The sequence below is a fragment of the Delphinus delphis genome, chromosome 11 (genome assembly GCF_949987515.2).
Source record: "Delphinus delphis chromosome 11, mDelDel1.2, whole genome shotgun sequence".
Taxonomy (NCBI): Eukaryota; Metazoa; Chordata; class Mammalia; order Artiodactyla; family Delphinidae; genus Delphinus; species Delphinus delphis.
This window is the reverse complement of record NC_082693.1, coordinates 71,721,334-71,994,611: the sequence shown is the minus strand read 5'-3', so window position 1 is coordinate 71,994,611 and position 273,278 is coordinate 71,721,334. Positions and strand designations below refer to the sequence as shown.

General features: G+C 40.7%; 3 protein-coding genes and 1 non-coding gene across 6 annotated transcripts; all 4 read left to right on the top strand.

The window, feature by feature from the left end:
* The first annotated feature begins 52,646 nt into the window (after nt 1-52,646).
* On the top strand, nt 52,647-160,066 carry POC1B (POC1 centriolar protein B). Of its 2 annotated transcripts, XM_060025341.1 has the most exons (12): nt 52,647-52,734; nt 53,410-53,494; nt 73,769-73,940; nt 78,177-78,356; nt 100,859-100,966; nt 101,097-101,212; nt 102,752-102,885; nt 104,975-105,043; nt 105,782-105,934; nt 120,410-120,490; nt 155,005-155,223; nt 158,564-160,066. In XM_060025341.1, the coding sequence occupies exons 1-12, from the start codon at nt 52,720-52,722 to the stop codon at nt 158,666-158,668; spliced, it is 1,437 nt and encodes a 478-aa protein (XP_059881324.1). In that variant the 5' UTR covers nt 52,647-52,719; the 3' UTR covers nt 158,669-160,066. The 2 variants fall into 2 exon arrangements, with proteins under 2 accessions (XP_059881324.1, XP_059881323.1); XM_060025340.1 differs by lacking the exon at nt 52,647-52,734 and having other exon boundaries at nt 52,754-53,494.
* Nucleotides 53,842-58,877, top strand: GALNT4 (polypeptide N-acetylgalactosaminyltransferase 4). The gene has a single exon (XM_060025339.1). It carries the CDS (start codon nt 54,063-54,065, stop codon nt 55,809-55,811), a length of 1,749 nt encoding a protein of 582 aa, XP_059881322.1. The 5' UTR covers nt 53,842-54,062; the 3' UTR covers nt 55,812-58,877.
* Nucleotides 135,230-135,331, top strand: LOC132434617 (U6 spliceosomal RNA). Its single transcript, XR_009521340.1, has one exon. It is a non-coding gene; the product is annotated as a U6 spliceosomal RNA (small nuclear RNA).
* A 104,166-nt stretch (nt 160,067-264,232) lies between the features above and the next one.
* DUSP6 (dual specificity phosphatase 6) lies at nt 264,233-268,687 on the top strand. Of its 2 annotated transcripts, XM_060025337.1 has the most exons (3): nt 264,233-265,090; nt 265,707-266,144; nt 267,187-268,687. In XM_060025337.1, exons 1-3 carry the CDS (start codon nt 264,691-264,693, stop codon nt 267,492-267,494), a joined length of 1,146 nt encoding a protein of 381 aa, XP_059881320.1. In that variant the 5' UTR covers nt 264,233-264,690; the 3' UTR covers nt 267,495-268,687. The 2 variants fall into 2 exon arrangements, with proteins under 2 accessions (XP_059881320.1, XP_059881321.1); XM_060025338.1 differs by lacking the exon at nt 265,707-266,144.
* Nucleotides 268,688-273,278: the final 4,591 nt, after the last annotated feature.

Sequence of the window (273,278 nt, the reverse complement as noted above, 5' to 3'; positions counted from 1 at the left end):
TCTCTGCCCTTCCTGGACTTGGTTGACTGTTTCCTTTCCCACATTAGGGAAGTTTTCAACTGTAATCTCTCCAAGTATTTTCTCATTCCCTTTCTTTTTCTCTTCTTCTTCTGGTACCCCTATAATTTGAATGTTGGTGCGTTTAATGCTGTCCCAGAGGTCTGAGACTGTCCTCAATTCTTTTCATTCTTTTTTCTTTATTCTACTCTGCGGTAGTTATTTCCACTATTTTACCTTCCAGATCACTTATCTGTTCTTCTGCCTCAGTTATTCTGGTATTGATTTCTTCTAGAGAATTTTTAATTTCATTTATTGTGTTATTCATCATTGTTTGTTTGCTCTTCAGTTCTTCTAGGTACTTGTTAAACGTTTCTTGTATATTCTGTATTTATTTCCAAGATTTTGGGTCGTCTTTACTGTCATTATTCTGAATTCTTTTTGAGGTAGACTGCCTATTTCCTCTTAATTTTTTTGGTCTGGTGGGTTTTTACCTTGCTCCTTCATCTGCTGCATATTTCTGTGTCTTCTCATTTTGCTTAACTTACTGTGTATGGGGTCTCATTTTTGCAGGCTGCAGGTACGTAGTTCCTGTTGTTTTTGGTGACTGCCCCCAGTAGGTGAGGTTGGTTCACTGGCTTGTGCAGGCTTCCTGGTGGAGGCTATTGGTGCCTGTGTTCTGATGGGTGCGACTGGATCTTGTCTTTCTGGTGGGCAGGGCCGCATCCAGTGGTGTGTTTTGGGGTGTCTGTGAACTTATTATGGTTTTAGGCATCCTCTCTGCTAATGGGTGAGGTTGTGTTCCTGTCTTATAATTTTTTTTATCATGGGGCATCCAGCACTGGAGCTTACTGGCCATTTGGTGGACCTGGGTCTTAGTGTTGAGAAGGAGATCTCTGGGAGAGCTCTTGCCGATTGATATTACGTGGGGTTGGGAGGTTTCTGGTGGTTCAACATCCTGGACTTGGCTCTCCCGTCTCAGTGGCCCAGGCCTGACACCTCACCAGAGCACCACGACCCTGTCAGCCACATGGTGCAGAAGAAAAGGGAGAAGAAAAAGGAAGAAAAAATAAAATAAAATGATAATAATTAAATTAAATTTTTAAAAAAAGGAAGAGAGCAACCAAACCAATAAACAAATCCACCAGTGGTAACAAGCACTGAAAACTAAACTAAGATAAACATAAAATCAGAAACAAATCAGTCACAGACACCAAACCCCAAGTCTACAGTTGCTCCCAAAATCCACTACCTCAATTTTGGGAACATTTGTTGTCTATTCAGGTATTCCACAGATGCAGAGTTCATCAAGTTGACTGCAGGGATTTAATCCCCTGCTCCTGAGGCTACACGCAGAAATTTCCCTTTCTCTTCTTTGTTTGCACAGCTCCTGGGGTTCAGCTTTGGTTTTGGCCCGACCTCTGCATGTAGTTTGCCCTCAGGTGTCTGTTCCCCACCCAGACAGGTTAAAGCAGCAGCTGATTCAGGCTCTCTTGCTCTCTCAGGCTGGGGAGAGGGAGGGTAATGTAGTCATAATTGGAATGCAGGGTGAGCCTGTGGTGGCAGAGGCCGGAACAGCCTGAAGCACGCCATGCGTTCTCCCAGGGAAGTCGTCCCTGGATCACGGGACCCTGGCAGTGGCGGGCTGCACAGGGTCCCGGGAGGGGAGGTGTGGATAGTGACCTGTGCTCGCACACAGGATTCTTGGTGGCAGTGGCAGCAGCCTTAGTGTTTCATGCTCGTCTCTGGGGTCCAAGCTGTTAGCCACAGCTCGCGCCCATCTCTGGAGCTCGCTTAGGCAGTGCTCTGCCTTCTGTGGGCACACTGGGAAGGAATCCTCTCTCCTCGTGCACCCAGAAACAAAGGTCTCTTGCCTCTTAGGCAGGTCCAGACTTTTTCCCGGACTCCCTCCCGGCTAGCCGTGGTGCACTAGACCCTTAAGGCTGTGTTCACGCAGCCAACCCCAGTCCTCTCCCTGGGATCTGACCTCTGAAGAAGCTGGAGCCTCAGCTCCCAGCCCCGACCTGGCGGGTGAGCAGACAAGCCTCTTGGGCTGGTGAGTGCTGGTCGGCACCGATCCTCTGTGCAGGTATCTCTCCGCTTTGCCCTCTGCACCCCTGTTGCTGTGGTCTCCACCATGGCTCCGAAGCTTCCCCACCACCCATGCCCTGTTTCTGCCCTTGAAGGGGCTTCCTAGTGTGTGGAAACTTTTCCTCCTTCCCAGCTCCCTCCCAGACGTGCAGGTCCCATCTCTATTCTTTTGTCTCTGTTTTTTCTTTTTTCTTTTGCCCTACCCAGGTACGTGGGGAGTTTCTTGCCTTTTAGGAAGTCTGAGGTCTTCTGCAAGCGCTCAGTAGGTGTTCTGTAGGAGTTGTTCCACGTGTAGATGCATTTTTGACGTATTTGTGTGGATGAAGGTGATCTGCACATCTTACTCCTCTGCCGTCTTGAAGCCCCCCTCCCCCACCCTCCCTGGAGTCTTAGTACCAAGAATTGTTCTGTGTTTCAGAGCAACAGATCTTTTGCTTTTGCCTTTTGGTCACTGAAACCACATAGAGTGATCTTTCGTTGGCTGGTAGAAATTTCCAAGCTGAGTTAGCAGGCCACTGCTGGCAGGTAGACTAGGACTAGTACACAATATATACCCCTGGCTTCGTCTTCATTTCCTATTGTATAGTGTTCCACTCATCCTATGTGTTGTCTTACATGCAGCTTTATTTTCCTTCTGGAAAGAGGGTATAAATAAAATAAATATACAGATACTTAATAATGTTAAGTGCCTCTTACAGAATGAATGCCCAGTAGATGAGTTTCCTTGGTCTTTGCCTATAGTCCTGAGCTTTATTGAGACTATTAGATGTCTACAGCCCTGTCTGTGCTTTCTACTGATGGGGTCCAATAAATGGACCTGTGAGCAGAACCTCTGTTGAGTCCCCTTTTTCCCTTTGCTGTCCATTTTAAATAAGAATTGGGCTCCAGCAGTTTCAAGGAGGCCTGACCCACTTTGACCTGGGCTACAAGTTTGGGTACACTACTACAGTAAAGACAAAGTACTAGTATCTTTTGGAATGTAACTGGGCAAGGAGCGTGAGTAGACCCATTTCAGATCATAGCACTAGTCACTTTGAGGCCTCAAAGAGGAATTTTTGTTCACTGAATTGCTAGAGTGAGATCTGTAAACTTCTGTAACTCTGAGTCTTTGGTCTCTCCTAAAACCAATATATCATCAGCTTTAACAATCCCATAAGGTAAAAAATCTCCATAGTGGAAGATTCTTGTAATTGTGTCAAGTTTCTTTATGAGAAAAAGAAGAAACCTTGCGGGGGCTGTCAGAATAATATAAGACAGCTTGTGGTTTTTTGCCTTGAGTTTGCGTGGGCAGGAAATTTATTCTTTGCTTTGTACATCTTTGAGCTGCACACAGCTGTGTGAGATCTCAGCTCTTTACAAATTGCTAATAAAGAAGATAATGCCAACATTTGCACTCTGCTCAGAAGTCAACTGCTGAAGATTTAAATCTAGATTTCTGGAGAGAAAATCCTAATCTTTTGAGCCATGTCAGTATGTTTTTAAATTCATTTCTTAACACTGAAGTGAACTAAAATTAGAATTTGGAATAAGCTAGGAGCAATGAAACAATTTTCTCATCCATCTAACATGTACTTACTGAACATCTAATCTACGTAAATGCATTTAGCAATTTTTAGAAAGTGACAACATGGGTCTGATCTCCAAGTACAAGGATTCTATTAAGTTTTGGCCAAAGAGGAAGAAGGTAATTAATGTTCGTTGAGTCCTTACTATGTGTCAGGGACTTGGCTTGGGTTTATATAACTGTTATGACATAAATATTATGGATCCCATTTTACATATGATGATACTGAAGCTACATAACCAGTAAGTCACAAAGTGGGATTTAACCTCAGAGTAATTGATTCCAAAGCCTGCTGTATCACACTGCCTCCTATAATATAAATTTTCATCTTGATTAGAAAATTTTATTTTATTTTACTTTTTAAATGTTCTTATAAATATATTAATTCATTTAAAGTAGATTTAGATACATTGAAAGCACAAAGAAGATAAATATATATATATATATTTCTCTGACATAACCATTTATTTTTAAGTTAATGTGGTATTGGATATGAATGTGGGAAGTAAAGTGAAATGAAGCTGTCCCAAGGTGGTGTCTGGTCACCTTGAGTTCATCGCTGCTACCATCCTCTGATCCTTCCTTCGTTCCATCCATCTCATTAACTGATCTCCTACCATATTCTATCCTGGAGTAAGCATTGGAATGAGGAGATAAAAAGAAATGGACTTCACTCCCAAAGCATTTTCAGGTGAGTGAGTGAAAAGGATACATAAAGTAAGCAACTTAAATATAATGTATTTCATGAAAAGAAGTACTAGGGACAATGGGATCTTGGAAGAAGGTGTGCACTTGGAGGAGTAAGAAAGTGATGTTTGAGGGCTTCCCTGGTGGTGCAGTGGTTAAGAATCCACCTGCCAATGCAGGGGGACACAGGGTCAAGCCCTGGTCTGAGAAGATCCCACATGCTGCGGAGCAGCTAAGCCCATGCACCACAACTACTGAACCCATGTGCCACAACTGCTGAAGCCCACGCACCTAGAGCCTGTGTTCTGCAACAAGAGAAGCCACCACAATGAGAAGCCCACTCACCACACCAAAGAGTAGCCCCTGCTCGCAGCAACTAGAGAAAGCTAGCGCGCAGTAACGAAGACCCAATGCAGCCAAAAATAAATAAAACATTAAAAAAAAAAAAGAAAGTGATGTTTGAGATTCACCTTGAAGGAGGGATAAGAGATGAACCGAAAACATTCTGCTTGGATAACAAAGGGAGAGGGTTAGATTAAACTGAACTACTATATCCATAATGACTCACATACCACTGATCCACACTGAAAGATGAGGCTAACTGCTTCCCTTTCATAATCCTAGTCTGGGTCCAGATGTCAGCTGGGAATACCACCAACTTGTCTCTTCCAGGTTCAAGGAAATCTTTACACTCTACCCTTGGAGGCTTATTCATTTCTAAATGCAGACTGGAACATATACAGGAGTTAGAAAATCCTCATCCTAGAATATGCCAAGATTCTCCCAAATTCACCACTAAATGTGGTTATGATGGGTTAAGAAAAAAACTTTGGAGCTGTGTGGTCATTCTCAAAATTCATGCTTCTCAAGTATGGTCTAAGGCTCTGGCTCAGAATCCATTTGGAGATACTCACTGAAAATGGGGTGTCCTAGCCCTACCCTATGGCTCTGAGTCAGAATCTTTGATCATGAGACCCAGGAATCCTCATATAAACAAAGTCTGTGGTTGAATCTGATGCTCCAAAGCCATCCTTGGGAATTACCTGGCAGTCCAGTGGTTAGGACTCAGTGCTTTCACTGCCGGGAGCCTGGGTTTGATCCCTGGTCAGGGAACTAAGATCCCATAAGCCATGCAGCACGGCCAAAAAAAAAAAAAAAAAAAAAAGCCATCTTTGACCTGTACAATCTTGGGTCCAGAGCTTTCCCAGAACTGGTATAAGAAGACTTTGAAACTGCTCATTACCATCATGTAAAACTGCTTGTTAATCCAAAAAAAAAAAAAAAAAAGAAGCAAGAAACTCATTATGTGCAAAGTATTGTACTAAGTGCTGGTGGAGGATAAACAGAATTATGTGGGAGGGCCCGTCTCTCCAGGAGCTTGTGTCAAGGAGCAAACACCAAGACAGAGTTAGGAGGGCAGGAGATCTACTAGGGGTAATGCCTATGAGAAGTAAAGGGATGAGGGAGCAGGACACAACAAGGTGAATCTTTAGACCATGATGCATCTCTAAGACCATCCTGGACAGCCCAACGGAGAGCTCCAGCTCATCGACTTCCTGTAGAGGAGTCCCAAGTTAAGCAGAGGTGGCCAGGCCCTAGTACCCCTGCCACATTTAGTCACTGGCTACAGCTACCCCGAGAGAGTGTGTCCTTGCCTCAGACATTGCGCCAAACCCCAAAGTTGTTGCAGCTAGAAGCTGTCGCCTGACTCTGCTCCTTATGAAGTTCCCTCTTGAAGAGAGTTCTGAGAGGTGTGCCTCCATGGCTGCCCCCAAGCTTGGGCTCTAAATGGCGATTTAAAGGTCTCATCCTTATCAGTGGAACATCAGGAAGAAGGGGTGTGGCACTCGTGAGGAATCAGACACACGTCCCTGGAGCCAGACAGACCTGGATTAGAATCTCAGCTGTCACTTAGTGTGTGACCTCAGGTAGGTGGCCTGACTCTCCAAGACTCTCCTCAGTGGTCAGAGTGGGTTGGTTATAAAAGGACATTGGGGCTGGCTAATGAGAGCTCACACGGTCCCCGACTGATCACGGTTTGACTCATGATTTTTCAACTTTTATGATGGTATGCAAGCGATACACATCCAGTAGAAACTGTACTTCAAATTTTGAATTTTGATCTTTCCCCGGGCTGTCCATATGTGGTACGATACAGTCTCATGATGCTGGGCAGAGTCTGTGAGCTCAGCACCCAGTCAGCCCCGAGATCACAAGCGGAAGTGATCAATACACTCGCAACCATTCTTTTCCTTCCAGTACAGTATTCAATAAATTACATGAGATATGCAACACTTTATTATAAATTAGGCTTTGTGTTAGATGATTTTGCCCAACTGTAGTCTGATGTAAGTGCACTGAGAACTTTTAAGGTAGGTTAGGCTAAGCTCTGATGTTTGGTATGTTAGGTGTATTATAAACACGTTTTTGCTTACGGTATTTTGAACTTGCGATGGGTTTATTGGGATATAACCCCAACGTTAAGTCGAGAAAGATCTGTATAGACAATATTATATCTAATAATACGTGCATACACACACCCACACACTCATACATACACCACAATCTGCCTCTTCCTTTGCATGCAAGTTTTGTTTCCTGATAAAGAAGAGAAACTAGAAAACAGGAAAGGCAAGCAGGCTAGCAATGGCACAGTGTCTGTTGTTGAGCTAGTCCAGACTGGATTCGTACCCCTTTTGTGGTTGGCACAGGTTTGTGTGGTCGGGTTTATGTGGGTGGCTAGATTCGTGTCATAGTATTAATATTTACAGAAATGATAGTATGTGTAGGCCACACTGGGGTTGATGAGAAAGACTGCTCAAGGTTAGATGACTGTGTTAGGGCTCTGCTCACTCAGTACCCACCAGGCTGCCCCAGGGGCCAAGGGGACCAGTATCCCCTGTAACCTCTGCGGTTAACTGCTGCACCAGTGTACTGTTGGGAAGCTCTGCCATTAGCTCATAGATCTCATCAGGAGATTTGACGAGCTTCTGGCCACATGAAAAACTGCTAAACTCATGAGGTGACACAGAGGGAGATGAGACATTCTCCCTATCTCTTCATTCAACTCAGAGATGTTTGAGCACCGCAAGTACCAGAACATTCGGTAGCATCTGCAGCTGAGATCTTGGATGTAGATACTGTCATTTCACAGTGACATCTGTGCGTGAAGAAAAAGAACAGAACAGACTGTGTGGTGACTTGAGGCTGACAGGCTGGTTTATAAGAAACCATGAGGGAGATATTGTGATTTATAAGAAATACATATTTGGTCATTCAGATGACTAAAATATATTTTTCATATATGCTTGGTATTTGTCCCAGGTTCCTGGCTCACAGCTTTCAAAACCCTTGGGATGGGCTTCCCTGGTGGTGCAGTGGTTGAGAGTCCGCCTGCCAATGCAGGGGACACGGGTTCGTGCCCCGGTCCGGGAAGATCCCACATGCCGCGGAGCTGCTGGGCCCGTGAGCCATGGCCGCTGAGCCTGCGTGTCCGGAGCCTGTGCTCCGCAACGGGAGAGGCCACAGCAGTGAGAGGCCCGCATACAGCAAAACCCTTGGGACTTCCTGGGCAATAAGCAATGGGAGCATCTCTTGTCATAATATCTGATCTTCGTCTTCAGTTCCTGAAATCACTTCAGAATCGTAAAGGTGAAACGGATGCCTTTTTATTCATAACAAGGCCCTTTCCACTACAGCTGAGTTTATGTTAATGTGTGACTTTGGTAAGCAACAAGCATGGAGGCTGGCTGCCAAGGGAACCGAGCATGATTAGGGCATTGGAACTTTTAATTCTACCCTCCAGCCTCCAGGGGGCGCGGGGGCTGCTGATTGCATTCAATTACCAACAGCTAATGATGTAGTCAATCATGCCTATGTAACGAAGCCTCCATAACACCCAAAATGATGGGGTTCAGAGAGCGCCTCAGTGGGTGAACACGTGCAGATGTGGGCAGAGCGGTGCCCTCGCAGGGGGCACGGAAGCTTGGTGCACTTTTCTCGTGCCTTGCCCTTAGGCATCTCTTCCATCTGGCTGCTCCTGAGTCGTATCCTTTGTAATAAATTGGTTGTCTGGTGAGTAAATGGGTTTTCTGAGTTCTGTGAGCCACTCTACCAAATTAATCAAACTGAGGGAGGGGGTCCTGGGAACCTCTGATTTATACCCAGTCAGTCAGAAGTACAGGTAACAGGTAACCTGGGTTTGAGATTGACATCTGAAGTGGAGGGTGGTCTTGTGGGACTGAGCACTTTACCTGTGGAATCTGATGCCGTCTCAGGGTGGATAGTGTCCAAATTGAGCTGAATGGCAGGACTTCCAGCGGCTGTTCAAGAGCTGCTTGTTGGGGCTTCCCTGTTGGCACAGTGGTTGGGAGTCCGCCTGCTGATGCAGGGGACGCGGGTTCGTGCCCCGGTCTGGGAGGATCCCGCATGCCGCGGAGCGGCTGGGCCCGTGAGCCATGGCCGCTGGGCCTGCGCGTCCAGAGCCTGTGCTCCGCAACGGGAGAGGCCCCAGCAGTGAGAGGCCCGCGTACCGCAAAAAAAAAAAAAAAAAAAACTAAAAAAAAAAACCTAAAAAAAAAAAAAAGAACTGCTTGTTGGTGGTATGAGGAAGCCCCTGGTGACCAGAGCCCCTTTAATGAGGCGTCCCTTGAGGGACACCCAGAAAAAAATTGTGGGATATTGGAGGAAACTATTAACCCAAGAAAGAGCTGAGTCACAAGAAAACTACTTCTCAGGGAGTTGAGAGGATTAAACAAGCTAAGTCCTGTGAAGTCTGGCACACACTAAACGCTAATTGGTAAATGGGTTGCATGTATTGGGTCTTCTATTAAGTCTCTGTCTGCAGGTAACAGAAAGTAACTCCAATATACTTAAACTGACAAAGAACTGTGTGCTTGTGTCTGTGTGTGTGTGTGTCTGTGTGTGTGTGGAAGGTAGGATGTGGTGAGTGTGATGTTTATTATAATAGAGTTATCTCATGGGACCTGAAGACTGGAACCTACCTGATCCTCAGGAGGGACTGGAACCTAGAACCGCAAAACCAGTCAGAACTCGGGCAACTTCAATGAGTGAGTTTCTCTACAGACCAACTTCCTTTACTTGCCAGTCCACTCGGTGGGTGAAAATGTAACAGCACAACCCCTGAGTTCTCCTCCTCTTCAGCCCATATGGAGAATTCCTTAATGCAGACTCCCCGGAAGGATATCTGATTGGCCTAATTTGGGTGATGTGTCCAAACATTCTTCGAATAAACTTTGGCCTGGAGTGGGGGACCCCGTAGAGGGAACACAGCCCCTTGGTGGTCCTCCTGGGATCAGGGTGAGCAGATGCTCTGTGCCTCTCTATCTCAGGTCTGATGGAGGTCTCAGTGGGGAAAAGAGAGTATACTCATCTTAGGATAACTTGAGGAAATTGTAAGAAAAGGACTGCTTACAAAGGTGAGCAGGATGTAGGGAACAGGAAGAAGGTGCTACTGAAGCCAGGCTGTTCCCACCCCTGGACCCACCCAGAGAAGGATAAAGAGTGGTTATCAGAACCCAAAGACCCAGAAGAACTGTGCAATTCCTCTGTGGGCTGCAGCAGCCCAAGGTGACCCTGAAAGGAGGGAGCCTGGAAAACAGATTCCCTCGCATCACTTCCTTCCTTCCCTTGGATCACTTGCAGGTCACTCCGTGGCTGAACCAGGACGTGAGGGAGACCCTTGTGCTATAGCCTCTATAGGCCTGCCTGCCGGGGAAGAGAATGGAAGGAGAAAGGTAGAGGGTGTGTCTCGGGGGCAGAGGGATACATCTGGCACTGATACTTTTCACACTACTTAAGAAAATCACTCTTCTACCTAGTATTTAATAGCTCTCTTTAAAAACAAACCAGCAAGTTTATAGCGTCAGACCTATCATCCGGACCCTAATTTCCATAATTCCCACTTCAATCAAAATAGGCTATTAACCATTCTACTTACTCCAAACTCCCATTCCTTGCCACCCCACCTCACCCCACTTACCCACCCAAGAAAAAATTCAAACCCCACCTGCTTCCTAAGGTCTTCCATTGAACAATCTCCCCAGTCCCCGATTTCTTTAAACTCTGGGAGACTTGGTGCTGTCCCATTTCCTCCTCTGTGCTGTAACTTTTGTCCAGCTTCATGCTCACTCATCTCTGCATCCCTATAGAAACGTGCACAGACCATCGCCCACAGGAGATGCTCAGGAATGTTCGCTAAGTTGTTATCGAAGGAGGTTTGAAGAGTTTGGCAAATCTCATTTTTTCTGGGATGGCATTTCTTCTTTTAAGGTTGCTTAATGGATTCTTTAAGCTTGAAATTTGGAAATACACAGTTCAACAAGGTAGAACATTTGCGAAAGGACTTATGTCTACCTCACAGCACTGGCACGGCTCCATGGCCCTTGGGTTACTTTTTTTTTTTTTTTTTTTTTTGCAGTACATGGGCCTCTCACTGTTGTGGCCTCTCCCGTTGCAGAGCACAGGCTCCGGACGCGCAGGCTCAGCAGCCATGGCTCACGGGCCCAGCTGCTCCGCGGCACCTGAGATCTTCCCGGACTGGGGCATGAACCCGTGTCCCCTGCATCGGCAGGTGGACTCTCAACCACTGCGCCACCAGGCAAGCCCCCTTGGGTTACTTTTGAAGAACCTTGATTTGTTTTGACTCTTTCTGAGAAAAGGTTGGTATTAACTAACACAGGAGTGAATCACTCTCCTATCTCTTATAAAGCAATAAGAGATGTAGTTAAAATTATTAAAACCCATGTGGACTATATCTTGACATGGTATTAACTTAACATCAATTCATACAGGATAAAATTGAAGGTGAGTCCAAAAATTACATACAATATTCTGTTTCATGCCTTTTAACCTTATTCCAAGAATTCGTTTGGCATCTGGAATGCCACCCAGTTTTCCAAGTGGGACATTAGAATCAGAAAGTAGTTCACCCTTTCCAGTCTGATAATCTCAAGATCACCCTCAATACTTCTGTCTTTATATTTAGAGACACTTCCCAGCATGTATAGTCGCTATTCAAGGCCATGCTGTTAAAATAGGGGTCATCAGCCTATCTTCTTTTTCAACCTGCCATCTTTCCATCCTGTTACTTCTACTTTGAACTCGTTATTGTTGATCCTCTAGGCTCTTTTCTGTTCCCGCATTCAGTGGAACACCACACCACATCTCTCCTGTCTGCTTACAGACCATTGAATTTTCCTGACCCCAGGGGCTCTTTCACAAAGCCATGAGTACTGAATAAGAAAACACAAGTAAATCAAGTAGGAGTTCGTTGATGCCAGTGATAATACCTAGAAAGTTTTGTGAGAAAGATTAAATAAGGTAAGGCATGCAAAACAGCAGCCCCTAGAGGCTCATGATAAATACAAAATAAACATTGGCTCTACAGTTCTCCAAATAATGAGAAAATGGCTTCCCTTTCCAAGATTATTCATCTCTGGAGGCCAGACAAAAAGCTGGTGTGGCTGCAATAAGCACTGGGGCCACCCAACACCTCCTATCTGTACTTCTGGGCAAGACTTGCTTGGTTGGTAAATAAGCAAGTTTGGAAAAGAACAAGTTTGGGCTCAGTGGGCTCCTGTTCCTTTGCATTAGCGGTGGTAACATCTAGAAAACAACGGTGCTCACCTCCTGCATAGCCCCACAAAAGTGCTTAGGTATTTCTCTTTGACAGATTTCATCACTCTCTCAGGGTTCTAAATTCTTAAACTTTTTAGATCAAGCTTCTGCTACAGTCCTAAACTTTGCCTTTTGGGAGGTAAACAGTGCTTTCATATCAAATGGAGAGAAAGTTTAGCTGGGGAACTACCCCTCTGGCTTTGGTAACCAGTCTTCCTGGAAAAACACAAGACTACTACAGAAAAATCCAATCCTGAGTTCCCAAACTTGTAAGACAGTTTGTTTGTTTCTTCTCTTTGAATCCTCCAGTTTCTTTCAAGTATACCACTGATTTTATCTTTCCTCTTCCCAAGCCCTAAAATCCTGCAGTGAATTGTAATAATAACAATAAATACCACCAATTACACCGTGGCCAACTCTTGGCATACACTGTCCATTCAGTTCTCATATTAACTCTATGATGTAGGTACGAACATTATGTCTAATTTACAGGTGAGCTACTGAGGTTTCAGGGAAGTTAATTGCCCAAAGTCAAATTGCTGATAAATGGTGAAGCCAGAACTTAAACTCATTTCCGAATCCAAAGCTGGTGCTTTTAATCTCTGTGCCTGACTGTACCTGGGACCTTCCCCACTCTAACAGTCCTTCTCTGGTTTTGATGATGTTTTCGGCTATATTCATTTAAGTATCTTGCTTCTGTCTGTTAGTCTATGATTATATTTAATTCCGTTTAAAGCTATGCTGAGCTCTGTAACAGATACAAAGAATTTTGCCCTTAATTTTCTCAAAACTTAACTTTCTTTACCCAAGTGAGGTGAACATCCATTTGGATAATAAATTCTGGCCTTACTTCCTTCTCCACACAAAATTAGTGAACACATTAGCAAAGCACTGGGCACAAGGCATTAATCTTGCGGTTCTATTCACTGCTGACTTCCTGAAAAGGCCACCAAATTAACCTGTTGGTGAAGCAAAGCCACGTTTATAGCTTACTGCAGTGAAGGAGAGCCCTGTCTTGACGTCGTCTTAGTGTGTCTCAGAGGGAGACAGCAAGGATGGGTATTTATTAGGTTTAGGTGAGATTTTCAGCGTGGGGACATGCTTGTGGCTAGGCCAAGTGTGTGACACAATGGTTTAAGATCAGTGAACTCAGCAAGGTGTAGGTTTTGAAGTGACTCCTGATGAGTAAGTAACCCTTTGATAAGCAATCTGGTTTTCCCAGGTGAGCTGTCTAGTCTTCAGATAAATGAATTTTCAGGATGTCCTTGAGACACGTATTTTGCAAGCTTTATCTTCTTGGGCACGAATGTCCCAGAATAGAAAGTTGTGTTCGTGTAGCCAGTCCTATTTCATACAGTTGCACAGCAGTTTTTCTCAGTTCTTTATGTCTCTTATCTGTAAATGGAGATGATTCTAGCACTTACCTCATAGAGTTATTATGAGGTTTAATGAGTTAATGGAGGTTAAGCACTTAGAAAAGGCACACAGAAGGTGCTATGTATGTATTTATTATCATCTTTACAAGCTAGTACATTTTAATTAATCTTGCCCTTGCCAGACGGAGGAGAACTTTCAATCTAAATGGACTTTTAAGGAGGGGTTTTTCTGATAAAGTGGGATTAATAGCAATGATAGTCATCTGACAGCTTCACATTACTTTGTTTTTCAGCCATTCTGAATAAATAAAATTTGCATATATTGTCCTGGCTTTGATCCTTCCTGAATTCGAGATGTGTATTTCCTGTCAGAAATGAAACTCAGTTTCCCAAAGTGGACCTCTCATCTTTCCCTTCTAACGTGTTCTCCCAGCACCCATCTTGGCGCTACTAGAACCACTCAAACCCAGGACTGAAGACAAAGTGAGCTCTGATTTCTTACCCCATCCTCCCATGCAGGCTCTTGTCAAAGGTCTCAGTCATTCAGCAAATATTAGGTGAACACCTTTTATGTTCCAGGTACTATTATGACCAGTACGGGGAATAAAATCGTGAGCAAAACAGATATGGAACCTCCCCTCACCGAGCATACAGTCTGTGGTAGAGATGGATGTTAGATGTAAAGTTACAATTGCCACAAGTGCTGTTGGGAAGGGGTGACATAAACACAGGCATGTCATGATAACTGAGACGGCTTGCCTCCATATACTGTAACTGGGGCCTCAGAACCAAGGTCACCTACACCAACATGACTGCTCGATTTGTTCCAGTAATTCTTGCCCAGGGAGCTGAGGCTATATCCCAGTAAATATCTTTATCGTTTGCTTTAAGGACTTTCTAAAAATCAATTTATCTGAACTTTAGCTGCTCAAACAGTCAGTTTCTCAGGATAACAGAACACTTAACTGGCAAACTCCTTGCTCATCAAACAACTGTTTACTTATCAAGATTTGCTGCAAGACCCCCAGCTCACTCTAAATTCACCAATCTGAAATGATTCAGTAAAGAACTTTGCCTGATCTCAGTCAGATCCCCTTAAAACCACTTGAGTCTAGACCTCAAAAACCTATAAATGTCAGCTCCTGACTTCCCCCTCTGAGACATTTCTAAGTTTTAGTTGATTGACAGGTTATACCGTTGGTCTTTTGGAGAGTCTATACTCAATAATCATTAAACTGATAGGTGCTATGAAATCAAAACCCAGGAACAAGAATGGATAGCAGAAGACGCGATCTGGAATGAGAGTGGAGAAAGAGAGCTCAGAAGGCTCCGGAGGAAATGATGTTAGAACAGAAACCTTAACGTCGAGGAGGAATTAACTAGATAAAGAGTGAAGGAGAGAGAGTGTTCCGGGCAAAGGCCTTGAGTTGGGAGAGAACTGTATTTTTCTAGAATGGAAAGAAGGCTGTTGTGTTTGGAGCAGCAAGAATACAGAGAAAGATAGGAGGAAATGAAGCTAAGGGATGGGCAGGGCCAGCAAGGTCCTAAGAACCTAAGGTCCTGTAGAACTCCAGAAAAAAAGACTAAGATTGACCTGTCACCTGTATTGTAATCCAACTCCGTCCTACACTGCCCACTCCCAGTTTGGGTTTTCACCATAGCCTCCTACCTTAGTCTAACTAAGACCATTCTAAGCTAACTCTAGGACCTAACTAACTCTCTGATCTCAGTACCCCGTTTTATAAATGGGGTAATAACACATGTACTTCTCACTTAATTCAGCAAATACTCTGGAGCACCTGTTATATGCCCGGCATGTGCTGAGTCCCAGAAATTTACTCATGAGCAGGACAAACATATCCTGCCCCCCAAAAACCATAGGGTCAAGTAAAACAAAGTATGTCAAAGCTCTTTTAAAACTATAACTTTAGGTATTGTATATATTTTTATTTTCTCTCTATTTGATGTTTTGACACCATTTTAAAAAAAGCCTTTCTGGCTGGAGAGAGAGAGTTCCTGAGACTAGCAAACTTAAGAGATAGCCAAGGACTCATCTGGGAGCATGCCTTTGATATGCAGACTAACAAATCCAAAGCTATACCTCCTCTATCAGGCCCTACACCCCAGCAGACAATATCCCTCTGCCTTAATCATCCTAGGCCAGGTGTCAGGTGACTAGAGACACCCTTATAGTTTAGAGCCCACGGAAATTATTCAAACCAGCCAATCCTAGACTGTTTACCCTGATCTGCCTTGTCTTTCCCACAGAAACTGCAAAATGGTTCTAGCTTCAGCTTTCCCCTTTTTCTTGTCTTCTGCTTGAAGATAAAACCCAAATTCCGGTGCTTTCCCTGTAACCCTGTATGGCAAGCCGTCACTCCCCTCTCTAGACCTGTGACTACAATAAAATTTGTTTTCTTGTACCTCTCCTGAATCTCTTCTTGTGGCTGCACTTGACTGACCATCACATAAAAGAACACAGAAGAACACTTTTGATTGTAAGTAACAAAAACACAAATCACACATCATGAACAAAAAGGAAATTTATTAACTCATGTACCTGAAAAGTCTAGGAGTATCCTGGTGTTAGACATCTTTGTATCTATGAAATCAAGGAATGACATAAGGGATCCATATCTTTCTGCACCTCTTAGGCTATTTCCACATCATGGACCAAATGGCCACTAGCAGCGTAAGAACAATCTTGACAGAAAGAGTACATCTTTCAGGAGTGCTCCAAGAGAAAAATTCAGTGCAGAATTCTGATTGGCCTGGCTTAGATGATTGTACCCATCCTTGTTTCAACCTAAGGCCGGTGCCAACCTGGATGTAGTATTCTGTCTGGGCCTAGATCATGTGAGCATTCCTGGAGGAAGGAACTGGGGGAGTCAGTTCTCCTGAACAATGTTTCTAAGGGTCGGTGTGAGGGAAGATTGGTTCCCCAATGGAAGGTTTTCTGGGGAAAAAACAACCGCAATAACATGCCCAAAATGAAGATGTTGCAAACAAATATTATGCTTTATAATTGGGACCCAAATGTCTGATGCCTCTGAGATAGTCTTTGTGAGTCTCAACATAAATAGAAGAGGGGAAGGAAGAAGAAATAAGAAGGAAAAGAGAAATATGGAATAATAATAGCTAGAGGATGTCACTGTGTGTATCAAGCTGATGACTTTCAGCATGAGAGAAACCTGAAGATGTTTTTAGTCTGAGGAAGGTGAAGTTGAAAACACTGGAGAGAAAGGAAAAAAAAAAATCAATGGAAAAAGGTCAAGGAGGATAAAGAGTAAAGAACATAGGAAGAGGGTTTTAATTTTGAGGAGGGATATCTCATCTTTCAACACAGGAAAGAAAGAGGTTCTGATGGGTGTGGATGTACCATACTTAAAAATCATCCATTTTTTAAAGACAAATATTTTTTCTTAAAACATCGCTTGTATAGGAATTGTCTTAACATTGTTTCATAATTTACTGCAGCATTATTTAGTGTTATATGACATAATGGTGCTTCTTATAATCAATAGTCTCTTAGATTTGACGAAATTTGGCAGGTAATTAATTGTATCAGTAATTGTTTGACCACCTCCATGCTCTTAGTTTTCTGAGCAGGTGAAGTAAGAGATGAGGTGAGGTCATTTGCCAATAGGGATGGGGTTGGAATTTGGATGAGGTCAGTCCAGCCCCGGCTCTGAATTTACTCTTAGCTCCACCAGTTACTAGTGAAGTCCTTGGTCAAGTTTAACATCCCTAAGCTTCAGTTTTCTCATCTATAAAATAACAGTACCTAACCTATATGTTTGAAGACTAAATAAGATAAATTTATGAGAAAAGAAACCTAGCATGTTGCCTGAGCCACAGAAACTGTGAGTAAAGGTTAGTTGCTGTTGTTCTTAACTTTATTTTTGGTTCAGAGAAGTGTGCATGTTTGGAAGAGCTGCCATGGTGAGCGGGCATGAAACCACACTTCTCAGACGGGACTCGATTCCACAATCTTACAGCTGAAACCAAACAACTCGTCTCGGACTTAGTGAAGCTCAGGTTCTTTATGTCTCGGCCCAGAAGGAATTCAGCAAGAGGCAAAGTGATAGGTAAGAGGTAGATTTATTTATATCCTTTGTAAAGAGGTTGCAGGAAAATGGGGCTCAAGAAGATGGTCATGTCCCAGGTCTTGGGGGAGTTCCTGGGACAGGCCGCCAAGTGAGGGTCCTTGGCTTCTCACAGGAAAGAATTCAAGAGTCAGCCAAAGTAAAGGGAAAGCAGAGATACACATTCCATAGGCAGAAGGCAGGTCAATCTCAAAAGGCTCTGAGAGCAGCCCTCATGTGTGGGGATGGTTAGTTTTTCAGGTCTGGGTAATTTCATAGGCTAATGAGTGGGAGGAGTATTCCAACTATTTTGGGGAAGGGGCGGGGACTTCCAAGAATTGGGCCACCACCCACTTTTTGGCCTTTTATGGTCAGCCTTGGAACTGCCATGGCGCCTGTGGGTGTGTCGTTTAGCGTATGCTAATATATTACAATGAGCATATAATGAGGCTCAAGGTCCACTGGAAGTCGAATCTTCCGCCATCTTGGATCTAGTGGGTTCTAACCGGTTTATGTCGTATCCTCAACGGCTATGTCATTCTTTTAATGGTTGTCCCCTGTCCACTTCCCTGTCTCAGGAGAGAGAACTAAGAACAAGAGGAGCAGTGCTGAGAACCCATCTGAGAGTTGAAGAAATAAATCTACAGCGCCACTGTCTGCTCAGTGCCGTGAGTACGTCCAACCGATCACGTATAGGGTGGCGATGGCTGGGGGAGGGCATCAGCATGCCAACCTGTAGCCACTGCTGCTGGGCCTTTGCCTTTACCGTTCTCTTGCCGGCTACACCTTTTGCCCGTGGCCACGTGGCTCCTGCCCTCACTTCACTCCGACTTTTCCTCCAGTGTCGCTTCTACTGGGGTGCCTCCCTGGCCACCCTCCCGATAGTAACACTCTACCTCGCCCTGCTTGATATCTTCATTAGCACGCAGCGGCACTGTAGGGGAGAAAAAATCCTACTTCTACCCTTCAAGGTTCTCAGCTGGGGCCCCTGTAGCAAAAGTCAGATTAAAAAGAGAAAGGCAAACGGAAGTTTTTAAACATGTATATCTCATATACATGGGATAAACTCAGGGAACAGTAACTCAGAGGTGCCTTAGAATTTGGGCTTAAACACCATCTTCAGCTACAACAAAAGAAGAAAGGTGTGGGGAGGCAACTTCTGGGAAAGTGACCAGGAAAAGTATAATAAGCAAGAGTAAGTTTTGTTATGCAGAGTTAGGTCTGTGCTTTCTCTATGGCTAAGAGGTTTCTGTGCTTTAGAGTTGTCTTCCCCCCGGTGCAGAGTGGGAGACATCCTTACAAATGGAGATTTCTTTTATAAATGCAAATTTTCCTTACAGAAGAGTAACTTCCACTCTGGTTTCAGAGCTTCACCTGTGTCTGCTATTTTTCAAAATAATCAGCTTAAAATAATCCTTATGCAAAAGAGGCATATTTGGGGGTGACATATTAGGTATCCTACAGCACTTAACATTACAGTACATTTTAATTTGTTTATGTATTTTTTGCCTGTCTTTCTGGCGAGTAAGGAGGCAGTGACTTGGTTTTGTTCACTGCTCTATCTCCAATGTCTGGTACAGAACAGACACATAAATAATTGTTGAGCAAACAAATGAATAAATGAATGAATGGAGGGTGAGGGGGTGACTCAGGTAATCATCAGAAGCTGAGGTTGCAATGGAAGGAAATGAAGCTAGAAGGCAACTGATACCCACTTGCTCATTCACTCAAAACTGTTTCTTGTGCCTGTTCTGTGCCTACTCTGTTCTTGGTGCTGAAGACCAATTAGTGAGGAAGCCAGACAAAATTCTCGTTCTCTGGGGTTTATGTTCTACTGCGGGAGAGTCAAAATAAGCATGATCAATAATTAATTATGTACTGTGTTAGAAAGGGATCTGTACTATGCAAAAGTAGAGCAGGACAAGGGGAATGTAGAATACAGGCCAGAGGGTGGGACAGACTGGAAGTTGATCACAGAGACTCTTGAAGCCGCCTGGGTGAAGGCAGAAGGTACAGCTAGTGCAAGGGGCCTAAGGTAGGAATAGGTCTGGAGTGTACAAGGAATAGCCAGGAGGCTGGTGTGCCTGCAGCCGAGTAAGACAGGGGAGAAGGCCTGGGAATGAGGAGGGTACAGATGTTCTGGGCATCGTCAGCCATTGTAAGGATTTGGGATGTGATGCTGAGCAAGGGGGAGCCATGTAGGATATTAGGTAGTAGAATAACATGATCTGGATTTTGTTTTAAACAATTTAAGGGAGAATTAGCCCCACTTTGTAACTAAGAAAACTGAAGTTCAGAGGGCAAGGTTATTTATTCAAAATCACAAAGCAAGTGACCGTGCTGGGATTGGAACCCAAGACACTCTACACTCATGTTCTTAGGCAACACACACACAGTCTCCCCAAAAGACACATGCAGCACAGGGCACCTCCAGGGCCCCGAGAGCAGCGTTCCAGCTGTGTGTGGGACCTGAGAGTGGCCCACCAGCAACAGGAGCTGTGTGCCACAGTCTCTCTTTGTGAGTTTGTCCTTCCAGCCTACAAAGAGCCGCCACCCTCACTCACCCCTCCACCTGTTGTGAGTCAGAAGAGTGTCAGCCAAATGCCATCAACCCCAGCCCCCAACTCCAGAGGAAGCTCTGTCCTTGAATTTCAGCTGCTGTCCTTTCACAACCCTTGTGAAGGGAACTGCCCCAACCCTGACCCCAGCTCTCTGTGGCTTCATTTACATAGGCATTTATGACCCAAGGGCAGCCCATCCATTGGCTAGGCTGTGACATTACTGTGGCCCAGTAAAATTCTGTAACCCATTAGAACTAGAAAATTCTAAGAGGTCTCCCTGTTAGTAGTGGGAACAGGAGTCAATGCATAAACAGAGGACTCAGTAGGTAGAGAGAGGAAAATGGAGCAAATAGCTGAACGTAGCAGATAGGCTGAGACAGCGCTGGTCCAGGCTGATGCTGCCTGAGTTCCTGAGCTGTTTACAGAAGTAATGCATGTGGATTCCTGCAAGTAGCCCTCACTTTTCCTGAGGTAACCTGAAAACTAACCAAGCCAAGTTGAAGCAAGTTCACTCTTTTTTTTCTGGCTGCGTTGGGTCTACATTGCTGTGCGTGGCTTTCTCTAGTTGAGGCGAGCGGAGGCTACTCTTTGTTGCAGTGCACGGGCCTCTCATTGCGGTGGCTTCTCCTGTTGCAGAGCATGGGCTCAAGGTGCACGGGCTTCAGTAGTTGCAGCAAGCAGGCTCAGTAGTTGTGGCACACGGGCTTAGTTGCTCCGCGGCAGGCATGTGGGATCTTCCTGGACCAAGGATCGAACCTGTGTCCCCCGTATTGGCAGGCGGATTCTTAACCACTGCACCACCAGGGAAGTCCAGGTCGCTCTTGATATTTTCAAAAGATACTGCCTTCTGCTCCACATGGCACAGGGAGGTCACCACCTCCCCTGGCTATGCTATCCTTGTGGTTGTCTGCTCTGTGAGTGCCGGAGAGATAGAATCCAGCCTGGAGTCAAGGTCAAATCACCTGACTTCCATCAGTGGGGTTCTAGATGATGCCCCCCTGTTCTGATTGTGTTCAAACCATGAAAAATATTTCACCCTCCTTCCTATCAGGCATTTTCCTCTTATTTTTACTACGAGTGCTAACCTAGTCCAAACTAGAGATCCTAAAATAATCCTAGTAAGTTAAAGCCACTTTCTAATATTCAGCTCAATCCAGTAAACACTAAGTGAATATCTGTTACATGCTGGGTATTGGGAGCAACTGTGCATAAGGCAGGTAAGTTCTCAGGGAGCTTCAGTCCAAAAAAAAGAAAATCAACAAATTTGTAGTCTTATTTTGGGCCTGGTGGCACAGTTCTGTTGTGTATAGAGCTTTGTTTTGAGGATCATAGAAAAGCAATGGTTTTGCCTTCTTGTGAGCTTAAGAACTTGAAGCTGGTCATTTGGTGACCCAGCAAACTCATGGAACATATTGCAGGAAAAGCTGATTAAAGCTAAAGCTTGTCTCCTTGTCTCATGGACTGAATACTTCCATTAAGGTTTGAATGTCCTCCTTGTTCCTTTAAACGTGGCATCAGGCCAAGTCATTAACTTTCTGATAGCCTGTCCTTTCCCCCCAGCTATCTGTTCCAGATCTGCACTCGGTGACTCAAGTTGCGTGGATGCTTTGATGGAAATTGGGAATGAACACACATGTAGAATATTAAATCTTAAAGTACTTTGCCTAAATAGTTTTCTACCCTAGATAAATGGAAAAGGAAAACTGAGAAAAATGACGATTTTCCGCCTGTTTTATATATCTGTGCAATCTTCTGTGTTTTTTTCAGTCTCATTTTTTAAATTAACATACAGTAAAATTGACCTTTTTGTATGTACTGTCCTATAAATTTTAACAAGTATATAAATTCATGTAACCATCACCAGGATCAAGATACAGAACAGTTCTATCCTGCCTGAAATGCCCTCATGTTATCCCTTTGCCATCATACTCTCTCCCCAACCCCTAATCTGTTCTCCATCACTATGACTTTGTCCTTTAGAGACTTTCATATAAATGGAATCATTGAGTAGGTAACCTTCTGAGACTGGTTACTTTCACTCAGCTTAATGCCTTTGAGATTCATCCAAGTTGTAGAATGATTCGAAGTTGGTTCATTATATTGCTGAGTAGTATTCCATTATTCAGATTTACCACTGTTTGTTTATCTGTTCACTAACTGAAGGACACTTGGGTTATTTCCAATTTTTGGTGATTATGACTAGAGCCACTATATAAACAATTATGTACAAAGCTTGTTTGTTTGTTTTTGTAAATGTATTTATTTCTCTATGATAAATACCCAGGAATAGGATTGCTGGATATGGTGACTGTGAATGAAATAAGTCAGACAGAGAAAGACAAATATCATATGATAATCGCTTATATGTGAAATCTAAAAAAATGGTACAAATGAACTTATTTACAAAACAGAAATACAGTCATAGATGTAGAAAACAAATTTATGGCTACCAGGAGGAAAAGGTGAGGGGGATAAATTTGGAGACTGGGATTGACAAGTTCACACTTCTATATATAAAATAGATAACTAATAAGGACCTACTGTATAGCACAGGAAACTCTTCTCTAGACTCTGTAATGACTTATATGGGAAAAGAATCTAAAAAAGAGTGAATATATGTATATGTATATCTGATACACTTTGCTGTACAGCAGAAACTGACACAACATTGTAAATCAGCTATATGCTAATAAAAATTTAAACAAACTTCCAAACTTTTTCCAGAGGGCTTGTACCATTCTATATCCCCACCAACAAAGTATGAGAATTACAGTTGCTCTGCATCCTTGCTACCACTTGGTATGTTGGTAATTTTTATTTTAGCCATGGTAATAGATGTGTCATTGTAGCTATAATTTGTATTTCCTTAACAGCTAATGATATCGAACATCTTTTCATGGGCTTATTTGCCATCTTTACATTCTCCTTGGTAAAGTATCTACTCAGGTCTTTTGTCCATTTTAATATTGGATTGTTTTCTTTTTAATTTTTTTTAATTGAAGTATAGTTGATTTACAACATTGTGTTAGTTTCTGGTATACAGCAAAGTGATTCAGTTATACACATGTATGTATATTCTTTTTCATATTCTTTTGCATTATGGTTTATTACAGGATATTGAACATAGTTCCCTGTGCTATACAGTAGGACCTTGTTGTTTATCTATTTTATATATAGTAGTTTGTATTTGCTAATCCCAAACTCCTAATTTATCCCTCCCCCACCCCCTTTCCCCTTTGGTAACAATCAGTTTATTTTCTACATCTGTGAGTCTCTTTCTGTTTCATAAATAAGTTCATTTGTGTCATATTTTAGATTTCACATATAGGTGATCTCATATGGTATTTGTCTTTCTCTTTCTGACTTACTTCATTTAGTATGATAATCTCTAGGTCCATCCATGTTGCTGAAAATGGCATTATTTCATTCATTTTTATGGCTGAGTAGTATTCCGTTTTATATGTGTACTACATCTTCTTTATCCATTCATCTGTCAGTGGACATTTAGGTTGCTTCCATGTCTTGACTATTGTAAATAGTGCTGTTTGTATGTTTTGGAAATTAAGCCCTTGTCAGTCACGTTGTTTGCAAATATTTTCTCCTAATACATAGGTTGTCTTTTCATTTCATTTATGGTTTCCTTTGCTGTACAAAAGTTTATAAGTTTGATTAAGACTCATTTGTTTACTTTTGCTTTTCTTTCTATTGCCTTGGGAGACTGACCTAAGTAAACGTTAATATGATTTATGTCAGAGTCGAATTTTTTTCTTATTGTTGATATTTGAGGGTTCTTTATGTATTCCGGATAAAAGTTCTTTTTTAGAAATATTATTTGCAAATATTTTTCTCCCAGTTTGTAGCTTGTCTTTTCATGCTCTTAATATCTTTTGTAGAGCAAAAATTTGATGAAGTCCAATTTATCAATTTCTTCTTTTATGTTTCACGCTTTTGGTGTTTTTTGTTTGTTTGTTTTGTTTGTTTTTGTTTTTTACTCTTTAGACTGCTGATATGGTGAATTGCATTGACTGATATTCAATGCGGAACCAGTCTTGCATTTGTAGGGTAAATTCCACTTGGCATTGTATATTATTGTTTTTACATATTGTTGGACAGACTTGAATTTCAAGAGACACCAGAGGGGAAAAAGTGATTAAATCACCATTTTGGTCATCTTCTCCAATCTGCCTGCTACTACTTACCTTAGGACCCTCAGATGCTCCATGTGTTGTGAGCAGGTTTCACAGCTGCATTCAGTGGGAGGAACAGGGTGGAATGAATGAATGTGCTCACTCTATTGTACCTAGAATCAAATCTCTTCAGTATTTTTAAAAACTCCTTCAAGAGGCAAGAGAATGGTGGACGAAGTTCCCTATTCTAAATTTCCTGCCTAACCAAACATTTAAGCCTATTAATGCTAGGAAGAGGAAAAATGTAAGTGTGAGTGGATGAGGTGGGACTATCATGTAGTCGTGTGAAACATTTGAAAGCCAAAAAAAGAAACGTAAGTCTTTTAAGCTTTACTTTTACAGGCTTATATTTTACCCACCATCTGTGGGAAAGGAAATAAGAAGCGAAAGGCAAAAATTAAAATAAGTTTTGGAATCAGTAAAGGACTAAAGAAAGTTTTGCTGGGCAAGTTAGTATGGATTCAGAAAAGAAGGAAATACACTATACTTACTGAGGATTTTTTGTACCATCTCCAAGCCAGGGCTTGCCAGGAATTTCCCTTTTTCCATTTACCCTGCTTATAAGCCCACCACAAAGAGCAAGGCTTGGGTTTGCCTAAGCCTACGCTTGAGACAGAAATAAAACCCTTCTACCTCCAAATAGAGGACTGAGCTGTGAGACTCTGAAAGCTTTTCTTATTGCTTATCTTCTTTTTTATCTTTCACAGCCTTGTGGATCCATAATATTATTACTTTTTCCCACACAATTAGCTAGTTTTGGCTCTCATGTCCACATAGTCCATGGAGTCAGGTCACTATAAATATCAACCTCTACACAATGCGCCACTGTGTTAGCTGGTTTCAGCCTGAATATATTAATTATGGGGTGTGTGTGTGTGCGCGCGTGCGCGCGCCTGTGTATATACTTTGGGAAATTTTCAAAGTCAGAGTTCAGTCAAGGATATAAGATCCTGAATTGGGGGTCTCCTGACAAGAGAGACACGGGTTTTCTCCAAACCCTTTCCTACAAGTATCTCTATATCGTACTCCCATCCTGTAACTGGTTTGGTCAGAAATGCCATATCCTCTACTCTTCAAGGGCCAAGGTTGAGAAAAGGATTGCTGGGTATGATTTATAAGACAAAAACACATACTATTCATCCCAAATGAGATGCTAAATTTACTTTGAAAACCTGCTCTGTTTGCCCGAGATGACTCTCATGGAAAACACCCTGGAGCCTCTGCTAAAATGAGGGTTGTTATTACCCAAAGCACTGTCCCTCCTCTCTGGAGCCTGGCAGGAACCAGAATTTGGAGTTTGGGGAAGTGAATTGCTATCAGCCTAACAGAGCAACCTAACCCAGAACGACCAGATTTCAGGCTTTTTCGTGGGCCAGGGACCACGTGTTCTTTACTTTTTCTCTTGCTCAGCCAGAACCTTCCACATGGGGGGTCATCCATGAAACTATTTAACTAAGTGACATCTTGACCAGATCTGAGAATTGATTCATTCATCAACATTTAATGAGTAGCTTGCTATGGGTGAAACTTTGTTCTAGTTCCATACACTGGAATAGGAAAAAAAAACCACCAAAATCCTGCTTTAAAGAGACTCTTAGTGGAAGAGGCAGAAAGAAGGTAACCAATGGTCTCAGTCAGCTCGGGCTGCCATAACAAAATACCATAGGTTGGGTGGCTTAAACAACGGAAATGTATTTCTCGTGGTTCTGGAGGCTAGAAGTCCAGGATCACAGAGCTGGCTAATTCTGTTCCTAGTGAGGGCACTTTCTGACGTGCACATGGCCACTTTCTCACTGTGTCCTTACACGGCAGAGAGAGAGCTGAATCTCTGGTGTCCCTTCTTATAAGGACACTAATCCTATTGGATCAGGGCTCCACGCTTAAGACCTCATTTAAACTCAATTACTTCTCAATCTACATTTAGCATGCCGAAGGGAAGGGCTTCAACATACAAATTTTCAGGGGATACAACTCAGACCATATCGCCAATCACCAAACAAATAAATGTAATGGCAGGTAGTAGTGAGTGGTATAAAAAGCAAGTGGAAAAGACTAGCACAGTTTGAGATCAAATGATGCTAATAGGCTTCTCTGAAGAGATGACATTAAGCAGAGGCTTCAGTGAAGAGAGGCAGTAAGCTGTTCAAAGGGGAGATGGGCCAGATTGAGGGACCAACGAGACAGAGGCTCTGGGGCAGAAGAATGCTTGGTTACAGCAGGTAGATATTTCCGGACCAAAAAGAATTGATCAGGGGAAAGAGCAGATTTTTTTTTTTTTTTCTCTGCGGTACGCGGGCCTCTCACTGTTGTGGCCTCTCCCGTTGCGGAGCACAGGCTCCGGACGCGCAGGCTCAGCGGCCATGGCTCACGGGCCCAGCCGCTCCGCGGCATGTGGGATCCTCCCAGACCGGGGCACGAACCCATGTCCCCTGCATCAGCAGGCGGACTCTCAACCACTGTGCCACCAGGGAAGCCCAGAGCAGATGGTTTGAGTGAAGCAGCCTATAGGCTTTCAGCTCAGTCCCAAGTAGGAACCACATTGACCCATCTGGTCCCCGGTGTGCCCAGAGGGTACGAAGGGGAGGGAGTCTAGATGCATTTAGAATACCAGGTCTCTCTAATAACAAGAGCTAAAGCCTCAAGAGATTTTGGCCTGTCTGCAGAGCCTTGAAATAATTCATTCAACAATTTGCAATAATTCAGAAGCTCTTGCTGCTATATGCGAGGTACTGTGTAATTACTCATGATCATGGCTTGGCATAGAAACTGGTAAAATGTCCTTGAACTTCTCTTCCTGGGAGGTAATTATTACAGTGGTAAGTGGTAAGTCAACCAGTCCTGTCACAGGCTTGGAATACCCTAGGACAGAACTGGCTGTTCTTTCTTTATTGCTCGGTGCTTCTCTCGGACTGCTCCAGGGCTTAGTCTTTGGTTCTCTCCTCTATTTTATGTTCTCTTCCTCGTTATCTCATCTAATCTTACAAATATAATCTCTATGCCTATTAACCTGAAATTTACATTCACATTCACACATTTATTTTGGACTCTAAACTCATATATACTTTACTACCTACTTAACTTTTCTGTTAGGGTGTCTGAGAGACATCCCAGACTTACTGTGCCCAACACAGAACTTGTCATGTTCCTCCTCAGTCCCGCTCTACCCACAGTCTTCCTCATCTGAGTTGATGACAACTTCACCTTTGTTCAGTCCTGAAATCTCAAAACCATGCTTGACTCCTCTCTTTTCTCAAATCTCATATCCAATCCTTCAAAAATCCTGTTGGTTCAATCTTCAAAATATATCCAAACGCTGGCAATTATTTACACGTCTGCTGCTACCAGCCTGGTCCAGGTCACCATCCTTTTTCACCTGGATTATTGCAACAGCCTCCTGACTGGTCTCCCCGTTACTAGTCTTTTCTTTTTTGTCAATATTTTAAAATTGAAGTATAGTTGGTTTACAATGTTTCAGGTGTACAGCAAAGTGATTTAGTTATATATAATATATATTTTAAGATATTATACATAAAATCTTTTTCAGATTCTTTTCCATTAGGTTATTAAAAAGATATTGAATATAGTTCCCTGTGCTGTACAGTAGGTCCTTGTTGTTTATCTGTTTTATATTAGTATTGTGTATCTGTTAATCCCAAATTCCTAATTTATCCCCCCACCCTTTTCCTCTTTGGTAGCCATAAGTTTGTTTTCTATGTCTGTGAGTCGATTTCTGTTTTGTAAATGAGGTCATCTGTATCATTTTTTTAAGATTCTACATATAAGTGATATCGTATGTTATTTGTCTTTCTCTATCTGACTTACTCCACTTAGTATGACAATCTCTAGGTCCATTGATGTTGTTGCAAATGGCATTATTTCATTCTTTTTATGGCTGAGTAATATTCCATTGTGTGTGTGTGTGTGTGTGTGTGTGTGTGTGTGTGTGTGTATCTATCACATCTTCTTTATCTGTTTATCTGTTGATGGAAATTTACATTGCTTCCATGTCTTGGCTATTGTAAATAGTGCTGCTGTGAACATTGGGGTGCATGTATCTTTTTGAATTAGAGATTTTGTCTTTTCTGCATATATGCCCATATATGCAGAAATTTCTGGATCATATGGTAGCTCTATTTTTGGCTTTTAAAGGAACCTCCATACTGTTCTCCATAGCGGCTGCACCAATTTACATTCCCACCAACAGTGTAGGAGGTTTCCTCTTTCTACTACTCTTCCTCCTTTGTAGTCTATTCACCAAATACCAACTAGATACTTTAAAAATGTAAGTCAGCTCATGCCACTCCCTTACTCAAGTTCTTGCAATGGTGTCCCATTTCATTGAAAGTAAAAACCAGAATCATACAACAGTTTAAAATTATCTTTCCTCTCATTAATTCCCTGACCTCACATCTACTCCTTTCCCCTTAGCTCATCTTATCCTAATCACACTGGTTTCTTTGGCTTGAAGTCATCAGGTCCTTTTCTGACTCATTGTGTCCTCTGCCTGGATTCTCTTTCTCCAGCTCTACACATGGGTAACATCTTTTTTACATCTTTGCTTAAGTATCACCTCCTTAGTGATGCCCACCTGAACTTCTTATTTAAAATTGCAAGCTTCCCCTACAACACTCCCGATCTCTCTTACCCTGCTCGATTTTCTTGAACATCCCTTATCACCATCTGACAAATCATGCAATTTACTTATGGTTTGGTGTTAATTGGCTGTCTTCTCTCACTAGGCATCAGTTCCACAAGGATGAGAATTCTGCCTGTTTTGCTCACTCATGTAAGCTCAGAGGTCTAGACTAGTGCCCGCTACTTAGCAGGTACTCAATAAATATTTGTCTTGTGATTAATTGTTTTAAATGTAGATATGTTGCCTTCCCCGCAAGTCTATAGACAATATTTAATGCAATGCCTTGCATTCTACACCTTCAATAAATGATTTTGATGGGCTGGTTAGCTGGAAGAATGCACTAATTGTGCAGCATTTTGTGAAATTGTCTAATCTAGTTTCTAGTTCATGAAAACGTTTGCAAGAATGTCATGATTATATAAAACACATTCCATTTCTCCCTTCATATTGAAGTGTAATAGACATATACAATAGAACATCTATCATAAGTGCACTGCTTGTTGTAATTTCACGAAATGAAGTTTCCCATGTAACCAATGCCCCGAGGAGGAAACACAACATTATCAGCCGCTAGATGCCCCCTTGTGCTACCTTTCCTGACTTCTGACATCATAGGTTAGTTTAAGCACATTTATTTTAAAGACTCCATCTTGGGACTCCAACAGTTTCAATAATGCTTGTATAGAACTGATCTTATAGAATTGATCTGATTTTTCCCCTGCTGACAAAGAAAATATAAAAATGAAACTTGTTTTAAAAAGCACAAACATAAGGAATGTATCAGAAGCTCACATTTCAAAATAGACTTTCTGGCAAAAATCAATTAAGCTTAGATGTTGGATGCATCTACTTTTACCTCAGGTGCGTTCAGGATGGACCATGAAATACACTATTTGTCAGAAATATATGTCAAGTGCTAAGTTATTATTCCTTTATTGCCTTCTTGGCTTGAATGTTGATGCTGTTTTGTCTGTAAGAATTTTCTCATATAAAGTAAGAAGTAAGGTTACTGAAGCTCCATTTAAATTTAAGGGTAAAGAACTTGCACATATGTGGGTGAGCTGTTATCCTCTATCCCTTCACATCCCCAATTCTATTCTCAGCCCTTCTCTTCCCTGCAGAACCACACGACTCAGACTTCCTACTGTTTCCTGCCTCTCCCTCAAACCCTACCTCTGGCCCCAGGGAATTCCCTCTGAGCAAACAATCAGAAGACAGGGGGATGCTGGCCTGATTCAAGGAGCTATCTGTCTAGGGTGGCTCTGCAAGTCACAGGGAAATCTCCCAGTGGATAGAACTTTGGGCACTACATCTGGTTGGTCACTTGACATGAAAAAAGAGATAACCTGAGTTTTCCTGAAATACACTGATTCATGGGCAATGGCTAACCAGGTTGGTCAACTTATCAGGGACTTAGCAATTTTTAAACATATTGGAAGATTGGAGCCAAGACCATCTGTAGGGAAATTACGTCATGGATCCCTAAGAATGGCTACAGTGTTCAAAGCCATTTGAGCCACATGTAAATGCCCCCCAGAGGACATCCATTTCATGGAAGGCTAAGTAAGGAGGAGGCCAAGACGACCTATGCCTTGTTTGTCAGCAAGCCCCTTCCCCGGCCATCTCTGAGCTCGCATAAATGGCCCAAGTACCAAGTGGCTGTGGGAAGAAATAGACACGATATATGGGAATGAAGACAGGCACGTCCTCTCACCACAGCCGAGCTGGCCTCTGCCACTGCTGAGTGTCCAACTTTCTAAACCGGAATCTAACACTGAGCCCTTGCTTGGCATCGTTTCCTGGGAGCACCTGCCACTCAGGTCAATTCTTTTGGACCACTCCATTTTGGAAGGGACAGTAATGTGTCTGTATGGAAATAATTGCATATCCTGGAGAGTGACTCCCCTTTCCTACCGGTGATGCTTCGGCCAGCACCACCATATGTGATCGATAGGCTGCCTGTTCACCCCCATGGTATCACACACATCATCGCCTCTGACCGAGGAGCTCATTTACAGTGAAATAACTGTAGTATTGAGAGCTGACATCAAGAAACCCATTGTTCTCACATCACCTAGAAGCACCTGGCTTGATGGAATGATGGAATGTCATATTGAAGGCTCAGGGTTTTTTTCAATTCAGTTTTTATTTTATATTATAGTTGATTTACAATGTTGTGTTAGTTTCAGGTGTACAGTTCAGTTATCCACATACATATATCCATTCATTTTCAGATTCTTTTCCCACATAGGTTATTAAAGAATATTGAGTAGAGTTCCCTGTGCTATACAGTAGGTCCTTGTTGATTATCTATTTTACATATAGTAGTGTGTGTATGTTAATCACAAACTTCTGATTTATCCCTCCCCCTACCTTTCCCTTTTGGTAGCCATAAAGTTTGTTTTCTAAGTCTGTGAGTCTGTTCCTATTTTGTAAATAAGTCCATTTGTATCTTTTTTTAGATTCACTTGTATCATTTTTTTAGATACCCCTTATAAGTGATGTCATATGATATTTGTCTTTGTCTGACTTATTGAAGGCTCAGTTCATGGAGGCGGGGGAGACAACATCTTGTGAGGCTGGGGTGGTGTTTGTCGAGTGGCCAGGTCAGTAGTCAATACCAGGTATTGAGTATATGGCCCTGGGAATCCAGGGGTGGAGGTGGCAGTGGCTTCTCTCAATGTTACCCTTTATAACCCACTTCAAGAAGATTATCTTCCTGTCCCTGAAACATTGTATCTAGTGAGTTTGAGGTCCTTGTGCCGAACAGGGAGGAATATTTCCACTGGACAACACTGAGACTGCCCCCTGGCCATCTCAGGCTGTGCCTGCCACTGCTTAAGGGCAGAGAACTGGGTGCCTGTAATGGGCCAGTGTGACTGATTCTGCTTATCAGGGAGAAGTTGGATTGTTGCTACAAAATGGGGACAACGCTATGTCTGGAGCCCATGGAATTTATTCCACTCCCTGTTCAATAGTCATGGTCAGTGGGAGACCGCAGCAACTCGATAAAGACAGAGCCATTAAGTACCTGGGTCCTGTGAGACTGAAGGTTGGCTCATCCCTTCAGGTAAGAACACCTTCACCCCCAAGGTGCTGTCGAGAGTAAGGGCGTCATGGACTGAACGGTGGAAGAAGGAAGTCAGGATTGTCACATTAGTTCCACTCAGACGCAAGGCTGGAGCCACTACATGCTGTGGTCATTGTTTCTTTGTCTCGCTTTCCTGGTTGCCTTGCACCCTGCTGGCTTTAGTTTCCAGGAAGGAGCAGGACTGAACTCTGTCACCCCTCGGCGACGCGATGTTGAGTGTTCTCGTTGTTGGGGGCCTGAGTTTCTTCAGCGAGGAAAGGACTAGAACGGAAGCTGAGTGACAACAGGATGGCCTGGCCTGGTTATTCTTAGCTCTTTTCTGGCCAGACTCTGGGGCTTGGGAGGCTGACGGCCACCACACCTGCTGCCGCCTGGTGTGCTTCCCTCGCCCTCTGATCGGGAGGCACCGGCAAGAGGCTGGAGGGCAGGCGGGGGGCCAGGTCAGGGGTTCCTCCTCCCGCCTGCCCGCTCCTCCCGGCTGAGGCTCCAGGGCCTCTCTGCACAGCTCAGCTCTCCGCAGGCCAGGAGCAGCACCCCTCTCTGGGGCTGAGGGCTAATCCCTGGGTGTCTCCCCAGATCTTGCTGGTTCCGTGAACCCTGCCCACGCCTCTGTAAATAATCCCTGTGTGAAATGCTTTTCAGTTAAACCCCTTTGAGGGTGCCATCTGTTTCCTGCTAAGACTTCAATGGATAGAGCAGGGGAATAGCTGAGAAATGAGAGAGCTATACCGTTGGCTGTTGGGAGGTGAAGGGAAAGTTAGGGATGTACAGGCCAGCATATTACAGCAGGCCAGAAGACATGCCTTTTCACAGGCTGAAAAAAGAATCCCTACTGGTCAGAGTTTATAGTTGTTGTTTTTTTAAGTGTTGTCAGGTAGAAAAAGCCTGTGACGTTAACTGGGTTGTGTCTAAGGTGGAGGGGCTTCCTCGGATGCAGGATGATTCCTTCAGAGCTAAAACTGGGACAGTCCTAGACAAACTGGGGTGACTGGTTACCTTCATCTGTGACTTTTGTCAGGACCTCTGAGGCCTCCCCAGATCCCTGTGCTGGAGGGACATTCCAGGCAAAGAACTATTCTAGAACCAAGAGCCATCTGCTCTCAGTACTGTCAATGGCAGGAAGCCTTTATGGCTCATGGCATGCTTTCTCATTAACTCTACGTGCAGTCTGAGAATTCCTCTTACTGGTATCAGCTGGTATCAACCAGTATCAACTGGTTGGACTCGGAATGCCAGACAGGAACTTGTCTGCCACCTCGGAACTAGAGCTTTGACCCCAAACCCAACAGCTGAACTGGACCGAGTAGAGCCTCCAGAACCGCTTTTGCCCTTATAACCCCAGGCCTTGCCAAAGCGGCAGACAACACGGCCTTTTGCACCCGGCGCAGAACCTGACCTTGTCTCTCTCTGTGTCTCTCCATCTATTGAAAAAGCTTCAGAGCCTGACAGTATGTCGTAAGGATAGCAGTTCATACCTTTGTAGTATTAACAACATGCCTGGCGTTGTTCTAAGTGTATTTATCTATTATATTTTAGACAGTGAGGAAACAAGAGTGTTAAGTGATTTACGTGACTGACCCTGGTCACATGGGCAGCATGTGGTAGACTCAGGATTCACATCCGTTCATCAGCCTCTGAAATCTCTCAGGTGTTACACTGTGGTGCCTCTCATCTTGTTCACCTGGGTATCCCTGGCACCCGGCCCAAAGCCTGGCACGTAGTCAGTGTTCAATCATTAAATATGTGCTTTAAATTGTTAAATGAAAATAAATCCTAACATAGAAAGTTGCCTCTTTTTTCAAGCCTCCTTTTCACTGGATGCTGCCCTGGTTTTATTAAGCTTCTAAGGAAGGGCAAGCTTTGACCTAGTGGACTAAACCAGCAACCCGGGAGAAAAAAAGAGCAGAATAGTCCAGTGTAATGTGGGTCTAAATCCAGGTGCTCTCAGTCTCCTAATCTGTAAAATGGGATTTTAAATGGTGTTTACCTCGAAGAGTTGTACTAAATGTTGTGCTAAAACTTGGCACACAGTGAAGAATAGTGTTAGCTTTGATTTATTTAATTGGTATTATTACAAATCAATCCAAATGTAGTAAATCTAAGTGCAAAGGGGAAATTTCCATTTCTGGGAACAATCCCTTTCCACTTCTGAGTTCCATCCCCTAGCGAAGGGCTCATTTTGTGGAATCTTTTTTTGTCCTTAGCCTCTATTGACGGTTCTTCTCTGGCGCGATTGAGTGTAAGGAGAGAAATCCTTGAGCGCCCCCTAGAGGCCAGTGGTGCTCCAACTTTGAAATCTTCAGTGATGTCCTGAGACCCACGGGATGCTCTCTGAGATTTTGTTGATTCCTCCAGCTGTTTGTCACTTCTTCTGTGCTGAATGTTTTCTGTTTGTCCCTTTGGGTCTACTCTCCACCACTTTCTGCTCTGCTCTGGGCCCCTGGATGCTGACCTGTAAAGACTGCCTCCATTGCTTCCCTTGCCCACTAACTTCCAGTTTATTTTAACCAATGGAAGTCATGAGCATTGAGGTCTGGGGTATTATTTCCCCTGGCCCCTCCCAGCCAGGTTGCTAAGAGAAGACAGTACCCTTATAGCAAAGCCCACAGCTCCTGTCATGCAGACTCTGAGATATCTGGTCCCTTGGTGTTGGCTCTCCATGTCCCCCTTCAGACCTAGGGATGGAAATGGCTTTGTGCTGTTATTACCCCCATAGCACAGCATATCTCAGTTGTTTCCCCTAATCCTGCCACACCATTGTAAACAGTCCTTTTATTAAGCTCTCCTCAGTTCCCCTATTTGAGAGTGGCATCTGGCTCCTGACAGATTCTACTCATACTATGTCCAATCTCAGGTTGAAACTCTCATCTCTCCCTCACCTCCCTGGTACCCTGCGCTCCAACAAACCAACTACTTACAGTTTCCATACTATAATATGCTGCTTAGCGCTCCAGGATTGTCAGATTATTTCATCCATCTGCAGTGCCCTTACACACTTCACATCCAAACCCTTTACAACCCACTCTCCTCCCTGGCCTTTACCCAATCCCAATCCCCTTTCCTGTTTAGAGGTGATGGCTCAACAGCCATGTCTTCTGTTCAGTCCTTCCTGATCTCCTGCGGTGTACATTTTTTTTTCCCCACCTCACCAGTATCCATGCCATTTCCATCCTACTGGGCATTTTGGTTACCTTTCCTCTAGTGTCTGTGGAAAGCACCACGGAGCTCCGTGATGGTCTAGCTGAATGGAGTTGGGAAAGTCAACGAGCCTTCAGAGATCTCTAGTTTCTCATCTCTAATAGAAAGGAATCGAAAGACTTCCCAGGGCCCCGACCAAAGCTAATGTTTTGCAGCTTTTTGTTGTTCTAAGTATTCATCAGGAAAAGGTTAGCATGTGCAGAGCTTGACAGCAGTATTTGTCAGCAGCAGCAGGAGAAAAGTCAATTAGTGACTATGTATTGGTGATAATAAATCAACTCACATATGAATAGGTTACTTTTTCATGTCTCCAGGCACTATTTCAGGAACTCCTGATCTAACACAGGAAATAGAAACCTAGAAGGGTACACAGTAGACTGCTTTTTTGGAAGTTCAAGAGGTGATTAACTGACATCCACCAAGATTTGATAACAGCTACTTAGGGAGAAAATATATAAATGTTCACATCTCATGCCAAGTCAAAAAACTGAAACTGATTTTTTTTTTAAAGTATGTCTTACAGTGAAGAAGCTGTAGTATATATATGGTGAGTTTAGGTGATTGCCAATTATTTGAAACATTCTGAACACCAGGAGAAGACCAGCCCATAACAATGAATCAACATTTCTTGAGCTTTTAACAAGTGTCAGGCACTGTGCTAAGTGCTTTCATTTAAACCAAGAGTTCTCAACTTTGGCACTATTGGCATTTGGGACTGGAGAGTTATTGCAAGGGGCTGCCCTATGTATTGCAGGATGTTTAGCAACATCCTTGCTGTTTACCCAGCAGATGCCAGTAGCACCCACACCCCCAGTTGTGACAACCATAAATGTCTCTCTCTAGACATTGCCAAATGTCCCCCCAAGGAAGGTGTGTGGTGGGGGGAGATTGTCCCTAGTTATGAACCACTGATTTAGATGATGCAATTGAATTGAATAGTTCACAGAAACGCAGTAGGGTAAGGTCCCTGCAGTCTTCATGGTGCTGAGGCCATGCTGTGGTCCATGCAGACCTGGGAGGGAGCCTTCTCCTCTGGTGCCTCGTTTTCCACTTAGCTTCCGGGGTGCCCAAGAAGTGCAGCCTGTGTTAAGTGTCTCACCAGACTCAACCACAAAGCAGCTTCTCCTGCTTCTCCCTCTGCTCCCTCTCCCCATGAGACTCAGACTGAGTTCCTGGGCCTGGGGAAGCTAAGACACAACAGTGCTGTCCTCTGACCTGCCTCCCATCTCCCTTCTGTGATAAAAGAGTATTTACTCAAAACTTAGGGGGGATCAGAAAACAGAAGGATAAGTCTCCAACTGCTATTAAACACTTACTATCTGCCATGCAGCAGGCGGTAATAATACCCATATTCGCTCTGTGGTGTTAAATTCTAAAATGGATGACTCTCATTTATTTTATGGAGATAAATAGAAATTTCCAGGCTACTCTCTGAGCCTTTTTCCCCCCAGTTACTTACTCATTTGACTGAAAACACACTGCTATTTAACTTTTCACTAGCATAAACATAGTTGACTCCTTTACTAATAAATTTTATCTTGTTTGTAATGTTTTCATTCTGTTCCGTGAGGATGACTGATATAAATTTTACATTCTGGTAAAAGATAAGTGGTTATCCCATACGAGCTAGCTGGGTTAACTGGGTCACTTGCAAGGCAAGCAGCTGAAACCACGGGGACAAAGGCTAGTGCTGAAGCAGAAAGCTGACAGCAGTTCTCAAGACAGGAACAGGAATTGATTTAAGATGTAGGTACTTCGCTCTTGTGTCAACAACCTGGAAAGCCGTGTGGTTGACAGGGTCTTGGTGCTCCAGCCAGGGGTCAGACCTGAGCCTCTGAAATGGGAGAGCTGAGTTCAGGACAATGGACCACCAGAGACATCCTGGCCCCAAGTAATATCAATCAGCGAGGGCTCTCCCAGAGATCTCCATCTCAACGCTAAGACCCAGCCCCACTCAAAGAGCAGCAAGCTCCAGTGCTGGACACCCTATGCCAAACAACTAGCAAGACAGGAGCACAACCACATCCATTAGCAGAGAGGCTGCCTATAATCATAACAAGTTCACAGACACCCCAAAACACACCACCAGACGTGGTCCTGCCCACCAGAAAGACAAGATCCAGCCTCATCCACCAGAACACAGGCACCAGTCCCCTCCACCAGGAAGCCTACACAACCCACTGAACTAACCTTACGCACTGGGGGAAGACACCAAAAACAACGGGAACTACGAGCCTGTGAAAAGGAGACCCTAAACACAGTAACTTAAACAAAATGAGAAGAGAGAAAAATATGCAGCAGATGAAGGAGCAAGGTAAAAACCTGCCAGACCAAACAAATGAAGAGGAAATAGGCAGTCTACCTGAAAAAGAATTCAGAGTAATGATAGTAAAGATGATCCAAAATCTTGGAAATAGAATGGAGAGAATACAAGAAACATTTAATAAGGACCCAGAAGAACTAAAGAGCAAACAAACGATGATGAACAGCACAATAAATGAAATTAAAAATTCTAAAGAAGGAATCAATAGCAGAATAACTGAGGCAGAAGAATGGATAAGTTCTACCTGGAAGATAAAATAGTGGAAATAACTGCTACAGAGCAGAATAAAGAAAAAAGAATGAAAAGAATTGAGGACAGTCTCAGAGACCTCTGGGACAATATTGAACACACCAACATTTGAATAATAGGGGTCCCAGAAGAAGAAGAGAAAAAGAACGGGACTGAGAAAATATTTCAAGAGATTATAGTTGAAAACTTCCCTAATATGGGAAAGGAAATAATCAAGTCCAGGAAATGCACAGAGTCCCATACAGGATAAATCCAAGGAGAAACACGCCAAGACACATATTAATCAAATTATCAAAAATTAAATACAAAGAAAAAATATTAAAAGCAGCAAGGGAAAAACAACAAATAACATGCACAGGAATCACCATAAGGTTAACAGCTAATCTTTCAGCAGAAACTCTGCAAGCCAGAAGGCAGTGGCAAGACATATTTAAAGTAATATAGGGAAAAACCTACAACCAAGATTCCTCTACTCAGCAAGGATCTCATTCAGATTCGACAGAGAAATTAAAACCTTTACAAACAAGCAAAAGCCAGGAGAATTCAGCACCACCGATCCAGCTTTACAACAAATGCTAAAGGAACTTCGCTAGGCAGGAAACACAAGAGAAGGGAAAGACCTACAAAAACAAACACAAAACAATGAAGAAAATGGTTATAGGAACATACATATCGATAATTACCTTAAATGTAAATGGATTCAATGCTCCCATCAAAAGACATAGACAGGCTGAATGGATACAAAAACAAGACCCATATATATGCTGTCTACAAGAGACCCACTTCAGACCTAGGGACACATACAGACTGAAAGTGAGGGGATGGAAAAAGATATTCCATGCAAATGGAAATCAAAAGAAAGCTGGAGTAGCAATTCTCATATCAGACAAAATAGACTTTAAAATAAAGACTATTACAACAGACAAAGAAGGACACTACATAATGATGAAGGGAGCAATCCAAGAAGAAGATAAAAGAATTGTAAATATTCATGCGCTCAACATAGGAGCACCTCAATACATAAGGCAAATGTTAAACAGCCATAAAAGGGGAAATCGACAGTAACACAATCATACTAGGGGACTTTTAACACCCCACTTTCTCCAATGGACAGATCATCCAAAATGAAAATAAAGAAAGAAACACAAGCTTTAAATGATACATTAAACAAGATGGACTTAATTGATATTTATATGACATTCCATCCAAAAACAACAGAATACACTTTCTTCTCAAGTGCTATGGAACATTCTCCAGGATAGATCATATATTGGGTCACAAATCAAGCCTTGGTAAATTTAAGAAAATTGAAACCATATCAAGTATCTTTTCTGACCACAACGCTATGAGACTAGGTATCAATAACAGGAAAAAAAAATCTGTAAAAAATACAAACACAAGGAGACTAACCATTACACTACTTAGTAACCAAGAGATCACTGAAGAAATAAAAGAGGAAATCAAAAAATACCTAGAAACAAATGACAATGAAAACAAGACGACCCAAAACCTATGGGATGCAGCAAGAGCAGTTCTCAGAGGGAACTTTATAGCAATTCAATCCTACCTCAAGAAGCAAGAAACATCTCAAGTAAACAACCTAACCTTATACCTAAAACAATTAGAGAAAGAACAAAAAAACTCCAAAGTTAGCAGAAGGAAAGAACTCATAAAGATCAGATCAGAAATAAATGAAAAAGAAATGAAGGAAACGATAGAAAAGATCAATAAAACTAAAAGTTGGTTCTTTCAGAAGATAAACAAAATTGATAAACCATTAGCCAGGCTCATGAAGGAAAAAAGGGAGAATACTCAATGGAATTAGAAATGAAAAAGGAGAAGTAACAACTGACACTGCAGAAATACAAAGGATCGTGAGAGACTACTACAAGCAACTATATGCGAAAAAAATGGACAACCTGGAAGAAATGGACAAATTCTTAGAAAAGCACAACCTTCTGAGACTGAAACAGGAAGAAATGGAAAATATAAACAGACCAATCACAAGCACTGAAGTTAAGACTGTGATTACAAGTCTTCCAATAAACAAAAGTCCAGGACCAGATGGCTTCACAGGCAAATTCTATCAAACATTTAAAGAAGAGCTAACACCTATCCTTCTCAAACTCTTCCAAAATATAGCAGAGGGAGGAACACTCCCAAACTCATTCAATGAGGCCACCATCACCCTGATACCAAAACCAGACAAAGATGCCACAAAGAAAGAAAACTACAGGCCAATATCACTGATGAACATAGATGCAAAAATCCTCAACAAAATACTAGCAAACAGAATCCAACAAAGGATCATACACCATATCAAGTGGAGTTTATCACAGGAATGCAAGGATTCTTCAATATATGCAAATCAATCAATGTGATAAACCATATTAACAAATTGAAGGAGAAAAAGCATACGATCATCTCAATAGATGCAGAAAAAGCTTTTGACAAAATTCAACACCCATTTATGATAAAAACCCTCCAGAAAGTAGGCATAGAGGGAACTTATCTCAACATAATAAAGGCCATATATGACAAACCCACAGCCAACATTGTTCTCAATGGTGAAAATCTGAAACCATTTCCACTAAGATCAGGAACAAGACAAGGTTGTCCACTCTCACCACTATTTTTCAACATAATTTTGGAAGTTTTAGCCACAGCACTCAGAGAAGAAAAAGAAATAAAAGGAATCCAAATCAGAAAAGTAGTAAAGCTGTCACTGTTTGCAGATGACATGATACTACACATAGAGAATCCTAAAGATGCTACCAGAAAACTACTAGAGCTAATCAATTTGGTAAAGCAGCAGGATACAAAATTAATGCACAGAAATCTCTTGCATTCTTATACATTAATGATAAAAATCTGAAAGAGAAATTAAGGAATACTCCCATTTACCATTGGGACAAAAAGAATAAAATACCTAGGAATAAACCTACCTAAGGAGACAAAAGACCTGTATGCAGAAAACTGTAAGACACTGATGGAAGAAATTAAAGATGATACCAACAGATGGAGTGATATACCATGTTCTTGGATTGGAAGAATCAACATTGTGAAAATGACTCTACTACACAAAGCAATCTACAGATTCAATGCAATCCTTATCAAACTACCACTGGCATTTTTCACAGAACTAGAACAAAAAATTTCACAATTTGTATGGAAACACAAAAGACCCCGAATAGCCACAGCAATCTTGAGAAAAAAAAAACAGAGGTGGAGGAATCAGGCTCCCTGACTTCAGACTATACTACAAAGCTACAGTAATCAAGACAGGATGGTACTGGCACAAAGACAGAAATATAGATCAATGGAACAGGGCAGAAAGCCCATTGATAAACCCACGCACATATGGTCACCTTATCTTTGATAAAGGAGGCAAGAATATACAATGGAGAAAAGGCAGCCTCTTCAATAAGTGGTGCTGGGAAAACTGGACAGCTACCTGTAAAAGAATGAAATTAGAACACTCCCTAACACCATACACAAAGATAAACTCAAAATGGATTAAAGACCTAAACATAAGGCCAGACACTATAAAACTCTTAGAGGAAAATATAGGCAGAACACTCTATGACATAAATCACAGCAAGATCCTTTTTGACCCACCTCCTAGAGAAATGGAAATAAAAACAAAAATAAACGGGACCTAATGAAACTTAAAAGTTCTTGCACAGCAAAGGAAACCATAAACAAGATGAAAAGAGAACCCTCAGTATGGGAGAAAATATTTGCAAATAAAGCAACGACAAAGGATTAATCTCCAAAATTTACAAGCAGCTCATGCAGCTCAATATCAATAAAATAAACAACCCAATCCAAAAATGGGCAGAAGACCTAAATAGACATTTCTCCAAAGAAGATATACAGATCACCAGAAAACACATGGAAGAATGCTCAACATCACTAGTCATTAGAGAAATGCAAATCAAAACTACAATGAGTTATCACCTCACACCAGTCAGAATGGCCATGAACAAGAAATCCTCAAACAATAAATGCTGGAGAGGGTGTGGAGAAAAGGGGACCCTCTTGCACTGTTGGTGGGAATGTAAATTGATACAGCCACTATGGGGAACAGTATGGAGGTTCCTTAAAAAACTAAAAATAGAACTACCATACGACCCAGCAATCCCACTACTGGGCATATACCCTGAGAAAACCATAATTCAAAAAGAGTCATGTACCACAATGTTCATTGCAGCTCTATTTACAATAGCCAGGACATGGAAGCAACTTAAGTGTCCATCAACAGATGAATGGATAATGAAGATGTGGCACATATATACAATGGAATATTCCTGAGCCATAGAAAGAAACAAAATTGAGTTATTTGTAGTGAGGTGGATGGACCTAGAGTCTGTCATACAGAGTGAAGTAAGCCAGAAAGAGAAAAACAAATTCCGTATGCTAACACATATATATGGGAAAAAAAATGGTTCTGATGAACCTAGGTGCAGGACAGGAATAAAGACGCAGATGTAGAGAATGGACTTGAGGACAAGGGGAGGGGGAAGGTGAAGCTGGGACAAAATGAGAGAGTGGCATGGACATATATACACTACCAAATGTATAATAGATAGCTAGTGGGAAGCAACTGCATTGCCCAGGGAGATCAGCTTGGTGCTCTGTGACCACCTAGAGGGGTGGGATAGGGAGGGTGGGAGGGAGACGCAAGAGGGAAGGCATATGGGGATATATGTATACATAGAGCTGATTCACTTTGTTATTCAGCAGCAACTAACACAACAATGTTAAGCAATTTTATTCCAATAAAGATGTTTTTTTTAAAAAAAAGATAAGTGGTTACCTGTGTTTATTCATTTAAAGAAAAATTTTTATTTAATATTTTAAATATAAAAAGCAAGGTTTTTATACTTAAGTTGTGAAACTGTCACCATTATCTAATTCCAGAGTAGTTTCATCTCCCCCAAAAAGGAGCCCCTTTCTCATTAGTAGTCACTCCTCATTCTTTCCTCCCTGCAGTCCCTGGCAACCATGAATCCACTTTCTGTCTCTATGGATTTGTCTGTTCTGAGAATGTTTTGTGAACAGGATCAAATATTGTTTACTGGCTTCTTTCACTTAGCGTAATGTTTTCATGTTTTATCCATGTTGTAGCATAAATCATGCCTTTTTATTGCCAGATAATATTCCATTTTATGGATGTACCACATTTTGTTTGCCCATTAATCAGTTGATGGACATTTAGGTGGTTTCTTCCTTTGGCTATTATGAGTAATAGTGCTATGAACATTTGTGTCCAAGTTTTTGTGTGGATATATATGTTCACTTATCATTGGTACTTACCTAGGAGTGGAATTGGTTGGTAATATGGTAACTCTATGTTTAACTTTTTTGAGGAACAGTTTGGAAATTCTTCACAAAGTTAAACATCAAGTTACCATATCACCCAACAATTCTACTCCTAGGTATAAAGTGGCCAGATCATTTTACATTGCCACCACTCAGGAGTGTTTCAATTTCTCCACATTCTCACCAACACTTGTTATTTTCCATTTTTCTCCCCTGCTTTATTGAGATATAATTGACATATAACTTTGTGTAAGTTTAAGATGTACAGTGTGATGATTTGATAAATAGCTATATTGCAAAATAGCTATATAGCTATAATTATCAAATAATTACCATTTTGTTGTTGTTGTTGTTAGGGTGAGAACATCAAAGCTTTACTCTCATATCAACTTTTAAATTTACAATACAGTGTTGTTAACTATAGTCACCATGCTGTACATTGATCCCCAAAACTTATTCATCTTATAATTGAAAGTTTGTACCCTTTGACCAACATCTCCCTTTTTACCCTACTCCTCAGCCCCGGCAGCCAGCATTCTACTTTATTTCTATGAGTTTGATGTTTTTAGATTCCACATATGAGATCATACAGTATTTGTCTTTGTGTGAATTATTTTATTTAGCATAATGCCCTCAAAGTCCATCCATGCTGTCACAAATGGCAGGATTCCCTTCTGGTTTTTTTTTTTTTGGTTTTTTTTTGTGTGTGTGTGTGTTTTGCAGTATGCGGGCCTCTCCCTGTTGTGGCCTCTCCTGTTGTGGCACAGGCTCTGGACACGCAGGCTCAGCGGCCATGGCTCACAGGCCTAGCCGCTCCGCGGCATGTGAGATCTTCCTGGACCGGGGCACGAACCCGTTCCCCTGCATTGGCAGGCAGACTCTCAACCACTGTGCCACCAGGGAAGCCCCCCCTTCTGTTTTTTAATGGCATATATTTTCCCCCCATTTCTTGGCTATTGTGAATAATGCTGCAATAAATATGAGTGCAAATTTCTCTTTGAGATCCTGTTTTCATTTCCTTTGGATATATACCCAGAAGTGGGATTGCTGGATCAAATGGTAGTTCTATTTTTAATTTTTTGAGGGACTTCCATACTGTTTTCATAGTGGTTGCACCAATTTACATTCCCACCAACAGTGCACAAAGGTTCCCTTTTCTCTATATCCTTAACAACACTTGGTATCTCTCATTCTCTTGATGATAGCCATTCTAACAGGTGATTCTCTCATTATGGTTTTGATTTGCATTTCCCTGATGATTAGTGATTTTGAGCACCTTTTCATGTACCTATTGGCCATTTATATGTCTTTTTTGGAAAAATATATATTAGTTCCTCTATTTTTTATTCAGATTGGTTTTTGCTATTGAGTTGTATGAGTTCTTTATATACTTTGGGTATTAACCCCTTATCAAAGATATGATTTGCAAGTATTTTCTCCCATTCCATAAGTTGCCTTTTTAGTTTGCTGATTGTTTCTTTTGCTGTGCAGAAGCCTTTTAGTTTGATGTAGTCTCAGTTATTAATTTTTGTGTTTATTGCTTGTGCTTTTGATGTCATATCAAAAAATCATTGCTACAACCAGTGTCTAGGAGCTTTCCCCTTATGTTTTCTTCTAGCAGTTGTATGGCTTCAGGTCTTATGTTTAGGTCTTTAATCCATTTCAAGCTAATTTTCGTGAGTGGTGTAAGATAAGGGTCCAGTTTTATCCTTCTGCATGTGGTTATCTAGTTTTCTCAAAACAGTTTATTGAAGGGACTGTCCTTTTCCCATTGAGTATTCTTGGGCTCCCTTGTCAAATATTAGTCGACATATATGTGAGAGTTTTTATGGGCTTTCGATTCTGTTTCATTGGACTTGTGTCTGTTTTTATACCATTACCATACTGTTTTGATTACTATAACTTTATATTATAGTGTGAAACAAAGAATGGTTATGCCTCAAGCTTTGTTCTTCTCAGGATTGCTTTGACTAGTTGAGGTCTTCTGTGGTTCCATGCAAATTTTAGTATTTTTTTTTCAATTTCTGTGAAAAATGCCATTGGAATTTTGATAGGGATTGCATTGAATCTATAAATGGCTTTGGGTAGTATGGACAAATTAATATTAATAATAGTAATTCTTCTGATTAATGAACACAGGACATTTTTCCACTTATTTTTCTTCAATTTCTTTCATCAATGTCTTATAGTGTTTCATGTATAGCTCATCAACTTCCTTGGTGAAATTTATTCCTAAGTATTTTGTTTTCGATGCTAAACAGCATGTTCTCTTTATTTTTCAGATAGTTCATTGTTAGTGTGTAGAAATGCAGCTGATTTTTGTGTGTTGGTTTTGTATCCTGTAACTTTACTGAATTTGTTTATTAGGTGTAACAGTGTTTTTGGTAGAGTCTTTAGGATGTTCTATATACAAGATTATGTCATCATCAAACACACAATTTAACTTCTTCCTTTCCAACTTGGATGCCTTTTGTTTCTTTTTCTTGCCTAACTGCTCTGTCTAGGATTTCCAGTACTATGCTGAATTGGAGTGGTGAGAGTGGGCACCTTTGTCTTGTTCTTGATCTTGGAGGAAAAGCTTTCAACTTTTCACCACTGAGTATGAATACCTGTGAGTTTGTCATATATGGCCTTTATAATGTTGAAATATATTTCTTCTATACTCAATTTATTAAGAGTGTTTATCATAAAAGTATGTAGAATTTTGTCAAGTACTTTTTCTGTATCTATTAAGATGATATGATTTTTGTCTTTCATTCCTTTAATGTAGTGTATTATATTTATTGATTTGCATATGTTGAAACATCCTTGCAACCTAGGATTATTCATCTTTTTGATTATAGCTATCCTAGTGGCTGTGAAGTAGTATCTCATTGTGGTTTTGATTTGCATTTCTCTAATAACTAATGATGTTGGGAATCTTTTAATGTGCTTTCTGGCCATTTATATATCTTCTTTGGTGAAATGTCTTTTCAAATCATTTGCCTATTTTTTAGTTGTGAGGCATACATGTTTGAAGAAAAATAAAAGTTAAATGTGATAAGGAATGAGTGGGGGCATGAATTTTAAAAAAGCTTGTGAGACCTAAGTGAAGTAAAAGAAGGGGGTCATGGAAAGATTTTAGGGAAATAAAGGCAGAGGGATCAGCAAGGGCTATGGAGAAAATAAAACATGGTAATTGGATAGGGAATGACTGGAAAGAGGAGCCACACCAAATAGGGTAGTCTCTGAAGCCTCTTTGAGGGGTGTCGTTTAAGCAAAACCCTGCCAGCCATCTTCAATTCCATCTTCCCCTTCATCCCTCTTACACAGTCACTTGACAAGTCCTAGTGATACTTCACCTCAACTGACCTTCCAATGTATAAGCTTATGATTAGGATGGAGAGGGAAAGGGGGCATGGACTGCCTTTTCTTTCTAATGGGAAAAAGGAGGGGCTTCCCTGGTGGCGCAGTGGTTGAAAGTCCGCCTGCCGATGCAGGGGACACAGGTTCGTTCCCCGGTCCGGGAAGATCCCACATGCCGCGGGGCGGCTGGGCCCGTGAGCCATGGCCGCTGAGCTTGCGCGTCCGGAGCCTGTGCTCCACAACAGGAGAGGCCACAACAGTGAGAGGCCCGAGTACCGCAAAAAAAAAAAAAAAAAAAAAAAAAAAAAGAGAAAATCCTTACAAGTGGTAACCTGATACAACGGTCAAAATACAAAATACAAGGAATAAGCTAGGTAAATTGATAATAATTCGGGATTTTATTTGTTCTGAGACAGTAAAATCTTCGTTCTTTTTTTAAAAAATTAAATATTGCACTGTAAGCCCGAAAAGAGGAGTTACCGGTGCCTCAAAGTAGGTCAGATAACCATTTGCCAACAGGTACTATTGGTTCAGGACCAAGGACAGCATTCACAGTTTTTCTGCCCCCTCCCCTTCATTTTATTTATGTCACACTTGCACACATCCATCAATTTCTTTACATCCCTACTGCCACTACTCCAACAATGCCAGAATTCCCCATTCCTGTAGTGCTCTCCATTCTACTGAAGTTCATCCCATGAAAGAGATGCCTTTATTTATGTACTTTCTTCCCCTTCAATACGTCTCTTACTTTTTTTTCAATTGTGGTAAAATATACACACCATAAATTTACTATTTAGCCATTTGTAAGTATATAGCTCAGTGACATTAAGTACATTCGCATTGTTGTGCAACTCTTACCATCATCCATCTAGAACTTCATTATCTCCTCAAACTGAAACTCTGTACCCATTAAATAGTAACTCCCCATCTCCTCCTCCCCTCCACCCCTAGCAACCACCATTCTACTTCCTGTCTCCTCCCTGCATCCCACCACCACTTTAAAAAAAAATAAATTTATTTATTTATTTATTTTATTTTTGGCTCCGTTGGGGCTTTGTTGCTGCGCATGAGCTTTCTCTAGTTGCAGCAAGCGGAGGCTACTCTGCGTTGCGGTGCGTGGGCTTCTCATTGCGGCGGCTTCTCTTGTTGCAGAGCACGGGCTCTAGGTGCGCGGGCTTCAGCAGTTATGGCACGTGGGCTCAGTAGTTGTGGCTCATGGGCTGTAGAGCACAGGCTCAGTAGTTGTGGTGCATGGGCTTAGCTGCTCTGTGGCATGTGGGATCTTCCTGCACCAGGGATCAAACCCGTGTCCCCTGCATTGGCAGGTGGATTCTTAACCACTGCGCCACCAGGAAAGTCCCCAACACCACTTTTTATTTAGTCTGCTGATTGCCACAGAATGATTCATTGATAGCATAAGCGTCACATCTAGGAAATATAAATGCAAATTCTTGGACCCCTGACCTACTGAACCAGAAACTCTCAAGTGGGACCCAGCTATTTGCATTTTAACAAGTCCTTCAGGTGATCCTAATGCCCATTTCCTGCAGGAGTTTTCTGCAATGGCTTAACTATTGGCCTAGGGAAGCTGGGCTGTTGGATATAAAATAAGAGTTGGTTTGAGGTTCAGACCATGCAATGCACCTCATGCATTGAGGTTCAAAATGCATTTTAAAGAAGTCCCGTGGCATGATTTGCCCCTTGGCTCCCAAATATTGATGTACATTATAATCACCTGGAAAGCTTGTTTAAGAACATATAGATTACTTGCATTCACATCAGCATTTCTAAATCAAAATATCTGGGGTAGGGCCCAAGAATTGGTACTTAAGCTACCCAGGTGATTCTTTTGTGTTTGTTGGCAACATGCAGGATAGACAGACACAGGTAGGTCTTGAAGTCAGAAAGTAATTCAGGGATTATGGAAATACTCTAGAAGGCAGAGGCAGAGGGGCTGGGGCCAAAGAACAGAAGGATAGGAAGATAAAATCTGTTGTGAGGATATAGTGGATAGGATTTGGCAACTTAATGTTGATTGACAAATCACTCAGTCTTTTTTTTTTTTTAAAGGTTAATGCTTTAATGATTCAGAAGGATCTGGTACTTTCCTTTCTATGTATTCTCCTATACTTTGAAGTAACTGTATCCAGAAGAGAGTTACACTGCCAGGCAACAGGCTACAAAATAATTGACCCTTGAACAGTGCTGACCCCCCCAGGGGCAGTTGAAAACCCATGTATAGCTTTTGACTCCTCAAAACATTTTACTAATAGCCTACTGTTGATTGGAAGCCTTATTGATAACATACACAGTTGATGAACACCTATTTTGTATGTTATATGTGTTATATGCTAAATTCTTACAATAGAGTAAACTAGAGAAAAGAAAATGTTATTAAGAAAATAATAAGGGAGAGAAAATACATTTACAGTACTGTACTATATTTATCAATACCATAAGTTTAGGTCGTCTGTTTACAAGATGAATCGTCTGCCTGTATCTACATCAATATTATCTTATATAATACAAACCACTGTATATCTTATACATATTACTAACACTAGACATCAAAAATGAAAAGATAATGTGAAAAGGAAATCCATGTTTATTTTCAGGTATAATGATTCATGCATTGATAATGAAGCAGCAGCAATATCATTGCTTTATCGTGTAGTCTAGTGCAATCAATGCAAATGCTTCATGGTAGCCTAGGCTATACACTAAATGAATGAATCAATATAAAAATTTTATGGCATACAGTCATATTCAGAGTACAGTATTGGAAACATTGTTACATTTAAAGAAACACCTGTGATGATAGGCTGATACGCAGTTTCTCTAATTACAAGAGAGAGGCATACCATATGGTAATGTAATTCTTTGAAAGCAAAGTTATAAAACAGTAAGAAGACTAATACATGATTAATTTAATATTCAATATCACTCACCTTATGCCTATGAAGGATGGACTAATCTACATAGTTTTATGCATTCATGACATACCTAAATTTCTCTTAATGTTTTGAGATTTCTAGGCTACAAAAAAGTAGCCTAGAAAGCTTTTTGCAAATTGTTGCAAATTTCAAAAAAAAATTCCAATATCTTTATTTTAAAAAAATCCACGTATAAGTGGACCTGTGCAGTTCAAACCCATGTTGTTCAAGGGTCAACTATACTTTCAGTCCAAGTGCCACATAGGGAAATGAACAGTAGATGGCACTTTTGTGCTATGCCTGAATTCTCCACTTTGAAGGGAAGTAACCTCGGAATGACTCGTGCTAAAACAGAAACAACGCTTTGTAGTGTTCAAGTGGATAAATTCAATTTCTGATTTGAAGGGGATCTGGAAAAGGAGGGCTAATTAAAGAGTCAGTTTTACCCGACCTTTGTACCTGGCCTCCAATGACACCTTAGATTTTTAAATATTGTGACTCCCATCCAGATTAATAAATTTGCAATTTGAGGTGGTCCCAAATAATTACTGTAAGCAAGTAGAATTACATGAAGTGAAGCAGGCTTAGAGTTAGAAAAAAAATCCTCAACTTGGGCCACATTTCCAAATATCCACCTCTGAGCTTTTGCTGTTTGCAAAGGTTAGGAAGAGCAAAAAGAAATAAAATCAAATATGGAAGAGAATCATGGGAGGGGCATTTGGGAGTAATAAATGAGGACAGTGGAATGGAAATAAAGGTGTTACATTTTTTTCTTTTGTAAATCTTGTAAACTGGTAAAGCATTAGGTAGGATACAGAATTTTACATTTATCATACCCTTGCAAGCACAAAAAAGGCATCACGACTTAGTGATTAAGAGGTGGAGTCTGGAAGTGCCCACTAAAATCTAAAGCTCTGCCACTTCCTTAGCTGCGTACCCTTTTATTTTGTATCTATATGAGATGATGGATGTTCACTAAACCTACTGTGATAATCATTTCATGATGTATGAAAGTCAACTCATTATGTTGTATACCTTAAACTTATACAGTGCTGTAATTCAGTTATATCTCAACAAAACTGGAAGAACATCATCTCAAACAGATACTCCACACCCGTTAAGCAATAACTCTCCATTCTTATCCCCATCCCCTGGTAACCTCCATTCCACTATCTCTCTCTATAAATCCATGTATTTGAGGTACCTCATATAGGTGGAATCATACAATATATGTTCCTCTATGTCTGGCTTATTCACTTAGCTTAACGATTTAAGGTTCACCCATGTTATAACATGTATCAAAATTTCTTCTTATGACTGAATAACAGTCCATTTTATGTAGGTATCACATTTTGTTTATTGATTCACGTGTTGGATACGTGAATTATTTCCACTTATTGGTTATTGTGAGTAATGCTGCTATGAATATTGGTGTACAAGTATCTGTTCCAGTCCCTGTTTTTAATACATTTGGGTATATACCTAGGAGTTAACTTTTTGAGGAACTGCCAAACTGTTTCCACAGTGCTATATCCTTTTACATTCCCACCAGCATCCAGCATTATTTTAAAATATATTGCTCTTTTTTTTAAAAAAAAAAAGTCAAACCTAGACTGGGAATAAGTAGCAAAGCTTAGAGTCCTGCCACAGTTTGCTGATAAGTTGTTGGTATCAACAATCTGGACACATCACCTCCTAAACTAGAGCAATGTTTCCCAATGTACACAGCTGAGACTCCCATGGCAATCACCTAAGGGGCTTATTACATCTATAGGGTCCTCGATCCCACCCCCTATATGCTGATTCAGCATTTTGGGGAATGAGGTCCCCTAAATCAGCTGTCCCCAACTTTTTTGGCACCAGGGACCGGTTTTGTGGAAGACAATTTTTCCACGGGGGGTGAGTGTGTGTATGTGTGGCAGGGGAGGTGAGGGGAAGGTCCAGGCGGTAATGCGAGCGAGGGAGCGATGGGGGGGCGGCAGATGAAACTTTGCTGGCTCGCCCGCCACTCACCTCCTGCTGTATGGCCAGGTTCCTAACAGGCCGCGGACCTGCAGCGGTCCGCGGCCCAGAAGTTGGGGACCCCTGCCCTAAATCATCATTATTCATGTTAAAATATGAAACTCAGAAACCTAGATTGTTGAGTTCTTAAAGGCCGGGAAAATACCTCAGTCACCTTTGTACTCCTCAGAGCCAAATATACAGGAGATATTCAACAAACATATACTTGAACTAATGTTGCAGTCTAAAGCTATTTCCTACTTGCTTGATTGCTATGTATAGTACTCATTAAAACTAAATTCTATCACTAGACAACTAGTTAATCTGTAATTTTGGTGTATAGTTTATCTTTCATTTGCATAGAATGTGTATCTTACCAGCTGTGATCTATTATGCCATCTTATGCTGCCCAGAATCTTCTGTATATAATTTTCAGCTGAGTCCTTTAAGCTTTGAGGCAGGGTAAAAAGGTATGGACTTGGAACTGGAAGAGCTGTGTGTGATCGTTGATAATTAAATTAAAATAAGAATCAAGTTTATAATTTGTAAAGGTTGGTAACATTTTGTAACTCTGTTAACTTCATAGTGTTGCTGAAGCTCAATGATATTCTGTGCAAGAAAGCCTACTGTAGCAAAGGCTTTTGTTACTATATTGCCCAATAATTTAAACAAAACAATATGTTCCTTTCTACGTCTTCCTAAAAAGTTTAAATATGCTGCTGTATCACTTTGCTGCTCTAAAGCATATGCAAATGAGATTGGAATAGAAAACGCACAGCAAGAAAACCATTAAGTGGATTCACAACATTAATTCATTCATCACGTTTATACAGTATATACATTTATAACAAGCCAGGCATTGTGTGAAAACTTGTGATTAAATAAATTCAAGCCTGTCCTCCAGAGGTTTAGTTCCTTTGGGTATATTAATAAATAGCAAGCGGCCCCATTTCGCATCAAACTCTCTTGTGCGTCATAAGCTGTCTGGGACCAGCTTGAAATTCGCGCGGGCTGTCTCTTTAACGTGTAATAGAACTCTGATTGCATCGATCACAGGCTCATTACCCTCTCCCACCCATCGGTCTCTTTTCTATCCCGGTTACTACCCTCCTACTTGTGTCAAGTCGTGGGGAGCGCAGGTGTTAGTAAAAGTTGGCTTTGATGTGTGCCGGCACCTGACCCCGGGGCTTCCCGCTTGCCAGGTGGCGGAGGCCAGGCTCTCTACGGCGCGGGCGGAGCCTCGGGGCTCGGCTGGCCATGCCTGGAGCGCGGGGTTTGAGTGGGCCGTTGTTGTAGTGACCGCGAGGCGCTGCCGCTCCGGGCAGACTGTTCCGGGCGCCGCAAGGTCCCCCTTCGTACCTCGCCCCCTCCCTTCCCCCGATTCCCCACACGGGCAGGGGGCAGGAGCCAGGAGCCAACCGCTCCCCCCATGGCCTCCGCCCCGGTAAGGACGGGCTGGGGTGCGCCACCCCGGAGCCGGTCCCGCCGGCTGGGGAGCCAGGTCGGGGCCGCGCCCGCACCTGGCGGGAGATGGAGGCAGACGTCCTCAGTTGGGTCCCGAGCCGCTAGCTCCTCGCCCCTCGCTCCGGGGCGCCGGTGACTCGTCCTCTGCCACTGGGACACCGGGAGCGCAGAGCCCTGGCCGAGCTCCCGGGCACTCCTCCCCGAGTCCCGGAGCTCCGACAGCCCCGGCAGCCCCATGGACCCCAGAATTCTCTGAGGGTTTCCGTGGAGAGCCTGCGTCAGAATCACCTGGGAAGTTTTTGAAAAGTACCGAAGCCCGGGCCCCGCCTCGCACCTGTGACTGCGTGCCAGCGGGCGGGGTCCCGGAACGTGCATTTAAATGGAGCTGCCCAGGTGGTCCCTTGCGTGCGCTCGGTTCTGGGAAGCGCGAGTGGAGGATTCGGCCGGCTCTACTGGGGAAGTTGGCGCTCGGCGTCCCTCTGTAGCGGTGGCCGCGTGTGCTCGCGCGGGGCGCTCCTGCTCTGCACACCCACCTTCGATGCGGCCGTTCCCGGGCCGGCCTCCGGGGGAGGGGACAGCGTTGATGCCCGACCCCCCCCCCCCCCAAATTCGAGGTCAGCATCTGCTTTCAAAACTTGACAACTTTCCTTCCCAGGAGGACCCCGTTCTGCAGCGTTATTTTAAGGGCCATAAAGCGGCGATCACCTCCGCGGACTTTAGTCCCGACGGCAAACAACTTGGTAAGTTTTCTATTTTTCTTTTTGTAATGAGACGCTCAACCGGTCAGAACCCTTGCCTCCTGTCCACGCCGGGCCCCCGCGAGAACCACTGAGGACGTGTGGGTGGAGGTGGTGTTGAAAGCGGCCGAGATGCATTCGGAGCCAGAGTGGGCCCGAGCTGGGGCCACCTTGGTCATCCCGGCCCACAGCCCGGCCCCGCAGGGTCGCCTGTAGGGCTGGGCCTGGCCGACGACTTTCGCGAACTAACCACCAGGAGGAGTAAGTGGGAAGGGGCGGAGTTTGTCCTCGGCCCCGGGAGGGAGGGGTGTTGGCTGGAGAGTTTGTGAAAAGTTGTGAGACCAGCAGGAGGAAGTGGGGAGAGAGGCCTTGGGGCTGTTCCGGAGGCCGAGCACGGGGTGGTCTTAGGTGACCCCCGGGGAGCCCCCGCGGCTGGAAAGGAGCCGAGCGCCTGCATGAAAGGAGGAACCTGCTGGGAAGTTCGCTTCTACCTGAGCCCGGAATTCCAGCGTCGGGTCCCGCAGCCCTTCCCCTGCGTGGTGGCTCTGGTGGCCGCATCCGCGCCCCAGCAATGAGGATCCGGATGGCCGTGAGGTGGACGTGGGCAGGCAAAAGCTGCCTGCTGCTGGCGCTTTTAACAGTGGCCTATCTCCTGGTGGAACTCTCCGTCTCCACTCTCCATGCCTCCCCAGGAGCCGGCCTTACCAGGGAGCCGGGCCCAAGACAGCTCTCAGACTCCGGGAAGAAAGCAGTGGATTTGTCTCGACCGCTTTATGAGAAGCCCCCTGCAGATTCCCATGCACTTGGGGAGTGGGGGAAGGCCAGCACACTCCAGCTTAAGGAGAGTGAACTGAAGCAGAAAGAAGAACTCATTGAGAGATATGCCATTAATATTTACCTCAGTGACAGGATTTCCCTGCACCGCCACATAGAGGATAAAAGAATGTATGAGTGTAAATCCAAGAAATTTAACTATAGGAGACTTCCCACCACTTCTGTTATCGTTGCTTTCTATAATGAAGCCTGGTCGACTTTGCTCCGCACCATACACAGTGTTTTAGAAACTTCTCCTGCAGTCCTTTTGAAGGAGATCATCTTAGTCGATGACTTGAGCGACAGAGTTTATTTGAAGACACAACTTGAAACTTATATCAGCAATCTCGATAGAGTCCGCTTGATTAGAACAAATAAGCGGGAGGGGCTGGTTAGGGCCCGTCTGATTGGGGCCACTTTTGCCACTGGGGATGTCCTCACTTTCCTGGATTGTCACTGTGAGTGTAATACTGGTTGGCTGGAGCCACTTTTGGAAAGGATTGCTAAAGATGAAACAGCAATTGTTTGTCCTGTTATAGACACCATTGATTGGAATACTTTTGAATTCTACATGCAGACTGGGGAGCCCATGATTGGTGGGTTTGACTGGCGTCTAACGTTCCAGTGGCATTCTGTCCCCAAACATGAAAGGGAGAGGAGGAAATCGAGAATTGACCCAATCAGATCACCCACCATGGCTGGAGGACTGTTTGCTGTCAGCAAAAAATATTTTCAGTACCTTGGAACTTATGACACTGGGATGGAAGTGTGGGGAGGTGAAAATCTGGAGCTGTCTTTTAGGGTGTGGCAGTGTGGAGGTAAACTGGAGATCCACCCCTGTTCTCACGTGGGCCACGTTTTCCCCAAGCGGGCGCCATATGCTCGGCCCAATTTCCTGCAGAATACTGCTCGGGCAGCGGAAGTGTGGATGGACGGGTACAAAGAGCATTTCTACAATCGAAACCCTCCAGCAAGGAAAGAAGCTTATGGCGATATTTCTGAAAGAAAATTACTACGAGAACGGCTGAGGTGCAAGAGCTTTGACTGGTATTTGAAAAATGTGTTTTCTAATTTACATGTTCCAGAGGATAGGCCAGGCTGGCACGGAGCTATTCGCAGTATTGGGATCTCTTCTGAATGTTTAGATTATAATTCTCCTGACAACAACCCCACAGGTGCTAACCTTTCACTGTTTGGATGCCACGGTCAAGGAGGCAATCAATTCTTTGAATATACTTCAAACAAAGAAATAAGGTTTAATTCAGTGACAGAGTTATGTGCAGAGGTTCCTGAGCAAAAAAGTCACGTGGGAATGCAAAATTGTCCCAGAGATGGGTTTCCTGTTCCAGCAAACATTATTTGGTATTTTAAAGAAGATGGAACCATTTTTCATCCCCACTCAGGACTGTGTCTTAGTGCTTACCGGACACCTGAGGGCCGACCTGATGTTCAAATGAGAACTTGTGATGCTTTAGATAAAAATCAAATCTGGAAGTTTGAGAAATAGAAGAGCATAACAGCACTTTCTCGTCCTGAGCTGACGATAGCTTGAGGAAAGTCAAAGAGCCTTCAGAGAGCCTCAGTGAAGATTAAGTTTATCAGCATTCACCCAGTGGTCATCTGCAAGAGCTCTGTAAAAGCTGTGGATCATTTTGGTAAAAACACTGAAACTGGGTACACAGAGAGCTGCTGTTTAATATTTCACAGTGCCTTACTTATGGGTTTTATTTAAGAGCTTTGTCAATATGGTCTCTTCTTAATGAATTTGACTTGAGATACACAAAACATTTAAGTGCCAGACTTAATGTTAAAGAACGTAAAAGTCCATGCAAAACGAGGGATGATTTATTTTGATGGGTAAGTTCACTGCGCATCCCATCAAAAAAAAAAAACAAAAAAAAAAACTCATAAATGTGCAGTTTGAGCTATTGCTATTTTTATTGTACATAGAATTTCAATTTCCTTTAGCCAGCACATTAAATTTTAGGTTTTGTTTATTTTTTTAATTCTAATTTTCCTTTACTCAAATAGAAATCAAGGAAAGTTAATCTTAAGGAGAAAGACCTGGTTTAGACATATGTGTCATTAGATGTGAATTTGAATGTAAGTTTAGAGGTCTTTTTAACATACAGACATCTCAGAAAAATATACCCGTATCTGAATGAAATGAGAGATATTTACATTCCAGACTGCAAACTTGAGCTATTGGACTTAACTGATCTATATTGATACCTCACATCACTCTGATTTTGTAAGCTGTCCTCTCTGTGAACTTGTTTGTGTGTGTAGGGCATTTTCTGATTGCACTTCCTTAAGTTATGAATGTATTGGAGAGGGACTCGTTCAGAATACTGTGCTTCTCTTTGTTAATGCTTAATCACTTAAAGTAAATGCTTAATCACTTAAAATTAACACAATAGAGGACAGCTGCATTTACTGAAATGTGTGAAACTGAAAGTGGGCCCACATCTACAAAAGCTGTGGAACTCTCCTACAGACTTCTTGCTGATTAGGACTTTTAAGGATCAATTTTAAGAAAACAAGGGGAAAAGATAGCCTTGGCAATGGTGGATGCTGCCTTCCAGGTTGTTTTCTGCACCTAACCCTGAGCCTGGTGCTTAGGCAGCTGTCAGTAGTTGTGGGTGAATTGACTGACTGAATGAATGGCTCAGCCGATGATTGTGACTTTGGTCAAGTCATTTGATTGACTTAGTTTGGGCCTCAGTTTCTCATCTGTAAAATGTGGGTGCTGGAGCAGGTCTTGAAGATCTCTCCAGCTCTGAAATGTTATGCTTGTACATTCAGTCACTGTGCAATCTTTACAACACCTTTATTTCCTCCCTGCTAACGTAGGTAATGTTGTTGCGCAACGTTCAGTCCAGTTATGAAGCTGGAAAAAAAGAAATGGTTTTAAAAATTAAGTGAGCTGAGCTCAACTGAAGTGGTTTATTTTGGATTGAATGGAGAGTTGTGGTCAGTGTTTGTATTCATTTTATTTTGACAATTGCTGAACCAATTTTTGTTTTTTATCTTTAATCTTTCCAACTCTAAAAGTTATCTTTTGGGTTAAGGATATGAATATTTTCCAAACTAAATTATGCAAGAAGTAAACATACTTTAAAAAATTATTTTTACTGGTTTTATTCCAATGTTGTATCCAGAATTCAATCACAGGCTGAATTCAGAATTAAATCTTAATTAGTTCATTGTGGTCTAGATTTGTGAAAAATGCATGCTCCATAAAGCATCAGTCCACAGTACTCAGAAGTTGTTTTCGGTGTCTACTTGATGACTTGGAGAGTAGGAACTTTGCAAAATCTAAATTTAAGAAAAGTTTGTAGGATAACCATTTCAAAAAGTAAAATTGCTATGTATTTTGAATATTTTGTTTCTCTTTTGTTTCTTAAAATAAAAATGTGTTAATAACTTTATGTTATGTAGCAAAGAATTGTCCAGATTCCATGTGCAGTGTGCATGGCCCTGGGTACAATTTAGGAGGGTTTGTAATCTGCTCTGATGTGGTTAATTGGCAGCAGATATGCTCCTAAACCCACCCTCACCCCTTGCTCAGTCTGCCTTTTCGTCTTTAAAAATCACCCTTTCTCTTTTTATTTATTTTTGTTGTTCTTCTTAGCCCCCTATCAAATGGGAAACTAAGATTGACATATTCTAAATGTACTTACTGGAATTATTTTTATTCTAGAATCTTGCTGCTCCCATCGAAAAAAAAGGGAGCATTGAAAAGTAAAGCGCTTAATTCTTTATTTACCTTTTGCCTAAATTGCAGGGTGTGACCTGTTAATCTTTTTGGAAGAAATTTTAGGCTAGTGTTTTATTTATATCAGTAATTTGGAATCAGTGGGCTGTTCATTCCTCACAGTAATGTAGGTAACGGAAGAATGAGACCCAATTTTCATATATAGGCATTTCCAATTTAATTCCTAAAATACACTGTAAAACTACAAAGTATATTTTGATTGCCTACTTCTAATTTATTGGTACCAAAGCTCTCTTTTGCAGTAATTAAGAGTTGATCTTTTAATTTATATGCTTAAAAACAGTTTTATAAAAAATTTGGTAGACAAGAAGTTTCAACTTTAAATGGTCACTATGTTATTTAGTGTTCAGTTCTATGAATATGTTGAGTAAATAGTCATTTTTAGCAGCCATTTAAAAAAATGATAATCTGGTCATCTACAGGATCTCTATAACTCAGAATAACTTGTTTGTAAACGAAGATTTGTCTGTGCACCCAGTAGTAGGCTCCTGAGTATTCATTAATTGTTGGCAAATCTCACTTTTCTAGGTTGATGATAGGAGGTTATTTTTCAGTTGTGTAATTTTAGTTGGTTTAGGGTCTCAATTTTAATTAATAAAATACTTAGTTTTGACTTTTTTGTCCTTTTCTATTGATGTTTTAATAATGTTTTAAAATGAGCACAAGGAATGTTGAGGTTCAGATTAATCTCTTTTGAACGATGAATTTTTTTGTGTGTGATGAGCGGTTTCCATCCTTCTTTCCTTTTGTCAATGGTATTTGCAATATTGATTAAGACATATAAAATAAAATGTGTGCCTAATTATTTTTGCAAATGGATTCTGATGATTTTAGTCCCTGGGGTCACTCTTCCTGTGTACACATTTATTGATGGTTATAGAAGTAAGTTAGCTTGTAATTATTTTACTTATTTGACAATGCAGGCAGTAGAATGTTTTAAAAAGTTGAATTTCATGTATTATCTTGCTAAGTGTCATTAACCAGCAAGTATTCTGAAGTGGTGTTAACACTACTCGTGCATTAACTACTCATAAACAAACTGGAAATGATCGGAGATCTCTGGGACAAATTGGGGACACTATAGAAGGAGGCAAGTGGGTACGTGGGCACCTTAGCACAAATTTCAGAACCCTGGGCCGAAAAGAAATGTCTGTCCTGTAAACTGCATAGCTTCCCATTTCCCTCAACCTTCTTTCTGCATCACCCTGTCCCTAAGTGCAATTCCTGTCCACCAGTAGCATCTCTGTCCCTCTTTTAGTGATTCCCTCCAAACACCCTCCACCCCTGCCTCTCCCTGGCCTGAAACACTGCCTGAGCATCACCAGCCCAAGGACTCCGCTTTGTATATCAGATGTCTTATAGCCACGTTTAGGATATGTGTAGTCAAGCTAAACATATTTTCACTGATCTTTTTTTTTATGTACAGTTTAAAACGTTACTATAAATATATGTTATAATCTTCCTAATAATGAGTAATATAATCTTGCTAGTAAGTTTCTAAATGACTGCAACCCTATGCAGATCATTTCATCTCTCTGTGTTTCAGTTTCATGAACATTAGAAAACACTGGAAAATCCGTAGAGACAATATTAGTGGCTTCCAGGGCCTGGGGGAGGCAGGAATAGAGAATGATTGCTAATGAGGATGGGTTTTTTGGAGGGTGTGGTGATGGTGATGGTGATGAGAATGTTCTGGAATTAGTGACGGTGGTTGTACAACTTTGGGCAAAACACTGAATTGTACACTTTAAAAGGGTGAATTTGTGGTATGTGAATTGTATCTCAATTAAAAAAAAAGTTCAGGGGAGAAAAAGAGGCTGGAGAATTTCATGTGTCTCAGAAAAGATTGCTCTTTTCTCTGTCCCTCTGTGCATAGTAGACTTTAAAACAGGCCAGCAGTATTTATTGTTGATACTTGAGTCATGCTGTAATTCAGCAGAATTAAGGAAGTTAGATAAATATGTGAATCTCCGAGCTTCATATGAGGGTGCAGGTGGAAACCAGTTTGTATTGGAGTTTTTTCTTAAGATTTCAAAAAAACCTCAATCCTTTTGAACAGGAGGTAGAGATTATTATAAAAGGTGAAACGAGTTCCCAGAGTATATAATTGTCTGTGGCAGAACTGAAGACTAGAGAACTCCTTCTAACTTGCTAGTTAGTAGTCAGATACTACTTTTCCTTTTGTGCCCAACTTGTTCATTTCCCAGGCTGGCTGGGAAGGGATGTCTGCTGCAGGCCAGCAGTGTCCTCAGCTGTCTGATCATCATTCTAACCCATTTATTTACACTTATCTAATCCTCTTCATAAAAGGAATAGGAGGTACTCTATTTACTTAGTACTCTTTTTTTTTTTCTTTAAAGTTAATTCTGCTATGTGTCAGGTGCTGTCTTATGCTTGGGTGTACATACAGAGATGTACAAAACAGGTGTGCTTCTTATGATGGTATGAAGAATTCACAGTCCAGTGATAGAGACAGATATTAACAAGTAAACATACAAATCATGTGCAGATACAACTTGAAACTGGAAAACAACCAAATGCTGTGAAGAAAAGGAACAGGTTTCTTTGAGGGATGAAAACTGGGGCAAAGTACTTAAGTTTATGGGGTCAAAGAACACTTCTCCGTGGAAGTTAGATTTAGCTCAAGACCTGAAGGAGGAGCTAGCTAGGCAAAGACTAGAGACAATAGAATAAGCAAAAATCAAGGGTGGGAAAGAGCTTGTCCTTGATCAAGGAAATAAAAGAAGGCCAGAATGGGTAGAGCCTGTAAACAAATGAAGAAAGAGAGCTTTGGGAGGTGAAATTGCAGGGGGAGGCCGAGGCAGCTTGAGTTGTCTTTGGAGGCTATAGTGGGTTAAACGGCGACCCCCCAAAAGATATGTCCATGTCCTAATCCCTGGAACTTGTAAATGTGACTTTATTTGAAAGAAAAGGTCTTTGCAGATGTAATCAAGGATCTTGAGCAGGGATCCTCCTGAACTATCTGGGTGGGCCCTAAAATGAGACATACAGAGGAGATAAGAGGAGGAGGCCACGTGAAGTCAGAGATCCGAATGATAGAGCCACTGGCCAAGGAGCTCCTGGAGGCGCCAGAAGCTGGAAAAGGCAAGGAATGAAATCCCTAGAGCCTTTAGAGGGAGTGTGATCCTGCCAACACCTTGATTTTGGACTTCTGGCCTCCAGAACCGTGAGAGAATAAATTTCTGTTGCTTTAAGCCTCCAAGCTTTTGGTAATTTGTTATGGCAGCCACAGGAAACTAAGAGGGCATGTTTTAGGCTTTTGTTCTGAGAGTCATGGAAATTTGTTGAAGGATTTTAAATGAGGGAATGATACAATATGATTTATACCTCAAAAAGATCACTCTGGTTACTACGTGGAGATTGAACCACTGTGAGTAGAGAAATCAGTTAGGAGCTATTATATCAGCAGGAGATGATGGTGGTTCAGACTAGGATGGTGGTCTTCAAACTCGGTGATAGCCTGGGAAAGAGAAATTTGGGAGTTACTAGCATACAAATGGTATTTAAAGTCATGGGAATAGATGAGGTCACCTGGGAAAAACATAGAACAATGAGGGCAAATGGTCCATTTCTGAGTCCTAAGGCTCTCCAACCTTTGGATCAGAAGAGGAAATGAGAAAAGAATCAAAGAAGGAATAGTCGGAAAAATAGGAGGGGAACCCATTATAGTAAGGTATTATGAAAGCCAAGGTGTAGATAGAGTGGAGTAAAAATGTAGAAGAGAGAGAAGAAGATATTAAATAGTCATTAGAAAGAGCGGGGAAGGGAACTATTATAGAATTGAGCACCACTGGGTAGTGTGGAAGATCCGTGTGCAATTAGCGATCATGAATTTATAGTATTTCCAGTCTTCCTGGGAGTGTGTCTAGCAATTCTCACTGGCACAGATACAGTCTCAGAAAAGGCAGAGCGACTGGGATTTTGCCAGAGGAATTTGAAGGAAGGAGGAAAAGTCAAAGGATTGAATATATGTGTAAGAAGGGGTTTATAATTTGGATAAGGAGAGAAGTGAGGATTATAAATCAGATAGTGAAATGAAGATAGTGATAGAGAGCCTCAGTGGAGAACATAGGTCAATGGATTGGAGTTCTGGATGAGTTAGAAGCTCATCCAGAAAAGAAGCTATAAGAAAAGCATGTTGTCAAAGGGTAGTGGGTTTCATTTAGCAATCAGGGAAGTGTTGGTTCTGCTGGCGACAAAATCCAGGGTTTGACCATGGAATGGGCTGCTGAGGAAGCATGGAAGAAAAGGTCTTTGGAGAGGCCTGGTTGTCCCTTTAGTCTGAAATATTCTTCACCACCTCACTCTGGTTGGCTGGCTCCTTCCTGTGCTTCACGCCTCCACTTAAAATGCCACTGATTACTCCATCTGAATAAAGTATTCTATGCCCATGAAAAATTCTCATGTGACATCCTGCTTTATCGTTCATGTCTCTTAGCACAATTTAAAGTGATATGCTTGCCTGCTAATTGACTTGTTTCCCTCTTCTCTGCTTAAATTTAAGCCTATACCAGGGCTCCCTGTTTTACAAATAAAGTAGTTCAGCACAAAGAGGCACATGGACAAGTGCTGGCAAGATAATCATTGGTCTTTGCTTTGGGTGTTATCATGGCTAAAGCAGATTTTGCTGGGAGAACGGTGATAGGTGTACTGTTCACATGGCTTTGGAGAAAGATATTTTCTTCCATTAAGATCCTGTGTCTGAGATGCAGTATAGATTTTAGCACTTGAAAATGCTGCCCGAGTCAAGAGCTCTCCTGCAATTTTCAGATAAGTTTGTGACCTGCCAGCATATTTGATTTTGCATTTATTGAAATGTTCATTAAAACAATGCGTCTACTGAAACCCAAAGAAGTTACTTAAATGAAATAAAGCTTCACACAAACTTAAATTTAAAAAAAAAATTAAGCTCCCTATTCAGAGATTTTTGCCTGTATCGTTACTTAGGACTCTCCCCACCCCGCCCACCATGCCTTACATGTGGTAGGGGTGAGATATCTGTTGAATGAACTAATAATACCAGGAGTTAGAACGGAGAGAAAGACCTGAAGCGTGAAAGAGAAAATGATTGTTGCTTGAAAGGGCTGCAGGGAACTTGATGTCCCCGAGCAGAGTCAAAGTGTAAGTAGGTTAGTAGGAGGAGGGACTTTCAGAGAGGAGGATGTGTATACAAGAGGGATCATGTAGTGGGTGTTTCTCTGGCCTGTGGTAGCTTTGGGGAAGGAGAGCAGGCATGGGTACCAGGGTCAGCTAAGGGGCTATCTGGAGCATTATGGGAGAGAGTGCAGGGTAATTGATGACCAGAGAGGCTGAAGGCTTAAATTCCTGGTCATGACTGGAGGAAACAGCATGAAGCATGGTGGATTTATACTCAGTAGCCTCTTGGAAGGTGGTGAGCTCTTGGGTTTCACAGGATGAGTTGGAAGGTGATCAGAGAGGAGAGGATGGGAAAAAATGACCACCTGTGAAATACCATCCCTCTTTATGCAGACAGAAACTGGAAGTTGAGTAACTTTGCTGAGGCGGTATAGCTAGTAAGCAGCAGAGCTTGGGTGAGCCTGACTTCCAGTCGGCCTCTGGAGCCACACTCTTTTCCATTAGGGCAGTTTCCCAGAGGGGCACACTTAAGTTTATACAAATGTTAGAAGAGTTTAAGAGCATTTTCATGTGACGTGCACAATCTGAGCTGCACTTTAGAAGTTTCCATTTAAAACGATATATTTTAACATTGATGTTGTCACCTTTTCCTCTTTTTGTGTTCAAGGTTACCCTGTCATTGATTCATTCCCTCTTTAATCTGTGGGACGTTTGTAGAGTAAATGACAGTATAGGACAAGTTTATATCTCCTTTTTCTTTCTGAATAGAGGCAGAATGAAATTGTGAATTTTTAAGTTATTTTCCTCACAGTGAAACTATAATTAAAGTTTGCCAGAAATTCTTTTTCTATTCTGGTTCTTGATGGCAACCTGTGTAGCAGATTTACTTAAGTTCCTCCTACTGTTATAGTTTTAAAAATTGCTCCCAAGCGCTAAAGTAAGCTCGGGTACACACTGAGAGGCAGTAGCAGAGTGCAGTATTTCTCAGATGTCCACATATATCAGAATGGACTGAGAAAGTGATCAAAAGTTCAGATTCCTGGGTTTTACTCCAGAGAATGTAACTTACTAGAAATACATGTTTTTCACAAGGTCCCCAAGTAATTCCAATGGGGATAATCAGTAAATCCCCAGAGCTTCTCCAGGCACTGGATTCTTGGTTAAATGCCCCGGCTGTGGAGTCTGATAGACCCAGTTAAACACGGAGCTCTACTCCTTTCAACGTGCGTGACTCTGGGCAAGTTACTTCACCTCACCAAGGCTCATTTCCTCATCTGTAAAAAAGGGATAATAATGGTCACCTACCTCGTTGTGAGGATTATGTAAAAGGATGTTTACCAAGTTCTTAAAAGTACTCGGCCCACAGTGACAACTCGAGAAGGGTTTGTGTTAAGATTGTCACCCCTCATCGAGATACAGAATTTGAATACGTTAAATTTCTCCACATTGTCATTACTAAAGATTATTCTTAAAGCAGTCACAACTCCTTTGAGACTCTGCTTACACCAGCAAGCTAACTACTTAGTGTCAGCTAGCAAGAAAATTATTCCCTCATTCAGACAGGAATTTTAAGTCAGTGCCATCACTTAATTATACTATTACATAGTGCTTGGATTGTACAAACAATTCTGAAAGTATTAGATAGGGTATTAAAGTTTATCTAGTTACGGTTAGAATATTATCTTTTTATTGTGCAACCATCTCCCTTCTGTCTGGGTTTATGGATGTGTATGCCTGGGGATTACATTTTATTTTTCTTTTCTTAAAAATACTTATAGTTGGGCTTCCCTGGTGGCGCAGTGGTTGAGAGTCCACCTGCCGATGCAGGGGACGCAGGTTCGTGCCCCGGTCTGGGAGGATCGCACATGCCGCGGAGCGGCTGGGCCCGTGAGCCATGGCCGCTAAGCCTGCGCGTCCGGAGCCTGTGCTCCGCAACAGGAGAGGCCACAACAGTGAGAGGCCCGCGTACCGCAAAAAAAAAAATACTTACAGTGAACTCCTTCTCTTAGATTTCCTTAGAAGATTTCCTTGTTTATATTTTCCTGAAGAAGGTGGTCCAGTGTTTCTGTTGTGAACCAAAGACCACCATGAACCTGGAAATGCAACAGAAAGTACAAAATCATGGTGCCCTCAAACTAGAGAGCTGAGTTTCATTCTGGTAGTGGGTTTTAAAGCAGAACATAATGAGGGTAGGAAATATATTGAGGGACTTCTGCAATAATTGAAAAATTCAAGAATTTCTATATAGAGGTGATTGAGTTATTAGGACTCTCTTGATTATGGAATGAAAAGGCCTAAGAGGAATATAATCCAAATTTATAAAGTTGTGAAAGATACTATATTATGAACATGGACCTTTTTAGTAAATTCTAAAATATGTACTCTTTGACCCATCAATAATTCATTTGGGCATTTATCACAGTGTTATTTTGCATATGTCAGAAATGACACATGTACATTGCAGCATCATTTGTAAACAACCTAAATAGGGTAGACTGCTTAGATAAATTAAGGTATAGCTACACCATAGAATACTATGCAGCTATTAAAAAGACTAAGGCCAACTTCTGCCTCCAGACACGATAGTAACTGGTAACCAAACTTGCCCTCCAGCTGAAAACAACTGTAAAATGAGACAGAATATATGAGGCAACTGTTTTCGGGCATTGAGCAAACAGGGAATGTAAACCGGTGATCCTTGCAAGAAGGAAACACCTTCTTGCAACGAAGGTGAGCTCCTCCCTACTTGGCTTTCTCCCCGGGGGCACTCTTCCTGCTGCACAGCAGAGGTAGAGCAAAGCAGAGCAGAGGTCTTAGTTCTTCTGCCTGTGTCCGGGCTGAATGCGTGTGGCAGGGTTCCTGAGAAGCTGCTGCTGAGTGGGGTACGTGGCCTCAGATGTCTGTGGGGCCTGCTGCAGTTTTGGCTGAGGTGCAAGTTGAGAGAGTGTGAGGTCTAGCGGAGACCCCTTCCTGCCGGGCTGAAAGAGGAGTGGTGAGCCCAGTGACCATGCCGGGCTAGAGCGCTCCAGCTCTAGCTCAGACAAAGGGGAGATCTTGCCCAGCATCTCAGGCGAGACACCAGGGAGGCCAGGCCTTAGGCATCAGGACCGCATCTGAAATAAAGGGCATGCCCGAAAACTAAATTTAAAACTGAAGTAGATTTGCTCTAATAAAGAATAAAACCAAGGCTGGCAAGATCAAAAGGAGTAAAACTGCACCCTGAACTCTAGTTAGTAGCACCGCTTTTTGCAGGGGTGTGGGTTAGTGATTCTGAAACCGTTTGCGTGCTCTAGACTTGAACAAAAATATATTGAGTGTAACGTGAGCCAGATTTTTTACTGTGGGGGAAGAGAGTTATAAATGTAAGAAGAGGGAGGGCTGGAATGTATTTGGTGCTGTTAGATGGAATTAGAGTTATCAATATGAACTCATGGTTTTTAATATCTTTATCTTCATTTCTACATATTGATAGATACAGCTTTCTATTTATATCTGCTTTCTTAGTTCTGCCTGCTGAGATTTCTATTTATACCTTATTTCTTAGTTCTGTTAGCTGTCACAGCAGTAGCAATGAGCAAACATAGTTTCCAGATCTTGGTTTCTAAATACCACTCTCTATTAAGAGGAATCAGAGCTTCTTGGGGAGAAAAGACCTATTCCAGGGCTGGAGCAGGGAAAGTACATCTTGGAACATCTTGTAATTCTATAAGTAAGGAAGTATTCAAAATGATGGACACATATCAGAAGGACACAGAGGCCAGCTTTAAGGGGCTCTTACTAGCCAAATCTGGAACAATATGAGTCAAAATAAATAATGATAGCTTTGAATTATAACCCACTGAGTAAAATAATCTGAGTTCACACTGATACGAACAAGTATCTGAATAAGTAGATAAGTGGAGAAAAAGAGAAGATTCTTCCTTAAAGTAACAAATTAACAAATTAAACATTAGTTCATTAATTAAACATTAATTAGTAAACCATAGGAAGAATAATGGGTTGGAAAATCATTGAAGGATGCTAAAATTAGTGGGTGATGGACTTCCCTGGTGGCACAGTGGTTGAAAATCCGCCCACCAATGCAGGAGACACGGGTTCAAGCCCTGGTCCGGGAAGATCCCACATGCCGCGGAGCAACTAAGCCTGTGCGCCACAACTGCTGAAGCCCACGTGCCTAGAGCCCATGCTCCGCAACACACAAGAGAAGCCACCGCAATGAGAAGCCCACATACCGCAAAGAAGAGTAGCCCCCGGTCTCCGTGACTAGAGACAGCCCTCTCACAGCAACAAAGACCTTACGCAGCCAAAAATAAATAAATTAATTAATTAAAATTAGTGGGTGACAGTTTATTGAGGAAGAGGATATTTATATAGTTTACAGTATCTCCCGAAAAAATACTAATTAATTACAAAGTGGAAAAATACTAACTTTACAAGGCAAAAACTACCTAAGCCAAGTGATCAAAGTTAATCTCACCAGTACTGGGACAGATACCAAGCGTACCCTGATATGATGCACTGATAAGGGCACAACATAATTTTTGTGGTGTTCTTGTCAAAAGTGTATATCCTGAATCTAATGGCAAGGAAACAACAGGAAAAAAACAAACTCATTAAAAAATATCAGATTTGTGATTACCAGAGGCAGTGGTGGGGGAAGGGGGATTTGGATGGAGGTCGTCAGAAGGTACAAGCCTCCAGATGTCAGGTAAATAAGTACTAGGGGTGTATAACTATAATTGACACTGCTGTACGTTGTATATAAAAGCTGTTAAGAGAGTAAACTCTTAAGAGTTCTCATCATGAGGAAAAATATTTTTTTCCCTATTTCATTACTGGATCTCTATGAGATGGTGGATGTTCACTAAACTTACTGTGGTCATCATTTGATGTGTGTAAGTCAAATCATTATGCTGTACACCGTAAACTTATACAGTGCTGTATGTCAATTATATCTCAATAAAACTGGAAGAAAAAAATCCAGAAAAAAAAGTAATTTGACACACATATTTGCTTAAACACACGGGAGGATACTCAAGGAAATGAGTATCCTCTCTCCTATGTGCTTAAACAAATATGTTAACTATGCCTCTAGGAAGGGAAACCAGGTGGCCAAGGGCTGGAAGGAAATTTGGTAAATACTCTTGTAATACTAGAATTCTGCATCATATACATTTATTACCGTTAGAAAAGATAATTTAACAACAAATGCAATAATTGGGAGGCAGTACCATCTCTTTCCAGAAAAAGGTATTCCTCGCAAAGCAAACCTCCAGTTAACTGTAGTTGATTTTGGTTAAATCAATGAGAGAGCTCGGGTTGAGGAAAGAAAGTTATTGCTACTTAAGGTGACGCAATAACTGTTGGCCTTTTGGACATTATGGAGAGCAAACCATTAGTATGCTCTTTGTTGTCACCTCCAGAGACCTGACACTGGCCTAGGTGACTGTGGACTTCGTTCTTTCTTTTGTCCTAATGAGGATTTCTTGAAACAATAGATTATTGTTATAAAATATAAATACTTTTTTTTTAAATGGGTAGATTTAATGGTTAAATTTTTAACTTCCTCCCTTTGATAGTTTATCTTAAAATAGATGAGTCAGATGACGATTAGGTACAAGCTTTGACATTTTAAATGATGTGGTAATGTTTATAGAGGGTGTGGTTCACTAGAAATGTATGAAAGCAAATTCCAGGTTGACACTGTACAACATTGACACCAATAATCAAACACCTTTTATTATTGTGGTATTAGGGTTTGGTGGCGCAGGGTTAAGGAAGTAAGGAGGGAAATTCAGTGTTGGTTTTCAGAGTTTCCAATAAGAATGCATTCATGGGCTTTTTGTAGATTGTTAGTCTTTTTTTCTGTTTTCTTGAAATTTGGAAGAAAAAGTAGAGTGTACCCTGAGCCACACAGTTGTAATTGGGACATCCCTGCTTCTAGTGTTTCATAATTATTAGGGCTTGGAAATGCCACCTTGCTGTAAGGTTTTGTTGTCCTTTAAACCACGCGTTCATCCTGCCCTCTCATCACTTCTCTTTAGCGGGTCTCAGGCTGATAATAGCCAAGTGTTGCTTTAATGTAGCCATCAACTCTAAATTTATGATTTTTGAGCATCTACTCTGCTTAAGATGTCCTTTTCCTTTTCTGACAAAATATGTAAAGGCTCAAGTCCTGTGGCACCTTCTCAGTTAAGTGTCATGTTCTCATTCCTCTGGCTCTGCCCTCTGCCCCTCCCCCCCACCCAGCCCATGCCACCCCTAATCAATTGTTGCTTCACCATGATCCTATAATAACATTTTTTCTGGTCCTTGTCATATTAAACATTAGTGACCCTGTAAACCTTCAGTGAGTTCATGGATCGATTGTGTATTAACTCCCTCCACTGCCTCCCTCCCATTTTCTCCTCCACCCACACCATTCCAGCTTTGATCCCACCACTTCACTGAAACAAATCTTGTTGCCAAGCCAACGTTTGATCCTCGGGCCTAGGGCTGGCTTCTTGGGCAAATGACCTGTATCGTTGTGTAGGTCTCATACTTGGTTTAATGCTCTGCTATCATGGTCTTGAAATTCTTAATGATTTCCCACAAGGGCCTCCACATTTACACTGGACCCCCCAAATTATGTAGCTGGTCGTGTTCAGGCCTGATCTTAACCAGATCTCTTCAAAGCACTTCACACAGCCCGTCAGCCTCTTGGAACACATCCTGAATTCCTGGACACCAGTCTCCTTGCCCCCTCCCCCTCCATTTATGGCTCCTTCCTGTCTCTCCCTTCTCTCCAGGTTAAGTATCTGCACCCTCTTCTTTATCTAGATTCACTGCCTGAGTGATCCCATCCAGTTTCCAGTCTTTAATGTATTATCTACACTGTTGCTGCTGACAGTAACACAAATTAAAACGACAGTAATAATAGCTACATTTGAGCGTTTTCTATGTGCCACGCATGTCTTCTGAGTATTATTTCACTTAATACTTTAAATGCCTTAATTTCATTAAATCTCTCTAAGATTTACCTGGGTGCGCACGCCAAAAGCTGGGCACCTTTGTTTCTTTTCTTTCTTTCCCCTTCACATCTAATGTGTTTGCAAGCCTTGTGGACTCCCGTCTTTATGATATATCTTGGTTTTGACTGCTTCTACTATTTCCATAGCCTTCAGCCTAGTCCAAACCACCACCTTCTGGCCGGATTATTACAATAGCCTCCTGAGTGATTTCCTTCTTCCTGCTGTGCATACTCCACACAACAGCCAGAGTGAGATTTTTTGTTCGTTTCGTCTAAACATTTTATTAAAGTGTAAGATATGTACCACAATTGGACAGCTTGCAGAATTTCCACAACTGTGACATGCCCATTTTGCCAACATCCAGAGTGAGAAGCCCTCTTGTGCTCCCTTCTAGCCACTGTCCTCCCTTCCTACCACCCACATGATCTCTATGCTGACTTCTAACTCCATAGATTAGTTTTGCTGCTTCTTGAACTTCGTATAAATGAAATTTAATTACACGTTAGGTGCACGGCATGAATATACCACAGCTTTTGTATCTGTTTTACTTTGATGGACAGTTGGGTTTCTAGTTTTGGTCTTCTTTGAATAGTACTTCCACAACATTATTGTACATGTCTTCTGCTAAACATGCATAAGAATTTCTGTAGGTATATACCTAGGCGTCAAATTCTGAGTCAGATGGTAAGTGTACATTCAGCTTCAACAGATTTCAAAACAATTTTCCAAGGGTGCTTAAAACGACCACCATTATTTGAGAGCTCCACTTGTTACACATACTCACCAAGATTTGGTACTATTTATCTCTTTTATTGTAGCCATTCTAATGAGAGTGTAGTGATATCTTATTTTGGTTTTAATTTGCACTTTCCTAGTGACTAATGGATTTGAGCACCTTTTCATATGTTTATCGGCCATTTGCATAGCCTCCTTTATGAAGTGCCTGTTTAAGCCCTTTGCCTATGTATTTGCCTGTCGTATTTTACTGCCTTTCCTTATTGATTTGTAGGATTCTTTATATATTCTTTATTATATGTTGGATAAATGTATTGTAAATATCTTTTTCGTCTCTGTGGCTTGCGTTTTCACTTGCTTGGCGGTATCTTTCAATGAGCAAAATTTCTTAATTTTAGTGTAGTACAAATTATCATTCTTTTCTTTTAGTAATTTTAGTAATTTAGTCATTTTCCGGTATTATCTAAGCAATCGTTGCCTACCCCAATGGCCATGAAGATATTCCCCTAAGTTCTCTCCTAAAAGCTTATTGTTTTACCGATCACATTTAGATCCGCAATCCATGCGGAATTACTTTTGTGTACAGTATAGTGTAGAAGTCAAGGTACATTTTTTTTCCTTGTGAATACCCAGTGGACCCAACGTCATTTTTGCAAAGATCATCCTTTTCTCACTGTCAGAGCGGCAGTTTTCTTAAATCAGATCACAAGGTCCTCCTGCTTATAATCCTTCAGTGGCTGAGAACTAAATACACACCTCTCACCATGGCTCCTTGCTGGCATCAGCTTCTCTCTGGGCTTCCATCCCATGTTCTCTTTTTCTCCCCTCCCCTGTGGACATGCTGGTCTCCTTGCTGTTCCTCAGGTTGACAAGTGCATGGCTGTCTCAGGCCCTCACATGTGGAGCCCTCCTGCCCAGAGTGCTCTTTCTTCACGTCTTAGCCTGGATCACTCCTCGTTTCACTCAAGTCTCTGCTCGCATGTCCCTTCCTTGGAAAGGACCACTAACTACCCCATATAACATTAAGAATATGGTCAAAAGGTTTAAGCTTCCACTTATAAGTACTAGGGATGTAATGTACAACATGATTAATATAATTCACACTGCTGTCTGTTATATGTGAAAGTTAAGAGAGTAAATCCTAAGAGTTCTCATCACAAGGAGAACAAATTTTTTTTTCTTTTTCTTTAATGAGAAATATGAAATGATGAATATTCACTAAACCTATAGTGGTAATCATTTCATGACGTATATCTCAAACCTGGAAGAAAAAAAAATAATATATAAAAGTCCTCTGAACATGTATGATATTATAGTCTAATGAAGCATCTCCTGCTCTGTTGTGATTCCCTGAGGGCGCGAGGTTGTGTCTTACTCCCTTTTGTAGCTCTTGTTTGTAGCATACCTTAGAACTCAGAGTCCCCAATATAATGTACATGATAATTCATTGTTTTCCCTAGTTTGTCCACATTAGCCCCAGATAATTCAAACTCTGATTTATTTAATAATTTGATGAGCTGTAATGGAATGTCAACTTTTTGTACTTTTAAAAAAAGGGGGTAGTATACAGCTTATAAACTCACTTTAACTATTTTACATGGAAACATTGCGTAGGCCAAGTCCAAATGAATTTTATCTATGGCTAAGGAACTTAGAAGGTTTTCAGTGACTTTATATTTCTCTTCTAACAGTAATACTAATTGTATTTCAAGTTTATAAAGTTTTTTTTTTCTAAACATTCTACAGTCTAGACTTAGTGATTCTCATTGACCTGGTTCCTCTCACTGGGGCTATTTTGGGGCTACATGAATATATAAAATTTGGTTTTAGGGCAAGAGTTAGATCTATCTTTCATTTGTTTATTTCTTCATTCCTTGTTTAAGGCATTTATTTCCACTGTTGATTTCATTTGTTTTCCTTTTCTTAAAGCCTTAAGTTAATGTCTGAAACACATGACTCTTTTATTAATTGTAGAATGTCATAACAGAGCAAAAAGTGTGTTTTAAGATTACCTTATCTAGCTATAAAAGACATTACTGGTCAATTAACAAAACTGGAAAGCAGTAGATTAAAGTACTGTCACTGGTAAATTTTCTGAAATTGATTATAGTGCTATTGGTATGTAAAAGAATATCTTTATTCTTAGAAAAATACACTTAAGTATTTAGGAATAAAGGTGCCATGATGATGAATTTACTTACCCCAGAATCGCTTAGGAAGAAAAAATTGTGTGTTTGTATGTGTGCCCACACATACAGTGCTTGTGTACAGAAAAAGAGTGCGCACAGGAGCAAATTATAAACCAAATGGGGCAAAATAGTAACAACAGGTGGATCTGGTAAAGGGTATATTAATGTTCTTTATACTATTTTTATGACTGTTCTATAACTGTGAAGTTATCTCTGCATAAACAGTTTAAAAAAATCATTCTCATCCAGCCCTCTCAGGAAAAGCATTCAGTCCTTGTGAAACAAAGATTAAGTTACTTTCGCAGTCAACCTGAGAGAGACAGAACTGACTCCTACTCCTGTGTCTCTGTTGTATTGTGCTGCCTTCTTCTAGTAAATAGTCATTGAGTTCTAACCAAATACAGGGGCCAATAATCCTGCTCTGTCGCTACATAGGACACAGCCAAGCTTGCATATTAGTGATGTGGCTTTGGGTTTCTTTTACAAATTTTTTGCCATTGCTTGGTCTGTCTCACAACCTCCAGGCCCCTCTGTTACCTGGACGTCTTGTTCTTAGATATGCTGCCATTGTAATGAGACATGCCTACATTTGTGTTTTAACACACAGTGGTTTTGTTCTTCTATTTCTTAATAGCTACCGGTTCTTGGGATACGTTTCTCATGCTGTGGAGTTTGAAGCCGCAAGCTAGAGCTTTCAGATATGTGGGTCACAAGGACATTGTAACCAGCGTGCAGTTTTCTCCACTTGGAAACTTACTGGCATCTGCTTCACGAGACAGGACCGTTAGACTCTGGATTCCTGATAAGTAAGAGAAACGAACACCTGTTATGCTCTGGATTTAGAAATGTGAAAGAATACTGGAGGCGGGCTGTTCCCTGTGTGCTTCTTGGAATGCCCACACCCCTAGTTACCTGCACATCTTTAGTCTGAGTCACAAACAAGGTGTACTGCCCTTGTCGTAAAGTCAGACTATTTCATTACCGTTTTTTCCTCATCTTTAACTCATAATTGTGTCTTCTGTTTGAAAACTATTTCTAACCATGGAAATATGCTTAATATGTCCTAAGGTTTTCTTGGGGCGGGTGGGGCGGTGGTTAGGAAGGGTGATGGTTATCAATCCCTTTATAAATCTGATGTAAGCTTTAGATCGTCCTCCAGAGGGATATACATCAGCCTGTCTAATCAAGACAGTTTATTAACCTACTACCACCCATCGCGGATCCTTGAGGGGACTTTGAATCTCTATTAAAAACCCCGGGGCTAGCTATTCTTTGATGCATATCATTCATTTGGGCTCCAGAATTTTCTTGTTAAAGAGAATTTCTGACAAATGTATAAACCTCATTGCATTTGTGCATAGTCCTATCCTGTCATAGCAAACCTCTCTATAAGAGGTTTTTTAAATCCTAGCTGATAGCCCATCTATTTTAAGCAATTATTGAGCCTTGATTATTTTAAAAGTTCTTAAACTCTTAATTATAAAGAATTTCAAGCATACATGAAAATAGAATGGGTGACGTGACAACTCCCTCCCCACATAACCATCCCCCATATCCAGCAGTTATCAGTGTTCTGTCAGTCTTGTTTCATCTGTTCCCCCGTTGCCACACACCTTTTTTTTTTCTTTTCTGGAATACGTATTATTAGAACAAATCTCACACATCATATCATTTCCTTCATAAATACTTAGGATAATAAGAAACGAGTGTTTTTCTTCACTCTGTTGTGGCAGGATTTGATTTGTGGTACGTGTCTGAAGAGGCTCAGGCACTCGCAAATGAATGAAAGTTCCAGGGGCATTTCCCTGCCAGTGGGCACTTTCTTCCTGCCACTACCCAAAGGATCTCCATACTGAGAAATCTGAACGTTATCCCGAGGTAGCAAACACTACTGAGGAGAAGTGACGTATTATGATACTGCAGATGGCAATGTAGAGGGAACTGTAAGGACAAGAGGCTGATTTGGGGTCCAAAAGTGAAAGCATTTTTTAAAATCCTTCACTTTAGGAATTTAGGACTAGTGGTTTGTTATTCTCAGCACAGCCTGTCTCCCATCGCTAATTCAGGGAAATCTCAGTAAACTGCACGAGGGTAGATGAGGTGAAAGCACACTGAATCATTAACTCGTACTGGCTAATCTAAGTACAACAATTAGGCTTGTGTAGACGCGTCTAGTTCCTCTTCCTAAGTCAGATCACAGTGGTGCCAGGGCAATAGTGGGTCATGGCAAGGAGAAGGAAACTAACCAGTTACCTGTTGCTGCATAACAGTCCTCAAAACTTAGTAGCTTAATACAGTAACTATCATTTCTCACAATTTTCTGGGTTGCCTGAATGACTCCTCTGCCCCATTGATGTTGGCTCTTACTCACGCAGCTTCATTAAGCTGGCAGCTGGGCTGGCAGGTCCAATGCCTCCCTCATACACCTGTGGCCTTAGTGCCGGCTATTGGCTGGGGCACCGTGGTCCTCCAGCACTATAAGGACCTCCTTACAGCGTGGCAGCTGGATTCTAGGATGGTAAAAGCCAGAGCTGCTAGACTTTTTAAAGGCTGGTCCTGAAACTTGCACAGTATGTATCCCTTCTGCCACATTCTGTTGGTCAAAGTAAGTCACAGCGCCAGCCGAGATGCAAAGGGAGGAGAAATCGATGGATTCCACCTCCCATGGGGAGGAGTGGCGTGTGTGCACAGGGATGAGGGGAATTGTGGGCAGCCGGATGAGCAAACACCAGAATTGGTGACGGGAAGGCTAAGAAAGCATAGTAGGAGCAAGTTCGGAGGCAGGTCTGGCCTGGCGTTATCACAGTCGGCAGTCAAGAGAATTTGGGCGGAAAGGGCAGGTGAACGTGTGGGAGGTGGAAAGCCCGTGTGAAGGCAACGTGAGGAGCTAGAAACCAGTTAAGCACCAGCACAACAAACACTAGGCACTCTTATCTCGGTTTCCTAGATGCTTCCTGTTGAGACCGGACCCGGATCTGGCTGTTGGGCCAGCCTGTAGCCGAGAGGAGCGGCTTTTAGAAAGAATGCAAGCAGGAAAGCCTCCTGCAGTATGGAGTGCAGAAGAAAGATCAGGGCAGACTTTGATGATACCAGCTGTCTCTTGGCTTCCTGGCTATAGCAGATGCCAAGTCTTTTCTTTGTTTTCTCTAGGCTTTATGCTTAAAGTCAGGCCATACTGTACTCCTGACTTCTACTCAAAGAACTTTCCCTTGAAACCTCACTGACCTAGTAGTCCCTGAATTCTCCCTCCTATTTTGTTTCTGAATATTGATTTTAATTATTCTTGGTATGTCATATATCAGGTGATGGAGATTTATGGCAAAGTCACCTCTGCCTTCTACAGGCCACTGGAAGGGAAAGCCAGGATGGATCTAAGAACCATTAAGTATTGACTCTTCCCAGCAGAATTCAGCAAAATGTACTGAGTTCTTTTTCCATGCCTGACATTGTGCTAGATGCTGGTCTTTTAGAGATGAATAATCAACTTTCCTGTCCTCAAAAAATTACTGCCTAATAGGAGAGAAACAGGACTATTTTAAAACAAAAATTACTGTATAATGTAATAAGCAAAATAGCTATAATAAAAAGGGAACAATTAAGCCTGTCTGGGTTGGTCAAGGGGGCTTTGCTGGTAGGGGAAAGTAGTCAGGCTAAGAAAGCTGTAAGTACAAAGCCAGAGGTGTGTTTGAAGCAGTGAGACTGTTGTAAGAGTACAAAGGTCAGTGCAGTGGCAGGATGTCTCGCCAGAGAGCTTGGGCGTTGTACTTTTTCTTGGAGAGCAGCCCATGACACGTTTACACTGGGATTTACATGCTTAGAATTATACATTTAGCAAGGCTGTAAGCACAGTATGTAGGTGACTGGAGGGAGATGAAAGATTAGAGCAGGGAGACCAGTTAAGAGGCTTTTGCAGTAATCTAGGTGAAGGATATTGAGGGTATGTATATCTACCTTAATGCAAGCATAGCTGGGATGGAAAGAAGAGGAGGGATTCAAAAGATATTTAGGAGGTGATAGCAGTCTCACTATCACATTAAATAGGTTGCTGACCTGTCGGATGTTGGGGAGGAGCTGAGTGTAACTTCCAGGCTTCTGCACATTCTGCTGCCTGATCTTCTTCAAACACTTGTGGTGATTTTTCCCATAAGGCATCACCTGTATAAATATGACTTTCTGAATGGAAAAATTGCTAAGTCTAAATGTAGTATAAAGTGAAAGTACCTTGGGAACTTGGAAATGCTGACACAAAGTAGCATTTCCCAAATGTCACCATTTAACTCCAGCGCTGTCTACTAGCCTACCCCTAATTATGTCAGCATTTTTCCTGCTGCTTCTCCTTAAATGCCACACATTATTTTCTCCACCTTTTTTTTCCTATTCTCTTTTTCCCACCCTAGCCAAGAAAAAAAAAGTATCTGAAATTTCAAGGTGTTGAGAACTGAAGGATCAATATGTTATTACCATTTATCTTTTGTTTTGCTTATGAATGTAAGATTGGGCTCAGGGCTGAGCAAGGCCTTAGGTATACCTCAGGATCTCAGTTCGCATTGCTGGTGGGTGAAAGCAGGAAAGTCAGATCACCCAGGGACATTCTGCATAGAGGCAAGTGACATAGGGAACATCTCCTCCTTCCCAAGCCAGACTGCCAGTCCACACAATTTCCACGTGAGCCCAGTTTGAAAACGCTACCTTAGCGCTCTTCACTTAATGAATCGTAGGTTTTCTAGCTTGCAGTTCATTTAAACTGTATGTTGCTCTTTCTAGAGGAACAACAGGAACTTGTTCAAAATATTATTCCGTAGCTTCCAATTAAAGCAAAGTCAGCAAATGCATTTCAGGGTGGGGACCACTAGGCTCTCACTTGTTTAGTGTCAGCTGTGACTTTAACAAAACCAGCTTGGAACAGTGTCAGTGAAGAGTACAGTACAACACAGCCTTTTCACACTTCTGTCAGTTTTTACAACAAACTATTTTATATGTTTCAAAGTCTGTATACTGATAATTAAATCAAATGTTATAAATATTAAACTGTTTGTCTCCAGGAGAGGGAAATCCTCTGAATTTAAAGCTCACACAGCTCCAGTTAGAAGTGTGGACTTTTCAGCCGATGGCCAGTTTCTTGCTACAGCTTCTGAAGACAAATCTATCAAAGTATGGAACATGTATCGCCAGCGCTTCTTATATTCTTTGTACCGACACACACACTGGGTTCGCTGTGCCAAGTAAGTGCAAAGTTTCACAGTAAGGTTTCCACATTTTTTTTTCCTGCTATAGTCCATGTTTTACCCCCCCCAACTCCCAGAAAAGGAGATTGAGGGCAAATTCATTCATTCATTTGTTCATTCATTCAGCAAATATGTATTGTGTGCTTGCCATGTGCCAGGAACAATAGTAAACAAAACGGTCAGAAACCGCTGCTCTCATGAAGCTTATATTCTGGGGAGGGGAGACAGACAATAAACAAATGGGAAACTGGATATGGTAGGTCAGATGGTGGTAAGTGCTACGGGGAGAAACAGAGCTAGATGGGAAGGGGGGCTGCCAGTTTAAACAGGGTGTTCAGCGACTGCTCCCAGAGAGGGTGGCCTTTGAGCAGAGGGAGGGCAGGGAGTGAGGGTTGAAGATGTTTGGGAAAGGAAAGTCCGCGTGGAGGAAGCAGGAGTGAAGGCCCTCAGGCGGGAGCTGGGTCGCTGTGTGAGGACAAGAAGACAGGGGCGGCCAAGAGTGCGGGGAAGCCGGGGAACAGCCCTGACGGGCACGCTGAGTAGATGCGCCGTTGGAGCATGTTCATCTCTCTGACTTACAGTTTAACGGTACCCCTCTGACCACTGTGTGGCGGGTAGACTGTCAGAAGTCAGGGCAGAGCCCGGAGGTGCAGGCTGTTGCAGTGGTTCTCATCCCGGTTTGGTCCAGGGTAGTGGCCGTGGAGATTTTGAGAAGCGGTTGGATTTTTAGATAATCTATACAGTTGACCCTTGAACAACACAGGTTTGGGCTGCAGGGGTCCACTCATACGTGCATTTTTTTCAGTAGTGTCGATAAATACTAGTGTACTTCACAAACCGAGGTTGGTTGAATCCACAGATGTGGAAGCGTGAATACGGAGGAACCTTGGATTCCAAGGGCAAACTAAGTCACACACGGATTTTTGACTCTGTGGAGTGTTGGTGCCCCTAACCCCCGTGTTGCTCAAGGGTCAACTGTAGTTTGAAGTTACAACCAAAAGTACTTGCTGTCGTGTTGGATGTGACGAGAAAGAGAGAAACCAAGAATGACTCCATAATCTTTGGCAACAGTCTGTTGGGACAAGTGCTATTGTGTTATTAAGGTCTGCTAATAGCCGCGGAGCCCTCTATTCCTAAGACACAGTGCTATAGTACTTAAAATACATATCTCCTTTCCCCATCGGAACTGGCCAGGGAGGGAAGGGCTGTTGTTCTAAATTCCCCATTTTACAGATGAGGAAACTAAGTTTCAGAGTTAGAGTTAGAGCTCATCTAGCTGAAAGTGACAGAAACCCATTCTTTTTCACTTCTCAAGGTGGTTTTGTTGCCTGTTTGATAACCTTGGAGTTGGAAGGAGAGACCAGAACGAGGGACTCCAATGCTGTTAGCTCTCTCTAGGCCTCTCTGACATGCCAGCTTTACTCTCTGAGAAACCCTAAGCTTTGAGAGGAAACTCTAAGCTTTGAGAGGAAAAGCTTCTCCCAGCTCCAGTTAGAAAAGTACCCAGGGGTGACTCTGGCCCAGCTAGGACCCTGTACCCATCCCTTCACCAGGCAGTGAGACACTGTGATTGTTCAAATTTATCCAGGCAGCCAACTGAGACAAGCTACCCTGGCTGGGGAGGAGGGGTCATACCAACCATGTTTTCTGGTGATGCAGAGAGAGGAGAGTTCTCACAAGAAGGGGGCTGGTACAGAGGTAATCAGTGGGGGAAGCTGTGAACCCTGTGGTCACCTGGATTTGTGCACACCATATGACATAACATGCCAGGTGTCCACAGCTAGGATGTGGTGGAGTGAGCATATGAGCCCAGCTCTCTGTCTTGGCTTACAGTCCAAACTCTTAACCCTTGTTATGCTCTCTGGGGGGCATTATTGCCCAGGAGGTGTTGATTATAATTTATGGTAATGAGTCTAAGCAGACTAAAAAAGGATAGAAGATCATACTTTTAGTCAATAGTTTTTCTTTTTTTTTTTCCTTCTAAAGGGCTTAGCTACTCTTGGCTCTGGCCATCTTAGTGTTATTTTCCATATATGCCATATGTCTGTGTGGTTACAAATATATAGATTCAAATCCCAGCCCCACCACTTACTAGCTATATGACCTTTGGGGAAATTATCTGATTTCTCATGCCTCAGTTTTCTTATCTGTAAAATTAGGATGATAACAGTAACCTGCCACCTAGGTTGTCATGGTATTTAAATGAGTAAATTTAAAAGCCCACATACTAATCAGTAGATAAATCTTAGCCATCATCCCCATCACCATCATTGGACATCTCATGCTTATTTAATTTGTACATGTATTATGTAACTTGAATTGATAATTTTTCCCCACCTAAGGAGATGGCACGATTTGTATTTATTTATGAAATGATGTTGTAAATAAGAGGAGGCAGAGATCTATTATCTAGTGGTTGGGGCCTGGGGAGCAGAGGTATAGGTGGCAGGGCCGGGTACTAGGAAGGGTCATTTAGCTCCCACTATGTACCAACTCTGGATATGTTCAGTAAAGAGACTGATTTCTGTTACTTTCATCAGGGAGCTCAACATAAGCAAAAGCACTGAATATTGATTTAACTAATCAAGACAGAATGTGTCCTCTATATTCTGACTAATAATAAGAGCTGTTATTTATCCACTGTGATCTATGTATCTCTGTTTCCTTTCATAAAGAATTTAAAGTGGTTTATAATAACTGACATACCTATGTATACATCAGTCACTGGAGGGAATGGAGAGACAGTTCTATCTAGAACCACATAACCTGGGTTAGTGCAGTTTTGGCATGAGGTGTAGCCTGAGTTTCCTGCAGCCCAGGTATTAATGGAATGATGGAGGCTGACATATTTCCATTTTCTAATAACAAGAAGGAATCCTATCAAATTGTTCAGATAAGAGAAAATTTTTCCTGGAGTAGATTCTAGGAAATACTTTATTCCTTGCCCTTGTATTGAATTATCTATGTATAATATAAATGTTAAAAAGGAAAAAAGGTAACACTAATGTAAGATAGAACTTATGAAAGGTTGAAAGATCACCAATGTGAAATTTTCGTCATCAAAACATTCCTTTAATAAGCATAGCCCCCGATACGATCCACACATCTGTGCTGGGTGTTAAGTATGGAGAGATGAAAGACACCATCTTAGCCTCAAGGAGCTTTTATAATTCAAGGGAAAAAATATATATATAAATAATTATAAAAGGGTGTGTCCTATGGGAAAATGATATACATGACGAGGGAGTGTGCGAGTGGAGCATTGAACTAGGCTTGTGTGAGGAAAAGTCAAAAGAGACATTGTGAGCCCCTAACTGAGGGGGGCGGGGAGAGGAGAAGAGGAGGGAGTGGCGAATCATCAGACGGGAAGCGGGTGGCAGACCTTCCAGAGGGAATCAGTGGGAGTGAGCACCGTGGCTGAGAGAGTGTGGTGCTCTGTCAACTGTTCAGCTATGGCCATGCTCAGGAAATAAGGTGGGGTGAGGTGTAGGAGGAGATGGGAAGGCTCAGGGTTCAGGGTCCTGGATGATGTGAAAAGACTTTGGACTTCATCCTGCAGGTGATACGGAGGCACCAGAGAGCTTGGAATCTGGAAGAAGCGTGATCTGAGCTCTTCTTTATTAATTGGTCTATTCTACTGGCATGACTTTGCGTTTAGAGGGTTGGCATGAGATAGTCCAAGATTCACGTGCCCACATATAGCACCTTGTTACCCTCGGGCATGTTTCGGTTCACGGCTCTCTGCCTCTGTGGAAAGTGAGGGTGATGAGGCTCCTCAAAGTGGACTGTTGCGAGGGTGAGAAATGTAAGTTTACAGCGTTTGGGACTGAGTGATGCCACAGGACTGCCGTGCCTCCAGCTGAGCACCGTCTGCTAGGGTGAAACTCGGGAAGTGGGGGGAGCCTTTGAAAATGTTGTTTTTCCTTAAATCAAGAGAAGAAAGCCATGGTGGAATTTTGCACTTTGCCTAACATCATTCCCTGTTTTCTGGTGGTAGTGCCCACATTTTCCCTGAGGAACCAGCCCTCCCCGACGGTCCCTCTATGTACTGTGGTGGCCCTGTCTCCAGTCCAGCAGGAGGCTCAGCTCAGGTTTGCCATACGGGACAGAGCCTCCCCCTTCCTACAGGAGTGAGCGAGCCTTGTTAGAACTGTAGTCCTTTGTTGTGGGATTTCTATCTTGAGGCTTATTTAAACCTGAACTGCTGAGGGACACCGTGCACAAAATACTGACCTAAGAATGGTGCTGGTTCTTTCAGAGGAGAGCGGAGCTGTGAGAGGAAGACAGAAATTGTTGTCTGATTACATGGTGTGGTTTCTAGGTACAGCCATGCCTGGAATTATTAGTGGGAGTGGGGAGGAGCCGGAGAGGGAGACAGAGACATGAGCCTTAAAATATTTCTTTTCACTCTGTTTTTAAAAGGCACTTTCCATAGGAAGTGATAGTGAAGCAGAGTTTTGGAAAAGTGAGATTGACCCTTGCATCCAGTCATGTGCACTCGTGATTCCTGTTTTATCTCCATCCCCAACGCGGCCTTAGTTTTCAGCATCATTGTCACTTGTGGAGACTTTTGCAATAAACTCCTAAATGTTTTCCATGACTACAGATTGGCATTTATTCCCTCCTTCCCCTACGGGCTCCAAAGAGACTTTTGTGAAATGCAAATCTGATTGTGCTCTTCCTTAGGTTAAAGCCACTCGGTGACTCCTGTCCAGGCACACTTGTCCTGCCACATCTGCTCTGCCTTCCTGTTACAAGCTCGCCTTTCTTTCCTTTTCACCATTCACCTTATTGCAGCTACACAAGGTTCCCCAAGTGTGCGATGCTCTGTTGTGTTCTGTGCCCCTTCACATGTTGCCTGCCATACCTGGAATGCCCCCAATTCCACCCTCCCTTCACCAGCCTGCTTTGCATCTCTTCCTCTAAGAAGTGTTTCCAACTCTCCCAGGGGGAGCCTCTTATGATTCCTTTATGCCACCACATTACCCTGTTAATGAGGTCTGTTTGCCAGTTTAGGCCTCACTTCCCTATTAGACTTTGAATTACAAGTATTTTATTCATTGTGTATTCTCATGCCAGGGACCATTCTAAATTCTGTAAATACCGCAGAAAGTAAATCAGACAAAATTCCTACTGTCATGGAACTCCTTCTATCAAAAGGAGACAGACAATAACCAAATATACTAGTGATATGTGCTCTGCAGAAAAGTGCTGTAGCGGGTAACAGGACAGAGAGTGACGGGGATGGGAGGTGCTCTTCTACATATGGTGGCCAGGGAAGGCAGCTCTATTAAGGTGATATTGACTGGAGTGGGAGAACTAATAAGGTGTGGGTATCGGGGGAGAGTGTTGAATTTAGAGTCAGATACAGTGTGAGAGACACTGCAGAGTGTTAGTTATAGGGTGAGGAAGGCTCAGAGGAGTTGTGTAAAAATGTGGGTCGAATGAATCCATGAAAGGTTGACCGCTAATGTGCAGGTGGCTTTGGTGGGAGTTTTCATGGGCTTCTTCAGGAAAGAGTCATTTTTGTGGATTTTTTTATACCAAATTCAGGAGTACTATACATGCATGTTATACATGAGGAATATTTAAGTGGCTTCACTACTTTTTCGTTTTGTTTTATTTTTGATCAGATTGATAATTTTTATACTCTGCACACCTGGTCTTAATGGAATGCCTTTATTTTGCTGGTACCTTGTGGATCTGAGGGATTGATTGATGGATTGATTTTTCAATCAGTTGTTCTCTTACTGTTTGGAGTGAGTGATTCCTGTGGAATTCTGCAGAGGCCTCTCTGGAGGAATGTTCTTTGGTAACAAATTTGGCTAAATTTAATGAATAAAGATTTCCTCTTTTGGCCGGCTTTCCATAGATGTGCTCGACAACATGAGTTCTTTCTCACACATTTATTACCATCTTTTTTCTTGACTCCTCTTAATGCAGATGGAGTCCAAGAGAGTTGGGAGGGCCTAACTGACCACTCAGGCCCGGCCTCTCAGTGCTTGTGCAACTTCCTGTGAGAGCTTCGCCTTGATGGGGTCCTTCTAGTCCAGGACTTTCTTCTAAATGTCTGAAGGATCAGAAGTTCTGTTTTGGCCCGAGGTGAGGAGGCTCAGGGGGGAACTAAGTCAGGCTTAATAAACGTAGGAGAGTCTGAAACAGAAGCCAAATTTACAATTTATTGACAGTGACAGCGCTAACCTTCAGAGGGGCTAGGGCATTTGCATGCCTCGGTCAGGGCCTTCTTCCACTCTGTCAACAAAGTCAGAATAAGGGCTCAGTGGGCCCTGGAACTAAGGCAAGAAAGTTTGTTGAAAAAAATCCTGATGGATAGTTTTTTCAGGTTAGGGTAGTAAGATGGGCTTATCTCCTCCACATATACGTACCTGCCGAGGAAACTGCACAGTCAGTTCTGCTGGTCAGGTACTCTCTTCCCTGGGCCAGGCTGGAGACACCCTGATGGATGATTGCTCTTGCTCTTGCCTCGGGTGGTTCCTGGGCACCTCCTCTCTCTTGACGTAGCATCTTTTAGGTGGTGCAGTAGAGCTGATTGGTTTCACTAGCATGTGATCCTGCAAACGTGACATAACTCCTCTGGTCCTTAGTCTGCTCCCTTATAAAATGGATACAAAGGAGTACCTTCCTCAGAGAGTCATCCTGAAAACTGAACAAGTTAATGAATGTAAATAATGTCAGCTATTAACTACCCTCACACTCCAGCCTTTTCTCCTTGCAGTTCTACTGGAGTCACCTTTAGGTTGTGTTCCAAAGTCATTTCACACATTTGCGCATAGTGTTTGGGGTTGCTGCTATGGGTAACTACTATTAACCTTTGAATGCATTTTATGTACTTAACTATAGAGGGTAACTTTATTTTTAACTGCTTGTGTCTGAAAATCTCTGCCTTTTAATTGGAGTGCTTAGTCCACTTAAATTTATGTAACTAGTCCTATGGTTAGATTTATTTTAACACTACCATCTTGCTCTTTGTTTTCTATTTGTCTTATTTGTTTATTTCTTTTTACTCCTTTTCTTTTGGATCAATCAAGTATTTCTTAGTATCCCATTTTATCTCCTCTATTGTCTTTTTATTTATTTATTTAAAATATTTATTTATTTGGCTGCCTGGGGTCTTAGTTGTGGCAGGCAGGCTCCTCAGTTGCGGCTAGTGGGCTCCTTAGTTGTGGCATGCATGTGGGCTCTAGTTCCCTCATCAGGGACTGAACCTGGGCCCCCTGCATTGGGAGCATGGAGTCTTATCCACTGTGCCACCAGGGAAGTCCCTCTGTTGTCTTTTTAGCTTTACTTTTGGTCTTATATTTTTGTTTAGTGGTAACCTTAGCATATCATAGTCTAGAATTAATTTTATGCTGTTCTATATATAACGTTAGAACTTATAAAAGTTCTAATGTTAGAACTTAAAAAAATACATCTCCATTCACCCACCTCTTGACAGTTTTACTTCTACATATCATATATACCCATAATACATTAAGCAACTATTTTCTTCTAAAGAAACAAAACAGGCTTTTATATTTACCTTTTCCTGCACTCTTTTCCTTTGTGTAGATCCAAGTTTCCATCTAATATCATTTCTCTTCACCGTAAAAAACTTCATTTACTGTTTCTTGTATCCCAGGACTCCTGGTGATGAATTCTGTCAGCTTTTTGTTTTTCCTTTTTAAAGGATATTTTTGCTGAGATGTAGAATTTTATTTCGGTGGATAATTTTTCTCTCAGCACTTTAAAGATATCATTCCATTGTCTTCTGGTTTGCATTTTTTTTTAAATGAAAGCAACAGTCATTTTTATCGTTATTCTCCTGTATGTAATGTGTCTTTTTTTTCTCTGCTGCTCTAAGATTTTTTTTTGCTTAATCTTCTGTTTTTAGTGATTTGACCATGATGAACCTGGGTATGGTTTTGTATATTTTTCTTGTGGTTCATTGAACTTCATGGATCTGTGGATTGATCTTTTTTCATCATATTTAGAAAGTTTTTCTCTTTTCTTCATACATTATTTCTCTGCCCTAATTTTTTTCTCATCTTTTTCTGGAACTCCAAATTCACATTTGACCACTTGATATTGTCCCATCATTTATTGAGGCTTTGTTCATTTTCTCAAACTTCTCTTTGTGCTTCAGTTTGCATAGTTTCTATTGGCCTGTTTTCAAGTTCAGTGGTATTTTTTTCCCTGCACTGTCCAATCTATTGTAAGCTTATCCATTTCTCTGATGAGATTTTCCATTTGTTTGCTCATTATGCCCATCTTTTCTTTTAAATCCTTGAACATATTTATAATAACAATTTTAAAGTCCTTGTCTGTTAATTCTAACATTTATGTCATATCTTGATCAAAATTTTTTGCTTCTCTGTATTTTTTAAGTTTTTTGTTGTATGCACAAACATTGCTCAGTGTTTGAGAGTATGAGTTACTCTATCATCTTCTGAAAAGTGTTGAGTTTTGTTTTGGTAAACAATTAACTTTCTGCTGGCCTGGCCAGATGGTGTTGGATTTAGACTTTAGGCTGGATCCAGAGTGGCCTTTACTCTTGGGCTATAGTACTAGTGGACTTTCTAGGGCCTCAGCTGGATGCCTGGAGTGTTCAGCCAAATTGGTTCAGAACTTGAACATCTCTCAGTACTGTGTAACCTCAGGAATCTTGCTTTGGCTCACAGTTTCCATTGTTCTCTGCCAAGCCTTCTTGTCCTGTGCATTATCAGGTTTGTATTTGACCGAAGACTCAGTGAGACTCCTCGGCAGATTTTGGGGGATTTCTGCTCTTCACAGGTCCTCTCACCTACCCTGCCGACAAAATTCCAGCCCTTTAGCAGTACTGAATTCTAATTGCTATTTCCTCTGCTCAGTGAGACTGCAGCTGTTTCCTTGGACTCTGCGTCCTTATGCCATGCCTGAAAATGCTCCTGGGTAGAAATCTGGGATGGATTTTGTGTTTATCTCATTTGTTTTCTGTCTGTCAAGTTTCATAGCCCTGTGCTGTCTCTTGTCCAGTGCCTAAAAACAATTGCTTCATGTATTTTGCTGAGTTGTATGATTGTTTATGGTAGGGAAGTAAGTCTGATCATCATTACTGCTCCTATCCGGAACGTGAAGTTTTGCCGAAGGAATTTAGTGGAAACTGCCAAGCCAGTTTCAGAGTTTGTACAGATGAGTTAAATGTGTGAAAATAGCCAAGAAAAAAATGACCAGAAAAAATTGGAAGAAATTTGTTTAACCAGCTCTCAGAACACAGTATAAAGCTATAGAAATTAAAGTGTGGTGATCATGGTACCACGTTAGGAAAATAGGTTATAGAAAGCTCAGATGCAGATCCATATATGTTTTCTGATAAAGATGGCATTTCCAATCAGTGGGGAAATGGATGAATAGTTATTTAAAATGTTAAGATAATATTAAAGAGTTACTAAGCTCTATTTACGATAGCCAGGACATGGAAGCAACCTAAGTGTCCATCGACAGATGAATGGATAAAGAAGATGTGACACATATATACAATGGAATATCACTCAGCCATAAAAAGAAACGAAATTGAGTTATTTGTAGTGAGGTGGATGGACCAAGAGTCTGTCATACAGAGTGAAGTAAGTCAGAAAGAGAAAAACAAATACTGTATGCTAACACATATATATGGAATCTAAAGAAAAATGGTTCTCAAGAACCTAGGGGCAGGACAGAAATAAAGATGCAGACGTAGAGAATGGACTTGAGGACACGGGGAGGGGGAAGGGGAAGCTGGGACGAAGTAAGAGAGTGGCATGGACATATGTACACTACCAGATGTAAAACAGGTAGCTAATGGGAAGCAGCCGCATAGCACAGGGAGATCACCTCGGTGCTTTGTGACCACCTAGAGGGGTGGGAGACGGAGGGTGGGAGGGATACGCAAGAGGGAGGGGATATGGGGATATAGGTGTATGTGTAGCTGATTCACTTTGTTATACAGCAGAGACTAACACAACATGTAAAGCAATTATACTTCAATAAAGATGTTAAAAAAGATAATATTAAATAGTTATTTAATATATTAAAATAGTTGTTTTAGATGTAGTTAAGATAATTATTTTTCTATTTGGAAAAATTTAAAGTTGGATCTATATTGCACACCACACATTAACAAAAATTGTAGATAAATTAAACAACTAAACATTAAAAATGGTCTAAGTGATACTGCTTTTCTTTCCAATGCATGGACAGCATATTTAAATGAATGTAGAGGGTCAACAGAGTAATTATTTCTCCCTTAAGTATTTGAATTTTAAATGTGCCATGGACTTGAGTAATTAAAATTCTGTGTCTCTCTCTGGGCCTAGTACTTATTATGAGTTTGTCCCTGGAGTCCAGACCTACTCCATGTGGCACAGAGATGGTGCCCATTGGTGTAAGAAGAGATGAGTAGCTATATTTTCTGGACTAACTATCGTTTATGATCATACATCTTGATTCACAGAAATATTTCTTATTTTTAAGATATATCATCTATTGAGAGATATATTCATGCTTTAAAAATATAAATTACTCTAGTCTTTTTAGAAATCAATCTGCAAAATATATCAGGAGTCTTTGTTGCAGTGAGTCCACAGCTGTAAATCTATCCTAAATAAATACTCTTTTGTATTTAAAGGAAAAGCTTTGTATTTAAAGATACCGCTTTCAGTTTAATTTATAATGATGAGAAACTGGAAATAACCAAGTTTTCCAAATAAAGAAAACTGGTTAAAAAATTTAGATTATTATTTAGCCACTAAAAGGTGAATATATGTAAGTAGTGACATAAAAACATGTTTATGTGTGGGGTAAGAAGGGCAAAATTCAGAACTCATGATTATAATATAAAAGATCTGCACACGAACAAAAGATAAAGTACCTACATACATAAAATATTACATGATTTTGTTCGGGTGCTGCACTGTGGACTTTTTTTACTTACTATATTTCCCAGTTTTTTTAAACAAGCAATTTGTCTTTAACGAGTAATGAAGAAAACATGTATCGTTTGAAATATCTACATATGCGGGTTGAGAAATATTTATTTTTAGTGGCAGGTGAATTTTTCTAAAAGTTCAAATTGTTATAATCCTGTATTTTAAAAAATAATGTGTGTTGTGGTATCACTTATGTTTCTTTAGGTGTCCTCAGGCAAAAAAAAGTAGCGGCTGATGAACGACTTTTCCAACTTTGTCTTTCTAGCATTAATTTTAGGGGGGAAATCTGACCTTACTTTTCAGTGTTTGGTAGTGTTACAAGTGACCTTTGATCATCTGAATTGCAAGGATTTTTCTTTATTGCAGTAAACTATATATAATATGAAATTTACCATTTAACCACTTTCAAGTATACAGTTCAATGGCATTAAGTACATTTATGTTGTGCAAATAATTGCAAAGATTTTAAACATCAGCATTCATTGGCTGATGAAAATCCCCTTGAAAAGTTTTTTAATGCCCTACATATTTACTGAGGACCTACTCAGTACCATATACTGTGCCTGGGGATACAGCAGTGAGTGAATAAGACAGATGTTGTTTCTCTCTTCTTGGAGTTTACATTCTCTTAGGGAAGCAAACAGAATAATTGGTTGTAAGTGTGACTGTGAGCTACTCTAAGATGCATACTGGAGAGCAGACCTACTGCGGGGAGGAGTTCAGGAAAGCTTTTCCTGAGGAAGTGACCCTGAGCAGAGACTTGAAGGATGAGTAAAATCCCCTTAGGTATTTAAAACTAGATAAAGAGGGCTTCCCTGGTGGCGCAGTGGTTAAGAATCTGCCTGCCAATGCAGGGGACACGGGTTCGAGCCCTGGTCCCAGAAGATCCCACATGCCACGGAGCAACTAAGCTCATGTGCCACAACTACTGAGCCTGTGCTCTAGAGTCTGTGAACCACAACTACTGAGCCCACATGCTGCAACTACTGAAGCCCATGCACCCTAGAGCCCGCACTCCTCAACAAGAGAAACCACCACAGTGAGAAGGCCACGCACTGCAACAAAGAGTAGCCCCTGCTCGCCACAACTAGAGAAAGCCCATGCGCAGCAACGAAGACCCAATGCTACCAAAAATAAGTAAATGAAATAAATTAAAAAAAAAAAAAACTAGATAAAGAGTAGGGAGTGGTGTTTGAAGCAAAGGGAACAGCATGTGAGGGAACACCTGAGGCAAGAGAAAGACCCGAGAGAAGAGGGGTGTGGTGCCAAGAAGAGTAAGGTGATGGAGATGAAGAGACAGGAGGGCAGATCCTCGAGGACCCAGGAAGCAGTGGTAAGGGTGTCACTTTTTCCCAAGGGAAATGTGAAACCACCGAAAGGTTTTAATCAGAAAAAATTTATTTAAGATTTAAAGATCACTTTTATTGATTGTGGAGAATGGAATGTCAGCAGGGCCTGTTATGGTTGGAAGAGGAAGGGCCTGATAATGGATTGGAATGTGGCAGCAAGTGGAGGAGAAAGGAATCAAACTTGACTCCTAGGTTTCTGTCTTGAGAAACCATCTACTGAGAAAAGAAACGCTGGAGGAGCAGTTCGGGGAGGAAGATAATGAGTTCAGATTTGGACAAGTTCAGAGTCAGAGGTGCCTGCAGGATATCCAAGAGGAAACGCTTAGTAGGCAGTTGTACTTATGGGTGGAAATCCCGGGAGAGGAGTCTGGGCGTGTAAATGGTAAATGACCCAGCAATAATTAGCATGTTTCATGGCATACTTAAATCTTCTTATGTCTCTTTCATCTGCTTTTTGTCTCTCAGCAGTTATAGGAATGAATCTTGTTACTGCGACCAAAAGACGGTTTCTCCTCTAATGCTGACCAACACTTAAAAAGCATAACCGTTTTGCTTATTGCCTTGAACTCCACCTTCACTATGTAAACCCAAAATCCCATCAAAGCAAACTCTGAGACTGCCAATTTTTTTTTTTTTTTTAATGTCTGTGAAAGTTTTAGGCCTGAATGCAAGCCAGAATTTCTCATTATCCAAATAGAAAATGGTGGCCAGGGTGGTTATGAGTTTCACAAGGTTACATAGCTGGGCAGTTGCAAAATTGGCTTTAGAATTCAGGACTCTTCACTGACTGGGTAGTCTTATTTTCACTGCTTTTTACTGCTTTCCCCTCCTATTGAATAGCTGCTGGCTTCAGAGTACCACTTACTAATGATTTGTTTCTTAAGGGACATGGAACAGTGCCTACTCTGGTCTCAGAGCCCTGAGGGCCAAAAATGTAGGGTTTTGGTTTTGGGTTTTTTTTTGGAGAATATTTTGCTTTCTGTATTTCCTTCATTTTTTCCTTCTCTCCCACTATTCCCTTTCTATCCTCCCTTATTTTTAATTTCTTTTCCTTTTTTTTACCCTGCCCCCCTCCCCCCCAACCAGAGGTGGAGCTGGTGAGTGTGGCTGACATTGGATGCTAAATAGATATCCTTCAGCCCCTGGAGTCCAGGTTGGTCCTCAGGGACGATATCTAGTTCCTAAATGTGGCGTATCTAACTCTCAAATTAGTCTTCTGTGTCCTCCTCCTGTTTGGAGGGCGGACGGTTGAGTCACAAGCTCTCATCTCAGAAGGCTTAGCCCTTCCTCCATGCAGTTGAGTGTCTGGCAGGGATGGGGGCTGTGTGTCCTTGTTCCTCCCCCACCAGCTTTATGAAGATATAATTGACATATAACTGTGTGTAAGCGTAAGGTGTACGATGTGGTGATTTGATACATGCATGTATATTTTGTACTTTTGTAGACTATTTAGTCTAATGATAAGAAATAGCCGAATGAAAATTTTGATTTCTTATGAAAACACTTTAAAACTTCTCAGGGTTCATGGACATGTTTGGCTCGCTAATGAACGAATAACTCAGTGACTGTACTTATGGACATATAATTTTATATATAGTTTCAGGAACTCCATAGATTCAAAGTTAAAGAACTCCTGTTACATAACTTGGGCTACTCTCAAGGACATGTGAACCAGTTTTTCCAGAAGAAAGTTCAAGAATTTCCTCATTTTCTCCAAAGAGTACCAGTACATTTTAAAGGCTTGAATAGGAAGTAGTTAACTTCGCAAATGCCTTACAGACAGTTCACGTCTGCTGATCCATTAGTCACTGTTGACTAATGTGACATCCATCTTCTTGACACACTTGCTGGAAGTTTTAAAAGGTGGTTAGGTGATACTGAATTAGAGTGTTAGAAATTTTTTTTATGTCTTGATAGAAATTTTATATCCTCTTAACGTTCTTCAAATTAATAACCCCATCAGATGTTGTTTGAGCCCTGACAAAAAAAGGACTATCCTTTCCTGATCAAAGTCAGGGCAAAGAGAAGCCTGTTTTATTGGCACGAACCTATTTCTGATGTATCTAATTAAAAATAAAAGGGAGGGGCTTCCCTGGTGGCGCAGTGGTTGAGAGTCCACCTGCCGATGCAGGGGATGTGGGTTCGTGCCCCGGTCCGGGAAGATCCCACATGCCGCGGAGCGGCTGGGCCCGTGAGCCATGGCTGCTGAGCCTGCGTGTCCGGAGCCTGTGCTCCGCAATGGGAGAGGCCACAACAGTGAAAGGCCCGCGTACCGGAGGGAAAAAAAAAAAAGAGAGGAGAAGATACAAACCGCCATCCTCACTTTCAACCCCTCCAAAGGCGAAAAGAGCCAACAGAGAGTTTATGCGGGGATTATACACAGTGTCCAGAGCAAGTGAGAGGACCTAAGCCTGACCCCTGCTTTGGTCGTGCAGAGGGGGGTGGTAGAAACGCCCCCCTCAGCCACCGCCTTCTTTCATCCCAGTCGGCTTCTCCACTCCCCACTTATCTGAGGTTCACATTCCCTTCATTTCTCCAGTGCTGGGGAAATTTCTCCCAGGCTATGGCCCCTCCTGCTTAGGATGAATTTCTGGCTGGTCGAGATACCTTCTTTTCCTTAATTCACAAGTTTCTTTAAAATCCTGTTTCTTCTGGTAACTAATTGGCACCTTTTTGTTACCAACTCTGTTCTTACCATTATCTAAAATTATATTATTTGTGTGCCCTCCCTCCTTCCTAGTATGAAATCCTCATGAGAGTAGGGGTCTTAGCAGGCTCCTTCACTGTGGTATTCCTATTACCTAGGCCAGTGACCAGTGCCTGGTTCTGGCGGGTGCTCAGTAAATATTCGAATGAGCCAGTGAATGACTATCTTCCCCATAAACTCCTCAAGGACACTGATCGGGTATGGCAGCAGACACAGAGATTTTTATTAAGGGATTGCCTAGTGGTTAGCCTGTCAGGCAGAGCCCAGTGATATAGCCTCCTAAGAGCATTGCCAGTGGTTTTTCTCCACTTTAGAACTTTCTGTGGTTACACAAGCCACACAGAACTTCCTGTGCTCTACTTTGGCCGGTAAAAGAAACTTTCCTTTCTGTCAGAGACGTAAACAGAGTGGCTGAGAGATCTGGCTCTGGAGCCAGACTGACTAGTTCACATCTTCCTGGCTGTGTGACTGGCAGTTACTGACCCTTTATGTGCCTTGGTTTATTCATCTGTAAATGGAGGCCGGCAATAGCAATTGTTTTGTAGGGTTATTCTGAGGATTAAATGAGTTGCTACAGGTAAAGTGTTAAGAACCATTCTAGGACACAGATGCTCAGTAAATGTTGACAGGGTAATGATGATGATGGTGGTGGTGGTGGTGGTATTTGGCCAATAATACCATAGAATGAGTATATTTGTACTTTGCTTTTAACCTAATCCTTCCATTCTATTACATTTTTTTAATCATTGCTTTCTTAAAATGTCAGAATCAACTCATCTCCTAGAAATATTCTTATCATTTAGAATGCTCACATTAAATAATTTTTTAGAAGAGAGCTTATTAATAAACACAATTTGATTTCTTATATTAGTTGTTTACAATTACTATGTAAAGTTTATTTTCATGGGGATACTGAATAGATTTTTCTTCCCCAGTGTCTATACAAAATAAGTTACATCTATTTGGAGCATTTCTGTAAAACTGTCTTTCATATTTGAATCTTCCTCACATATTTTCCTAAAGGAAAAGATTAATAAAATATTATGATAAAATCAAGCTGAACTGCCCGGTGTGGAAAATATTTCCTTGCAAGGTTATTTTCTTGAATTTTTAAAAACGATTTCACATAGAACTTAATTATTCATCTATGTTGCTTTTAAAATATGGTGAATTCATAAATTCCAGATTGAAAGCTTCTGTTAGGAAGAATTATTTGTCGGCCAACCTTAAGAATGGGAGGGGCAGGGGAGGGGACAGTGAGAAAACAAAAAGAAAAACCTTCACTTATAACCCACACCCTTAGTTAATCACTTTTATAGTAATCTGGGCAGAGAGGGAAACTACAAATAAAATTGAAACATAATCGGTCTGTGACCTAAATCTTTTTTTGGTTTTTGTTATTGCTAAAATATTAATAGCAAAATTACTGTTCATAGTTTCTTTGTTTTTTTTAATTTTATTTTTTTTTTATACAGCAGGTCCTTATTAGTCATCAGTTTTATACACATCACTGTATACATGTCAATCTCAATCACCCAATTCATCACACCACCACGACCACCCCCCTCGCTGCTTTCCCCCCTTGGTGTTCATACGTTTGTTCTCTACGTCTGTGTCTCAATTTCTGCCCTACAAACCGGTTCATCTGTAGGTTCCACATATATGCATTAATATACGATATTCGTGTTTCTCTTTCTGACTTACTTCACTCTGTATGACAGTCTCTAGATCCATCCACGTCTCAACAAATGACCCAATTTCATTCCTTTTTATGGCTGAGTAATATTCCATTGTATATATGTACCACATCTTCTTTATCCATTCGTCTGTCGATGGGCATTCAGGTTGCTTCCATGTCCTGGCTACTGTAAGTAGTGCTGCAGTGAACATTGGGGTGCGTGTGTCTTTTTGAATGATGGTTTTCTCTGGGTATATGCCCAGTAGTGGGATTGCTGGATCATATGGTAATTCTATGTTCAGTTTTTTAAGGAACCTCCATACTGTTCTCCATAGTGGTTGTATCAACTTACATTCCCACCAACAGTGCAAGAGGGTTCCCTTTTCTCCACACCCTCTCCAGGATTTGCTGATTGTAGATTCTCTCATGATGCCCATTCTAACTGGTGTGAGGTGATACCTCATTGTAGTTTTGATTTGCATTTCTCTAATAATTAGTGATGTTGAGCAGCTTTTCATGTACTTCTTGGCCATCTGTATGTCTTCTTTGGAGAAATGTCTATTTAGGTCTTCTGCCCATTTTTGGATTGGGTTGTTTGTTGTTTTAGTATTGAGCTTCATGAGCTGTTTATATATTTTGGAGATTAATCCTTTGTCCCTTGCTTCGTTTGCAAATATTTTCTCCCATTCTGAGGGTTGTCTTTTTGTCTTGTTTATGGTTTCCTTTGCTGTGCGAAAGCTTTGAAGTTTCATTAGGTCCCATTTGTTTATTTTTGTTTTTATTTCCATTACTCTAGGAGGTGGATCACAAAAGATCTTGCTGTGATTTATGTCAAAGAGTGTTCCTCCTACGTTTTCCTCTAAGAGTTTTATAGTGTCCAGTCTTACATTTAGGTCTCTAATCCATTTTGAGTTTATTTTTGTGTATGGTATTAGGAAGTGTTCTAATTTCATTCTTTCACATGTAGCTGACCAGTTTTCCCAGCACCACTTATTGAAGAGACTGTCTTTTCTCCACTGTATATCCTTGCCTCCTTTGTCATAGATTCGTTGACCATAGGTGCGTGGGTTTATCTCTGGGCTTTCTATCTTGTTCCATTGATCTATGTTCCTGCTTTTGTGCCAGTACCATATTGTCTTGATTACTGTAGCTTTGTAGCATAGTCTGAAGTCAGGGAGTCTGATTCCTCCAGCTCCGTTTTTTTCCCTCAAAACTGCTTTTGCTATTCGGGGTCTTTTGTGTCTCCATACAAATTTTAAGATTTTTTATTCTAGTTCCCTAAAACATGCCATTGGTAATTTGATAGGGATTGCATTGAATCTGTAGATTGCTTTCACAATATTGATTCTTCCAATCCAAGAACGTGGTATATCTCTCCATCTGTTGGTATCATCTTTCATTTCTTTCATCAGTGTCTTATAGATTTCTGCATACAGGTCTTTTGTCTCCCTAGGTAGGTTTATTCCTAGGTATTTTATTCTTTTTGTTGCAGTGGTAAATGGGAGTGTTTCCTTAATTTCTCTTTCAGATTTTTCATCATTAGTGTATAGGAATGCAAGAGATTTCTGTGCATTAATTTTGTATCCTGCAACTTTACCAAAGTCATTGATTAGCTCTAGTAGTTTTCTGGTGGGATCTTTAGGATTCTCTATGTATAATATCATGTCATCTGCAAACAGTGACAGTTTGACTTCTTCTTTTCCAATTTGTATTCCTTTTATTTCTTTTTCTTCTCTGATTGCCGTGGCTAGGACTTCCAAAACTATGTTGAATAATAGTGGTGAGAGCAGACATCCTTGTCACATTCCTCATCTTAGAGGAAAGGCTTGCGGTTTTTCACCATTGAGAATGATGTTTGCTGTGGGTTTGTCATATATGGCCTTTATTATGTTAAGGTAGCTTCTGTCTATGCCCACTTTCTGGAGAGTTTTTATCATAAATGGGTGTTGAATTTTTTCAAAAGCTTTTTCTGCATCTATTGAGATGATCATATGCTTTTTATTCTTCAATTTGTTAATATGGTGTATCACATTGATTGAATTACATGTACTGAAGAATCCTTGCATCCCTGAGATAAGTCCCACTTGATCATGGTGTGTGATCCTTTAAATGTGTTGTTGGATTCTGTTTGCTAGTATTTTGTTGAGGATTTTTGCATCTATATGCATCAATGATATTGGTCTGTAATTTTCTTTTTTTGTAGTATCTTTGTCTGGTTTTGGTATCAGGGTGATGGTGGCCTCATAGAATGAGTTTGGGAGTGTTCCTTCCTCCACAATTTGTTGGAAGAGCTTGGGAAGGATGGGTGTTAGCTCTTCTCTAAATGTTTGACAGAATTCGCCTGTGAAGCCATCTGGTCCTGGACTCTTGTTTGTTGGAAGATTTTTAATCACAGTTTGAATTTCATTACTTGTGATTGTTCTGTTCATATTTTCTATTTCTTCCTGGTTCAGTCTTGGAAAGTTATACCTTTCTAGGAATTTGTCCATTTCTTCCAGGTTGTCCCTTTTATTGGCATAGAGTTGCTTGTAGTAGTCTATTAAGGTGCTTTGTATTTCTGCGGTGTCTGTTGTAGCTTCCTCTTTTTCATTTCTAATATTATTGATGTGAGTCCTCTCCCTCTTTTTCTTGATGAGTCTGGCTAATGGTTTATCAATTTTGTTTATCTTCTCAAAGAACCAGCTTTTAGTTTTATTGATCTTTGCTATTGTTTTGTTTCTATTTCATTTATTTCTGCTCTGATCTTTATGATTTCTTTCCTTCTGCTAACTTTGGGTTTTGTTTGTTCTTTCTCTAGTTCCTTTAGGTGTAACGTTAGATTGTTTATTTGAGATTTTTCTTGTTTCTTGAGGTAGGCTTGTATAGCTATAAACTTCCCTCTTAGACTGCTTTTGCTGCATCCCATAGGTTTTGGGTCATCATGTTTTCATTGTCATTTGTCTCTAGGTATTTTTTGATTTTCTCTTTGATTTCTTTGGTGATCTCTTGGTTTTTTAGTAACGTATTGTTTAACCTCCATGTGTGTGTGTTTTTTACGTTTTTTCCCCTGTAATTGGTTTCTAATCTCATAGCGTTGTTGTCAGAAAAGATGCTTGATATGATTTCAATTTTCTTAAATTTACTGAGGCTTGATTTGTGACCCAAGATGTGTTCTATCCTGGAGAATATTCTGTGCGCACTTGAGAAGAAAGTGTAATCTGCTGTTTTTGGATGGAATGTCCTATAAATATCAATTAAATCTATCTGGTCTATTGTGTCATTTAAAGCTTGTGTTTCCTTATTTATTTTCATTTTGGATGATCTGTCCATTGGTGTAAGTGAGATGTTAAAGTTCCCCACAATTATTGTGTTACTTTCGATTTCCTCTTTTATAGCTGTTAGCAGTTGCCTTATGTATTGAGGTGCTCCTATGTTGAGTGCATATATATTTATAATTATTATATCTTCTTCTTGGATTGATCCCTTGATCATTATGTAGTGTCCTTCCTTGTCTCTTGTAACATTCTTTATTTTAAAGTCTATTTTATCTGATATGAGTATTGCTACTCCAGCTTTCTTTTGATTTCCATTTGCATGGAATATCTTTTTCCATCCCCTCACTTTCAGTCTGTATGTGTCCCTAGGTCTTATGTGGGTCTCTTGTAGACAGCACATAGATGGGTCTTGTGTTTCTATCCATTTAGCAAGCCTGTGTCTTTTGGTTGGAGCATTTAATCCATTCACGTTTAAGGTAATTATCGATATGTATGTTCCTATGACCATTTTCTTAATTGTTTTTGGTTTGCTTTTGTAGGTCATTTTGTTCTCTTGTCTTTCCTACTTAGAAGTTCCTTTAGCATTTGTTGTGGAGCTGGTTTGGTGGTGTTGAATTCTCTTAGCTTTTGCTTGTGTGTAAAGCTTTTGATTTCTCCATTGAATCTGAATGAGATCCTTGCAGGACAGAGTAACTTGGTTGTAGGTTCTTCCCTTTCATCACTTAAAGTATATCATACCACTCCTTTCTGGCTTGTAGAGTTTCTGCTGAGAAATCAGCTGTTAACCTTATGGGAGTTCCCTTCTATGGTATTTGTCATTTTTCCCTTGCTGCTTTCAATCATTTTTCTTTGTCTTTAATTTTTGCCAGTTTGATTACTGTGTGTCTCAATGTGTTTCTCCTTGGGTTTATCCTGTATGGGACTCTCTGTGCTTCCTGGACTTGGGTGGCTATTTCCTTACCCATGTTAAGGAAGTTTTCGGCTGTAATCTCTTCAAATATTTTCTCGGGTCCTTTCTCTCTCTCTTCTCCTTCTGGGACCCCTGTATTGCCAATGTTGTTGAGTTTAATGTTGTCTCAGAGGTCTCTTAGGCTGTCTTCATTTCTTTTCATTCTTTTTTCTTTATTCTGTGTCGCAGCAGTGAATTCCACCATTCTGTCTTCCAGGTCACTCATCTGTTCTTCTGCCTCAGTTATTCTGCTATTGATTCCTTGTAGTTTAGTTTTCATTTCAGTTATTGTATTGTTCGTCTCTGTTTGTTCTTTAATTCTTCTAGGTCTTTGTTAAACATTTCTTGCATCTTCTCGATCTTTGCCTCCATTCTTTTTCCGACGTCCTGGATCATCTTCACTATCATTATTCTGAATTCTTTTTCTGGAAGGTTGCCCTATCTCCGCTTCATTTAGTTGTTTTTCTGGGGTTTTATCTTGTTCCTTCATCTGGTACATAGCCCTGTGCCTTTTATCTTGTCTATCTTTCTGTGAATGTGGTTTTTGTTCCACAGGCTGCACAATTGTAGTTCTTTTTGCTTCTGCTCCATAGTTTCTTAATAGTCTAAAATTTTTCATTTTCTTTTCAGCCTTCTGCTCTTCTATCTCCATTCTAAAAAGGCACTTAAGAGAGAAAAATAACCTTGGAAAGGATTTTAAAGGGAAAGAGTATAAAAGCAGTAGACAAGATGTCTGAGAATTTTCTCATTTGTTTTTTAATGGGGCATGTGGATAATAGGTGTGTCTCTGAAGGAACTTCAGTTTTGTATAAATGAGTTATCCTATTTTCAGTCTGTTGGAGCTCTCTGGCCTCCCCAATCCGGGAAGTTACAGGCTTGAGGAGTTGGTTCTTTTGTTGATGATAGCATTCAATTTTAATTCTCAACACACCAGTTCTTTTCTTACAAAAAGCCTCACTGTAGAGTTGGTAGGATGAGTAATAGATGCTCTCTTGGGTCATATGGATAACACCAGAAAATGACAGTAGAAAGAAATAGAGAATACTTTTAAAAAACAAGGTACTTGGGGCTTCCCTGGTGGCACAGTGGTTGAGAGTCCGCCTGCCGATGCAGGGGACACGGGTTCGTGCCCCGGTCCGGGAGGATCCCATGTGCCACAGAGTGGCTGGGCCCGTGAGCCATGGCTGCTGAGCCTGCGCGTCCGGACCCTGTGCTCCGCAAAGGGAGAGGCCACAACAGTGAGAGGCCCGCGTGCCACAAAAAGAAAAAAAACAAAAAAAAAACCAAAAAACAAGGTACTTGGCTTGGAAGCAGTGCAGACCTCAGACAGAAACTACCTTGAAACTAAATTATTTAAATATAAAAGAATAAAAGGTTAAAATACTCTCAGTTAGTCTGTATAGTATATTTTCATCTTTTTAATGGTCTATCAGTGTCATTCATTGTGCTTATTTTTAGTTGGAAAAGGTGTTGGTAGCAGAATAGGAGTTTGCTGCGTGGTGTGCTAACACTGGCCTAGGGTATTTAATATGTACATGCATGTCATGTGTATGTCATGGTGGGGGTGGGGGTGATTGTCAGGAGCCTTCCAGAACAATTATCTTTCTTATGCTTTCCAGGTTTTCACCTGATGGAAGACTAATTGTATCATGTAGTGAGGATAAAACTATTAAAATCTGGGATACCACAAATAAGCAATGTGTTAATAACTTCTCAGATTTTGTAGGGTAAGTCCATTCTCTTTTTGCATTTATATGGGTTAGTTTGATACGGAGACATTTAATTATTACAATTCAAATAAAGAAATGAGAGTAAAGAGAAATCAAACTATTAGACCATCTTATTCTTTCCTCCTAGGTTTGCAAATTTTGTGGATTTTAACCCTAATGGTACATGCATAGCTTCAGCAGGTTCTGATCATACCGTGAAAATCTGGGATATAAGAGTGAACAAGTTACTCCAGCATTATCAAGGTAACAATTTCCATAACAAAATTCAGTTGTAAAATGGGCTCCTCTAGGAAGTTCTTAACGCTGACAGACTATCCTTCTCAGTGTGGCTTAGCCCTCTTAATGAGAAAGATGGGCTGACTTTGAACTGACTAGAGAAGAGTTAGAGTAGAAGAGCTGGAGTAGAGGCCAGCGTACAGAAGGGGGTGGAGGGACCTTAAAAATGCTGCCAGGGCTGTAAAAAAAATAATAATAATAAAGAAGAAGAAAAAAGGTTACTGTAAGATTTTCAAACTTAATTATCTGCTTTGTATAAGACTCCAGGATACGGCTTCCCTGGTGGCGCAGTGGTTGAGAGTCCGCCTGCCGATGGAGTGGACACGGGTTCGTGCCCCGGTCCTGGAAGATCCCACGTACCGCGGAGCGGCTGGGCCCGTAAGCCATGGCCGCTGAGCCTGCGCGTCCGGAGCCTGTGCTCCATAACGGGAGAGGCCACAACAGTGAGAGGCCCGTGTACCGCAAAAAAAAAAAGAATCCAGGATAGAAATTGACTCAGAAGGAGATACCTGAGCACAGATAGGTGTTATAACTGGTAGAAAACAACATCCTACTGTGCCCATATATTGAAGTTAAAAGAGAAATGAATTGATTTCTTAGTGTATATTAGATTTATATTAAATCCACATTTCCCTTTCTTTTTTTTTTTTTTGGTTTTTGTTTGTTTGTTTTTTGCGGTACGAGGGCCTCTCACTGTTGTGGCCTCTCCCGTTGTGGAGCACAGGCTCCGGACGCGCAGGCTCAGCAGCCATGGCTCACGGGCCGAACCGCTCTGCGGCATGTGGGATCTTCCCGGACCGGGGCATGAACCCGTGTCCCCTGCATTGGCAGGTGGACTCTCAACCACTGCACCACCAGGGAAGCCCCACATTTCCCTTTCTTAATAACTATAATGTAGCAGACACTGTGCTAAATCCTCACAACAGCCCTAAGAGGTATTACTGTTACCTCCACTTTAAAGATAAGGAAACTGAGGCTTAAAGGGGCTAAGTTACTTGCTAAAATATTGATAGAACTGATGTGGGACTTTCTGTTTATAAAGTACATTTTTATAAAATACAGTGATGAACAAACTTTTGATCGCTGTGTTATGCTGCCTCCTATTGGAAGGAGGTTGTCCAGAAATGAATTCTCAAGCTGGCAAGACTGCCCTTCTCCACATATATCTCCATACTCTTCACCCCTTGACCCAAGCAACTAACTGGTAATTAAATTTAGTTTAAGGCTAAGATGTATACCTTATGTGAGCTGGTGGTAATCAATGGTTGCTTATATTGGTAATATATCTGAAGATTTTATAGTTATGTGTTTATTAAGATCATTCTTCCATGACTTACTCTCATTTGTAAAGCTATTCTGTGTCATGAGCTATGTGGAATTTTGGTTGCTGTGGAGACATTGCCCCGAATTGATTCTTTCAGCCTGGTATTGCTAATAGGGTAAAGGGGCATCTCTAGAATTAAGAATTATTCTCTGAACTTTTTGCTTTAATTTTCTACAAATCAGTTCACAGCGGTGGAGTTAATTGTGTGTCATTCCATCCTTCGGGTAACTATCTCATCACTGCTTCTTCAGATGGTATGCTTAAGATTCTGGACCTCTTAGAAGGAAGGCTTATATATACACTTCAAGGACATACGGTATGAACAGTAAGATTTTTACTTCTTAAATAATATATCTTTAAAAGTTTTGATCCATTTTATTATATGGCTTTATTATTTTTCCAAGTGTAGCACACATTGCTGCTACCACAATGTGTTTTGTTTTTTTTTTTGCTTCCAAGGCTGTGTTTTTTATTTTAAAATAAATATTATTTTTTATCTTTAAATAAATATTATTTATTGTAATTCATGTCAAAATCAATGTGTATTTTTCAGTGGACATTAACTTAATCCTTTACTGCTATCTTCCTCAGTATGTAGTATAGGTTTGACTGGTTAAATGGTGATGGATACATGTTTTTCTTACTTCTGATCTTTCCCCTCATGTGGAGGCTGTCCCACTAGCTTTGACCCTCTTAGCCTCCACACCCCCTCACTCTATCCTTTCACTAATCTGATTGGCGAGTTTAGAAGGAGAAATTTGACAAGTCGAGCCCAATGCCTTCTACTCTTGGGAGCCTGTACCTGTCTGTATGGTTTTCCTCTGATATTTCTTGTGGGGAGGCCTGCCCTTGTCCAGCCTTGCCTGTGACTGGGTACTCAAATCTGACTCATTCTGGGATTCAGTTCTAGAAAGCCCAGTTGCCCACAGATAAAGCCACATTTTCTCTTTATAAGCCTTCATCAGTAAGAAAGATAATATTTCTTTTGTCTTATTTTTCAGTTGTTTTAGGAAACCAGTGGGGAAGTGGGGTGCTATCTATTGAGCCTATTCAATCACACACACACACACAAACACACATATACACTAGTATATAATGTACTAAAGAAAAACTTTTTAAGTGTAGAAACTATCTTTCCTTTCTGGGTAAATATTCAAACTTCTCTAAATTTTTTAGAATGCATCCTCTTTTTTTTTTTAATAAGATGTACTAGGTACTTCCTTTTAACCAAGTATAAGTTATTTATATCCAGAAATAGAATGGGTTTTGTGGTCTAAGGGAGAAGTTTTTTTTTCTGCCTTCATGTGTCCTGCCGGACTTCCTGCTTGCTTTATCATTTGTTCTGCAGCTGTGTTAGAGTGAAGCAGAAATAGACACTAACCAGCTCAGATATATGTGTACCCATGGATTTAGGCTGGATGAACAACAAATAAAAGTGGCCAAAGATTAAAATATCCATGGAAGAAGGACAGAGTAATAGAAAAAAGATAAATAAAATAATTTAGGAGAAAAGCACTACACATGAATATGGAATATTTCACAGTCTGGAGGTGAAGGTGTTTATGAGGCTATAATAACCTGAGTCTGTGGGATGGTCTACTTGAAAAATATAAGATGTTTTTCCTTCAAGATTTTCTTGCATAGATTAAGGACATATTAAAAACAAACAGCATACGAATAGTTTTGAAATGAGGAAGATTTACTCTTATCCTGACTGAAAATTGACCTAGAGGTCATGTTGTGACTGTGCGGGGTATAGTCTTGTCCAGCTCCACAGCCATTGCTCCATTTCGTGTTCCTGTTACCTCTCACCTAGATAATTGCAGTAACTTCCTAACTGCCCTGCAACCATTTGTTCTGACTCCAACTCATCATTCTCACAATCGTGATATCAATTTTCATCAATCACAGCTCTTCTATCCATGTCCTGCTCTTAAAACTTTGAGTGGCTCAATATTGCCCACATGAAGGGAGAACTCAGTGAAGCCTGTTGTGGTCAGGAAATAAGCTTTGTTCATGCAGCCTCATTCCCATCACCTACAGAATTATCATTCAGTTTCTGCTAGTGATTTGTTGAATAAAGAATCCAAAGCCAGAAAATCTTAACAGAAATTCTTACTAACTTACCTATGCACAAGCTTTTCTTTAAAGGGGAGAAGAGTGTATTTTCTCATTTTTATTAGCATCTCTTTTTTCACTTAGTATCATTTATAGATGTTTTAATGTAACTGGGTTGATTCTTTGATTCTCTTTGCCTGCATAAGTTACTAACAGCTGGATATGTTCTCAAGACATTGCATAAATAGTCTGCACAAGTTAGGATGAAAAATTAATACTCACGGCCTTCTTGGCCATGAGAACACATTACCAAGTAAGTTTTTCTTTTATCTCCCTTTATTTCTTAGGGGCCTGTCTTCACTGTTACATTTTCAAAAGGTGGAGAGCTGTTTACATCAGGAGGTGCAGATGCACAGGTTTGTAAATCTCTCGGCTCCCTCTTTGATTTGGTTAGGGGCATGGAATCTGAGACCTCAGCTAAGATTTTTACAACCAGCTAGTTTGTATATGTTAAGATGATTATCAATGAGTTTATATTTTAATTTAGTGCCAGGAAGTCTGCTATCTCATAGCTGAAATACTTCCAGTTCTGATAGTTTTTGGAACTCAAATAGCAGTTATTTTCTTTTGCTCATCTTTACACTTAATTATAATACATAAAACTGACACTTACTGAATACCTAATATTGGTGTGGCCCTTTCACTTGAATTATTGCCTAATCTATTGTCTGTATGCCTTGTTTTTCAAATGTTGATTAAGCTCCTTGAGGATGGTAAAATTAAATTGTTTGTATAGCAAATCTGCATTTATTTGAAATGACCAAAAGTCATTCAGAGCCAGATTTATTGAATAAGGTGGACAGTAAAGCCAAAAACATGATTTTGGGCTTTGGGAAAAATAAAAGAGGATTTTAAGATAATAAGTTATTTTCTTAATATGAATTTTAAACTGGACAAAAAGGCAATTTGAAATGCTAAATCTCTCCCTATCACCCTTTAAAAAAAAAAAGTGTTGAGATGTAATGTTGTCAGAATATATATCTAGCCTTCCTGACTATTTTGAGAGACAATTCTATATATTCATTTTTTTAAAAATTTACTTCTACTGCTTGTACATGCAAGTCAATAACTGCCAACCTGATTAATTTGTATAGGTCTTATTGTGGAGGACTAACTTTGATGAACTGAATTGTAAAGACGTTATTAAAAGAAACCTCAAAAGATTACACTTTGATTCACCACCACATCTTCTTGATATCTACCCAAGGACACCACATCCCCGGGAGGGAAAAATTGAAACTATTGAAGTGAGTACTTTGTGCATATTTGCCCTACCATTTGTTAAGTGTACACTTTGGGGCTGTTGGTCAACTAGATGCTTGAAATTATACTTAATTAGATGAAACCTAGTCCTGCTTTAAAACAGCAGCACTTCAAGAAACAATTATTTTCACTAATAAAACTGTAAATAAGGTAGTGTGTAATAGTACTAAAGCCTCTCATATTTGCTTCTTGAAGATTTAGAAATAAAACTTAAAAATTGTGTTAATAATAATGGAAATGAGGAATCAAATCTAAGACCTCTGATGACTGTAAAGTCTGAGCTGGCTTCATATTCTAGGCACGTTTAGGGAGCTCATGTGATGGCTGTCAAGAGAACAGGGCTGAAGGGCAAGAATTTTTAGAGCAGTTATTGAAATAGGTATCTTGAAGCCCTTTTACAATAAAAAATAAAATAAAAGGTCTTATGAACAGTAAAAAGAAGAGACTTAAGCATTAAACCTAATAGTTGAGACCATTTTACTGTTTGCCAACATATATTTTCAAGTATATAATTATCTGTTTAGCTGTAAATTTTTGTTGGCAAGTTCCCTTAGGGCCTATAGATTTAAATGTTCTACTCTCTTCAAAGAAAAAAGTTCTGTCTTTGCTGGGTACTTTGCTGGTATTAGTCTATTTCTTTCCATTTTGCATGATTCTTTTTTTTTTTTTTTTTTTTTGCTGGCTTGTGGGATCTTCGTTCCCCAACCAGGGGTTGAACCCGGGTCCACAGCAGTGAAAGCGCTGAATCCTAACCACTGGACTGCCAGGGAATTCCCATTGCATGATTCTTCTTAAGTTGTTTTTTCTCTCAGAAAGAGCAGATATCAGGAATTACTATTATCTGTTCATCTGAATTTTTTTCCCAATCACTGGCAGAGTCTTTCTTTGCTTTTCAAGTAGATGCTTAAAAATTCTTAAGATATTATTCCTGAGTGGCAGTTCACAGCCACCTCCTGCTTGTTATTCATGCTGTAGTTCCAGACCCCCTTCTGTGGTCTCTGGCTTCCTTACCCCATGTCAGTTCTTTAATTTTGGTTTCCTTGGTCTTAGCCTTTTCTCTTACCTCAGGTATTTCTTTTAGTCTCAGGTTTTGTGTATGGGTGTGTGCATGTGCACGCATGCATAAATTTAAGTTTTTAAAACTTCTAATTCATTTAGACTGTTTTTTAGATTTTGTTTAATCTAGCCACATTTTGGGGATTTCTTTCCTTGTTTTTCAATGGTAGTGTTTATTTTCAGTTCTTTGCTATAATTTTTGTCCTCTCCAACTTCCGACCATCTTTCCAGACCTTCTAACTAAAGTGTTTACCATTGTGCTTTACTACATCTTCATGCCACTTATTGTATTATCATTTCCCCCTCTTTCATTTCTTTGAAAGAAAGAATGTAATGTAATTTGTGGTTCACCACATTTTTGTTTCAGTTTCTGCAATTATGGATGCATTTGTTGATCCCCTGTGATCCCATGCGTTCACATCAAATATATGTGAAATATATTTTAACTTGAGTTTTCTTTTCTTGTTTTACCTAAGCTGGTTTTATTGACTCTTGGTGTTTTTTATTCTAGTATTTCTGTAGCTTAGCTGGGCCTGATCAGCAACATTGCTGCTGCCCTCTCATCCGCTTAGCCACCTACCTTTCCAGTGTGGTAGGTGACAGAGCTGCAGGCTGAGCCCAGGTCTCCTTACTCCTAATTCATTTATACTTCCATGACATCACACTGCCTCAGCACTGAGGATTCAAGCCATTTTCTCTGTGATTTACTCTCAGCCCCAGCTCACTTAAGAGTGCTAGACTTTCTTTTTTTTTTTTTTTTTTTTGCGGTACGTGGGTCTCTCACCGCTGTGGCCTCTCCCGTTGCAGAGCACAGGCTCCGGACGCACAGGCCCAGCGGCCACGGCTCACGGGCCCAGCCGCTCCGCAGCATGTGGGATCCTCCCGGACTGGGGCACGAACCCGTGTCCCCTGCATCGGCAGGCGGACTCTCAACCACTGCGCCACCAGGGAAGCCCTAGACTTCCTTTAAAGTGTCAACAAGTTCTCTAAGTAGCTCTTCTCTGACAGTGGAGCCAGAGAGCAGTAAAACCAGCTGGGTTGCTTTCTATGGCTACGTCAAGATGACCCAGGGCATGCAGAGCCACTCTCAACCCATATTTTTCACATATACCCTTTAAAAATCTATTAAAAACTGGCTTTTCATCTTGGAGTTACACCTCAGTTACAGTATACAGAATCTTGAACACTGTGACTGAATTACGTTTGTTGCCTTAAGAAAGTCAGCCTCTGTGTACAGTTTAAATTATCTGCACACACTCATACATACTCACTGAATGGGGACTGAAATAAACTTATAGTAGCAACTGTAGTAGCTATCATTTATCTACCACAAAAATTTTAGAAAATGGCACTTCTGAGAAAGTGAATGTCAGTTTCTAATCCTAGGGGATCAGAGACCAATTCATAAAGAGTCATTATCCATTTCTTTCCCTTATCTTAGTTACAGAAGATGATTGGGGGAACCAATGCTCTGTCTCCCTAAGCGTAAACAAGTAATCATGATTTACCACTCTAAATATGGTTTGTATACAGGACAGTGATGAGAGAAATATCCCGGGAGAGTATACAGATTGTGCACATAGATATTCTCTACAACTCTACTTACTATTTTTATTTTTCATATTTACCAAAAGGCTTGGTTCTTACTAGATGCCAGTACGTAATAGAGAGTATTGAACGTTTATTAAATATCAGTTACTACCTGGGCACTTTACATTTATTATCTGCTTAAATTAAGTATACAGTATGACTTAATATTTGTCAAAATTCAGATTTTGTGATATGAAATGCCAGAGATTTTATGATACACGATTCTGCATATGAACAACCAACTGTTCATTTTTTTTTTCCCTTAAAATCTCTTATAATAAAGCAAGGGTGTAAAGTTTTCTGGACAGAGAACATCTTTAATATTATGAATAAATAATTATTAAATATCAAATTATTTTTTAAAGTAATGTCTGTGAATCCCTCATAGAGCCAAAAGACTATAAATTTTAAAATATCATTTAGAATAGTATGAATCAGAAGTTGTACTGTGCTCATTTAAGATTAGCAAATTTTACTTTGAAATACTAAATTTGATGGATTAGATTTTTTTTTTCAAAGCTTTAGGCAAGGTCAGCTTACATATGTTACTTTGGAAATATTTGGAAACTAGTAAACCTTTTTTTTTTTTTTCGATACGCCAGCCTCTCACTGTTGTGGCCTCTCCCATTGCGGAGCACAGGCTCCAGACGCGCAGGCTCAGCGGCCACAGCTCACAGGCCCAGCCGCTCCGCGCCATGTGGGATCTTCCCAGACCCGGGCACGAACCTGTGTCCCCTGTGTCGGCAGGCGGACTCCCAACCACTGCGCCACCAGGGAAGCGCTAAACTTTTTTTTTTTTTTTTGAGGTCAGAATTCCTGACTAAAGGAATAAAAATGTATTATTAGAAGATGTGAAATAAATGGCATCTAAATAATCTAATTTCCCCAGCTTTCTCTTTTTACAGTAACCACGAATGCTTCATTTCTGAGTTTGAAGTAACATATCTTTCCTATGATTTGTATTTTATTGTGTTTTCTGTGAGGCTCATTTGAATCGCATATAATCTCAGTCTTCTGGGTGAAATTATTTGGCCTTTTGCAAAAGCCATCCATTTGTCAGCCTTAAAGTCATCACTTGTTTGAAGGTGGGGAATCCTGTGGAGTCTTAGACCTTGGGTACCAGCTGACTACAGATATAAATTACTAATTCCTACACAGATAGAGAGGGTGATAGCCAGATTGCTTTTAGAATAAATGAGAGAAGAAGGCCACATGAAAGAAGGCAGGAAGCATGAAATCCTTTCCCTTGCTGTGTCAGACCCCTCCTCTGTCCTTTCTGCTCATCTAACTGGGGAGCCTTTGTAACGCTCCTGGCCTGGGCACTCTGTCTTAATTAAAACATAAGAACAACTTCTTGCTTTTTTTGGTGGGAAAGAAGCCCACTTTTAAAACAAGGTATCTTAACCCTGCCTGCATTGCTCAATGGCACATCACGAATTTGTGCTGACTTTGTCTTCTTCAGACTGTCACGAGCTGGACTGCCTAGTCCAGCCGCCCAGACAAAACCAAACTTTCCTTCTTGAAGGAGGAACTAACTTAATGTGTGTGCCTGACACTTTTCTCCCAAGCAGTTCCCTACCCTTTTGCATATTTTGATGGGAAGACGTAGAGCCGTTCTAAGGGATGGTGGTAGATCTTGGTGACAGAAAGGCATCAAAATAGCTATTCTAGGAGAGTTGCCGAATATTGTAGGAAGGGATAATGGTTAGTTTGTTAAAAAGAATTTGTTAATAAAATAATTGTTTTGATGGCTTCTAATTTTGTAATGGCCACTTGAGATTACCTTAATCTACACATTGCATAGGAAATTCTGTACGACATTGATCAGGAAGGAAAACTTCCTTTAACTTAACCAAATATTTGTATAATGATATTTTATGGTAGTCTGGCCACGATTCATAGTTCAAAACTACAAGTGATCAATTTTAAGTCTTGGAGTCTGAGATTGGGTTTTATCTCAACCTTCTATTAAGGTTGAAACATTATGATTTATGATTAAAAAGAAGACCACTCCTCTATCAGTTTTGTAATTTAGTTCTAGCTGTGCTATATGTCTACACTGTTTTGGACCTCAAAAACTGTTCTTCAGAGATTACATAATAATAATAGCAGTAATAATACTAATATCTAACACATGCAACATTTTTCTAATAGCCTTACACAAATTGTCATTAAATCTTCCTTAAAACTCTATAAAGCAAGCACCATTTTTATCCCATGAGAAATTGAGGCACATGTGAATTAAATCTTTTTTAAAATTTTTCAATTTTATTTAATTAATTAATTTTTTAATACAGCAGGTTCTTTTTCTTTTTTTTCTTTTTTTTTTTTTTTGCAGTACACGGGCCTCTCACTGTTGCGGCCTCTCCCGTTGTGGAGCACAGGCTCCAGACGCACAGGCTCAGCGGCCATGGCTCACGGGCCCAGCCGCTCCGTGGCATGTGGGATCTTCCCGGACCAGGGCACGAACCCGTGTACCCTGCATCGGCAGGCGGACTCTCAACCACTGCGCCACCAGTGAAGCCCAGCAGGTTCTTATTAGTCATCAGTTTTATACACATCAGTGTATACATGTCAATCCCAATCTCCCAATTCATCACACCACCACCACCACCACCCCATGGCTTTCGCTCCTTGGTTTCCATGTTTGTTCTCTACATCTGTGTCTCAACTTCTGCCCTGAAAACCAGTTCATCTGTACCATTTTTCTAGGTTACACATACATGCGTTAATATACGATATTTGTTTTTCTCTTTCTGACTTACTTCACTCTGTATAACAGTCTCTAGATACATCTATGTCTCAACAAATCACCCAATTTCTTTCCTTTTTATGGCTGAGTAATATTCCATTGTATATATGTGCCACATCTTCTTTATCCATTCGTCTGTCGATGGGCATTTAGGTTGCTTCCATGACCTGGCTACTGTAAATAGTGCTGCAATGAACATTGGGGTGCATGTGTCTTTTTGAATGATGGTTTTCTCTGGGTATATGCCCAGTAGTGGGATTGCTGGATCATATGGTAATTCTATTTTTAGTTTTTTAAGGAACCTCCATACTGTTCTCCATAGTGGCTGTATCAATTTACATTGCCACCAACAGTGCAAGAGGGTTCCATTTTTCTCCACACCCTCTCCAGCATTTGTTGTTTGTAGATTTTCTGATGATGCCCATTCTAACTGGTATGAGGTGATAGATACCTCATTGTAGTTTTGATTTGTATTTCTCTAATAATTAGTGATGTTGAGCAGCTTTTCATGTGTTTCTTGGCCATCTGTATGTCTTTGGAGAAATGACTATTTAGGTCTTCTGCCCATTTTTGGATTGGGTTGTTTGTTGTTTTAATATTGAGCTGCATGAGCTGTTTGTATATTTTGGAGATTAATCCTTTGTCTGTTGCTTCGTTTGCAAATATTTTCTCCCATTCTGAGGGTTGTCTTTTCATTTCATTTATGGTTTCCTTTGCTGTGCAAAAACTTTGAAGTTTCATTAGGTCCCATTTGTTTATTTTTGTTTTTATTTCCATTACTCAAGGAGGTGGATCACAAAAGATCTTGCTGTGATTTATGTTAAAGAGTGTTCTTCCTATATTTTCCTCTAAGAGTTTTATAGTGTCCGGTCTTACATTTAGGTCTCTAATCCATTTTGAGTTTATTTTTGTGTATGGTGTTAGGGAGTGTTCCAATTTCAGTCTTTTACATGTAGCTGTCCAGTTTTCCCAGCACCATTTATTGAAGAGACTGTCTTTTCTCCATTGTATATCCTTGCCTCCTTTGTCGTAGATTCATTGACCATAGGTACGTGGGTTTATCTCTGAGCTTTCTATCTTGTTCCATTGATCTATGTTTCTGTTTTTGTGCCAGTACCATATTGTCTTGATTACTGTAGCTTTGTAGCATAGTCTGAAGTCAGGGAGTCTGATTCCTGCAGCTCCGTTTTTTTTCCCTCAAGACTGCTTTCGCTTTTCAGGGTCTTTTGTGTCTCCATACAAATTTTAAGATTTTTTGTTCTAGTTCCCTAAAACATGCCATTGGTAATTTGATAGGGATTGCATTGAATCTGTAGATTGCTTTGGGTAGTAGAGTGATTTTCACAATATTGATCCTTTCAATCCAAGAACATGGTATATCTCTCCATCTGTTGGTATCATCTTTAATTTCTTTCATCAGTGTCTTATAGTTTTCTGCATACAGGTCTTTTGTCTCCCTAGGTAGGTTCATTCCTAGGTATTTTATTCTTTTTGTTGCAGTGGTAAATGGGAGTGTTTCCTTAATTTCTCTTTCAGATTTGTCATCATTAGTGTATAGGAATGCAAGAGATTTCTGTGCATTAATTTTGTATCCTGCAACTTTACCAAAGTCATTGATTAGCTCTAGTAGTTTTCTGGTGGGATCTTCAGGATTCTCTATGTATAGTATCATGTCATCTGCAAACAGTGACAGTTTGACTTCTTCTTTTCCAATTTGTATTCCTTTTATTTCTTTTTCTCCTCTGATTGCCATGTCTAGAACTTCCAAAACTATGTTGAATAATAGTGGTGAGAGTGGACATCCTTGTCATGTTCCTGATCTTAGAGGAAATGCTTTCAGTTTTTCACCATTGAGAATGATGTTTGCTGTGGGTTTGTCATACATGGCCTTTACTGTTTTGAGGTAGGTTCCCTCTATGCCCACTTTTTGAGGACTTTTTATCATAAATGGGTGTTGAATTTTGTCAAAAGCTTTTTCTGCATCTATTGAAATGATCATATGCTTTTTATTCTTCAATTTGTTAATATGGTGTATCACGTTGATTGATTTGCATATATTGAAGAATCCTTGCATCCCTGGGATAAATCCCACTTGATCGTGGTGTATGATCCTTTTAATGTGTTGTTGGATTCTGTTTGCTAGTATTTTGTTGAGGATTTTTGCATCTATATGCATCAATGATATTGGTCTGTAATTTTCTTTTTTTGTGGTATCTTTGTCTGGTTTTGGTATCAGGGTGATGGTGGCCTCATAGAATGAATTAGGGAATGCTCCTTCCTCTGCAATTTGTTGGAAGAGTTTGAGAAGGATAGGTGTTAGTTCTTCTCTAAATGTTTGATAGAATTCACCTGTGAAGCCATCTGGTCCTGGACTTTTGTTTCTTTGAAGATTTTTAATCACAGTTTGAATTTCATTACTTGTGATTGTTCTGTTCATATTTTCTATTTCTTCCTGGTTCAGTCTTGGAAAGTTATACCTTTCTAGGAATTTGTCCATTTCTTCCAGGTTGTCCCTTTTATTGGCATAGAGTTGCTTGTAGTAGTCTCTTAGTCTCTTAGGATGCTTTGTATTTCTGTGGTGTCTGTTGTAACTTCTTTTTCATTTCTAATTTTATTGATGTGAGTCCTCTCCCTCTTTTTCTTGATGAGTCTGGCTAATGGTTTATCAATTTTGTTTATCTTCTCAAAGAACCAGCTTTTAGTTTTATTGATCTTTGCTATTGTTTTCTTTGTTTCTATTTCATTTATTTCTGCTCTGATCTTTATGATTTCTTTCCTTCTGCTAACTTTGGGTTTTGTTTGTTCTTTCTCTAGTTCCTTTAGGTGTGACATTAGATTGTTTATTTGAGATTATTCTTGTTTCTTGAGGTAGGCTTGTATAGCTATAAAGCTACTTCCCTCTTAGAACTGCTTTGCTGCATCCCATAGGTTTTGGGTCATCATGTTTTCATTGTCATTTGTCTCTAGGTATTTTTTGATTTCCTCTTTGATTTCTTCAGTGATCTCTTGGTTATTTAGTAACGTATTGTTTAGCCTCCGTGTGTGTGTGTTTTACGTTTTTTTCCCTATAATTGATTTCTAATCTCATAGCGTTGTGGTCAGAAAAGATGCTTGATATGATTTCAGTTTTCTTAAATCTACTGAGGCTTGATTTGTGACCCAAGAAGTGATCTATCCTGGAGAATGTTCCGTGTGCACTTGAGAAGAAAGTGTAATCTGCTGTTTTTGGATGGAATGTCCTATAAATATCAATTAAATCTATCTGGTCTATTGTGTCATTTAAAGCTTGTGTTTCCTTATTTATTTTCATTTTGGATGATCTGTCCATTGATGTAAGTGAGGTGTTAAAGTCCCCCACAATTATTGTGTTACTGTTGATTTCCTCTTTTAAGCTGTTAGCAGTTGCCTTATGTATTGAGGTGCTCCTATGTTGAGTGCATATATATTTATAATTGTTATATCTTCTTCTTGGATTGATCCCTTGATCATTATGTAGTGTCCTTCCTTGTCTCTTATAACATTCTTTATTTTAAAGTCTATTTTATCTGATATGAGTATTGCTACTCCAGCTTTCTTTTGACTTCCATTTGCATGGAATATCTTTTTCCATCCCCTCACTTTCAGTCTGTATATGTCCCTAGGTCTTATGTGGGTCTCTTGTAGACAGCACATAGATGGGTCTTGTTTTTCTATCCATTCGGCAAGCCTGTGTCTTTTGGTTGGAGCATTTAATCCATTCACGTTTAAGGTAATTATCGATATGTATGTTCCTATGACCATTTTCTTAATTGTTTTGGGTTTGCTTTTGTAGGTCATTTTGTTCTCTTGTGTTTCCCACTTAGAGAAGTTCCTTTAGCATTTGTTGTGGAGCTGGTTTGGTGGTGATGAATTCTCTTAGCTTTTACTTCTCTGTATAGCTTTTGATTTCTGCATCTAATATGAATGAGGTCCTTGTTGGGTAGAGTAACCTTGGTTGTAGGTTCTTCCCTTTCATCACTTTAAGTATATCATGGCACTCCCCAGTGGCTTGTAGTTTCTGCTGAGAAATCAGCTGTTAACCTTATGGAAGTTCCCTTCTATGGTATTTGTCATTTTTCCCTTGCTGCTTTCAGTCATTTTTCTTTGTCTTTAATTTTTGCCAGTTTGATTACTATGTGTCTCAGCATGTTTCTCCTTGAGTTTATCCTGTATGGGACTCTCTGTGCTTCCTGGACTTGGGTGGCTATTTCCTTACCCATGTTAAGGAAGTTTTTGACTGTAATCTCTTCAAATATTTTTTCGGGTCCTTTCTCTCTCTCTTCTCCTTCTGGGACCCCTATAATGCGAATGTTGTTGAGTTTAATGTTGTCCCAGAGGTCTCTTAGGCTGTCTTCATTTCTTTTCATTCTTTTTTCTTTATTCTGTTCCACATCAGTGAATTCCACCATTCTGTCTTCCAGGTCACTCATCTGTTCTTCTGCCTCAGTTACTCTGCTATTGATTAATTGTAGTGTAATTTTCATTTCAGTTATTGTATGTTCATCTCTGTTTGTTCTTTAATTCTTCTAGGTCTTTGTTAAACATTTCTTGCATCTTCTCGATCTTTGCCTCCATTCTTTTTCCGACGTCCTGGATCATCTTCACTATCATTATTCTGAATTCTTTTTCTGGAAGGTTGCCCTATCTCCGCTTCATTTCGTTGTTTTTCTGGGGGGTTATGTTGTTCCTTCATCTGGTACATAGCCCTCTGCCTTTTCATCTTGTCTGTCTTTCTGTGAATGTGGTTATCGTTCCACAAGCTGTAGGACAGTAGTTCTTCTTGCTTCTGCTGTCTGCCCTCTGGTGGATGAGGCTATCTAAGAGGCTTGTGTAAGTTTCCTGATGGGAGGGAGTGGTGGTGGGTAGAGCTGACTGTTGCTATGGTGGGCAGAGCTCAGTAAAACTTTAATATGCTTGACTGCTGATGGGTGGGGCTGGGTTCCCTCCCTGTTGGTTGTTTGGCCTGAGGCAACACAACACTGGAGCCTACCTGGCCTCTTTGGTGGTGCTAATGACAGATTCTGGGAGGGCTCACGCTAAGCAGTACTTCCCAGAACTTCTGTTGCCAGTGTCCTTGTCCCCATGGTGAGCCACAGCCACCCCCCACCTCTTCAGGAGACCCTCCAACACTAGCAGGTAGGTCTGGTTCAGTCTCCCCTGGGGTCACTGCTCCTTCCCCTGGGTCCTGATGTGCACACTGCTTTGTGTGTGTCCCCCAACAGTGGAATCTCTGTTTCCCGCAGTCCTGTTGAAGTCCTGCAGTCAAATCCCACTAGCCTTCAAAGTCTGATTCTCTAGGAATTCCTCCTCCCGTTGCCGGACCCCCAGGTTGGGAAGCCTGACATGGGGCCCAGAACCTTCACTCCAGCGGGTGGACTTCTGTGGTATAAGTGTTCGCCAGTCTGTGAGTCACCCACCCAGCAGTTATGGGATTTGATGTTACTGTGATTGCGCCCCTCCTACCGTCTCATTGTGGCTTCTCCTTTGTCTTTGGATGTGGGGTATGTTTTTTGGTGAGTTCCAGTGTCTTCCTGTTGATGATTGTCCAGCAGCTAGTTGTGATTCTGGTGTTCTCGCAAGAGGGAGTGAGAGCACGTCCTTCTACTCTGCCATCTTGGTTCCTAGTCTGTGAATTAAATCTTAAAGCTAGTAAGTAACAACATGAGAATTCCAACCCAGTCACTCCGGTTCCATTCTGTACCTTTAACTATTTTGATGCAGTGCTTCAGTAGAATAAAAAGTTAATCTCATCCTGTTAACAGATATTGGACATCGTACTAGCTTTAGAGTGTGCAACAGTGAACAAGATGGGCATATTTCTTGCCCTTCAGAATTTGTCAGAGCAGGGTTTGTGCTCGTGGACTCCTCAGTATGATGGATACACCAGAACCTCAGAGTGGGATGGTATTGGTGAGGTCGTGTATACTAACCCTCCCTCATGCATGAATCCCTTGTTTGGTGATGGAGAACTCAGCCTCTCATAAGGCAGCCAACCCCATTTCAAGGCAACTGTAGTTATTGAAGCGTTCTTTCCTTTAATAAAAATGGAGAGATAGTACTGTTAATATTCATGGAGGTTAGCTTGCAAAGAACTCAACTGTAAGTGTCACTGCCTCAGCATATTTTCTTTGCAGAGAAGACTGTAAACTTTTACTTAGTAAGAATTTCCTGCTCCATTTAACGTATATGGCAGCAACTGTGGTACAATACAGTAAAATATTGTTACATCAAAAGTTTCCCAGCTTGTAGAAGCTCAAGGATTTCTCTATGAGAAATGCTGACCATTTCCATGTGATTTAGTGGTTTTTTGAGCAATTCCAGTTTCAGATGGCAAAACCAGATTGTATTTTTCATTGGTAAACAATTTCATATCTACACTAGGTGGCAGTAGATAAATGAGAATGATGTGTCTGCAAGCACTCTTTCTGGACAGCTCACCCAAGATTAAAAGGAAAGCGAGTCAGCCTCAAGTTTCTTATCTTTGCCTCAACTCTGGATTCTGGAGCTGATAGGAAGAAGTTGTGCGTTCTGCTCTGTGGAATGGCCAGAAAGAAACATAGGTGTTGGTGGGCCAAGCAGATAGTCCTACATGGTTCTAATTCCTTCTTTACTGCAGTGTGGGGATTATTGGGAGTATACACCTCTACTTCTGACACAAGTGGCTGGATAGATGTAAATGCTTATTAATATTTCCAAAACTACAGCTGTACCCATCAAACTTGATAAGTGCTGTTAAAATAATTCCACTCCTCTTACCACAGTCCCTGACTGTTGCAGTGTTGTCCTCACTGTTAACCCCTACTTTATTCTTGATACTCTACATGTTCCTGTCAGATTGATCTTTCTAAAGCACATTTTAGCCTCCAGTTTTTCTGTGCCTTCCCAAATTCCTTCACCCCTCACAATTTGACCCTTGCCACCCTCTCTTGTCGCTGCCCTGTGCAGCAGTATCGTGTCAGCATTCTGCCTCTATGCTCAGGGAGGCTTGTAACCTCATCTCTGTCTCTCTCTTTTTGCTTTTGTTTTATAAACCTTTTCTAAAGGAGCCATCACAAGCTCTGTTTCCTCCACGGGAAGCCTTTCTCACTAAGTGCTCAGTCAAGTTTCTCCTTTGAGGTTCATCAGTATGCTTTTTGCTGTTGGATTTATTTGATACCAAGTTCTGCTATCTCTCTTGCCCTTTGTTTACTTCTTTGTATTCATAATGTTTAGTAAATAAATGGTGATCATGTGGTTTCTTTCCCTTTTTGTTTTTCTGAATTCTGAAATAATCTCCCTCAGAAGTAGTCACCACTCTAATTATTCCCTTGCTTTTCTTTCAAATTTTACTATTTATGATTGAATCAGTAATGAGATTTTTTTTCATTTTGGATAGTTTTAAACTTTATATAAATGGAATCATACTGCATATATTTTACTATAGCCTCCTTTATTTAGCATTAAAATCCTGAGATTCATGTGCATGGATTCTGAATTCATACATTCATATGTTGTTGCACATAGTTGTATTTCATTCATTTTCACAGCTGTATAGGATTTCAGTGAATTTACTACAGTAGTAATTCCCATGATTATACATTTATTCTACTGTTGATAAACAGGTGGGGATTTCTGATTGTGATTTGTTTTTCTAATTAATTTACTGTTTACTGACATATAGTTGATTTACAATGTTGTGTTAGTTTCTGCAAGACTGTGGTTTGTTCCTGTTTTTGCCATTACAGTGTTGCTCTAAACAATGTCACCATCATTGAGCTTTCTAGCTTTTGCAGTCTTGTAGGTGTTAAGCAGTATTTTGCTTTAATCGTCCCTTTTCTAATTACTACTAATGTTTCTGAAAATCTCTTCATATTCTAGATAACTGTTAGGTTTTCTATAATTTTTTCCTTAGGATTGCTCTTCTTTTCACATTGATTTGTAGGTTTTTCTTATATATTTTAGGTATTTGTCCTTTTTCAGTTTCAGATATAATATCTCCTCCTATTCCATTATCTGATTGTTAACTTTGTGGTAACCATTGTTAAACAGAAATCCTTAGTTTTGGGGCAAACAGATGGATCAATTTTTTTTTAATTTACTTAGTTTTTGCCTTATGGTTTTACTTTTGCAGCTTTTAAGATATTCTTCTCTACCCTGGGTCAGAAAGATATTCTTACACATTTACTTCTACTAACTTTGTAGTTTTAACATACCATTTAGGTTTATAATTTATCTGCTGTCCATCTTTGTATGTAGTATTAGGCAGGGATCTATTTAGTGAGCCCGTTTTCTTAGGTACAAGTCATCCTTCCTCTATTGATTTGTGGCACCATTTTTCCTTTGTATTTGTTTTCCATATATACAGGGCTTTGCTTCTGAACTCTTTATCGGATTGCTTCCTATTTTTTAAAGACTTCTTTAATGTCTTTATATGAGGTTTTTTTCTTTAAAGGTCATATGCATTTTTGGGGTTTTTTCCTGATGTATTTAAAAATTTTCTATGGCATTATAAATTATGATTTTTAAAAATTTACATTTTCTGTGTGCTGAAGTACAGACAGGTAATTGACTTTGTATATCAATTTTGGATCTAGTAAACTCTCTTAGTTTTAATGATTCAGCAGTAGATTCTTTTGGGATTTCTTTATAGATAATTATATATGAATGACAATTTTTATTTCTTCTGTTCTAATTCTTACATCATAATGCTTTTATTTCCTTTTCTTGTCTTACTGAACTGGCTAGGATTTTTTTCTGCATCTTTTGAGGTGGGTCATTTCATTTTATTTTTAAAATCCCTTAATAGGTGAATCCCATTGATTTTCTAATGTAAAAGCAACTTTTTATTCCTGGGATAAATTCAACTTGCTCACAATGATCTTTTCTTATATATTGTTAGATTTGATAGGCTAATATTTTATTTAAAATTTTTGTATCCATGCTAATATATGGATATTTTCATTTTAGAATATATTAGGAAATACCCTCTAGATTATTAGAAATGGCATCCACTTTCCTATGGTATAAAAATCTAATATTAGCTTTTTTTAATGTATATATACAGATTAATCCAAAGCTTGATGTAGTCGATTTGCAGACCTCTACTCCACCTGTTGTGGACATCCTTTCTTTTGATTCTACCACAGTAAGTTTTCTTTGGCATTTAAATGGTATTTAATTGTTTGGCACAATCCATTTTCCTTAAAAAGTTTGTGGGAGGGCTTCCCTGGTGGCACAGTGGTTGAGAGTCTGCTTGCCAAGGCAGGGGATACGGGTTCGTGCCCCAGTCCGGGAAGATCCCACATGCCACGGAGCGGCTGGGCCCGTGAGCCATGGCCGCTGAGCCTGTGCGTCCGGAGCCTGTTGCTCCACAATGGGAGAGGCCACAACAGTGAGAGGCCCGTGTACCACAAAAAAAAAAAAAAAAGTGTGTGGGAGAGAACATAAAAAATGGGCTAAATAGCCTAACACCTTAGCATAGAAAAAACCTGGTACAAAAGTCATATTTACAATGTGTCTAAATAACCACAAGGGGGAGCAGTACCAATTTCTAGAAAAGCTTCAATTTGAGGACCTTGAGCTCAGTAGAATCCATACCGTCTCATCTCCCGTTAAGGTGCCACCCATGTGACATTTCACTTGCTGTCACAGAACAGATTTCCTTCTTTGGTAATTGCCTTTCAGAGGTGCTAAACTTACGTCTAGTCTCTTTAGAAGGTGTAAGAAAAGCAATCATTTCCCTTTGTTCGTCTCTCTTGAAGGATAATCCAGAAATTAAGAAGTATTTCTAACACTTGCAATTTTGTTTTTAAAAATTTCATACATATAATTTATTTACTAAGTGTATCCAAAGGCTTCAAAAATTGAGAGTTTTAGCATTTCAATTTGAGTCTGCTTAATCTTTGCAAAGCAGATTATTTCTGCCATCAATTCTGCTAGTCAGGGCAAAACTAGTTATAAGAACGAATGGGAGGACTTCCCTGGTGGTGCAGTGGTTAAGAATTCGCCTGCCAAAGCAAGGGACACGGGTTCGAGCCCTAGTCCGGGAAGATCCCACATGCCGTGGAGCAAGTGGTCCGCAACGGGAGAGGCCACAACAGTGAGAGGCCTCCGTACCGCAAAAAAAAAAAAAAAAAAAAAAAAAAATTAACTAGACATCGAATTCTTGCCACAGTGCTTAGCTTATAGTAGGTGCTCAATACTTATGTTCAATGAATTACTCAAAAGTCTCACTGTTGAAATTTACAAATTCTGGTGAGTTGGGTTTTTGCCTCACTGGTGAGAGGAGCAAAAGGTAGGTGGTTTTTGAGATGTGCTGCCTTCTTGTGAGGTAGTTGGTAGACTAAAATTGGGTGTTTCTGGCCTAGAAGATATCAGAGATCATCAAAAATCTTTGATCAGAGCTTTGAGACTCACTCTCCCTGCCATTACCCTTTGAAATTTGCAAAACCTCATGACCTGAGCAATCCATGTATTCTCAGTAGTGTGCTATGGAGGTGGGCATAAGTGCCACCTAGCAAGCGATAGCAGGGTGTCTGTCCCTGGATGGTAATGCAGAAGTGCCAAAGTCAAGTGTCCATGTTATAGAACCCTAACTCGGGAATACAGGGTACGCGGGATTTCAAAAAGACAATTCTTTTTTTGTTTTTTTAATTGAAGTATAGTTGATTTACAATGTTGTGTTAATGTCTGCTGTACAGCAAAGTAATTCAGTTATACATATATATAATTCTTTTTCATATTCTTTTCCACTATGGTTTATCTCAGGATATTGAATATAGTTCCCTGTGCTATATAGTAGGACCTTGTTGTATATCCATTCTATATGTAATAGTTTGCATCTGCTAACCCCAAACTCTCAGTCCATTCCCCCCGTCCCCCTTGGCAACCACAAGTCTGTTCTCTACAGGGAAGACAATTTTTAATAATAAACACGTGACACTTTTGCAGTTGTGTTACAAAGCAGAATAATAAGACTGAAGAGTACAGTTATTACCCACATAAGGGATACTATTAGGCTGAATTATATGATATTGCCATTTTGTAGGCAAAAACGATCTAATACATATCAGTGATTTCCCATGGTTCAGCCCCACATATAAGCATTAAAAGGAAGACTGCACTGTTACTTTGAGTTGTGTGCTTGATGCTACATAAAAATAAAACAAACAAAACAAAAACTTGTTTGCTATAAGTTGGTTTGGAATTAGGCTAATGATGTCCCCCTTAGATTTTTTTACAATCTGGAAGATAGCTGCTTGCCTCCTGGCAAGACATAAGGACTCCTGATTTTATTTATTTTACTGACACATTTTCTGAAGACAGATATTCATGAAGCATTTAGATTTTTATAAAGAGTATCTTTAAAGAGCTTTCCTTTAAATTTTCAATGTATGTGTCTTTCTTTTAGCTCATTGATAGATAAGTGGTTAGAAAACTAAAGTGCAATCACTGTAATTGTTTGCCTTTCCATTAATCTAGTGGTAATTCTTAATCTGTCATCTCCTCTGTATCGGCTGCTTTTCTTTTGCTTCTGCACAACAAATCAAACATAAATGTAAAGGAGATTTGTTTCTATTCTGGCATGAAGCACTACTGTGGTGTGAACTTTACATGTAATTATAATGAAAAGACACAGAGAAGTATTGGAAGCAAAAAAGAAAAAAAAGCAGTATTTATAGATGGTTTTGGTTTTTGTTATTGTGGTTGCTGTTTATTTTGGGGATTTGTTTGGTTTTTGCAGACTGGAAGAAAGTTTCTTTAGAAATTCATTTTCATCAAGATAAGATGTAAAAAGGTTACTCTTTAAAACTTAGTTTGTGAAATTTCTTAGGATAAAAGCAGGTTTTTTATGGTATAAGAAATAGTTGGCTTCTGTTCCTGTTTTGACTTGATTTAATATTACATTCAGGATGATTTCTAGATCTAAGTGTATTGATATCTATGCTCTGATGCCTTCTTACAACAGAGAAGAAATTATGGCATACAGTGTAACAGTTGGTATCTTTGTGGCTTGCACTTGTGTCTCTAATGCCAGGCAGGAAATTTGATACAATATTTCGGGATCAAAATAAGCTGTTCCCAATCTGCATTTTTAAAGCTTTGTTGTAAAAAAAAAAAAAAAAAAAAAAAGTTTCTGTAAAGGGATATACTGGCTGTCACATAGACATAGTTTAAAAATGTTGATCTCAAATTTCTGAATCTTATTCCAATTATGTTGTCTCTTGCTATTTGCTGATCTTCTAAAGATTATTTAGTTCAAGATTCCCATTGAGTCTTTTAATGTTTTCATTTATTCTATTAGAAATAGACGAAGGTTTTGTCATCAAAATTGTACAAGGCATTTAGCATAGCACATGTGGTGTGACTACATCCTCAGCTCCTCTCTCCCCAAAGGCAAATAAGACAGTAATTTCTCTTCTGTGTCCTTATATAAAGTGGTGTTTTTTTAAATACTAACTAAACAGAGCTTATTTAAAATACTCTAGGATTATTAAAATTGTTATTTTTAGGTAAACTATATTCCTAGGTTTTGATGTATTTTATTACTATTTGTCCAACAAATGAACATAATGAAATTGATGATCTTGCTAGTATTATTCTAATTGACTCAAAGCACTGGACTCAGAGAACTCAGAGTGTCCTTGTCTTTACTCTGGCAACTGTGTAGAGTATGAATGTAGTATTTATGCCTTTCTTTAGAATTAGGGACAGTTTTCAGGTTAAATTAATTATTTACAATAAACTGAGAATCTGAAGTTATATCATAGAAGAAAATCAAGGTCTACAGTCTTTTCTTGCTCCATCAGTCAAATATTTAAAGCCACACTGCATGGAGGTATCATATGATATACTGAAGACAGGATGTCAAGCTGGCCGCCTCACCTCAAGAAACTTACAGCCAAGCCAGAGAGAAATAACAGTGTAAGAAGTAAGTGGCAGTTTCAAGATACTAGATGCTAAGGGTATATGATTGTCAAAGGAAAGGTTGTTAACAGAAGGATTCAGAAAAGGTCATGAATGGGCTAGAGGAAACTAGAAGACTTCTCTAGCAGAAAACATTTGACCAGTTCTTGACCTGACCGAAGATGGGTAGGATTTTGATAGAGACATTCCAGGTGGGGAAAGCAAGGTATAAGTAGATGCCTTAGAAGTAATTGAAAATACAATATGTACCATGGTAATAAAAGTGCAGCCGTCTAATCTGGAGTCTCTGCGTTGCCTAACTCAGTGGATAGCAGATGTGGGAGGATGCTGGGAGCATACCTACTCACACATATTTTTAGCTCTCAATCAGTACTTCTTGAGTAACAAAATATACCTGCCCCAGAGAAGCCTACATTGTATATTCTAGAGGAGGAGACAAGCAATTCACAGATTTAAAAAAAGTAGACCATATAGTATAGTAGACGGAAACAATGCAAAGGTGTAAATAGCACCGAAGTTAGGTAGGAGGAAGGGTGCATTTAGATAGTATGGCCAGGACAAGAGTCATGTGAAAGGTGACATTTGTGGAAGGAACTGAAGGAATGATGTGAACAAGTTAGATGACTATCTGGGAAGGGACTCCAGGCCATGGGAGCAGTGCTGGAAGGCCAGATTGGGAGTGAGGAGCCGCCACTGGAGGGTTTCCTGCAGAGAAAGGGGCATAATCTCATGAGTGTTTTAACAGGGTCACTCTGACTACTGTGTTGAGAATCAGCTGGGGGTGATGGTGGAGGGGAGCAAAGAGACCAGTTCGGAAGCTAATGAAATCATCAGACAGAAGGCAGAAGTGGCTTGATCCAGGGCCGTAACAGAGGAGGTGGTGTTAAGCGATCTGATTCTGGATGTATTTTGAAGGTGGAGCCAATGGACTGGATGTCCGCTGTGGGATTCCCGTCTCTTTTCCCCAGGGATAGTAAAGCGCAGCCCTGAGTAATCTCAGGGTGGCCCAGCTTATCTCCTGGCTCAGCATCATTTGGCCAGAGGGGTTGCTGAGAGAAAAAAAGATTTGTGATTTTCCTATCTTCTTTTCTGGGATTAGGAAGGTGATCAGCTGAATCAAAGCAAGGGAGGCTGTGCTGTTTCTGTGACTTTGAGAACCACAGTGGTAAAACATAGTCCTCCTTCCTAGGTGTCCTTTAGGTTTGCATTTTTCAGCGATGTTTATTGGTTTCCCTTTTGGAAAGGCTGTCGCATCAACCTATTTTTAGGAAGAAAAAAGTTATCCACTTTCATGGAGATTGTCATATGATATATGCTCTCTGAAAAATATTGATATATTGATAAAATAAAAGGACATACAAAGAGTAAACTTACAGCTGCAGAGAGGATATCTCCATGGTTGTTGTGGCAACAGTTCGTCCTGGTTACTAGACAACATTGCGTAACCAGTTCAGAGCTATTCCAGTTCCTAACTGCTTATGTAAGCAAAGATTTGGAAAGACTTACTTGAAAGAACACAGTGTATGAAACCTAAATGTTCAAAACTAAAATTTGTAACTTGAAAGTGTAAAATGGCAATATGTGATGCATCGTCCCCAGATACCTCATTTACCTTTCCAGGAAAATCAATAAAAATCATATTGTGCAAACCTCCTGCTTACACTGCTTTTCTGTATGCTAACATTCCTGCATTTACCTATAAACAGCTTCTAAATTTGGAGGTAGGTGAAATTCTTTTTTAAGTGTTTGAACTTTGCAACAGTTTATAAGGTAGCATTTGATTTGTAAATTCGGGGCATATGATTTCTGAAACTAGATATGTTTGTAACGTTGTTGCTTGCTAAGCTTTAGGAAACAGACGTGTTCATGGTATCTTTAGACATCAGTTCAGTGGCCCTCGGGACTTTTCTCCTGCTCCCACTCGAAGTGTTTGAAAGAAAATGAACACAGGCATTTGTAAAATCCGCCTATGGACTGTACACAGAGGTGCTTTCCACAGTTTATCCTCATTTTATTATCCTCATTTTTTATCCTCATTTTTTTATCCTTATTTAGTCTTAATTTCAAATGATAGTGAATATGTCAAGTGAGATACAGTGATTCTTTTTTTTTTTTTTTTTATCCAGTGTCTCAAAAAGTTAAGATGCTTAGTAGGAGTAAAAGATGAATTCTTATCAGGGCTGAGAAATAATTTTAAAACATTACCCTTTGAATTTGAAAGAGATAAAGCATTTTAAAAATAAGATGTACATGATAAAACTAACAAGTAAATAAGAAGAAATACACTTCCACAAATCTCTCACCCTTTAGAATAGAAAACACATTTATGGTTTTTTCAGATACAAGTTATTTTAAAGATAGAGAAAACATTAGAGAGGAAGAGACGATTTCCAAATTCGTTGCATCCTTGCTTTAGAAGTACATCATGACCTATATGTTATAAGAACTACCAACAGTTGTGAATGTGGTAGCTGACCTTTAAAAAAAAATGTGTTTTGGGGATTATAGGGAAAAAAAAGCAACTAAAACTTTTAGTCTGTTAAAGCAATGTGGCTTTTTTTTTTTAAAGTTGATTTACTAAGATAGTACAATTGTAAAAAGAGAGTAATAGTGTGGGTCAGAGGGTTTATTTTTTCCTCCAAATAAAATATACTTTTTGATAAAAATCATAATAATCATAAGTCCCAAATGTTTGATTTAACTATCCTTAACGACTTAACTAATTTGAGCCTCATTCCCTTTAAGTTTCAAGGTCACCGAGAAAGAAAGCTTACATTAATGAGTGTTTCCTTTTACCAAAAATTTTATACTAAGTAAATTTTTAAGCATAGTCCTAGTTAAAAATTTATGCAGTGAAACTGGTCTTTATAACCTGTTGACAAAAGTGATTTAGGACTTAAACTTTTCTTTATGAAATGTAAAGAGAGAGAGAACTCTACAAAAGAATTTTATAAAACATGCTATTTGGGAGCCCAACAGAGTAAATACGTTTTTTAATTTCCTTTAGAAAATTAGCACATTTCTGGGAACTGGAGGTTTTGATGTTCCAGGTATTATTTCTGCCTTCCAACTTCCTGAGCTACTGTATTTCTAAACTGCTGCAGTCATCTGGACTGTCACAGGCCTGGGAATCTAAGCCACATCCCCAGTTCCCACAGTTGAAACTGAGGCGTGCAGAAAATGCCCGACAGCCTCAGCCCACACACCCAGTAACAACTGGTTCCTTCCTCTTCCTGTGGAAGAGCAACATCCTCCGAGATGAGAAGAAATGCACCCTGAGGAATGCAGGAACAGCAGTGAGCTTTTCACACAGGAAATTACTAGGGGAGCATTCTGCAAAGTGCTTGTCTCCTGGACTGTCAGCCCATAATGAGCTTCCTGCTGACCTGGAGGATGGTTTACTATGGAGCTAAATGCCGTTGGCAGGTCTGTCAGAGTTGCCTGGAAGATAGCGAGCTTCCCTTTCAGCTGTTCTGTACATTACACCCATCTGGTTTTGAGTAATTTGGTGCTGCTTATACAGTGAAGCTAGTTGGCTTTGCTCCTTTACTTAGCCACCTGACAGCTAATTGTTCGGTGGAAGTAGTCAGCAAGTCTGCTGAAATGAATTTTTCAGTCAGTTCTTTGTGCTTTATGAAGTCAGGTTATGTAAACTATATTAGGACTTCAGAGGGATTAAAACCCTCGTAATCTGAGTGAACTGGCTGCTGATGCCCAGTGCTGGTTCTTGCCGAGTTCCATCTATGTCTTTCAGTCTCCTTGCTTTTACTTTCTGAAACAGTCAGGCGTCAGTAGAAGATATACTGTGTGCACAATCATACATCCTTGAGCACACAGAAAACTCTGCTGCTTCAAACCAGCCGATCCACCAACCCCTATAATTTAAACATTGAGACTGACTTGGAATGACTTTTACAACTGAAGAATGTTCTGGTATAATTTTTTTCCCCTAATTCCTACGTATTTTCTTTTTCCTTTACTTGAGATAATGATGGCCACTGTAAAGCCCAGTTTTTATATCATATGTTCTTTTTAAACTGCTTTCCAGATCAGTACAGAATTTTGGTGGGTTTCAGCATTTATGGTGGCAAAATTCCTTTACTTTTCATGTATTTGTTTGGATTATTTTACTGAAGCACATAAGAGTTACATGTTGTTTGTTTTAAGTTGAAGGGGAGATGGAGAAAAGGAATGTCAGGCATTTCCTCTTCCTTTCAGAATGTCTTTTTAATGAACATTCCTCTTCCCTCCTATGAACAAACCATCTCAACTCAGTGAGGGGCCTCTAAGTGTCTAAGTTTCTAACAAACCAACTTCTTTCCTTTGTTCCTTCAGCCCTAGAGTTAGTTGCTTCATGCATTTACTATTTCTTCTCACCTCTGTGATCCCTTTTAGCCTTTGCAGACTTCCAAACCTTTTTAACCAGTTCCCTATATTAAATTCTCTCTGCTAAAATAACTGTTGTGGTTTCTGTTTTCCTGCTGGATCCTGAATGATCATCCTAAAGATCCTAAACCATCCTAGAGAAATAGAAGTACAGAAAAAGACTTGTATCCAAGGATGTTTATTTCAGCATTACTTATAACAACAAATGGACACAAGTCAAATATCCTTTAAGAGAGTATTAGTTAAATAAAACTATAGTACATCAAGTGATGGAATATTATATAGCCATGCCATGTTTAACAACAGCTAAATGCATGTGTATGATTCTGAATTTGATTCTGGGTCAGTAGAAGAATTGCTATAAAGAACATCACTATGCCAGTTGACAAGAATTGAGCATGGGCTTTACCTCCTTGGTAGGGCTTTGTAGTTACTTTTCTTTTACTGCTCTTCCCAGGTCCCCAACCTCACCCAATCAATTATTTTCATTTTTTTGTTTGTTCTTTTTTTTTTTTTTTTTTAAGAAAGAGTATTCTTTGTGGCAAGAATTGTGTGTGCCTAAGTTTTCTTTGGTGGTGTTATTGCTATTCATTCTGGTGTGTGCAGATATTATTTCCTTTGTGGAATAGGTGATAGTCAGTTTCCATCAGATTTGGCTACAGTGTGAATTTTATGAAGTGAATCCTATTTTCCATTGACTTTTATTTTTAAGCAGAGCTATGTTTTCTTGGTAAATATTCTGTTTATTGGGCTGGAAATCTTATGGGCTACGCTTGAAAGCATGCCCAAATCCATAATTACAGTGTTACAGTAATAGTACACCTTGTTCCCATAGCTGAAACTTTAAAAGACATTTTGTAATTCACTCGGAAAGTTCTTCTGTTTGAAGCTACAGGTTCAGTAGAAAGAATCTGTGTCCCATTTTGTCCATTCTCTAAGCTTTATATTGTGTAAACTAAATTCATTTTAAATGACATCTAGCATCAGGCAAAGTACCAGAGTAAATGTTATTCTAAATTCAGAAACAATGCATTTTAGGGATAATAATTAATCATCTAATGAAATTTTAATTATTTGTTGATAAATAATTACTTGTTTTAAACAGAACTGGAAATGCATTATTTTAAGATAAAGTGAAGACAGTTGTGTGCTTTGGAAAATCAGTTGAAATTTTGAAGAATTTGACTAAGAAATGCACTCTCCCAGATTCGTACTTTTAGAAAATTCTGTGTACTTTCTGTAAAATTCAGTACACAGTAAAATTACTGAAAAAAATTCAAGCTGTTAACACTATTTAAAAACTTTGTTCTTTTTCAAGAAATCGTTTATATATGTTCTGTGAATTATAAATGCCATAAAACTATGGCTGTTTTACATTTTGGGCACTAATCTATCAGAGAGTCACACCCTCTTCCTCCCAACTCAGGGAAAACAACCTCTTTCTGATATACAATTAAATGACATGAAAAATTTTAAACAAATAATATGTTTTTTAAAATATCACCATTTTTTAAATTGAGTAAACTGATACGTTTATGACACAGAATTGAGAAAAAATAAATTCTATTTAAAAATAAATTATCTCTTCCCTGAAATGTATTTGAAACTTTCTATTTAGAGAGCAATAGTTTTCCCTAAGGTATTATATGATTAATATTTTAATCAAGCATTAGGATCTTGTTATTTCTGTTACTATGTGCTATGATTATTTTTATGTATTTATTAGTCAAGCGAAATGACATTCCTGGGGTTTATCTCAAATTATGTTTTATTTGTTTATTTTTAGTTTTGCTTTGGCACTTTTTCCAGGCAGTTCTCTTGGCAACAGTGGCATTGCTTCTACTTGTCATGTTTTATGCAATTAAGCTCTTCCAGTATATTCCCCATCACAACTTATTTCATGCAAATGTTCTAGCTGTTGTATCCAGCCATTAACTTATATAATTTTTCCTACAGTATTTTTAGTCAAACTTATTTTCCTAAATATAAAGGAAAAATGAATTTTATGAGAAGCTAAACAATGAAATTTTAATGGAAAAAAATCAGAATGTACTGAAAGTTTTTGTCTTTTCCTCCTGCCTCTACCCTTCCTGGTGCCAGTCCTCACACCAGGGTGGGAGATTTGGATCTGACCACATTAACTAGGATTTGCTTTTTTTCCTCTGCTGCTTATATACCTGGCACAAGAAAATCTGGAGTACTAGTAGACTGTATGTGGAGACTGTGGCCAACCAGCTTGTTAGAGTAGCAAAACGAGTACATATGGAATTAATTACTCTCCTGCCATAGCTCTGCAGACCCCAAATGAGTAAATCTTGGCAGGAATAGAAAATCTTTCAGAGTACTAACCACAGATGAGCTGTATTTCTGCAGGAGCTGAGCTCAGGGCAGTGAACCTTTGGTGTGCAGCATCACGAAGGGAAGTGACTCAGCCTAAGTTAGGGGCTGACTCAATAGACATTGTTCATTCATTTCTCAAAAATGAACATGCCAGGCACTAGATAGGAGTAGGGGGTTGAGAGGGAGGAGGATGAATGTGGGTTATAATGATAAGCAAAAGCTATCATGGAAAGTTACATAGTACAGTGACAGTATGAATTGTGGGCATTTGACTAAGTCAGGAGTATAGGTGAGGCGAAATCAGAGAAAGTTTCCCTGAAAAAGTTGTTTTAAGCTGAGATATAAAACCTTGCTATTCAAAATGTGGTCCATGGTTTGTTTGAGCATCACCTGGGAGCTTCTTAGAAATGCAGAGTCTTGGGTCCCACCCCAGACCTACTGCATCAGACTCTGCATTTTAATAAGATCCCTAGGTGATTTATGTGTTCATTAAAGTTTGAGAAGTGCTGATCTAAAGCTTCAGTAAGAGTGGATGTGAGAAGATTAGGAGTAGTGGAGTGTTCTAGGCAGAGGGAACTGTGTATGCAAAGACTGGCTTGCAGGGACCTTGGTATGCTCTAGTGACTGAGAAGAGGGCTGGAGCCCAGGGATAGGCAGGAGAATGTGGTATCAGGACAGCCAAGAGAGGAGTGTTTAAAGAAGATGGGAGTGTCGACATTGCTGAAAGCCAAGAGAAGGATTTTTATAATAATCAATTTAGCAGAAATTTTTGGTGACCTTTTGGAGAGCTTTTTCAATGGACTAATACAGGTGCGAGCCAGTATGAAGTGAGTTGAACAGTGAGTGGAGGGGGCAGGGTGAGCAAAGAGACAGCTAGAATAGATTATTCTTTCTTTTATTGAATACATTTGCTGTGCATCTATTATATACCAAGGAATGAGAATGCACAGATGAAAGAGTCCAATAATAGTGATAAATGCCTAAGTTGCTATGGGAGTAGTACATCAGTGGAGTGGTTAAATAAGGAGTGTGTATGTGTGTGTGTGTGTGTGTGTACACATGAGCATGTGTGTGAGTGCTAGAAAATTTGGGTGGGGGACAGAAAACTTAATCAGAGATAACTTCCTGGAAATGGTTGAAACTTGAGCTGTTTCTTTAAGAATTTGCCTACCATTATGCAGAACACGGACAGAGTTCAGCATTTGTATAGGTGACAAGGCTTAAGAGGGGATGGTGAATTCAGGGAACCATGACAAGAGCAAATTTGAGTTTTAGGACAGTTACTCTAGAGATGTGATAAAGGAGGGGTTAGAGGGAGGTGAGGCTGGGAGGCATGAAAATTAGGAGGCAAGTGCAGTCATAATCTAGATACGGGGGGGGGGGTGCTTGATCTTGAGCAGTAACATAGGGGGAAATGAAGAAGAGGAGACTGAGCTGTGAGATCTTGAAGAGAAAGAGTTAAGTTCTGTTTACTGATTAGACATAGGAGAGGGAAGACTCTAGAATAGCTCCCAAATTTGAAGCTTCTGAGTAGATAATGGCACTGTTTACCAAGATAGGACAGAGACCGGTCTTGGGTATGGAGCATCCAGGCAGAAGTATAGATCTGGGAATCTTTAATTGATTGATCAAGCCGTGAGGTCCCACAGGGTGATCCCTGAACTGCAGCTTCATACTAAATACGGTAATGATTATGACAAATAGATGATCACCAGTAATCTCATCTCATTCATCAGGAGTGGTCATTAGAAGACTGTTTGCTTGAATAATACTGGTTATTTGGTGAATACTGTGACTGAAATATAAAGCAGATAAAACTGGTTGCATTTAATGGCTGTAAGTAGCAGACGTGCATTAGTGGTGTCACGGCTTCCTTTTTTAAGAACTTCCTGCTTACTCCTCTGGGTGTGTGTTTAGTGTAGATAAATTTTCATGATTCTTAACCACACTTTTAATAAAGTTATAGAATATAGTTCATATTCTCTTTGACTCATGACATCTGTGAAAAATATTTTTGAACTTTATGGTAGCATTTGAACATTAATTCTCCTGGACCATTTTCCCCATGATAATTGGTTTAAAAAAAAAGAAAGGAAAATCTTTCTTTATAAAGACAGTCATTTTAAAATTAATTTTTTAATTGAAGTATAGTTGATTTATAATGTGTTAGTTTCCGTTTTATATATATATATATTTATATATATATATATATATACTTTTTTTCAGATTCTTTTCCCTTACAGGTTATTAAAATAATATTGAGTATAGTTCTCTGTGCTATACAGTAGGTCCTTGTTAGTTATCAGTCATTGTTGTTATCCTTTGGTTTCTGAGTTTCTTCCACCAGCAAAATTAGAAAGGAGCAAAACACCCATACCTTTCTATATACAAAACTGTAGGAAAGAAAAATATAGTATGTCTATCAAACAGTAATATTGTTATCATGGCCTCTTATTTATAATGAAGTATTTGTTACTGATTTTCTACTCATAAGCTCTTTGTCCTGAAGATTTTATGCCATAATTTATCAACTATGTCCAGTTATATAATATTTATCAAGGGGTTAAATATTTCAGATGAGATTCATAGATTTAAATGCTTGATGTTAGATTGGCTTCCTGTATTATTATTAGGAAATCATTTTTCACACATTAAATGATGGGACCAGAATTTTTAAAAAGATGTTGTATCTTTGTTTACTAAGTGTTTTAAAAAAGTATTATGTACATTTCTCAGGCAGCTGCCTGAAAATGGAAACTTTTTTCTTTTTTAACTATATCTGAAAATGTCTTAATATTTTGTTTTGGATTTGCTGAACAGTGATTTTCATTTTAAATGTATATTCAGCATATGCTTATCCATTTACTACTTTATTTAGTATGGCTTGTTCATTTATTTTTTGAACTTCCACCTGCCCTTAAGTAGCCTGTTAACTTATTTGAGAAACCAGACAGAAGAATTTTTTTTTAATTTGAATATAATGGATAGAAAAATATCTTTAATTCAACAAATTTTATTAATTACTTTATGTATGCCTTACACATAGGAGGCACTCACCATATTGTCAGCTATCCGAAAGAAGGTGAGCTATGGCTTCTGCCTTCTAGAAAAGTGCAATTTAGATTTTAGTGGAGTTGGGGGGAGGACACAATTTGATAATATTGATAATGATAGGTAATTGATCACAAACGATAGATTAAACTCTTTACCTGTATTCTCACAGCAACCTTATAATGTAGCCCAGGGTTATTTTCTTCATTTTACAGGTGAGGAAACTAACACTTAGAGAAGCCAAGTAATTTGTCCAAGGTCATACAGTCAGTACACAGAAGAGACAAGATTAAACCCAAGTCCGTGTGACTTGATGCCCCATTAATATAGCGCCGTATTATATGATAGCATGGATAATTATACAGTATCACAAACAGCAGAAATGCAGGGAAAATTGATAATTACCCTTAAGAAACAAAATTGAATTTTTCTAGAGATCTAGAACAGGCAAATTGCATCTATTTGGGGAGGATGAGGAAAGACTTCATTATTTTGCAAATGCAAATTGAAGCAAACTTACATAAAGTGCACTGTGTATACTGCGATCTCATAGAAAGCTTTCACTCTCTGTCTTCTGAATGATATAATGAACAATAAATAGAAGAGTGGTTCTCAATACCCAGCTGTGAATATACATACTGTTATAATCACAGTTTTATCATTAATCGTACTAGAATGTTCACATTATGCTAGATGGTGAATAGAACATAAATAAATATAATATTTGCCCTCTAAAAGATGTTTTCTGGATGTAGCTTTCTTAAATGATTGGATAAATTCCTGCCTTAAAATTGCCTCTTCATAGTATTAAAACACAGTAAAGAAGCTAGTCTTATTGAAGTGAGCAAAGCATGAGTTACTGTGTATGTGCAATTAAAAAAAAAAAATTATCTCATGACTTTTAACACACAGCTCACTTCTCCTGAACTTGGCACTTGAAGAGTTTTGAGGAACAGAAAATAGGCCTGTAAAAAAGGTCAAAGAATGGCATTATTTACCTTAAGAGAGTCAGCAAGCCCAGGAAATAATTTTTCATAAATTTATTCTAAATAATCCTGACTCTGATAATTTTGTGTTTCATAAAAATAATGAGGATAGTTATTTGAGGACAACATTTGGCTTGTTGGTTTGGTCGGCTCTCCATGTACATTATCATGATACTAAAATGGTGGTGGTGTATTTGCTTTTGCAGCACGTATACTAAAATTGAAAAGATACAGAAAATATTAGAGTGGCCTCCACGAGAGGATAAGTTGAAATTTATTAAATGTTCCACGTGTTTTGGAATATTATGTTTGTAGTTAGGGAGGCTCAGTGTCATAAAGACGTTAGTTCTCCCTGAATAAATCTACAAATTCAAGGCAATTCCAATAAACATCCTATTAAGATTTTTCATGAAACCTAAAAAGTTGATTTTATGGCATACATGGAAGAGCAAAGGTCCCAAAATAGGACAATTTTGAAGAAATTTGAAGGTTGGGGACTCTTTAAGCTCTAGGTGTGATATTGTTAGAGAGACAAAGAGTCCACAATGGAGAGCACATAAGCAGACCCACACAAGTGCAGATGGTTGGTCTATGAAAGGCCTGATTTTGTAGACCCATGAAGATGGGTTTGTCACTAAGTCAACTGTTCAATAAATGTTGCTGGGACAGCTAGCTATATGAAAAATAAAAAATTATATTCTTACTTTTAACCACAAATGAAATCAATACCAGATGGGTTAAAGGCTTAAGTGTGAAACCCCATACTTCAGAACTTCTAAAGGAAAATAGAAGAATATATTTATGTATTCTGGGTAGGCAAGGATTGCTTAAGCAAAATATAAAATGTACAAATCATAAAAGAAAAAGTTTAATAAATTTGACTACATTTAAAACAAAAAACTTCTGTAAAAAATCCCATAAAAGTGAACACAATCCACAGAGTAGGGGGTGTGGATATAAACAAAGTATTGGTATCCATAATATATAAGCAACTTTTTAAAATTTTTATTGAAGTATAGTTGAATTACAATGTTGTGTTAATTTCTGCCATATAGCAAAGTGATTCAGTTATACATATATATATATATATATACACACACACACATTCTTTCCATTATGGTTTATCACAGGACATTGAATATAGTTCTCTGTGCTCTACAGTAGGACCTTGTTGCTTATCCATTCTCTATATAACAGTTTGCATCTGCTAATCCCAAGTTCCTACTCCATCCCTCCCCCACCTCCCTCTCCCCTTGGCAACCACCAGTCTATTTTCTATATCCCTGATTCTGTTTCTGTTTCATAGATAGGTTCATTTGTGTCATATTTTAGATTCCACATATATGTGATATCATATGGTATTTCTCTTTCTGACTTACTTTACTTAGTATGATAATCTCTGGTTGTATCCATGTTGCCGCACATGGCATTCTTTTTTATGGATTAGTAGTATTCCACTGTATATATGTACCACATCTTATATATCCATTCATCTGTCGAAGGACATATAGGTTGCTTCCATGTCTTGGCTGTTGTGAGTAGTGCTGTTAAGAACATAGGGATGTATGTGTCTTTTTGAATTATAGTTTTGTCTGGATATATGCCCAGGAGTGGGATTGCTGGATCATATGTAGTTCTATTTTTAGTTTTCTGAGGAACCTTCATACTGTTTTCTACAGTGGTTACACCAACTTACATTCCCAGCAACAGTGTAACAGGGTTTCCTTTTCTCCACATGCTCTCCAGCATTTGTTATTTGTAGACTTTTAAATGATGGCCATTCTAATTGGCGTGAGGTGGTACCTCATTGTTGTTTTGATTTGTATTTCTCTCTATAGAAGGAACTCTTAAATATAAATTAGAAAACAGACCAACTAAAAAGTGGACAGAGGACTTAAATAGGTAATTTGCAGAAGAATGATCAATATACACATAAAATATGCTCAAGTTACCAATAATCAAGGAAACAAACAATGAAATTACAACCATGGGATACCATTTCCTGCCCATAATTTTGTTAAAATTTAAAATGCCTGACAATCAAATATTTTTGACTTTGTAGAAAAAGGGGGATTTTCTTCTGCTCATGGAAGAGTAAGTTGATTCTACCATTTGGGCAAGTATCTGGTAAAACTATAACTGAACTATGACACGTTAGAGGAACTCACCTACCTGTGTACAGGAGACATTTATAAGAATGCTTACTGTGGAATTCAATGCTAGTTAACAGTACAAAGGACACATAAATTGTGGAATACCCAATCAATGGAATACTATTTGGCAGGGAAAATAAGTGAAGTAGACCTACCTGCAACACCATAGACAAATCCAACAATGTTGGTTAACAGAAAATACTAAAGAGATCTAATCCTATTTTATGTGAAGCTCGAATACACACAAAAGCAATACTGCTGTTGAGGGATGTCTACCTATGTGATAAAAGTAAAGGGACATAGATTGGGATGATAGGCACAATATTCAAGATGGTGGTATCCTTTAAGAGGGAAAGGTAGGGAGATAGGTCATAAAAGGGTATACTTTGTTTCTTAAGGTAGGGGAGAGGGTTGCTTTATTATTCTTATATCTCTTCATTGAATTTTTAAAAATTTTTACTTTATTGTAGTTGATTTACAATGTGTTAATTTCTGCCATACAGCAAAGTGATTCAGTTATACATATATATACATTCTTTTTCATGTTCTTTTCCATTATGGTTTATCACAGGGTATTGAATATAGTTGCCTTGCTATACCATAGGACCTTGTGGTTTATCCATTCTACATATAATAGTTTATATCTGCTAATCCCAAATTCCCAATCCATTCCTCCCCCACCCTTTTGGTAACCCAAAGTATGTTCTCTATGTCTGTGAGTCCGTTTCTGTTTCATAGATAGGTTCATTTGTGTCATATTTTAGATTCCACATATAAATGATACCATGTGATATTTTTCTCTTTCTGACTTACTTCACTTAGTAGTTTTATTTTCAACGAATTTTTGAAAGCAAAATTGGAACTTAAAAAATCAGTTATTATGAGATAAAAAGAGGGATTACAGATTCATTCAGAAATGTTAGTGTTGCAGTGAGGTTGCATTGCTTATTCACGCCTGTATTCATTTCACTTGATTGCTGTTCTGCATGCAAAGAAGGGGCAGCTTTCTGAAAGGTGAACAGATGGCTTTTTGGAGACATGATGTGGGTGAAACTAAACCAAATGTGGTTTTCCAAGTCAAACTTCAGTTTTCTCCAAGATGTAATCCTTACTTGAATGTAAAATATCTTTTAAAAAAGTACATCATTGTACAATATAAGTTATTACCTGCCTCAGAATTTAGATTCACACGTGCACACACCTTTTTTGAACACAGTAAGGTATCGCTATAAATAATGGTTGATTTCTGCCCTTGTCATTTCAGCAACTTGCATAAAATATTCTTGTTGATTCTATATGGAAGAGATAATAAGAATGAATCCCTTATTCTGTAGGCCTTTGGGGTATAACAGCAGGATTCACAAAAGATGTAATGACTACTTGTTTTCTCTTTGGAATTTATAGAAAGTTTTATTGGTATTCTACTTGTCTAGAATACTGGGATTAGAATTTTTAGTTTTATATTAACTCAGAAGAGAGAGTACTAATTCTAGTTCACTGACTACCTGCTGTCTCCCTCCACCTCCCCCAGATAATTCTGGTAAGTACTTTATCATTAATTAAAATTTATCTGGTGCAGTGCACAGTTCTAGACTCAGCATAAGGCATTACAAGACAAATATTCCTTTAAGGGATGCATAGTTTGTTTGCCTAATCATGTAAATAGTGAAACATGAAAGGAAATTTTTGTACAGATTTTATTTGTCCTAGCTGTATCCTACCTATTCATGGCTTCAAAATTAATAAGCTTCTCTGGAGATGACAGTAAAGATTAAAGACAAAGATAGATTTATGGCCTCGGCTGTCATTTTCAAGGGCACTGAATTAATCACTCAGATTTCCTAGTTGATAGTTGCATTGGGGCGGGGGGGTTTTTCAAGTCTTCTGACAAACATGAAACGTCCAATTTGGTTTGAAGAAGAAAAATCAAAGCCCTCTCTCTTTGAGAAAAAGATGTATGATTTTTCCCAAGGGATAAACAGAAGGCTTTCTCCGCTCAGCGACTTTAGTCTGGGAGACACAAATTTCACATGACATTCTCTGATTTTATCCTAGAAGTATTTTTAAATCAATGAGACTGGATCAGGTGGGTATGTTCCTACAAGGATATACAATACACTGTGCAGATATAACATAGAAGAGATGTGGTTTTCTTCTTCAGGATTAACAGCCTTTTCTTCTTAAGAGTTTTAGAAATTGGGAACGAATCTTGCCTGTGTTGTGGTCCTGTGACAGCCCCACATGGGTGACTCCATAGCTCTTCATTCTGTTTTTCTGATTAATCCATCCACTTCTTGGTTAACACTGGCTTTTGATCTCAAGGAAAGAACCAAAGACAGAGCAACACTCTGAGTCACTTCTGAAAGACAGCCATCCTCTCTTGGTCAGATGAACTCAGTGACTGTCTAAATCCTTTGTGTTAACGGTAAAGTCAGTGTAAAACCTCCCACGCACTGGCCACCACTTCCTCTAGTCCTTCAGTTTTGATAATTCATCAACCCCAGAAGGACCTCCAGTCCACTGAGCCTCTGCCTTTTCATTGCCCACCTTCTGTGTCTGTGTGTCTTGCCTTTATGGGGTTAGATTCTATAGTCCATCATTGTAGCCATACGCTTGCCCCTTTCTCTCTCCATTGTACTCACCCCAAAAAACTTCAGCCTGGTTAAATCTATTTTTTTCTGCCGACTCTCTACCTACACCCAAGCAACTGAATTCGACTAGACTGCCATGCTGACTGATCTCCCTTTAAATTTATTTATACAAAGCTCCAGGGGCACTCAGTACTGCCTAGCAATCCATTTACCAAGTAGTTATCTCCTCACCATCCTGTGACATCAGTGCTCTCTTTCTGTTCGATCTTTTCCATCAGCCCACGTTTGTAATGTATTTCCCATCTTTAAAAAGGAAAACTTCATTTGACCCTTCATCCATTTCCAAGTCCTGTCTCATTGCTCTGCTCCCCTTTATAGCAAAACTCCTCAAAAGAAAGGCATATATTCAGTCTTCATTTCTTCACTTTCTACTCTTCTGAATCCATTTCAGTTAAGCTTTTGTCCCCACCATTCCACTCATGTCAAGGTCCCAGTATTCATCCGAATTAGCCTTTCTATAGGACTTGATCTTAGTGATCACTCCCTTCCCCTTGAAACTTTTTCCTTACCTACCTTCGGGTCCAGTACCCCTCCTACCTCATGGGTCGTTAGTCACCTTTCCTGCTCCTTCTCTTCCTGCCTTCTAAAGTCTTTGCAGCTGTTCTCTTGTTTGGCTTCTCCCTCTTGTTTGATCATAGAGCCATGGCTGTAAATAGTTATATGCCGAATACCCCAACTCCAAGGGAACAGAAGCTTCCGCAATTGGTACCCTTCCAGAATTGCGGTACCCTTCCAGACCTTGCCTTATGTACCTCTTCACCTGGCTGTTCATTTGTATCCTTTATAAAAACTGGTAAATATATGTATATATATTCCGATAACTCCCAAATTTATATCTTCAGCCCCAACCTCTCCACAGAAATCTAGAATCATACATTTCCAATTGTATTCATGATTCTTCCCCTTGGAGGGCTCATAGGCATCTCAAACTTAACATGCCCCCAATTTAAAAATGCATCATCAGTGGAGCTAAATCATAATGTAACACGTTGCCCAGCTTTATTTTTCTTCATAACCATTGTTACTACCTGACATTACATCACATATCTATATATTTATTCACTGGAATATAACCCCATGTCAACAGGGTCTCTTTTTTTTTTTTTTTTTTTTTTTCTTTTGCGGTACGCGGGCCTCTCACTGTTGTGGCCTCTCCCGTTGTGGAGCACAGGCTCCGGACGCGCAGGCTCAGCGGCCATGGCTCGCTCACGGGCCCAGCCGCTCCGCGGCATGTGGGATCTTCCCGGACCAGGGCACGAACCCGTGTCCCCTGCATCGGCAGGCGGACTCTCAACCACTGTGCCACCAGGGAAGCCCAACAGGGTCTCTTTTGTGTAATCATTTCTTGTGTTAGGCAGAGCAGTGGTCCGTAAAGATGTCCAAGTTCTCATCCCCAGAATCTGTGAATATGTTTCTTTACACAGCAGAGGGGCTTTGCAAATGTGATTAAGTTAAGGATCTTGAGATGGGGAGATTATCCTAGATTATGGTCCAATACAGTCACAATGGTCCTTACAGGGGAAGAGGGAGCCATAGGAATCAGAGGAGTAGAGATTGGAGTGATGCAGCCTAGAGCCATGAATGTAGGCAGCCTCAGGAGCTGGAAGAGGCCAGGACAGATTCTCCCCTAGAGCCTCCAGAAGGAACACAGCTCTGCTGACACCTTGATTTTAGCCCCATAAGATCTATTTGGACCTTCAGAACTTCAAGATAGTAAGTAAATTTTTGTTGGTTTAAGCCACTAAACTTGTGGTAATTTGTTACAGCAGTGGTAGGAAACTAATATACTCCTATATCTCTGGCACCTAGAATTTTCCTGGCACGTAGGTGCTAAGTAAAAACAATTTTGTTTGAATAAATGGTATGTCTTCATTGTTTTATATCCCATATAAAGATTATTGGAGTTTCTAATCCCTATTCTAATTGTTATTGTTGAAGATAAATGACCCATTCTTTCTTTGAAATTGCTGTTATTTTTGTCCAGGCAAAAGGTATTTTTTGTTATCCTAGTCTGTTTCAGGCAGGCATTTTATAAGAGTGTGTGTGTGTGTGTAGTGATTTAAAAAATCTCAGGGGCTTCCCTGGTGGCGCAGTGGTTGAGAGTCCGCCTGCCGATGCAGGGGACGCGGGTTCGTGCCCCGGTCCGGGAAGATCCCACATGCCGCGGAGCGGCTGGGCCCATGAGCCATGGCCGCTGAGCCTGCGCGTCCTGAGCCTATGCTCCGCAGCGGGAGAGGCCACGGCAGGGAGAGGCCCGCGTACCGCAGAAAAAAAAAAAAAAATCTCAGAATGTCAGGAATGGAACAGACTTTTAAAGGGCATTCAGTTTGCATTTCCTGATCCGATGTTTGTATACTTCTCACAATATCCCTGATAAGTGATCATCCCTAGTCTACTCTAGAACCTTCAGTGATGGGAAACTCACTTTAGCTAGAGGGATCAAGACCACTTTGGGATAGACTTTGCTGACTTTGGTCTGTTTTGTTCTCTACTTACAGAATTAAATCAAAACTAGAAATGTTAAGTATAAGCCCAAACTGACTTATTTTAACCCATTTATTAAATATGTATCTGCAGTTCAGGTCACTGCTTATCTGTACACGTGAAGTACCTCCTTTTGCATGTTCACACTTGTCAGAAGATCCTTATGCTATTTCACCAGAAACCATCAAATACACTTCTGGGGGATAAAAATCAAGAAGTGATTTGCAGTTAAGTGATAAATGCTTCCATTGCTCCCTCATTGTGCCTTTGAGGAGGCCTTTAAGATAGTAATTTTTAGTAGAGAATCGTACTGGCTTGACTTTGAGTTTATATCAATAGTTCTCTCCAAATACTGTCAAATTATTAATATTTACATTTTGAGGATGGCTCAGCAGATGCAGGACGGTCAGTTGAATTCAGTTCAACAAATGTTAAGCCCTGTATGTGTCTCATGCACTATGCTAGGCACCTGAGGAAGAAAGATGACCAAGTTATGGCTCCTACCCTCGAGAGTAATCCCCATGACCTGGTAGGGAATATTAGACATGAAAGCACAAATATAATGAGAAGTGATGAATGCTCTACTAATGGCATCAACAAAGACTTATGAGAGTGTATGGTGTTAGAGAATGTTCTAATTTCACTCCTTTACATGTAGCTGTCCAGTTTTCTCAGCACCACTTATTGAAGAGACTGTCTTTTCTTCATTGTATATTCTTGCCTCCTTTGTTGTAGGTTAATTGACCATAAGTACGTGGGTTTATTTCTGGGCTTTCTATCCTGTTCCGTTCATCTATATTTCTGTTTTTGTGCCAGTACCATAGTGTTTTGATGACTGTAGCTTTGTGTATAGACTGACCTCAGGGAGCATTATTCCTCCAGCTCTGTTTTTCTTTCTCAAGATTGTTTTGTCTATTCTGGGTCTTTTGTGTTGCACACAAATTTAAAAATTATTTGTTCTAGTTCTGTGAATAATGCCATTGGTAATTTGATAGGGATTGCACTGACTCTATAGATTACCTTGGGTAGTATAGTCATTTTGACAATATTGATTCTTCCAGTCCAAGAACGTGGTATATCTTTCCATCTGTCTGTGTCATCTTTGATTTCTTTCATCCGCGTCTTGTAGTTTTCAGAGTACAGGTCTTTTGCCTCCTCGAGAGTGAAGTGGTGCCAGTGATTAGTTCTGACTTGCCAGCCCAGACAGTTGAGTGGGTAAGAAGGAAGGGTAGTAGGAGGGGGAGAGAAGAGGCGAGGAAGAAAGAGAATAAATATAATGCATGAACTTCCGTATGTAATTGGGCACCACAGTATCTTGAATGTTTCATTGTTAATGATATAAATAGTAGTAGTTGAAATGTGTAGACCTTGATTACATTGTTGAATGGTTAACTTCCCAATAAAAATTTACTTGCAAATGCCACAATTTTCACTTTCTGTTGATGCATTAAAAGAATTCATTCTCTAATGTGACAAATGAAACTTTATGCATTAAAATTAATCATGGCATTTAAACAACCTGTTAAGAGTCGTTTGTCCCCAGAATGTGACAGGTTTTATATATAGCTCTCAGGACTATCAAAGTAGTTTGCATCAGTCAACTCTGTATTTTTTACTCTATTTTGTATGTTCAGAGGGAAAGTGGAGACTTTTAACCTGTAGAGAGAAGGATTTCTTAGCCACACACATTCATTCTGTGCACTTGGTGAGGCTGTATTTCCCGTCTCTGAGATGGCAACCATGAGTTTATCCAAGGAGAACTTAAGCATGATAACTGCCCTGCCATCCATTTGAAGGAATTGCTTCCCTGGAGAACTGTAAGCTCCTGAAGGAAGGTACCATATCTGATTTGTTCTTTGCTGTAGCTTTAATGCCTAAGTATAGGAGGCCTTCATTTGCTGAATCAATCAATGAATGTTATTGTTACCCTGCTGTACTTCAAGTGTCTGCAAAGAAAGTAAGAGGTAAGGGAACATGCGTGATTTCTTCCTTTTATGGACTTCCAAAGCATTTGTTCTGTTCTTACAGTCATTTGCTTGTGTTTCTTGCTTATTCACTGCCGGTATATGCCAGGCACTGCAGGGGATCCGAGCCTTGCTCTGTCTTAATTCTCTCCCCATAATAGAGACTCCTCCTTGATTGCTGGTATCACATTGTACTCACATTTAACATTGGTAAATGCTTAGTATGATGTCAGTGTTCAGTAAGCATTCACCCAAAAAATGAATATTAGCAACTCTGAAGGAGAGGACCTCAGTGTACTGGGAGCAAGCAGGTACTGCAGCCTCATTTGCTAGACTTTTAATAACCCAGAATCTTAAATATATTTTTTTCCCTTTTCATTTTTTTTAAAATTTTATGAATGAGAGCATTGAAACTTCCCCAAGCTGTGCATCTTGTTCTTTTCCTGTACAAACAGGAAGCAAAGGCAGGCTTGGTCGGTGGGAAAGAATCTGCTCATATCTAGGTCCAAATAGCTTTGAGAGACCAGAGAACAGATCTGTCAGTTGGCTAATGTGGGATGGAGATCTCGTACTTTTTTTGTCTCTCTGCCCATACCCTTTTCCCTTTTCTATTCATTTTTATGTGTCATATGATAGTATATATATATTTTTTTTGGGGGGGGGGTCCCAAACAAGAAAACTATTGTTAAGGTTATTGGGATCTTTTTCTGCCTAGACTGTCTACGGCCTTAAATCTTTCTTTGCCCATCTCCTACTGCCCTTTTTCACTAACCACCCTGACTGGAATCCCCCAGGGTTCGATGACCAATTTGTTAATTAGATTGAGGCTTTTCCCACGAAGGGCCAGAGCTGCTACTATAATTAGTTATATTTGCGACCATGTGTGTACATACTTAGGTATGTTGTGATCCGTGTAAAAAAGACTGTCCTGGTCATAGAGAGTTTGGTTTCCATCTGTGAGAACGGTGATAAACTCTGCATGTGAGTGGTTAACATATTCAAAAATATTTATGTTTCTGCTAAATCCAGGGGGTACAGTGGTCAGAAGAGTAGGCATAGCACAGTCTAGTGAGGGAGACAGACAATAGAGAAGGAAAAGACAACTCTGATCAGTTACGGAAGAATCAGGAGGCCATGGTAGCCAGTAGACAGACCACCTTCATTAGGGTGGTCAGGGACTACTTTTCTGAAGATGTGACAATTAAGCTGAAATTTGGAGATCAAAAAAGATTCAGTCATGCTAGGAGGGCAGAGAAGGCACAGCAGAAGCAGTGTTAAAAAAAAAAAAAAAAAAGTCTGTCTTTTGAGCAGGAATTATTTAAGGTGAGGATGGCTGTGCATGGCCATCCATACAATGTCCCCAGTCAGAGGTGGCTGCCTAGGACCAGGAATGCAGACTGTGATTGTGAGACAGGACTTCTTGGTGAATTCTTCAGATATTCCATACTCACTTTTACACTGCTTTCATTTCATTGTTTGCCACCAGCCAATAGCTGGGGACCCCGGTAGATAAGTGCTGTAGGTTGTTTTCTAAGTTCCCTTAGCTCAGGACATGAATAAGTAGGTCATAGGTGCTTCTGGGCCCAGCTAATGAGTGGCATTAAAAATCCTTTATGTGAACTTGTTCTGTGATCTATGATTGCTAGTTTTGCTTCTGAACATTTCAAGGACAGTTTTAGATTTTCTTCATCACAGAGAGTTAAGTAATTCAGAGCATTAGTAATAGGATTCTTTGGGGGGTGTGGATTTTAATGAGTGCTTTCTGCCCAAAAAAGTCATTTTCATTCAGGTATTTTAGGTTCAGACCCTAATATCGTCAGGTATATCACAAAGGTGGAAAACTGTGGGTACAGAGCATAACTGCTCAGAGACCAGGATGGTTTTGGAGATAAACATAGGCTGGTATGCAACAGAACAAAAGTAGAAAAGATAAGGTACCAAATGACTGAAGGTACCAGAACATAAGCTTTAGGAGAGCAGAGTCTTGGGGCCTGCCACCCACTGCTGGGTTCTCACCATTGAGAACTGCGCCTCACACAGAGCGAGGCTCCAGAAGTATCTGTTAAGTGAACAAACAAAAAGAACCTGAGCAGATACACTCAGCTGGGTAGGAGTAATGAGATGTGTTTTCTGCATATTTTAAAATAAGTTTGAACTGGGGGTGGTAGATTTTGAGTTTGTTTTTATTATTTTCAACAGATGATGAATTAGTAATATTATGACAGAGGGAAATTTGAAAGTTTTCATCTTCCTAAAAATGGTTGGGAAGATCATGGAGAACAGTGGCTTTGATCCCAAGGTTACAATACCCAGAGTGCTTTGGCATCTCTTAGATCTATGATTGGTTATGTTTCATACACCTTTCCTACCTGTGTGAGCTTGGGCGAGTTATTTAGTCTCTCTGTATCTCTGTTTCCTAGTTTGAAAAATGAGAATAATAGTAGAACAGAACATACCTGATCGGGTTATTGTGAAGATTAAACCAGTTAACATGTGTAAAGCGCTTGAAACAATGCAAGTACACAGTAAGCTCTGTACTTGCTGATTGTCACCATCATCATCACCACCACCACCACCATCATCATTAGAAGTACACTTGCCATGTTTGAGGTACCTTCTGTCTGGAACTCTTATATGCCAGTGACAACCAGGAATGAAAAACTGATTAAAATTTAAAAAAATTCTGTGATTTCTGTGATGCATATATTTGGATTCTTTGTTTTTAAAATAGCTTTAATGAGGTAATTCACATACTAGAAAACTTGCCATTTTAAAGAGTACAATTTAATGATTTTTAGAATATTCACAAAGTTGTGCAACCATCAGTGCTAATTTTAGAATATTTAATCACTCCAAAAATAATTTGAGTATTTTCATCACCCACATACCCATTACGGACCTCTCCCCATTCTTTCCTCCTCCCAGCCCCTGGCAACCACTAATCTCAGTCTGTCTTCCTGTATTTGTCTATTCTGACTATTTCATACATATGGAATCACATAATATGTGGCCTTTGTGTATGGCTTCTTTAACTCAGCCTACTGTTTCCAAGGTTCATCGTGTTGTAGGATGTATCAGTACTTCATTCTTTTTTTGTGGGTAACTGATACCCATTGTAAGGATAATACCACATTTTGTTTTTCCATTAATTATCACAACATTCTGATGTATATAGGTTGTTTCCATTTTATTGGCTATTCTAAATAATGCTGCTGTGTATTCATGTACAAGTTTTAGGTGGATATATGTAAAGGATGTCATTTCTCTTGGGCATATACCAAGGAGTGGAATCACTGGGTCATAGTAATTCAATGTTTAATGTTTTGAGGAATTTTTCCAAACTGTTTTCCAAAGTGACTGCATCATTTTACAATCCCACCAGCAATGTATGAGGATTCGAGTTTCTCTACATCTTCAACACTTGTTATATTCTTTCTTTTTTATTTTAGTCATCCTAATGGGTATGAATTGGTATCTCATTGTGGGTTTGATTTGCATTTCCCTGATAACTAATGATACTGAGCGCCTTTTTATGTGCTTATTGGCCATTTGTGTATCATCTTCTTTAGAGAAATGTCTATTCAAATCCTTTGATCATTTTTAATTGGGTTTTTTTGTTTTTGGTTTTTTTTTTGAGGTACACGGGCCTCTCACTGTTGTGGCCTCTCCCGTTGCGGAGCACAGGCTCCGGACGCGCAGGCTCGGCGGCCATGGCTCACGGGCCCAGCCAGTCCGTGGCATGTGGGATCTTCCCGGACCAGGGCACGAACCCGTGTCCCCTGCATCGGCAGGTGGACTCTCAACCACTGCGCCACCAGGGAAGCCCCTGGGTTGTCTTTTTATTGTTGAGTTGTAAGAATCCTTTATATGTTTTCATACAAGTCTCTTATCAAATACATGATTTGCAAATATTTTCCCCAATTCTGCGAGATTTGTTCCCACTTTGTTACCTACTTTAAAAAAATATTTATTTATTTGGCTGCGCCGGGTCTTAGTTGAGACATGCAAGATCTTCTTTGCTGCGTGCAGGGTCTTCATTGTGGCATGCAAACTCTTAGTTACGGCACGTGGTATATAGCCGCCTGACCAGGGATCGAACCCGGGCCCCCTGCATTGGGAGCATGGAGTCTTAGTCACTGGACCACTGGGAAGTCCCTCTTGTTGTCTTTTGAAGCACAAAAGTTTTTATGTTTTGATAAAGTCCAATTTGTTATTTATTTTGTCATTTGTTAGTTTGGTATTGTATCTAAGAAGCTTCAGTCTAAATCCAAGGTGAGGAAAATTTACTCCTATGTTGTCTTCTAAGATTTGTATTGTTTTAGCTCCTGTAGTTAACTTTATGATCCATTTTGAGTTAATTCTGTACATGGTGTGAGGTAGGGGCCCAAATCCATTCTTTTGAATTTAAAAATATAGTTTTTCCAGCACAGTTTCTTGAAAAAGACTATTATTTTCCATTAAATTATCTTGGCAACCTTGTCAAAAATCAATTGACCGTATATGGAAAGGTCTATCTATTCCATTGATCTATATGTCTGTCCTTATACCAGTCCCATGCTGTCTTGATTACTGTAGTTTTGTAGTGAATTTTGAAACTGGGAAATGTGAGTCTTGAACTGTGTCCTTCAATATTCTTTTGGCTATTCTGGGTTCCTTGCATTTCTATATGCCTTTTAAGACCAGCATGTCAATTTCTTTTAAACAGGCAGCTGGGATTTTGATGGGGATTGTATTGAACCTGTATATATCAATTTGGGGAATATTGCCATCTTAACAATATTAAGTCTTACGTTCCATGAACATGGGGTATGGAATGTCTTTTCATTTATTTAGGTCTTTAATTTCTTTCATTGATGGTTTATTTGTAGTTTTTGGTATATAAGCCTTGCACTGTTTTTGTTAAATTTATTCCTAAACATTTTATTCTTTTTGATGCTCATGAAGACTGAGTTGTTTTCTTAATTTTATTTTTACATTTTTATTGCTATATGTTCGGAGGGCTTATTTGTTTTATTGTGGTAAAATATACAATTGTAAAATTGACCATTTTAACCATTTTTAAGTGTACAGTTCCCTGGCGTTAAGTATTCACGATGTTATGTACCCATCACCACTATTTTGAGATCTTTGTCATCATTTCAAACAGAAACTCTGTCCTCATTAAGCAATGGGTACATAAGCTCCATGTTTCTTCTCCCCTCCAGCTCGTGGTAACCTATACTCTCTCTGAATTTGCCTATTCCAGGTACCTCATACTAATGGAATCATATGGTATTTTGTGTCTTGTTTGTTTTCACTTAGTATGTTTTCAAGGTTCATCCATGTTGTAGCATGTAGTAGAATTCTATTTATTTTTATGGTTAAATAATATTCAATTGTATGTGTGTACCACATTTTGTTTATACATTTATTTGTTGATTGGTACTGGGTTGTTTTTATCTTTTGACTATTGTGACTAATGCCACTATGAATATTGGTGTACAAGTATCTGTTCAAGTCCTTGCTTTCAGTTCTTGTGGATATATACTCAGGAGTGGAATTGCTAGATTGTATGCTAATTCTGTGTTGTAACCTTTCGAGGAATAGCCAAACTGTTTTCCACATCAGGTGACCATTTTATATTCCCACAGCAATGCATGAGGGTTCCAATTTCTCCACCAACGCTTATTATTTTCATTTTTTAAAGTAATAGTTTTTTATTTTATATTGGGGTATAATTGATTTACAATGTTGTGTTAGTTTCAGGTGTACAGCAAAGTGATTCAGCTATACATATATATATATATACACACACACACACACATATATATATATATATCTCTCCATTCTTTTTCAGATTCTTTTCCCATATACGTTTTTACAGAATATTGAGAATTCCCTGTGCTATAAGTAGGTCCTTGTTGATTATCTATTTTATATATAGTAGTGTGTAGATGTTAATCCAAAACTCCTAATTTATCCCTCCCCCTGACCTGTCCCCTTTGGTAACCATAAGTTTGTCTTCAAAGTCTGTGAGTCTGTTTCTCTTTTGTAATTAAGTTCATTTGTATCATCCTTTCAGATTCCACATATAAGTGATATCTCATATTTACCCTTCTCTGTCTGACTTACTTCACTTAGTATGATAATCTTTAGGTACATCCATGTTGCTGCAAATAGCATTATTTCATTCTTTTTTATGTCTGAGTAATATCTCATTGTATATATGTACCACATGTTCTGTACCACATCTTCTTTACCCATTCATCTGTCAACGGGCATTTAGGTTGCTTCCGTGTCCTGGCTATTGTAAATAGTGCTGCAATGAACATTGGGGGTGCATGACTCTTTCTGAGTTATGGTTTTCTCAGGGTATATGCCCAGGAGTAGGATTGCTGGGTCATATGGCAGTTCTGTTTTTAGTTGTTTTGTTTGTTTGTTTGTTTGTTTTGCGGTAAGCGGGCCTCTCACTGTTGTGGCCTCTCCCGTTGCGGAGCACAGGCTCCAGACGTGCAGGTTCAGCGGCCATGGCTCATGGGCCCAGCCGCTCTGCATGTGGGGTCTTCCTGGACCGGGGCACGAACCCATGTCCCCTGCATTGGCAGGCGGACTCTCAACCACTGCACCACCAGGGAAGCCCTGTTTTTAGTTTTTTAAGGAACCTCTATACTGTTCAGTTTTTTAGAATAGTTTCAGAAAGACAGGTATTAACTCTTCTCTAAATGTTTGATAGAATTCACCTGTGAAGCCATCTGATTCTGGACTTTTCTTTGTTGGAAGATTTTTAATCACAGTTTCAATTTCAGTACTTGTGATTGGTCTGTTTATATTTTCTATTTCTTTCTGGTTCAGTCTTAGAATATTATACCCAAGGATTTTTCCATTTCTTCTAGGTTGCCCACTTTATTGGTATAGAGTTGCTTGTAGTAGTCTCTTATGATCCTTTGTATTTCTGTGGTGTCTGTTGTAACTTCTTTTTCATTTCGAATTTTATTGATTTGAGGTCTCCTTTTTTTTCCTTATGAGTCTGGCTGAAGGTTTATCAATTTTATTTATCTTTTCAAAGAACCAGCTTTTAGTTTCATTGATCTTTTCTGTTGTTTTGTCTCTATTGTTTTATTTCTCCTCTGATCTTTATTTCTTTCCTTGTACTAACTTTGGGTTTTGTCTGTTGTTCTTTCTCTAGTTGCTTTAGGTGTAAGATTAGGTTTATTTGAGATTTTTCTTGTTTCCTGAGGTAAGACTGTATCACTGTAAATTTCTCTGCTTTTGCTGCATCCCACAGGTTTTGGAACATCGTGCTTTCGTTTTCATTTGTCTTTAGGTATTTATTGATTTCCTCAGTGATCCATTGGTTGTTTAGTAGCATATTGTTTAGCCTCCACGTGTTTGTGTTTTTTAGTTTTTTTCCTTGTAGTTGATTTCTAATCTCATAGCGTTGTGGTCAAAAAAGATCCTTGATATGACTTCCATTTTCTTAAATATACCAAGGTTTGCTTTGTGGCCCAGCATGTAATCTATCCTGGAGAATGTTCCATGTGCACTTGAGAAGAATGTCTATTCTGCTGCTTTTGAATGGAATGCACTATAAATATCAATTAAGTCTATCTGGTCTAACATGTCATTTAAGGCCTGTGTTTCCCTATTGATCTGTCTGGATCTGTCCATTGATGTAAGTGGGGTGTTAAAGACCCACCCCACCCCCATTACTGTGTTACTGTCAGTTTCTCTTTTTATGGCTGTTAGTGTTTGCCTTATATATTGAGATGCTCCTATGTTGGGTGCATATATATTTCAATTGTTATACCTTCTTCTCAGATTGATCCCTTGATCATCATGTACTGCCCTTGTCTCTTGTAACAGTCTTTATTTTAAAGTCTGTTTCTTCTGATATGAGTATTGCTACTCCAGCTTTCTTTTGATTTCCGTTTGCATGGAATACCTTTTTCCATTTGCTCACTTTCAGTCTGTATGTGTCCCTAGATCTGAAGTGGGTCTCTTGTAGACAGCATATATACGGATCTTGTTTTTGTATCTGTTCAGCCAGTCTGTGTCTTTTGGTTTGAACCTTAAATTCCTTTATGTTTAAGGTAATTATATGTATTTATTGCCATTTTGTTAATTGTTTTGGATTTGGTTTTCTAGGTCTTTTTTCTTCACTTCCTCTTCTCTTCTTGTGATTTGATGACTAACTTTATATTGTGTTGGGATTGCTTTTTCTTTTGTGTGTGTGTGTGTATCTATTGTAGATTTGCAGTTTGCAGTTACCGTGAGGTTTTGATATAGGTGTGAGGTTTTGATATAGGTGTGTGTGTGTGTGTGTGTGTGTGTGTATATATATATATATATATATCTCACACACAAGATTGTTTCAAGTTGCTGGTCTCTTAATTTCAAATGCATTTCCAATATATCCTGCATTTGTATTCTCCTCGTGATTGCTGGTTTTGATATCATATTTGTATGTGGATGACTTCTTACCTTTACGTTTGCCTTTATCAGTGAGGAGCTTTCCCATTCGTAATTTTCTCGTTTCTAGTTGTGGCCTTTTCTTTTCTGCCTAGAGAAGTTCCTTTAGCATGTGTCATAAAGCTGGTTTGGTGGTGCTGAATTCTCTTAGCTTTTGCTTGTCTGTAAAGCTTTTGACTTCTCCCTCGAATCTGAACCAGAGCCTTGCTGGGTAGAGTATTCTTGGTTGTAGGTTTTTCCCTTTCATCACTTTAAATATATCATGCCACTCCCTTCTGGCCTGCAGAGTTTCTGCTGAAAAGTCAGCTGATAACCTTATGGGGATTCCCTTGTATGTTACATGTTGCTTTTCCCTTGTTGCTTGTAGTATTTTCTCCTTGCCTTGAATTTTTGTCAGTTTGATTAATGTGTGTCTTGTTGTGTTCCTCCTTGGGTTTATCCTGTACGGGACTCTCTGTGTTTCCTGGACTTGGGTGACTGTTTCCTTTCCCATGTTAGGTAAGTTTTGGGCTATTATCTCTTCAAATATTTTCTCAGGCCCTTTCTCTCTCTTCTCCTTCTGGGACCCGTATAATGTGAATGTTGGTGTGTTTAATGTTGTTCCAGAGGTCTCTGAGAGTGTCCTTATTCCTATTCATTCTTTTTTCTTTAATATGTTCCATGACAGTGATCTCCAGCAATATCTTCCAGCTCACTTGTTCTTCTGCCTCATTTATTCTGCTAATTGATTCCTTCTAGAGTATTTTTCATTTCAGTTATTGTATTGTTCACCTCTTTCATTTTTACATCTTCTGTAGCTCTTTTTGAAACATTTCTTGTGCCTTCATTCTTTTTGTGGGATCTTGGATCGTCTTTACTATCATTACTCTTTTTTTTCAGGAAGATTGTCTATCTCCACTTCACTTAGTCATTCTTCTGGGGTTTTACCTTGTTCCTTTGTCTGGAACATATTTCCCTGCCATTTCGTTTTATCTAACTCCTGTGTTTGTAGTCTCCGTTTCTGAGGCTGCAGGTTTGTAGTTCCTCTACCTTCTGGTGTCTGCACCCTGGTGGGTGAGGTTGGTCCCGGGGGCTGTGCAGGTTTCCTGGTGGGAGGGACTGGTGCCTGCCCACTGATGGGTGGAGCTGGGTCTTTTCCCACTGGTGGGCAAGGCCATGTCAAGGGGTGTGTTTAGAGATGGCTGTGGGCTCAGGATGACTTTAGGCAGCCTGTCTGCTGATGGGTGGTGGTGTGTTCCCACCCTGTTGGTTGTTTGGCCTGTGGCATCCTAGCACTGGAGCCTGCAGGTTGTTGGGTGGGGCCAGGTCTCAGTGCCAAAATGGTGACCTCCAGTAGAGCTCACGCAGATGAATATTCCCTGGGGCCTCCACCACCGTCGTCCTTGTCCCCACAGTGAGCCACAGTCAACCCCCGCCTCCCCAGGAGTCCCTCCAAGACCCACAGGTAGGTCTGGCCCAGGCTCCTGTGGAGTCACTGCTTTGCCCTGTATCTCAGTGCACATGAAACCTTGCGTGGGCCCTCCAGGAGTGGAGTCTCTGTTTCCCCCAGTCCTGTGGAGCTCCTGCACTCTAGCCCTGCTGGCCTTCAAAGCCAAATGTTCTGGGGGCTCCTCTTCCTCCTGATGCCAGTCCCCCTGGCTGGGGGAGGGCCTGAGATGGGGCTCAGAACTCTGCCTCCTGTGGGAAAACCTCTGTGATATAATTATTTTCCAGTTTGTGGGTCACCCACCTAGTGGTATGGGATTTGATTATACTGTGAATGCACCCTTCCTACTGTCTTGTGTGGCTTCTTCTTTGTCTTTGGCTGTAGAGTATCTTTTTGGTAGGTTCTCATCTTTTTTTCGATTGTTGTTCAGCAGTTAGCTGTGATTTTGGTGTTTTCATGAGGGGAGGTAAGCTCAAGTCCTTCCACTCTGCCATCTTGTCTCCTCCCCCTAGAAATCAAATAATACTCACCTTAATGGATGTGACTTTTTAAAAATCAAGAATTAGCATGTAACCACCTTTTTAATGGTAGAACACCTGATCTTTCAGACAGATACATACAATTTTATTGAAAAAAAAAAATCAAGGAAAATTGTGAATTTCATCCATCCTTTTTTAGCCTTTTTTTCCTTCTTATAATTGTAATTTCCATAATTTGCTGTAGTTGAAGATGAACAATTAAACGAAAGCTGGGCTTTTAAAAGAGGAATGTTGAAAACTTTAATATATATCATTTTAAAGTTTGGAAAATATAACTCTTCCTATCTTTTCTATGGTGTCAAAGACGACGGAAACCACTGTTCATACTCTACCAGACAGGGGTGAAGAGATCTGCGGATATTTCTTGAACCCTTCTTTAATGTCATCAGAATGTTCACCTACAACCTTGAAAAAGAAAACAGAAGAAATGAGTGACCTCCCTTCTGAGAATCAGCGAAGCATACCACTCGCTGTGACCGACGCGCTAGAGCATATCATGGAACAGCTCAATGTTTTGACACAGGTGGGTTGGCGCACTTTTCACTTGGTCGTAAGAAGTTTTTCTTTCTTAGCAAGGCAAGCTCAAAGGTGGTAGTTAATATAGCAGCGCCTGCTGTGCTGAGCCGCTCTAAACCTTATGGAGGCAAAGTCAGAGCCCATGCACACATATACACGTATGCATGTTTGCACACACACACTGTACTCTATCTAGCATCTGAGGCCCACAAGTGAATAGAGGAGACCATGTACTTCATGCTACAAATGTATTATTTGATTCTGGACAGTAATGTTTTGCCGTAAGAATTTCTGATGCCATGTATTCAGATTTGGACATTATCAAAGAAATATTTAGGGCAATAAGAAAAATGTATTGGGATTAATCATTTCGGTTAGAATGAAATTTTGGCATTGCTTTAGTTTTTCACTCTGAAGAAGTTCTCTCTGTCCAATGTTTAACTTCCCTCATTCCAAAGCTCCTTACGTTGATGCTCTGTTCTTCTGGAGGTGAGGTTTCCACATTCCCCTTTTAGAATATTACCCAGTCCTTTGATGCCAATATACTTTTGCAAGAAGGGATCTTAATATATCAAAGGTCTTCCAACTCTTGGTCAGGAAATACAGATGTCATTTAATGGAAGCAGTGTATTAAGATGGATACATCAGAGGTTGCCCTTCCAGCTCTGCTCAGTGTTTCCTTTGAAGAATTCTTATTGTTCCTCTTTGATAAACAGAATGAGGATCCAGAGCAGACACTGTCCTGAATTATACAGAAAGAGGCTCTAATGTGAACTAGAGAAGACGTCAGTTACTTTTGCAGAATAAATATTTCAAGTTGAAATTGCTCACGCATAGAAATCATCTAATTCTTATTCTCAACCCTGGCTGTACATTCTAATCGCCAGGGCAGTTAAAATCATCCAGACGTCCAGTTCTCATCTCCAGAGAATTCAAGGCCCTGGCATCGGACTTTTAAGGTTCCATTTTGGGTTAAGAGCCAGTAATTAAAAATTTTACCCTTTAGATAACATCTCAGGGCCTTGGAGTTAAAGGATGTGGATGTGGGTCATGACAAATTGTGAGAACGACCTTGGAGTCGTAAGATCTGTTCAATGAAAATAATAGGAAAATCATCAATTTTTGCTTTGCAGTATTGTGCTAGAGGTGACTGTGTTTATCGGACTTTCCTTTAAAAGGCAGTTTTTCTCCCAGCTTCATGCCAGCTTTAGTTTTGGTTGGCCTGTTTCCCAGGGCCCTGGCTTCCTCACCTGCACTGTCACATTGGGTGGCAAGTCCTCTTTAGGGTCTTTCCATCTTCTACTCTGTCAGCTTCGTGACTCATTTTGCCTTCTTTTTTCCTGATTTAAGGTTAAAATGGATCCCTTTAAACTTTATTGAAAATCTGTAATTTTTTACTTTTAATTTTTAAGGACTGACTTTCCTTCAAATATGAAAAGTTAAAAGCAGGCACAGCACACTTGCAAAATGGGAACAGTGTGAATCTGTGGGCAAATAACAAGTAAAATAAACACATTCAGATTCACTTTAATTACAGATGACTGAACATCTCCTAACCCAGTGGCAGTGCTTATAATTCAGTACAGATTGTAGTATCACTTTCTCATTATAACTTTTAAGATGGTTGGTAGGTGAGTGGAGTTAACCAGGGTTAAAGGTGTTGATGATACACATATCAAAAGCTTTTGCATCTTACATTGTGATAAGTATCAGGCAAAATGCTTGGCACATAGTAGGCACTCAAGAAATAGTAGAAAGTATTATCAGCATTGCCATTAATTTCAATGAATCATGATCTATAGTATGGAATATGAGAGCAAAAACTATTAGTTTTTTTTTTTAAACTGATTGATTGCCTTCAGAGGCTGGTAGGGAATCAATTGTAACCAAGCATTTATTATGCTGCTTTTCCTATATGAACTGTACTACCAGGTAACCAAATAATATATGAGAGAAGTGTCTTGTATAAATTATCCCAACTAATACATTTTTTAAATGATGGAATTAGAATATCACTGGCAATCTCTAAGAATCGATAGATCTAGACATTAAGTAGCTACTGACAACACAGAAAAAGAAGCAAATGTTATTATTGTGCCCTCAAAAGAAAGAATAGTCTTACCGAGGGATCTAACCTGAGTCTTACCAAGCCTTTGAATCCAGCTTCCAATTTACATAAAATACAGAGGGTAGAAGAACAGATTAAACTGTACCCAGAGTACGCAGTCCCTAAAATCCAGACTGGTAGAGGCACTGCAGGTCAAATGGCCTGAACCTGTCCAAAGACAAATTATAAAGAAAATAAATGGAGAGAGTAGGGATCTGTAGATTAAAAGACTTTAAATGACATCAAATCTTGAAAATGGGTAAGATATAGTTATAGTGTCTAGGGATGTACACTTGAAAGATAAAACCATAAAGACCCGCAGAAAAGTGATTATTATAATGGTCAGAATAGGGGCTGTTATGGGGGAAGGTGCACGCAAGGCGCTCTGGGGTGGCTGGCAGAGTTCTAGTTCTTGACCTGGGTGTTGGTCATAAGGGTGCTTTTCTCGTGAGAGTTCATTAAGTGCCACATGTTTTTTGTGCAACTTCCTGAATCTATTTTATCGTATAGTTTTTTTTAAAAGATAGATAAAAGACTGAAGATGAAGTAGTTTATCACAATTAGATTTACAAGTAGTTGCACGCGTGTGTGTAGTTACATACTCACGAGCTGAAGGAGTTAGAATATCTAAGATTCACGAAGTCCTGTGTGGCAGGCACCAGCTTAAGCATTTTACATGCGGTATTTCATTTAGTCAGTCTTCCTAACAACCCTATGAGTTGCTGTCATCTTCTGGGTGCAGAAAGGGGTAGCAGTCACTATATTTTCAAAGTAAGCTAGGTATCCAGCCGTCTAGGGTAATATAGGTATGGTCCGTCATGGATTGATTGTGACGGAAGGACCAGTGATGCCATTTAAGTAGCGGTGGGGTTATGTGGCATTCCATCCCCACCTCCCACATTCCATGTCACCTGTGACACTACCTAACATGCCTCCTGTGGCCTCTTCTCTGGCAGCAATGCTTTAGAAGATCAGACTTCAGAATTGCCTACAGAGGCTTGATCATTTACTCCATCTTCCTCAAATGGTTCCTTTTTTTTTCTTTTCCTCAAACTGCTTGACAGTGCTTTGCCTTGTGTTAGGGCACAGAAGCGGGGCAAGTTCTGGGGTTCATTTCTGAGCCAACCTCCTGGCAAAAGGGTGGCATTCCAGTTCTGAAAAAGATCAATGCTGAGATTATCATCATCATCCTCACCACCAGGTCACCAGGCATTGATTATTTTGTCCCCCTTTTTTGCAGACTGTTTCAATCCTGGAGCAGCGACTGACTTTGACAGAGGATAAGCTGAAAGACTGCCTTGAAAATCAGCAAAGGCTTTTCAATGCTATCCAACAGAAAAGTTGAATAGAAAGATATGAGCAGAGGCACGAGAAATGAACACATGTACACGTACTCAGGAAGGTAGTACAAGATGCTTTATGCAACACAACCATGTGCTAATTATCATGGCATTTCTTAAAAGGGTGAACAGAAGGCAGAAAAGGCATAATTAAGGACTAATTTAAACACACAAATCAATGCCGAGGACTAATTCAAATCATTACCATTTATGATTGCAGTAATAAAGTGATACACGTTCAAGTGGCTCTGTATTTTCCCCCATATTATTTTAAATGTCAGTTTTCATTAATAGTCCAAATCCTGCCAGTAAAGTAGTCAAATCTCTGTATTTCACTGTTATTCCAAATTGACCATGTTCAGGCAATTCCTTAAACACCTGGTGTACTTCTTTAGTGTAAACAGTACCCTTGGGGTGAAATAATTCACTTACCTCTAAAACAGCATTTTGTGTGCAGAGAATGAATTAATGATCTGATTTGTATTTCTTTCTGTTAAAAAAAAAATTCTTTACCTATGCCTTGAAAAGATGATCTCATACAACTCCCAAACCGCAGAATTTCCACAGCAAGAATACACTTATTTTAATTAGCAACAGCACATACAGGACATACGGCAGGGGGTTTCGATTTAACTTATGGTATACATTGTTTATTCTTTGACCAACCTAAAAGAAGAGTTAGAAATATGTAAAGTGTACAAATCTGCTTCCGTAGATGAATGCACTGAATGATTTTGGTTGTATCCAAACCTGTGATCTCAGTTTACAAAGATTAAGTTAGTGCAGAATCCTCAAAACCCAGAACGATGCAACAGCAATATTTAAAAATATTCACACATGTATGTTCACATTCTTCAGAAACGTTTAGGGTGATTTTTTAGCTGAATAAAGAACATTTGCATCGTCTTCCTATTTTCTTTTTAATGAATTGTGATTTGAAACAAAATGAAAATGAGCCAGGCATTCTAAGAGATCTTGGTTTTAAATTAAGAATTTTATCTTAAACAAAATAAGAGATTAAATTGAAAAAAACTGAATTTAGTTTGCATTTCTGTTAAGCTATATCTAGAACAGAAGGTAGGAGAAGGCAGTCCACATTTATGATGCCTGTAGGCATATCATGGGGAAAATACTGTCTATGCTTTGGAAAAGAAAAAAGTCCTATTTATCTAGGAGTCTATATTTAGAAATTTCTCAAAGCAATTTATGAGGTGATTTTGTTTTATCATCTCGTGTGTTTTAAGTGACTTTTTAGATAATACTAAGTGTGAACTTCTAGACAGATTCAAGAGTTTATAAGACTAAGTGGCACTGTATTTTTATAACCTCATTGAGAAGACTAAGAAATGAAATGTCATACCAATTTTTATCTACTTTTTTAATGCTTCAAACAATAAAGACATTTTACCTTTAAAAAAGTTGTTTCTTTTTAAATGATTAAAATCTAGAAATGCTAAACTTCTTATCTAGCTCACTCAACTTTAACCTTCATAACAATCTCCTGGAGAAGTTGTCAAAACAGTTCCGGCCCTTTGCCCCGGGTTTATGATTCACTAGGTCTGGTCTGGTGAGGCCCAATAATCTGCATCTCTAACAAGCTCACAGGAGATTTAATGCTGTTGGCCTCAGGCCCACACTTTAGAAACCACTGACCAGCTATAGCCTCTTCCTGCAACATGGTATTGCCACACCTTTTACAGTCATAGAACTTTATAAGTGATATAAAAACAGTGATGATGTAAGTTTAAAAGCCTTGACACTTTTTCAGGAGGGTTATTTTATAAGCCCCCCAAGACCTCTTTTATGCTTTTGAGGCTTCTTTTCGTCAGATGCCAGCCTCTCATCTGTCCTAGCTGCATGTTCACTGCATGATCAACTTCTCCACTTGGACAACATGGCAGGCAGCCTCTGAATATGTCCACAGCCAAACTCTGCTGTGCCTCACCCCCACCCACAGCCAGCTCCTCCCCTCGTCTTCCCACCTCCATAAATGTCAACTCTCCTTCAAGGCGCTCAGGCTGAAGACCTCAGCGTTATCCTTAAATCCTTGGTCTCACTCTCCACTCCCATTCCTTCAGCAAATCTCATGAGAACATATGAAACACCTGATCATTTCTCACACCTCCATCAGCCACCAAAACCCAGGCCACCATCATCTCTCACCTGGATGTCTGCAGTGCCTCTTAACTGTCTCCCACTGTCACCCTTGCACAGCAGGCCACAGTGGTTCTTGAAAAGCCTGAGTTCATACCATACGACCCAGCAATCCCACTACTGGGCATATACCCTGAGAAAACCGTAATTCAAAAAGAGTCACATACCACAATTTTCACTGCAGCTCTATTTACAATAGCCAGGACATGGAATCAACCTAAGTGTCCATCGACAGATGAATGGATCCAGAAGATGTGGCACATACATACAATGGAATATTACTCAGCCATAAAAAGAAACGAAATTGAGTTATTTGTAGTGAGGTGGGTGGACCTAAAGTCTGTCATACAGAGTGAAGTAAGTCAGAAAGAGAAAAACAAATACCATATGCTAACACATATATACGGAATCTTAAAAAAAAAAAAAAAAAAAGGTTCTGAAGAACCCAGAGGCAGGACAGTAATAAAGACACAGATGTAGAGAATGGACTTGAGGACATGGGGAGGGGGAAGGGTAAGCTGTGACAAAGTGAGAGAGTGGCATGGACATATATACACTACCAAACGTAAAATAGATAGCTAGTGGGAAGCAGCCGCATAGCACAGGGAGATCAGCTCGGTGCTCTGTGACCACCTAGAGGGGTGGGATAGGGAGGGTGGGAGGGAGGGAGACGCAAGAGGGAGGAGATACGGGGATATATGTATATGTATAGCTGACTCACCTTGTTATAAAGCAGAAACTAACACACCATTGTAAAGCAATTATACTCTAATAAAGGTGTTAAAAAAAAAAGAAAAGCCCGAGTTCAAACATGTGGCTCTTCAGCTCCAAACCCTTCAGGACTTCCCATCTTAGAGTAAAAGCCCAAGACTTGACAGTAGTGATGTGCTCCTAACCTCTTCACCTTAGACCTCCCCTCCCCCTTGGGGGTCACCCTTACTCACTGCCCTCTGGCAGCAGTGGCCTCTCTGCTTCCCTTTGTAGAAGCAAAATGGTTCCCACCTAAGGGCATCTGTACTTGAGGGCATTTGTACTTGCCATTTCCTCTGCCTGGAGCTCTGTCCCCAGGTATCCCTCGTAACATTCCAGCCCTGCTCACATTCTGCCTCTTCAGAGGTGCTCTTCCTAACCAGCCTATATGGAATAGTAACCCTCCATTCACTCCCTCTGGTATATAGCTCTGGTACAACACAGGTTGCAACACAGTTACAGTCCTGCCTCTTCCACTGTGAACCGACCTTCTCAAAAACCAAGCACTGTCACCTTTATATTCCCCATCTACCACAGTACCTCGTTCATAGGCTGAGCTCAACAGATAGGTGTCCAAAAAAAATGCTCAACCTAAAAGTTGAGCATTATGTTTTATCCAGTGGGCTTACTGAGCACTTAAGCCCAAGATACAGCTTCTCAGATAGCTCTGAGGGATTATTTACAAAGAGGTTAAGACAGGAGCCAGGATATAAAGGAGTTTTGCAAACAAAACCATACAAACAAAACAAAACAAACAAGAACAGGTAGTCAGAACATCAAAAGATTACTGCTAGAGAAAAACCAGACATCTCAAGTTAATGAATTTTAGCACTTTTCCATGTATGGGAAGATGCAAGAGTCGGGGCTTATTGAAATTATTCCTTTGATATGCACCTTAACTATCTAGGGCCAGTATCCTGTTTTTCTCCATCCTGAATTCCCCTCAGGGTGCACAGTTGGTGGCTGCAGTGGCTGCAGCATCCTTTGTTTACTGAAATGCTGGTAACATTCTATGTCCACAACGTTTCCTCTTGGTCATAAATTCAACCACCGTTTGGGAGGCATTTAATGACCAATTTTGTTCCACAGTGCTAGGAAGGCTCATTCCTAGATCAGGCGAAGATTGTGTGATAGGCTATTCAATCCGCTCATTTTTTGGATTAGGGCTATTGATCTTCTAAAATTCTCTGGATCAGCTGTCTTACTAGACTATTATGATCCAGGTAATGTTTTCCTTTGTTGCTTCTTCCCGTATCTAGAGTTGCATGCACTATTACAATTATTCTATGTAGAGTTATATATGATCAACTACCTCAAGACTTTTAGCCATCATTAATTTTGTCAGAGGCCTGGTTATACATTGGGTAGTGCAAGAGATAACAATCCTATAAAATAGAATAAGTAATATAGCTAGTAACATTAATAAGGTCATAGTACAGCAGAGAGAGACACAAGGTATAAATAATTTGAAAACAACAAGAGAGCAAATTAAAACAATGATTAGCATAACTAGTTATAATCTGGTTGCAATAAGCCATCAAGTCCACAGGGGAGCCACCTGGAGAAGCCAAATTCTGGAAGAATCAGGTAGAGAGAAAAAGCTAAATGTTTCATAATCATTTACAAAAGTATACTTTATCAACTTGTTGCAGGTCACAGTTAGCATAAGAGGAAAGATTTTCTGGAAAAGATTAAAAGGCAGTATATTTCAGCAGAGAGTCATAAAACTGTCTTATGTATCAGTTCATTCAGTCCCATGTAACTAATTCCTGTTGATCTGGATGAAGTCATCAGGTTTTTTCATTAGAGTTTTAAACTTTCCTACCCAGTTCAGTTGTATGATATAAAAGTTATCAGAAACCTTAATTTATCAAAAAGTCCTTTTTATGAATCTTCCTGAAGATCCTCATATTTTATACAATCAGAGTAAAACAATGATTGTTTTTAAATGACAAAGATTTAAAATGGTATTGCTAAAGATCTAATTACAATGCAATTGACAAGAAACTTGGGGTATTTTTGTGACATACAACATTTTGAGATAATAAATAGAATTATGACTGATAACATAACAGGACATATCAGATTTTTAGGAATTTCATATAAATTTTGGAATATCTATATTAATGACATTTACCCATACAATATAACCTAAGGTTTGTCTCCAATCATTTAACAATGCTTCAAGTAATTTAACACACCAAATAAGCTTAATTAGTTTAACATTTCTCTAAGGTGCCTCAGGGCTCCTCTGAGGCATCCCTGAGTTAGCTGGAGGTCAAAAGAACTTCAATTAAATTTGATATTTGAGAAGTCTGTCAAAAATATCAAAAAGGTTTCAAGACACTTGGTCAAATAGGATCATAGGTCACTGTGAAACAATACTTATTATTTTTTTTTTAACAATACTTACTTAACGTAAGTGACAAAATATTTCAAAAGCAAATACAAATCACTTAAAGGTAAAGGAACACAAAAGCAGTATTCCAAGAAAAATTTGTTCTCTTAACAAAGAGAGGAACCAAATCCAGTCCTGCACCAGCCCACTTAACAAAATCCATTTACCTCATTAAATTTAATCTCAGCCTAACCATGCACAAAACAACTTTTCAGGGCTCCCTTTCCATAAACCTTTCATGACTTTCTGAATCCATATGCGTTTGTCCCGTATTTTTCCATCAAGAACAAGCTCTAGAACAAAAATCACTCTTTTCACTTAACAAAAGGTATTTCCATGCCTCATACCTTCTTTTACTGAAGACACACATCCTATTTTCCTTGCATACTGAAATGTTTCCCTCACTTTTAGTAGCTTTAACTACGTATTACCACTTTAACCCTTAAAAACCTTAATCTCTAGGAAAAACTGACAAGCAGCAAGTAATTGTGAACTCTGTCATACCAGCATTTCCTGATTGGAAAAATCCATAACCTCCAGAAACATACATCTTCTCATAGCATAATTTCCTTCCTCTTTCCCTCTTATAAGGATACAAAGGTAGGTAATTTTAGACCTGCTTAGCATTTAATGTTCCAGTATTTTATCTTATTTGAAATGACTTTGATATTCAATAATTTCCCATCATTTAACTTAGCAAAACTCAAGTTACCAGAAATCTGGAGAAACTATTTTAGACAGACATACCCCAAGTATAATTCCTAAGGAGTTCACCTGAAAACTCCTCATTTACTTTTGTTTTACAAGTTATGAAAATATACCAAGTTAACTTTTTCTTCTTGCTGACAAACTCTCCAACAGAAATAACATGACCTTACTGACCTTCAGTTAACCTAGGTACAATAAAAGACCTATATTGATAAACCAACAAGCCTAAGCTAGCTTTAATACCAGATATTAACTTAATATTGGATATTTCTTAGATCATGTGACCCTCAAATTCATTCTGACCAGTTTCTTTTATATTTAGAAATATTTTATTTGTAAGTGCTTACTTTCAAGTCAAACAAAGCTCTTCTATAAATTTAATTTTGATATTTTCTGGAGGTAGAGATATGTTATATGTATAATATACACAGACATAAAAAGACATAATTAGAAATCTCATAGCTTCACTTTAACACTTAGTTATGAATCAGGTGTTACAATATAAACTTAGATATAAACTTACAATATAAAATAAGTTTATAAACAATATAAACTTAGTTTATAAATAATAGTTGAAATAAGTTAAATTTATTTGCTCAGATGACTAGGGCTTTACTCTTTGTGGAAAAGACGTAAGATTTTTATTTGTCCTTGATAAACACTTAAGGAGGATATGATTTAGATTCTAGGTGAGGGAGCCTTTCCAGTTGTTCCAGTTTTAAAAGGCCACTTTTTCCCTTCTTCTCTCCTTGGCTTCAGGTTCTTTCTGATTGAACTGATAAGGCTCAGTCTCAGGTCATTGTGGGTTATATCTAAACTTCTGATTTGTAGAGATTTGCAAGACAAAGATAGCTGCTTTTAATTCTCCAAAGAACTGGTCTGCCTCCTAAATGATATTAAAAGATTGATTTGCCCAACTATATTTCCTTTCATTTGCTTTTTTCATATAAGTGAGAAGATTTCCAACTAAACTGAAATTCAAGAGTTCTATGTTCTAGAATTTTAGTTTCATTTATCAAGCCTTCAAAAGCTTGCACAAAGCATTCAACTAAGTCCCGCTTTCTGAGTGCACAGGCTAGACCCAGAGCAAAGTTTCTGTTGTGGTTTTTTTCTTTTATTAGCCCCTGAATATTACCTTGCAGATTTTACTTTATATTGTACAGTCTCAGGTAACCCCATTGGTTTCCTTAGTATGTTTAATTAATGTTTCCTGAGAGACAGATTCATATGCCCTGTCTTATAGTACCAAGCAGGGGAAGCATTCCCCAGTGAGATATACTGTTTATCCCACAATAAAATTAGGCAAAAGAGATGTAACCATCTTCAATAAAGCATATTTAAATATACCAATTTTTATAAACTTTCATCTCAATTATATCAACTCTTACACGTTTAGCTTTTAGTTTCAATTAGGACACAATAAAAAAGCCTTGCTGTTACAAGGAGTCCTAGAAGCTTTCCTTTCTTTTTATTCCTGACCATTTATCTGTTTTTGTATAAAAGGCTCTGGGGTCCCCAGTGAGGGGTTGAGCCAAGGGACTCAGGCCCATTCATCAATATTTTAACTTGATTTTAACTAGGACTAACTGTTGCTGCAAGTAATTGTTCATCAAATATCTCAGAGTAATTTTCTTCCAACATTTTTAAGTATATGTATAAGCTGGGAGAAATACAGCAAACTCGTTTGGAGTTGCTTTAACGTTGGGAACCAAAAAGAGGGTCTCTTTGGGTCATCCAACCTTAGGTATTGTTGTATCAAATCTTTGTTTTAATACCACTGATGTCCATTTAATTTATCCCAATTCTTAATAACCATCTAAAGACTTCTTTATCCATTTGGGACAAGTACTTTTAAAATTTCCACCTCGTTGGGAGGAAGTCTCTAGACTTTCCTTCAGTTTTTTCTTATTCTCTGTTAATCAACCTGTTAATAATCCTACTGTTTTTATTAGCATCTGTGAGACTCATTGAGGGGAAGTGGAGACCACAAATAAGGCTTCCCAAACCGTTTTTCTGTTTGTTTGTTTTAAATTAAGGGAGTTCTTAGGTTAACCACTAAATATTTTTTCCACCTTCTAATTTGTTTTTCTATAGTTACCAATGAAACAGCTGTTAATAATGAGAACTCTCTAAAAATTTACCAATTTAGAAGTTTCTCTAATGTAAAGGATTCATCATTCAGCCATTAATGAGATCTCTTAATATCTACTCAAATCAATAAGATGCAAGAGGCATTCCCAGAAGAGACTGGGAAGGATGCTACCTATACAAGATTCAGAAAGTTTACTCCCAAGAAATGCTTCAAATAATTCTGAAAGGTCAGGGGGAAAAAAAAAGCCATGGCACAAGGATCCAGGATTCAAGAGGGATTTTACCTGCCACTCCAGATGTAGCAAAAAACAGTGAGCTCTGGGCTCAACAGGAGTTGGTTTCCTTATTTTAACAGCAAAACAAAACATGTTCGAGACAAAATGGTGGAGTAGAAGGACTTGAGCTCACCTCATCTCATGAAAACACCAATATCACAACTAACTTCTGAACAACCATCAATAAAAAAGAATGGAACCAACCAAAAAAGGTATTCTATATTCAAAGACAAGAAATCACAACAAGATGGTAGGAGGGGCACTTTCACAATATAATCAAATCCAATAACCAGCGAGTGGATAATCCACAAACTGGAAAACAATTATATCAGAGGTTTTCCCACAGGATTGAGAATTCTGAGCCCCATGTCAGGCTCCCCAGTCTGAGGGTATGGCATCAGGAGGAGGAGTCCCCAGAGCATTTGGCTTTGAAGGCCAGCAGGGCTAGAGTGCAGGAGCTCCACAGGACTGGGGGAAACAGAGACTCCACTCCTGGAGGGTCCACACAAGGTTTCATGTGCACTGGGATGCAGGGCAAAGCAGTGACTCCACAGTAGCCTGGGCCAGACCTACCTGTGGGTCTTGGAGGGACTCCTGGGGAGGCGGGGGTTGACTGTGGCTCACTGTGGGGACAAGGACGACGGTGGTGGAGGCCCAGGGGAATATTCATCAGCGTGAGCTCTCCTGGAGATCGCCATTTTGGCACTGAGACCTGGCCCCACCTAACAACCTACAGGCTCCAGTGCTGGGATGCCTCAAACCAAACAACCAACAGGATGGGAACACACCACCACCCATCAGCAGACAGGCTGCCTAAAGTCATCCTGAGCCCACAGCCACCTCTAAACACACCCCTTGACATGGCCTTGCCCGAGGGAAAAGACCCAGCTTCACCCACCAGTGGGCAGGCACCAGTCCCTCCCACCAGGAAACCTGAACAAACCCCTGGACCAACCTCACCCACCAGGGTATGGACACCAGAAGCTAGAGTAACTACAAACCTGCAGCCTCAGAAACGGAGACTGCAAACACAGGAAGTTAGATAAAACGAAATGGCAGGGCAATATGTTCCAGACAAAGGAACAAGATAAAACCCCAGAAGAATGACTAAGTGAAGTGGAGATAGACAATCTGCCTGAAAAAGAACTAAGAGTAATGATAGTAAAGACGATCCAAGATCTCAGAAAAAGAATGGAGGCACAGACTGAGAAGATACAAGAAATGTTTTAAAAAGAGCTAGAAGATTTGAAAATCAAACAAACAGAGGTGAACAATACAATAACTGAAATGAAAAATACTCTAGAAGGAATCAATTAGCAGAATAAATGAGGCAGAAGAACAAATGAGCTGGAAGACAGATTGGTGGAGATCGCTGTCACAGAACATATTTAAAAAAAAGAATGAATAGAAATAAGAACACTCTCAGAGACCTCTGGAACAACATTAAACACACCAACATTCACATTATAGGGGTTCCAGAAGGAGAAGAGAGAGAGAAAGGGCCTGAGAAAATATTTGAAGAGATAATAGCCAAAAACTTACCTAACATGGGAAAGGAAACAGTCACCCAAGTCCAGGAAGCACAGAGAGTCCCATACAGGATAAACCCAAGGAGGAACACAACAAGACACATTAATCAAATTGACACAAATTAAAGCAAGGAGAAAATGCTAAAAGCAACAAGGGAAAAGCAACATGTAACATACAAGGGAATCCCCATAAGGTTATCAGCTGATTTTTCAGCAGAAACTCTGCAGGCCAGAAGGGAGTGGCATGATATATTTAAAGTGATGAAAGGGAAAAACCTATAACCAAGATTACTCTACCCAGCAAGGCTCTCGTTCAGATTCGAGGGAGAAATCAAAAGCTTTACAGACAAGCAAAAGCTAAGAGAATTCAGCACCACCAAACCAGCTTTATGACACATGCTAAAGGAACTTCTCTAGGCAGAAAAGGCCACAACTAGAAATGAGAAAATTACGAATGGGAAAGCTCACTGATAAAGGCAAACGTAAAGGTAAGAAGTCATCCACATACAAATACGATATCAAAACCAGCAATCACGAGGAGAGTACAAATGCAGGATATATTGGAAATGCATTTGAAATCAAGAGACCAGCAACTTGAAACAATCTTGTGTGTGAGATATATATATATATATATATATATATGGCTATATCAAAACCTCATGGTAACGGCAAACTGAAAATCTACAATAGATACACACACACACAAAAGAAAAAGCAATCCCAACACAACACTAAAGTTAGTCATCAAATCACAAGAGCAGAGAACAAAAGAGGAAGGGAAGAAAAAAGACCTAGAAAAACAAATCCAAAACAATTAACAAAATGGCAATAAGAACATACATATAGATAATTACCTTAAACATAAACGAATTTAATGTTCAAACCAAAAGACACAGACTGGCTGAACAGATACAAAAACAAGACCCGTATATATGCTGTCTACAAGAGACCCACTTCAGATCTAGGGACATATACAGACTGAAAGTGAGGAAATGGAAAAATGCAAATGGAAATGGAAAAATGCAAATGATTTCCATGCAAATGGAAATCAAAAGAAAGCTGGAGTAGCAATACTCATCTCAGAAGAAACAGACTTTGAAATAAGGACTGTTACACATGACAAAGGACACTACGTGCTGATCAAGGGATCAATCCAAGAAGAAGGTATAACAATTGAAATATATATGCACCCAACATAGGAGCATCTCAATATATAAGGCAAACACTAACAGCCATAAAAGGAGACACTGACAGTAACACAATAATGGGGGGGGGGGTCTTTAACACCCCACTTACATCAATGGACAGATCATCCAGACAGAAAATAAGGAAACACAGGTCTTAAATGACACATTAGACCAGATGAACTTAGTTGATATCTATAGTATATTCCATGCAAAAGCATTAGAATAGACATTCTTCTCAAGTGCATATGGAACATTCTCCAGGACAGATCACATGCTGGGCCACAAAGCAAAAATCAGTATATGTTAAGAAAATCAAAATCTTATCAAGCATCTTTTTCAACCACAACACTATAAGATTAGAAATTAACTACAAGGAAAAAAACTGTAAGTAACACAAACACTTGGAGCCTAAACAATATGTTACCTAACAACCAATGGATCAATGAAAAAATCAGAGGAAATAAAAAATTACCTAGAAACAAATGAAAACGAAAACTTGATGATCCAAAACCTGTTGGATGTAACAAAAGCAGTTCTAAGATGGAAGTTTACAAGATACAATCTTACCTCAGGAAATAAGAAAAATCTCAAATTAACAACCTAACCTTACACCTAAAGCAACTAGAGAAAGAACAACAAACAAAACCCAAAGTTAGTACAAAAAAAGAAATCATAAAGATCAGGGCAGAAATAAACGCAAAAGAGATGAAGAAAACAATGGAAAAGATCAATGAAACTAAAAGCTGGTTCTTTGAAAAGATAAACAAAATTGATAAACCTTTAGGCAGACTCATAAAGAAAGAAAAGTAGAGGGCTCAAATCAATAAAATTAGAAATGAAAAAGAAGCTAGAACTAACACCACAGAAATACAAAGGATCATAAGAAACTACTACAAACAATTATATACTAATAAAATGGACAACCTAGAGGAAATGGACAAATTCTTATAAAGTTACAATATTCCAAGACTGAACCAAGAATAAATAGAAAATATGAACAGATTGATCACAAGTACTGAAGTTGAAACTATGATTAAAAAACTTCCAACAAACAGAAGTCCAGAACCAGATGGCTTCACTGGTGAATTCTATCAAACATTAAGACAAGAGTTAACACCTATCCTTCTGAAATTATTCCAAAAAATTGCAGAGGTAGGAACACTCCCAAACTCATTCTATGAGGCCACCATCACCCTGATACCACAACCAGACAGAGATATCACAAAAAAAGAAAGTTACAGGCCAATTATCACTGATGAACATAAATGCAAAAATCCTCAATAAAATACTAGCAAACCAAATTTAACAATACATTAAAAGGATCATACACCATGATCAAGTGGGATTTATCCTATGGATGGAAGTATTTTTCATTATCCACAAATCACTCAGTATCATACACCACATTAACAAGTTTAAGAATAATAACCATACGATCCTCTCAATAGATGCAGAAAAAGCTTTTGACAAAATTCAACACCCATTTATGATTAAAAAACAATCCAGGGCTTCCCTGGTGGCGCAGTGGTTGAGAGTCCGCCTGCCGATGCAGGGGACACAGGTTCGTGCTCCGGTCTGGGAAGATCCCACGTGCCGTGGAGCGGCTGGGCCCGTGAGCCATGGCCGCTGAGCCTGCGCGTCCGGAGCCTGTGCTCCACAACGGGAGAGGCCACAACAGTGAGAGGCCCACGTACCGCAAAAAAAAAAAAAAAAAAAAAAAAAAATATATAAAAAAAAAAAAAAAAAAAAAAAAAAAACAATCCAGAAAGTGGGCATAGAGGGAACCTACCTCAACATAATAAAGGCCATATATGACAAACCCACAGCTAACATCATCCTCAATGGTGAAAAGCTGAAAGCATTTACTCTAAGATTAGGAACAAGACAAGGATGTCCACTCTGGCCACTTTTATTCAACATAGTCTCGGAAGACCTAGCCATGGCAATCAGAGAAGAAAAAGAAATAAAAGGAATCCAAATTGGAAAAGAACACGTAAAACTGTTACTGTTTTCAGATGACATGATACTACACATAGAAAATCCTAAAGATGCTACCTGAAAATTTCTAGAGTTCATCAATGAATTTGGTAAAGTTGCAGGATACAAAATTAATACACAGAAATCTCTTGCATTCCTATACACTAACAACAAACGATCAGAAAGAGAAATTAAGGAAACAATCCCATTTACCATCACACTGAAAAGACTAAAATTCCTAGGAGTAAACCTACCTAAGGAAGGAAAAGACCTGTACTCTGAAAACTATAAGACACTGATGAAAGAAATCGAAGATGACACAAACAGATGTAAAGATATACCATGTCCTTGGGTTGGAAGAAGCAATATTGTCAAAATGATTATACTACCTAAGGCAATCTACAGATTCAATACAATCCCTATGAAACTACCAATGGCATTTCTCATAGAACTAGAACAAAAAATTTTTAAATTTGTATGGAAACACAAAAGATCCCAAACAGCCAAAGCAATCTCAAGAAAGAAAAACAGAGCTGTAGGAATCAGGCTCCCTGAACTTCAGAGTATACTACAAAGCTACAGTCATCAAAACAGTATGGTACTGGCACAAAAACAGAAATATAGATCAACGGAATAGAATAGAAAGCCCAGACATAAACCCATGCACCTATGGTCAATTAATCTACGACAAAGGAGGCAAGAATATACAATGGAGAAAAGACAGTCTCTTCCACAATTGGTGCTGGAAAAACTGAACAGCTACATGTAAAAGAATGAAATTAGAACATTCTCTAACACCATACACAAAAATAAACTCAAAATGGATTAGAGGCCTAAATGTAAGACCGGATGCTATAAAACTCTTAGAGGAAAACATTGGCAGAACACTCTTTGACACAAATCGCAGCAATATCTTTTTGGATCCACCTCCTAGAGTAATGAAAATAAAAACAGAAATAAACAAATAGGACCTAATTAAACTTAAAAGCTTTAGCACAGCAAAGGAAACCATAAATGAAATGAAAAGACAACCCACAGAATGGAAGAAAATATTTGCAAAGGCTGTGACCAACAAGGGATTAATCTCCAAAATACACAAACAGCCCATGAATCTCAATATCAAAAAAACAAACAACCCAATTGAAAAAATGGGCAGAAGTTCTAAATAGATATTTCTCCAAAGAAGACATACAGATGACAAAAAAAGCACACGAAAAGATGCTAAACATTGCTAATTATTAGAGAAATGCAAATAAAAACTACGATGAGCTAGGGAATGTGATCAAGATAAAGGAGTTGTAGGAAGTGAAGCTCACCTTCTCCCACAAATACATCAAAAATACATCTACATGTGGAATGTTTCTCACAGAATATCTACAGAACACTGGCAGAAGACCTCAGACTGCTGAAAGGGCAAGAAAATCTCCACGTAACTGGGTAAGACAAAAGAAAAAGGAAAAAAAATAGTAAGAAAGGTATCGGGATGAGAACTACACTACTGGGAGGGAGCTGTGAAAGAGGAAAGGTTCCCGCACCCTGGGAAGCCCCCTCACTGGCAAGGAGATCAGCCAAGACAGAAGGGGAGCTTCAGAGCCTCAGAGGAGAATGCAGCAGCTGGTTTGTGGCAGCCAGAGTGAAGGCAGGACTGTACAGATGGTCAGGGCCGCCGCCCTGCATTCCCCAGCCTGAGAAACATGATCACCAGTGTGGGCTGGGTGCTGGAACTCAGGCTTTGGAGATCAGACCCAGGGAGAAGACTGGGGTTGGCTGTGCAGAAACAGACTCGGGGGCAGGGTGTGCTAGAATCTGGCATGACAGCCACTGAGGGTTTATGCAGAGGAAGCCTGGGCCACCTTAGAGGCCAGATGCCATTGTTTGGGATTTGCATGAGGGGAGGGTCAGGGCCCACCACTGCAGCCTTTTTCCCTGTGCGCATGCTCACAGAGGGCAGGACACCACCTGCAAGGGCCTCAGGGGTGGTCGCAAGCCACTGCTGCCTCCCTCCCAGACTCCAGGAGTGGTTGTGAGCTGCCTCTGCTCCAACTGCATGCTCTGGGGGTGCACCTGAGCTGCCACAGCCGCTGAGAATCCCAGTACCAGTCATCAGCTGATGCATCTGCACACCTGCTATTAAGGGAATAACAAACAGCACACTCTGGGGAAAGCCCATTGCTAGTGGGCAACAGGCATCCATACTAAAAAAAAACCCTCACACCAAATGTATTAAACCCACACAAGCTACACAGGGACGCCCCCACCTATAAATAGCCCTCCAAGACCGCAGGAGATAACTGTTTCTCCTCAACTCACAGAATAAGAGAAATATAAGTATAATGAAGAAGCAGGATTCCACTAAAGGAAAAAACAATGAAACAGACCTCTTCAGTCTAATAGACTCCAAGTTCAAAAAGGAGATAACGAGAACACTGAAGGAATTATAAAAGCTATCGACAGAAATGCAGAGTACTGTAAAAAGGAACTAGAAACTATAAAGAGGGACCAAGAAAAATTAGAGAACTCATTTGCAGAGACGGAATCTGAGCTAAAGGCAATGAATAGCAGAATGAATAATGCAGAAAAACGAATAAGTGACCTGGAAGATAGAATAATGGAAATCACCAAATCAGGGCAGAAGACAGAGAGCCAAATGAAAAAAAAATGAAAACAATATAAGGGACCTATGGGATAATATAAAGCATGTCAATCTGTGCATATTAGGAATTCCACAAAGGGAAGAAATAGAAAAGTGGGTCAAAATGTATTTGAAGACATTATAGTTGAAAACTTCCCAAACCTAAAGAAGGAAATATATACAGATACAGGAAGCACAGAGGGTCCCAAACAAGATAAACCCAAGAGACCTACACCAATACATATTATAATAAAAATGGCAAAAGTTAAAGAGAGGATTATAAAGGCAGCAAGAGAAAAAGAGTTAATTACAAGGGAACCCCCATAAGGCCATCAGCTGATTTCTCTACAGAAACATTGCAGGCCAGAAGGGAGTGGCAATATATATTCAAGTCCTGAAAGAAAAAAATCTGAACCTAGGATATTCTACCCAGTAAGATTATCATTTAGAATAGAAAGAGAGATAAAGAATTTCTCAGACAAGAAAAAACTAAAATACAGCAATACTAAACCTATCCTAAAGGAAATATTGAAAGGTCTTCCCTAAATAAAAAAGAAGTAAGGGGCTTCCCTGGTGGCGCAGTGGTTGAGAGTCCGCCTGCCGATGCAGTGGACACGGGTTCGTGCCCCGGTCCAGGAAGATCCCACATGCTGCGGAGCAGCTGCGCCCGTGAGCTATGGCCGCTGAGCCTGCGCGTCCGGAGCCTGTTGCCCCGCAACGGGAGAGGCCACAACAGTGAGAGGCCCGAGTACTGCAAAAAAAAAAAAAAAAAAAAAAGTAATCTATAGGAAAATCACAATTGGAAAGTAAATTACTTAATAAGCCATTACACAGATTTAAAAAAAAATAAAAGATTTCTGTGAAAGTGATGATAACCACAATGACCACCAACAAAAAGATGAACAGGAAGATGTAAAAGAGGACATCAAAACATAAAATGTGGGGGAGGAGAGTAAGGAAATGTAGATTGTTTTCCTAGAATGTGTTTGAGTCTATATGACTACCAGTCTAAGGCAAGTAGATAAAGGAAGGGGGTAACATATTTGAAAAACAGGGTAAACACAAATCAAAAACATAGATTCATAAAAACCAAAAATAAGAGAACATAAGTTTAATACAAAAGAAAATCATCAAACCACAAAAGGAAAAACAAAAAGATAAAGAAAGGGACAAAGAAGAAATGTAAAATCAACAGGAAAACATGGTTTAAAATGGCAATAAATACATATCTATCAATCATTACATTAAATGTCAATAGATGAAATGCTCCAATCAAAAGACACAGAGTGGCGGACTGGATGAAAAAGCAAGAGCCTACAGTATGCTGCCTACAAGAGACCCACTTTAGGGCAAAGGACACACATAGATTGAAAGTGAGGGGATGGAAAAAGATATTTCATGCAAACGTAAATGACAAGAGAGCGGGGGGGTCACAATTGTCATATGAGACAAAATAGACTTAAAGACAAAGGCCATAAAGAAAGATAAAGAAGGACGTTATATTATGACAAAAAGATCAATACAAGAAGATTTTAAACTTGTCAGCATACATGCACCTAACATAGGAGCACCCAAATACATAAAACAAATACTAACAGATATAAAGGGAGAAATTGACAGGAATACAATAAAGTAGGAGACTTTAACACCCCACTCACAACAATGGACAGATCTAGACAGAAAATCAATAAGGCAACAGAGATCCTAAATGATACAATAGAACAGTTAGACTTAATTGATATTTTCAGGATATTACATCCAAAAAAACAGAATACACATTCTTTTCAAGTGCACATGGAACATTCCCTGGGACTGACCACATATTAGGGCACAAAACAAGCCTCAACAAATTTAAGAGTACAGAAATTATCTCAAGCATCTTTTCTGACCACAACATCATGAAACTAGATATTAACCACAGAAAAAAGAAATAAGACAGTAGATGCAGAGAAAGCTTTCGACAAAATTCAACACCCATTTATGATAAAAACCCTGCAGAAAGTAGGCATAGAGGGAACTTACCTCAACATAATAAAGGCCGTATATGACACACCCACAGCCAACATCGTTCTCAATGGTGAAAAACTGAAACCATTTCCACTAAGATCAGGAATAAGACACAGTTGCCCACTCTCACCACTCTTATTCAACATAGTTTTGGAAGTTTTAGCCACAGCAATCAGAGAAGAAAAGGAAATAAAAGGAATAAAAATCGGAAAAGAAGAAGTAAAGCTGTCACTGTTTGCATATGACATGATACTATACATAGAGAATCCTAAAGATGCTACCAGAAAACTACTAGAGCTAATCAATGAATTTGGTAAAGTAGCAGGATACAAAATTAATGCACAGAAATCTCTGGCATTCCTATACACTAATGATGAAAAATCTGAAAGTGAAATCAAGAAAACACTCCCATTTACCACTGCAACAAAAAGAATAAGATATCTAGTAATAAACCTACCTAAGGAGACAAAAGACCTGTATGAAGAAAATTATAAGACACTGATGAAAGAAATTAAAGATGATACAAATAGATGGAGAGATATACCATGTTCTTGGATTGGAAGAATCAACATTGTGAAAATGACTCTACTACCCAAAGCAATCTACAGATTCAATGCAATCCCTATCAAACTACCAATGGCATTTTTCACAGAACTAGAACAAAAAATTTCACAATTTGTATGGAAACACAAAAGACCCCGAATAGCCAAAGCAATCTTGAGAATGAAAAACAGAGGTGGAGGAATCAGGCTCCCTGACTTCAGACTATACTACAAAGCTACAGTAATCAAGAAAGTATGGTACTTGCACAAAAACAGAAAGATAGATCAATGGAACAGGATAGAAAGCCCAGAGATAAACCCACGCACATATGGTCACCTTATCTTTGATAAAGGAGACAGGAATGTACAGTGGAGAGAGGACAGCCTCTTCAATAAGTGGTGCTGGGAAAACTGGACAGGGACATGTAAAAGTATGAGATTAGATCACTCCCTAACACCATACACAAAAGTAAGCTCAAAATGGATTGAAGACCTAAATGTAAGGCCAGAAACTATCAGGCTTTTGGAGGAATACATAGGCAGAGCACTCTATGACATAAATCACAGCAAGGTCCTTTTTGACCCACCTCCTAGAGAAATGGAAATAGGAACAAAGGTGAAAGGATGGAACCTAATGAAGCTTCGGAGCTTTTGCACAGCAAAGGAAACCATGGATGGGACCAGGGGACAACCCTCAGAATGGGAGAAAATATTTGCAAATGAAGCAACTGACAAAGGATTAATCTCCAAAATTTATAAGCAGCTCTTGCAGCTCAATAACAAAAAAACAAACAACCCAATCCACGAATGGGCAGAAGACCTGAATAGACATTTCTCCAAAGAGGATATACAGACTGCCAACAAACACACGAAAGAATGCTCAACATCATTAATCACTAGAGAAATGCAAATCAAAACTACAATGAGATATCATCTCACACCGGTCAGAATGGCCATCATCAAAAAATCTGGAAACAATAAATGCTATAGAGGGTGTGGAGAAGGGGGAACACTCTTGCACTGCTGGTGGGAATGTGAATTGGTACAGCCACTATGGAGAACAGTATGGAGGTTCCTTGGAAAACTACAAATAGAGCTACCATATGACCCAGCAATCCCACTACTGGGCATATACCCTAGGAAAGCCATGATTCAAAAAGAGTCATGTACCAAAATGTTCATTGCAGCTCTATTTACAGTGGCCCGGAGATGGAAACAACCTAAGTGTCCATCATCAGATGAATGGATAGAGAAGATGTGGCATATATATACAATGGAATATTACTCAGCCATAAAAAGAAACGAAATTGAGCTATTTGTAATGAGGTGGATGGACCTAGAGTCTGTTATACAGAGTGAAGTAAGTCAGAAAGAGAAAGACAAATACCGTATGCTAACACATATATATGGAATTTAAGGGAAAAAAAGTCATGAAGAATGGAGGGGTAAGACAGGAATAAAGACACAGACCTACTAGAGAATGGACTTGAGGATATGGGGAGAGGGAAGGGTAAGCTGTGACAAAGTGAGAGACTGGCTTGGACATATATACACTACCAAATGTAAGGTAGATAGCTAGTGGGAAGCAGAGAACAGGGAGATCAGCTCGGTGCTTTGTGACCGCCTGGAGGGGTGGGATAGGGAGGGTGGGAGGGAGGGAGATGCAACAGGGAAGAGATTTGGGAACATATGTATATGTATAACTGATTCACTTTGTTATAAAGCAGAAACTAACACACCGTTGTAAAGCAATTATACTCTAATAAAGATTTAAAATAAATAAATAAGAAAAAAATGGTTACATGGAGACTAACTCATGCTACTAACACGCTACTAAAAAAACCAATGGGTCAACAATGAAATCAAAGAGGAAATTAAAATATACCTTGAGACGTATGACAGTGAAAACACAACCATATAAAATCTATGGGATGAAGCAAAAGCAATTCTTAGAGGGAAGTTCATAGCAATAAAGGCCTGCCTTAAAAAACAAGAAAATCTGGGCTTCCCTGGTGGTGCAGTGGTTGAGAGTCTGCCTGCCGATGCAGGGGACATGGGTTCGTGCCCCGGTCTGGGACTATCCCACATGCCGTGGAGCGGCTGGGCCCGTGAGTCATGGCCACTAAGCCTGCGTGTCTGGAGCCTGTGCTCCACAACGGGAGAGGCCACAACAGTGAGAGGCCCGCGTACCGCAATAAAAAAAAAAAAGAAAATCTCAAATAAACAACCTAACCTACCACTTAAAAGAATTTGAAAAAGAACAAACAAAACCTAAAGTCAGAGGGAAGTTCATAGCAATATAAGCCTTCCTCAAAAACAAGAAAAATATCAAATAAATAACCTAACCTACCACTTAAAAGAATTTGAAAAACAAGAACAAACAAAACCTAAAGTCAGCAGAAGGAAGGAAATAATAAAGATCGGTGAGAAAATAAATAAAAGAGATTAAAAAAATAGAAAAAAATCAATAAAACCAAGAGCTGGTTCTTTGAAAGAATAAACAAGATCAACAAACCTCTGGCCAGGCTCACCAAGAAGAAAAAGAGAAAGAACCCAAATAAATAAAATAAGAAATGAAAAAGGAGACATAAAAACTGATACAGCAGAAATACAAAAAGGCATAAGGGAATATTATGAATAATTATATGCCAACAAATTCGACAACCTAGAAGAAATGGAAAAGTTTCTAGAAACATACAGTACACCATACTTGAATCAAGAAGAAATAGATAATTTGAACAGACGGATCACTAGAAGTGAAATAGAATCTGTAATTTAAAAACTCCCTACAAACAAAAGTCCAGGGCCAGATGGACTTATTCCACCAAACATACGAAGGAGAACTTATACCAATCCTTCTCAGACTTTTCCAAAAAATTGAGGAGAAGGGAACACTCGCAAAGACATTCTATGAAACCACCCTGATAGCAAAACCAAAGACACCACCAAAAAAAAAATTACAGGCCAGTATCTTTGATGAATATAGATGCAAAAATTCTCAACAAAATATTATCAAATGGAACCCAACAACACATAAAAAAATCATACATCACAACTAAGTGGGATTCATCCCAAGTTTACAAGAATGGTTCAACATATGCAAATCAATCAATGTGACACATCACACAAATAAAAGACAAAAACCACATGATCATCTCAATAGATGCAGAAAAAGCATTTGATAAAATTCAACATCCATTCATGATAAAAACTTTTTTTTTTTTTTTTTTTTGCGGTACACGGGCCTCTCACTGTCGTGGCCTCTCCCGTTGTGGAGCACAGGCTCCAGACGCGCAGGCTCAGCGGCCATGGCTGACAGGCCCAGCCGCTCTGCGGCATGTGGGATCCTCCTGGACCGGGGCACGAACCCGTGTCTCCTGCACCAGCAGGCGGATTCCCAACCACTGCGCCACCAGAGAAGCCCCATGATAAAAACTCTTACCAAAGTTGGCAGAGAGGAAACATATCTCAATGTAATAAAAGCTATTTATGACAAACTGACAGCCAATATAATACTCAGTGGTGAAAAGCTGAAAGCTTTCCTGCTAAAATCTGGAACAAGGATGCCTACCCTCACCACATCTATTCAAAAGAGTATTGGAAGTCCTGGCCACAGCAATCAGACAAGAAAAAGAAATAAAAGTTATCCAAATTGGAAGGGAAGAGGTAAAATTGTCATTATATGCTGATGACATGATAATATATATAGAAAACCCTAATGACTCTACACAAAACCTGCTAGAACTGATCAACAAATTCAGCAAGGTAGCAGGATACAAGATTAACATACGGAAATTGGTTGCATTTCTTTATACTAATAATGAAATATTAGAACAAGAATGTAAAGAAACCAGTATCTTTAAAGTCACACCCCCAAAGACAAAATGCTTAAAAATAAACTTGACCAAGGAGGTGAAAGACTTATATGCTGAGAACTATAAAACATTAATAAAGGAAACTGAAGGTGATTCAAAGAAATGGAAAAATATTCCATGCTCTTAGATTGGAAGAACTAATATTGTTAAAATGGCCATACTACCTAAAGCAATCTACAGTTTAATGTGATCCCTGTCAATTATCCATGACATTTTTCACAGAACTAGAACAAGTAATCCTAAAATTTACATGGAACCATAAAAGACCCAGAATTGCCAAAGAAATCCTGAAGAAAAAGAACAAAGCAGAAAGCATAACCCTCCCAGACTTCAGACAATACTACAAAGCTACACTAATCAAAACAGTGTGGTATTGGCACAAAAACAGACATACGGACCAATGGAACAGAATAGAGAGTCCACAAATAAACCCATACACCTACAGTCAATTAATCTTCGACAAAGGAGGCAAGAATATACAATGGGAAAAAGACAGTCTCTTCAGCAAGTGGTGCTGGGAAAGTAGGACAGCCGCATGTAAATCAATGAACTTAGAACACTCCTTACACAAAAATAAACTCAAAATGGCTTAAAGACTTAAATATAAGACATGATACCATAAAACTCCTAGAAGAGATCACAGGCAAAACATTCTCTGATATAAACTGTACCAATGTTTTCTTAGATCAGTCTCCCAAGGCAATAGAAATGAAAATAAAAATAAACAAATGGGACCTAATCAAACTTATAAGCTTTCGTACAGCAAAGAGAACCAAAAACAAAATGAAAAGACAATCTACAGAATGGGAGAAAATATTTGCAAACACCGCGACCTACAAGGGCTTAATTTCCAAAATATACAAATGGCTCATACAACTCAACAACAACAACAACAAATGAAGAACCCAATCAAGAAATGACCTAAATAGACATTTCTCCAAAGAAGATATACAGATGGCCACTAGGCACATGAAAAGATGCTCAACATTCCTAATTATTAGAGAAATGCATTTCAAAACTACAATGAGGTACCACTGCACACCGGTTAGAAAGGCCATCATTAAAAAGCCTACAAATAACAAATGCTGGAGAAGGTGTGGAAAAAAGGGAACCCTCTAACACTGTTGGTGGGAATGTAAGTTTGTGCAACAACTATGGAAAACAGTATAGAGTTTCCTCATAAAACTAGAGTTGCCATATGACCCAGCAATCCCAGTTCTGGGCATATATCCAGACAAACCTATAATTCAGAAAGTTATATGGACTCTATTGTTCACAGCAGCAATATTCACAATAGTCAAGACATGGAAACAACATAAATGTACACTGAGAGATGAATGGATAAAGAAGATGTAGTACAGGTATACAGTGGAATACTAGTCAGCCATAAAAAAAGAATGAAATAATGCCATTTGCAGCAACACAGATGGACCTGGAGATTATCATACTAACTGAAGTCAGACAGAGAAAGACAAATACCATATGATATCACTTATATGTAGAATCTAAAATATGACACAAATGAACCCATCTATGAAACAGAAACGGACTCACAGACATAGAGAATAGACTTGTGGTTGCCAAGTGGGAGGTCAGCGGGGAGGGATGGAGTGGGAGGTCAGCGGGGAGGGATGGAGTGGGAGGTTGGAGTTAGCAGATGCAAACTATTGTATATAGGGTGGATAAACAACAAGGTTCTACTATATAGCATGGGGAACTATATTCAATATCCTGTGATAAACCATAATGGAAAAGAATATAAAAAAAGAATACATATCTGAATCACATTGCTGTACAACAGAAATTAACACAACTTTGTAAATCAACTCTACCTCAATAAAATACTCCAGGTTCAATACTCCAGGTTCCTGGAGACAACCTATGAGATGTGTGGACACCTGACTTTACCAGGATGTTTTCCTTCTCAGAGTCCACACTCCACCTCCAAGAATTTGACAAAATTACCATTTAATCTGAGCTACCCTGTGATGGCTCCAGAAGCTTGTGCTTCAGCTTGGCAAGTCTCATCTCTGACTCTGTACACATCTGTCCCTCCAGAATTGGATGAATCTGTTGGCCCTTAGACCTCAGTTCTCTAATGCGGCCAAGAAAAGCTGATCTTTTTCATTTTGTTCATTTTCTTCTTCTAGGGACCTGAGTGATGACTTATAAACTTTATAAGTGTAACTAATATGAAAAGTCCTAGAAATTTGATATGTATCTTCCAAAAATAAATGTACTTCCCTCAGATTTAACAATGTTAAGATATAGCTTCCCTCTAACGTACTTGGGAATTACACCTCCAAAACAGTGTGCATTTATCATGGTATCCATCCAGGAGATCCAGATTTAAATTCAGTAACATTTTAACAACAAGGACCTATGCTGGTCCTCACTATGCCGGTAGCATTTGTTGAATGGCGCCACCCAACACCACACTCACATGATACTCCTGATTTTTCTGCCCTCAAATATTATGACTGTCCTTTCAAATCATTATCTTGAACTATCCTTTCAGTAACTTCCTCATATTACATAATACATGGGAGGGAGGTCTGTACATAATGTAGCCAGTCTGTTCTAGAACTTACATGAGTTAAAAGGTGGTCCAAATTAATAGTTTCAATAGATGAGACTACATAAGGTGAAATATAACAAACCTCTGATGAGGAGAAAAGGCAGTACATTTGGCATGAGTTACAATAGTATGAGGCAGGTACTCCTTAATTAATGACATAAACAATGTGTTGAACTATTTGACAGGTCGTAGTAGCATTTATAGATGTAGAGATGGTGAAGATGGTCTTGAGAGACAAAGGAAAAATGTTCAAAACAAAACAATGTTACAAGCCAACATTCTAAGTGCAAGGTTGCTAGGCAATGGGGTACACGTGTGCTAAGTCAGCTGCTTTAACTTCCACAAATTGCTAGAGCAGGAAATTTAAGTCATTTAATGGTATTTCTGGAAAGTTGAAAATTCCCACTTGTGGAGTTTTAAAGAGACTGGCAAAGAGTGAAGCCTTTTATTATTTGTACAGTTCAGAGAAAACTGGTTTTACACAAGAGGGCAGCATGAACAGATGAGCTCTAACAACGCTGTCTCATCTTCCCAGGGGAAGTCTATGGGAGCAGTGCAGACCAGAGACGTTCTCAAAGGTCTTGAATTCAGAGGCTGTAGACGTGAAGAAGAAAGCACACAGCCCCATCATCAGAACAAACCTGAAAAGTAATTCTGGCAATTTGGACACTAAAAAACCTCAGGCCATACCAGATCTCCTAGTGAATGGCATTAAGACTCATAAGGGCGCTATGCATTGAATCAATTCTTGCACAAAAAGAATGTGGAAAGAGCAGAGAAATCTACCCGTCTGTTTTGGAAGTTCAAAGAAGTTTACTCTGTCTACAGGTCCAGTTTTGCAAAAAGTAGGTCCGACAACCAGATAATATCTTTTCCTGGCATATTTGTATACCTTTGTGTTTATTTCTTGTCCAGTAATTTACCTCCAGGAAATCATTTCATTTACCCTTGGCCAATAATCAATCCTAAAGAAAATTTACCCTCAGGAAGAGACAATGATGAAAAATTTCCCAGTCAGATGAGTATAATTCCCCAAAGTACCCACACAATGGTCTCTGCCTTGAGGATACATCATAGTTTGGAATCTTTTTTTCTTTTTTTTTGGAGTAATTTTATTTATTTATTCATTCATCCATTTACTTATTTTGTATTGAAGTACAGTTGATTTACAATGTTTCTGGTCAAAGTGATTCAGTTTTATATATATATATATATACACGTGTATATATATATATATATATATATATGTATACACATACACACACACACACACACACACACACACACATGTATATTCTTTTTCAGATTCTTTTCCCTTATAGGTTATTACAAGATACTGGGTAGAGTTCCCTGTGCTATACAGTAGGTCCTTGTTGTTTGTCTATTTTATATATAGTGGTTTGTATCTGTTAATCCCAAACTCCTAATTTATCCCTCCCCCACCCCCTTTCCCTTCTGGTAACTATAAATTTGTTTGCTATGTCTGTGTGTCTCTTTCTCTTTTATAAATAAGTTCATTTGTATTATTCTTTAGATTCCACATAAGTGATATATTTGTCTTTCTCTTTCTGACTTCACTTAAGATGATAAACTCTAGGTCTATTCATGTTGCTGCAAATGGCAATATTTCATCCTTTTTATGGCTGAGTAATATTCCATTGTATATATATATACCACATCTGTTTTATCTATTCATCTGTCAGTGGACATTTAGGTTGCTTCCCTGTCTTGGTTTGAATTCTGACCTTTCTGAAAGTTTTAGCTGAATGGGTTTAGCTGTATTTTCACTAGCTAAAACTGGAGTCTTACTTTCTTTACTCCATGAAGGACCAACAATGATTATTTAATCTGATTGCCTTCTTTTTACCTATTTCTCTTTGCTTTTGAGCTTAGATGACTTTAACGTGCTATATTTTAACCCTGTGATCTCCTGTTGTCAAACACATGAAATAAAAAATAAGCAAAATCCAGAGCATCTCATACCCCTCACCTCCGTCATTTCTGCAAGGTCATGGTGGAGATATACTCTCATTGTTCCAACCTGCAGACTCTATCTACCATTGCTCTTTTTGGGTCCCGTGATTATGTTTCTTCCTGGTCCTATACCTGACAGACACCCTCACCTAGAATAAATGTGTTACCTTGAAACTCATTTAGTAAGGCTTGATTATGTTCTAGAGATCTACCTGGTCTTCTCCTTTCAAACGTGAATGGATTCATCAAAACACCTATTCTAAGTCTCTCAGTCATCAATTTTCTCCCCATTTTTTTTCTACTTCTGATGTATTACATTCAGGTTCTTCTTTGATGTAGTAATCACCTGAATATATTAATTACTTCAGAGTGCTTTATTGAGAAATAATTTACATGTCATAGACTGCAGATTTTCACTGTAAAAATCAATCAGTATTACCATGTGTGTACAATGTAGCCCATAACCCATCAAGATATAGAATACACCATCACCCAGAAAGGTCCCTCATTCCCCTCCCCAGGAAATCATTCATCAGATTTCTATAGTTCTGCCTAATCTCCATCTTCATAAAACTGGAGTCCACAGTATCTATTCCTTTTTCTCATTCTTCATAATTTATTTTAGAATTTTCATATTGCTCTGCATATCATTCTTTTACTTTTTATCCTTGTGTCTCAGAAATCTGATAAGATGCTAAGCCATAGGAAGAGAATCTGATTAAGATGCAAGACAAATACTTGCACCTGTAATCCATGAAGCCCTAATACTACACAGAGCCCATTATGATTAGAGGACCATAGCACCAGGATACCCACATAAAGTCAAGGTCTATTTTTAGGTAGACAGAATTCCCAATTATTCACTAGAAATGAACAAAATGCTTAGCATGTAGGAGATCATCATTTTCTTAACGAAAATCCACCAATGTGGTGGGCTAAGTGAGCAGCTTCAGTTGCCAAAAACTCAAAGGTTGGTATAGGACTTCTGGAAGGATGGAATGAAGAACTCAGAAAATTCTCTCCTCCAACAAAAAAACTATGAAACTCACAAAACTATGAAATTATCAAAGACAACTATTTTAGAGTTCTGGAAATTAATTAAAGGAGTACAACAAATATGAAAAATATTTACTCAAGAAAAAGTACTGAATGTTGGTAAAAAAAAAAAAAAAAAGCACAGTGTCTGCGCTGTCTGACTTGGGGCTGCTTACTGTCCTGCCCCATCCCTGAAGACCAGCAGCCTTGTTGCTGATGGAGTGGGCTGACTTATTTGCAGCTGTGCATAAAAGTCCCATATCAGGGATGTTTTCAAAATCAATAGTAATTGATTGATGGCAAATGATGGGGGAAAAAAGAGCATCATGGCAACCCAAAATGATCAAACTGCTGGACCAGGCAAGAGATTAGGCAAAAATTTAAGGGAAATGGGAAAGATGAAATAGTCCTAGACAACTCTGGAAACCTTTGGTGTATTCCTGGGGATTTGGAAGGCTGTGCATATGCAGGGCTGCAGTAGGGCCAGGAAAGACAGAAGAGGGCATTGGTTACCCATTTGCTCAGGGCTGATTGTAAACTGCATGCACTTTGAATGCATATTGCAACCCACACGCAGATCTCCTAGGGCAAGATGTTTGTGCCTTGTTGACTTGAGTTGTTTAAAGAAAACTGAACAATTTGTGGTTGACTACTAACCTATGCTGACTCAGGGCTGACCCTTAGGAAACCAGCCTTAAAAATGAAAACAAGAATTAAAAAATAAAAACCAAAAACTGAGAAGAGGCTTTAGTGGCTGCACCTGCAGGGAACAGAGACTCTGTAAATTTATTACAGTAAGTCACTAAATGAAAAACAAAGTTTTCTGAGCCCCTCATTCAAAAAAATAATAATAATAAAGCAAAAAATAGAAACAGCTGCAGGGAGTAATCAAAATTCAAATCTCTTACACTATAATGATCTACAACATCCAATTTTTCAACCAAAAAATCTATTAGATAGAAAAACAAAGAGGGAAGGATAGCCTATAAATATAAAGAAAATAATGGAAAGGGCCAGATATTGGCCTTAGTGAAAAAATACTTAAAATCAGCTATTATACATATGTTCAAATAAGAAAAAAAAAATTAGAGTATAATGACAATAAAACACCACAAAAAAAGGCTTTTGATAAAGAGAGAAAACTTCCTTTAAAAAAAGAAAGAAGAAAGAGTATTTAGAGGGAGTAAGGGAAGATGGCGGAAGAGTAAGACGCGGAGATCACCTTCCTCTCCACAGATACACCAGAAATACATCTACACGTGGAACAACTCCTGCAGAACACCTACTGAAGGCTGGCAGAAGACCTCAGACCTCCCAAAAGGCAAGAAACTCCCCACGTACCTGGGTAGGGCAAAAGGAAAAAAGAATAAACAGAGACAAAAGAATAGGGACGGCACCTGCACCAGTGGGAGGGAGCTGTGAAAGAGGAAAAGTTTCCACACACTAGGAAGCCCCTTCGCGGGCGGAGACTGCGGGAGGCGGAGGGGGGAGCTTCGAAGCCGCGGAGGAGTGCACAGCAACGGGTGCGGAGGGCAAAGCGGGGAGATTCCCGCACAGAGGATCGGTGCCGACCGGCACTCACCAGCCCGAGAGGCTTGTCTGCTCACCCGCCGGGACGGGCGGGGCTGCGAGCTGAGGCTCTGAGGCTAGGGTTTCGGTTTCGGACGGAGCGCAGGGAGAGGACTGGGGTTGGCGGCTTGAACATAGCCTGAAGGGGTTAGTGCACCACAGCTAGCCGGGAGGGAGTCCGGGGAAAAGCCTGCACCTGCCGAAGAGGCAAGAGACTTTTTCTTCCCTCTTTGTTTCCTGGTGCGTGAGGAGAGGGGTTTAAGAACGCTGCTTAAAGGAACTCCAGAGACGGGCGCGAGCCGCGGCTAGAAGCGCGAACCCCAGAGACGGGCGCGACCCGCGGCTGAAAGCGCGGACCCCAGAGACGGGCGCGAGCCGCGGCTGAAAGCGCGGATCCCAGAGACGGGCGCGAGCCGCGGCTGAAAGCGCGGACCCCAGAGACGGGCGCGAGCCGCGGCTGAGGGCGCGGACCCCAGAGACGGGCGCGAGCCGCGGCTGAGGGCGCTGACTCCAGAGACGGGCGCAAGCCGCGGCTGGAGGCGCGGACCCCAAGGCGGGCGGGAGACGTTGGGGCTGCTGCTGCCGCCACCAAGGGGCCTGTGTGCGAGCGCAGGTCGCTCTCCACTCCCCTCTTCCGCGGAGCCTGTGCAGCCCGCCACTGCCGGGTTCCCGGGATCCGGGGACGACTTCCCCGGGAGAGCGCACGGCGGGCCTCGGGCTGGTGCAGAGTCACGCCGGACTTTGCCGCCGCAGGCCCGCCCCGCATTCCGTGCCCCTCCCTCCCCGCTGCCGGCCTCCGTACGCCAGAACCCCCGAATCAGCGGCTCCTTTAACCCCGTCCTGTCTGAGCAAAAAACAGACGCCCTCCAGCGACCTACACGCAGAGGCAGGGCCAAATCCAAAGCTGAGCCCCTGTGAGCTGTGAGAACAAAGAAGAGAAAGGGAAATCTCTCCCAGCAGCCTCAGAAGCAGCAGATTAAAGCTCCACAATCAACTTGATGTACCCTGCATCTGTGGAATACATGAATAGACAGCCAATCATCCCAAATTAAGGAGGTGGACTTTGGGAGCAAGATCGATGATTTTTCTCCCTATTCCTCTTTTTGTGAATGTGTATGTGTATGCTTCTGTGTGAGATCTTGTCTGTATAGTCTTGCTTCCACCATTTGTCCTAGGTTCTATCCGTCCATGGCTTTTTCTTAAAATTTTTTTTTTCTTAATAATCAATTTTAATTTTAAGAACGTTATTATACTTTACCTTCGTCCTTTCTTTCTTTCTTTCTTTCCTTCCTTCCTTCCCTCCTTTAGACAACGAATCATCCCAAATTGAGGAGGTGGTCTCTGACAGCAAGATTTATGATTTTTCCCCCTTTACCTCTTTTTGTGAGGGTGTATGTGTACGCTTCTGTGTAAAACTTTGTCTGTATAGCTTTGCTTCCAACATTTGTCCTAAGGTTCTATCCGTCCCTTTTTTTTTTCTAATTAAGAATTTTTTAATTCAATAACTTTATTATACTCTATTTTATTTTTACTGTATCTTCTTTCTGTTTTCCCTTCTTTCCCTCCTTCCTTCCTTCCTCCCTCCCTCCTTTCGTTCCTTCTTGCCTTCTTTCCTTCCTTGCTTCTTTCTTTCTTCCTTCCTTCCTTCCTTCCCTCCTTCCTTCCCTCCTTTAGACAACGAATCATCCCAAATTGAGGAGGTGGTCTCTGACAGCAAGATTTATGATTTTTCCCCCTTTACCTCTTTTTGTAAGGGTGTATGTGTACGCTTCTGTGTAAGACTTTGTCTGTACAGCTTTGCTTCCAACATTTGTCCTAAGGTTCTATCCGTCCTTTTTTTTTTTTTCTAATTAAGAATTTTTTAATTCAATAACTTTATTATACTTTATTTTATTTTTACTGTATCTTCTTTCTTTTTGTTTTTCCTTCTTTCCCTCCTTCCTTCCTCCCTCCCACCCTCCCTCCTTTCGTTCCTTCTTGCCTTCTTTCCTTCTTTGCTTCTTTCTTTCTTTCTTTCTTCCTTCCTTCCTTCCTTCCCTCCTTCCTTCCCTCCTTTCCTTCTTTCTTTCCTCATACGTCTACTAATTCCCTCTACTTTTTCTCCCTTTTATTCTGAGCCGTGTGGATGAAAGGCTCTTGGTGCTCCAGCCAGGAGGCAGGGCTCTGCCTCTGAGGTAGGAGAGCCAACTTCAAGACACTGGTTCACAAGAGACCTCCCAGCTCCAGATAATATCAAACGGCGAAAATCTCCCAGAGACCTCCATCTTAACACCAGCACCCAGCTTCACTCAACGACCAGCAAGCCACAGTGCTGGACAACCTGTGCCAAACAACTAGCAAAACAGGAACACAACCCCACCCATTAGCAGAGAGGCTGCCTAAAATCATAATAAGGCCACAGACACCCCAAAACACACCACCAGACGTGAACCTGCCCACTAGAGAGACAAGATCCAGCCTCTTCCACCACAACACAGGCACTAGTCCCCTCCACCAGGAAGCCTACACAACCCACTGAACCAACCTTAGCCACTGGAGACAGACATCAAAAACAGGAGGAACTACGAACCTGCAGCCTGCAAAAAGGAGACCCCAAACACAGTAAGATAAGCAAAATGAGAAAACAGAAAAACACACAGCAGATAAAGGAGCAAGATAAAAATGCACCAGACCTAACAAATGAAGAGGAAATAGGCAGTCTACCTGAAAAAGAATTCAGAATAATGATAGTAAGGTTGATCCGAAATCTTGGAGATAGAATGGACAATAGAATGGACAAAATGCAAGAATCAGTTAACAAGGACCTAGAAGAACTAAAGATGAAACAAGCAACGATGAACAACACAATAAATGAAATTAAAAATACTCTAGATGGGATCAATAGCAGAATAACTGAGGCAGAAGAACGGATAAGTGACCTGGAAGATAAAATAGTGGAAATAACTACTGCAGAGCAGAATAAAGAAAAAAGAATGAAAAGAACTGAGGACAGTCTCAGAGACCTCTGGGACAACATTAAACGCACCAACATTCGAATTATAGGGGTTCCAGAAGAAGAAGAGAAAAAGAAAGGGACTGAGAAAATATTTGAAGAGATTATAGTTGAAAACTTCCCTAATATGGGAAAGGAAATAGTTAATCAAGTCCAGGAAGCACAGAGAGTCCCATACAGGATAAATACAAGGAGAAATACGCCAAGACACATATTAATCAAACTGTCAAAAATTAAATACAAAGAAAGCATATTAAAAGCAGCAAGGGAAAAACAACAAATAACACATAAGGGAATCCCCATAAGGTTAACAGCTGATCTTTCAGCAGAAACCCTACAAGCCAGAAGGGAGTGGCAGGACATACTGAAAGTGATGAAGGAGAAAAACCTGCAACCAAGACTACTCTACCCAGCAAGGATCTCATTCAGATTTGATGGAGAAATTAAAACCTTTACAGACAAGCAAAAGCTGAGAGAGTTCAGCACCACCAAACCAGCTTTACAACAAATGCTAAAGGATCTTCTCTAGGCAAGAAACACAAGAGAAGGAAAAGACCTATAATAACGAACCCAAAACAATATAGAAAATGGGAATAGGAACATACATATCGATAATTACCTTAAATGTAAATGGACTAAATGCTCCCACCAAAAGACACAGATTAGCTGAATGGATACAAAAACAAGACCCTTACATATGCTGTCTACAAGAGACCCACTTCAGACCTAGAGACACATACAGACTAAAAGTAAGGGGATGGAAAAAGATATTCCATGCAAATGGAAACCAAAAGAAAGCTGGAGTAGCAATTCTCATATCAGACAAAATAGACTTTAAAATAAGGACTATTAAAAGAGACAAAGAAGGACACTACATAATGATCAAGGGATCGATCCAAGAAGAAGATATAACAATTGTAAATATTTATGCACCCAACATAGGAGCACCTCAATACATAAGGCAAATACTAACAGCCATAAAAGGGGAAATTGACAGTAACACATTCATAGTAGGGGACTTAAACACCCCACTTTCACCCATGGACAGATCATCCAAAATGAAAATAAATAAGGAAACACAAGCTTTAAATGATACATTAAACAAGATGGACTTAATTGATATTTATAGGACACTCCATCCAAAAACAACAGAATACACATTTTTCTCAAGTGCTCACGGAACATTCTCCAGGATAGATCATATCTTGGGTCACAAATCAAGCCTTGGCAAATTTAAGAAAATTGAAATTGTATCAAGTATCTTTTCTGACCACAACGCCATGAGACTAGATATCAATTACAGGAAAAGATCTGTAAAAAATACAAACACATGGAGGCTAAACAATACACTACTTAATAATGAAGTGATCACTGAAGAAATCAAAGAGGAAATCAAAAAATACCTAGAAACAAATGACAATGGAGACACAATGACCCAAAACCTGTGGGATGCAGCAAAAGCAGTTCTAAGGGGGAAGTTTATAGCAATACAAGCCCACCTTAAGAAGCAGGAAACATCTAGAATAAACAACCTAACCTTGCACCTCAAGCAATTAGAGAAAGAAGAACAAAAAAAACCCAAAGCTAGCAGAAGGAAAGAAATCATAAAAATCAGATCAGAAATAAATGAAAAAGAAATGAAGGAAACAATAGCAAAGATCAATGAAACTAAAAGCTGGTTCTTTGAGAAGATAAACAAAATAGATAAACCACTAGCCAGACTTATCAAGAAAAAAAGGGAGAAGAGTCAAATCAATAGAATTAGAAATGAAAAAGGAGAGGTAACAACTGACACTGCAGAAATAAAAGAGATCATGAGAGATTACTACAAGCAACTCTATGCCAATAAAATGGACAATCTGGAAGAAATGGACAAATTCTTAGAAATGCACAACCTGCCAAGACTGAATCAGGAAGAAATAGAAAATATGAACAGACCAATCACAAGCACTGAAATTGAAACTGTGATTAAAAATCTTCCAACAAAGAAAAGCCCAGGACCAGATGGCTTCACAGGCGAATTCTATCAAACATTTAGAGAAGAGCTAACACCTATCCTTCTCAAACTCTTCCAAAATATAGCAGAGGGAGGAACACTCCCAAACTCATTCTACGAGGCCACCATCACCTTGATACCAAAACCAGGCAAGGATGTCACAAAGAAAGAAAACTACAGACCAATATCACTGATGAACATAGATGCAAAAATCCTCAACAAAATACTAGCAAACAGAATCCAACAGCACATTAAAAGGATCATACACCATGATCAGGTGGGGTTTGTTCCAGGAATGCAAGGATTCTTCAATATACGCAAATCTATCAATGTGATAAACCATATTAACAAACTGAAGGAGAAAAACCATATGATAATCTCAATAGATGCAGAGAAAGCTTTTGACAAAATTCAACACCCATTTATGATAAAAACCCTGCAGAAAGTAGGCATAGAGGGAACTTTCCTCAACATAATAAAGGCCATATACGACAAGCCCACAGCAAACATCATCCTCAATGGTGAAAAACTGAAAGCATTTCCACTAAGATCAGGAACAAGACAAGGGTGCCCACTCTCACCACTCTTATTCAACATAGTTTTGGAAGTTTTAGCCACAGCAATCAGAGAAGAGAAGGAAATAAAAGGAATCCAAATCGGAAAAGAAGAAGTAAAGCTGTCACTGTTTGCAGATGACATGATCCTATACATAGAGAATCCTAAAGATGCTACCAGAAAACTACTAGAGCTAATCAATGAATTTGGTAAAGTAGCAGGATACAAAATTAATGCACAGAAATCTCTGGCATTCCTATATACTAATGATGAAAAATCTGAAAGTGAAATCAAGAAAACACTCCCATTTACCATTGCAACAAAAAGAATAAAATATCTAGGAATAAACCTACCTAAGGAGACAAAAGACCTGTATGCAGAAAACTATAAGACACTGATGAAAGAAATTAAAGATGATACAAATAGATGGAGACATATACCATGTTCTTGGATTGGAAGAATCAACATTGTGAAAATGACTCTACTACCCAAAGCAATCTATAGATTCAATGCAATCCCTATCAAACTACCACTGGCATTTTTCACAGAACTAGAACAAAAAATTTCGCAATTTGTATGGAAACACAAAAGACCCCGAATAGCCAAAGCAATCTTGAGAACAAAAAAAGGAACTGGAGGAATCAGGCTCCCTGACTTCAGACTATACTACAAAGCTACAGTTACCAAGACAGTATGGTACTGGCACAAAAACAGAAAGATAGATCAATGGAACAGGATAGAAAGCCCAGAGATAAACCCATGCACATATGGACACCTTATCTTTGATAAAGGTGGCAGGAATGTACAGTGGAAAAAGGACAGCCTCTTCAATAAATGGTGCTGGGAAAACTGGACAGGTACATGTAAAAGAATGAAATTAGAACACTCCCTAACACCATACACAAAAATAAGCTCAAAATGGATTAAAGACCTAAATATAAGGCCAGAAACTATCAAACTATTAGAGGAAAACATAGGCAGAACACTCTATGACATAAATCACAGCAAGATTCTTTCTGACCCACCCCCTAGAGTAATGGAAATAAAAACAAAAATAAACAAATGGGACCTAATGAAACTTCAAAGCTTTTGCACAGCAAAGGAAACCATAAACAAGACCAAAAGACAACCCTCAGAATGGGAGAAAATATTTGCAAATGAAGCAACTGACAAAGGATTAATCTCCAAAATTTACAAGCAGCTCATGCAGCTCAACAACAAAAAAACAAACAACCCAATCCAAAAATGGGCAGAAGACCTAAATAGACATTTCTCCAAAGAAGATATACAGACTGCCAACAAACACATGAAAGAATGCTCAACATCATTAATCATTAGAGAAATGCAAATCAAAACTACAATGAGATATCATCTCACATCAGTCAGAATGGCCATCATCAATAAATCTAGAAACAATAAATGCTGGAGAGGGTGTGGAGAAAAGGGAACCCTCTTGCACTGCTGGTGGGAATGTGAATTGGTTCAGCCACTATGGAGAACAGTATGGAGGTTCCTTAAAAAACTACAAATAGAACTACCATATGACCCAGCAATCCCACTACTGGGCATATACCCTGAGAAAACCGAAATTCAAAAAGAGTCATGTACCAAAATGTTCATCGCAGCTCTATTTACAATAGCCCGGAGATGGAAACAACCTAAGTGCCCATCATCGGATGAATGGATAAAGAAGATGTGGCACATATATACAATGGAATATTACTCAGCCATAAAAAGAAACGAAATTGAGCTATTTGTAATGAGGTGGATAGACCTAGAGTCTGTCATACACAGTGAAGTAAGTCAGAAAGAAAAAGACAAATACAGTATGCTAACACATATATATGGAATTTAAGAAAAAAAAAAAAAATGTCATGAAGAACCTAGGGGTAAGGCAGGAATAAAGACGCAGACCTCCTAGAGAACGGACTTGAGGTTATGGGGAGGGGGAAGGGTGAGCTGTGATGGGGCGAGAGAGAGTCATGGACATATACACACTAACAAACGTAGTAAGGTAGATAGCTAGTGGGAAGCAGCCGCATGGCACAGGGATATTGGCTCGGTGCTCTGTGACAGCCTGGAGGGGTGGGATAGGGAGGGTGGGAGGGAGGGAGACGCAAGAGGGAGGAGATATGGGAACATATGTATATGTATAACTGATTCACTTTGTTATAGAGCAGAAACTAACACACCATTGTAAAGTAATTATACCCCAATAAAGATGTTTAAAAAAAAAAAAAAAAAAAAAAAAAAAAAGAAAGAAGTTGAAACTCTGGAATTAAAAGTTATAAAATAAAAGAAAAATTTACTAGCATGACTAGGCTATAGATTTGACCTGAAGGAAGAATAAATCAGTGAATCTGAAGCTAGGTCAGTAGTTATTATTCTTGCTGAGGAACAGTAAGAATAAAGAATAAGGAAAATTAACAGAGTCTCAGAGACCTACAGAATTCCACTATTACTAAGACATATAATGCGAGTTGTAGAAGGCAAAGAGAGAGAAAAAAGCACAAATTTAATTTGAAATTGTAATGGCTGAACATGTCCCAAATTCAATGGGAAAACAAACAACAAAAAACTAACTTATACACCCAAAAAGCTCAAGAAAGTCCAAGTAGAACAAATATAAAGACATTCACATCTAGATACATCATAGGAAGATTATCAAAAGCCAAAGATAAAGGGACAATCTTTAAAACTGGCAAGAGAAAAATGATCCACCAAGTAAAGGAACCTCAAAATGATTAACAGCTTACTTTTGATCAGATGTGATGGGGTTTAGAAAACGGTGGCATGACATATTCGAAGTGCTGGAAGAGAGAAAAAAGACCCAACAAAAACCCTGTATCCAACAAAACTATTCTTCCAACAAGGAGGCCAAATAATGCCTTCACAGGTAAAGACTTAGAGAACTGATTACTAGCATACTTGCCTCAGAAGATAGACTAAAAGAAGTTTGTAGCTGAGAAGAAGTAATAGCAGATGGTAACTTGAATGCTCATTAAGAATTAAAGACACACAGACTACTCATAAAGGTTTCTACACAGGTAAACATAAGAATATATTATACAGACTTATATGCAGGAGGAAATTAGTGTTATAGGTTGAAATATGTCTCCCCCCCCCAGCAATTTCCTGTGTTGAAGCCCTAAGGCCCAGTACATCAGAATGTGACCATATTTGGAGATGGGGCCTTTAAAGAGGTAATTAGGTACAATGAGGCCATCGGAGGGGTCTTACTCCAATCTGAGTGGTGTCCTCATAAGAAGAGAAAATTTGGATACACAAAGAGACACCAGGGATTCATGAGGACAGAGGAAAGGCCATGTGAGGACACAGAGAGAAGGTTAAGTCAAGGAGAGAGGCTTGGAAGAAACCATCCCTGCCAACACCTGGATCTTGGACCTACAGCCTCCAGGAATGTGAGAAAATACATGTCTGTTGTTTAAGTTGCCCAGTCTGTGGTACTTTGTTATGGCAGCCCTCACAATCTCATACAATTTTCTATAATCATCTCAATAGATAAAAAACACTTGACAGAATTTAATATATTAATTATAAAAATTATCAGGAAACTAGGAATTTAAAAAAATGTTATGAACTTTATGAAGGCATAAAATAAAAACATACATGTAACATTTAAACTTAATGGTGAAAGATTAAGTCCATTGATCAAGAACAAAATAAAAGGGCTTCCCTGGTGGCGCAGTGGTTGAGAATCTGCCTGCTAATGCAGGGGACACGGGTTCGAGCCCTGGTCTGGGAGGATCCCACATGCCGCAAAGCAACTAGGCCCGTGAGTCACAACTACTGAGCCTGCGCGTCTGGAGCCTGTGCTCTGCAACAAGAGAGGCCGCAATAGTGAGAGGCCCACGCACCACAATGAAGAGTGGCCCCCGCTTGCCACGACTAGAGAAAGCCCTCGCACAGAAACGAAGACCCAACACAGACAAAATAAATTAATTAATTAATAAACTCCTACCCCCAACATTAAAAAAAAAGAACAAAATAAAAGATATCTGTAACTTTAACCTCTAGTTAACATTTTACTGGACCTGCTAGCAGTACCAAAATGGAGAAAAAAGGGGGAAAAAAAAAGAAACGCAGGTTCGAAAGAAAGACAAAACTTTCCGTGGTCACACACACATGATAGTTTATAAAGAATATACCAAATTACCTACAAAATAAACAACAGGAACAAGACAAGTAAGTTTAGTAAGGTTCCAGGGAACAAGTTAAAGAAACAAAACTAATTTTTACATATGTTATAAAACATTTGGAATTGAATTTTTTTTTTTTTTTTTTTTTTTTTTTGCGGTACGCGGGCCTCTCACTGTTGTGGCCTCTCCCGTTGCGGAGCACAGGCTCCGGATGCGCAGGCTCAGCGGCCACGGCTCACGGGCCCAACCGCTCCGCAGCATGTGGGATCCTCCCGGACCGGGGCACAAACCCGTGTCCCCTGCATCGGCAGGCGGACTCTCAACCACTGCGCCACCAGGGAAGTCCTGGAATTGAATTTTAAAACAAAATGAAATGCTTAAAAGCAGTGGGGAACATGAAATATTTAGGATACAGCTAGTAAAATATGTAATATGTGTATGCCAAAAATAGAAATTATTCCTAAACTTAATGAAAAAATGAATAAAGTGAATTATCAAGATTCAGGAGAAAATCTAGATGATCTTAGGTTTCTGGTAAATTTTCAGATATTACACCAAAAACCCAATTTATGAAAGAAAAAAGATACACTGAACTTCATTAAAAATTAACTTCTGCTCTGCAAGAGGCACTGTTAAGACAATGGAAAAATAAGACACAAACTAGAGAAAATATTTTCAAAGTGCTTATCTAATAAAGGAATCCAATCTAAAATATACATCAAAAAAGTGAAGCCCAACAATCAAAAACCCAATTGAAAATATCCAAAGAAGATATACTCAGGCTCAATAAGCTACAAAAGGATCTTCAACATCATAGGTCATTAGGGAACTGCAAATTAAAACAAGGAGAGACCACTGCACATCTATTAGAATGGCTAAAATACAGACACTGACAACACCAATGCTGGCAAGGATATGAAGCAACAGGAACTCACTGACAGGAACGCAGAATGGTGCAGCCACTTTGCAAGACAGTTTGACAGTTTCTTACAATAATAAACATACAATTACCATGCAGTCCAACAATCAATTATCCTTGGTATTTACCTAAATAAACTGAAAACGTATGTCCACACAATAACCCACACATGAATGATTATAGCATCTTTATTCATAATTGCAAAAACTTGGAAGCCAACAAGGTGTCCTTCAGTAGATGAACTGATTAGTAAACTGTGGTCCACCCAAACAATGGAATATTATTCAGTGTTAAAAAGAAATGAGCTATCAAGTCATAAAAAGATATGGAGGAAACTTAAATGCATATCACTAAGTGAAAGATGCCCATCTGAAAAGGCTACACACCGTATGATTCTAACTCTGACATTCTAGAAAAAGCAGAGAGAGTAAAAAAACCAAAAAAACCCCCAGGGGTTTCCAGGGGCTTAGGTGGAGGGAGGAAGGTGGAGCACAGGGAATTTTTAGGGACAGTAAAGCTATTCTCTTTGGTGCTTTAATGTTGGCTAAATGATGTTAAGCATTTTTCAACACCCCAAACACTGTACAACACAAAGTGTGAACCCTAATGTATACTGAGGTTTTTCAAGGGTGGATCAATGTGGGTTCATCAATTGTATCAAACACACACCACTAATGCAAGATGCTGATAAACTGTCAGGAGGAGAGGGGTGTACAGGGACTCTATGTGCTGCTCGACTCTTCTGTAAACCTAGAACTCCTCTAAAAATAGTCATTTATGTGTCAAAACATAATAGGACAACTCCTGAACAACAGGATTACATTCAAAAATCTCGAAAACAGTATGCTGCACGAAGTAAGCCAGAAACAAAAGAGAACACGATATATGATCCATTCATATGAAATGAGAGAAACATAAATCTGACCGAGAGTGATAAAATTAGATCCGGGTTTGTTTGCCTGCTGCTGGGCGGGTGGGAGTGGTGACTGCAATGAGAAACAGGGAAATATAGGGACATACAGAAACTCTGTCACTTCATTCTGTGCTGCTTACATAAAAGTGTATTTGTGTCAGATTTTTACTTAACCTAATATTAAGAATTAAGACGAGGCAGTCAAAATGCATTTATAATCTATTAAATATTTCAAATGCTGTGAACTTAGATATCCAATGTGGCAGCTATGGCCAGAGTTCAATTAGATAATATTTCATGTTTTCCAAATTAATTTAAAGGTAACTTTTCAGTGAGGATGATTAATTTTATATTTTCTGATCTAGGTCTCGTCTTTCCTCCAAATTCAGTATAATGACTTTAAGCGTAAAATGTATAAAACTAAGTATATTGGCAAGAAATTCTGTTTATGGTGATAGGAAAATGGCTTGCATGGACTCATCGTTCTGCCAATAACAATTAATCAAAGTTTTAAGAAAATACATATTTCTGAAGGTGGGGAACCAAACAAAAGAATGTGAGGTGTCAACATCCTTATGTAAAGAGAGGGAAAAGTGGATGAGATGGGCATATATATATCTGACCGTCACCTGAAGGCACTCCCTGTGTGACCGCACAAGTAACCTTTGGGAAATCAGACGCTGACCTTCAACAGAGTTGTGACCCTGTAAATCAAGGGTGCCCATCTGCAATGAAGGGGGACACAGAAGGCTGAGCTCAAAAGTCAGGAAAAATTCCCTTAAAATCCTGGCCTGACTGCTAATTGCATCAATTCAGTGTGAGACTCAAAGGATCCTAACAGAAAAATCCCTGGAAAGCTAAAATTGCTGAGCAGAGATTTCATGAGTTTCCCTGGGCTGAAGAAACAGACTGGAGATCTGATCAGCTGACTGAAATAAAATATCATTCACAATAGTATTGAAAGACAAATTACTTCAGGATGAGGGTGACAAAGATGTGATACCTGTACCTTAAAAATACGAATATATTTTTTTCTTCTCTTTTGTCTATTCCAGATATTATGTTCCAGAAATTATATAGTTTATATATATATATCACAATTAATCATATTGATACCAATTATAAATATTAAATCAGTAATATATCATGAATACATATTTATCTATTACTATTAGTTACGTATATTATATATAATGATATAACTTCTGTATTATAATGCCTGTAATAAAAGAAGAAAAAGTGGAAGATTTGTACTATATCAAGATTTTTCCTGTATCTACTGATATCAAAGTGTGATTCCACCATATGAGGTATTTAAAGTGTCAAAATCATAAACTCAGAAAGTAAAATGTTGGTTGTCAGGGATTGGAGGAAGAGGAGATGGGCAGTTTTACAGCAGGAAAAGCGTTCAGGAGATGGATGCTTGGTGATGGTTGTCAACATTATGAATACACGGTACCTTCTATGTTATATGTATTTCACCACAATAAAAAAAAATGGGGGGAAAAAAAGGAAAATAAGGGAAAATGTGATAGTAGCCAAAGAAGAGAGACAGATTAAAGGGAGAAAACAGTCTAGAAATTGACTTGCATATATGAAGACTTTTTGTAAAGAAAAGTGATGAAGAAATTCAGTGGGAAAGGAAAATATTTTCAATGAGTGTTGGTGAAATACTTCGATTCCCGTATGGATAAAAATGAATTTCAACCCCCCACCTCCAATGATGCATACAAATCAATTCAAAATGATTTAAAATGTAAGCACTAACCATAAAAGGAAAATGATTAAATTATGCTGCTGCGAAATTAAATATTCTTCTCAGAAAGAGCTAAACAAGTGAATCATAAGCACGTTAAAATGCCCTCAGCATCATTAGGATTAGGGAAATACAATATAAAACCAAAATTAGACATCATTAGTGCACAGTAAAATAGCTAAAATCTGAAGGAAACTGCCACACCAAACATTGGTGAAGATGTGTTTAAAATGGTACAAACACTTTGGAAAACTGTCAGCCTGTGTCTTAAAAGTTAAATATATACAACTTCAATAAACCAGCGATTTCCCTGGACATGTATGTAACCCAGAAAGAGAAGAATGCATGTCTTTAAGAAGCATTACACAAGAATATTGATAGCAGATTTATTCATAATAGCTGCAAACTAGAAATATGCCAGGTAACTATGTATAGGTGAGTAAACAACAACAACAAAAAAACACACAGTGAGACTCAATAATAAAAAGGAAAAGAACTACTGATAAACAGCAATACAAAAAAGTCTAAAATTATGAAGAATGAAACAAAGGAGTAGATACTATGCATTCCAGTTTTATGAAGATGTAGAGTAGGCAAAACTATAGGAATTTGATCGATGATTTCTTCTCAGGAAGGGAGTGAGGGAACTTTTTGGGTGATGGTGTATTATATATCTGAAGGGTTGTGTGCTACATTGTACACACATGGTAATACTGATTGATTTTTACAGTGAAAATCTGCATTCTATGACATGTAATTTATTTCTCAATAAAGCTTCCTGATATAAAAGAGACATAGTCAAGTGATTACTACACCAAAGAAGAACCTGAATGTAATATATCAGAAGGAGAAAAAAAAGAACTTGGGGGAAAAACTGACAACTGAGAGATTTACAGTAGGGGTTTTCATGAATCCATTCAAGTTTGAAAAAAGAAGACCAGTAAGATCTCTAGGATATAATCAAGCCTTATTAAATAAGTCTCAAGGTAACATGTTTATTCTAGATGAGGGTGCCTGTAAGGCATGGTACCAGGAAGAAACCTGCTCAGCAGGACCCGAAAAGAGAACGGTAGATGGAGTCTGTATTTGGGAACAATGAGAGTGTATCTCCACATTGGTTTTGCACAAATGATGGAGGTGAGGGGGGATGGGCTGCTCTGGACTTTATTTTTTATTTCATGTATTTAACAACACAAGATCACAGGGGTAAAATATAGCACAGTATGTTAAAGTCATCTAAACTAGAAAGCAAAGAGAAATAGATAAAAAGAAGGCAATCAGATTAAATAATCATTGTTGGTTTTTTATGGAGTAAAAGTGAGACTCCAGTTATAGAGTGAAAATAAGGCTAAACTTATTCAGCTAAAACTTTCAGAAAGGTCAGAATTCAAGCCAAGACATGGAAGCAACCTAAATGTTCATTGACATCTGAATGGACAAAGAAGATGTGGTGTGTGTGTGTGTGTGTGTGTGTGTGTGTGTGTGTGTGTGTGTGTGTGTGATGGAATACTACTCAGCCATGAAAAAGAATGAAATAATGCCATTTGCAGCAACATGGATGGACCTAGAGATTATCATACTAAGTGAAGTAAGTCAAAGACATATATGATATTACTGATATGTGGAATCTAAAAAACAATACAAGTGAATTATTTTTAAAACAGAGAGAGACTCACAGACATAAAACACAAAATTACAGTTACCAGAGGGAAAAGGGGTGGGAGAGGGATAAATTAGGAGTTTGGGATTAACTGATACACACTACTACATACAAAATAGACATACAGCAAGGTCCTACTGTATAGCACAGGGAACTATACTCAGTATCTTGTAATAACCTATAAGGGAAAAGAATCTGAAAAAGAATATGTATATAGAGATATATACGTATAACTGAATCACTTTGCTGTACACCAGAAACAACATTCTAAGTCAACTATATCTCAATATAAAATTAATTAATTAAATTACTCCCCCTTCAAAAAAAAGATTCCAAACTATGATGCATCATCAAAGCAGAGGCCACTGTGTGGGTACTTTGGGGAATTATATTCATCTGACTGGGAAATTTTTCATCAAACAACCATCGCTGTCTCTCCCCGAGGGTGAGTTTTCTTTAGGCTCAATTCTTGGTCAAGGGTAAATAAAATGATTTCCTAGAGGTAAATTACTGGGCAAGAAACTATTTAATAAACACAAAGGTATACAAATATGCCAGGAAAAGATATTATCTGACTTTTGGAACAACCCTCTGCAAAACTGGACCTGTAGACAGAGTAGAGGAAACTTTTCTTTGAACTCCCAAGGTATTGGTGGGTTTCTCTGCTCTTTCCACATTCTTTTTGTGCAAGAATTGATTCAATGCACAGCTCCCTTATGAGTCTTAATGCCATTCACTAGGAGATCCTGTATGGCCTGAGGTTTTTTAGTGTCCAAATTGCCAGAATTACTTTTCAGATTTGTTCTGATGATGGGGCTGTGTGCTTTCTCCTTCACGTCTACAACCTCTGACTTCAAGACTTTTGAGAACATCTCTGGTCTGCATTGCTCCCAGATTTCCCCTGGATTTTGATGATAGCACTTCCTATTTCCACCTTCCATCCTGCACTTGGAGATGAGACAGCAGTGTTAGAGCTCATCTGTTCATGCTGCCCCCTTGGGTAAAACCAGTTTTCTCTGAACTGTACAAATAATAAAAGGCTTCACTCTTTGCCACTCTCTTTAAAACTCCACAAGTGGGAATTTTCAACTTTCCAGAAATACCATTAAATGATTTAAATTTCCTGCTCTAGCAATTTGTGGAAGTTAAAGCAGCTGACCTAGCACACATGTGTACCCCATTACCTAGCAATCTTGCACTTAGAATGTCGGCTTGTAACACTGTTTTGTTTTGAACATCTTTTCCTTGTCTCTCAAGACCGTCTTCATCATCTCTACATCTATAAATGGCACTACGGCCTGTCAAATAGTTCAACACATTGTTTATGTCATTAAGGAGTACCTGCCTCATACTATTATAACACTTGCCAAATGTACTGTCTTTTCTCCTCAGACATTTGTTCTTATATTTCACCTCAAGTAGCCCCATCTATTTTAACTATTAATTTGGACCACCCTTAAACGCATGTGGAAATTCTAGAGCAAACTGGCTACATTATGTACAGACCTCCCTCCCATGTGTTATGTAGTCTGAGAAAGTTACTGAAAGGATAGTTCAAGATAATGATTTGAAAGGACAGTCATAATATTTGAGGGCAGAAAAATCAGGAGTATCGTGTGAGTGTGGTGTTGGGTGGCGCCATTCAACAAATGCTACCGGCATAGTGAGGACCAGCATAGGTCCTTGTTGTTAAAATGTTACTGAATTTAAATCTGGATCTCCTGGATGGATACCATGATAAATGCACACTGTTTTAGAGGTGTAATTCCCAAGTATGTTAGAGGGAAGCTATATTTTAACATTGTTAAATCTGAGGGAAGTACATTTATTTTGGAAGACACATCAAACAAACTACTAGGACTTTTCATATCGGCTGCACATGTAAAGTTTATAAGTCATCACTCAGGTCCCTAGAAGAAGAAAATGAACAAAATGAAAAAGATCAGCTTTTCTTGGCCGCATTAGAGAACTGAGGTCTAAGGGCCAACAGATTCATCCAATTCTGGAGGGACAGATGTGTACAGAGTCAGAGATGAGACTTGCCAAGCTGAAGCACAAGCTTCTGGAGCCGTCACGGGGTAGCTCAGATTAAATGGTAATTTTGTCAAATTCTTGGAGGTGGAGTGTGGACTCTGAGAAGGAAAACATCCTGGTAACTAAAGTCAGGTGTAGCCACTGCATTTTCCATGATAAAAGCTTACACTCCAGGAAAAAAGTATTTTGCCAGTCTTAACCCAGCTGAAGGAAAGCCATCTTCATATTCCACACTTCATATTTGACTGGAGAAACACTTGTGAAAGTCTCAGTCCAAAGACACAAAGCCACATGAATACTGATTTGGTTATAATATTATAAAATGCATTCCCTTCCCCATACCTCAGCATCACACCAATAGAGTCGGATATAAAAACTGTAGATCCCACAGAAAGAATTTCAAGATGCAGTTTCTCTTTGAGGAGGAGTAATTAAGGAAGCTCACAGTCAAGAGACCTGAGTGGAATTTGAAACCCACAAATATTAATTATAGCACAACTACCAGCCAGATTGTCATAAACTCTCACACAAAGGTCTTGTTGATTTTACTTCCTATTACCTGATACAAAATATGGGGCTTTCAACAACAACAACAAAATTACAAAGCACGCTGGAAGGCAAAACCAAGAGTCATGATAAGGACAATGTTAATAATAATACAATCTGTGTTAAGAAATACTACAAACACTTCTATGCTCACAGATTTGGTAACTTAGATGAACTGGACCGATTTCATGAAAGACACAAACTACCAAAACTTTTACAAGATGAAATATAAAATCTGAATGGGCCTATCACTAGTAAAGAAATCAAATTAATCATTAATAAATTTTCAGAATAAAAGAAAGCAGCATGCCTCCATAGGTTCACTGGCAAATTCTACTAACAATTTAATGAATAAAAATGCCAAAGATCTGTAAGCTTTTCCATAAAAGAGAAGCAGAGGAATCACTTCCTAACTCATTCTATATGTCTGGGTTTACTCTAATACAAAAATTAGATAAAGAAATTATAAGAAAAAACCCTACAGATCAATATTTCTTATAACTGTATATGCAAATACCCTCAGCCTAATACTTACAAAAATTATATATGGGTGTATGTATACATCTGTATAGATAGATAGATTCAGACATCATGAACAGAGGGGATGTATTACAGGTATGTAAGAGTGGTGAAATTCAAAGTAACCCATCACTCAGCAGGCTGCAGAAGAAAATTATATAATCCTAGCACTGATGCAGAAAATAGCACCTGGGGCTTCCCTGGTGGCGCAGTGGTTGAGAGTCCGCCTGCCGATGCAGGGGACACGGGTTCGTGCCCCGGTCCAGGAGGATCCCACATGCCGCGGAGCGGCTGGGCCCGTGAGCCATGGCCGCTGAGCCTGTGCGTCCGGAGCCTGTGCTCCGCAACGGGAGAGGCCACAGCAGTGAGAGACCCACGTACCGCAAAAAAAAAAAAAAAGAGAGAAAAAAAAAAAAGAAAATAGCACCTGGAAAAAAGTAAAAATTCATGAAAAATATCACAGTAAACTATTAATAGAGGGAGAAATTTTCAGCTTGATAGTAAATATCTATAAAAAGGCTAAATATAACATCATATTTAATCCTGAGAAAGTGCATGATTTTAGCCTAAGATCAGGAACAAGACAAGGACGTCCTATTCAACAACATGCTAGAAACCTACCTAGAACAATAAAACAAAGGAGGTGAAATGTTTAGAATTTGAAAAGAAAAATAAAACTGTCTTTATGTGCAGGTGACATAATTGTTTATGTAAAAAAATCCCAAAAAGTTGATAAAATAGCTCTATAATAAATGACAATAGTCAGGTTGCAGGATGTAAAATCAATATGCCAAAAATAAACAGCTTACCTAGATGCCGGCAATGAACAATGTGAATTTGAAATAGAAAAAAATTACATTATCACCAAATCAAGTTAAATATTTAGCCATAAATATTTATAAGATCTACATCTGGAAAACTAGAAATCTCTGATTTAAGAAGTTACACATAAATGTAGAGTAGTCTGTGTTCATGGACCCACAGACATTATCTGAATCATTATTAGTTGAGATGATAAATTTACTGTAGATGGAGATGCCTTAGGGCAAACTCCACGTGTGTGGAGTTAGGATCGTAAGACAAGATCTCTGGAAAATGCACTAAGCAGGACAGATTGAGTGCCTGGGTGAGGATGATGCAAAGTATCTCCTGGTGATTATCAGTCAGCTCAGGACAGTGAGAGTGAGCAAGGAATGCTGGATCATCATCTGACAGACATTCATCTCCTCTTTCTTACAGGGGGCAACTGCACACATAAAAAGCTAAAAGCGTATGTTGAAGAAAACAGTCTAAGATTCCACCACCACCACCACCCCCGCCCCGCCAAAGCAAAGGAAACTAGAAGGAAGCAAGCGGAATGAACATTTTGAAGTTTGGGGTAGTAAGAAGGCAAGGGATGGGCTTCACAAGCAGGTGAAAACGCAATTGTGATGGTCTGTTGTTTACCTGTATCCTCCGAAAAGGTCAGAGAGGAGAGAATGACACAAAGACTACCATGACTCTCAAGAGAAGGATCTGTCAATATTGCGGAATCTTACATACATTAAGTGTATTGTCTGGATTGTGATGAGAACAAAATGCAATATTTTCTAATAAAGTATAATGGAAAAGAATATGAAAAAGAATATATATGTATAACTGAAGCACTTTGCTGTACGGCAGAAATTAACACAACACTGTAAATCAACTACACGTCAATTAAAAAATAAATTTTTAAAAATGATTTCTTGAGATGGAATTCAGTCCTGTTGAAGATGCTGTGAAGACTATTGAAATTACAACAAAGGATTTAGAGTATTGCATATACTATACTTCAAAAAAGAAATAAAATAAAAATTTAAAAAAAGAACGAAAAGCAATGATAACCTACACTGTCCAGAAGAATGCTTTGTGAAGAGGTGCACACCGTGTACTCACATTTACTTAAGCAGTATCCTAAGTGGTCCCTACGCTGCTTGCAATTCTGTTACAAATTTTTTAAAATGCAGAAAATACTGAAAATACCATCATATACTATAATGGAAACATATACACATAAGGCTCTTGATGCTTAAAGAAGCGCCTGAACAGAAACCGTCTCTACTGTGTAGCTTTCATAACTGATTCTAAGACTTTTGGGAGTGAGATGAGGAGGGAGGAAAAAGGGGGAGAGAGAGATGAGACTGAAATGCACAGATGCTGAGAACATGTTAAACGGGAAAGCCAAAGTGGAATAAACCCACTCAAGTGATACATGTTCTATCTTTTCACTCTCACAGAGGCAGGCAAACTTGACCTCATCATTATTCACTCAACACATGATTTCCTGGTAAAATACACAGTCAGCCAGAATGCGAAAAGCAAGACCACCCACATGCTGGATGCCTTTGGTATGTTTACCAGGCCAACCCCTGGAGAGTAAAGGGTCGTGTTGTCAGGGACACCAAGACAAAACGAATGTGCATGTTCATGGTTTATGGTTTATGGTGAAGGGAACACACAGGGGGACCCGGCCTCTCTGCATTCTGGGTCAGGACCCTAGTAGGGGATCTATAGGGGAAGGCAACCATGGTCGAAGAGAAGACTTCTTAGTAATGATGTTCATCTGTTCTAAACGTGCCTATAAGAATCCAGGATGTCTCCATCTCATACTCAGATAAATTATTCTTCCACTGCATGCGTCTCTGTGACACACGTGGGTGGTGTCACCTAACTGAATTCTGGAGTGGGAAATTTGAACCCAACAGAACACGTTACCATTCATGAATGCATCTAGCTCATTCCAAAACCTGTCATTTTACAACAAGAATTAAAACAGTGTCTCCAACCTGGATTCATAACTCAAAGTACCCAATTTTGGAGAATGCAGCCTAGAGGGAATTGCAAGTTGTTGAATTAACATCTCCCATTCTGAAGGGGCTCTGCTTCCAGACGGTTGCAGTAAAGAAATCTAAGGGTCCTTGCTGTGGTCACCAAGAAGCTCAGTCTCCAATATCCAATCCTTAACAAGCCAATCAGATATAGAGGGTCCTGGACACGTGAGACCAGTACAAACAAGACCAAAAAGCAGAGACCGACCTCTCCTGCAGGCACGGAGGACCTCAGCAGCTGAGACCTTTCCTATTGTTTCCAAAACCCCGCCAGCGGGGCCTCCAACCACAACCTGCTCAGAACTGCGGAACAATTTAGAGCCAGGTGCGTTTCCATAACCAGGTTACTCACCCAAAGGCGGCTTCATACCCAAACTGCTTCTCCACGCAAAACCAAACCAAGCTCAGGTGGTCGGCGGCGCCTGGAGAAATCCGGGGCTGGTGCTGGAACCAAGGGACCCGACGCCACTGGTGCTCACACACAGGCTCTCAGTGCCCCCGGGGGCCACGACCCTCGGGCAAAGGTTCCTCTGGACTCCCTCCCGCTGGCTTCCGAATTGGTCACCAAACCAAGTTCGTTTTGCCGGACGCACGGCAAGCCCAAATGCAGACGGTGGAAGCGAGGAGAGGGTTTCTTCACTAGGCAGTCAGGCGAGGAGCCGGGAGGACAGGCCTCAAGTCTGCCTCCGAGAAAGCCCGGGCCGGAGACTGACGGGTTAGGGTGACGCTGCGGGGCGGGCTAAAGCGTGGGCAGCGTAGGCAGGGCGGGGCAGGTGATTGGGAAAACGTGCGGGTATGGTCCTCCTGCGCAGGCGTAACTAGGCTCTAGGCCCGCCCACGTTCACAAGGTTCCGGCGGACACCTGCGCAGGCCCAGTGGAGGGGCCTGTGGTCCTATCCAGTCTCACGCTCAGCCCCAACTAGACACAGCTGAGACTCCCCTCCACCTCACTCAACTGGAAAGAGACTGAGGTTAACAGTGTATGTCAATATAATGGAAAAGAAAGACAGCGCTCACGGTAGTCAGCTGCCACAGAGCCTCACATGCTAGTGGACAGACAGCCCGAGGTTACCCCCTCAACTTTCAGGCCTCAGATACCAGTGGAGGTACCTTCACAACTTTCCATTCCCCGCCCTTATTTCCTGACATCGTGGTGCTCATGGGAGTTTCCCCGGCCTCCTGTGGCCAAAGCCTGCAAGCCCTGTACTTGCCCAGCCCGGAGACTAAAGAAAGAGCCCAGAGACAGCCACAGAGACATCCATGGGTTATTGGACAGGGGATCTTACTCACGAAAGCAAAAGGTCCTGGAGCAACATTCCCACTCTGTGTGGCCGCAGGCAGGCAGGACATGGCGGCAATCTTCGTTACCGAGGGGAAGAGGCTACCATTTACAGGGGGAATTATCATCGGATTGGCTTATCAGTTACCAGGGGAACCGGCAGCTGAGCCACATCCCTCACAGACCCTCTGGTTAATTGACCATCATGAGGGTAGATATTTCCCTTTAATAAACTAGCAAGTGGAGCTGTGCTGGCCTAAGGATTAGGGCAAGCACTAGCTGGGGCAGGGGAAAGGACATTCACGTGCGTGGGATGTAGGTGAGGCAGGACTGATGGAAGAGGGGATCTACAAAGAACAAGAAAACAGCCATCTTGACTGGCCTGAACATACAAGAGGATTGGAAGATAAACCGTCTGTTTGTGGGTAGAAATATTTGGCTGTTGAGAAAAAAAATCCAAATATTTGGAGGTTACTGACAAATAATTATGCTCAACTCATGAGCAATTTTAATGATAAAAATAGATGGGTCTATAGTAGATATTTAAGTGGAATTATATCAATACCCTATATGCTTCATTTTCCTTGATGGCTGATACAACATTCTGCCTTAGCAAGTCACAAGATCTTAGACCTCATGAACCAGAGGATTTATGAACGTACATTGAGTCTAGGAACACGGTGTAATTTCCAGGTTGTCCTCCATAAGCTCTAACTGTGACTCAGCCTGATAACACAATGGTAGCCTGGGCTTACTAGGAAAATAGGTCAATGGCTTGCCAAGAGGCAGAGGTTAATGGGGGTGGAGAGGGTGTGTATAACAACTTTTTTGTTTGCAAAGTCCATCAGTTGCATTTTCTTTTGGGTCAAATCTCAAGCATGTTTCTATTAAAAATAAAGACTCTGATTTGAGATTCTTCTCATAATAAGGTAGATTTCACAACAAAAGCAGTAGGAGAAGTAACTCAGTCATCTTAAACTTCTAAATTTACAAAATACATGAATAGAAATAATTGACAGAAATAAAATACAGAATGTAATTAGAAATATCAACAGTTCAGAAGTAGAATTTAGTTCATCCACATGACACAAAGTGATACAAAATTAATAAGGCAGATTTAACATCTGTGCAAAAAACTACGTGGAAATATAAGCAAGTTTGCTTTTTTGCCCAAGTGTATTTTAGACAAAAATTGACCATGTTCTGCACTACATAATAAAGTCACAACTCTACATTCCATATATTGAGAGTAAATCTTAAAATTAGACATAACAAAATAAAATAATCACACAGAAAATATGAAAAGGAAAACTTAAACTCCACTAAATAATATTTGGACCAGAGAAGAAACCCCAAAATGTCATGAAGAGTATTTTTAAATACAAATAGAAATGCAATATGTCAAATTAGATGGTATACAGCCAAACCAATAAAAGTATGAACCAAGGATATCCCTAAGAATGTAAAGAGCAGTCGTAATAAGTGAAAGGAAAATACAACAAAGTTATATAAGGAAATGTGAAAAATAGCTGGCTCTTCAAAAATTTTAATCATTAACCAAAAGGATAAAAAAAAAGCTTGTTTTACTTCTAAAGTAATTAATAAAAACACAGTTAACTTAAAATTTGGCCATTCAGGGCCTCCCTGGTGGCGCAGTGGTTGAGAGTCCTCCTGCCTATGCAGGGGACGTGGGTTCGTACCCCGGTCCGGGAAGATCCCACATGCCGCGGAGCGGCTGGGCCCGTGAGCCATGGCCGCTGAGCCTGCGCGTCCAGAGCCTGTGCTCCGCAACGGGAGAGGCCACAACAATGAGAGGCCCATGTATGGAAAAAAAAAAAAAAAAATTTGGCCATTCAGGTTACCATCGAACATTTTTAAAGTAAATGTCAGCCATAAATCAGAATGTGAATATTTGAGAAATCTAATAGAAAAGTGATTTATGTTGCTGTTTATTTCAAGAATTTTTAGTGACTCTCGAATAGCAGCTAAGTATGTACTTTTTATCCAGCTTTGTGTTGACAGAAGATGGATATGTCAGGCTGGCATTAGTGTAGCTGCTTTGACACAAATCCTTTTCTTTTACCGTCATATGCTAATCCTTCTGCAGACTCCTAGTTTGGAAGAAGTGTGACTAGGAACGGTTTGTAGAGTAGCATATTGGTCTTCTGTGAACAGGAAACTCTCCACTTGCATCTCATTCTTTGAACAGAAGCTTCTAAGATCTATCATTAAGAAAATTAATCATCTGTCTTGTTCTTCTACCTGTTGCTTTCAGTGACTCAAAACCAGGACGTGGCAGGATGAGAATGGCACCTATCCGTTTTTAAATATTTATTTCAGAATGATTTCATGTTAGCAAAACAATACATGTAAGAAGTTTTAAAAAGAAAAAGGAAAAAAAATTGTCATGTATCACATTCAGATGAGACACCTCTCCACCTCACTCAAAACCCACCATTTGTCCAAGATATTCGTGGCGCCAGAACAGAGGATGAGAAGCCTCAGTGGGGCAAGGGCTTGTGATGCTCTCTGCTGGATATACAGGGGGACCCTTCCAAGACTGGGGCAAAGAACTTCTTGTTGAGTTGACTTCAGGATAATTTTGCATCTCATAATTCTAATGAAACACTATCGCTACCTTAGGTTGTTTCCTCTGCTTAATCCCCAAAGGAAATCCCTTTGCTTTTCAGAGATAAAAAGTTAGTAGAACAAAGAGAAAGTCAGGGGAAGCACAGGGGCCTTTCGCTATAGAATTTCACTGAAGCATTTCCAAGCCCCGAGGATAGAACCCAAGGGCTATACTGTTTATTCCTGCACCTGGATTGAATATCAAGGTCTGTGAGAAGATGAATCATTTAAAAACCTGATGTTCTTGTAGCGAGCTGTTGCTTTTTTAGAACTCTAATTAACAACTATGTCGAAGGTAAAAAATCACGTAAAAAGTTCAAAGTTGTTAGATCCTCTTTCTGCACTGCTCTTAAGAGAGTGATAGTCAGAGTTGCTGGGTGCAAAGGCCTGCAGTGACTGGTGACGTTGATCATTCTCTCTCTGAAAAGGAGAGATTAAAGGTGCAACATTCAGGGTGAGAAGAGAGCAAACTGCTTGAGGTGGCAGTTCTTAACTCAAGGGAACACCTAAGACTTACATCATTTCCTTTTTCATTTTGTCCTTAAACTGAATGATTGAGGCAAAAGACACAGGACTTGATTTTGAACCATAAAAATCATGATCATGAAAAACACATATGAAAGGAGTCATCCTAGCAGGGTCCTGACTTAGTTGTTTCCAATGTAGCACACAAGAGAGCACATCAAAGCTCAGTTCATACCCAAGGGTGTTTCAGAATCAGCAATGGGAAGTAGTTATATTGTCAATGTAAAAACCTAGAGATGATAAAATCCTAGATTATATTTATTCACCATTAATATAAGTAAGCATTTGAAGTTTTAGACGGATTGTAATAATCCAGTTGCTGTGGAGCCAAAATGTCTTATAAGCAGCTCTTCTTACCCCCCATCTGTACATCTTTTTAACTAGTGTTAAACTAGTTAGTATTACTATCAACACTAACTAGTTAGTATCAACTAGTGTTGATCAAGTTGGCTGCTGGTTTAGCCAGAGTTGCCGACAGGCAATCAACAGACATGTTTTGTTTGGCCTCTAGAGTATTTTGTTTTTCAAACTAGGTGCCCATGTTTAAGAAGCGACCAATTTCACATGAAAATCCAGATTTCTGGCTTCCATTGAAAAATAGGAAGAACTGGTAATGTGATATAGTGCATATTACATATTATATTTTATATTATTACATGTCATGCATCACTTTCTCATGGTGGTAACCTCCAGTTCACTTGTCTGTTTGTCCTTGTGGTCCTGACCTGCTGGGTTGAATCAGTATCTGAACAGCATGGTTTATGTGTCTCAAAGATACAGTTCTCATGATCGTGAAGACTCAGAAATGGTAGAACTAAGGAAACGCATTTCTCTATTTTGAGGAAATGGAAATACACTGATGGATTAGTGCCTGGACCCGGGCCACACTCATGGTCTCTTCACACCAGAGCCAGCCCTCTTTCCACTGTTCTACGCTGCCTCCTTTGGTTTCTATTTTATTTCAAAATAACTATATTTCAAAAACTATAGAGATTTAAAACAATGTTAAGTGAAAAAAAAAACTCACACTGTACAATATGATTAGAACAGTGTTAAAATAGTACATTGAGAAAAGACTTTGGGTAGTGGCATTGGGGAATTTTTTTTCTCACTTTCTCAATCATTATGCATTAACTTTTATAATAAAATAAAACTCTATTTTTACACATTCTAAACGCACTGAAGCTGACGCTTTGCCTGGTAGTGACCATCCCACCTCCCTTTGCCAGAAACGCACTTCCTTGCTTCCCTGTAGCTCAGATTGGCCTGGTGTCTCCACCCTGACTATTGAGACAGGAGGGGAAGTCTGTCGGTGGCTCCACATTTCAGAACTTTCAGTCTTGAGCACAGTTATGTGAAAATGCCAAGCAGAATTCTGGAGGCAGAATTACAGATTCTAACCTTGAGTGGAAAACAAAAGCAAAAGCATAGACCTTTTCATGCACCCAGTTTCAGGTACCTGCATTCAATGGTATCCTAAGGTTTATGAAATTATTAGGTTTTCTATTACTTGCAGCCAAAAAATGAATATACATAAGAACATTTACATTTTCTTTCAGATACTTATTTTCCAAATACTAGCTAAGTAACCTGAACTAAGAGCCAATACTTTTGATTATCTTACCCAATGGAGAGGAGGGGTCAGGAGATCAACAGAAGATTCCTCATCATGTTCCCCTCAAGAGCGTACAGATGATCGTCCATTTTAGTTCATTTTTCACAAGTTTGGTTCTAACAATCCTTGGGAGCCATGGGACTGATTAGGTAGGGAAACCTTTACTACGATTATTCAAAAAATTGTATATTGATTTGATTTCATAAAAGCCTTCTGCTTCTGCCGGAGGTACAGAGCACACGCTTAGGACGGGCTGCCATTTGATGTGCTTCGTTTGTGATGCTGGTTATTGGGGCTGAGGAGGTGGGACCAAGAACTTTAGAGAGAGGATGGGGGAGGGCGGAGAAGCTGCAGCAACTGGAAGCCATTTCAGAAGGAGGGTTTAAGTGTTTGCAGATGGTTAGCCTGGAGAAGACTTGGAAAACGTGGGAACACCTAGGTAAATTCTTATGGGTTTAAGGATTAGACATCCATTTGATTTGTTTCAGGTAATGCAAGAATTTTTAGAAGGATATACGTGAAAATAAAGAAGGCAAGAATCTCGATGACCCTGCCAGGCAGAGGCTAGCTTATGGGAGGTTAGCTTACCACTTGGCAAGGAAATTGTAGCTTAGAATAGATGATGGAACATTCAAGACCAGCTCCAACCCTGAGACTCTATGATCCTGGGGTTACATCTGCTAAACTGGTCAATGTAGAAGTCATTCTGGGACTGGAGGAGATTCACATGTCTATGATGGCCTTGAGGAGTTTTGAGCCTCAAGAAACTTACAATAGTTAGGCTCTGAATCTTCTCTGAGGCAGATATTTGACAAGCAGTAGGCTTTGGGGGGTTATTTGTATCCCAAAGGGACCCTAAAAACATTTAAACCCAATTCATCACTAGGGTTGGTTTAAAAGAGTAGCAAGTGCTTGATGGTGAGGAGAAGGCTTAAGTTTCTCAGCTCTTGTCACTGTTTTGAATTGAGGCATTGAAGTTCTCACATTAAAAATGTGTCTGAATGGAATATTACTCAGCCATAAAAAAGAAAGAAATAATGCCATTTGCAGCAACATGGATGGACGCAGAGATTATCATACTAAGCGAAGTAAGTCAAAGACAAATATCATATGATGTCACTTATATGTGGAATCTAAAATAAGAATCAAATCAACTTATTTAAAAAACAGAAACAGACTCACAGACATAGAGAACAGACTTATGGTTACCAAAGGGGAAAAGCGGGGGAGAGGGATAAATTAGGAGTTTGGGATTATCAGATACAAACTACTATATATAAAATAAACTACAGGGGAACTATATTCAATATCTTGTAATAAACCATAATGGAAAAGAACGTGAAAAGCTATATGCATATAGATGCATAACTGAATCACTTTGCTCTAAACCAGGAACTAACACAGCACTGTAACTTAACTATACTTCAATAAAAAAGTGTGTATGGGGCTTCCCTGGTGGCGCAGTGGTTGAGAGTCCGCCTGCCGATGCAGAGGACACGGGTTCGTCCCCCGGTCCGGGAAGATCCCACATGCCGCGGAGCGGCTGGGCCCGTGAGCCATGGCCGCTGAGCCTGCGCGTCTGGAGCCTTTGCTCCACAACCAGAGAGGCCACAACAGTGAGAGGCCCGCGTACTGCAAAAAAAAAAAAAAAAAAGTGTGTGTGTGTGATAACACACCTCATCACATAGTAATTTATCAAATGAATCAGGCAGTAACCTAAAAACAAGGGACAGATAATTTCAGGAATGGCAACTGGAGAGTAGCTGTAGGAGTAACTTGTTACCTTAATGTTCAGTAATTTTGGGGGTCTTTTCCTCTGGGGCAGTTGTTTGGGGGAAGGAAAAGAAGCAGGGAAGGAATGGAAGCAAGGAGAGAGAACATCTAATTGGACACCTGCTCTGGGACAGGCCTGGGCACTTTCTGAGGCTTCCTACAGTAAGCAGCTGAGGCCATCTCTCATCTACCTGGGCGATGAATGAGTGATGGCCCATCTTCAAAGCCAGCTGTAGTCCTCTGAAATCACTGTACTTGTGGCATTAACATGAACTATTTCACAGGAAAGGAGGGAAAATGCGACCTGTGTTGATTTCTGTTCATTCTTTGCATTAGATCAAACTAAAGCTTCAGCGTTAACCTAGCATGGGAGTCTCCTTGGCCGCGGCCTGGCTGACCCACGCAAAGGTACAGATATTTGAATTCACTGATGCTGTTTGGGAGTTACTGCAAATGTAATAATGACACGTTGTTCAGTTCTTAGCACTTTGTGAGGACCTGTCTCGAGATGGATTTTACTTCAAAATTATGAGGCAAAAGGTTGAGATTAAGGTTTAAAGAAAATAACCTTTGGAATTCAGCCTCCAGTGGGGGAACTGGCAAGCAAACTGTGTTCAGTATTCTTTTCAGAAGTGTCCTGAAGGGAGCCGGGCTCCTAGAGACCAGGGCTTGCCAGGTGGGGCTAAAGAAAAAGAAAAATCCATTCACGGGAAAGCATGCAAATAAAAGAAGAGAAGAAAAACCTGGAAAAGGCAACTCAATTCACTGGCATGCTTATCCTTTCCTCAGCCACTGGGTCAGCCTCGCCCCTGCCCTCTACTCTCAGGGGGCCCCTTCCTCACCCCAGGACAGGCTAACTGGGTACAGAACTGCCTGAGGAGCTGGTGTTTGTCTGGGGACACTTGGGTGGGGAGAGTTTTACCTGAGCCAACTGCAAGACCCCAGTTCTCTGCTCACTTAAATTCCACATTGTGGAGGACGTTCTGGTACCCCGGGCCCCAACATCCATCCCACCCCCTCACCATCGCGTAGCCAGCATGGATGGATGGATGAGCCCTGGCTGGTCCATGCGAACAGGCCAATCCCATTTCCCTGGATCTGGTGATTGGTTCAAGGGTCGTCTGAGAAGGATGGGCACAATACGTTCTTTGCCTGTCTGCGAAGGCAGAAGTATTAGACCCAATTGCTGCTTACAGCATCTTGAAATCTCTTGAGGGAAGTCACTCTGCACATAAGCTGACACAGGCAAGAAGGCAGATGCGTGAGGATAACAACAAATGGCCTGAGCCAGGCCCTGAGTGAGCCGTGCCTGAGGCTGGCTACCTTCACGCCTTTCCCATCAGTATCCTTTCCCATCAGCGCCTTTCCCATCAGCATCCTAAATCAGCATCACGCCTTTCCCATCAGCACCCTTTCCCAACAGCGCCTTTCCCATCAGCATCCTAAACCAGCATCACGCCTTTCCCATCAGCATCCACACAGCCTTAGAGACTAAGCACCTGGAGAAACACAAGTGTCACTGGCTGCTATGTGATAGGTGTTAAGTGGGGGGGGGGAGGTGTTCCGTGGCCAAAAACGTTTGCAAAATATTGAATTACACAAAATGCAGCCACTTGTAAGCCATTTATAAACAAATGCATTTTATAAATGTCCAGGAAGGAACTCTTATATTAAGCAGATTCAACTCAGAACCAAATGGATTATTTGTTTCTGTTTTCATTTGTTTTCTGAGAACGCATTAGCATTTCGAGAAACACAGTTTGGGAAGCTTTGCTGAGTCATTGTCAGGTATTTACACTCTAGGAAGTAGCAAAAGAGAGAAGACAGTAGGTACTGGACTTGGAATGTAAGAGAGAGAAGCCAGGACAAGAAGCAGAACTGCTGCTTCCTTCCCAGACCCACCCAAGAGCTCCCGGAACTGAGGGGACTTGCTTAGAGGGTGACATGCCATGCTGGCTGTGTACCATCGTCACCTCTGGGCTTTCTAGGACCAACCCCCCACCTCCTACCCATATTCTAATTCAGCAGGCCTGCAGGGTCCCAGAAAAATTATATACATGTACATATGTAAGATAGATATAAATAGATAGATGTCTATCTATATCTTATATAAGAACAGATATGGGTACAGATATTTGTTTTATGGCAATATTGAACCTTTGGGCCTCTCACTGTTGTGGCCTCTCCTGTTGCAGAGCACAGGCTCCAGACGCGCAGGCTCAGCGGCCATGGCTCACGGGCCCAGCCGCTCCGCGGCATGTGGGATCTTCCCGGACCAGGGCACGAACCCGTGTCCCCTGCATCGGCAGGCGGACTCTCAACCACTGCGCCACCAGGGAAGCCCGAACCTTCTCACTTTAAGAGAAATGGTAAGTAACCTAATGTCTCTTGCTTTAAGATACTCTTTAATGTTTCTTTCTCTTTCTCTTTTTTTTTTACTTTTTATTTTGAAATAATTTTAGACACAGAAAAGTTGAAAGAATAATAAAAAGAACTGCCATATACCTTTTACCCAAAGTCCTTAATTCCTAACATTTTGATACTTTCGCTTTATTATTATCTATCTATGTATCTATCCTTATCTATCTGTCTAGCTAGCTAGCTAGCTATTTTCCTGAAATAATTGAAAGTTGCAGACGTGATGCCCCAGTTTCACTGGAAGTGTCAATGTGAACTTCCTAAAAGACAAGGACATTCTCCCACATAATAACCACAATTCAGCCATCAAGGGCAGGAAGTTGACAGTTATACAGTACTACCATGTAATCCATTCACACCATTCACATTTCACTTATTATTCTAATACATACTGCATCCCACTTTTTTTTCTAATACATACTGCATCCCAATTTTTTTTCTTCTATTTCTGGTTGCAGTCCAGGATAATGTGTCACCTTCACTTTGGATGTCTCTTTCATCTTCTTCAATCTGAAATAATTCTTCAATCTGTCCTTGTCTTTTATGACCTCTATATTTTTGAAGATCTCACACCAGTTGTTTTGTAGAATCTCCCTCAATTTGGGTTTCTATTATGTTTCCTTATGATCAGTACTATTTGCATTTTGCCAGGAATAGCATGGAAGTGAGGCTGTGTTTCTCTTAGTGTCTCACACCAAGGACATATAGTGTCAATCCATCCCATTATTGGCAATGCTTATTTTGATTTCTGGTCATTTTCAGGCAGGTGTATTTAAAATAATAAACCTGAGGTCAAATGCTACCATTGCAACTATGAGTGTTGCCTTTGTTCCAGTCCTGCACAAGAAGATAAGAGAAGAATACAGAATGAAAGGAAAAGCACAAGAAAGTATATTTACTAAGGACAACCAGATTTTCTTAGTTTAATCATTTCCTTGATTATGAATGAGAAGAAAAACCTGGTTTTTCTCTTTCTCTTGTCTAACAGAAAAGTGTGTGTTATGGTTGGCACGTTCAGGAAGTATCAAGTTTGCTGTTAAACAGATTATAAAACATGTTTATGCAATAGCAAACCATGAGATTATTCTAGGTCATGTTTCTATTGCTTACTCAGTCATCTATTTGCATGAATCAATTTTAACCTCCAAAGTTATCCAGTGTAATCCAAACATTAATAGTGCATAAGTTGCAAATGGTTCAGAGAAATGCCAATTTGGGGCTGGAAATTCCAATTGTGGAGCAGCTGTTTCAAATGTAAGTGGCGCATTGCGGAAACAAGGCAGATGGACTTCTAAAGGACATCCAGAGTCCCCTGGGGGTCGGGGCTGCACCAGAATCCCTAGATAGCAGGGGCTTGGAGCAGCAATCTGGTTAAAAGAGGGATGGCTAAGGGTTGTCTTCAAGGTACAGGCAGCACAATTTTTAAAACTTAGATTACGTACAACAGATCAATGAAAGTATTATTCTCTAAATAGGCTTCTATACCCACCTCATATACTACTGAGACAATGTCCCTTATACATATCAAGTAATATGATTATTTTTATTTGTAACAAATGGCTTAAACCAATCTGGCCAACGGATGATCATGAGGCTCTTCCTGAGAAATTTCAGCAGTTTCTTGTAACAGGCTAGTGGGCATTACTTGATCCAAACCAGCTAGTGTGTCACAATTCAAGCAAGTCTTGGGCAAAATGGCTGGACATATGTACACATATTAGCAAGCAGGCAGGTGTGACTCATAGCTTTGGACACCTCCCTCTCTGTTGCTGTGGATATCAACCAGCATCTTACAGATGTGGTCTGAAGGAGACTTGCTGACATACAGCAGGATTATACAGGCGACATTTGAGTCAGATCAAGCAAGAGGGTCCTGAATGATGTGGAGGGACCCAAGGCAAAGAGGCCCAGGACCTCCTGAGAGTCACCAAAAAATCGAAAGGTGCCACACAGCACAGATACATTGAGCAAGTTCTTGTGTTGTTGCTTTCTCATGACAAGTTTCTCATTCTGCTTATTATGGAAAAATAAGAAAATATAGTCGACAAAAAGTGTCGGCAATCCATGATCCAATTTGGCATGGATTACCAATTTCACACATGTAGATACATATAGATAGATATCTACAAATAAACATATAAGTTTTACAAACATGGGAACTTTGTTTTTCTTCTCAATGTATAGTCAATAGCTTTCAATATCAATGCCTATGTTTGAAAGTCAGCACTGCTTAATAAGCTGGTTAACTATAACAGATCTGCTACTGCGAGGCTCTTAGATTGTTTCTAACTTCTTGCTCTTACAAATAATCCTGCCAGAGAACATCCTGGCAAAGTTTTTTAATTATTTCCTTAAGAAAATTCTTGGAAGTGATGTTGCCAAGTGAAAGTTCATGCATAGTTAAGTTTTCTTTCTTTCCTTCTTTCCTTGTCCTTAAGTAATATGTGTTCATCTTCTTAACACTTGTTTCCTATTTCAGGGAGAAAATAGATGTCACCAGAAGATCATTTCCACTATCCCCAGCACCACTTCTACCATCTTCCAGCCTCTGTTGCCATGAGCTCTGCCTTCCCTCCTCTTCCCTTTGGGCACTGGATGCCAGCCCCCCTGCCTATCCATGGACACTGTTCCAGCAAGTCTCTTTTCTCTTTCCATCACCATCAATGTTTCCTCTCTTTCCTGTGGATCATTCTCAACAGCATAAAACAACTCTTATTTTTCCCATCTCTGAAATAAACAGAACCCTTCTCTTGGCCCCATTTCCACTTCTAACTGTAGCTCTATTTCTCTTCTCCCCTTTGCAACAAACTCCTCAAAGAGTTGTCTTCATTCACTGGTTCCAATTCCTCCCATTCTTTCTTTAACCCACTTCAATAAGGCCTTCATGTGCACACTCCACCAAAACTATTCTTGTCCAGGTCACCCATGACCTCCAAGTTGCTGTAGGCAATGGTGAACTTTTCGTCTCATCTTACCTAACCAATCCGCAGCAGTTGACACTGATCATGAATCCCTCTTCCTTGAATGAGTTTTTTTTCATGAGCCTGCAGAGCACCATGAGCTCCTGGTTGTCCTTCTCCTTCACTGGATCCTTCTCAGCATCCCTTTCTGGCTCCTCCTCATCTCCATGCACTTAACTCTAGAGGGTTCCAGAGTGTGGACACTTCTTTTCTGTTTACAGGCAGTCTTTTGGTGATCTCATTCAGTCTCTGGGAGTTAACAAACTCCCAGATGTAACTCTCCAGCCTAGGCTCCTTCTCTCACCTGCGCTCCACCCCCAACTCCAGATCCAACCGCTCCTTGACGTTGCAAATATAATACATCCAAGACTGAAACCCTGGCCTTCCCCCTTCCCAACTGCTCCTTCTACAGATGTCCCTATCTCAGTCAACAGCAGCTCTAACTAGGGCCATAAACCTTGGAATCTTCCTTGATCTCTCTTGGTCCCTCACACTATCCATCCAAACCTTCAGCAAATCTTGTTGGTCACACTTTCAGAATATATCTAGTACCACACCATTTGTCACCACCATTCTGGTCTGAACCACCGGAACATCTTGCCTGGACTGTTGAAATAGCCTCATGACTGATCTTCTTGCTTCCACCTTGCTCCCCTAGAAACACACAGAGGGGTACCATTGAAGAACGTGCCAGGTCATATAACATTTCTGCTCAAAATCAGACAACGGCTTTCCATCTCACTCAGGGTATAAGCAAAGCTCTTGTAAAGACCTTAGAGTCTCATATAATCCGTCTCATTGCCTTTCTAAACTCAGATCCTGTTACCTTCCCTCCTCTTGCTTGCTCCGTCCTCCGCTTCAGGGCCTTTGCAAATGTTGTTCTGCATGGAAAGCTTTTCTGTGTAGACACCTGAAAGGCTTACTGCCTCACCTCCTCTCCGTTTTTGCCTAAATATCACCTTTCTCTGAGCCTTTCTTGACGCTTATTTAAAAATCACAGTCCTCCCACCCCATTACTCCTGATATGCTTCTCCACTTCATTTTTCTCCACATCACTACATACTTTATTTATTTCCTTTGTGCCTAGATCCCCCCATTAGAATCGAAGCACCATGAGATGTCCTGCACCTGGAAACCCCCCAACAAGTGACAGGTGCTCAACACATGTCTGTTGAGTGAATAAATCTTTCAAAAAAATTAGAAAAGTAAAAGGAGAGAGTTAGAAAAAAATCACCCATATATAAAAAGGACATTTTATTCAGCCGTGAGAAAGAAAGCAATCCTGCCATTTACGATAACGTGGATGAAACTTGAGGACATTAATCTAAGCGAAATAAGCCAAAGAAAAACAAATACTGTATGATCTCACTTAAAAGTAGAAACTAAAAAAGATGATGAAAAAAAGAGTAGAATGGTAGTTACCAGGGGCTGGGGGTGGTAGATATGGAGAGAGGTTGGTTAAAGTGCAAATTTCCAGTGATCAGTTCTTAGCATCTCATGTACAGCATGGTGATTATAGCTGATAACGCTGTACTATATACTTGAAAGTTGCGAAGACAGTAGATCTTAAATGTTCTCACCCCAAAAAAGAAATGGTAATGATATAATGAGATGGAGGTGTTAGCTAAAGTTATGATGGTAATCATTCTGTAATATATAATTATCGAATCAACACACTGTACACCTTAAACTTACACAATGTTATGTCAGTCAATTATATCTTAGTAAAGCTGAAAAAAAAAATCACCCATAATCACGCTCTCCAGAGAACCATTGTCTACACGCAATTAAACTCACAGTCTTTTTCATGGATTCATATGTATTTTTGGTGGGGTCACTCTGTACATAGTTTTAACACCTGCTTTAAAATTTTTGACATGCGCATAATTTAGACTTTGAACACATACCCCTACATAGCCTTTCAGAAATACCAAGTTATACACTGCTGGGAGTTTATGATGGTCCATTTCTGCATCTTCTCCCCTGAAACTTGCTCTTATCGGATTTGTCTTGTATATAAGCCAACCAACATAATAAGTGTGCCTCTGATCTTGAAATCTTTCTTAGCCGACTTTACTTTCAGCGGCTTCCCAGATTCCTGTCACCTTCATCACTTCTCACTGTGCACACACACCTCCTTCTTCCCTAATAATTTCAGGGATTCAAGAGAATGAAAAGTGCACACTCTCGATGGAGAAAATTTCCAGAATTTCAGAATCTAGCTTATTAAAACTCAGAAAGCCTGATAGTTTGAATTAGGATGGCCAAATGTGGACTCGTGATATTTTGACGACTCTCGTAAACTATTGCTGCCCTGTACAGTCAACAGTGTGTGCCATTGACACTGACTACAATGAAAAGTCACCCCCTGGGAGTTCTGCAATGTGGCAGCCCCCCAAAAGGTCTGACTAGATTACGCTCAATTCAGTTTTAAGGCAACACTTCTGAGATGCTTTCTTTCTCTGGCTCTGCCCTTCCCCCTCACGATCTATTGAGCATTTGTCTAAGAAAAGCACACTTTCTATTGTGATAGTCAAAAATTTTAAATTATCTTTTTGACCCTTTCTCTGGTGGACAAGGAAAGGGATGCAAGCCATTTGGTCCAGTAAAATAACCAGACGTGTCTGCCAAATGAGTTTGCTAACAGGTCTCTCCAGCGGGGAGCTAGGGAGGAAAGCAAACGGCTGAGCTTTGAAACCCATTACATCTCTGGTGGGTCAATCGGCCTCTGGCCTCTTTGGACCCTGATGATTTGCCTGCTTCATCTATTTAATCTGTCCCTCAACCCCTAACTCAAGCCCCACGTTGCATGTGATGGGTCTTATGTGTGTGAATCTATTCTTTTCTCATTGCTGTAGGAACTTTTCAAACACTTTCTAGACCTAAGAATCCCTTTCTACCAAACCAGCAATCCAACAAACACTTATCCAAAATGTTAGCAAACGAAATAGATCAAGGCAGAGCTGCTCTGGCCGAAAAGGTTCTACTTCTCCCCTGATGGGGCTCTTTTGAACCTCTAGGCCTCTTGGAAGCAGAATCTGAAAACCTGGCACCTCTGCTGGAACTCACGCACAAAGGATCCTCTTTCGTCCCATCCCCATGCAGCCTCCATTAGATTCCCCTGGACATCAGAGTGAGGCCCTTGCTTAAGGTGCAAAATTTTAGAGGGGAGCACCGAAAAAACTCCGTAATCAAGATAAAGAGTATTTTAATATGATATTTTAAACAATCAAAATTAATGCAAAGAATCCACAATGAACAAAATATTAACGTTAAAGTTAAAGACATGATGAGCAATGGTGCCATGCTGAGCCACACTGAAGCCCGAAACAAAAGGAAAAATGAGTCATACTGAACTCCATCTCGATAATACTCTTTATCTTGATTACTAAGTTTCTGGTGTCCCTTTAAATCCTGAGCCCAAAGTGAGTGCCTCACTCGCCTCACCTGCCTCTCCTGGTACCCTTGACATCCATTACTCCACGTTGTCCTATAACTGGCTATTTCTCTTGTCTCTCATCCCTTCTTAGACTATACCCTCCCTGAGTATATAAGGACCATGTCATACTAGTCAGTATCTCCAATACATTAAGCTCATAGAAGGCATTTAATAAACATTTTTTGAATAAATGAATTGGACTATAACTAGGGGCTATGGGGTTTTCCATCTGGCTCAACCTCTAACGAGCCCTGTGATTGTGGGCAAATGATAACGTCTCTGGTTTCAGCTTACTCATCTGTAAAATGAAAGACCTGGTCATCTCAACTGTCGATCTGTCTATAGAAATCATCCATCTGTAGAAGCCCAGATCTCTCCAAACATTCCCTGCCTCTTAGTCGACGGTATCAATAAGGCAGCTGCAAGCGTGCTGGTATTTTGCGATAGAGTACAGCACTGTATTCAGTAAAGCTATGGAGTTATCTGTAAAATGTCCTCTTGGCCAGACAATTGCTTTAAACTTACATGCTGCTGGGACTGTATTTTTAAACCATGTAGAGGGTAATTTCTCCAGTAATGCCATCCTTGTTGGGAAATATAGGCATTGTCCTTTAATTAGACCAACATACTTGAAGAAATACCTTCCTCCTTCAGTTCCATTCCTGTCAGTCTGTTGTCTTTAAATCTGGGGAAAGCCACAGAAGTATTTAAAAGCATTTTATGCTTTCCCATCATCCTTTGTATGTGATTGAGAGAGAAGAAAAGAAAGATAAGAAAGAAGCAGTTCATTGCAGGTATAGAAATATGTGTCCACGGAGCACTTACTGTCCATCTACTACGTACAGTCTTCTGTGGGAAGCACCTCAGACAAGGTTCTTGTCCTCAGCGAGTTTTCAGACCCTTCCAGGAGAGAAAACATGAACACAGAATCACCCCGAGTTAGTTAGATGATCAACTACCATGAAGGTAAGAACACAGGAGTCAGAATAGTAGGAGAAAAGGAGGACGCAAATCACTTTTAGCTGTCTAGTGTGTGAGGACTTAGAAATTTTATCTTGTGCAATCTTTATAACTGTCTTTTTTTTCCTTTTTTTAAAATTAACTTTTCTTGGTGTATAATTGATTTACAATGTTATGTTAGTTTCTGCTGTGCAGCAAAGTGAATCCATTATACATATACATACATCCACTCTTTTCTAGATCCTTTTCCCATATAGGTCATTACAGAGTATTGAGTAGAGTTCCCTGTGCTATACGGTAGGTTCTTATTAGCATAACTCTCTTTTTGAGTTAAGTCTTACTATCTCTAATACACTAATAAGGACACTAGGCTTAGAGCAAAAGCCAATCAGGAAGCATAATTTGCTTTCCGAAAGTGTTCACGTACAAGTTCTTCTAATTGTTTGAAATGCATTACTTGACCTGGATCTGTGAGGTTTAACCAGATGAGGAATATTGCTTACCTCTTCCCCTCAGTGATGCAGGCCTTGGGTTTAGAAGTGGCTTCTATTTAACCATCTCATCCATGGAGTGTTTGCTTATTAGGATATCACCAAGGTTTGGAAACTCTCGTTGGGGAATTTAAAACAGGCCCTTAGTTTCATTTTCACACTAAATATGATTTAGGCCTTGTTACTGGGCCATCAGACACAGAGGTTCCCATATGTTATTTGGTAGCTCCAAAAGCTCTGGGTTCAGTGGCCAAAATTCCCCACCTGGCTCCATACTCCAGGATTTTTCTTTCTTCTTTCCAGGGGCAAGCTAGATGCTGGCCGTTTCCATGAAGGAGGGCTGGTGGGGGGCGGGGGGAGTTGCCTCCCCTCTGTCATTCTAAAGCCCAGACCTTGAAACAACAGCTTTGAGACAGCAAAGCCTGTAAAACTTGTGTGTTGCTTTTTTCTTTTCTTTCTTTCTTTCCCTTGCTTCCTTCCTTCCCTTTTTCCTCCCTCCCTCCCTCTCTCCCCCTCCCTCCCTCTCTCCCTCCCTCTCTCCCTTCCTCTCTCTCTTTCTCTCTTTCTTCCTTCCTCCCTTCCTCCCTTCCTCCCCTTCTTTCTTTCTTTCTTTCTTTCTTTCTTTCTTTCTTTTTCTTTCTTTCTTTCTTCCTTTCTTTCTCTCCAGTTTACCCTGTTGTTGTTCTACCTCTCCTTCCTTCTCTACCTCTGGCCCCAGGCAATGAGAGAAGGGGTTGAGATTTAACCATCCGTGACAGATGGCAATTTGCCAGCCTTGGAAGGTGGTGGTCTGTTTACCTAGGAGCCAAATGTGAGGCCAGAAATGCACACATCCCAGGCCTCAACCTCAGTCTGAAAGATTCAGCCTTCTTGTTGGGAAGCAGAGGGACTCAACTAAGCTCTCAAAGATTCATAACATACTGGCCTGTGTGCCCACAAAGTATTTCTACCTTTAAATAAAATTAGATGTATCAAGGGATGAAAGTGACTCACCCAGCATTTGCAATCTTTGAGGTAGCAATCCTACCAATAAAAAGGGGCCTTTTGGGCTTCCCTGGTGGCGCAGTGGTTGAGAGTCCGCCTGCCGATGCAGCGGACACGGGTTCGTGCCCCCGTCCGGGAAGATCCCACATGCCGCAGAGCGGCTGCGCCCGTGAGCCATGGCCGCTGGGCCTGCACGTCCGGAGCCTCTGCTCCGCAACGGGAGAGGCCACAGCAGTGAGAGGCCCGCGTACCACAAAAAAAAAAAAAAAAAGAGGGGGCCTTTTAATAATTTAATTTAAAAAATGACTAGTTTCTGTTTTTGTAGGACCATTAGAACTTCTATTCCACACTTGCTCAGTGATACTTTTTAATTATCCAATGAAATCTTAATAGAAATATTGGTGCAGAGCTTTTTATAAAATGTAACGCATCATCACAAAGGCAAAGAATATGAAATAGCTAAACGATGGTATTAGATGGGGACTGGGGAGTTTGGTAAGTGGTTTGGATGTTTCCTCCATATAGGCAGCACATACTTGCTTTGAGTCAAAGACATGCATGTTTTCCTGGGTCTCGGCTTGCAGGTGAGAGCATCATGGTCTTTCCATAGCCACACAGTCTTGCTAGCGCTGGTGGAGAGTGCCCAGGAGGTGGCCAGGGAGTCAGCAGTGTTTCCCAGGATGGTGGAACGTACTCTTTACTATAACAGACCCAAGGGGGAAAAAGGCAAAATAATTTGAAAATATGGTCCCTAGAAGACCTTATAATTTAATCGTAGGAAAAGAACCTAAATTCAGAGAACTTCTCAACAGCAAATGGAAGATTACCAATATATCCGAGCATGGCATGGCACTCAAGGCCTGTCCTATCTGTTCCTGGCTTCCACCAACTACCGCACATCCCGTCTGTGCCGTCCCCACCTTCCTTTACCTGCTCGACTTGTACTCATCCCAGAAGATTCAACTCTGGCATCAGCTTTTCCAGGAAACCTCTGACACCCCGGAAGATGAGTGCGTGTGTGCTTCCACATGCCTATCTCAACTATCACTCTGATCACATTTTATTAGACAATTTTTCCTAATGGACTGTGACCTCCGTGAGGGCAGTGACTAGGATTCACTCATCAGTATAGCTCCAGGACCAAACCCAGTGCAAGTACATACACAGCAATAGAGAGCAAATCAATCCATAAATAACTGCTTAGGGTTTGCAATGATGCGGAAGGACTACATGTAACCAGGGAGAGCTTCTCAGAGGAGCGCTGAGTAACGTTTGAAGGAAGTGGAACTAATTGGATTGGTAGGAAGAAGACCGGGCATATCATTTATGGGAAATGTCAGTAGCTGCACTGTGTGGCTCTCAGAAAGCATTGTACGGGGGATTCATGAGAACGGGATTAATAAAAGAGGAAAGAGCATAGTTGGAGGACTGTGGAAAGCACTTTGTATTCTGGATTTGATGGGCAAACCATATCATTCTTTCCACTACTGTAGTCGAGAGGGTGAGCCAATGCCAGCAGTGCCCTGATCAAATGCTCACCAGAGAATCTCTCTTTGGCTTATTTAAATCCCACTGGGCTTTCAGTTTAATGCAGCACTTCCTTCATTTCCTATCTGAAATCCTTGTGCATATTTCAGTGGTAGTTGTGGATTATTTCTACGTACTACTGTAAACCTATCCCCATAAATATCCAAGCTAATTCAAGTTTCTTCTTTTTTTTTTAAGGCTGCAAGTTCTTTATCTTCAAGCAACTTTAACCTCACATTTAGCATGATTTGAGCATCATTTCTCATGTGTTTTCAATTGAATGAAAAGTCTTACTTGAGTCCTGCAATCACAGCAGCACCATCAGGAAGAGATGAGCAGGGCTGTTAACCAGAACATGTTGTACCTTTTTAAACATTAACCATTGTTCAGGTCTGTAGCCCTGGATGCTGAAGGCAATGACAGGAATCTGGAATCACACGCAAACAAATCCTACCTATGGAAGACTTTAGAGCTCCCTTATCTGCCTTAATCCATAGAAGTATTATACTATATATATATATATTACACATTTTTTAGAGAAGTATAAGTACAACTAAATTAACCTGTCTCTTATCTGAAGATAGCTCTATCTGATCCATGTCATGTTGAGAGAGACCAAAGTCATTCCATCTGACAGCATTTGAACTAGGATGACATCATGCCATTAGAACATCTCTATGAAAGAAGTTTCTGTTCTGTGAGGAACTTTGTTTTAGCAAATAGAAAGAACTTGATAATCTTTGCTATTTGCTGGCATAGCTTAGGTATATGTGGGTTTTCATTGATTTTATGTATTTTTCTATAAATGTGAATCATGGGAAGCAGCCTTTCTATCGGAGATGGTAGGGCTGCAATCATCATCATCGTTGTCGTTTGGTACTGAGCGCTTACTAGGCCAGGTACAAATGACTTTCATACATTAGATCTTAGAACTTCGCACTTACTTTTATTATGGTACTTCTCAAGGTGAACTAAAATACGTTATATAAGCATCTGTCTCCACTAAATTCTGCTTCCACTGGACCCTCCTGAGTACAGGGTCTGTACCTTACTCATTTTGGTATCCCAGCACGCTGCACAGATTGGGCGCTAAATGAATGTCTGTTATAGAAGTAGAAATAACTTGAAGTAACAAAATCATACCTTTTTTAGAATCTTAAAGAAATATTATGGCCACGCTACTTTGATACAATATTTTTTCTAATAACAAAATCTGGAAACAAACTATATCCCAACTGTATGGGAATAGTTAAACATAAGCAAGGTCTAGTATAACAGACACACTTGATACACTTAGCACAACGGAAACACATTGACCGTGAAACACATTAACTGTGAAAGCGCTGCTATCAGAAATATAAATGGCCTGTGTGTTGGGAAAGCTTTCCTTCTTAGTCTCCTATTAGGCTTTCAGATCGGAAACTTCTCTAGCCTTTCTAAACTTCAGATTGTCTCTGTATTAAGGGTTCTCTTCTTGTTCACCCTGCCTGGCCACCTGCCTTTTATTTTAATTAATTAATTAGTTAGATTTTTTGCATCCTTTTCCCTACCACCCTAAGCCTTCTCAGGTACTTTGTTATTTATTTGCTCCCACAATTCTATCAAAGATATACTGGCATCTTTCGCAGCAAGGTGTCCTGTTAGCGGACGGTTCCTATCTTGCTTTAAACAATCCTTTTTAGTGGCCACTTTGCATAGCTCCTGGGTTCAATTAACCTTCATTGTCCAGCAAGAGAGCTGCTCAGATGATTTCTGGCGGGATAAAATTAGACCCTTCCACTGAATAACAACAAAATAATAATAAATAAATGTATGCTCTCAATTTGCTTGGTTCTGCACAAATCAGAAGAGATTAATTGCACACCTCAGGATTAATGATCAATGAATCAGCAGAATTCCTGATCCTATTAGAAATGCTAATCTCGTGAGAACAGGGAGAACCATTTGTGAAAGGGCTGAGCTGCCCAGACTGTGTCTGTCCCCAGGGTCCTGGCTCTGTGAGAAAGGAAGGAAAAGGGGAGGGGAAAGAGTATTTGTTCAGTGCCTACTCTATTCCAGACTTTGGGCAAGGGGCATTCACACACCCAATGTAGTTAATCCCCAAGCCAATCCTTCAAAGCAGGATTACAGTCAGCCTTGGTCCTGATGGAAAACCTAAAAATCAGCGAGATTAAGTAGCTTGACCTGGACCACACAGCCAGGAAGTGGCAAACCTAGAAGTGAGGACTTGAACTCAGGGTTTTATGAGTCCAAAGTCTGCCATGTTGTCATTATAGCAGTTGCCGGGTTTGGTTAGATAGCCTGTAACAATGTTCAGGTTATTAAAGACCAAAAGGCAAGGTACAGGTCACCTCTGCAAGGCTGATTCGTCCTGCTCTCATGGACCCCAGGACTCCCTCCCACACTGTGTCACATATACCTGAAATGAGAAGTCATGTTATCCCGGATGGACTCCGGGAAGTCAAGACCTTAGGCATCAGGTTTATGGCCACAGTCCTAATACTGACTAGCTGACCCTGTGTCATTTGAACAGGGCCTGGCCCCATGAATAGAAAGGGCTTGAGGACCCCTGGAGCCAATCTCTATCCCTAACCAGCTGTATCTTTTCATGGAAATTCCACCATTAAAAAATCATTCCTGAGGACTTGATTTTCATCTCCAAAATATCCTATCGAAATATACATAGACCTTTAAAAAGGTAACACCTAAAACTCCTTTATTACACAGCATTCTGGTAGGATATAGTTGGGCAAGGCCCATAGGTCAGGTACCTGAGTGACGAAGCAAGTAGATGAGTTCTAGAACAATTTCCCCTTTACTATATCATCCCTTACGTTGGGTTCACTCCTGTCTTTATGTTTCCGTTTTCCTCTTGGGAAATTACCAGTGATAATGAGACACTGGGGACAGGAATTTAAACCAACCAGAAGAGGAAATATGCGTGGACTTAAATGTTTGGTTTTTCAGAACCACAAGCCAAACTAACTTTAACATATATGTTTTTAGTAAACATTTAATTTTAGAATAGTTTTAGATTTATAAAAAGGTTGTGAAGATAGTACCGAGAGCTCCCATATATCTCACACCCAGTTTCCCCTATTGTTAACAGCTTACATCAACACGGAATATTTGTCACAATTAAGGAACGAAAAATAACATGATATTGTTGACTAAAGATGGTACTTTATTCAGATTTCCCTAGTTTTTACCTAATGTCCTTTTCTGTTCCCATCCAGTTGTCACATGTCTTCTGGCTCCTCTAAACTTTCTCAGACACTTTCTCAGACTTTCCTTGTTTGTGATGACCTTGACAGTTTGAGGAGTATGGATCAAGTTATGTGTAGAATGTGTTTCAATTTGGCTTTATCTGATGTTTTTCTCATGGTTAGACAGGGGTGATGGGTTTTGGGGAGGACAACCTCAGTGCTAAAGTGCCCTTCTCATCACACCATATCAAGATTATGTTTATCAAATGTTAAATCACTGTTGATTTAACATTTATTTTTATTTTGTATTTATTTTTTTGCAGTACGCGGGCCTCTCACTGTTGTGGCCTCTCCCGTTGCGGAGCACAGGCTCCGGATGTGCAGGCTCAGCGGCCATGGCTCACGGGCCCAGCCGCTCCGTGGCACGTGGGATCTTCCCGGACTGGGGCACAAATCCGCGTCCCCTGCATCGGCAGGCGGACTCTCAACCACTGCGCCACCAGGGAAGCCCTAACATTTATTTTTAAAGAAAATAAATCATGTGGCAAGTTAGTCTGAACCAGAGCCAGGCCTGTCCATTTTCTAAAAGGACAGAACTGGCACAAAATCAGATTGTCAAAGTCTCTGGGAACAAACTAACGTTTCATTCAGTCCAAGTCCCGGGTTGTAACATTTTATGCAAGTTCCATTTGCAGAAAACATTTGGAGTTCCTGAGGGAAAAAAATGGCTGTCTTAAATATAGAATGTAGTTAAGATGCCATGTATGAAGAAGTTCACAGAACTGCCAGTGAGCGAGCACTGTCATCACAGAACACCAGCTGTGGAACGCTGCCTGTTGGACCCACAGGCCCCAAGTCCCTGGAAGACAATATTAGCAATGAACCAGATTTTCACATTTCCTGCCTCCCCTGAATTCATAACGTTTCCAAACTGCCGGGCTGCTCCTAGGAGTCTGTACCATTACCTTGTAGGGAAAGTGCTGGCAGAACCACCTTTCACATGTGTTGCATAAGAACATCATCTTCATTTCAATGATTTAACTCTGATTAAATTTAGCTGTCAGCCTTTAAAGTTCTCTGAGCACCTTTCAAATTCAGTAAGGGAAGAGGCATGCTAGCAGGTTCTCTGCAATCCCTTCCCTCCTACCTTCCTGCAAGCTCCTTTCCAAGCAGCTGGGCAAGGCTGGGGTCATTCAGAGAGCAGTCGATCGTCAGGCTGGGAGGTGCCTGGTTGGAATGGCTTATCCCACCCTGCAACCTGGCCCTGCCTGGGGAAGGTGGCGGGAGCTCCCAGCACTGCCTGCCACTTTTTCATCTTTCTAGTTTCGATTGCTTCTTTCAGTGTCTTACTTCTCAGGTCAATCAATACAGCCTGTAGCTTTGTTTTGGTTTTGTTTTGTTGTTGTTTGTTTATTTCATTAAAACAATTTTTTAATTTGAAACTTTTTTCCACATTTTTTTTCAATTGAATGAAAGATTCTTGAAATTCTACAGTGCTTTACAATTTTCGGAAGTTTCACACACATGATTTCATATAATCCCACCATTTTTATTGCTGTTATTTTTTTTGGCTCTTTCAATTTTTCCTTTCTTGCCAGACTGTCTTGTATTTTTCCTCTTCCTGTTTGGGCCCTCCTGTCCCCAGCCCTCGTGCTTTCACTGGACACCCAAGGCTGTTTCCCCCGATGAGTGTCTTTTCCTGTGCTTTCCACTGCCTTCCTGCCATTAGGGTGAGGGCAGGAGGAGGGGACAGGAATGTGGATGCCATTGCATCCAGCCCTCTTCCCTGGTGAGGGCGGAAGCAGGCCCATCCTGGAGGGGTGCGGGGCACACACAGTTCCACAGGCCTCCTCCCACACCCCTTTTAACTTGTTCTCTTAACAATCTCAAGGGTCTCATTGCCGCAAATTGCATTTTGGGGTTTTCATCTCATGCTTTCTGTGTGCTCACCATGCAGAAAACTAAGCAGAACTACAGAACAACCTAAAAATTGGTCCTAGGAATCCTGGAAGTGGGTTATGGCCATTACAGACAGCACAGCCTTCCACTTATCGGGGTCGTAAAAGGATATATAAGAAGGAGTTTTGTAATCAAGTCCATATGCTCCAGGCTTGATTACCAGGGCAGATCTTCGATGTTACACAATCCCCAACTGCTTTGATCTTTGCTGTCCTGGTCAGTATAGCCAGCTGGATAAATAACATTAGTCCAAGCATAGCTTCCTGGACAAATGGTAAAAATTGATAATGTCCTACATTTTCTAGAGGCACAGGTGCTTCAGATCAGTGGGGCTAATCTTGTGGAAACAACTAATGCTAAGCCTTTTTATAAGACAAAAAAGCTTTTGTGTTTACAGGTTCAGATTCGGGAGGTAAAATGAATTTTCTGGGAGGGAAAAATGTTCCCTTTAGAGCTAATGGATTGTTAACATTCAGTGTGGTTTATTGAGCTCTTAAAAAGAAGAAAAAAACAACCAAAACAACAAAGTAATAAAAACATGTACCATCACCATCAGCTTATTACAATAGTTAACTTTCTGCTTATGAGTTTTTCAATAATGACTCACCTAAAAGCTTGAGATAAATATATTATTATGAAACAGATTATCATTCTCCAGGTTTGCTCTTATCAGAACAGATCCAGATGGAAGTGGAGACTCCTACCGGAATATGGCTGGTTTCCAAAGGTTTAGAAGTGTTTCTTACGACTGAATAGATAGTCTCATAATTGGGTTTGTGAGTATAAGTTTGTCAAGATTCCACTTTATGTGGCATAGATAGTCTCAGCTCAAACTCTCACAAGATATTCCTCTGTAAATTTATAGGCAAATACCAAAAGACTCATTCTAGCTTTTCTCCAGTTGGGAGACGCAATGTAGAAGCAAGTCTCATTCTGTTGGTGTGTGACTTTAAGCAGATCCTTTATCGTCCAGGGCCTCTGCTCCCTCGTGCCTAGACTAAGGTCTAGCCCTAATAATCTGTGCCGCTATTTAAAACAGCGATTAGGAAAGAGGGTTCCGCAGTCAAACAGCTGTGGTTGTAAGTGCTGGCTTCATCCCTAAGTAGTTACATATTGTTGGGCAAGACAGTTAACCTTTTGGAGCCTCAATTTCCTCATCTGTAAAATGGCTGTAGTAACAGCACCTACCTGAAGAGGTTGGGGTAAAGATTGAGTGAGATAATTACATGAAACACTTAGCACAGGGCCTGACCTATTACAGGTGTTGGAGAAATGTTAACGTTCATTTATAGAGGCCATATTATTATAATAAATGGTTGATTTGTATGTGGTTTTCACCCTTTTCACTAAATTGATCCACTTTTTTTTCTTTCTTCTTTTAAATTGAAGTATAGTTGATTTACAAATTGTACTAGTTTCAGGTATACAGTAAAGTGATTCATATATATATATATATATATATATATTCTTTTTTCAGATTCTTTTCCCTTATAGGTTATTACAAAATATTGAATATAGTTGCTATGCAGTAGGTCCTTGTTGGTGGTTATCTATTTTATATGTAGTACTGTGTATATGTTAATCCCAAACTCCTATAAATTGATCAACTTTTATGGGGATGGATCAGGTAAATAGGTCATGGAAGACCAAGACTCTTACTTTATACATTCAGAGGTGCTGTTATTAATATTACATCAGTATTCCTGCTTCTAGTGTTTTTGATGCAAAACAATAATTAGGTGTGTGGGGTCCTCTTTGGATGGTTTCCAGTGACCATGTCTACAAGGAAGGCAAATGCCCCATTGGAAATGTGGTTCTTTTCCTGAATGATTTCTGAGCCAGGAAGAATAAGGTTTAAAAATAATAATTTTTGACAAATGATAGTAGCAGATTATAGAGGTATGGACTTTCTAGGAGTGTGTGCGTGTCAGGGGAATGTTCTGTGTCCTAATCAAAATATTGTGGCTAATCCCAATCAAAGCCACAGCAACAGGGCACTTTGTGGTAGATGACAAAGCTATAGGTGATGAGATAGGTGGAAGGGGAGGAATGAGGACTGTGGTGCTGACCAGGATAGGGAAGGCCTGGTTGGTCCACTTAAGCTAGCTGGTCAATGATTTCCTGTTTTGATTATCCTTGTCTGAAGTTTTTGGTGAACTAATTGCTACTTTATGCAAACAACCATTTCTAGCTGGGAGGTGAGGACATTCGAATCCCCTTCTCCTACTGGTTAGACCCAAGGACTACCTATGAGTCAAGCAGATCTGAAATCATCATGTTTGCTTCTGTCTCCCTCCATTGGAATAGAAGCTCATTGAAGGCAAACACCTTGCCTGCCTAGTTTACCAGTGCCTGGTACAGGATATATAGAGAATATATTCTGTACATATATGGAATAGATCCTCGACAGATGCTTGTTGAATGAAAGCATACTCAGACGTTCTTTCTCATTAGGCTGCTGGAGTGGCGTCTGCAGCAAACACAAACAAGGGGAGGAGGAGGAGGGAGGGGGAGAGGGAGAAGAAAGAGAAGAAGAAGAAGAGGAAGGAGAAGAAGAGGAAGGAGAAGGAGAAGAAGGACAAAAGGGGAAGGAGAGGAGGGAGGAGAGGAGGGAGGGGAGGAGGGAGGGGAGGAGGGAGGGGAGGAGGGGAAGGAAGAGGAAGAGGAGGAGAGGAAGGGGAGGAGGAGAAGTTTCAGCAGGTTGAAGAGGGCTCTGGTCAAGGTTTCAGGAAACTCATCTTGTCTGCACCCCTTTCCCTGGCTCCCTCTTGCTCCCTAAACTCCATGGGGAGAAGGCTGGTCATTGCTGATTTAGGATACTTTTCAAACCAAAGCTGAAAATAACTTCAAAAGAATGTGACATCTTAGGGATACCAAATGCTATACCAGGAGATACTGCTTATAGGAAAGTAAAATACAGCCTGTCTCTTTTTCAGTTGCTGTCGTGCAGAAACAGTGGTTCCGGCTGACTTTAAAATTGCTGCCTAAATGAAGGAATGAGGATCTTCTGGGAAATGTAGGCTCCTAATGGAGGGTTGTGGTTTGAAAAGGTTCCCACGCAGTGATTTTTCAAATGCCTATTGACCTCACTGAAGTGGCTGCTTTTCCATCATAATCTGTTATATAATTACTGTGCAACTCTGGCTCTGCTTCTTACAAAACTGATTGAAACTTACCCACCTAGACAAGCATCACTGACCTTTTCCTAGAATCTGTGGGGCTTATTAGAATTGCACTGACAGAACTAGAGAATCTGGTGATTTCAACCAAATTAACTCCAGGAAAATTAGTTCAAGGGCTCCTTTTCCTTCCCAGGCTTGCGAGGGATGACGTAAAGCCAATGTTTGGGATTCGAATGGCTTGAGAAAACTTGAGTTTGCTGCCTTAGTAAATGTTTGACCCAAGCGACTCTCCCCACCTCCCAGATTTTGACCTTCTGCATTGCATATTGAAGTCTGTGGCATCTGAGAAGCTATTTTAGTCTGGATTCTGTGATGGAAATAACAGAGGCAGAGTCTGGGTATCTTAAGCAAACAAACGAACTTATTGGAAGGATACAGAGGAGCTCACAGAGCAGAAGGAGAAGCTGAGAATCCACTTTATAAAATTACAAGAGAAGCTCTAGGAATTCAGGTTATAGGAATAACATAATTCCCTTTGGCCATTGCTACCAGAGTAAGTGACTTAGAACCAGTCTCAGTTTTTGTGTCACTTCTCTCCACACCAAAATTCCAGGTCAAGAGCATCTGGTAGACCTAATTTTGGTTATGTATGTGACCTCCCTTTGGCCAGGAGAGGGGAAGGCACCATGATGGAAAACCATTTCTCCTATGGGGGAAAAGAGGTTCTCTGAAAAAATATCAAGGCTCTCTCTCCTCAAGCTATTGTGGCTCGTGGCTGCCCTATGGCAGGGGAAGAATGTGCAGTTCTAAAGGGAGAGGCGTGGTGTGGGTTATACTACTTTGAACTCACCATCCTCCAGTTCTAGCTCATATCTTCCGCCTCCTCCAAACCACCTGTTAGCACACCAGCCATCCCCCCACACCAGGACAGCATATACTCCTTCCCTCAGGAACAGTCTGGGATGTGTGAGCAGCTTAGAATTTTGGAGAAGGAGAAAAATGGGTAAAAGGAATGAGACTGGAGAGAGGAGGAGTGGGTATCATGCCCTCCTTCTGAGCTGCTGATTTCAGTTCTCCTCAGGTCAACCCATTTTTTATTTAATTTGAGAGAAACTCAATATATTTCTACGGCAGTACCATCGAATCTGCTATCTGTGATTTTTTTTTAGGTGTGAAGAGAAAACAAAGATACAAAGATACAGGTGTGAAGAGAAAACAAAGATGTTTTTAAATTCTTTTTGCTAAAACTGACCTCTCTAAAATTTTTTTATTTTGTCAATCAATTAATTATTACATGTGTAATTAATTGAAAGTATTCTTTTATTGATGAGATAGACAATAACAAAACATTGAGGGTGCCGAAGAAGCGGGGAAGCTGTTGGGCAGGTCCAGCCATCCTCACCCCTGGCCACCCCAAGGTAGCTTGCTCATCTGACTCTCCAGTCCTTGAGGTATTCTGCTCTAGGGTTTCCATGTAAGTGACCTCTTAGGTGATACAACAAAAAAACCTATAATGCACCCAGGATTTCATCCCAGTGCATCCTGCAGTGGAGCAAAACAACACACACTAGAGAAGAAATCTCTTCCAATGTTATGCCTGTGCAGGTTTTCGTTTGGGGAATATCTAATTCTGTTGTTGTTTCAGAAAATACAAGGACTTGGGTCTCTCTTAAACCTATTTGTTACATCTTTTTAAACTTTGGTATGTTTTATATAGTTCAGCAAAAAGTTAATCATTGACTTTGATTCATGTTAGAGCAAATCAGTATGTTCATTCTGCTTTTCTCTCTTTTTTCCTTTCAGTTCAAATTGCCACCTCTAGCACTACAAGCTTCCCCCATGCCTCTATCGCTGCAAGTCACCAACCCAGAATGGAGCTGATGTGTACCAGACACCTGTCATGTGACAAGCATTATGACAAGCATCATTTACACTTGTAGTATCTTCAGTGAAGATACGTGTAACCCAAGGTCCAGAGAGGTTAAAAAAAGTATCCAGGGTCACAAAGTGTCCAGGGTCAAAAAGTATCCAGGGTCATTGGTAAGTTCATATTGGAGCCTACATCTGTCTGATTTCAAAGCACATTTCATCCACTGTGTTATATCAAATAAGGTAGTTAGCTATCAGCTCATCAAGAACTACTACACCTTCCAGGAAGAAATGCATGTTATGAGTTCCTAAGACCAAAATGATGCTAGAAGAGATGGATGAACGGAAGCAGAAAGAATCTTGTATCTGATATATAGACTCTTGGTTCTCTTTCTTCCCTTCTGGGAGCACCCGGAGGGTGAGTGAGTGGACTGAGTATGAGTTCAGTGTTGAGCAGCTTAGGTCAGGGAAAAGGATCACTGAAGGCTGGAGGACCATAAAGTCATTGTGGAATCTTACAGACTAGACAAACAATGCTTTCATTTACATGGACATTGATTCATTTTCATACAATGAATATTTATTGTATGTATCTATGAGTGTCTATGAGAGGGCAGGAATACAAAGATGAATAAGACATGGCTCTTCCTTCAAGGACTTCAGTGTGTATTGAGGAAGAGAGATAAGTTAACAAGCTGTCAGAGTGGAATAATATATATTTTCACTGTCCTTAGATGCCCCTTCTATGAACAACATATCATGGGCACAAGCTGATTTTTGACCGCTCGTTATTCATTCCAATTTGAATTTCTTTTGAAGGATTACATCTCCCCCACTGGAAAACCTGGTGAGACTATTAAATCTAGGTGCCCTCAACCCTCTGCTCACCAACAAACAGCTACCTAACCCAAGCTGGAACACTGTTTACTTCTTAGAATCAAAGTCTTGAAACGAGGATAGAAAGATAGAAAAAAAATCCCCAGAAATGACAGAAGATCATTCATTCTGGGACAGGGCACTGACAACACTGTTGAATGGTTCCTAGACCTATCCCATCCACTCCCTGACAATTTCTATCAATTTAGGCATCTTCTGGTCCCCCTAGAGAGGTGACAGAAATCTTCCTAGTAAAGTCCAATTGTTAAACGAAAGATAAGATCCCCTTAGTGAGATATGGGTTGTCTGGGGCAAGACTGAAAGCAGGGGCACCAGTTAGGAGACTATTGTAGCAATCCAGGTGAGAGATGGTGAGAGACTGAACTCAGTGACTGGAGAGCAAAAGAAGGAGAGATGGATTCCAGAATCAAAAGAGATAGAGCTAGTTGGACTTGGTGACTACCGGATGCAGAAAGCCAGGAATATGAAGGGTCAGGTGAAGAGTTTTTCAGTGCAATCACGTAGGGCAGCTCCCCTCACCTCTTTCCTGTGGGTCTGAGGGTATGTTCTGACACGGCCATGGTTCTGGTAGCATTTTCTTACTTGCAAAGCCTGCCTTCCTCCCCCTCCACCCTCCTAGCCCTGGGAATGAACACATCACTTTCTCCCCAAAAGTCATCTCCATTACTTAGGAAACTTGGCAGGGACACCAAATTCCTCCTTTCGCCTTGTCTCCTAAGCCCCCCGGGGTACATGTATGGTAGATTCTTGGAAATAGTCCTGGACAGCACGTTGTACTCCAATGACACCAAGCGCACTCTGATGATGACTGGGTGTCACAGGGATATTTACTACATTTGTGTTCCCATTTACATCCTCACCTACGTGACCACAGCCCATGCAGTTCACACAACCTCACCCCTCCTTCTCTGTAGGGATTCCCAGGGTGTCCTGTGCTATCAGCTCTGCTGCAGAGGAAAGGTGTTCAAGCAGTTGTGGTCATGTGGAAAGAATCCAGCCGTGCTGGGTGTGCAGAGGTGGAATCAGCGGACTGTGCTCTCTTCCCTCAAAAGGAGCACATAGGGCACAAGCAAACAGCAACCTCTGTGAGTCAGCGCCCACTCTGCCCGCCTGTCCTTTGCACGAATCTTTTGAACCAATAGATACAGGAACACCCATAACTACAACCTCTTATCTGCAGGAAAATAAGCCAGTTAGGAAAGTTGTGCAAGACACTGAACAAACATCTACAGGAACCAAGGGCTCTACCCTCCCTGGAAAGCCCTTCAACCCTGGATGTTGGGGGCTCACTTTTGAGACGGAAAAGATGAATTGACAAGGGCTCTAGTTGGTTCTTTCTCTAGTTTCTCTTTTTGGAAGATTGAGCATCTTGGAACGTGAGTATCTTTAAAAAAATTTTTTTAGCGAGCATATTAGTGGCACTTGGAATATCACATTATTTACTGGGTGCTCTTCTGAAAAATAAAAGCAAGATATTGGTGTGTTCTAGTGGCTTTTGGAACCTCAGCATTTTCAAAACCATGCTATTGAATAACTCCCCTCTTTAAGGGCTGTCCAAGTAAGCAATGTGCTACAGACTCTCAGACTGTGAAGGAAATCTTGACCGATGATAGAAGAGAAAGAAACAAAAATATCTCACTTACAATTGACGCTCCCATGCAATTTTCGCTGGGTGATTAGATTATTATATTTGTTACAGTTTGATCACCTGTATTTCATTTCAAATAAATTTTCTTCAGTTTCTTTGCCAACAAAGCACACTTGATAGAAATGCCTCAAAATCAAATTTATACTGCTTCACTCGTTTTATGCATTTCAGATTTAAGGAAACAACAATTAGGATATTTTCAATGAAGAAAAGAACTCCATTAAGCTGCCACAAATGTCAAAAGTTCCTGGCTATGCTAACACTTATGTAATTGTTCTGGAAACCCCACGCACCGGAATAGACCTACAACACAAGGCATGACTCACTGAATATTTCTATGCACATACCCTCTCTAAAATGCACTCCAGTTGTTTGTGGGTTTTCTTTCCCCCAAAGGGGGAAAAAAAGACAAAATATGGTACATCAAATCCAAAAGTTCTTTCTGTAAGTTTTTGGAAAGTACTGCCTCACATGAGAGCATTAGAAGATGCTGTGGTTCTCATTAATAAAGCAGCCAGATGGGCTAGCATTAAAACAGGTTGAAACTTTGAAATCCTTCCTGAAAGAAAAAAAATCACATAGACAACTTATGGGTTCTCAAGTTTCCAAATGGTCCTTATTTCTTCTCGTGACTTTATTCCCAAGTTTGTTTTTTTAAAAGTTGTTGCTGCTAGCATATGACTAGTGTCCTAATCTGAGCAATGTTAAGGAAAATGACACACGCCATCAAAGGCCAATCAGGACAGACAGGCCTGGGCCTAAAACATCAAGGCTCATATATTCTGAGAGCTTTTATTGGACACCTTCTCTAAGTCCAAATGCTTGTGGAGAATTTACAAAAGCATATTGCGTAACCTGTATCCCTCAAAGCTTATGTTTGGTGCTACCTTCAATATCCAGGTAGTGCATTTTTCATTAGCAATAGTCAGAACGGCGTTTAGGAATTCAATCAGTGGTGCGCCAAACCAGGTTTGTTTATGAGAGGATTCTAGGGGCGGTTCTCCCAGGTGGTTGAAACAGGTTCTAGATGGGAATTCCTGTTTAGGCAGTGATGGGGCGCTTCAGCCACATGGTTGTCAGCAGAGATTTTCAACAAGAGGTCATCAGTCTGTGTTCTATCTGAGAGGGCAAAGGGGAGGAATCTGGCAGGCAATAGCCATCCGTGGACCAAGCAGCCACAGCTGGAAATGGAGCAGGGCCCCAGAACAGAAGCCCGAGCCCAGCTGATTAGATACTGATTAGCTGAGCTACTTACATTCCCTCTAAGAGCAGGCTTGGGCTCAACCCCTGGGGTAGGGCTGAGCTGCAGGTGGGCCTCCGTGGCCTCAGCCCAGGGTTGAGCCTGAATTCGGGGAAAGACGCCAGGCAGATGGCCAAGCACACCCACATCCAAGTCCTCATGGCTCCCAGCCCTGTTTGGGTTTTTTTGTTTGTTTGTTTGTTTCCACAACTTCATCCCTTTTTGCAAGCTGTTTTGTTTATTTCCTTTTTTTTTTTGGCTGTGTTGGGTCTTCGTTGCTGCCCGCGGGCTCTCTCTAGTTGCGGCGAGCCGGGGCCACTCCCCGCTGCGGTGTGTGGGTTTTTCACTGTGGCGGCCTCTCCCATTGCAGAACACGGGCTCTAGGCATGTGGGCCTCAGCAGATGTGGCTTGTGGTCTCTAGAGCACAGGCTCAGTAGCTGTGGCACACGGGCCCAGCTGCTCCGCGGCACGTGGGATCCTCCCGGACCCGGGCTCGAACCCGTGTCACCCGCATTGGCAGGAGGACTCTCAACCACTGCACCACCAGGGAAGCCCTGCAAGCTGTTTTTGTTACCTGGATTTCCCAAGCCCAAACTCCTCGGGCTGCTCATCCTTCAGGATCCAGTTCAAAAAGCATCTCCTCTGGGCTTCCCTGGTGGCGCTGTGGTTGAGAATCTGCCTGCTAAGGCAGGGGACACGGGTTCGAGCCCTGGTCTGGGAGGATTCCCACATGCCGCGGAGCAACTGGGCCCGTGAGCCACAACTACTGAGCCTGCGCATCTGGAGCCTGTGCTCCACAACAAGAGAGGCCGCGACAGTGAGGGGCCCGCGCACCGCGATGAAGAGTGGCCCCCGCTTGCCACAACTAGAGAAAGCCCTTGCACAGAAACGAAGACCAGACACAGCAAAAGTAAATAAATTAATAAACTCCTACCCCCAACATCTTCTTGAAAAAAAAAAAAAAAAGCATCTCCTCTGTGAAGCCCTTCCTGACTCCTGACACTTAGTACACCTTGTCTCGTCCTGTTTTTCTTTACACGTCTCTCTCCCTGACCAGCCTTCGAACTGCTTGCCAAATGAGCTTTGGCATCTCCTGAGCCTAGCATAGCATCAGCATAACGTAAGATCTGAACACATATTTGATGATACATAAATGAATGAGTCACTGAATGATTCAGTTCACTAAATGGAATGAGCAGGTGTTTATTAAATGAAAATTGATCAATCAAGAAATAAGTTAATGAATAAAGTAATTGTTAACAACTCCATATATTGACAAGGGACACAAAGTGATAACAATAGCTAACATTTATGTACTGCTGACTGTCCTGGGCTCCTGTACTTAGTCCATCACATAGATTATCTTGTTTTATCTTCACAACAACTCAAGATGTAAGTGCTGTTATGACACCCATTTTATGGATGAGAAAAATGGAAGCATCATGCTAGAGTCTTTACAAAGTCAGTCTGATCTGGGAACTGTTTATTTTACTCAGCAAAGGGATCACTCACTTCTCAGGCCTTTCACTTGCCACAGGGGATGTAGCGACTGTTGGGGGTGGAAGGAGAAGATGTCATCAGGCTCTCCTTGTCTCTCTACCTCCCTCTTTCTCCCCTCCCCGTGTCTTGCATTAACAAGAAGAGTGTGTGCCATGCAATTCTATTGCTGGGTCCCTCCTGATGGGCAAGGCTGTACTGGAATAGGCTACATTTGGTCCCTTTGAGTTCTTGACCTTGCTATCATCAAGGTGTAGGTGTGACAGAAGATGATGTGAAATGCTAAGACATTTCCCTAATCATCTGATATCTGTGTATCTACCTTCTTCTGAGGACCCCAGGAAGTACTTTACCTATATCATTCTCCTCGGTCCTCACTCCAACCCTTTGAGGGAGGTGTCCTTATCCCCAAACACACAGGTGAGGCACCTGAGAGTCCCAGAGGTTTAGCAACTTGCCTAATGTCCCAGAAGCTGGTCGCAGAGCAAGGATTTGAACCAAGGCCCATCTGCCTCCAAGTGATGCAATTTAATAACTATCTACAAAGCCCCTCCTTTTGGACGTGCTCATCAATATGCAGTATGTTGTCACTAAAACCCTTTGGTGTCGGGGATACGGTCGTAGTCACCTTCTCTGGTGATTGGTCAGGGTCTCCTTTAACGTGTGACTGTGGTGGCAGCTTTTTGGTCTGCTTATTAGAAAAAGTCACAAAGGTGCCATTCATCAGTGTAATGTTAGCGACAGAAGCCGTGTACGACGGTGGGTAAGATGAACAGCATCTTCAGTTGGGAAATCCAGAATCCTTCCCGACTTCCGCTGTTGTCTCCTCTTCTGCTCTTTAGCAACTCACATGCTCATAGTGTACATGCAGCCATTTTTGTTGACCTGTTCATGATGGATGGTGAGAGCCTGTTATGAAACGAGGCACCAGCAGGAGAGAGCCCAGAGCCCACACCCACACTGTTTGCTTTGTGAAATTCCAGACTGTTTAATCTGCTCTACCTCATCCTAAGAACTCCAGGTTCCACTTTTCTTAATGACTTTCCCCTCCTTAAATACCTACACAGTTATTTTTAAGGAAGGAAAAAAAGAATAGATGAATCATTTGCAGGAAACGGAGGGGAGAGATGTGTGGTTGGAACGGCAGATGGGCGAGCGTGTGGGCATGTAGCTGTCTCTGTTGTTCCTTCCACCACACTCTGGAAATGAGTCCTTTGGAAGTAAGTGTACATTCATTTTAGGGTAAGGGCTGTGCCCGCTTTCAGGTACTAACATGTAATTCCACATCCGCTCAGATTCCTCTGAGACGTAGAAACTCCAGGGAAAGTGGGAAACTCAGGCTAGGCTCAGATTGGACTGTTTATCCTCTCTTTGAAGTTTTGACATTAAACCTTCTAAAGATAAGGTGATAAACTCCTTTCAATTAGTGGCAACAGAGTTTCTCCTGCTGTCTTCTTTCTCCTGCAGGATATGAAGTCAGTACATGAATATTCTTTCTGTGCCACAGTGCAAGCTCCCTAACCTCACAAGAGATTGGCAAATGCCTAGAGGGAAGCTGGAGGAGAGAGCTTGAAGCAGGAAGCAGGAAACACAAATTGTTCTTGGTGGGGCTTTTGATGGCGGGGGGCGCGTGGAAAGGACATAAAGACAGTACGATGTTGGGGACAAGTGCCCATGTATTGGTCCCCAAAGTGAGCTTCTTGCTGTTTGTATGCAGATGACAACAACTATGGTCTTTTCACTTGGATAACTAAAAATAAGTTTCTAGAGTCCCGAAAATCCAAGAGAACATACATTTTTGAAAAGCTGACTTTTTTTCAGAAGGCTTCATGTAGGCCCTCCTGTTACTTCTATGTAAATTTCCAAATGTTATCTGGATGGCATACTAGGATAAGTAATTGTGGTTATTTTATTTTTAGATTATGAAACTCATTCCATCAACAGACTCTCTTCCACTGATTTTTTTTCCCCCACTTCCATCACCACCATCTGCCCTCCCTCCCCTAGACCCACAGCACAGGACCCTGTTGTGAGCACACGAATGAATGTGCAGAGAGGTAAAAGCTTGTGATTTTTAGTGCAATAGAGTTTTGCTAAAATATGTGTCTAGAAGTTGACATATGTTTCTTAACACAAGTATACCACTTGGAACCAAAGAATTGTGGTTAAGAGCATTTTTTAATTAATGAACACTCTTTCAGGATCCACTTTAATAATAAAAGTCATCTGATGAAGAATGAGTAAACTCAGTCCAGAAATCAATCTGAATAATCATAGAAAATATTTCAGCCATCATAAATCTTGTTAATAATAGAATTTCCACCCTCATTATGATGTGATGACACGTTTATCTGAAAGTCATTCATACTAACCTTCACAAAAGCACTAATTCTTGGATCCTAAAAGCTTTAAAATGATTCTTCATAATTTATAAACATGACCATACTGGACTCACTTTTGTGCCTCTCGGGATGCCCCAGATTCACATGACCCCCAGCCTCTGCCTCGTCCTGAATGGAGAGCCTCCTGGGGGCGGGGTTCTGGTGGAACCACATCTCATCTGCCGTAACAGGAGCCTCAGTGGTTCCTGGCCCAGGTCTGACCAGACAAGACTCATGTACCTTATGGATGGCTGCTGCCCTCCCATGTCTTCCAGGCAGCTTGCTAAGATGTGGAATCTGGCTTCCCTAATGGCTCCCTGAAGTGGCTGAAAAACAACCCAGATGTTGCAGGGGACTTAAACTTTGAATCAAGGGACTAGAGGCCAAGAAGATAAACCCTTCTTCCTTCCTCCACCCCCACCCCTACCTGACGGATTGCTTCAAGGTAACTTGCAGGATGAGCAACTGGCCCGTAATTCCTTGTGACTTTATGGCCAGTTCCTTAACACGCACGCCTGGTATCTGCATTCCTTTCTCTCCTGCCTCATCTCTCTTTCTCTCTCGCTTTTGCAGCCCTGGGATTGCCGAATCCAACATAGCCTTAGCAAGTAATCTTTGCTGCAGGTTTTATTCTCTAGGAAATTTAGTTAAGACAATGATAAAAAAAAAAATCACACATTATATCTTCAATCTGGCCTCCTGCCAACAGTCTATTGTCTTCTTAATAAGAAGAATGAACGGAGATCTAAAGTTTGTGTTAAGGTTAACTAGTACTGCTCCAGTGAAGTGTTTCTGGGTTGAGAATACGGTCTCTAAATCGCATCTAACTTTCCTGTAAGTGGGTTTCCTCTCACCACTAGTATGATTGGATACTAGCAATTCTTTTCTCAGATTGGTTGCTTCTGCCCAGGCTGGTTGGTGATAAACCAGAAAACCAGAACAACAGATAGCAGCTTCTCCTACATACAGCCTGGTATTTACAAACCTACTTCCTGATCTCCATCGTATCAGCTTTGATGCTATCCTCTGTCTTCTTTGTGTCTTTACCTTCTATTTCACTCTCAGCAAATTCCTGATATGTAGGTGTGATAAAGCCGGTTCAAAGTAATGCTCAAAATCCTTTTGATTCATTATATTCAGTTTAGGGTAAAATATGTATCTTTTAATCAACAGCTAGAGAATATCTGCCACCAAGAGCAATGTGATATTTGGAGATTGTAAACAAGACACTTTAAACCATACCCAGACTGAGAACGAGAAAAGGACTTTTTCACTTCTCTATTTAATGGACTAGATAGGATCTTATTATTGAGGGGGGGTGGGGTGGGGGGGTGGGGGAGTGGTGAGGATAAAGGCGCTTAGATATTTGGTACTATCAAAGGCAGAGACTGTGAATGCTGGAAGACAATATTAAGGCTGTTATTTTAATGAATTAAAATTCCTCAGAAGGTTTGCATAGATAATAATGTCTGAGGCTGAGTTTAAGACACCCTTCTGGGATTAAAACCAAACAAACAAAAACCAGAGCTGTTGGACCCTGAGCAAGCCTGAGGACTGGAAACAGTTTTCATTATAAGATGACATTTAGAATGAGTTGAAAAGGAAAAGTCAAGCACCAGTGAGTTATATATCAAAGTGTGCTCAGGGATTAAGTGCCTCCACATTTTTTTTTTTTTCTATTTGAAACTAATGATTGAGTTATGGTATTTAAATTCAGTGGCTACCATCAACTTAATATTATGGTTGAAAAATAAGGTATACAAATAAAATAGGATTTTAATTTACTTATTTACCAATCAAAACAATGGGACAGAATATGAGTAGATAGTTCATAGGAAAGGAAGTTCAAACAGGCTTTAAACATATGCAAAGAGGCTTGACCTGACTCTTAATAAGAGAAATGGAAGTTAAAGTCACCATGAGATATCAAGATTCATCTATCAGATTGGCAAAAGGTTTGAGAGCACACTGTGTCAGCTAAGGTATGAAAAAAATACATGAGTGGCAGTAATGCAAACTAGTACAATCTCTGAAAGGGGTGTTTGGGTGATATGAAGCAAAATTATAAACTTGCATACTCTGACCAAGCAATTCCACATTTAAGAATTTATCCCACAAACATATACGAAGTAGATAAATGTATAAAAGCACATTCACTGCAGTTATTGCTTTGCAGTAGCAGAAAAGATGAAGAACCACCATGCCCATGGATAGGAAGATTGCATAAATAAACTATGCTATCTATGCGCATGTAACAGAATACTATGTAGCCATTAAAGAGAATGAAGAAGCTCTTATGTTTTCTTTCTTTTTTTTTTTTTAATTGGGGTATAGTTGCTTTACAATGTTGTGTTACTTTCTGCTGTACAATGAAGTGAAGCAGCTATAGGTATACATATATCCCCTCCCTCATGGACCTCCCTCCCCTCCCCTGCATCCCACCCATCTCCTTCACCACAGAGTCCCCAGCTGAGCTCCCTGCACTATACTGCAGGTTCCCACTAGCTATCTGTTTTACACATGGTACTGTATATACGTCAATCCCAATCTCCCAATTCATCCCATTCCCCTTTGCCCCCAGCTCCGGGTCCACACGTCCATTCTCTACATCTGCATCTCTATTCCTGCCCTGCAGATAGGTTCATCTGTACCATTTTTCTAGGTTCCACATATATGTGTTAATATCTTTGTTTTTCTCTTTCCGACTTACTTTACTCTGTATGACAGACACTAGGTCCATCCATGTTTCTGCAAAAGGACCCAATTTCGTTCCTTTTTATGGCTAATATTCCACTGTATATCTCTACCACATCTTCTTTATCCATTCCTCTTTTGGTGGACATTTAGGTTGCTTCCATGACCTGGCTATTGTGAATAGAGCTGTAATGAATATTGGGGTGCATGTGTCTTTTTGAATTATGTTTTTCTCAGGGTATATGCCCAGTAGTGGGATTGCTGGGTCATATGGTAGTTCTATTTTTAGTTTTTTAAGGAACCTCCATACTGTTCTCCATAGTAGCTGTATCAATTTACAAAGCCCATCTCCAAAATGTGCTCAGTGAAAAACCAAATTGCACTCCTGTATGTTTAGTCTGCAACTGTTGTGTAACATTGGTAATAATGCCAGTAATAGTAAATGTATACATTTGTATATGCATAGACTCTCTCTTTGGGAGGATGTACCAGACCAGTTAATAATAGTTGCCTCTAGCAAAAGGAACTAGGTATCTAGAAGAGACTTACTTTTACTCTCTACCACTTCTTTCCTTTTCCATGCACAAGTATCACCTATCCAAATATAACTCAATAATGTTTTATTTTTTATTTTTATTATTATTTTTCTTTTGCGGTACGCGGGCCTCTCACTGTTGTGGCCTCTCCCGTTGCGGAGCACAGGCTCCGGACGCGCAGGCTCACCGGCCATGGCTCATGGGCCCAGCCGCTCTGCGGCATGTGGGATCTTCCCGGACCGGGGCACAAACCCGTGTCCCCTGCATCGGCAGGCGGACTCTCAACCACTGCACCACCAGGGAAGCCCAATAATGTTTTATTTTTTAAGAGAAGAAAAAATTGTACAATATATGTAGACATTTGAAAAGGAGCTTTCATCTAATTCATGAGAAAACTGTATTCTGTAGTTTCAAGTCAACTGGAAGCAGCATACACATTATTTTTTTCATTAATTAAAAAAAAAAAAAGACTTTTCTAGAGCAATTTTCGGTTTAGGGCAAAATTGAGCAGGGTACAACCTCCCCCATTACCAACATCCCCCACCAGAGTGGAACATTTGTTATAAGTGAGGAACCTATGCTGAGACATCATTATCACCCAAAGTCCACAATTTACATAAGGGCTCACTCTTGGTGTGGGACATACTATGAATTTTAACAAATATATACTGACACGTATCCACCATTATAATATTGTTTCACCACCCTAAATATCCTCTGTACTCCACCAATTCATCCCTCTCTCCCTCCAACCCTCAACAGTCACTGATCTTTTTCCTGTCTCTATAGTTTTGTCTTTCCAAGAGTGTCATATAGTTGGAATCATACAGTGTGTAGCCTTTTCAGATTTGCTTCTTTCACTTAGCAATATGCTTTTCAGCTCCTTCCATGTCTTTTCATGGCTTGATAACTCATTTCTTTTTAGTGCTGAATAATACTCCACTGTCTGGATGTACCACAGTTTATTTATCCCATTCACCTTCTGAAGGACATCTTGTTGCTTCCAAGTTTTAGCAGTTATGAATAAAGCTGCTATAAACATCTGCATGCAGGTTTTTTCTTGTGGACATGCTTTCAACTTCTTTGTGTAAATACCAAGGAGTATGATTGCTGGATCCTATGATAAGAGTATGTTTAGTTTTGTAAGAAGTTGCCAAACTGTCTTCCAAAGTGGCTGTACCATTTTGCATTCCCACAAGCAAAGAATAAGAGCTCCTGTTTCTCCACAACCTTGCCCGCCTCTGGTGGTGTCAGTGTTTCAGATTTTGGCCATTCTGATAGGTGTGCAGTGGTATCTCATTATTGTTTTAATTTGCATTTCCCTGATTACTTGCCATCTGTATATCTTTGGTGAAGTGTCCATTAAGGTTTTTGGCCCTTTTAAAAATCAGATTGTTCATTTTCTTACTGTTGAGTTTTAAGAGGTTTTTTTTTCCATATGTTGGGTAACAGTTTTTGTCTGATGTGTCTTTTGCAAACATTTTCTCCCAGTCTGTGTCTTGCACATTTTTTTGAAAAGAAGTGAATAAGTCACCTTTCAAGATCTAACCAGAAATTAGAACTATCAAATGGTCACATTACTTTATTAGTAAATGGATAAATCTTTATTAATTCCCTTTGTAACCAATTCTTTGTTGTCAGCACAGCCATGTTTCTAGCTGTTTTCCTTGAGCTCTTTGAAGTAAAAGAATCTAACGTGTAATGGACAAATAAATGCAAATGCAGACTGGGATGTTGTGATATTGAAACTGCCCTTAGAATAAGAACGAATTTGTGTAAGGATTAAAAAGGGGTATTCTTCTGTAATTTGTAATCTCCCAATTACTTTGTGATGAATTTTGCCAGTAAGTTTTCCAAGAAATGCATGTTAAGAGAGAACAAATGAATCAGAATAATTTACTGTACCAGAGCAAATATTTCCATTTGAGAGAACTAATCACTTATTCCTTAAGTAACTCCTTAGAAAGTACTGTATATTATCTTCTCCTTATGTGTTCCTGACATGTACCCTTATGATATCACTCTAGACTCATTTAGTTTTCATATATAAAACAAAGAACCATGGAGTTCCTCATTGTAAGTCTAAATCGTCCCATCCTGGGTTGGCAGGACTCTGTCCGTCACCTAACACCACCATCCTTTTTGATCTTGAACTTTGATACTGTTCTACCTGCACACTGAATGCTACTTCGGCAACATTCTCTCTTAGGTCATGGTCCCACCTGTTAGCTTCTTGAGGCGAGTGTCCCCATGTGATTTAATCTTTTTATTCCTCAGAAGATCTTGCCCCAGCTCAGCAGATATATTGAGCATGGATTTTTTTAAAGGTAGAAGACAGTCATTTTGACAAAATGGAAAGCATTTTCAGTTTGTACTGCATTCTGTGACAGATACCGGTGATACCCTTCCAAAAAGAGGAGAGAATTCTGCTATGGTTCTGGGCGGTGAAATGGCGATCTAGTTGTCAGAGAGGCCGCGGCAGCAGGTGGAAAAGGCACGGCCAGGTGTCCCTTGCTACCAGGCCAGGGTCTAGGACCCCCAAAACAAAAACACTCGAAAGCATTATGCCCAACTCTTCACTTAAATGACCGTGTTTAACTCCTTTACAGACAGGGGACAACCCCCACCCCTATTTCAGCAACAGGAGTAACAGGAGGAACATCCCTTACACTTTTGTTTCTAATGAAAAGAAAAACAATGGGGAGACAAGCTTTTTTTTTTTTTTACAAAATTTCACTTTACGGAACAGTGTTTTTAACCACACATGTTGCGATGGCATTTACGTCCTAAAGGCCGCGGGTGATTGCATTAGAAATGCCACTTCCGGGCTTCCCTGGTGGCGCAGTGGTAGAGAGTCTGCCTGCCGATGCAGGGGACACAGGTGCGTGCCCCGGTCCGGGAGCATCCCACGTGCCGCGGAGCGGCTGGGCCCGTGAGCCATGGCCGCTGAGCCTGCGCGTCCGGAGCCTGTGCTCCGCAACGGGAGAGGCCACAACGGTGAGAGGCCCACGTACCACAAAAAAAAAAAAAAAAGAAAAAAAAGAAATGCCACTTCCTGGGTAGTTGAGCAATTGGAGCTTCTGCAGGAACTTAACTGTTTCTGATGCTTTTACTCAACTTTCAACTTATCTGCAGGTCTGAAATTTTCATAATAAAAAGTTAGAGGCGAAAGGCAGTTTGTCTCCTGGAGAGAAATGTCACCAATGGCATTTAGAATAACATTTCCCCCTCTTTCCTGGCTTACAAGCATCTCTCAGCACCTTCCTGTGTGAGGTAAGTTAAGGATTTTGTCATCTTCTATTAATAGGGAGGGATTCTGAGTCACAGAAAGGCTAAGTGATTTTTCTAGCCCCAGAAATAAGAGGAATAAAATGAAGCAAGATGATTAGTACATTATTTTAGGAATAGGACTATTATGATGGAGAGCATCATTTTCTTGAACAACTGCAATTGCTTCCTAACTGGTTTTCCTGCCCCCAATTTCTCTCTCCCCTCCAGTCTACTCACTCGCTTTGTTACCAGAACCATATTCGGAAATCATGCCACACCCCTGTATAAGAATCTGTGATGACTTCTCACTGCCTAAAGAAAAATTCCAAACTCCTTAGCAGGACGTCCAAAGCCCAGGTCCATCTGGCTTTAAACTACCTTTCCTGTTTCTTTGCCACTCTGTGCCATTTATAACTGCTCAACTGCTCTCTGGTTCTCACGCACGTCTGTCCATGCCTCCAAACCTTCGCTCACGCCATCTGGCTCTCTTACCCAGAAGACCTTTCTTCTTCTATCCTTCTGGGACCATGGAGAGGGGGGAATCTGCTTACCCACGGGGATCTGACTCGAATATTGTCTTCTCTGGGACACTTACCAACACCCAGGGTCAATGGACCCATTTCCTCCTCTTGTTCCCATTGTACATTTTTTCTATTGCAATTACTATATTTAGTTTCTTACATTCTAGGAACCTGGGCATGTGTCTAACCTCCCCAATCAGACTTCTTTTTTGTGACAGCAGGGTCTGACTCTTACTGATTTCCATATGCTCCAGCAATCACTTCAGATCTAGACACACAACAGTGTTCGACGCAAGCCTTGATGCTGTTGTCAAGAGAAACCCTCTTTTAGGCAAAACCACAGGCAGATCTGGGTACCGTTTCAGCCCCCTGAAAGAAATCAGAGCTCGTGCCAGTTCAAGAGTTGAGTTGACAAGGACAAGCAGATTAGTTATGTCTGAGGTTGCATTTTTCTGTAACGAAGTTCTGATATTTGCGGATAAAGTGTACTATTTGATTCATCTTTCCAGGTAACCTACAAGAAAATTTCTATACTTTGTGGACCAGAGCTGGTGGGTGAGGAACCTGGCTGTCCAGGCTATTAGGAACTTCTCAAAGTGTGGTCCATCTGTAAGAGCCACTATTGGCTGCTGGACTAAAAGGCAATTACCTGGGTCCCTCTCTAGACCTCAATCAGGGTCCCTGAGTGGGAGTCTGGAGTGTGGGCCACAGGCAAGTACCTCCAGCTGTTTCTAAACATTTATTTTGAGACCCACTGGTCTGGCTGGAAACCTCTCCCTAGGCAAGCGGAATGAGTGTTGTGAATCCTTCTAAGGCAGAGGTTCTCAGCCCACGTTGCGTATTGGAATTCCCTGGGGAACTTTTGAAACATATCGATGTCTCGGACCCAGATATCATTTAAATCAGACTTACTGGAGCTGGGATTTGAGAATCCATATTTTTCAAATGCTTTGCTTCTGAGCCAAGGTGGATGTTGGATAAATGTCAGATTCTTTGGATAAAAATCAGAGGCTTCTAGTGGTTAGAGACCCCAGATTTAGGTCACACTCTTCACTGCACCCCACCTCACTCTCACTATAAAAGTAAATCTCATACCAAATTTAACTAGATACACACACACAAAAATGTTTCAGCAAGTACGTACAGTCATCCAAACTGAGTCCTTCTCTCCACCTCAGTATTTTGATGAACAGCACCTTGCATAGAGGCCCATGCTGAAGGAAAGGCAGCAACATTCCAAAATAAAATCCAGCAGGGGGTGTAGTCTCACAGGGCAGGGGGCAGGGTCCTAGGTGAAGTGGAGGGTCACAGGTTCCAGTGCTGGAGGCTGCATGGTTACCTACGCAGGTGGTCTGGCTGCCCTCTTATATCTTGGTCATACAAGATCCATGGGTCCTGTCACACCTCCCCTAACAAGACACATCGCAAGCGCCACCAATTTCAGCAACAGATATAACTTTTTAACACCTTTTATGCAAATTTAAAAAAACCCTCACAGGTCACTGAGTCTAAGGTATTGGTTCATATTAGAGGATGTCACAGCTAATTCTCCATCTTTAAAGCATTAGAGTACTACAGTAGCTATACTGAATTACTTAAAGTAAATTACCATACAGACACTATAACAAAAGGGCAGAGAAATCCCCATTATAAAGGCTTTTTCCCTGGGAAACTGGTTAGGTGAGAGGGATGGATTGGGGGAGGGGGCGGGGCATGACCTGGCAAGGCTTTAGACTTTTGGTAAAGAATCTAAAACTTCTGATGGCTCCAGAAAAACCTGAAATTTGTCAGACATTTAATAAAAATAACCTTGGAATCATGCATGTGCAAAAAATTACTATAGAAACTGAGCTGAGCAGGTGGCCCGTTTACTTAAGGCTAGGTATGCTTCTACCATGTGGCCTTTAGCAGAGCACTCTTGCTAGGCAAGACGTCAGAGGAAGGAAGGAACTTTCCAGAGGAGATTTCTTAGTTGCAGGAGGCCTTAAAAGCTTGAGTGTATCAATGCGTGCTCCCATCAGCGACAACAAACCCAGATCACTGAGGATGGTTACATCGCTTGGGCCAGTAGACTTCCAATTCACCTCCTGCAGACTGTGCAAGCTATTGCACAGTGCAAGGAAGGGCTGTGAGCCAGCAGTGATGGAGGGGGAAAGTGCCTGCTGCTTCAGCAAGTCAGTCCTAGACTGCTGGGAAGTCCCTCCAAGACAACCAATGTCCCCAAGGTCCCCAATCTATCCACATCTCTCAGCACACTGAGATCTGGGCTGCTTATATCAGCAACTAAGAGGGGTGGTAAAGCAATTGACTCTGTTCTTTAGCATTTTTCTTTCAGAATTTTGCACTGATTTTTTTTTTCTATTCCTAAGAACAAAACTGGCACTGTAGTGTTTTTCATTATATAATCCCTTTTCAGCAAGGTCAGTAAACATTTATCAAGATCTGTGTGTGTGTGTGTGTGTGTGCGCGGGGTGTGTGTGTTAATAATAAAAACAGGTAACTGCCAATGAATTAGTATTATTTCAGGACTGTTCCTACCCCTTTACAAATGTAACTCATTTATCACAACAGTCCTGTGATATACTATCCCCACTTTACAGATAAGGAAACTGAGGTATATGGCGATTATGCGATTTCCTTCAGAGTCACACTCTAGAAAGGTTTAGAATCCAGATTGGTCTGACTCTAGAACTCCCAGGCTTGACCAGCAAGATAAAACTGAACAAATAATGTAGATGCTGCTATTTAATAATAGGTTGCATGAAGTCACTCTTATCAGGTAGGGAGCAGCGGGTACTAAAGAGGTTTTGAAGGGACTGAGATATTTAGATTCCAGTGTAATTACCTGATATTTGAGCCCAGCCCTCCCCACTATAAAATTGTGGTAATAGTATACCTGCTATGCAGAATTATCACCGTAATTAGACTGAACACGCGCAAAGCTTGGTGTTGAATAAATTGTAGCTTTCTGTTGTTATTTTCATGGTATACCCAAATATAGCTTTTGTAATTAACCCACCAAATGCCCTAAAGCAGTACTGCTTAGACTGGGGTTTGGAAGCTCCTGGGGTTCCACAAATATATTCCTGAGGAATCTGTGAGTTCTTAAGTTTCATAAACGGAGTGAAAGCATTCCTTGCATTGTGGACACACAGTCATTTCTACTGATTGCTGAGGCAAAAATAGGCTGGCAGGAAATAATTCCTACTTAGAAAAATAATTAGTTCTCTTACACAACAGCTACCTGTGCTGCTCACACCTGCATAAATAAAGGAACACAAGATGAGGAGAAATGTCACCCGAGGAAACATGGCCCATACAAGGAGGCACAGGGCAAATCAACTGCACGTAGATGCAGCATGGCCAATGCCCAGGATGCTGCACACATGAGGCCCCATGACACGACCAGGGAAGGTTCCTGAAAGATGAATACATAGAGTCCCTCACCTTCCCTGAAGGAAATGTTAGCCTAATTTCCCACCAAGGATCCTCACTGGGGCTTTGGAAATAGTACAATGGGAAGCAAGGTGCTGTCATTCCTTTTCCAAAACAAAAAGCAAACCAGAAAAGTCTAACAGTAAGTGAACTTGGCTATACTGCAGACGCAGAGGTGCCAACCTCCTGATGATTTCTTACACATACATTTACACATGCCTTTACTTTCCTACTTTGTGAAAATAAAAGAGAAGAGGGAAGAATGAAGGAATGTTTTCCCATGGGAAGGAAAAGGATTCAAAAGCATCTGAAAGAAGAAATCAACACTGCTAGCTGTAAGTGAATTTCCTTACTAGAGACTAACTTCCAAAGAATATTCTTGATAGAGTCTCTATGGGATCCTGAATGTACACTAATAGGTATTCCATCAGGGGAGGGGAAACAGAAACCCAAGAAAGCTGATGAAGACCTAATTTTTAAAAAACTTCGATGGGGGTCAAGGTCTGAATTTCACAGTAGTTCATATTTTTCTTCAGGTTGTATAATTCCGGCAAGGTGTGAAAGTGCCACCTCTTTTACAGGAAAGCTCTGACCACTCCCTCCATGTGACTGTGGGTGTGACTCTGGAACTGCTGCTGTCTAGCTGCCTGTTAGTCCCTGTGTAAGCTTACCTGCCTTTCCTTCCACGGCTGCATTGTTTGGGGACATTGTTACCATTGTTACCCGCCTTCAATAAGCTCCCTGCAGCTGACCCTGGGGCAAGCTGCATGAAGCTGCAACACCAGAAGCAGTTTGATGGCAAACAAGGATCTGCAGTCATGTTATTTTAATTTGCAGCTCACATTTGAAGCTCCCTGTGGTTTTTTCCATGCACAGCGCATGACTGTATATTACCTTGGTTTCCTATTGTCAGTCCTTTGGGCCTCTTGGGTTCCACGGTGCCTACCGGTCTGACATAAGTTGCTGTCTTTTCAAGGCACCTGTCAAGAAAGCACAACAGAGTTTTGTGAACCCCATATGCCGTTTATTTAAAGTCAGACTATTTCGAACATATTTCTCAAATGCAGTTGAATTGTGTTCTGAGGTTTAGCTGTCCTGAAACTCACCGACTGTCATTTTTTTTTTCAATTTTTATTGGAATATAGTTGATTTACAATGTTGTGTTAGGTTCAGGTGTACAGCAAAGTGAATCAGTTATACATATACATATATATACTCTTTTTTTTAGATTCTTTTCCCAAATAGGTCATTACAGAGTATTGAGTAGAGTTCCCTGCGCTATACAGTAGGTCCTTATTAGTTGCCTATTTTATATATAGAAGTGTGTGTGTGTGTCAATCCCAATCTCCCAATTGATTCCTCCCGCACTTACCCCCTGGTAACCATGAGTTTGTTTTCTACATCTGTTACTCTACTTCTGTTTTGTAAATAAGTTCATTGGTACGCTTTTTTTAAGATTCCACATATAAGTGATATCATATGATATTTGTCTTTCTCTGTCTGACTTCACTCCACTGTCACTTTGAGGGCCTCCCTGGGACCTCTAAAAAACCTGAATCCTGGATATGCCACAGAGTCCATTTTAGGGACTTCCCTGGTGGCACAGTGGTTAAGAATCCACCTGTCATTGCAGGGGACACGGGTTCGATCCCTGGTACATGCCACATGCCGTGGAGCAACTAAGCCTGTGTGCCACAACTACTGAGCCTTCACTCTAGAGCCGGCGAGCCACAACTACTGAGCCCACGCACCACAACTACTGAAGCCTGTGCACCTAGAGCCCGTGCTCCGCAACAAGAGAAACCACCGCAATGAGAAGCCCATGCACTGCAACGAAGAGTAGCCCCCACTCGCTGCAACTAGAGAAAGCCCGCGTGCAGCAAGTAAGACCCAACACAGCCAAAAATAAAAAAACAAATAAAAAAACAAAGACTCCATTTTTAAGTCAGATCTTCCAAAACACACTCTCCCTATTAGTGAAAATCTGTTTAACTATTTTCACATAATGTGTTAATTAATGCATTATATTCATAGAGATTACTCCAAGATTAAAGGTCATACTAACCCTTTCAGGCCTCATCAATCGCAAGTGTTCTCAAATGCAGGAAAATTCCTGCAAAGTTGGAATGCTTCGCCAATAACCAAGCAAACATTTATAACTGAAAGATTTTCTTTTAAGGAACTTTCCAGGGGGAAACACCAGGAAGAATTCAAGCACGAGTGCTCATTGCACGCACACACTATCACTCAGAGAGACAGTAGGATCTATGAAATTGTTTCTGTGCACTTATGAAAATGGATCAGAGATGACCTGCTGTACTCTCCAACCTTTAAACATAGTTCTCTACATGTGACTGATACCCTAGGCAGGGAACTGAGGCCTCTGGAAGTAAGGAAGTCTGTGGCTCTTATAGTCACTAGAGCTCTCCTGAGAAAGCTTTTCCTGGGGGCCCCGGCAACAGGGCCAGGATGATGAGATTCAAAGCAGGATTACCAGCAACAGCGAGTCAGTTTTATGCAGAAATGAAGCAATGAGTTTAAAAACCGTTGAATACCTACTTTGTGCCCTTTGTGTGTCATCTTGGCTGTCTCTATCCTCGCAGTCCTTTGAGGCAGGTGTAACTATTCCCCATTTTACATACTGCTGAATTCCTTTCCTTGCTTTATTTTCCTCCACAGCACTTTTCCTTTCTAATATACTGTATAATTATTTATTTTGTTCATTGTCTCTTGTTACTAGAATATAAGCTCCAGGAGGGCAGGGTTCTTGTCTGTTTTATTCACTGCTGCTTTCCTGGTAGCTAGAGTAAATGAGTGAGTGAGTGAATGAGCGAATGAATGAATGAATGGAGGCCCGGAGAGGTTAAGTGACTTTCCCCTATCTAAATACTAGTTAGAGACAGAGCTAAGATTTGAACTCAGGCCCATGTGCTACACTGAGACACATCAGTAATGGTAGATGCGAGGATTACCATCTAAGACATACTCTAAGAAAGAAAACTGTATGGGCATTTATTGAATGGTTGACTAATGAAAAGGTGCATACAGTCAAAGAAAACCGCCAGATGTAAAAGGAGCAGGAAGGAAATGAGCCTAACTTTTGATCCTTGACATCTGTGGGGAAGGAGCAACATAATTTGTGAAGCCCGGAAATGCCTGGTGGTCAAAATTCAAAGTGCAGACCTTGAATCCTTCAAATTTCAGCAGCAACAGCAGAGCGTGGTGGGCGCGGTCTCCACAACACCCTGTAATATGGGTATGTGGTAGTCCTTGAGGCTCTGTGAAGAGTCAGGCTTCAAATCCTGACCCCATCGTTGGCTCCTGTGTGACCTCAGGCAAATTCCTTAATCTCTGTAAATGAGGATAATTTGCATGGGTTTTCTGAAGACTGACAGAAATATGCATGTAAACACAGAAATCAAGACCATGCCCACCAGGTGGTAAATACCCACTACATATGACTTCTATTATATCAGCTTAGTGTACAGAGTGTTTAAGAGGGGACCAGTAGGGAGAAGTTAGAAGGGTAGCTGGGTATATTCGGTATTTAACTGTGTTAAAGGATTTTGATCGTGGTCTGTAACAGCACCTGCTTTGCTTGACAGCTAGATTGGCATGGATTTAACTGCTTAGTGCAGTTCTTCAGAGGATTTCTTCTTAGACTAGGGAATTTCAGGCGGGCTGTTAGGCATCAAAGGGCGTCTTTGGGATTGAAAGGACGGGGGCCATTCTGCAGGTTCAGAATTCAGAAAGATAAAAATAATATTAACAGTTAATGACACACCAACAACGTCTTAGGGCATCTCACTTTACCCATTCAGTCATCACAGCGATTCTGTCATTTTCCGTATGCCAGCGTGGAAGACTACGGCTTAAAAGAGTTAGACGATGTAATCAAGGTCGCACATTTAGGAAGGGGTGAGGGCACAATTCAAACCCAGGCCGCCCCACTCCAGAGGCCCTTTCTTTATACCGCACGTTTTAGGACCAAGAGGTCTGAATGCCATTTTATACAGTGTCCTGAGAAGGACTGAGGGTTCAGAAGCACGGGTAAAGCTAAATGTTTCAGGTTTGAGAAGTGTTGCAACCATCCTTCCAAACTGATGCCCAGGCTCAGGTATCAGCACTTTAAAAATAGCTAAGTGGAAAACAATTTCCCTTCTTGCATTTTCTGTTGGAGGTCTTGGGCTGAAAGATTATGCACTTCTCAGTTCCGCTGCAAGGCATCCTGCTTCTCCCCTCCTCGCCTCCAGGTTCCAGTAACAGAAAGGTCTCGGGGTAGGGACATCTGTAACAGGTGGAGGCGGATCGGAGGCGTCAACTCCAGCGCAGGCCTCCTCCAGCTGGAACTGGATGATATCCAGTGAAATATGGGAGCTCTGTTCCAAGGGATGCCCAAAAAAGGCGCGGGGATAGGAGCGCTGCAACTCCCACCTTCACCGAACACGCTCCTCCAGGGGCGGCCTGACTGTAGCAAAGCTCCAAAATTGGCAACCTGGGCCTCGCAGCCGCCTTTTTTTAGCCTACATTCCCCAACCAGAGAAGAGGCGGGTGACTAAAAATGCAAATTGGAGCGGGGGCGTCAGCAGGCCGGCCCGTGGGTGTGGGGCGTCTGGCTTGGGGAGACCCCGCGACCTCAGGTGCCCTCGGCGATATCAGCGGTGGACGCAGAGCGCCGCGAGGGCGCTCGGAAAAGCCGCTCCCCGCCGAGCGGCTGCCTCCGCTTCCGCCTCCCCGGCGGCGGCGGCGGCGGCGGCGGCGGCGGCGGCGGGACAATGCGCGCCCTCTTTTCCGCCGTGGGTTAGGGAGGGGCAGCCGGATTAGGGCCCGCGCCTTCCGGCCGCAGGCCCCCATCCTCCACCTCCCCTGCGCGCCGCGCCGGCCGCACACAGGTGGCTTTCCGCTCGGGAGCTGCAGCCCCGGTACTTTTATATAACAACAGAGTTCTGCGCGCCTGGAATGCGTCTACCCGCCGCCGCCCGCCACGCCTCTATCCGGACCCCGCCGCCCGCCCCGCTCCGCCGTACCCCGGCCGAGCGCAGCTCGCTGGCCTAGCGAGCACCTCCCCAATTACCTGCTGGCTCTGCAGCGCGGCAGACACTTTCCCCAGGACTCCCAGCTCTCCTCGGGAGCAGGGGCTCCCGGCAGGCACTTCTCCTCGCCCCACACCCACCCCAGGCCTCTCCGGAGCTCGAAGTCCCGCATCGGCCCTGCACCGGTCCACGGTGTCGCCGGACGCCCCGCGCCCGCTGAACGAGGAGGCGGAGGCGGCGGGTGCTAACGAGGAGCGCAACGCGTAGGAGCGGGCGGTGCTCCGCGAGGGCCCGGCGACTCGCAGGGGAGGGGGGTGCCCGGGCAGGGAAGAGGGTGACCCTGTGCGGGAAGTCGGGGGCGGGAAGGAGTCTCCCTTTTGACATGCCTCGGTCTACAGTAACCAATCGCCGAGCCCTCCAGAGCCCCCGCAGCCTGCAGGCCTTGCGGGAGGACTTCCCCAGGCTTTGCGGATGGTGAGGACAGACAGCCGGGCTCCGCGTGCCCTTGGTGCACCTCGCCCAGGCGGCCCTTCCAGGCGGGCTCCTGTGTCGGAAGCTGAGCTAGGTTGCTCAGAAATGATTAACGAGCGCTACCCGCCCCCACCCCACCCAGGGCGCAGTGGGCGGGGGCGGGGGATTTGGATCCCCGTAACAATGGTTCATAACACCCCACGCCCCCGGAGAGGAATAAAAGCATCGGACTGCCCAACGAATTTGTTCCTGCAGTCTCCACTGTTTAAAAAAATTAATTAAAACGCTCTTTTTAAAGAAAAAGCTTGCTTTCTATTCTCTGGACAACCAAGCATTTGTTTGTTTGCTTGCTTAAAAATGTTTCAACAAAATCCTGGTTTGTTCAAAAGATGTTGGATTAGCATTTAACACCTCATCGGTCACTAAAGCCCGGGCAGTTCACCAGCCCCAACACAGCCTCGGCTAAAAGAACATCAGAGTAAACAGAGCTGGGCTTTTTAAGCTGGCAAACAAATGCCACACACTGCCTAAGGGGGGTGGGGGGTGGGGTTAACGTGAACTCCAGTCCAAATGAGTTTAAAGGGAATAAAAGGGAAAAAGCACAAGTTTCCCTAAAGCTAGCTTGCGCGCCCAGGCGTCGCGAACAAGGGCTTTTGTGCCTGCTAATTGCACCATTTGTGCGCAAAAGTTCCGAAGCGAAGTGTGAACTCTCAACAGAAGGAAACATGAGACAACTGAAGTGCCCTGGTTTGTGTGCCCTGCTCCTCCTCCACCACCGCCTCCTCTTCTTTCTCCTTCCTCCCGCCGAGCCCGCTGTTGCAGCTTGTTTGCACTGGGGCTTATCCGGAGCGGAAATTCCTTTCCGTTTTTGTGAATGACAAACTCATTAACAATTCATCAACACAACCTGTTCCAGCCGGCCCGTCCCCACGGCAACAGCCCCTTCCGCAGCGCGCTCATTGGCTGGCCTGGAGAATGTATCCATTGAGACGCTCGCTGTTTGTATCCATTGAGGAGCTGCCTCGCTCGGGGGGTGTGCGAGGCTTGAGTCTAAGGGAGAGTGAGCAAATCGAGGCTTGAATAGTCCTAGGAGAAAGACGCCCGGGTGGATTTGAGGTGCAGTCTTGGAGGGAGGGATTAGGAGCCGCTGGGTTTTTTTTTTCTCCCCTCTGAGTAGCACGGAGTCCGAATTAATTGGATTTCATTCACCGGGGAGGAACAAAACTCTCCGGGCAGCTTCATTCAGAGAGATTCATTGACACTAAGAGCGAGCGGCTGCAGCTGGGTGCAGAGGGAACCGCCGGCTTCACTTCTGTCTCGCCTGCCCCAACCGCTAACCGGGTTTGGGAAGGGCGAGGTGGAATTCAACCCCGCTCTGAGAGCGGCGGCTTCGCGCGGCGTGCTCGGCCTATGCCTGCCCCGAGGGGCGTCTGGTAGGTACCCCGCCCTCTTCGGCAGCTCGACCCCCATGATAGATACGCTCAGACCCGTGCCCTTCGCGTCGGAAATGGCGATCAGCAAGACCGTGGCGTGGCTCAACGAGCAGCTGGAGCTGGGCAACGAGCGGCTGCTGCTGATGGACTGCCGGCCCCAGGAGCTGTACGAGTCGTCGCACATCGAGTCAGCCATCAACGTGGCCATCCCGGGGATCATGCTGCGGCGCCTGCAGAAGGGCAACCTGCCGGTACGCGCGCTCTTCACGCGCGGCGAGGACCGGGATCGCTTCACCCGGCGCTGCGGCACCGATACCGTGGTGCTCTACGACGAGAGTAGCAGCGACTGGAACGAGAATACGGGCGGCGAGTCGGTGCTCGGGCTGCTGCTCAAGAAGCTCAAGGACGAGGGCTGCCGGGCGTTCTACCTGGAAGGTACGAGCCGGGGGAGCTCCACGCGGGGGCAGGACGGGGGACACCGGGCTGCGAGCTGCAGGCGGGACGCGCGTGCTGGAAGCGCCCCTGCAGCGCTCGGCTGGCGCTTCTGAGCCGCGCTGCTGCGCCAGGGGCAGTCTGCCGGCTCCCGGCTGCGAACCTCTCTAGAGTCCCGCACCCGCGAGCCGGGCCCGCGCGGAATCGACCGGCTTCCGGCCGCAGGCACTAGCCGGTTCTTTCTAACTAGGTCTCCTTCCTACCCGGGATATTCCCCACCATTCCCTGCTTTATATCGTTCGATTTTGAGTTCAGATTTTGCAGGACGGCAGAGATCGTTGGGGTGCAGATTGACCCCTTCTAGCTCTTCAAGATATTCGGAAAAGTTGCCATTTTGTGCATTTCCGGATTCGGAAGAATAAAGGTTCCCAGGGGAGGCGGGCCCGTTCGTTCTGTTCCCAAGGGTGCACACTTCAGTGTCTTTCTCTTGTATCTGGCTCTGTGTGCAGGGCGGCTGGAAGGGTTCTGTGGTGTGTTTCTGCGTGAGGCTGCGGCTCTCAAAGCTGTGAAAACTACTACGGGATCTCGGGTTACATGATTGCTTTTCTCGTCCTGGCAGGTGGTTTCAGTAAGTTCCAAGCCGAGTTCGCTCTGCACTGCGAGACCAATCTAGACGGCTCGTGTAGCAGCAGCTCGCCACCGTTGCCAGTGCTGGGGCTCGGGGGCCTGCGGATCAGCTCCGACTCCTCCTCGGACATTGAGTCTGACCTTGACCGAGACCCCAGTAGTGCAACGGACTCGGATGGCAGCCCGCTGTCCAACAGCCAGCCTTCTTTCCCCGTGGAGATCTTGCCCTTCCTCTATTTGGGTTGTGCCAAGGACTCCACCAACCTGGACGTGTTGGAGGAGTTCGGCATCAAGTACATCTTGAACGTCACCCCCAATTTGCCGAATCTCTTTGAGAACGCGGGAGAGTTCAAATACAAGCAGATCCCCATCTCGGATCACTGGAGCCAAAACCTGTCCCAGTTTTTTCCTGAGGCCATTTCTTTCATAGGTGAGACTAATTGACAGTCCTCGCTCAGACTTTTAAATGCAAAATTCCTAACCTTTCCTAGAGTTCAAGCCGTTCATCTTTCTTGCTGCTTCTAATTTGTGGGGCTGCCGGTCTCTGATGTTCCAAGGGCGTTCTTAATTCTGGTTTATCTTCTTGCTAAGAAAAAGTGCCTTTTGACAAGGCTGCAGACCTCAGGTGTATTTGAAATGCTGTCTGCTGCTTGGCTCTGAACTCAGTCATTTGAAAGGGAGACCATTCGTAAGTAGACAACAGAATTTTCCCACAATCTTTGGACTAGAGGAGGGCCAGATAATAGTACTCAAGGTAGACAGGAATTCTAGCATGACTTTGTAATTTTAAAAGACCTGGGAGTTGTTTGAGAATACGAAGTTAGGCGTTGGAAAGCCCTGTGAATGCTAGATGTTGTAATCCAGCTGAATGTTACTGTGATACCGGTTCACAGTGAGACAGTGAGGGTAACCTGAGCCCAGCAGGAAGGACTGTGGGCTGAAAGCCTGGAGAAGCGAATCTCCAGGCATTGTAATGCATTTCCTATTACAAAGGAACTCATTTTCAGGCCATGTCGACATCCTGTTCCTCCTAATGGGCTGTCCCCAGTGACTTCCCTCTCTCTTTTAAAATGCCTGAATATCTCCATTGTTAGCTGCACAACAGTTGGAGAATAATTTAATAGACCCTTGCAGTCTGCTTGTCTGTATAAAAGGCATTCACGACCATATTGCAGGGTTTCTGGTATTCACATGCTGGGGCAAAGAATGCACACATTAAGGAGTTTTTTGTTGGCGGGAACTTAATACAAAAGCTCCCTTTTCAGAAAATATCTGAAATATGTAATTGTGCCCAGTGTACATGTTTTATCACAGTGATACATTTTCTGCTGCCTGCAGGGCTCAACTGCTGCACACAATTATTTTTAACCTTTTTTATGATTATCATTATTATTCAGTTTTTAGACTGGTCGTTCACAAAGGGTGGTTTTCAGTCTGCTGACATTTTGCCTTTCTTTTTTGTGTGTTTACAGATGAAGCCCGGGGCAAAAACTGTGGTGTCTTGGTGCATTGCTTGGCTGGCATCAGCCGCTCAGTCACTGTGACTGTGGCTTATCTCATGCAGAAGCTCAACCTGTCAATGAACGATGCTTATGACATTGTGAAGATGAAGAAATCCAACATCTCCCCCAACTTCAACTTCATGGGCCAGCTGCTGGACTTCGAGAGGACGCTGGGACTCAGCAGCCCCTGTGACAACCGGGTCCCAGCACAGCAGCTCTATTTCACCACGCCCTCCAACCAGAATGTCTACCAGGTGGACTCCCTGCAATCCACGTGAAAGGCCCCACACTGGGATGTGTCCGTTCTTCAGCAGTTTCTCTTAGCAGCATCAGCTGGGCTGCTTTCTTTGTATGTGGCCCAGGTGTCAACATGACACCAGCTGTCTGTATTAGACAAGGTTACCACGTGTGGAATTGGTTATTCCAAAGGGAGAGATTTGCTCCATTCTCGTTGGAAGAACAGGACCTGCTGTATAGATACAGGCAGTAGGTTTGCTCCACACCCGAGTGTACAGCCTACCCCTGCAGGGACTGGGATTCGAGAACTTCCAGGTATATAGGGTAGGACCAAATGGTAGGGTAGGAGCATGTGTTCTTTAGGGCCTTGTATGACTGTTTCCTTTTGCATCTGGAACTGACTCTATATTGTCTTCAGTGAAGACTGACTCAATTTTGCATATAGAGGAGCCAAAGAGAGGTTTCAGCTCTGTATTTGTAGTATCAGTTTGCAAAAAAAAAAAGAAAATAAATAAATAATCAATCAAATGAATCTGATACTCCATTTGATTATTGTAAATATTTGATCTTAAATCATTTGACAGTGTTTGTTTGAACTGTGTTTGTTTTTCCTTTGATGGGTTTAAAAGAAATCGTCCAAAGGGAGAAAGAGCAGTATGCCACTTCTTAAAACGATTGAAACTTTTGCTCTTTTCTAATCCAAAGGATATATTTGCAGCATGCTCGACTTTACCAATTCTGAATGACGTTTTCATGGACACTTATGATCACAGAGACCTTGTTATGGTGCAGTCTCCAGTGTCTTTCACATATCTTCCTTGTGACCTTTTTTTTTTCTCTTAATGTAGTTTGACTCTGCCTTACTTTTGTAAATATTTTGGCTTGTATTGTCTCAAAGGGGATATCTTGGAAAGACACCAAAATCATGGGCTCACTTTTTTTTTTAAACTTCAGCTGTGCTAAACAGTATATTACCTCTGTACAAAATTCTTCAGGGAGTGTCACCTCAAATGCAATACTTTGGGTTGGTCTCTTTGCTTTTTAAAAACAATTTGTGCGTAACTGGAAGCGTGTGTGTGAGCGTGGGTACCCATTCAACAGGCGACATGCATATGATTGTGAAGGAGGGAGACAAGTGGCTCCATTATGTTCATGGTGTAAAGTTCTGAGCTGAAATTTATTATAAGAATGTAAAACCTTAAATTATTAATAAATAACTATTTTGGCTATTGAATGTGTATTTTTAAAAAATCTCTCCTTAATTGTACTTACATGTGAAGTGACACATTTTAGGACTTTTTCAGTTGGGGATTGATATTGGCTTGTAAAGTACATGTAGGAATAATGGGGCAAAGTTCTCATCTTTTAAGCTATTTCCAAGAATTTTTCAGGTGCATCTTTTGCTTCAAATAAAAGTGACAAGGGATTGACTATATCATTCCTATGGATAATACTTTATACGAAGGGAAGAGAGTGATTACATCATTCCAATGGACAATACTTCCTAATAAGTTCTGGCTTACTTAAGAAAATTGTAATGCTCTTTTAGAAAAATGAAGTCTCAGAGCCCAGCTTGCTGAACTATAAGATTTGGTTATTCATGAATAGTCTTAAAGGGGGGGCACCAGAATAACAAGGTGACAGTTGCCATGTTCACCTCTCTTTCCTTCCGTCTCAGGGTCTTCTGCTCAATAATACTTAGACATGCCAGGGAGAAAGTAGAGATGATTCTTTTTCTGATCTGTAACTGTCTGGCAATTCTACCTGCAAATTCTAGCGTTGGAATAACAAATGAGTCTGGGATGATGTCTCCCATTTCCTTTCTCGTGTACAGGGCAGGGCATAGCTAAGCTTTCTCCCTGAGTCTAGATGTAGCCACGATTTCACGTTGGCACTTGAAATGAAGCCTTGCCACTCCTAATGTGCTTTGTACTTTGATTTAGAACGTGGGCCAGAAACTCCTGTTGGAACTTTATGTTGAGGTTATTTTGAACAGTTACTTTAAGGTAAAGGCTTAATATCCTGTCGTTTTCCTTGGGACATACCTCTCCTCGTCCTGAGTGTCAAAATATACAAATCAAAATAAAGGGCAGGTGTATGAAATCAAAAGGATTAGAACAATACATTTCCAGCCCTTTTTGAATGAGCTTGATCCCTTGGTCTGCAGTGGGGAGAAAGATGGGCTTTTTACCCACACGGTACCTGTGAGATGCCAGTTGAATTATTTGGTAGGAGGCAAGTAGCCCTGATTTTACGGCAATCATGTCAAGCCGTCCAGTGTGAGTTTTAGCACCTAAGCATGTATAAAAGGCAGAAACAGTGCAAAAAAACACCAAGTCAGTCTCTCCCATTTGGGTGCCCCAAGTCAGCCAGAGCTCCGAAAGGAGAAGTGGGTTGCAGTTCAACTTGGCTCGTGTTAATCCAGTTCTGAACGGTTTCCGCTCCTGGCATTCCCTAAACTGCCTCTTCAAAGTAGGGATTTGCAAGCAGCGTTAGCAATTTCCTGTCCAGCTGCAGCTCGAGTAGCTGCGTGCTTCTCCACACACCTCCCCCCCACCACCACTTTTCTCTGATTTCTCTTTCTTTCTTTTTTCTTTAATATAGGTGGTGGATAATTTTAGTGCATTTCCTTTTTGTGGATTATCGTCTCCTTTCCTTCTAGAACCTGCATACACTGAGTTCCTACAGCTCTGCTCAAGCCGACAGCTGGCCTCCCCAGCACTTCCTCTCATTTCACTGTGGGTTTGTTGTTTGTCAGTCCACTTCTGAAATTAATAATGTTTTCTGGCCAAGTGCCACAAGCCATTACCACAAAGGGGAAGTAACACATATGAATAGCAGGAAGCCATGCAGGGTCACAGTGTGAGCTGAACCTGTGGCAGGAGCATAATTGAGCCTGGCCCATTCAGCAAGTGTCTGACAGCGATTTGTGGGGAGAGGGAGCTCCCTGCATTTAAGCAGCTCAAGCTGTGAAAAAAAAAAGTTTCCAATAAATTGGTAGCAAATGGTCTTTGTCATCAGTGTGAATAAAAGAGAGGCAGCAAGAAGAGTTTAGGGCCCCCATAAAGTTAGCAAGGTTTGGGATTTCTCCCCCCTCTCCTGGCATACTGTTTCATAAGGCTGGTAAACAGGGGCGCCTGCTTCCCTCCATCGCCACAAAGGGACTCCTGTTAAATGGGTGTTTTTACGGTTCACACAGGCCAGAAGATTCAAACAGCTCTTCTCTTCCCTTATTTTTCTTCTCTGGAAGGTGGAAGGTTGTAACTGACAGCCTGGGCCCCTCTCTCATCCCACACCTCCCTTTCTCCTGGCCATCCCTCAGTTCCTTTGGTTCCTTTGTGCTCACAGGAGCCCTTGAAGGCGATCATTTTGCATCTTGGAGTTGGGCTCACTTCCTGAATGAAGCCCTGCACGGTTACTAGGGCAACCTTTGCCAACAGCTGCAGCTCCCAGGCCTCCCTCCTCACCTGCTGTCTCCATTAGCGGTTTTCTCAGGTCTCTGAGCAAGCGGTACCTTTCCTGGCCTTCTGCAGGGGGCTGGTGGGGGCGGGGGGGGGCTTTCCCGGACGTTATCTGCAGGTTTCGTGGGGCTGCAGGAGACTTAGAACATGTACTGCTTAATGGTCAGAACTGGTCTTAGGTTTAAAATCAGACGGAGAAAGGCTTATCTGGGGATAGAAATACCAGCACAGCCTTTAAAGGAGTGAAAATGGAGACTTGCTTGAACCAACAATTAGAAGACCTGAACTCTGACTCTCCCTAATGAATCAGAAGCCCTGGGCAGGTCACCCAACCTCACCAAGTCTCTTTTTTTCTAGTCTATAAAATGAGAGAGTTTTTAACCTCTCATTCTAGGATTCTTTTATCATTCCAGTGTTCTGGTACACAAACTAGATGGTAAAACGAGGTGCAGATGAGGGGAAACAAATAACATTTACTGAGGGTATTAGATACTGTACTTCGTTTATAATATTATCTCATTTAATCCTCAGAGCAGCTCCGAGATGGGTCCTATTACCATCCTTATTTTTCAGCGAGGAAACTGAGGCAGAGAGAGGCCAATAGAGCCTGAAGTCACCTCGTGGGAATTGGTAGAACTTTGAGGCTTTAGCTCTTCTTGTAAACTGCTTGTCATCAGTATTTGCTCGTCTTTATAAAGTCCTGTGATGCTGGCTAGGAAGTGGTGACCCCGTTTTACAGCCGAGGAAGTGGAGGAAGCAGAGTTAAGTGACCTGCCAAATCAAACCCGAATTCGACAGCCAAATCAAGACAGGGTCAGAGGACCCCAGCTGATATGTCGTCAGAGAGATGTCAGGTCTGCCTAGAAGCTTCCATCCTCCCTCTCCACGGAGAAGTTACTCTATCTTGGACCCATGAGCACATAAATTACAAAACTGATGTCCCTAACGATCTCTAGAGCGGCTAGCAGCTGGCCAGCTGGCCCTGAACCTTGCCCATACTCCCCTTTCAGGATTACACAAGTGAATTGGCCCCAGAGATAGTCACTTCCTCACTGTGATCCTCTTGGAGGAAAGCTGGCCTGGCGAGGGGGGAAGAGAGGAGAGAGAGAGAGAGAGGGAGAGAGGGAGAAGGAGGGAGAGGAAGAGGGAGGGAGCGGGAGAGAGAGAGAACCATGGAAGGCTGCAGAATAAGAGGGGCATATTAGAAAATAGTGGAGGAGCAGAACACAACAAAGGCAAATCACGTGAAAGCTGGTCGTAAGTAAAGATTCTTGAAAAGTCATCTTGAAAAATCAGGCTTCAGACTTTAAACTGCTTCAAAAGGATTATTTTGGGTGTAAATTTATATGCAGTTCCTCACACTGTAACAGTCATTTTCCAAAAGATTCTGCAGACTTTCCAATACGTGTACTCCTCTTGTGTTTCTACCACAGTGGGCCCTGAATTAGTCTGGTTTTGGTGACGGAATCTTTAAACTTCTTTAAAGTCCAATATTGATTTCCTAAGAGTATTTAAGGGCACAGAACAAAGTTCAAACAATTCACAAATATTTATCCAGGCCTTGATCTGTGTTACACAGATTCAATGAAACAAGGTTAAAATAAAAGGCAGCCAAAGACTTAACAGGCCCTCAAAGGCTGACGAAGGCAAAGTCATGTTTCAAAGTGTCACCTCTTAATCTTTCTGCTGGTGCCTCAAGTCAAAGCGGAAGCCCCAGAGAACTATTGGGCAAGTCCTTGTATGTCCTTACCTGCTGCAACGATCAAAATAACATTTTAGACCCTATATTTAATTTTTTATAGGGGAAAGGATGATTAGTCCACATGTCTGCAATTTGGCCCACCTACTTCCCTATTTTGTCATGGAAAAATACCTTTAGAGACTGTGTGCAGCCTTTAAATGATGAGAAGTTTTGGACCACCATACCTCCAAAAACGAACTCTCAGACACACAAATGAAACAAGAAGAAATATATATTATTTGATAACGACATACTGAAAAGCACCAAGCTAAAAAAAAAATTGCTTCTTCTAAGCTAGAAGTCTTCTTTTACTGCATTTGGAGACAAACTAGGTATTTATTACATTAAGCATTTTTCATCAAGTCTAGTTTAATTCCCATTGCAAATGCTAACAGGAGAAGGAAGAAAGTGGGGAAGGTACAGAAGGGGTTCTTTGGGAGCACATAACTCCAAGGACAATCATGGCAGGAATGTCCCTTTATCTTAAGTTCTGGTTATTATTGCTATATAACAAACTACCCCCAAACTTAGAGGCTCAAACAACAACAATCATTTATTTTGTTCCTACGTCTGCATTTGGGCAGATCTCAGCAAGGAAGCCTGGTCTCTGCTCAATGCTGTCT

What these genes read in the sequence shown, in the direction of transcription:
- POC1B (XM_060025340.1), top strand. Translation starts at nt 53,134, where the DNA reads ATGGAGCTGCCCAGGTGGTCCCTTGCGTGCGCTCGGTTCTGGGAAGCG. An exon ending in GAAAAATTGAAACTATTGAA is followed by an intron (nt 105,935 to 120,409) that starts GTGAGTACTTTG and finishes GTATATATACAG; the next exon opens with ATTAATCCAAAGCTTGATGT. An exon ending in TTTCTTTTGATTCTACCACA is followed by an intron (nt 120,491 to 155,004) that starts GTAAGTTTTCTT and finishes ATGGTGTCAAAG; the next exon opens with ACGACGGAAACCACTGTTCA.
- GALNT4 (XM_060025339.1), top strand. Translation starts at nt 54,063, where the DNA reads ATGAGGATCCGGATGGCCGTGAGGTGGACGTGGGCAGGCAAAAGCTGC.
- DUSP6 (XM_060025337.1), top strand. Translation starts at nt 264,691, where the DNA reads ATGATAGATACGCTCAGACCCGTGCCCTTCGCGTCGGAAATGGCGATC. An exon ending in CCGGGCGTTCTACCTGGAAG is followed by an intron (nt 265,091 to 265,706) that starts GTACGAGCCGGG and finishes TCGTCCTGGCAG; the next exon opens with GTGGTTTCAGTAAGTTCCAA. An exon ending in TGAGGCCATTTCTTTCATAG is followed by an intron (nt 266,145 to 267,186) that starts GTGAGACTAATT and finishes GTGTGTTTACAG; the next exon opens with ATGAAGCCCGGGGCAAAAAC.